Source organism: Canis aureus, chromosome 35 (genome assembly GCF_053574225.1).
Source record: "Canis aureus isolate CA01 chromosome 35, VMU_Caureus_v.1.0, whole genome shotgun sequence".
Taxonomy (NCBI): domain Eukaryota; kingdom Metazoa; phylum Chordata; class Mammalia; order Carnivora; family Canidae; genus Canis; species Canis aureus.
In genome coordinates, this window is record NC_135645.1 from 5650504 (window position 1) to 5936673 (window position 286170).

Consider the following 286170-nt stretch of genomic DNA (forward strand, 5'->3'; position numbering starts at 1 on the left):
CAGGATTTGATCCCAGGACCCTGGGATCACAACCTGAGCCAAAGGCAGATGCTCAACCACTGAGCCACCCCGGTGCCCGGGTGAGTACATTCCTTATCTCAGGTGCTTTGATTGGTGATTTAGAGGATTTAACATGAAAGACCATGCTGCACTATAAACTACAGAGACATGCAGAGAATCATTTGCATTCTTTAATTTTTTTGCAGAAAGTTTATTCTGTAATCGAAAAAGTCCTTTCTAGTGTATTCCTGTCTGACTATGTGAAATGTGAATGAGATATCAAGAGGTAAAGGGGATGCTAGGTTTGGGTGTGGAGAAGCAGGGGCACATCAGGCACACAAGAGGAAGATTTGGATTGAAGAGCTGGGGGTGGATTTTGTGGAAGTCAAAATTACTTATTTGACAGGTCTTTGTTGTAGAATTATAATTGTAGGTAACAAGGGGCTTTGGAGAAATAAATTACTACGTTGAAAATGCCCTTTTTAACAAGAAAAGGAAAAGAAAGTTAGATATTATTTATATCCTGGTGACCACAAAGGTAATATAAACAGATAGGGAGATGGAGCAAAGGTCTTTTAAAATTAAATGAGTCACTCAAAGGTCCAGCATAGGGAACATGGTCAGTGGTATCGTAATAGTGTTGTATGGTGACAGGTGATAGCTATGCTTGCGGTAAGCTTAGCAGAACATATAAAGTTGTCCAATCACTATACTGGACACCTGAAACTAATGTAACACTCCTTGTCAACTGTACTTCAGTTAAAAATCCTGTTATTTACTCTGAGTTTAATTACAAGACTTCTTTCATATGTTTACTAAGAGTGGCAGAAAAGTTCAAAACTTGTGTGAAATAATAAAAAGTATATGTTGGTTTCTGCCCCTGGTTCCTGGCTCAGAGCTTCTAAAAGCCTTGTAATTTCCAAGGTTATGAAAGTACTAGAAGCATCTTTTGTTCTAAAATTTGATCTTAGACCCTATTTCCTGACACAGAGTTCCTAAATTTCTTGGAATTTCTTGGGTGTGGCAGTATTTTTTGTTCTCATGAGGTCACTAAAAAAGTCCAAGCCACAATTAGAAGGTTGGAGCTTTGAGCTCCATCTCCTATTCTCCATCAAGGGGAGAGGATCTGGAAATGGAGCGAATGACCATTCATTACCTACATGTTGAAATCTCCACAAAAATCCCAAAGGTATGAGCTACAGGGAGCTTCCAAGTTGGGATCTGATGCTATTTCTAGGTAGATCGTGTCAGAATGGAGTTAAATTGTGGGACGCCCAGCTAATGTTGCAGAGGATTGCTTAGAGTCGGAGAAAACCCCACACATCTGGTGTCAAGCGTTGTGAGTGTGGACGTAGTATGAATAAAGGAGAAACAGCAAGAGTTTTTCCCACGGCAGCTTGTAAACATAATAATTTTATCAGTTAAGCTCATAAAGCATGTTTACTGTAAGAAACCGTATTTGTTCTAATAAACTATTTAGCAAAATCAAATTGGTTCATATTACCTGTAAATGATCTTACCAGCATTGTGATAATTAACCCACCACCGGTAAATGAATTCATAAACCCTGTGTTCAATGAACACATCAGCATACATACTATGAGCAGAAGTACAGCAAAATAAATTAGGGGGGTCCTTGAGTGACAGCATTGGAGGAGACAATGATAGCAGTTTACATTGCAAATAAAAGCCTACCTAACCTAAGTAAAAAGAGTCCTTCTACGTTCCAACCTGGCTCACTAGGATTCTATACTGGAGATGGGAGCCAAGGCCCATGACCAACTGACACAGCATTATTTAAGCTTGCTTTCCTCTCTAGGACTCTATCTCCCCCAAGAGATTCGGGAAGCAGCATCTCATTGAAGGCAGATTATGGTCTTTGCATCTCATAATCCAACCATTTATTTATCTAGAAATATACGGCACCCAATTTTGACATAACATTTATGTAGAGACATACAATGAAATACTATGCAACCAACAAAAGATACGCTAGATATTTAACAACATGGGGGAAATAATACAGATATATTACAGAAGGAAATTGGATTATTAATCTATAAGGAAAGATGATGACATTTTTTAAAACTTTATGATTATAGACACATAAAAGGAAAATATATAGTGGAAAAACTGGCCCATTACGATTTATGTTTACAGAAGAAATTAATAACATGAGGGTAACACAATGTTAAATGAAAAAAGGCAGATACAACATTGTATAATTTTTGTTGTTGTTCATGAGAGACAGAGAGAGAGGCAGAGACACAGGCAGAGGGAGAAGCAGGCTCCATGCAGGGAGCCCGACGTGGGACTCGATCCTGGGTCTCTAGGATCATGCTCTGGGCCGAAGGTAGGCGCTAAACCGCTGAGCCACCCAGGGATCCCCAACAATATTGTATAATTAAGTAATTGAATAAAGCACGACTTTGACTTCATTGAAGATGGATGTAGGAAGGAGAAGGCAGTGTTTAAGAACTTGGCAGTGGTTTCCTCTGAATGTCGCAATTATGAGTGATACAGTATGGTGACAGTTTTAAACTTTCCTGTACTCTTTTTAGTGTGCATGTGCTTATCTAAGATTATGTAAACACTTCGATATCTTTAACTCTTGATAAGTGATACATCAGGATAAATAAGCTGCTAAGTATTTCAAGAATTTACCTAACTCTAACATCAAAGAGGTAAGAGAGGAATCTGAAGAGTGACCATCTGTAAAAGGAATGAGTTTGCTCTGCGTCCTCCAGGAGGTGGGACAGTGATCAGCAGGCAATAGACGCAGAAGAACAGATTTCCACTCAGCGTAAACAAGAGTTTTCCAACAGTTAGAGCTCATGATGGAATAAGTTATCCTTAAGATGTGGAGTGTTGGAAACGGTCGAGGGGAGGCTCAAGGGCTTTTTGCCTGGGAGAGGGGGAGGGTAGAGGAGAAAGACGAGGGGACAGTGGGCTTAGATGACATCTAGAGTCCTTTCCACTTGCTTGTAACATTTTATCAATGTATCAGTCATTCCCTCATTTTATGGCCTCTAAGATGGTCCCCAATGTTTGCCATCTACTGGTGTCCATGCCCTTCCGCAATTTGCACTTACACTGGAAGAGCTGACCCATGGAACCAACAGGATACTGTAGAAGAGGTGGAGTCTGACTCCAGAGGCTAGGTCATAAAAGACATCAGGCTTCTGCCTCTCGCCCTCCTGAACTGCTGACTGTGGGGTAAGCCAGCTGCCATGTCATGAGCGACACAGGCAGCCTAGAGAGGATCATGTGGAGGGAAAACTGAGGACTCCTGCCAACCAGCAAAAACTTTTTAGCTATTTGAGTGATCCACCTTGGAAGCAGATCTCCCAGCCTCAGTCAAGCCTTCAGAAGACCGCATCCCCTGCCACCACCTTTACTCAACTTCATGAGAGAGACCCTAAATCCGAATGACCAACTAAGCCATGCCTGAATTCCTTACCCACAAAGCCACTCAATTTTGTAGGAATTTGTTATGTAGCATTAGACAGTGACACAACACATTTTTTCCTGATTTATTTCACAACAGATTTGAGGTGATACCTTTTGATTCAGTCATTCAAGCTGAGCTATAGCTAATAAGTATTTCTTCAGGAAGCAAAATTCCCAGCTGTTACAGATGCACAATAGCAGCCTCGTTATTTAACAGTACAGTTGAGCTCAACACAGTTTGATGTCTTAACATGTTCTGTAAGAACAATGACATCTTGGTTTTAAAGTGATTCATCTTATTTCTTCTCTGCTAGAAAAAAGCAATGTGTTTTTTGTTCTCCTACAGATTTGGTGTCTGTAAATAGTTGTAGCTATAATTATGTCATCTACATTTCTTAACTTCTACTCATCAATATGCTGAGAAAAGACGTATGCTACAAATGGCAATAGAGCATCTTCAAAAGGCTGTTTTCAGCATTTTGGGGTCTAACAGATTTTTATCTACTAAACAAGCCAAAGGCAAAGACAAAAACTCTATAAATTGTTCTCATAAATAGACAACTAAATCGTCTCTTTGAGATTGAAAAAAAAACCCTATTTTTTAAGACCTGAAAGTTATGAGATATTCTGGGTAAGCTTGATTATCAGAGAATACCACAAACAGGTTTGGATGTTGTGTATCATTTGTGACAGAGTCAAACAGATCTGTGGGATTGTGAGGGTTCTTTGATGGAGGGGTAACTAATCCTGCATGTCCTAGTGTGTAGACTCCCGTAAGTACTCGTACAACATAAATATGTTTTCTCCCATTGCTGTCTGGTCTGGAATATATATCATCTGCAGAATATCTGGCATTAACAGCAAAATAGGTTCCTTTTCCATAAGCTGCAGCTGTAAAGAGAAAGATAGAAACCTTCCTAAGAACATAAAATCATCACAGTGTGTAGAACCATGACCAAAACCTGACACAAGTTTTTTTTTTTCATGCAGTTCTTGCCCACCAAAGCCACTTGTCATCACTTCCAAAATCCACTCCCTCTAGCCTCAGAAAGTTGCCAACCTCCTTTCTGATGAAGCACAAAGACCCCTACCCTGGCAATGACCAGACAGCTGCCATCTATGGTTCTACACTGCTTGGGTGTGGAGAGCCAACCCCAGAGCTACCTTCTGGTCAACCGGATTGCTTGCTTCCTTACCATTCTTCCCAGCATAACTGCGGTTAAAGCCATGCTGATTGACATACGGCACCGAGTCTGCATCTGTCCCATGGAACAGGACTCTCTCATTATCTCTATAGCCATTCTTGATGTCCATGTGCTTTTTCTTTATCTGGTAGCTCTGCCAGAGGCACACATTCTGTATCCTCTCAATCTGCAAATGACACAAAGCAAAACATTTTGAAAATGACTTTAGAGATCAGTATATTGTGCTTGTTGTGGATTGTAAAATAGCAGTTTGGAGGAGAGGGAGGAAGACTGAAGGAGGAGGAGAAGGAGAAGGAAAAAAATTGCAAATAAACAGCAAATTCCGAGAATAGGTAGTTTTCTGCCTTTAGAAAAAGGCTAGGTTAAGAGTATCTATACTTTGTAATAGTGCTTACTATAGTTTATAAGACAGAAATTATAATTTATATAAAAATATTTACCTATATATGTAAATATTATATGTGTGTGTGTGTGTGTGTGTGTGTGTGTGTTCCCTGGAATCCCTGGAGATTCACTCATATTCAAATTCTTACTCAAGGGACGCCTGGGTGGCTCAGTGGTTGAGCGTCTGCCTTTGGCTCAGGTCGTGATCCCAGGGATCGAGTCCCACATTGGGCTCCCTGCATGGAGCCTGCTTCTCCCTCTGCCTATGTCTCTGCCTCTCTGTGTGTCTCTCATGAATAAATAAATACAATCTTAAAACAAAAAATTGTTACTCAAGGAACACCTAGGTGGTTCCATTGGTTAAGCATGCAACTCTGGATTTTAGCACAATGATCTCATTTTGGCACAGGTTGTAAAATCGAGCCCCATGTCATGCTCCAAACTGGAATGGAGCCTGCTTAAAATTCCCTGTCTCCCTCTCCCTCTGCACCTACCTCCCTTTTTCTGTCTCTCTCTAAAACAAACAAATAAATAAGCAGTGCCTGGATGGCTCAGTCAATTAAGCATCCAACTCTTTTTTATTTTTTTTTAAATATTTATTTATTTATTTTAGAGAGAGAGAGAGCACAAGCAGGAGGGGCAAAGTGAGAGGGAGAGAGCATCTCAAGTGGACTCCATGCTGAGCACAGAGCCAGAGGCAGGCTTAATCTCACAAGCATGAGACCACAACCTGAGCCCAAACCAAGAGTCAAATAGCCACTGACAGATTGTGAGTTCAAGCCCAGTGTTGGGCCCCATGCCGGGCATGAAGCCAACTTTAATAATAATAATAATAATAATAAATTTAAAAAGAAAAAATCTTATTTATTAAAAATAAATACATAAATAAGAAGAACGAAGTGGTTACCTGTAGCAGAAGTTGAGGAGAAGCCGAGACATAAAAGAAGGAGGGAAAGTTGTTTTGAGAGAGATGAAGACCTCAAGCAGAGTGTTGAAATTTTGCAATGGGGAATGCATGAGGGAACTGACTGGAGGAAGCAATAAAGGATTCCAGGCATCTGGAGAGTCCAGCAGAGGCTGGGGGCCATGAATTAATAATGATTTTATCTAGAGGCAGCAGGAAAGAAAGTATATTATGGAATTAATCCAAAAATGAGGTGTTTCAAAATGGTTATACTAGAAGGATAAGAGCCAAGAAAGTTACCGATACTGTAAAACACAACTGAACAAGGAAGGTTCTCGTACTCTCAACAGTGTTGAACATCCATGAAGCATCCCCTCCTTTAAATTCTGTCCTCTCTGCAGGAGTCTCTCTCTTCTGATTCCTTTCTCAGGAAGTAAGCTCACTCAATAGGTATTATGTCCTATGATATGGGAGGAACCGTGCTAGGTACTAGGAATCCAACTGCTACCTTAAGAAGCCCACTGCTCAAGAGTGAGTCAGCCATGTGGAAGCTTATGAAAGCACAGTTTCTTAAGTGCTATAATGTGGTTGATTTTTAAAGGACTAGGATGTCGCACCCTGCTCTGATATACCTGGTATGATAATGACCTTCTACTAAACTCCTATACTTTACTGGCTAAAATTTTTTATGCAGCATGGTGGACATTGTGGGAATCCCTGAACATCTATTCCACTTCATCTCTGTTGTACAGCAACTGCTGGTTTGGGTGGAGTTGGACTCATGTTTAGTTCTCAGTGGGGAGACTCATAGGGTTTAACCAATCAGGGTCGTCTCATGATAGGATCACAAAATGATGGCATTTGACAGTCCAGGTCGAAGTCAATCAGCATATAGTACTCTCCTGACACAGCCCGGCTGGAGTGGTCCGCTCAACACAAAGCCTGAGACTCTCATCCAGTGGATGTGTTTCTTCCATGGGATGTGAATGGAGGAAGCGGAGACCCCCTGATTGCCACCAGGAGCTACCCTACAATTATGAAGCGAGTCCAGCCTTCAGATGAAGCTGACCCTGTGGATGGCAAAGCCAGAGAAACTAGATCCATGATGTCATCAAGCCAGTGGATCCAACTGTTCCAAAAACCATCCTACTTCTGAACTTTCCATTAATTTCTAATACATTTCTTCCTGTTTAATCAGTTTGAATAGGTTTATTTGTAAATTGTAAGGGAAAGCATCCAGACATATATATGCTACTTTTGGGAATCTCCTTCATTATTGCTAATGAATGAGCCATGAGATTCAAAGTCTATGAAGCTTGAGTAAGTCTAATTAAAATAAATACAGTAAGGCATAAAAGAAGGAAGAGTTGTTATAAAACAGATGGCTTTCATGTTAGCTCTTCGATAGTTAAAAGAAGCGATTTTTTAACACAATTTTACCTTCTCTATTTTGTAGAAAAAACAGGTCTCAGAGAACAAGGCCCTTACGGAATCATATTCTGATTGTCCAGGATGTAGCTCAATCACACAAGACAGCTGCTGATTCATGTTGGTCCAGTGTTCAGGAATATTATCTGGGAAGTCAGCATTTGGTGAAAACACAATATCCATTTCCAGGGACCTCTGAAAATCAAGGCACTTCCTATGCTCTTGCTTCACAGTCATCTAATCTCGGTCTTTGAAAAAAACCAAAAAGCTACACATTTCACAACTGCTTCTTTTGTCATCCTCAATTTGGTAAACAATGACGAAATGAATAGCTCTGATGCTAGTATGACCTATAGTAATGGCCTAGCTAAAATATTTAGGTATACTTAGGTTCACTGTAGCTTGAAATGAGAATTTCCCCAGAAAACTTAATGGAATTAATTCCATTAGAAACTGATGTGTGGGAGTGCCTGGGTGGCTCAATTGGTTGAGCAACTGACTCTTGATTTCAGCTCAGGTCTTGATCTCAGGGTCATAAGTTCAAGTCCCATGACGGGCTCCACAGTGGGTGTGAAGCCTACTTAAAAAAAAAAAGCTGATGTATAAATATGAAAACTGATTTATTGATGTTTTCATGTTTATCAGTTTTATTTAGTGTGGTTCTTTTTTTTTTTTAAGACTTTATTTATTTGGGATCCCTGGGTGGCGCAGCAGTTTGGCGCCTGCCTTTGGTCCAGGGCGTGATCCTGGAGACCTGGGATCAAATCCCATGTCGGGCTCCCGGTGCATGGAGCCTGCTTCTCCCTCTGCCTGTGTCTCTGCCTATCTCTCTCTCTCTCTCTCTCTGTCTCTCTCTCTCTGTGACTATCATAAGTAAATAAGAAAATTAAAAAAAAATTTAAAAAAAAAGACTTTATTTATTTGAGAGAGAGAGAGAGCATACGAGCAAGGGCAGAGGGAGAAGCAGACTCTCCTGCTGAGCAGGGAGCCTGAGAGTTGGGCGTCTGGCTCTTGATTTCAGCTGAGGTCACGATCTTGGGGTTGTGTGATCGAGCCCCCTGGCATGCTCTGTGTTCAGTGTAGAGTCTGCTTGAGATTCTCTCTCTGCCCCCCTCGTCACCCATACTCTCTTTCTCTTTCTCTCCCTAAAAGAAAATGAATAAATCTTAAAAATAAATAAAGAGGGAGTAAAGCTTAAAGACAATGGTATTTTCTTGAGAGGAACAACTTAAATCACACCCTTAAGCCACACTGAATTGTGCTACTTACTCCACCTGTGGACAAAAGGTGACCCTTGGCTGGACAATTTAGCAATGAGAAAACCAAGTCCCAGGAAGGCTAAGTATTCACACATCCAACGTTACATGAAAGGCCACTGTCCAAAGAAGGAAAAGAATTGTGCTCTAGTGCCTCACAGCCCAGAGTTTCCTGGGAGGTAACACGAGATGGCAATCTTTCTTCAAGTGTTTACCATGTACCAGGCACATTCCTGAGTGCTTTTCCTAAAAATCTCTTTTAAAAGATAAATGTCACTCTACTTTCCCATTCCTTTTTTTTTTTTAAGGATTTTGTTTATTTATTCATGAGAGACACACAGAGAGAGGCAGAGACACAGGTCGAGGGAGAAGCAGGTTCCCTCTGGGGAGCCCAATGTGGGACTCGATCCCAGGATCCCGGGATCACGCCCTGAGCTGAAGGCAGATGCTCAACCACTGAGACACCCAGGTGTCCTTATTTTCCCATTCCTGATGTTCTGGATGAATGCCCTCCTGCACCTCTACTTGTGCACCCTGCCTCAGTTTCCTTTCTACAAGTAGAGGTGGGATGACGCACCACAAATCCTGTCTCTGCCTTCAGTCTTGACCTTCTCTACCTCCACAGTCTGCATGGATAATCAGATCCACACTCAATGGCTTTAACTCCCACCTCCTTACATGGCTCCCAATCTTGTTGCTGGGGTCTGATATTCAATCCATGCTCAGTAAAAGCACTCTGAATCAATGAATAGTTTGGAAAAGCAACTGTGTATCATCGGCTCAAATGAAACTCAGTTCTCTTTTAAGGAAGTCCACATGATAAATTCTTACTAAAATTCAAGTTTATCTCTGCCAACAAATGTCCTTTTATCTAACATTTCATCTGCATTATTACTTTCATCTACTAACAAAGATTATGTAAGGCAGTTTTATTGTTTATTTTTGCCCCAAGTGCCATTGGGTCACTGGTCTGCTCATTTTAGTTATCTTTTGTTTGTCTCCGATGTTTGTTTGTTTATATATATATATATATATTTTTGTTTGTTTGTTTGTTTGTTTGTTTAGAAAGAGAAATGGGAAGGGGAGGGACAGACAGAGGGGGAAGAAGGCAGAGACTTTTAAGCAGACTCCACGCCCAGTGTGAAGCCCTACAAGGGACTCGATCTCACAACCCTGAAATTATGACCTGACCCGAAATCAAGAGTTGAACGCTTAACTGACTGAGCCACCCAGGCACCCCTTCCTATTTTTAAAATTTCATAAGTCATTTTAAATCCTTGGTGTATACACGGAGTAGATGAACCAGTTTAAGTTAATTTTTCACTTTACTTATAATGACTTATTGCTCTTAAATTCAAATAAAATTTTCCTCTACAAAGACCAAAGGGGGAAAAATGTTAATTTATATACCCTGAGGTACTCTAGTAGATATGTATTATATTTAACTCTCCAGCAGCCTTTTCCCTTTTTCTTTCCTGAATTTCCTTGGATGAACAACTCTTCCCCATTGCTTCAGAGAGTGATCTCCTTCGGTTCAAGGATACAGCACAAAAAAAAAAAAAAAAAATTCCAGTTCCCTAACTGCAATGATGAGCTAAGCTGATTCAATCAGAAGGAATTTCAGCCTTATGTGAACACCTCTGTTCCCAGGCATCATGTTCCTGATGGTAAGTATACGTTGCCCCTGGATATACCCTTTCCTGTTGAACCCACCCTGATACTGCTGGGAGATATGTGCCTGATACTGCTGGCAGCCCTCTTCCACCATGTGAAACCTGAAGATAAAGACAACACAGCTGAGAAGAGAGTGAGAGATGAAGAAAGCCAGGGTCTAGATTATATAATATGAGTACCTGGATCAAATTGGACCTGAAGCCACATATGCCTAGGACTTTATAGTTATGTGAGTCAACTTCAATTTTTTCTATAAGCCAGTTTAAACTGGATTTTCTATTATTTGCTATTGCAAGAGCATTAACAGATCCAACTATTATCTTCAATTTTCTTTACTGTGTGTGTGTATTCGCGTAGCTCTTATATGTGCTGTGTATGAACGCACATTGACAAGAATGGTTGTCAGGAAATAAGTGTAGAGAGAACCAAAATTCCCACTGGCAGGTTCAGACAACAATTTCCAGTTTAGACAGGCTTCTGATGACAGGCACACCTTATCACTAGTAAAACCCATAGTGCTCTATGAGTGAGTGCTCAAAATGGGCAAGAACAGTGATTGCAAAGAGGAGGCTGCTTTTCTAGTTACTTTCACAGCAGTACAGAAGCCACAAAATGGGGGAAAGAGGAGCAGGTCAATATAGACACTTAAAAATAATGCATAAACACACATCGTACAGAGAAGCAACTGGGACTCTGCTTGCTCATGAAGTAGTACAGCAGGATGACTCTGACCACTCCCTTCTTCCATCTGCTTCTATTCCTGGGCTAACTTGTCTAGCGGTGGATAATCAATAAACCAGTATCGGTCAGCCAGTTCACAGCTACGAGGGGCACTGAGGATCGATGCTAATCCATAAGTACATAAAGAGATAACTGGCTAGGATTTTCAAAGCCTATCCCCCTCTTTCTGCATCCTTACTTCTCTTCTCTTCTTGTTCCTTCGCAATTCCTGTTTCCCAGGAGTGATTTTGCCTTTCAGAAGAATAATCGGTGGACGGGAGCCTGGGCTGCATAGTTCCTGTACTTCTCCCACATATTATAGGAGGCTGTCTGTTGAATCCTAAAACTGATAAAACAGTGACCATTAATATCTAAACATCTGCCCAGTAATCTGAGCAATAACCACATGATTTTTTAAAGATCATCTTACGTGCACTCTCGAAGCATGTGGATTGAAAGAAAGGTGATGTAGAATTTTCTCTCTTTTTCATGTTGTCATGGAATACATTTAGCAAATCAGATAGAAAGATGACAACTTTAACTTTTTTTAATGATGGGGTGGAGTGTTTCCATGAGAAGTCTACAACAGCACTGATCATGTCATCAGCGACGATGGTTGGGTTTTTTCCAGCACTGCCTGAAAAAGAAAAACTTAAAGCGCTCAAAAGAAGCTTTTGCAGGTATTAGGCAAGTGATGAGATTTGGCAAATGCAGTTTTTGGTGCTGAGAAAGAGGAAAGCAGCCGGTGGCCAGAAGCGGGTCCGGCACTCAGAGCTGGGTCTCCGTGTACGCTGGTTGAACACAAAGTCATAGGACGTCATCCGATGCAACCACTCTGTGGCTGGGATCAATTAAGTCAAACACAACTACTGAATAGCCATGTCTGACCACAGCCAAAAACATGAACACTATCCACACCACAAAAATGGCCCAACCTTCCCCATCCTGGCTAATAGGAGCAATTGCGGCTTCATTCATAATCACAGCATCAGCCATACTCTTCTCCCCTTCCAGGTAAGATGCCCAACCATAGAACCATGTCTGCTTCCTCAAAGTATCCAAGCCAGAGCAAAGCCCCAACTTGCTTGAGACCACCACAAAGCCACCCAGCGCAAGCTCAAATCCATTAATAAGTCCTTAAAGACCTCTTGGTGAGATGCTGCATAGTTCCTCATACCATGTGTTCCTGCTGGTCTTTAACTGAAGGATGCTGGCAGCACAGAGAAAAGAGCATGTGACCTGGTGCAGAAGATCTGGGTTCGTGTCCTGACTCTCCACTGATTAGCTGTGTGATCTTGGGTAAATCATTTGATTCCTCTTATATTAGTTTGCTAGGGATGCCATGACTGTTGGCTCAAGCAACAGAAATTATTTTCTCACAATTCTGGAGACTAGAAGTCTGAGATCCAGGTGTTGGACAGATTGGTTTCTTTTGAGGACTCTCTCTGAGACTTGTATATGGCTGTCTTCTCCCTGTGTCTTCTCATGGCCTTTTCTCTGTACCTACGGATGTTCTAATCTCCTAACTAACAAGGACCCTGGTCATATTGGATTAGAGCCCACTCACTAGGCCTCATTTTAACTTAATTACCTCTTTTTTAAAAAAAGATTTTATTTTTTTCATGTGAAACACAGAGAGAGGCAGAGACATAGGCAGAGGGAGAAGCAGGGAGCCTGATGCGGGACTCAATCCCAGTTCCCCAAGATCACAACCTGAGTGAAAGTCAGATGCTCAACCACTGAGCCACCCAGGTGCCCCTAACCTAATTACCTTTTAAAAGACCCTCTCATTAGATACAGTCACATTCTGAGGTACTGGGGGTTAGGGTTTCAACACTCGATTTTGGCAGGGGAATACAACTCAGCCCACAGTACCTCCAAACTTCAATTTCCTCAGCTATAAAACGGGGGTGATAATAGAAGGTAATAGCTAATAGAGATAAGAATGTGGCAGCTAAGAACATAGTAATTAAGAGCATAATGGCAACCAAAACCACATAACATTAAAAAAAAAAATGTAATGGTTGAAATGTGCAGACCAGGCTGCCTGGGTTTGAATGTTGCTTACTAGCTATATCACCTTGTACTTAAAACCTCGAATTCCTATCTGCAAAATGGGGAAACTAAGAGTCAGGAGCAGGTCTAGATTTTGTAGGGTTTGAAATGTATGCATCTCAGAAAAAGAATACAAAATAAAAATATAAAGTTACATGTAAAAGCAAACATTGATCAAAAAAAATCACAGTTAAGCATAAAATTTGAGATTTTGAAAATCATATTCCCAAATCAAGTTTCCTTAGCTGTGTTCTAAAAATACTTGCAGTCTCTCCAATGCTCAGTGCCAGGAAAAGTCTGAGAAGTCAAAGTGGGAAGAAACAGTGACTCGAACCCACAGTGGTTAAAATATCTTGCTCTTGAAGCTTTACTACACCATATAATCATGTGACGGCATTATTAAGGCCCTCCCAGGCCCTTTTATTTTAATTTTATTTATTTATTCATGAGAGACACAGAGAGAGAGAGGCAGAAACACAGGCAGAGGGAGAAGCAGGCTCCCTGCAGTGAGCCCTACGTGGGACTCGATCCAGGGTCTCCAGGATCACAGGCAGCGCTAAACCGCTGAGCAACGCCCCCCCCCACCCCACCCCCCCCCACCCCCCCCCCCGCCTCAAGCTGCCCTCCAGGCCCTTTTAAAAAGCCTGTGCAATTGAGTGTGAATGAATCAGGGAGCGGGTCATTAGTATCACCTTCAAGTAAGAGCAAATTATTGTACACTAGGATAGAGATGAGGAGGAAAGTGTTCCTAGAAACTCGGAGTTGGATTCTGACAGTTTCATGTATTTTTAAAGATTTTTATTTATTTCTTTTTGCCAGAGAGAGAGGGAGAGAGAGGGAGAGAGAGCACGAGCTAGCGTGTGCAGGAGCTGTGGGGAGGGGTGAGGAGTGGTGGGAAGGGCAGAGGGAGAAGCAGACACCACGCTGAGCAGGGAGCTGGATGTGGGATTCGATCCCAGGCCCCTGGGATCACGATCTGAGCTGAAGGCAGGCACGTAACGGCCTGAGCCACCCAGGCGCCCCTAGACGTGAGCTTGTTGCTTAAGCACAGCGACTGCATCCTACTAAGGATTTCATGCCCAGGAACTCGCGGTGGGCCTGGGAAACAGCATTTCCATCTAAGGAATGCACAAATGAGGGGCCAGTGGGAGACGCGGCAGTAAACCCCAGGGGGAGGTCGTGAGGGTTTGGAAACCAGAGGGCAGGCTGAAACGGAGCACGCCCCGAGAGAAATGCAAGAAAACCATGGTATTAAGGGCCAAACGTGGAGAGATACCTGGAGACCATACAGTAAAGAACAGAGATGCCTGACAGAGGCCTGGGCCCCACACAGGGCCCCCAGGGGCTGCTGGGTTGCCTGAGACACATCACTGCCCCTGCCTGCACTCAGCACCGAGGGCCCAGCCGTGAGGCTAAGCCTCAAGGAATCTGGATTATCCAGAAGCTGAGTGGTGAGAGGCTGCAAACCTGTTCCGATGGCTGGAAGGGCAACAGACGTGTACTTCCTCTGCTCACATTCTTCTAGGACAGCGGAGACAGTTTTCCTGACATCATTGTCCCCAAGAACATGAATGATTATCTTGCACATTAAGTAGCCACCTTGTGTAATTATAAACTCTCCGTGAGGCTGTGCAGCTAGAACAGAAGGAAGAAAAGGAAAACACAGCACATTACTCACAGGAAGCAACAAGGCGACCACCGAGAAATGAAAAGAGCGACCCCAGGAAAGCCTGTGATGATTCCTGACCAAGTCCAGCGTCCCTCCATCTCGCTGGCTTCACCCACGGGGACTGTGACAAGGCTCAGTTTCTTTATGAGCAGGATTCTTTATTTATTTTTTATTTTTTTAAAGGTTTCATTTATTTATTCATGAGAGACACAGAGAGAGAGAGAGAGAGAGAGAGAGGCAGAGACCCAGGCAGAGGGAGAAGCAGGCTCCCTGCAGGGAGCCCGATGCAGGACTCGATCCCAGGACCCCTGGGTCACACCCTAGCCTGAAGGCAGGTGCCTGAGAAAGGGTTTTGTAAATGACCCAATTTATAGGAGATGGGTCAGTAGTACAGGTGGCCGCTGGGACTTGTGCCTGGCATTTGAAGTGGGGCTGGAGCCCTTTAACCTATGGGATCGAGTGTTATTTCTACAGGTAGATAGTGTTAGAAATGAAGAATTGCTGGGTGTCAGAAAACACCTCAGACCCACCAAGGCTCCACATTTACTCGTGTCAGTAGATGAGGTGCTATAGCAAGTAGAACAAGGTTGGGAAAAGTGAAAGATAATTTATACAGCACTTTACAGAGCTTTTCACATTCATTGTCCTGATCGTCAAAACCACCTGTGAGACAGCCTTCCCATACTCCTCCCTTGTTAGTAGAGTCTAGAACTGTCTAACAGATAAGAGAAACAAAGCTCTTGTAGATTAGACGGCATGCCCAGGATCCCTCCTACTCTACTAGAGTAGGATCGACTCTAAGTGGCAGAGCCTGGGCAATTAGGACCCAGGCCTAGTTTCTTTTTAATAGGTGGGAAGGTGGGGGGGGGGGGGGGGGAAGGACCACCTCCCCATGGCCACAAAGTCACAGCACCTGTATCTGCTCTCCCAGGGAATCAACCTTTTCCCAAAGCGCTCACCACTTTCACCCCCATAGGCCCTGTGAGATAGTATTCTCGGCCCTTCTGATCTGCAATAGGTTGTAGCCGAAAGTAACAGGTGGTCATACCTCGTACAGCGCATTCATTTTCCACAGCCGGTCCAGCACCTTCTAAAACTGCTTTAGATACCCCTAAATAAGACATGTTAAGACATGTTAGTGGTAAAAAACATTAGTTAAAAGTCAATGCATTGGGTAGTCCGGGTGGCTCAGCAGTTTAGCGCCGTCTTCAGCCCAGGGTGTGATCCTGGAGACCCAGGATCGAGTCCCACATCGGGCTCCCTGCATGGAGCCTGCTTCTCCCTCTGCCTGTGTCTCTGCCTCTCTCATGAATAAATAAATAAATAAATAAATCTTAAAAAAAAAAGTCAATGCATGATTATAGCTTTTGTACATTACTTTTGTTCAGCTCATCCCTTTAAGCACAACTCATTGATGCCCCCCACAGAAATGCCCACCTTTTGAAATTAGTTTCAGAAGCAGAATTTAGTGATTCATCGGTCGCATACAACACCCAGTGCTCACTACATCATGTGCCGTCCTTACTGCGCATCACCCAGTTTCCCTCTCCTCCCACCCACCCCCCTCCAGCAAACCCTCAGTTTGCTTCCTGGAGTTCAGTGTCTCTTATGGTTTACCTTCTTCTCAATTTTCTACAGCAACCTTCATTCAGTAGCTGAATAATCAACACTGAGCTGCTGCGTGACGGCACCGCCCAACAGCTGACAGGCCGGTGTCTGCAGCTTTACAGACTCCATTTGTACAGAGATATTTTTGCAGGTATTTGAATTTTTTTCTGCATTCTACCCTGATTACTTTATAAAATGGAAAACCATAAAAATGAAAGTTCTGATATTAATGAGAAGCATGGATCTCAAAACTGAAATAAAATTGAGCGTTCTACTTACGTTCTTTGGTTTTGTTTTTTTTTTTAAGATTTTATTTATTTATTTATTCATGAGAGACACACAGAGGGGCAGAGACACAGGCAGAGGGAGAAGCAGGCTCCATGCAGGGAGCCCGATGCGGGACTCGATCCCGGGACCCCAGGCTCATCTGAGCCAAAGGTAGACGCTCAACCGCTGAGCCACCCGGGCGTCCCAAGTTCTTTGGTTTTAATGTTTTGTTTTTCACAGGTAGACAGACAGTTGGCTGCCTTCCAATCGAGGCTGTAGCTTCACCACTTTGGTCACTGCTGATGCAGCTCAGTGGCGGGGTTGAAGGCACAGACCATGATTCGGGCAGCCTGGCCTAGGGTGGCCCCCGCCGCTCACTGGCTAACACGGGCCTGGTCAGCTCCCCAACTATTACACAGGGGGTAGCACGGTACTTCCCTCACAGGGTTATCTGAACATTAAAAGAGTGGATAAAAGAGGCTTAGCATAGAATCTGGCCCACAGAGGGATTGAATAATTATTATTTTTTCATTATAAGGATCTATCTGTCCTCTATCATCCATCTACCCACCTGTGTCTCCTTGATTATGTGTGTGCTGTGAATCGTCTCTTTTATTTTATTTATTCACTTTTTTTTATAAGGGAGTTAGAAGCCAAATTGTCTCTTTTAAAAAAAAAAAATCCCTTTTTGTTTGTTATGATGTCTGACTTTGCAATAATAGAGGTTTTCCTCAAATATCAGATGATCTTCATCGGTCCATCCACATTTTTAATTAATTAATTAATTATTTTTAGTCCATCCACATTTAGAGGGAGTTTGGGAGCACCACGTAAGGGAGGCTTGCTGACCAGCAGACTCAATTTATTTTTTATTTTTTATTTTTTATTTTTTATAAATATATTTTTTATTGGTGTTCAATTTGATCAGCAGACTTTAGTGTGAGGTAAGCAGGCGGTAAATACTAGACTTCAGGGCAGTTGGGTTCTCTCCAGCAGGCTCCTCCAATCTCCTGTCTTGGAGGGCATAGGGCCCCTTCTGTTCTGGGAGCTCCACAGGGACGGGGGCTGGGCACTCACTGTTGAGTACAGAAACTGTCCCTGGAACACGGTCTAGCTCCTACCCTCATCTCACCGGGCCTGCTGCTCTAAGTCCAGAATCTCTGCGTGGTTTCTGTACAGAATGAGCCTCCCATCTCTGGCCGGGGAAGAGCAAGGGAAGTTATTAGTGCATTGGATGGATGGAGGACGAAGAAATGGGTATAAGAGCTCCTCCTACAGAACTGCATCTGATTCTACGTTCATCCCTTTACCTGTGCCCTCCCTTCCCAGGTGCCTGCTGCCTCCAACTCTTGCGTCTCTAGGGATTACTGTTCTCGCCTGCTATACAAAGTTTTCACCACTGGCTAGCTGCTTCTCATATTCTAAAAATACACTGCTGCCTCTTGCTCATGATTGGTTTCCCTCCAACTCTCTTTTTCCTTGTGGGTTTATTTATTTCCTTTCCTGTTGCTTTAATGGAATTTTAAAGGCAGGCAGGGACAAATACATATGTTCAATGTACCACATTTTACATAATTGGATGTTCTTTATGTCTGCATTTTAAAGAACTGATACATTGGATGGTAATTCTACATATTTACTTCTACATAGTGAGTTCCACAATATCTTGCAGCTTAGAAAATATTTAAACTTCTATTTATGTTTTATCTTATGCTTTTACTTCAAAATTTAATGCTTTGTAATGAAAAATATATTAACGTAAGAGTATATGTGTGCAAGTTATACACAAATAGACATGTGGGGAGGCATGCCCTAAGGTGCTCCATTGATGGAGGTGGTCAGACATTTCAGAAAAAAATAAAATAAAATAACAAGAAAAAGGGTCTGAATTTCATTTCTGGGTCAGGGTAACATAGGGGACAGTTACAAGAAGTGAGATACGAGTGCCCACTGAGTTCCATAAAAAGGGAAATGAAAACAAAACTTAAGCTTTGTAAATTAGAAGTGTGCAATTTTGACAGTTCAGTGCTAACAAGGGGATGAGGTAACATAGACGAAGCCCGATGCATCGTGCCTTGACATTGCTACACCCCACCTAACCTCACGACCTCATGACTCTGAGAAATCAACATTTGACAGGCAGAGAAACTGAGGCTCAGAAAGGATAAGTGATGGTTCCAAGGCCACACAAAGGTTAAGTGGCGTAGCTGGGATTCAGACCCAGGTCTTTCTGATTCCAGGGCCCGCTTCCATTCTGCAACACTCTCCCTCTAGACCCAGGCAACATTAGCCACGATTTCCCTCCCAGAAATGAGTGAGTCACGCTAATAGTGACAATCACGCGTAGTGCTTAAATAAAATACCTGATTTCAGATTAAATGTCCTTGTGGTTGAGTTTACAATCACGTCTGCCTTTTCTTTGGTAATATCTCCAGTAGCAATCTGGAAAGTAACTGCACCAATTTTCATTTCATATGTCGCGAACCCAGGGCTGGAGACCATCGTGAACATACCTGGAGAGAAAGCAAGCGAAGGAAAGAGGAGCTGGAGAAAGAACGAAAAGAGTGTGCCCCCCTCTCTTCCCAGTCCTCTGGCTTTCTGCCTCCATAAACCAAACAGTGCCATGCCTCCCCGCCTGCCAAGTCGCTGGGTTTCCTTTTTTAAGGAAATTAGAAAATAATGCTTTGTGGCAGGAAGAGTATCCATTTCTCAGTAAAACAGGATGAGGCCAAAACATCTCATTGGACCGTCCGCTCGTCTGCACAGGTTGCTGTGGAGTCCTGGGGAAGGCGTGAGGAAGCACAGAGGGCAAGGCACGCCGGCATCGCTGGGAGACTTCTGTTTCAAGCTTTGTTGAAGTAGGACACGGGACAATGGTAAATATTTAAGATGTACAGCGTGATGTCTTGACTTCCACATGCACTGCGAAATGATTCTCCAGTTGAACTACCAGCACAGCCATCGCCCCCCAGAGTCACCATTTTGTGTGTGGGAGTGTGTGGATGCACACGCACACGGGCCTGGTGGGAACACCCGAGATCGCCTCTCTTAGTGAACTTCAAGAATACGAAACACTCTTATGAACCCCAGCCCCATGTTGTATGCTTGGTCTCCAGACTGGACCCATCTTGTGATGGAAAGTTTGTGCCTCCAGGTGACTCTTTAATTACTATCTTACAGAAACAGAGATGGTCGCAGTGACTAGGTCATTTGTCCAATTTGGGGGGGGAAGATCTATTTTATTTATTTATTTGAGAGAGAGCGAGCGCGTTGGAGCAGGGGGAGGGGCAGAGGGAGAGGATCTCAAGCAGACTCCGCGCTGAGCGTGGAGCCCGACGTGGGGCTCGACCTCACGACTCTGAGATCATGACCTGAGCCGAAATCAAGAGTCAGACGCTCACCTGACTGAGCCACCTGTGTGCCCCTGTCCAATGTTAAATAACAGCTCACTAACTCCAAATATGAGCTTTTCCTGTAGCTTCCCATCTCACTGGGGCAGCAGTAGGAAGGCTGCTCTGAGGAAATCACCCTTACCTGGTGCATAACATTGCTGTCCACTCTACGCTCTGGGGCTTTACAACGCAGCTGTGCTATTTCTACTGATCCCTTAAGCTTCTTCGGCCTCCCTTTCCACATGAAGCAGTGGCAACAGAGCCACGTGCCTAGGAGGCCACTGTATAGATTAAATAATATATATATATGAAAGCAATCGGTGAAGTTTAGTGTCAGCCACATTTCATTTATCTATGTGCATGTGTGTGGGTCTTCAAAGACCTTTTCTGGATAATCCCTTCAGAATGGGAGGACACACACCCAGGAAGCTGTGGTTGGGCTCTGCTCCCAGCTACCCACACATCCATAGAATGACTCCTGGTGAGACACTGGCTGCCTGTGGTCAGCATGGTGGATGGGCTCTGGCACAGTCACTTCTCCAGGGGCACAGCTTCTTGATCAGATCCATGTGAGCCAACAGCATGTGGAGGCAACAGCAGTGCTTCGGGCCCAGAATGGCCAGGGCATCCCCCTCCATCTACTCGGCCCACAGCAGCCCCAGGTAGGCCTTCTGCTTGTTACAAGGACCTTGCGGCAGGTGAAGCAGTGCAGGGGGACGATGAAGGGGGCCACAGGGCGGTCACTGGTCCCACCCCTGGCCACTGCCTCACTCCTCCATCCTCAGTTATCTTTAATGGCCATTTCTTAGAAACTCTGGCCTTGTTACCAGATTTTGTTCACATCTGGTATGATGCCTGCTGGATGGCTAGTTTGGCCAAGCAGAGCCTCGGTGCCCCTGTTAATCACTATCTTGAAAACGTAGAGATCCTGTCCTGCCTCTTATTCCCACCTAGTGGAATGTGCAGAAGAGCATGTTGGTCAGTGTTCAAGGTCAGGGGCTGAGCGTGGGGGGCTGACCAACCCTGTATGTCTCTCTTATAATGAAGACTGTCCCCATGGCAGGCCTTGATCTTGGAAACGCTGGCCATGCAAGGAGGGGAGGGGCCAGGGACAGCTGCTGGGGTACGTTGTTATGATATAAAAAATTGCAAAAAAAAAAAAAATTGCTGCATGTGGATCCTGGCAGTGGAGGCTTCATCCACCCGGCCGCTCTGGACTCCCTGTACAAGTTCCCGCAATAAACCTATACCTCGATCAGTGTCTTTGGGTCTTTTCTTTGGCCTCACCAGACCATGGCCCACCCTAGAGTCTGCTGGGGTGCAGCAGCACAACATCCATATAATTTATTCTTTGTGTGCTCAGACAATGGAACATGCCCCACCACCTCCTTCATCACTGATTTGTGCCTCATGTGAATTCGCTTTGTCTCCTTCTATTGGACTTCAGCTACCACTGAAGAGCCACTAAACAGAGGGAAATATTTCTCAGCAGAACAACTTTGCCAGACCTTGGCTACCTCCAGCCATGAGATTCTTGTCCTCGTTGGGATTAACACTTGACCATGTAGTGAACTTATCTAAAAATGCCTGGAAATAGAAAGAAATATGGTTACCGACTATAACAATGTTCTATAAATATATTAATCCAATTCTTTGGACCACTGATCACCAGACATCATATTAGGAACAATAGTTCTCCCTGTATTTCTCTCTTGGCCAGAGACTTTTTAATTATATGATTGCAGTTCAAACTAGGAATTTTCTCAATGAACTCCAGGGCTGATTTAGTTTATTTCGTGGAAAGGCCACAATTCTATCCCAAATGCCTGAGAGTAACTAAGAACTTAGGAAAGAACATTATAGTTGATATCTTGTTAAAGTGCTAATGTTAGTACCTTGTAGCAATAGCCCTTAAAGCCAGGTAACAAAAAGGTAATAATAACTACTCCTGCAATCAGCTTTGAGGTGTGCTATGTGCTAGACACCATGCAAAAACACTTCAAATACATCCTCTTTGAAGTCTCACAGCAACTCTGAGGGGTGTTCTTGTCACATTCACTTGACACGTGATAAAACTGAAATTCAGAGAAATGGCCTCCCTCAACCTTTAAGTGGCAAAACTGAGGGCAGGCCTGGTGGCTCAGCGGTTTAGCGCCGCCTTTGGCCCAGGGCCTGATCCTGGAGACCCGGGATCGAGTCCCACGTCGGGCTCCCTGCATGGAGCCTGCTTCTCCCTCTGCCTGTGTCTCTGCCTCTGTGTGTGTGTGTGTCTCTCATGAATAAATAAATAAAATCTTAAAAAAAAATAAATGGCAAAACTGAAATTCAAACCAAGCTGTACCTTTCTTCTTTGTACTTTTATATTGTTTGTGGTTTTGCTATAACTATGCACAATTTATGTAAAGTCAATATAACTTTTCAAGAATTAGAAACAGATTTTGGCACTCAGACTGGGCCAACCAACTAAGGACTGCGTCTCTAGGAATGGGTGCACTTTACCAGGGCGATGTCAGTGGTTAAGTGCTTAGTACATGTACTTTGGCTGCTTCTCTACTACTGAATATTGTACTGCTATTTCTAGCTTTAGACCCTCATAGTCTTGGATAGACTGGTTTTATTCTATATCAAAAAAACAACACCTAAAGTCTTGAGGTTTCTCTTATCTGGTCTTTTCCCTATAAATAAAGCCATGATTTGGCTTTCATTCAGTGTTAAAATACCTGGGCCACTTTTATGCCACTAACTTTCTGCTTCTTCCTAAGAATTTATTAAGTACACAGTACCTTGTCTCTGGCTAAACTGTCTAGGAAGGACTGTGTCAGTCGTCAGTGTTATCTCATAGAATCATATAAAACCCCTCAACAGCAATCAATACTTATGGACAGAGAAGTGAAAACATTATTATTTACGGATCTATAAAGACATCTGGTTGCACTTAGGTTCACTTGCCAGAATGACTAGAAGAGACATGTCACCATACCTGAAGGGTTTCGTCATCACCTGGATATACCAGAAAGTGAACTTCTTGTAAGCTTTTCTGCCATAGACTGCTACTAAATCTGAAAACTTCCGAAAGGATTAGTTCAGCAAAAATAGCTTTGGGAAACCTCAAACTTCCTGTTCCAATCATGGGAAATGTGATTGATGAAAAAGAGAACTCCTCTACAGTTGTCAAACATTTCTTGATTATATTTGCCATGATCTGAAATGTATAAAATACACTTGTATAAGTTAGGGCTGAGGTCTCCTCTGCTATTGTTGGCTATTATCTGGGTTGAGAGAGTTAGAAAGAGGAAACGGAGGGGAGAGAACATTCCAGAGAGATTCCAACCCATGCAGGAAGGAGGCTCCAATAGTATGGGAATGGCTATATAAACAATGGTGTCTTATGGCAATCAAAAGCCATGTTTATGGACATTGGGGAGATGTTTGTATCAAGTTAAAAAAAAAAGGATTAAAAAGGGGAAGGGAAAAAAATAAAAAGGGGAAGAGAATCTCAACTAAGAAACAAGTACGTATAAAATGGACTTGAAGAGAATATAATACAATGTTAACCAAATTTATCTCTAGGCGGCTGGATTATAATTTTTATTTTAGTCTTTATAGTTTCTGTAGTCTCTGTAATATACCATGTATTACTTCTGTATTCTGAAAAAAAAAAAAAAAAAGTTGGGAGTAGAGGTAAGAAGTCATCACAAGAAGAGCGATGACCGGGCAGTCCGGGTGGCTCAGTGGTTTGAGCGCCTGCCTTCGGCCCAGGGTGTGACCCTGGAGTCCCGGGATCAAGTCGCACGTTGTGCTCCCTGCATGGAGCCTGCTTCTCCCTCTGCCTGTGTCTCTGCCTCTCTCTCTCTCTCTGTGTCTATCATGAATAAATAATTAAAATCTTAAAAAAAAAAAAAAAAAAAGAAGAGCAATGACCCCCATTCTCCACCACAGCTCTGGCTGCCTCTCTTTGTTCTACTGAAAGATTATTACACTAATCTTCAGGTATCATCCCTGGAGAACCCCAAGGATTGTTACTACTTCCGAGGGTCAATTATTCTGAAATAACTGGTAGCTATCATGGACTGTTCGTGGAATGCAACAAATATTTCAATAAACAGACAAAGTTTGATCAATACTAGGCTTTCTCAACTTTGGCCAGAAAAGTCTGTGTTGTGGAGGCTGATGCATGCTTTGAAGGATGCTTAGCAGCATCCCTGGTCTCCACTTCCTAGTTATCAGTAACTGTGGCAACAAGCCAAATGTCCCCTGGGGAATAGATTCCCTTTTTTGAGAACCACAGATCTCTACCGTGCCCGAAGATTACCAAAGCTACCAATGAAGTAGAGAACTAAGGATTTTCTCTACCTGCTGAGAAGACCCTGCTCCATTATCCCAGTGTGGTGCCACGACATGGAGAACGGCTTTGCAGTTCAGATTGCAGCCACTTGTCATGAATATGCTACCTACTTCCTCCTCTGTTCCCTGCCTGGTGGCATATAACTCTTTCTGGAGCTTTGGGCCAGCTTTCTGCAGAAGAGCCTGAGATAATGGTCCGCCTCCAAGTTGAAGATTCATGGGAACGGTGTTGACAATGACATCGGCCTTGAGGAAAACAGCAACAATTTGTTAGAGACTGAATCAATGAATCATGATTAACCAATTATGACTTGCCAAGTATTGTGGGGTAAGGCATAAGATGTGTTTTGTCTATTATACTGACCTGCCAGCCCTACCCTCAAGGAGCTTACGATCTGTTGTTAGTACTTAAATACCAAGTGAGTTGAGCTCCAAAACTTAGAAATTAAGGAAATACATCACCCGTATTGTAATGTAATGACTCAGACTAGGGCTATGAAAATGAGCAAACCAGAGACCACAGGCAAAGAAGGAGAGTCAGAATGAAAGGTAGAAGCAGAAAAAGAAAGTTAGCCAGATGAGACAAAAACACAGACCTTGGAGAGAGACCGAGGAAGAGGGAGAAAGTTGCTTTTAGGCTGGCACTGAGAGTAATTGTTCAGACTTTATGAACATCCCTATAGAAAGAATGAGTCCATCTGCAGGATGGGTGGCATCTGGTCAGCCCTGAAGGCCCTGACAAAGGAAGGTCACTGAGGTGAATGTAGGACTGCCTACATTCAAGCCTGTCCAGTGGTATCAAGAGTTCTCCAATGCCTGCCGAGGCCATCTCTTGGTGAGATGCCGTCATGACTTGAGGCCAGTAGATAGATAGTAAATATTCAATTCATCCAATTCCACTTACTCGGATTTCATATTCAAATTTGGAGAGGAGAATGCTTTGATCATGTGAATTTTGAGTATCCTGGTTCCTTAGGCAGCCCTTCTTCATTGTAAATTAAAAGGTATCTATGTCTTTGGGCCACATAACAGTTCTATTTCTCACTCTCATGGGTCCATCTCCATCTTACAGGAGATTAGTTAACATAAACTAATCTCAGGACCTGAGAAGTTCCCTGCAGGGACAAAAGTCAGTGAGCCTGCCAAAAAACCAAGATCCAGCCCACTTTCATCCCACTCTCTGCTTACTGATTCCGACACAGTTTGGAGAAGTAATATATTAACATGTAAAACAGTGAAATATTCTGAATGTTTAAATCAGTTCAAGATGATAAAAAGAAACTCTGTGTTAAAAATACAATTAGTAATTGCTATAGAATTTTTTAAAAGGCAGGAAGCCTTTAGGCTGGACTGGTGAGTAAAGTCTTTACAAAGAGGATAAGGCATGAAGCTGGGACAAGGAGAAAGAAGGCAGTAAGCATTCTAGGTAGGTGAATATTTAAGAAAACACAAAGACTTGAGAAAGGTCAGAAATCAGCCCACTTTAGCTAACAGAGCGTGTTAGCTAAATGGTGAGAGACGGGGCTGGAAAGAAATTTGGGGTCAAGTGATGGAAGGCTCCAAAAGCTCACACTTTTTTTCAGACTTTATGCTACAGGCTGCAGGGAGCCCCTGAGAATAGGTACCTTGACAGGGTTGACACGAGTTTAATAACAGACTATGCAGTAAAAAGACCTCGTCTTTTTTTCCTCGTCTACAAGATGAGGGTACAGAAAATCTATCTCAACTAGATTGTAACACAACTTGGGTGAAGGGTAAAATTTGAAGTGGTCTGTTTTAAGTGGATAACAATGATAGATACCTTTTTTTTTTTTTTTTTTGAGTTTTCACTATGTGCCAGGGAGGTGCTAAATGTTTTATGTGGATTATTTTATTTAAACCTCACAACAACCCTAATATCATCATCATCCATAGTTGTAGATAAGGATGAGTCACAGGGGGTGTTGACCAAGGTGAACGGCTGGTCAGTGGTAGAGTAGGATTTGAACTCTGTCTGAACGAGCTTTGGAGTTGGTCTGTGTAACCACCACACTGCGTCTACTCCTAAAGTGACAAAGAAACTTACTGTACTTGGATGTTACCCAGTTCTTTTCTGGTCTGAGTTCGCTCACCAAGCAATCTCCTGATAGGCAGCTACAGGGCCCTCCATGGCCCGTAGCCATGGCACTTGGCTTCCTTGTTGCAAATTAAAGAATTACAATTCCAATTTCATAAATAAGTCTTTTGAGTTTGATTAGTGCCAGTTTAAGTCTGGCTAGTACTAGAAGATTCAACTTTTCAACTTGAAGATTTGAGAACTAGGCCCTGAAACCATGTAACAAAGGAGCTTAAGGATTCTAGCCATTCTAAGAACATGAAGAAAGTGGTTGGATGCCTCCCTCCTGCTATCTCACTAGCTGCAGCAACGGCAAAGAATATTTCCAGTGGCTCATAAGCCATGAGTCTCTAAATTTCTCAGAAGAATTCTCTTTCCATTGATCTTGAGTGTATGCCATCTGAAGGTAAACACCAAGTGTCAAAATGGTGGAAACTACAGAATTCCGAAGAAGAATTCACATCAGTAATTCTCAGCCTTAGCTGCATATTAGAATCACTTGGAATTCTTTCAAAAACTACTGACCCCCTAGACCACATACCTGGTCAATTAAAATCAGATTTTCTAGGGGTGGGGTCTGGGCATTTGCTTTTTTTTTTAAGATTTTATTTATTCATGAGAGACACGGGGTGGGGGGGGGCAAGAGAGAAGGAGAGAGAGGCAGAGACATAAGCAGAGGAAAAAGCAGGCTCCCTGCGGGGAGCCCGATGTGGGACTCCATCCCTGGACCCCAGGACCACGCCCTGACCCAAAGGCAGATGCTCAACCGCTGAGCCACCCAGGTGTCCCTGGGCACCTGTATTTTTAAAAGCTTCTCAGATGGTTCCGACGTGCAGCCAGGACTGAATACCATGGATGTTAACTCTAGATGGAATACAGGGCCTGTATCTCCTGCTAACTGGTGATTCCACGAGGGGAAATGCAATAGGAGTGAAGGCAGGCAAAAGCCAAGCTGAGCTTTTAGTACCCACTCTGGTAATATTTCTCCTTTCTCATTCTGCCTGTGTCTCAGAAAGTGCTCAGACAGGAGCAACGGGGTACTTTTGTAAAGGGTGATATTACAAAGTTATGTACAAATCTCCTCCCCATAAATGCTGATTGGAACAGAACTGGGTTGAAAGTAGGTCAAGATGAGTTACAGAGAAATAAAAGAGGTAGATGCCACGCCCGGGTTTGTGGTCAACTTGGATGTCTTCACATGAGAACATGTGGAATACAGGGGAAAGTTAAGTATAGCCTGCTTGAACCTCAGGTAGGTTCAGCTCCTCAAATTTATAGGATCTTAATCTTTGACCTCAAATCACAGAATCAGTGAACTAGACCCCACTGTTTCTTATCGGATTTACTAAATAGCACCACTTACCTGGAAACAAATAACATCTCCACTTATCAACACGAGGTTTAGACCTTCTTTGGTTTGGGTTGAGGTTATCACATTTCTGTTTGAAAGACAATTCATCCAGCTGACTTGGTCTCTTGACTGTGGAGAAAACAGTAAAAGTATTGACCAGTCAATGCTATCTGGAGCCTTACTCACAGGTGCCCAAACAGAAAATAACTAGTAGATTCCACACCTCTCTAACTCAACTCATAATCCCACCCTAAGATTCAAAAGCAAATAATTTATTATCACAATTTTTGAGTACCAGCTGTATTTAATACTCCATATGCCAGTGAGCTCTTTTTACTTATGCCCCCCAAGAATTCTAGATTAGTAGACCCTGCTGAGGGGAATAAGTAAAACTACCCATCACCCTTGCCTCCCAGGTAGGACTCACTCTACGTTTCCCCAGTGGGAGTAAGTGGTAACTGATTTAATAACACACCCTATCAGTATCTTTTACTCCCCTATTTAGATCATTTGCACTTGAATCCTGTCTCAAGTACTCTCCTGGGGAAACTCAAACTAAGACACACCCCTCAGTTCTCCACAATAAAGCATTTGTAGTTTGACTATTAATCAGCCAAAGAATTTTAAAACCAAAACCAAGCCAAAACCAAAACCCAGGTACAAAGAGATGAAACCACTTACTCAAAGTCAAAATATCAGCTGAGAAAGGCACCATCTGTGAATCTGCACAGAATCTAGGAAGACAAGCTGATCTACCTGATGGTCATCTCACACTTAAACCCAATGGTAAAAACATGGCGCACATCACCTCCCCCTGCCCATATACCTCATCATCCACACCCGTGACAGACATTAATTGGTATCAACACTCTTTTTCAGTCAATCCAAGTAGAGGTTCAGAACCTTGCTCAACATAGAGCTCCAGGCAACAACTATTGTTTGATCAGAAGTAACCCATGAAATGAAATGTATTTTTCATGACTGATCTAACTCAAAAGGGTTATGAATTTTCTTTGCTTAAAACAGTCTTAGAGGGATCTGCGGGTGGCTCAGCGGTTTAGTGCCTGCCTTCGGCCCAGGGCGTGATCCTGGAGACCCAGGATCAAGTTCCACATCGGGCTTCCTGCATGGGGCCTGCTTCTCCCTCTGCCTGTGTCTCTGCCTCTCTCACTCTCTGTGTCTCTCATGAATAAATAAAATCTTAAAAAAAAAAAAAAATCTTAGAGAATTTTCCACACTCTACTCTCTATAACAAATAGAAAACTCCAGAAGGACCGGGAATGGGCTCCTTGAGCAGTCCTTTTCCCTATACTCTCCTGCATGTACTCTGGTATGTTTGGTGCAAGCATTATTAATGGCCTCCCATCCTGAGAAATCCTTGGGTATAGACTCTCTCAAAGCACTGATATAAAGACCAGAAAACCTTCTAGAAGAACCAGCCACATTCTCTGTCAAATTTTGTTTTTTCATTTTCAGTGTTATGGTTGGTGTCTTTAATTGGACTCTTTTCACATCCTCCAAACAACCTGTTATTATGATCATCTCCTTGAATATATCAGACTCAATCAAAATAAAAAACAATCTATGTTGTTTTTTATGTCTTCCCATGCTGTTGGCTTCACATTCAATTTGGTGATTTGATATTTAGAAATTATATGGCAGAAGTTTTTAGAAAAGTCCCCATTCCAAGTCTTGATGACATTGATCTTTGTCTTTCCTTGGGTTCAGTCGCCACAGATCTGAATGTTACCTCTAGCTCCCTTTCAGCTGACTTGGGGCCATGTTACCTCACAGTGACACTTTCCCTTTTGTAATTTATCATTCCAATCAGGTGATGCTTCTTCTGCAAGATCTTCCATATGAGAGGATCCAGAGCCACTAGAAATGGTGCAGCCAACTTTCTCAGGGGCTTCTCCTTTCTGTGCAAGGCTAGGCCCAAAGTCACATAATATGGAAACACAGAGATGGGCCTTTCATTGAAGACAAGCTCTTTGGCCAAGTAGGTGTCCACCACTAAAATAAAGTAAAAGGTAAGGATTCAGACAAAATCTTTAGTATAAAAAGAAGTCCTGAAACTAATGAGACTCTGAAATGTAGAATGTCTGCCTAAAATAGTACCACTGTCAGGCAGCTCAATGAAAGATGTGATATTCATGAATGCAATGGAGTTAATCCTCACCTAATGGAATAGATCTATCCCAATAATGTTTACTTTGCAGTGAAGGTTTGTACAAGTAACCTGATTTTCCCATTAACATTCATTATATTATTGGAGAGGTGATATTTTTTCTGGAAAAAAGAGAAAAACAAGACTCTGGTTCTTAAAGATTCAATAAATGCACACAATTATGCATGAGCAATTAAAAGCTAACTGTTAAAAGTAAATACGACATTGGGGTATCTGGGTAGTTCAGTCAGTTGGGCGTCTGACTCTTGATTTTGGCTCAGGTCATGATCTCAGGCTTATGAGATGGAGCCGTGTGTCAGGCTCAACATTCAGCAAGGAGTCTGCTTGAGATTCTTTCCCTCTGCCCCTCCCCCTGCACTCTCTCATACAAAATAAATTAATTAATTAAAAAAAAAGAAGTAAATACAATTTTTTAAAAGGAAGAGTTATAATAGTAAAAGACATTAAAAACAATTGTGTGCTGTAACCAAAAAAAAGTAATAAAATTAGGTCTGATTCCCAGAAGCAGAGCTTGAGATGAGGATTCATGTGCAACTGAATTGCTAAAGTTGTACCCTCAGGAGAAACACGTAGGAAGTAAGAAATAAAGACAGAGAATGGGGTTCAGGTTAAAGCTGGCTTCTGACCGATCCTGCAAGGGACTCTGGAGTATATAAATTGCATCACATTGTTGTCCCAACCTTGAGACGGGGAGCTGGGATTTTATACCTCCCCACCAGCCGGTTATCTGTCTATGGGTCATCCTGGTTGGGTGATGAATGTAAATTCCCAGGCACCTCCAGTCTCCAGACCTCTAGTCTCTTGAAGACAATCCCTCTGGAGAAGGTTGTAAGTGTGAGTCTTTCCCAGCTATACTTTAGCAGTTGGATTATGGGTGAACCTAATAAATAAAAGAGGCCCTGGGACATCTGGAGAAGCATCAAAGGAAAGGAAAGACACTCAAGGAGGTCCAAAGAGTAACTGCACAAGTTTGAGAGAAAGAGTATGTGGCACAGTAGCTAAGTCATAGAGAAATATCTAAGGAATTTTGATGGATGATAAATTCTGTATAAGTCAACAGTGATGTAGCTATTTAAGAAGAAAAAAATAAAGGTCACCAAACGCTGGGAAGAAGAAGGAGCTACAGGAACTCTCATTCACTGCTGGTGGGAATGCAAAACGGTACAGCCACTTTGGAAGAGAGTCCGGCAGGTTTTTTTTTCTTTTATTTTTGGCAGTTTCTTATAAAACTAAACATACTCTTACTATATGATCCAGCGCCTGTGCTTTGTGGTATTTACCTAAATGAGTCGAAAATTTATGTCCACACAAAACCTGCACATGAGTGTTTATAGCAGCCATATAGCTTAATTCATAATTGCCAAAATTTGGAAGCAACCAAGATGTCCTTCAATAAGTGAATGGAAAATAATGGGCGTGATGCCTCCATAAAATAGAATATTATCCAGAGATAAAAGAAATGAGTCATCAAGCTACCAAATGCCTATTACTAAGCAAAGGAGCCCATCTGAAAGGGTACATGTTCTAGGAGTCCAACCACATGGCATTTTGAAAAAGGCAAAACTCTGGAAACAGTAAAAAACATCAGGGATCCCTGGGTGGTGCAGTGGTTTGGCGCCTGCCTTTGGCCCAGGGCGTGATCCTGGAGACCCGGGATCGAATCCCACATTGGGCTCCCTGCAGGGAGCCTGCTTCTCCTCTGCCTGTGTCTCTGCCTCTCTCTCCCTCTCTCTGTGACTATCATGAATAAATAAATAAAAATATTTAAAAAAAATCAGTGGCTGCCTGCAGTTTGGAGGAGGGAGGGGAGGAGGGATAAATCGGTGAAGCACTGGGGATTTTCAGGGCACTGAAATTATTCCAGTCTTTGAGGACACATGACGTCATGCATTGTCAGAACCCAGAGAATCATTCAACCAGAGTGAACTCTAATATAATGGACTTTAGTTAATAATGTAGCAATACTTTTTCATCAGTTGTAACAAAGGTACCACACTAATGCAAGAGGTTAGTATGAGGGAAAACTGTGGGTAGAAGGAATTCTCCTTACTTCCCGCTCAATTGTTCTGTAAACCTGAAACTGCTCTAAAAATAGTCATTCATTTTTAAAAAGGTAGTAATGAGATTTGGGGCTATAAGAAGAAAAACATGATAACGAGAATATGCATAATGAATAATAATCCTATTCTACTTTTCACTGGTGAAAACCAGCAATGCCTGGGGTATTGTATTTTGTTCAAGGTACAAAACTTTGCAAAGGGATTATGAAAATAGCTATGGTGTTCAGGAGAGGAAAAGTGAAGCTGTGAAAGGACTCCAAACCGCATCACATGAGGATATATAAAAGGAACTGAATCTATAATTTGCAGAAGTAGGGGATCCCCGGGTGGCTCAGCAGTTTAGCACCTGCCTTGGGCCCAGGGTGTGATCCTGCGGGCCTGGGATCGAGTCCCACATCGGGCTCCCTGCATGGAGCCTGCTTCTCCCTCTGCCTGTGTCTCTGCCTCTCTCTCTCTCACTGTGTGCCTATCATAAATAAAAAATAAATAAATAAATAAATAAATAAAATAAAATAAAATAAAATAAAAAAAATAATTTGCAGAAGTCCAGATAATAGGTAGGATGGAATGCAGGGAGCTACACATAATAGTTGTCCTTAAACATCCAAAGGACTATCTTATAAAGGATTTATTTCTACAACTCTATAAGGAAGAACAAGATAATAAGTAAAACATGTTTGGGCTTCATACATTGCTAAATTTTTTTTTTTTTTTTTTTTTTTTTTTTTTTTTTTTTTGTGATTAGAACTGCCCTAAGGTGGAATGGATCAACTTGGGGGACATTGAGTTTGCAGCCAAGCAGACTTAGTAGTCTGATTTTACATCTAAGCCAACTATTTTGCTTTGGGGGAGCAGGGGGAGGTTTTTTTTCTAAATTAAATTCACTAGCCTATTTTCAAATTCATGTTATCCAGCAGAAATAGTTTATTATAATCCTTTTATGTCAGAAGTCGTAACAGTATCAAAATGAGGGCACTGAACTATTATTCAAACACCACTTAATAATAACACTTTGCCCTGTAGCCGCTGAGACATATAGCTATGGAAAGCATGATTCACATCGAGTATTTATCACCAAATTAGTAATTTGTGTTTTCCATTCTTTCTTATTTTGATAATTATAGCTTTACTGCTTGAATACCCATTCATTATATGTCAGTTTACAAATATTATCTTACTTAATTTAACCTTCACAGTGACCCTGTGAGATAGATTTTATCTCCACTTTTTAAAGTGAGGAAACAGGAACAAGGAAGTAACATTGCCACACTATCCCGCTAGTAAATTAGAGGATTTAAATCTATATCTTTGGAGGGTGCCTGGCTGGCTCAGTCGGTTAAGGATTTGACTCTTAATTTCTGCTCAGGTCATGATCTCAGGGTCATGAAATTGAGTCCTGTATTGGGCTCCACGCCCATGGAGCCTGCTCAAGGTCATTCTCTCCCTCTATTTCTCTATCCCCCTCCCTGCTCATTCACTTACTCTCTGTCTCAAATAAATAAATAAATAAATAAATAAATAAATAAATAAATAAATAAATAAAATCTTTAAAATACACACACACACACACACACACACACACACACATACCTTCGGGATTCTAAAGGCCAGTGGTCCTCTATTTCTATATAGAAGGCTTAGGTGTGACAATCTGACTAGAAGCAAAGAGTAAATGGAACTTGTCTTGAAGCTGCATTTTCTTGGATTGTGTAAGTAAGAGGGCAGCTAATGATCCCTACCTCCTGGTAATCGCACCTTTGAATATTTTCCTTCCATATTGTACCAGAGTTGGTCTCTGTGACCAACAAAATATGGCACAAGTGATGCCACGGCACTTCTGCGGCTAGACAAAAAAGGCACTGCAGCCCTCTCCTCCCCCTCAGATAACTCAGTCTGGGGGCAGCCAGCTGCCAAGTCGTGAACAGCCATATGGAGAGGCCCTCAAGGCAAGGAACTGAGGCGGCAGTTATGTGAGTTGACTTAGAAGAAACTCTCCAGTTCTCATCAAGCCTTCAGATGACTGCAGCCCCAGTGAACAGGTTGTAACCTCAGGAGAGATCCTCGACCAGAATCACCCAATTAGGCTGCCCCCAAATTACTGGCCTTCAGAAAGTATGAGACAGCAAACGTTTGCTCTGTAAAGCATACTAAATTTGGTATGCTGCAATAGAAAACTAACACAGATTCTATGCTTATTTTGGATGGCTTGAAGGGCAGGCTGGTGGAGATAGTGGCGACAAGGTTAAAACCCCTGTTTCCTAACCCTTGTGTCAAAGTCATTGCTGAAAGCCAACCTCTAATGACTATGCCAGGAATATACATTTTTAAGGCCTTAACAAAAAATTAAAAACAAAAAGCAAAACAAACAAAAAAAAAAAACCCCTCAAAACCTAACCAAACAAAACCAAAATAGAATAGAGTGTATCAGCTCCTTAGCAAGAAGTAAGTGTTGTAGCAAAACTTTTTTTCCAAACTGCAACAAATGTTTTTGTTTTTTATATAAGGTATGGGTTGAGATATAAAATATATTTTTTATGGTACACTGTGGTTTACAAAAAGTTTGTAAACTGTTTCATTGTACTCTATATCACTCTGCCTCCACTGCTGGCTCCTTTAGCTCACAATGGATGGAGTGCAGGCTGAGGCTCTTAGCTATCCCACCCTGCACATGTTATCTCCAGAGACACTGAATATGTATGCTTAGACATTAACTACTTACCAGAGTATAACCATAACAAACTGTTTTTAAAAAATAGCTCTTCAGATGTCAACACTAGCATTAAAGACTGGGTGACAAGTAAGCGAGAGATATTTTGCAGCTTTGGGAGGTTGGTATAAGTCCTAAGAATGATAGTTTTAAATGTAGAAGTCTACTACCAAATGTTTGGCTTCTCACAAAATACCAATTAAAAATGTCCAGTAGTATCTATTCCCTGCTGTATGAAGAATCAGATATTATTTCAGCCTGGTCCTAACACTATTAGCTTCTTAAACCACTACTGAAAGCTGAACTCCTTTTCTCTCCAGAGAGCATCTCAATTTCTAGCTTTCCTGACTGGTTTCCTTCGAAGCTATAAGAGGAAGATCCTAATTTCTGCCTCTCTTCTCTAGACTTCATTCATTCCCCCCCTCCTCCCCCCCAGTCTTCTATCCCCACCAAGAGTTTCAGGGAGACTTTTTGGCTTCATCAACATTTCCTAAGGATCAAAGTTGGGAGAGGAGATGTGCGGGTGAAGTATGGCCATTAAAAACGGTATTTATTTGGTCATATTATCTAAAATATAAACTGTTTTTGTGGTATAGGTTCTTTGGGAGATTGTTACCACCATTAAAATGGTTCATTTAATTTTCTAAATTCTTATTGTGTTCTTTGAGGAGTAATGAGATTCTAAATACATCTTGAAGGTAGAATGAACAGGGTTTCTTAAAGGACTGGGTATGGGATATGAGAGACTCCCGGGTTTTGAACTGAGCAACTGAGAGGATGGAGTTGCCATCTACTGAAATGGGAAAGCCTGTGGATAATGCAGATGGTGGTGTAGGGTGAGGAGGACGGGGAGTTTTGTCTTGAACATGTTATATTTATGTCATATACTTTTAGACAATCAGATGAAGAAGTCTAGGAGGCAGTAAGTATAGACATGGGAGTTCATGAGACAGTCTTGACTGCAGATATGAATTAAGAGGCGTGGATACATAGTATATAAAGCCACTAGATTTCCAAGGAATTGAGTGAAGATAAAAAGGAGAAGAGAACTGAGCTCTGCATTAAGAGTTGAAGAAAAGAAGGTAAATGAAAGAATAGGAATGAGCAGCTACTAAGGTAGAAGCAAAACCAAAATGTGGCATCCTAGCAGCAAGTGAAGAAAGTGCATTTAGAAGGAGACATTGATCACTTTGTCGGATGCTACTAAGAGATCGAGTAAAATGAGGATTGAAAAGTGGTTAGTGAGTTTAGCAACATAGAGGCCATTGGTGATCTTGACAAGAGCAATTTTGGTGGAATGATGGAGGTAAAAGCCTCTTCTAGACAAATCGATTTAAGAGAGTAAGAAGAGAGGAAATGGGGATGAGTAATGACAAATTTTTTGAGAAATTTTCCTGCAAAGGTAAACAAAGACATGAACCAGTAACTACAGAGAAATTAAGATCAAGAGAAGTTTTGTTGTACGTTTTTTTGTTACTGCACAAAAACTATTCTTTTGGCTGGGTCTTCAGAGACCTGTTCAAAGCCTTGAGTTAAATCATGGTATATTCCAGTAAGAATGAGTAGCTTTGATGGATTTCCTAAACACTTGTGTGGTCTCTACTTTAACTTCATTTATGCATGAAATGGTTAATAATAACTGTAAAGGTCAAGAAAGAAGAGAAATTGATTACCTTTGTAGTTAGAAAACTCAACCAGGGATGACCTCTCTTCTGGGAAAAGCTGCACATCGGTTACCCTTTCTCTTCCATTTGTGGGGTTTTCAAAAAATTGTTATGTAACTGTTATCCACATGAGGCAGCAGATTTTCAACCCTAATGGTTCGTTCAGTTCCAGAAGTCTTGGGAAAATCTGAAATTGCTGAACTCTATTGTGTCCAACACAAACGTTAACAGATGTCCTGACATCTACAAATAAAAATCAGTTTATTGGTACTATAATTTCATTTCATGGCAAAAGAAAACAGATTTTAAGAAATAATTTGATTTAGAGGCTATAACTAAGAACTAAAATTTATATACTATATTTCTACATAAATTTACATTTCACGGTGACAACTTCAACCTATCCCACATGGCTTACTGGGAGTGCATGAGTACACAGCTCTCATTAATGGTGGCCTCCAGTTAAGACCATTTTGGGAACATGGATCAACAGCTACCTTTCTAAATGAAATCAGATATGTGCAGCCACTTTAAGCTGATAATAATGATGATGATGATGATTATAAAACAATATTGTTTTCTAAATCTAATTTCTCTCTTCCCCCCTACCTTATTTCACCTTATCTCAGTGTCTTTGGACATGTCATTGTCATACAAATAAACTCCTATAACTATTAAGCTCACAGGAGATTTGGGGGCACATTCACAGTGGTTAAGAAAATACACTCAGAAGTAAGAATATCTAATTTGGAATTCTGATTCAAATACTTACTAGCTGTGTGACCGTGACCAAGTCATTTAATTTTCTCTAAACCTAGATTTCTTCATCTGTAAAACAGGGATAATAATGTACTGTCTCATAGTGCTACTTGAGATGAAGTAAGTAAAAGCTTAGCATAGTGCTTAGCATAGAGCAAGGCACTTGATAAATGTTAGGTATTAGTAGTACTGAAAGTAATAATATGTAATCCCTTGGCAATTGTCTTACTGAGAGAGCGCAACTTTTAATCAAAACCCACTGTGGGATGCCTGGAATCTCAAAGTAGGATACAACCACAATTTGCAAATGAAAGGTTAATAGATAATGTCTGTCTTACCAGTATTTTTCAAGAAAAGTCATGACAGCAACTTGAGTATTGGTCATTCCACCCTGAAGTCACCATTGGCTTCTGGCAGGTCACTGACTCCACAAGCAAGGAAAGTACATTCTCAGTCATGGGGTCTTGGATATTGTGAAATACAACCAAAAGGGATGCTTGTGAATGGTCTTTTGAAAATTCATCTATTTCATCCACTTCCAATTCATCCATTTGATCCACTCTTCTGAAAAGTATTACTTTTGTACTGAGGTCTTCCAACTTAGCAATTTTTAGAGACAGAAATATTTAAGATGTTAGTTTTCATATCTGCTTTAAGATCTGAAAAGATTTGGCCTTTATATTACTTTCTGATGTTTTAAATGCTTTGGAAGGAAAGAGATTTAACTCATTGCCCTATGAAAGAAAGAAAGAAAGAAAGAAAGAAAGAAAGAAAGAAAGAAAGAGAGGAGAAAAAAATCATAATTCTGGCTAAATGATAGTATAAAGTTAAACATTATTCTTTGTAAAATCAAGTTTACCCACCAAATCACAGGGGAAAAAAATAACAAACATGACAATAAATGATAACACTCATCCACTGACATAAATTTCTAGAGCCACAACTTATTACTGAAAAGAAAGAAGTTTCTGTTACTATATAATGAAAGGGCATTCTACAGATAACCAAAATAAAAAACGCTGCATTTTCACAAAGAAGATTGGGTATGGGGTAGCCATTTATGGGGAAAATAGAGATTATTATTTTAATTTTTCATTGTTTTTAACCCTTGGAAGAAAACTAAAGAAACTTTAAGCATGATAAAGAAGCTTACTTTGAACTCAGAAGTTAACAGTATTTACAGTGAAGAAACAGGTCAGTCACTTTCCTTAGAAGTAATGAAAAAAAAAAAACTAAAACTAAAAATGTACTCTGTTATAATTTCTATTTCACATATTTTTCAGAATTCTTCTGGGTCATAAAAATAAGGTGGCCAAAAGAAATGAGGATAAATTTAGAAATGGAAAAGATACCAAAAAAGTCATTCTTTTTTTTTTTTTTAAGATTTTATTTAAAAAAAGAAAAAAAAAAGATTTTATTTATTTATTCATGAGAGACACAGAGAGAGAGAGGAAGAGACACAGGCAGAAGGAGAAGCAGGCTCCATGCAGGGAGCTGGACTCCAGGATCCCGGGTCTCCAGGATCACACCCTGGGCTGAAGGCGGGGCTAAACCACTGAGCCACCCGGGCTGCCCCAAAAAAGTCATTCTTTACAAATACTACACCCACATACTGTGAACATTTTTTGAAATCATCAACACCATCAAGTAAGTGAAAAGACATGGGTGCCTCAGTAGCTCAGGTGGTTGGGTATCTGCTTTGTGGCTCAGGTCATGATCCCAGGGTACTGGGATGGACTCTGCATTGGACTCTGTGCTCAGTGGGGCATCTGCTTCTTCCTCTGCCTCTGTCCTTCAGTCTGCTCATGCTCCCTCTCTCTTTATCTCAAAGAAATAAATAAAATCTTAGGGAAAAAAAAGATGGTAAAAAGACAACTCACAGAATGGGAGAAAAGATTTGCAAATCATAGTTGATAAAGGACTTATATCTAGAATATATAAAGAACTCTTACAACTCAACAACAACAAAGAAGCAAATAATCCAATTTAAAAATAAGCAAAGGATTTGAATAGACATCTCTCCAAGGATGATAAACACATGGCCAGTACATAATAAAGTGTTGAACATCATTAGTCATTTAGAAAATGCAAATCAAAATCACAATGAGATATCACATCACATCTACTAGAGTAAGTAAAATTTTAAGAGCTGGACAATAACAAGTGTTGGCAAGGATATGGAGAAATTGGAATCCTCATATCTTGCTGGTGGGAATATAAAATGGTACAACTACTTAGGAAAACAGTTTTGCAATTTTTCAAAAAGTGAGAGTTACCATATGACCCATATGTTTTACACCCAGATATGAATGGGAGAAGATATTTGCAAATGACATATCAGATAAAGGGCTAGTTTCCAAGATCTATAAAGAACTTATTAAACTCAACACCAAAGAAACAAACAATCCAATCATGAAATGGGCAAAAGACATGAACAGAAATCTCACAGAGGAAGACATAGACATGGCCAACATGCATATGAGAAAATGCTCTGCATCACTTGCCATCAGGGAAATACAAATCAAAACTACAATGAGATACCACCTCACACCAGTGAGAATGGGGAAAATTAACAAGGCAGGAAACAACAAATGTTGGAGAGGATGCGGAGAAAAGGGAACCCTCCTACACTGTTGGTGGGAATGTGAACTGGTGCAGCCACTCTGGAAAACTGTGTGGAGGTTCCTCAAACAGTTAAAAATATACCTGCCCTACGACCCAGCAATTGCACTGTTGGGGATTTACCCCAAAGATACAGATGCAATGAAACGCCGGGACACCTGCACCCCGATGTTTATAGCAGCAATGGCCACGATAGCCAAACTGTGGAAGGAGCCTCGGTGTCCAACGAAAGATGAATGGATAAAGAAGATGTGGTCTATGTATACAATGGAATATTACTCAGCCATTAGAAATGACAAATACCCACCATTTGCTTCAACGTGGATGGAACTGGAGGGTATTATGCTGAGTGAAGTAAGTCAGTCGGAGAAGGACAAACATTATATGTTCTCATTCATTTGGGGAATATAAATAATAGTGAAAGGGAAAAGAAGGGAAGGGGGAAGAAATGTGTGGGAAATATCAGAAAGGGAGACAGAACGTAAAGACTGCTAACTCTGGGAAACGAACTAGGGGTGGTAGAAGGGGAGGAGGGCGGGGGGTGGGAGTGAATGGGTGACGGGCACTGGGTGTTATTCTGTATGTTAGTAAATTGAACACCAATAAAAAAAAATAAAAAAAATAAAAAAAAAATGAATATACCCAAGAGACATGAAACGTATGTCCACAAAAAAATTGTTCACAAATGATATGGACAGAATGTTTGTGTACCCCCAAAATTCAGGTGTTCAAGTCCTAATTCTTAGGTGATTGATGGTATCTGGAGATGGGGTCAGATGGGAACTAATTAGGTTTAGATGAGGTCATGAAAGTGGAACCTATGTGAAAGGATTAGTGTCCTTATAAGAAGATGAAAAGACCAGAGCTCTCTTTTTGCCATGTGAGAAAATAGCAAGAGGGAGTCATCTGCAAATCAGGAAGAGGGTCCTCACCAAGAACACTATCATGCTGACATCCTGACCTCACACTTCCAGCCTCCAGACTATGAGAAATAAGTGTTAAGTCACCCAGTCTATGGTATTTGTTCTAGCAGCCCACTTGACCGAGACAACAAATGTTTACAGCAGCATTATTCATAATAGTCAAAAAGTAGAAATATGGGCAGCCCTGGTGGCTCAGCGGTTTAGCGTCGCCTTTGGCCTGGGCCATGATCCTGGAGTCCTGGAATCAAGTCCCACATTGGGCTCCCTGCATGGAGCCTGCTTCTCCCTCTGCCTGTGTCTCTGCCTCTCTCTCTCTCTCTCTTTGTGTCTCTCATGAATAAATAAATAAATTAAATATTATAAAAAAATAAAAATAAAATAAAAAGTAGAAATAACCAAATGTCTATCAATTGACCAATGGATAAATAAAAAGTAGTATATCCATACAATGGCATATTATCTGACAATGAAAAGTAACAAAATTTTGATATGTTCATCAACATTGATAACCTTGAAAACATGTTAAGTAAAAGAAATCAGTGGCAAAAGGCCACATACTATATGATTCTATCTATATGAAATGTCCAAAATACATAATGTCACAAAGACTGAAGTATATTAGTAGTTACCAGGGTCTGTGGGGAGGAGAGAAAGGGGAATGACTGCAAATGCACATTGGAGTTTCTTTGGGATGATAAAAATTTCTAAAAATAGATAATGGGGGGATCCCTGGATGGCTCAGCGGTTTAGTGCCTGCCTTTGGCCCAGGGCGTGATCCTGGAGTCCCAGGATCGAGTCCCTCATCGGGCTCCCTGCATGGAGCCTGCTTCTCCCTCTGCCTGTGTCTCTGCCTCTCTCTCTGTGTCTCTCATGAATAAATAAATAAAATCTTTAAAAAAAATAATAAAAATAAAAATAGGTAATGGTAAACAATGTGAATATACTAAAAAACCACTGAATTGTACCCTTTTAAAGAGTGAATTTTATGGCATGTAAGATATCTCAATAAAACTCTTATTAAAAAACAAGAATCAATAAATCAATTCTTAGAGAAAATGTAGATAAGAACATATGAGATCACTTTAAGAGAATTACTAAATATCAGTGGCAAAAATAAAGTCTCGATATTCTCTGCCTTTGCATAAATACATTACAAATGACAATACTCTCCAAGTTATAGATATACAAAATCTCTTAATTCAAGTCCAGTTAAGATACCAACATGGTAATTTATAAAATTTGACAAAATGAGGGGTGCCTGGTGGCTCAGTCATGATAGGAAGTCCTGGGAGCAAGAGCCCTGCCTCTTGCTCTCTGCTCAGCGGGGAGTCTGCTTCTTCCTCTCCCTGCTCATGTGCACTGTCTCTCTCTCTCTCCCTCGCTCATTCCCTCTCTCAAATAAATAAACAAAATCCTTTTAAAAAATAAAATTTGACAAAATGAAAGCAAAATGTATTTTTTAAAAAAAGGCAATACCAAATGAAATGATAAGGGACTTGGCATGTTATACTTCATTTTATATATATATATATAATTTTTTATTTTTAAAAGATTTTATTTATTTGAGAGAGAGAGAGTGTATGTGAGAGTGAGAGCATGAGCAGAGTGAAGGGCAGAAGGAGAAGCAGACTTCCCACTGAGCTGGGAGCTTGATCTGGGACCCTGGGATCTGACCCAAGACAAAAGCAGATGCTTAACCGACTGAGCCACCGACGCCCTTCAGCATGCTACACTTTAAAATGCAGTCTTCCACAGACTAGTAGAAAATATTTGAAAAGACATAACTGATAAAAAACAAACAAACAAACAAACACACACACCAAAACTGTTATCTGAAAATATAAAGAATTCTTACAATCCAACAATAAGAAAACAACCTGATTTTATTTATTTTTATTTTTATTTATGTATGATAGTCACACAGAGAGAGGGAGAGGCAGAGACACAGGCAGAGGGAGAAGCAGGCTCCATGCACCGGGAGCCCGACGTGGGATTCAATCCCGGGTCTCCAGGATCGCGCCCTGGGCCTCAGGCAGGCGCCAAACCTCTGCACCACCCAGGGATTCCTCAACAACCTGATTTTAAAGTGGGCAAAATATCTCAACAGACACCTCACCAAGAAAATATACAGATGGTAAATAAGCATATGAAAAGATGCTCAACATCTTAAGCCTTTGGGGAAATGCAAATTAGAATAACAATGAGCTACCACTACACACCTAGTGGAATGATAATACCAAATGCAGGCAAGGGATGTAGAGCAATAGGTACTCTCTTATGTAGCTGGTAGGAATGAAAATGATATTCACTTTGCGGGACAGTTTGATGGTTTCTTCCCAAGCTGCTTGGGAAGTTACCCAAAGCAGGAATCATGCTGCTTGGTAGTTACCCAAAAGAGTTGAAAATTTATGTCTACACAAAAACCTACACATGGTTGATTATAGCAGCTTTATTCATAACTGCCAAAATTTGGAGGCGACTAAGATGTTCTACAACAGATAAATAGATAAGTATATGGTACATTCAGACATGGAATATTATTCGATGCTAAAAATAAATGAACTCTCAAGCCATTAAAAAACATGGAGGAAACTTGTATGTATATCACTAAGAGGAACAAGCCAATCTCAAAAGGCTAACGTATGATTCCAACTATATGACATTCTGGAAAAGGCAAAAAACTATGGAGACAGTAAAAAGATCAGTGGGTACCAAGGAATAGAGGAGAGGGAAGGATGAACAGCAGAGCCCAGGATTTCTAGGGCAGTGAAACTGTTCTGCAGGATGCTGTAATGGTGGATACATGTTATTAAACATTTGTCAAAACACTGAGATTAAACTCTAATGTAAACTATGAACTTTGAGTGATAATAATGCATCGATGTAGATTCACCAATTCTAACAAATGTACCATTCTGGTGTGAGATGTTGACAATAGAGGAGTTGGTGGGGAGGAGGTGGTATATGGGAACTTTCTGTACCTTCCACCCAATTTTTTAAAATGCATCATTAAGTAGTAATTATAAACCTAATAGTTCTAAATTAAGAATAGATGATATGACAAAAGTACAACAAAAATTCCAGATATAAACCTTAATCCATCAAAAAGCCTAACATGAAGTATTAAGGGGAATAAGAAAGTGAAGAGATGAATGATAATTTAATAAATATTGTTGGGAATGTTAGTTTTCATTATGAAGAAAATTAGATATAAATTCACACCTCATAATCAACACCTAACCACAATAATATTAACCCTAGATGGGTTAAAAATGTTAACTTTAAACACTCCAAAGGCAGAGACACCTGGGTGGTCAGGCAGTTAAGCACCCAACTCTTGATTTTGGCTCAGGTCATGCTCTCAGGGTTGTGAGGTCAAGCCCCATGTGGGGCTCTGCTGAACATTGAGCCAGCCTAGGATTTTCTCTTTCCCTCTCTCTCTGCCCCTTCCCCACTGCTCATGCTCTCTCTCTTTCTCTCTGTCTCTCTCAAAAAAAAAAAAAAAAAGACCCTACAAAAATAATAGAAGTTCTGTATTTCTATAAATTTTTATAATACATAATATTATAAATTTCTGTATATCAGTATACATTCTACATTGATATATTTATAAATTCTTATAAATATAACGACTTTTATTCAACTTCTTTTGGAATGGCAACTGAATAGGTTCCTTGAGGGGAATTAACAATCCTAAATATTTATGCGCCCAATAACAGGCTTTCAAAATATATGAAGTCCAAATTTATAGAACTCCAAGGAGATATAAGTCTACAGTTATACTTGGGGATTTCGGCATCCTTTTTCGGTAGTTGATGGTACAACTAGCCATAACATCAGTACGGATACGAGGACTTGAACAACACTTTCAACCAACTTAATCTAACTGATGTTGACAGAACACTTCACTGAACAACAAAAGAACACACTTTGTTTTGAAGTGTCCATGGGAATTTATCAAGATAGACCATATTCTGGGGACGCCTGGGTGACTCAGCTGTTGAGCAGTTTGAGTGTCTGCCTTCAGCTCAGGGTGTGGTCCAGGAATCCTGGGATGGAATCCCAGGTCGGGCTCCCCTTGAGGAGCCTGCTTCTCCCTCTTCCTATGTCTTGGCCTCACTCTCTCTCTCTCATGAATAAATAAATTTTTTAAATCTTTAAGAAAAAAAAAAGACCATATTCTGTCCAGAAAACAAATCTCAGTTTGTAAATTTCAAAGTATTCAAATAACACAAAGCATGTTCTCTAATCATTGTGGAATTAAATTAGAAAGTAATAGCAAATTAGCAATAGGTCCAATTACATAGATGAAATTCAGTTGCATTATGCTAAGTGAGAGAAGCAAGGCACAAAAGACCATGTGCTGTATGGTTCCATTTCTATGACATTCTGGAACTATGGGAACCAAAATATGACCAGTATTTGACAGAGACTCACTTTGAGTGAAGAAGTTGGTTACAAAAGAACTGGCCAGGGCAGCCCCAGTGGTGCAGCGGTTTAGGGCCGCCTGCAGCCCAGGGCGTGATCCTGGAGACCCTGGATCGAGTCCAACGTCAGGCTCTCTATATGATGCCTGCTTCTCCCTCTGCCTGTGTCTCTGCCTCTCTCTCTGTCTCTATGAATAAATAAATAAATAAAAATCTTAAAAAAAAAAAAGAACTGGTGGGAATTTTGGGGGGTGATGAAACTTTTTTATATCTTTGTATTTTTTATATTTTGTGGTTGTTACACGATTGTATTCATGTGTCAAAACTTACAGAACTGTAAACTAAAAAGTATGAATTTGCTGTATATAAATTATACCTTAATTTTTAAAATGAAAGAAAGTCCATAGCATTCATATACACAAATAGTGTACATGATTGGAAGATACAGTGAATGAAAAAACCTCATGTACAATAGCAAAAAAAAATGTTTAGAAACAAACATAACTGGAGCTATTCTATGTAAGGAAACTACAAACACTCTTTAAAGACACAAAACTAAACCTGAACAAAGAAGCGACATTCTTTGTTCTTGGTTACAGTATCTCAACACCATGTCAAGGTGTCAGCTGTCTGCAATTTATAAGTTTAGGGCAAATCCAATACAAATCCCAATGAACTTTTTTTTTGGACACAGATCATAAACTGGAAGTCAACCCTAAAGTTCCTAAGTAAAGATAAGCACACAGGAATAGCTAGGAAAATGGTGGGAAGGCAGAGCTCTTAGGGGAAGTAGCCCTGACATTAAAAAATTTAACAAAGCTTCTCTGTTCCAGAAACAAAGTACATCTAAAAATCTAGTCTGTATATGATAAAGGTGGTATCTCAAGTACTAAGGCAGTGCTAATCTCTTTAATAAATAGTGTTGGGACAACTGGATAATCATTTGGAAAAAAAACATAACATTTTATCCATTCCTCAGATCATAAAGAATAAATTCCACATGTATCAAAGATCTAAAAGTAAAAAAGAAAGCATTACAAATAAAATGGGTGACTGTAACCTCAGTGATGGGGAAAGCTTTTAAAACATGACCAAAATCCCCAATACAGTAAAATAAACAATTGATCGATTTCACTATAAAAATAAAAACCGTTCACACAGGGCGGGGGTGGGGGGTGGGGGTGGGGGTTGGCGGAGGGGGTGGGAAGCCACCATAAGCAAACTGAGAAGACAAACGACAAATTGAGAGGAAACAGCCTAAACATATATCACAGATAAAAGATTAAGATCCCTGATTTACAAGGAACTTTCAAAAATTGAGGGAAAAGAGACCAAAGATTTGCCCGGACAAGGATGCCCCACACTGCACTGTCTTCCGGGCAAGTTGGGGAGTACGAAGCCGCCTTGTAGGGACGGAGGCGCGGGGCTGGGTCTGCCTGCCGCCCGGGGTTAGAGCCCCACTGCCCGGGGGTTAGAGCCCCACTGCCCCGGGGTTAGAGCCCCACTGCCCCGGGGTTAGAGCCCTCTGCCCTCGGTCTTAGAGCCCCACCGCCCCCGGTCTTAGAGCCCCGCTGCGCTCCGCCCCGACCCCTCTACCGGGCTTGGAGACCCGCTGCCCCAGGTTTAGAGCCCCCGGGCTTAGAGCCCTCCACACCGGGCTTAGAGCCCTCGGCCCCCGGGCTTAGAGCCCCGCTGGCCCTGGGCTTAGCGCCCTACTGCGCTCCGCCCCTACCCCCACCCCGGGCTTGGATCTCCACCGCCAGGGTTTAGAGCCCTCTGCCCCTGGGCTTAGAACCCCGCTGCCCCGGGCTTGGAGCCCACCCCCCGCCCCCTGGGCTTAGAGCCCCGCCGCGCTCCACCCCAACCCCCGACCCCCCCCCCCGGGCTTAGAACCCCGCTGCCCCGGGCTTAGAGCCCCCCCGCCCCCCGCGCTTAGAGCCCCGCTGCCCCGGGCTTGGAGCTCCACCGCGCTCTGCCCCGACCCCCGACCCCCCCCACCCCCCGGGCTTAGAAACCCGCTGCCCCGGGCTTGGAGCCCCCCCCCCCGCCCCCTGGGCTTAGAGCCCTGCAGTGCTCCACCCCGACCCCCGACCCACCACCCCCCCCAGCTTAGAGCCCCGCGGGCCCTGGGCTTGGAGCCCCCCGCCCCCCGGGCTTAGAGCCCCGCTGTGCTCTGCCCCGACCCCCCCCCACCCCGGGCTTAGAACCCCGCTGCCCCGGGCTTAGAGCCCCCCCGCCCCCCGCGCTTAGAGCCCCGCTGCCCCGGGCTTGGAGCTCCGCCGCGCTCTGCCCCGACCCCCGACCCCCCCCACCCCCCGGGCTTAGAAACCCGCTGCCCCGGGCTTGGAGCCCCCCCCCCCGCCCCCTGGGCTTAGAGCCCTGCAGTGCTCCACCCCGACCCCCGACCCACCACCCCCCCCAGCTTAGAGCCCCGCGGGCCCTGGGCTTGGAGCCCCCCGCCCCCCGGGCTTAGAGCCCCGCTGTGCTCTGCCCCGACCCCCCCCCACCCCGGGCTTAGAGCCCCGCCGCGCTCCGCCCCGCCCCCCTGCGCCCCCCCCCCCCCGCGTCCCCGCGCTTAGAGCCCCCGCCCCGCCGCCCGCGCGCCCCTCACCATCCTCCCGGCGCGGGCGCGCCTCCAGTCCGGCTCCCCCGCTCCCCGGCGGCCTCGGGCTCGGGTCACGCAGCCTCCCGGCCGCGAGTGGGCGCGCGAAGGTCGGGGCAGCGGGCGTCTGGGCGCGGGGCGCGGGGACGGGGACGGGGACCGGGATGAGGATGGGGACGGGGCGCGGCCCTCCGGTTGCCTCGGCTGCTCCGCTCGCGCCGCCCGACCGCCCCCGGGCCCGGGCCTCCTCTTTCACTTTCTTTTCTCTGAAAACCACAGCTGCCTGGGGCGCAGACAGCCGCCTCTAGGTTGTATCACCCCTCTGGGACGGATGTTCGTGTCAGACCACTTTGGGGTCCAAATTCTGGGCTCTGCGGTTCTCAGGTGTGTGACCCCAGTCGGTGGAATCTGTGCTGAGCGGCTTCAGGTTATCGTGGGGACTAAAGGAGGCAAATAGAAGAGAAATACTCCTCGGATTTCTTTCCGTTACTGAAAACAAGTACTACTGTCGGCCTGGCACGAAAACTTCCTTTTGAAAAGGAGTTTTGGGGCAACCTGTGTACGCACCACGGGTAATTGAAGAGGGTTTAGTAGAAGAATTATCTTTCTGGGTGGAGGCAAAGGGTTAAGGGAAATCAGTGAGAAATGGCAAAGCAGCCTCCCTCTCCCCTCCCCTTCCCTCTCCTCCCCTCACTTCCCCTTCCCTTCCCTCCCCTCGCCCTTACCATCCGGCCTGGAGGGGCCCGGGTAGGTGCGGACTGAACGTGTTACCCCAAGGCAAGTCCAGCTGTCCTTTGCTAGAATGGCCAATGCTCAAGGGAAGGGTTTGGGGTGGAAAGGAGTATGAGCTTTATCCAAGGGGCCGGCCACCTGGGGAAAAAGCAGACTCCTATCTAAAAACCAGCTTAAATATTTCTTTTTAAAGAAAATCAATCAAAAAAGCAGTTAATCAGCAAAAAGGGGGAGCACAGTGGTCTGCAACACTTCTTAATTTCATGGAGACTTAAATGGTGCCAGCTACAGGTGTGATGTTATTACCATATTGGGTGCAGAGAGGTTGTGTATTGGTCCCCCCCTGCACCCCCCTCCCTCCCCATTCTTTCTAGGAAACAATGCATGATATAGATGCGCAAAGAAAGGTTTAATCAATTATGTGGCCTAAAGGTGCTTGCTAAAACTTGAAGACTACTAGATTGGCGGGAGGGGTGGAGGCGGCAGCTCCAAACCTGGTAAGAGCCATACACCTACAGGAGAGAGCCCTGCCTGGGAGCCCTGGCTGCGTTCTGGACTCAGCAAGGGAAGCACGTTTCCCAAATCAGTTCCCACTGAGTCCTCCTACCTTCCTGTCTCTTGCTGGTACTTTGCGTTGCTGAACTCAGCCCGCCATCAGGGCACAGAATGGAGCTGATGCACCCCAGGCAGTGGATTTTGATATCACATCTGCATTTTAAAAAGATATGTACAAAGTATTAGGAGCACAAGTAAATAAAGGATTCATAATTTTAAGACAAGATTGAAGGAAAGTTTCCACAGTAGTGGCATTTGGGTGAGACTTGGAATGAAGAGTAGGACATTTCTAAGTGGAGAATGACGCAGAGGGGCATTCCAGAGAGAACAGAGCAAAGGCCAGAAGAAGCAAAGTATAGATTGTGGCTTGGAAAAGCTGATAGTCTGCTGTGAGTGGGGGCTTGGGAGTGGGGAGTGGGGGCTTGGGAAAGAGGAAGGGGCATGAGGTAAGCAAAACAATGAGAAATCCCTGACGGCCATGCTGTGGCATCTGAACTCTATGTTCTAGGCCAGTGGTCCTCAAAATGTGATGCCCCGATCAGCAGCAACAGAATCAGAACTTATCAGAAATTAACAGAATCAGAACTTATCAGAACTTATCAGAAATGCAAACTCTGGGGCCCAATCTCACATCTATAGGATCAGAAACTCTTGGGGGGGGGGTGTCTTAGCAATCAGTGTTTTATTGACACCTCCAGTGATTCTGATCCAAGATCAAGTTTGCTCTAGGCATCAGGGAGTTACTGAAGGTGTATTTCAGAGGAATAATGAGATCAGAGCTATTGTTTTTTTAAAAATATATTTTTAAGATTTATTGATTTATTTTAGAGAGAGAAAGAGCATGAGTGGGAGGAACAGAGGGAGAAGGAGAGAGAATCTGAAGCACACTCCATGCCCAGCACAGAGACTGACGCAGGGCTCAATCTCACGACCCTGAGATCACAACCTGGGCTGAAACCGAAACCGAGAGTCTGATGCTTACCCTACTGTGCCACCCAGGCACCCCAGAGCTATTGTTTTTTAAAAGGCAGTTTGAAGTGACATGAGGAAAGGGGGGTGGAGACAGAGAATCTTTAGAGGGTATTTTATTCATTCTGGTGAGAGAACTATGGACATGCCAGGTAGACAGTGAGAGTTGAAGTGAAGGAGAGGCAGGGCTGGTGATGATGGATATGCAGGAAACAGGATGGGGAGAAGTCAAAGGTGCCATTAAGGCCACATTTTAATGTGCTATAAATGTAATAGATCTTACATTGTCTGTTGTTTTCCCAGGAAGTAAAACTGAGTTTTCTCCTCTATGAAATAAGACATTTAAACGAAATGGTTTTTATACTCTCTTTCAATCCATATGTCAAGTGAATGAAGCTTCTGAGTGATAGGATAGATCTTTGCAAGGCTCTGTGTGGCCAGGGTGGTAACCTGGCCTGGTAGTGTCAGAATTGAGTTGAAGTATAGGACACCCAACCGATGTTAGAGAATTGCTTGGATGTATGGAGGCCCACACATGGGAATTGGGTGCAGAAGCTTTCTATCTTTAGAAAACATCAAATATCTTAATACTATTTTCTCTCTCTTTTTTTTAAGATTTTATTTATTTATTTGACAGAGAGAGAGAGCACGCACGAGCATGGGAGCAGCAGAGAAGAGGGAGAAGCAGGCTGTCTGCTGAGCAGGGAGCCTGATGCAGGGCTCGATCCTTGGACTCTGGGATCATGATCTGAGCCAAAGGCAGATGCTTAACCGACTGAGCCACCCAGGGCACCCCTCTTAATATCAGCTTCAATTCTTTTTTTTCCTTTGGAGAGAAGGTGACCTGATATGCTGGTACCCAGTGAAGCATCTGGGTAATCCAACACTGATGCTGGAAAGGTGAAAAAGAAACTGTAGGAGCAAAGAGGGGGCAAGTGTGGTTTGATAGGGTATGACATCCGCTTTCCCTAGGAGAGAAGAGATGAAGCTGGTAGCCTACTTTTATCTTTGTAATAACCTCTGTGTTAAGGAGAAACAATACTAAGCAATGTGATTTCCACCACCCAAAGTGGCAACAGTGAAGTCAGTCCTGTTCCATTTTGCTGTGATGTTATTTAGCAAATAGCTACACACAAAATCAGCTGCAGACATCTGTACAGCACATGATATACCTCTACACTGCTGGTGTTGTAAAGAACTCCCAGAATCTCATCCTAAGGGAAGAGAAAAAAGGAGCAGGAGAGGAACACAGAAAATATGTTCCTAATATGGATAAAACTTTATTAATTTTTTTAAAATTTTTATTTATTTATGATAGTCACAGAGAGAGAGAGAGAGAGAGGCAGAGACACAGGCAGAGGGAGAAGCAGGCTCCATGCACTGGGAGCCCGACGTGGGATTTGATCCCTGGTCTCCAGGATCGCGCCCTGGGCCAAAGGCAGGAGCTAAACCACTGCGCCACCCAGGGATCCCAAAACTTTATTAATTTTTAAGATACTATTGATTGATTTATTTGAGAGATCGAGCACACGTGCTTGAGAGCGTGGGGAAAGGGGCAGAGGGAGATGGACAAGCAGACTCCACATTGAGCTTGGAACCCCATGCAGGGCTCCATCCCAGGACCCAGAGATCATGACCTGAGCCGAAATCCAGAGTCAGACACTTAACTGACTCAGCCACCCAGGCGCCCCTGGATATAACTTTATTTAAAGCAGATACAGATGATAATACCTTCCACAGAACAAGAGCAGTAATCCAAAGGCTAGGATCCAGAACTTAGCAGGACCCAGTTTTGCTTTCTTGAAGCAAATTTAGCTGACCCAACAATCATAACAGTAAAGACTTTCATGAATCATCAAAAACTAAATGAATAATCTGATTTTTAAGAAAAGACCTATCACTTAAGCTTTCTTAACTCTTGGATAAAGGAAAAGATCCTGGGTTTTTAAGTTCTTCAAATAGGACATCATCCTTGGAGGAAATCTACTTTGAGCACTGTGCAGGAATCCATTTCTGAGAGAAGCCCAGGATAATGGGAACTCCTCAGCCTGCTCCTTGGAGAAGTCTCCTGCAGGAGGCAAGGTAGCCTGGGGGTGTGGAAGCCCTAAGGCCCGACTACCTTCTTCGGATCCCAGCACTTCTATTTATAAACTATGTGACTTTTGTCAATGTTCTTCTCTCTATGCATCAGTTTCTCACTTATAAAATGGGGATAGCATTAATAGTCTCAATCATAGAAGCAAAGCCCTTTATCAAGAGGATAAAATACATCCATAATAAATATTAGCTATTGCCATCTGATTAACAAATGTATACCATATATATGTGTATTTTTAGGAAAAGAAAAAGACCTCTTGTTCATCTGTTTCGGAGAGAGGCTGGGACATGGATAACCAGATAATTGGCTAGTATAATTTTCTTCAGAAAATTTAAAATTTAAAAGCACATTTTGCCATGCCATATATTTCTTATAGTAGATCCAACTTACCTTGTCTCTGTCCAGAGAGAGCACCACGGAGAAAGATTATGAGGGAGAAAATAGGACTTGGTGGGACTTAATAAAAGAATGGAAAAACTGCTATGGTGGGGGCTATACTACTGAGAAAGTGATGTCTATGGAAACTAAAATAAGGTTATTTATCTGTTACACTGGAAGCAGGGTACACTTAAAAAAGTACAGTAATATCCAGAGGAAAAGAGTGTTCAGAAACATGTAGTATTATAATGACGGGGTAAATGCACCCCATATGGCAGATTTTAAGAATCAGGAGGGAGCAAGGACCAAATTAGAGGCCTGTTCAGAGGCCAGAGTTCAGAGGCTAAGTGCTGTGGAGTAAGAAACTCAGTTTTCCTAATCAGTGGTGAGGTCTCCAGAAATGGCTTCCTTACTTGCCTCTGTCAGAGATGTAGGGAACATAATCCCTATGCTGGGCTATTAGTAACCTGAGTCAGGCAGCAAAAAATTATGAAGCACCAACTGTGTATCAAGCTCTGTGTTGTGAAAAATAGCCTTATTCCATTTATTACCAGAGGTTGCCCAATCTCTGCTTCTGGCCCCTTTTCAGGCCATGGTGAGGGTGGTGGTGGTGGGGAATGTGGGTCTCTAATTTTCCATAATCAAAGCCTTCCTCCCCACCCCCATCCACACTAGGATTTTACTTACAGGGTACTTAAGGAGCAAACAAAGAAACAAAAGGCTACCTCAGAAATGGCAATAAAAAGAGTATCAATTGACAGGGACGCCTGGGTGGCTCAGTGGTTGAGCGTCTGCCTTCGGCTCAGGGCATGATCCCTGGGTCCTGGGATCGAGTCCCACATTGGGCTCCCTGCTTCTCCCTCTGCTTGTGTTTCTCCCTCTGCTTGTGTTTCTGCCTCTCGCTCTGTGACTCTCATGAATAAATAAATAAAATATATTTAAAATTTTTTAAAAAAGAGTATCACTTGTCAGCTACTATTTCAACTGAAGAACACAGAAGATGATTTCAGACTCACGACACTCCACCCCCTGCTCCCCCAAAGATGACCCAAGAATGAGGCACAATACATATAAAATTACACAGATATTTGGAGCTTTTATCTTCCGTAAAAAGTAACACTCCAGAAATGACAGACTAGGAGATTCTTACTTTTACATCTACGACTTCTTGAAATGAAAAATTTTATTTTATTTATTTTTAAAATTTTTATTTATTTTTTAAAAGATTTTATTTATTCATGAGAGAGAGAGAGAGGCAGAGACACAGGCAGAGGGAGAAGCAGGCTCCAGGCAGCAAGCCCAATGCGGGATTTGATTCTGAGACCCCAGGATCACATCATGAGCCAAAGGCAGATGCCCAACCGCTGAGCCACCCAGGCGTCCGGAGAGGAAAAGTTTTTTTTTTTTTTCGGAGATGAAAAGTTTAAAAAGATGTTTCTTCAACTGTGTCTTTTGATAGCTTGGCTCAAGACATCCTTCCTGCAGTCTTCTTACTCAATTCCTTTATCTTTCAGCTCCTGTTTGACACGTTTCAGATAATCGGGATCAGGGTAGCCATACCTGCAGAAGGAAAAAGGTCCTTAACTTCTTCACAAATGGTCTTAAAAAAATCTGTACAGTAGATTAACATGTAGTGTTGCAAACATTCAAAAACAATCCTGAAGACAGATGACTGATAATCACTTGTAAGTGTGCAGATGTAAGTGCTCTGCCTGGTAAGTGAGCCTAGCTGTCTGCCCAGGATTGGCCTTGAACAAGACTTTTTATTTTCAGCTCACGGTAAGCAGTGACTCTCCTAAAGTCTAATAACTACACTATATTTTTATGGAGGGCAACCATATTCTACAGAAGAATTTTCAAATTTGGGACATTTTTGAAAAGCTTAGGATGCATTCCCTTTTGAACACTATAGGGTCTGAGGCATTCTATTTGGGTTTCATAAAGGGCAAGTAAAGAACAACTGGATTGCTGATGATACAACTTCCACCACTACTAACTGAGACTTTTCCTAGAGTACTATTGGCCAACTGATTTTAGGATCTCTGTGGACCATTCGGGAGGGGAGGGTAAAAGAAAGGGTGATTTTTAAAAGAAGGAAAAGTAAATAATACATAAAATATTACTCAGCCACGAAAAAGGATGAAATCTTGCCATTTGCAACAACATAGATAGACCTAGAGGTTATTATGTTGGGTGAAATCAGAGAAAGACAAATACCATAGGACTTCACTTATATGTGGAATCAAAAATACAACACACACACACACACACACACACACAGAAACAGTCTCATAAATACAGAGAAGAAACTGGTGATTGCTGGGGGAAGGGGGCTAGGGATGGGGTGGGGGGTAGGCAAAAGATGGACTAGGAGGTGCAACTACCAGTTGCAAAATAAAGGACAGACGGTAACTACACTTATCATAGTCAGCACTGGGCGATGTGTAGAATTGTCAAATCAACTGTTGTACAACTGAAACTAATATAACATTGTATGTCAACTATATTTCAAAAAAATACTTTACTGTATCCAATCCCACTGCTCTACAGTCTCCTTACAGCCACCTCCTCAAACTGCCATATTTTACAACCTCTAAATCCCGCTTAGCAATCATTATGTTTCAGAAGGTTCTCACTTTTGTGGCCCTCCAACACGGGACGTTTTGTGGTGGATATCATTCCATGTAATGACATCTGAGACTCCTAGTGTTCGAGACTCTCCCACTGTGAAAATCAGCTTTTGCTCAAAGGCTCTATAAAGCAGTCTCAAAACCTTATTTCCTTCTTCATTATTAGGCAAGTATGCTGTTCGTTGTACTCCAGAGTATTTCTTTCCTGGGTTTGGGTGCTCTTTCTGTGTGAAGACAAAAAAAAAAAAATATCACATGAAAACACTCCCCAAGTCTGAATTTTACTATACAGATAGATGTACTCATTTGCAGATGGAGTAAATAAAAAAAAAAAATACCGAAGGTTTGCATATATTTGCAATAATTCCTATTTCTCTTTTTCCCTAAATTCTTGCCAGAAATACTATCCATCTTCTGACTTGCCCCATTCTAACACATAATCACCACCCACTTCTTCTCTGCCTTAGCAGACACAAAAGATACTTAAGTTATCAGCAAACATTGGTACCTTTATTACTGTTGTTGTTGTTGTTATTATTATTATTTAAGGCCCTTGAATATAGAAATATATATGAAAATACATTCCATGTATTTTTCCATTTATGGAAATAATTCCTCAGGAATCCAGAGACAAGAGAGTCTCTTTTCCTCTGATAATTCTAGCATCCTGGAAAGAAACCCATGTACCTCAGAAACACTTACTGTTTGTATGCCTCCTTCCATGTTATAATCAATCACAATGGAACCGCAGGATTCATAACCTGGAAGTGAGTCTTTTAGGAGAGTGAAAGTCATGGTTCCCTCTGGCTGATTGCCTGTCTGGATGCCATAGGAAGTCTGGCACACGGGACAGACCGGCTTATAGGACAAGGCTTTGTCGATACAAGGGGTGCAGAATGCGTGCTTGCACTTCAAGAGCACGTGTTTGTTCCTGATGATGTCCATGCAGATGCTACATTTGTCCTCTTCCTTGTCCTCCCCTGACCCCCCAGAACTGACAGAGTGCTGGAGTGTTGGGGAAGCCATTTCTGAATCATTACTGTCAGTGTCCATGGGTGTTTCGTGGTCCTCATTCCCTTGATCTCCAGCCAACAGGGACAATTCCACTTTTTTACAGATATACTGCTTGGCCTTTGCCAGGTGACTTGGCAACCCAATCAGAGTCATGGACTCTTGATTTAGCACGAAGTGTATGTCTGGATGCATTGTTCTAAAGTCATCAGCGAACTTGGTCCCATGTAAGAGCTTTCTCTCTCTGCCCAGATGTTTCAGCGAAAGAACTTCTCTTACCAGCTGACTTGACACATGTTGATAGGCTTCGATGAAACTTCCGTAAGCATGGACAGACAGATCGAGTTCCTTGTCCTTAGGTTCAAATAGAATGCGCATTTTCTTAATGTTTCCACAAATCTCACATTGAGTGTTGTACTTTTCTTCTATCTCTTTCACCTTCTGGAGTAATTCAGCTTCTACAAGCTTATACTGAGCGGTGTCAACTTCAATCCCATTATTCAGGCATGTGAGAGCCGATATTTTCACAGGTCCCATGACAAGATTTTCAGGGTCTTTTAGGGTAAAAAAATATCTGGCAGAAGAAATGTCATCTTGTGTCCCAAGGAGAGTTAATTCCCTTCCTTTCTCCTTTATAAGGAGCTTTGTAAACCGTTGATTCAATTCCTGTTTGATCTTATTTGCCTGCTTACTGTCTTCAAAAGCAAGGCATTCCTGCTCCAGCAGTCCTGCAGTTTTCTGAAATTCACTGAAAAAAGACTCTTTAGCAGCTTCGAGGTCACCTGATTGATTGGAGGTGAAGTCTAAATTGACAGTATTCAGAGAACTCTCCTGAACTCTTATTTTTACACCAAATCTTTTCTGTATTGAGTTTATTGTATCAGGATAGATATATTGGAAGTATTCAAAGAAAGGCAAGGGAATTTCAAGATGGCTGCTTTTTTCTTCTGCCCTGGTTGTTGGTTGGGAGGGGGAAACACAGCTGTTCTGGTCCTGCTGAGGGCGCAGCTCCCTCTCCCCTGTCCAAAGGGAAGACTCATGTCTGTGCCCGCTTTCTTGGAGTTGCTCTTTCAAGAAGTGATGTATTTTTTCAATATCTCCAAAGGTGCCACACACCTTCTCAATTCCATCGTGCCCTTCCATCTTTTTGACCTCGGGGCAGATAGTGGTTATCTGTTCCCTCTGCTCTTTAGAGAACAGGTTACAATTCAGGTCAGCCATGACACAAAGAAAGATCTGAAAATTTAAAAGGAATAAATAAAATCTCTCAGATGTCAGCCCTACACTCTCCTGTCAGGACAACGCCTAAAGACCAGAGAAACCACCAGAAGGTGACTTCTTTCAAATCCTTTTTGCAGAGGTTGTAGCAGGCTGCGCCCAGAGGTTCTCAGCTCTGTCTGCACATTAGAATCACTTGGGGGAATTAAAACAAAACAAAAGGAAAGGAAACAAACCAACAAGCCAAGGCCCAGGGACATCTCCAGAGAGTCCACTGTAAATGTAGAGCCTGGGTACAAGCATGTTCAAAAAGTGATGTGGACAAAAAGCTGGGCTTCTGGAGCCCTCTGCTATCTCCACTACTGGGGAGTGGGGGGGAGGGAAGGCACTTCCGCTTTCTGGGCAAGTTGCTGTGGTTCTCACAAGAGTCTGTGAGCTTGGAAAGGAGCCATAAATCTGAAGAGGATGTTTTTCCCTATTCACTGTGTTTTCTCTTCTTCAAGTCTCCTCCATTTTTTTTTCTTAAACTGAGTACCTAACCGCATGAGGTGTTGCTGGGCCCTCTAAATTCTGTCCTTGAGAAGCTCAAATATAGGACAAAAACACCAGCTGAAGCTGAGAAAAGGACATGCAAATTGAATGTAATACAAAAACAAGGTTTCTCTGTTTTGTTCCCCTCAAGGATTTTGTACCTGCTACTTCCTCTGCATGTAACATCCTTGGTCCAGATCATCCTTAAGGTGTTGCCCAAATCTCACCATTTCTCACACCTTCATCAGGGCCACCCTGAGTCCAAGCTGTTGTCATCTCACTCCTGGCCTGCTGCAACCCTTCACCTTCTGCTTCCACTCTGGCCCCTTCCTACACTCGGCCCTCCACACAGCAGCCAAAGTGAGCCTTTAGAAACATAAACCAGATCAGCCCACTCCCTGGCTCAAAGCCATCAGGTGAATCCCCTAAGACTGAAGTTAAAACCCAAAGTTTCTACCTTCATCCCCCAGGGATCTGACTTTCGGTTACCTCTTCGAGTTCCTCTCCTTTCACTCTCTCCCTTGCCCACTGCCTGCTAGCCACACTGGGGGTTAGAACCCATCCTGGGGCTCAGGATAGAAGCTCCTGTCTCAGGGCCTTTGTACTTGCCCTTCCCCCGGCCTCGAACATTCTTACCTCATTTAGCTAGTAGCTCCCTTACTTCATTCATGTCTCTACCCAGACATTACCTCATGTGAGAGGTTTTCCCTGATATCTTGTTTAAAATAATGGCCTGTCATTATCTGTCATCTATCCTATCATATTCTTCTTCCTAGCACCTCTGGCAGACATTTTATATATATATATATATATATATTTTTAATTTTATGTATTTATATATATATTTTATATATATTATATATATATTTTATTACATATATATATATTTTTCCTATTATCTGTTTCTCTCACTACAATGTAAGGTCTCTGAGAGCATGGTCTATGCTCCTGGCTGTATTCCCAGCTCCTGTGACAGTGCCTGGCACACAATAAGCAGTTGATATTGTCTCAGGACAAATGTCTCCTCCTCAGAGAAGTTGCTTCTGACTTCTGGTGAGAAGCAGCACCACCTCTTTCTCCTTCCTCACTTTGGCTCTGTCACCCTCTAAGGCAACACCCTATCATATTATCTTCTCAGTACATATCACTCACTGCCTGAAATGGTTTCATTTATTTTGTTTACTTGCTTATTGTCTTTCTATGTACCCCCCCCCCCACCCAGAGGGATCTTGTCTATTATGTTCACTTCTGTGTCCCAATGCCTAAAAGAGTACCTGCCTTCTAGTAAGTCCTCAGCAAGTGGTGGTTGGATCAATAATGAAAGGAATGGCCAACGGAGGGGAAGGTACAGGGACCTATCTGTCCGCCCCCTCTTTTAATCCTTACCTTTTGGAGACAGGAATCCATAGCATTAGGAATACCTTCTCCCTCTGGATGCTTCTCATCAGACCTCACCTCTTTCTGTGACTGTGTCAGCGAAGACACTCCAGAATCTACTGGATTCTCAGTGGGCTCCAGAAAAATAGTCAGAAGTTTGTTGTCAACGATAATTTGATGTTTTTCTTTCTTCAAGACTCTCTCTTTAGCTTCAATGGAGACATTATACACACACATACACACGGGTAAGACTCAAATAAACCTCTTATTCATGCATCTGTACCCTGTCCCAACAGCTTTCCAAGAAGGCCACTCCCTGCATCCTGGAATGGTGGGTTGGTGACAGGGAACTGTCAAACTCCAAAGGGGCAGGTTATGTTTTTGTTTGTTTTTAAAGATTTTATTTATTTATTTGAGGGGGGGAGAGGGAGAAAGAGAGAACGCTCGCATGTGCGCCCCGCATGAGCAGCGGGCAGGGAGGGAGAAGCAGACTCCCTGCTGAGCCGGGAGCAGACTTGGGGCTCTGGGTCCCAGGACCCTGAGATCACGACCTGAGGAAGGCAGACACACTTAACCGACTGAGCCACAGGGCACCTCCAGCTTACGTGTTACTGTAGAAATGAAAAGCTCATGATAAGGGTATTAAGTCCATTCTTTAAAAGTCAGGCTTCCGAAACTGTCTCCAGTTTCCCATTTCAATGATATGGAATAATACTCATTCTACAAAGTCAAACGAAAAGAGCAGGAATCAAAGATACAGCCTCAGAATTTCGCAAATGTAGGTCGATGGCCTGACATTCGTAGGAAAAAAAAGGCTGCAAAGAAATGCACCAGATCGGCTCCAGGGTGGTTTTCTTTATTCTTTTCTCTCTCTCTATTCTACAGTGAGCATATATGACTATTTGTAATTCTTGGAAAACAAATCAATGGAATAATTAAAGTATGAAAGTGGAATACCTAGGGCAGCCCCGGTGGCTCAGTGGTTTAGCACCGCCTTTAGCCCAGGGCGCGATCCTGGATACCCAGGATCGAGTCCCACATCGGGCTTCCTGCGTGGAGCCTGCTTCTCCCTCTGCCTGGGTCTCTGCCTCTCTCTCTCTGTCTCTGTGTGTGTGTGTGTGTGTGTGTGTGTGTGTGTGTGTGTGTGTCTCAGTAAATAAAAAAGAAATAAAGTGGAATACCTAGGGCACCCCGGGGGGGGGGGGTGCTCAGCGGTTTAGCGCCTGCCTTCAGCCCAGGGCCTGATCCTGGAGACCGGGGGTCAAGTCCCACATAGGGCTCCCTGCATGGAGCCTGCTTCTCCCTCTGCCTGGGTCTCTGCCCACCCCCCACCCCCCATTAATAAATTAAAAAGAAATAAAGTGGAATACCTAAATGACAGGAGTTTAGAGGTGTCTGGAGGAGGGAAAGGTGCTCTTCCCAGAGCTGAGAACTCTGAGTGCGGGTGAAGATGCTGCAAAGCATCCCCTCTAAAATGTGGTCAGCGCAGATCCCTGGCTGGGCCTCCTGGGCTCCGGCCTCCCTCTGGAGGCAGCGGGGGCCCCGGTTCGGGTCCCCAGCAGTGGGTGCCATCCTGTGTAGGTCCCCGGAGCTGGGGGGGGTGGGTGGGGGGACCGGGTGGGTGGGGGGACCCCGCGGGCCCGGCCGCTCTGCACCCGCTCTGCACCCGCCGCTCACCTGCCCTTTCCAAGAACTTCACCTGGAAGGTGACCTGGTCCCCGGGGTGGGCGGGCTGCACGCTGCACTCGCCGCCGCCCGAGCTCCGGCTCTGGAAGTAGACCCCCAGCTTCCAGCGCGTCCGCGGGCCGGCCTGGGGCACCCGCACGAGCAGCGGGGACGGCGGGCGGAGGGCCATGGCTCGGGTCCGCGGCGCCCGCCGCAAAGTTTCAGTTTCGCTTCTCGGAAGTCCCTCCCCGAGCCCTGCCCGGGCGCTCCCTCCCCTCCCCCCGCCCCCCTCCTCCCTGGGGCGCCCTTCCCGGCGAGCAGGTAGGTCGGCTCGGGGTCCGCAGGTGGGGGGACGGCCCGCAGGTGAGGCCCCCAGCTCCTCCGCTCGTGCCGCGTTACTGTCACCTGCGGCGGCCGGGACTCGCTCGAATTCCCGGGGAAAACCTACCTGCGTGTCTCCTGACATTTGAATCCGTTCACCTGCGTTAGGACGGGGCGCCAGGTGCCTCCCTCGGGCCCCGCAGCGGTGATGGGGCTCGGGGCTCCCACCCGGGTGCCAGGGGGCGAAGATGAGCGCAGAGGCCCTGCTGGTGAAGGCAGGCGGACTTGAGTGAATAAGGAAGCAAAGTCTCTTAAGGCCTCCAAGAGTAAGTTTGAAGCAGAAACTTTTTTTTTTTAGGATTTATTTACTTACTTATTTATTTACTTATTTATTTATTTATTTATTTATTTATTTATTTATTTATTTATTTGTTTATGAGAGACCCAGAGAGAGAGGCAGAGGCACAGGCAGAGGGGGAAGCAGGCTCCCTGTGGGTGGCCCCATGTGGGACTCGATCCCAGGACCCTGGGGTCACGCCCCGAGCCCAGGGCAGACACTCAATCACTGAGCCATCCAGCCGTCCATGAAGCAGAATCTTAAAAAGAGTGAGAGGTGGGGAGCATCTGAGGCACTAGAACCCCTGAGACCCGAAGCGCATTGGGATCCGCCTTGGAGAAGATGAATTGGGACGGGGGAAGGGTCTAGACCAGTGCTGACCAATATAGATAGAGTGGGAGGTATAGGTGCAATTTCAAGTGTTTTAGAAGCCACGGTTTAGAAAGGATATGCCCATTGATCAGTTAACACCTGCAGGAAGTGGCCTATGCACGAAGTTGTTCTGCACCCCCCCCTTTTTTTTTAATTTTTATTTATTTATGATAGTCACAGAGAGAGAGAGAGAGGCAGAGACATAGGCAGAGGGAGAAGCAGGCTCCATGCACCGGGAGCCCGATGTGGGATTCGATCCCGGGTCTCCAGGATAGCGCCCTGGGCCAAAGGCAGGCGCCAAACCGCTGCGCCACCCAGGGATCCCCTGCACCCCCTTTTTATTACAACCGCAGAACATTGGAAACGCCTTAAATGTCCCTAAGTAGGGAGACCTAGAGGTTTAATAGCTTATCGGGCATCTATATAATGGGATGCAAAGAGCATTAAAACGAATGAAGAAGCTCTTGAGGTGCAAACCCGGAAAGATCTCTAGGATACATGACATGAAAAGGGTGAGATGCAGAAGAGTGTGTAGACGATGCTACTGTGTGGGGGAAATGCCTCTGGAAGGATACAGGAGGAACTATTGACACTGATTAGTTCTGGGAAGGAAACGTGGTGAGGTGGGTAGGAGGGAGCCTTTCACATTCTTTTAAATTTGAACCAGTAAATATTATACCTATTCAAACAGTAAAATGTAAAATTGAATATATTTCAATCCTTTAGAAGAATGTATTGCCTCAAGGCAAGAGGCTCTGAAGCTCTGAAATGAAATGGTGTCAGTAGGAAAGGAGGGTAGGGGCATATTTGAAAGTGATTTAGGGGTGCCTGAGTGGCTCAGTCAGTTAAGTGTTCAACTCTTGGTCTTAGCTCAGGTCTTTTTTTTTAATTTTTAATTTAATTAATGTATTAGAGAGAGTACGTATGTGAGAGAGAGCACAGAGGGAGAAGGAAGAGGGAGTAGCAGATTCCCCACCGAGCAGAGAGCCCGATGCAGGGCTCGATTCCAGGACCTTGAGATCATGACATGAGCTGAAAGCAGATGCTTAACCAACGGAGCCACCCAGGCACCCCTTTTAAAAATTTTTTTAAAAATACTTTATTACTTTATTTATTCACGAGACACACACAGAGAGAGAGAGAGAGAGAGAGAGAGAGAGAGAGGCAGAGACACAGGCAGAGGGAGAAGCAGGCTCCCTACAGGAAGCCCAATGTGGGACTTGATCCTGGGACTCCAGGATCACTCCCTGAGCCAAAGGCAGATGCTCAACTGCTGAGCCACCCAGGTGTCCCTTAAAAAAATTTTTTTAAAAGATTTTATTTATTTATTTGAGAGAGAGAGAATCTCAAGTAGACTCTGCACTGCCCATAGAGCCCAATGCAGGGCTTGATCTCACAACCCTGAGATCATGACCTTAGCCAAAACCAAGGGTCATATGCTTAGCTAACTGAGCCACCCAGGTACCCCTCAGCTCAGGCCTTGATCTCAGGGTCATGAGTTCAAGTCCTGCATTGGGTTCCACACTGGGCATGGAGCTACTAAAAAAAAAAAGAACAGAAAAAAGAAAGTGATTTAGTTGGTCAGGACCCAATGATGTGGGTTGGATATGGCACAAGGGAGAAGATTCTAGATTTTTTTTTTTAATTTTTATTTATTTATGATAGTCACACAGAGAGAGGGAGAGGCAGAGACACAGGCAGAGGGAGAAGCAGGCTCCATGCACTGGGAGCCTGACGTGGGATTCGATCCAGGGTCTCCCGGATCGCGCCCTGGGCCAAAGGCAGGCGCGAAACTGCTGCGCCACCCAGGGATCCCAGATTCTAGATTTCTGACTTCAGTGGGTAACTGGTCTATCGGTTTACTAAACTGTGGTATCCAGAAGATAAAGTGTGGATTTTGGAGGAGTTGGTGAGAGTAGAGAGTTAGGGAGTGGAGATAGATTATGGGTCCAGTTTTGCAGAGTCTATGTGCAAGGGGACTGTGGGACATCCAGATGGAGTTGAAAATTGGGGATCAGGGGATCCCTGGGTGGCTCAGCGGTTTAGCGCCATCTTCAGCCCAGGGTGTGATCCTGGAGACCCGGGATGGAGTCCCACCTTGGGCTCCCTGCATGGAGCCTGCTTCTCCCTCTGCCTATGTCTCTGCCTCTCTCTCTCTCTGTGTCTCTCATAAATATATAAATAAAATATTAAAAAAAAAAAAAAAGAAACTTGGGGATCAGGAGAAGTATAGCCTAAGGATAGTTTGGGAATCATATTTGCAGCTGGTGAGCTGGAGCTTTGAGGATGGATGAGATCACCCTCGGAGGGTGGGCCAAATAAGCAGAGAAGTACTTTTCAGACAGAGTCCTGGGGCAATCGATTAAGGAGTAAACCATGGAGGTGAATCCAGGGAAAAGGTTAAAGGCAAGGTGAGAACCCACGGGAGGGGCATAGTAGAAGCCAAGAAGGTAGGAATCGAAGAAGGAAATGTTGTAGAAAGCAGTCAAGTAAAGGTTAGGACAGAAGATAGACTGCTGGGATTAACCCCATGGAGGAGTGGGGTGAGACAAGGGGCCAGACCACCGTGTGCTGAGCGTGAGGAGAGTCAATCCTTCATGCTACCCACGGACAGAAAGAATCAGAGCCGGTGATGGAAAATTGGGAAGGTGTTTGTTCTTATTTCTGTTGTTTTTAACGCAAAAGAGACTGGGGTGTCTGGGTGGCTCAGTCAGGTTAAGTGTCCAACTCCTGATTTCGGCTCAGGTCATGATCTCAGGGTCATAATCTCAGGAGCTGGAGACCCAGGTGGGGCGCCCAGCTGAGCATGGCCCCTGCTTAAGATTCTCTCTCTCCCTCTTCCTATGCCCCTTTCTCTTCCTATGCCTATGCTTGCTTTCTCTCCCCCTGCACCCAAAAAAGAGAAAAAAATGGAAAGAGACTGAATGGGGCAACATGCTCTTTCTTTCTTATTTCTTTGGGGTTAAATGAATGCCGCCCCCACGGCCAAGTCTATCCTAGTTCTTCAAGGAACATCCCTAGGTCTGAAGGAAAAAACAAATGCCATAACCTCTGAAGCAAAGCCCCGGAAGACCCCAGCGAAGGCGACACAAAAGTCATCCTTCCTTTGTGAAAACTGGAGTGCCCTCTGGTGGCAAAAATGTATCCCGTCCTTGCATTTTAGGATTCTGTCGGATTGCTGCTTTTCCTGACCTGTTAAGAATAATAGTGCTCTGCTGCTGTAGATAGAGCAAAGCTTTTTATTTTTTTCCTTTTTCATTTAAAAGATTTATTTACTTGGGATGCCTGGGTGGCTCAGCGGTTGAGCCTCTGCCTTCGGCTCAGGGTGTGATCCCAGGGTCTGGGATCGAGTCCCACCTCAGGCTCCTTATGGGGAGGCTGCTTCTCCCTCTGCCTGTGTCTCTGCCTTTCTGTCTCTCTCTCTCTCTCATGAATAAATAAATAAAATCTAAAAAAAATTAAAAAAAATAAAAAAGATTTATTTATTTGAGAGAGAGAGAATGAGCAAGGGGGAGGAGCAGAGGGAGAAGGAGAAGCAGACTCCCCGCTGAGCAGGGAGGCTTATGTGGGGCTCCCAGGACCTCGAGGTCATGACCTGAGCCCAAGGCAGCTGCCTAACCGACTGAGCCACCCAGGCGCCCCCCAGAAGTTTTCTACAGCAAAGGCATTAGAAACCATTTCAGAGGGCTCAAGGCAGCTGTGTGGGCAACAAAGGAAGGTAACTGTGTGTTTAAGCATTTTCATCAGCATTCTCCTAAAAATTCAATCTTTAATTCCTCCCTGTTAGATGGATAATCTTAAGATATGTTTTCACAGAGTTTCTGATTTTTCTCCAGATATTCTCCTTTATAATTTGATCAAGGATATTTATCACAAACTCGGTGACACACACCTTCCACTGGCATGAGCACAGTTCCCTCTTTCTTCAAATAATATCCTCCAGGGACTTCACTCACTCTTAAGGCCAGTTTTCCCTCTTTTTTTTTTTTTGAATGCTGTGCTCAGTACCTCTTGGTATCATCCTCCTCTTCTAAATAATGCCAAAGGTCGCTCGGTCTGCCAAGGCCTGGGTCTGCCCTCACCTCCTCCACAAAGCTTTCCCTGCTGTAGTTCAGGGAAGTAGTTCTCTGAACTGTCCTTACGGTTTCCTTCTCTGAACTGTCCTTACAGTTTCAACTAGAACCTCTCTGTAAGGATGGAAGGTGAACGGCAACAATAGCAGCAAAAACAATGTGTGCATCTTCACCAACGAAATTATAAACGACTCAAGAGGGGCACCTGGGTGCCTTTGGCTCAGGGCGTGATCCTGGGGTTTCGGGATCGAGTCCCACATCGGGCTCCCCAGGGAACCTGCTTCTCCCTCTGCTATGTCTCTGCCTCTCTCTGTCTCTCATGGATAAATAAATAAATAAATCTTAAAAAAAAAAAACTCACAAAAACGACTTAAGGTCAGAAATCATGTTTACTCTTCGTTCAGTGTATTCTTACCAAATTCCCTAAGACACTAGTCAGTGCTTTCTCTTCATTCCTAGAAGCGGGCAACCAGATCTGGGCATAACAGCTTATATCTGGAAACGCAGAATAGAGTACAAACCTTTGAAGACTCCAGGAGCCTGGAGGATGGACTTTTCCCAGGTAAAAAACTTAAGTACATATAAATGATGAACCTTGATCAGCACACAAAGAGTTCTTCCTATAACAGCTAGAAACCTGAGGTCTTTAGTTTTACTTGGAATTCTTCTTTGGGTTTAATAGCCCAGTGAAAGCTTTCATCTTGCACCACGTGAGGGATGGGGAATCAAGAATTTGCTAATGTAAGCAACAGAGCCAACATGAGGATGGGTGATTTTTTTTTTTTAATGTCACTTCAGTGTCATTTTGATTCTGTCTACTCATTCCACAATCTGCCTTCGCAGGGTGAGGGGAGGAGGATGGAGGAGGAAGCGGAGAAAAAGGCACCTCATTTGTTTAAACTGAATATTCCATGTTTGGGCTTGTGTCATGAGATAAGCAATTGAAAGTAGGTCCTTACTGGTGGATGGGGAGGCGTAACTGATGAGGTTCGTGTTCCCATGTGTCCTGTTCTGTCTGGAGAAACCCCACAAGCCTTTGGAGATTTGAGGGAGTTGGGGATCATTTTGGTCTGTGACCTTTGGGCCTTGAAAAGCAAGTGTAAATGTTCCACTCTTCACCTCATCCCAAATTAGAAGTGCACTGGCCTCCAGGTCAGGGTTTGCTGGGACGTGTAGTATTTCAAGTATGTCAGGTACAAAGATTAAACAAACGAACACGTATTCCCCTTCCCCTTCAAACCTCATAGTTTTTTGTGGGGTTTTTGTTGCTTTGTGTTTATTAGGCTGTGTTTGTCATCAGTAGTCTCCAGTCTGTTGAGTTGCGGTTTTTTTTAAAGACCACTTTTATTTATTGCAGGGTTCCAGAGCAGCAGCTTCCAATGAGAAATCAGGTAGGATCACCTCATTTTTGTTTCAGAGGATCTCTGATCAGATCTTTCCACTGTGGAGAAAGGGGAATGTAGAAGCAAAATGTCTCCCCCCCTCCCCAGGTGCTCAGGTGTGTGATTGCAGGACACTGTGGCCACCCAGCACATGCGTCGCCAGGGAGACTGCCTCAGGTGCAGTGTGACACCAAGAGACATGTTCTCTTAGCCCTCCCATTGATCCTTGCCTTTGCCCACAAGATGTGAGAATCTTCCAACTTTGGCCCTAGAGCTGATGTTATTGGCCAAGTGACCTACTGATTGTCCCTTTGTTTAACAAGGGTTGTTTGAGCCAAATGGAACCTGCCTAATCAAAGGAGTGGCCAACTTGCGATTTTCAACCAAAGCACAGGCCAACTGGATTTGTCTATTCATGTGCTGCTTCTTTTATTTTTTTAATTTTAAATTTTTATTTTTTTAAGTTTTTATTTATTTATTTGACAGAGGAAGGGACAGAGAGAGAGAACACAAGGTGGGGAGCGTCAGGCAGAGGGAGAGGACGAGACAGGCCCCCATTGAGCAGGGAGTCCTATGTGGGTTCCATCCCAGGACCCTGAGATCATGACCTGAGCCGAAGGCAGATTCATAACAGACTAAGCTACCCAGGCCCCCATGTGCTGCTTCTTTTAGGTCTTTAAGGCCACCAGAGATCTTTCTAAGTGGCTCAGATCAGAAATGGAAGTTGAAGTAAAATGTAATTAATTACCCCATTTTATCTATCTTAGGACCCATATTTCTTCCCATCCCTGAAATAGGGCTACTCCCTATCAGTCACTAAAGTGCCATGTTTAATTGGCATCATTTCCCCTCTCTCAGTGGCATATAATAATGATGCCTTAGGTTCCAGGAAATACAGTGTCACAGGTGGGGTTCTCCAGGAAGCAGAAACTGACATGGAGTTAGAGGTACGCGGGAATTATTGTGAAAGGAAAAGAGAAACCAGATTGGGTGGGTGGAGTCATCAGACGATAATGAACACCTGACAAAGCTCTGCCCGTCGCAGGAACCCCACATTGTGCATAAATGGCCTTGCTCAGCCATTGATGGGTGCCACCCTGAGGATAGTGTGGACCTTGGCTGGAAAGCTGAAATGGACCCTGATTGGCTAGCAGCTAGAAGCTGTTGCCTAGCCAAATTGCCCCTTTATAACTGCATTGAGCGTGGGGTGGAGCGTGTGTGTGTGTGGGGGGGTGTCTGAGCAGCACCTCTTTTTGTCTGCCACCTACAATAAATATAACTTTCAGCTGGTTTTAATTCCACCAGAATTGTGCCATGAAACTAGAATATGATGAAGGATTATTTACTGTGGCACTATCAGTGCTCCACACACGTGCTGGACCCGGCCCCCCACAGGAGCATCCTCAACCAGTGACTCAAGGCAGTGGGATAAATTTCCCCCTCCACTAGTGGTGTAACTGTGAGACACGTGAGCTGCACTGCCCCCTAGTGGAGTTCAGCTTCCTTTGCTCCATAACACACTCCTTTCCTTCCTAGTCCTGTCTTACTTTCCCACTCCACCCTGGTCATTGGCACCCACCCCTGGTGTTTTCTAGAATCACCTCCCAAGTAAACTTGCATTCAAATCATCACCTCAGAGTCTGCTTTTTAAAGAACCCCAAACTGAGACACTGACCAAAGCAAACAAGTTATGAATAAAAGAAAGCCTCCATACATGTTTGACTCATAATTCCGTCATTTCCAATGCATGGGCCTTAAGTATGGATGCTCTCAGAGTCATCATTTTTACACAAATTTTTAAAATCTCAAGAGTCCCCATACACAGAGTTTTCTCACCACCATCTCTGTAACATAGCAGCTACCATTTATTGAGTGCTCACTGTGTGCCAGGCACAGAATTAGGCACTTCACAGGTGACCTACCACGAAAAACTCTTGTTTTTTTTTTTTTTTTTTTTTTTTTTTTGAAAAACTCTTGTATATCCTTAGTCTAATTACGTGTCTGGTTGAAAAAGAGCATCAGAAGGGGATGAGAGGAAGCTCATCTCACTTTTTGCACATGGGAAACTCAGTTTCCTGATGTGAAGTGGAATTACATCCTTTTCAAAGGAACCCTTTGCTCATTTCTTTCTTTCTTTTTTTAAATCTTCTCTCCTGTTACAGAAACTGCCACTCTTGAAGAAGGCCACAGTTGGCAAACTCCCATTAATCACAGTCATTTCACAATTTTAAAAAATAATGAGAGTCAGCTGTGTGAAGTCCTTCAGAATAAATTTGATTGTGTCTGTACCCTGGTCTTGCCATCCCCTTCCGGGACCTTCCGTGGACCTCAGCAAGTCTTCAGAGAAATGCTCATTCCTGGGCTGGAGCTATCTGTTTGGTGGGATGACCTCACCAGGCACGCTGTTGATGTTGTGGTGAATGCAGCCAATGGAGACCTTATTCATGCAGGAGGGCTGGCCCGGGCCCTGGTGAATGCTGGCGGCCCTGAAATCCAAGAGGAGAGCAGAAGATTCATTTCCCAATTTGGGAAAATACCAACTGGTAAGATAGCTATCACAAATGCAGGGAGACTTCCCTGCAGATTCATTATTCATGCAGTTGGGCCTCAGTGGACAGCGACAGATTGTGATGCATGTATCCATAAGCTGCAGGAGGCCATTGTAAATATTCTGGATTATGCCACCTTTACCTCTCCGTACATTAAGACACTAGCAATTCCAGCCCTGAGCTCTGGGATTTTCCAGTTTCCTCTGGACTTGTGCACACAGACCATTGTGAAAACTATCTATTTGTATTACCAAGGGAAGCAACTGGACAATAATTTGAAAGAAATTCACCTGGTAAGCAATGAGCACCCTACTGTTGTTGCCTTTAAAAATGCTTTGGAAGGAATCCTAAGGCTGAACAAACTGGGATCCTGGATGAGTCAAGAAGCCACCTCTCCTTTTGAGACGCTAACTGTGAATGATGTGACTCTCCAGATTGTCCAGGGCTACATTGAATTGCAGGAGGTAAGTCTTTGTTCTCTCATACTGCCAAAGGAGATCCCTGAACTGCTTACCACCTACCAAATATATTTTAAATGTGTACCATTTCAGATGCTATTTAGAAAGCATCTTGTTAGAGCCAAGAGTATGGACTTCGGAGACAGACCATCTGGATTCGAATGCTAGCTTTGTCGTGTGCTAACTGGGTGATCTGAATCGAGTTATCTTTTGGACCTTGGTCTCCTCATCTATAAAATGAGAATAATTGTAGCACTTATATCAAAGAGCTGGAATCAATACACACATAAAATACTTAGAATAGAGCTCGGCACGTGATAACTATTTATGATTATTATTGACATTTATTCTTAGGCATTATGAGGAAGTAAGACACTCTTTGATTCCAAGGAACTTAACATCTATGATACTCTTTATATATAAGAAGAAATTCTCCATTTGAAAAATCTCATTGGGGAAACAACCCATCTGAACGTTTCTAAAGCAACCTATCAATAGTCAACAACAACAAAAAAGTCTTTTTAAAAAATTTTATTTATTTATTCGAGAGAGAGAGAGAGAGAGGCAGAGACACAGGCAGAGGGAGAAGGAGGCTCCATGCAGGGAGCCTGATGTAGGACTCGATCCCAGGTCTCCGGGATCATGCCCTGGGCTGAAGGCGGCGCTAAGCCGCTGAGCCACCCGGGCTGCCCACAAAAAAAGTCTTAATACAAAATGAATTCACAATATCTAAGAGTATGTACATTTGTGACAAGAGGGTGGTGCCGTGGACCTAGAAAGATTAGTTCAGAAGATAAGAGTTTTGAATCTGATCTCAAGTTATGATGGGTATGAACTGGCAGGAGTCACGGCCTGGGTGGGCTTTAGAAGGACTCGATCGGAGACACACAAAAGTGGTGACAGCCTGAAAATCACAGACTGGACCAGTCAGGGGATCTAGATGGAGCTGTAAGTTGTGTGCTTAATATACTGCTCTGTCAGGGGTTGTAGAGAATACAAATGATAATTTGGCATTTATCCACTGCTTCTTGGGCACAAAGACCAGGGCCCTGGCAAGCCTGAGAGGGAATCAGGGTTGATGCAGCTCCCCAGCTCAGCAGAGGCACCTTAAGGATGGAGATCATGTCTTGTTCATCTTTGTAGCCCTAGGGCCCAGTCTAGCCACGCATCTAGGTGTTCCGCAAATTATTGATGAAAAAGTGAAGGGGGCAGTGGGAAGAAGGGCTGCAACAGAGGATGAGAAAACATATAAGGTTATATATTCTTTTTATTCCTAGATCAGTGATATCACACTTAATTTTCTCCTATGGCCACAATCAAATAGACTTAGTTATAAGTGAAAAAATACCACTTATTTTCTACAAGACAATTAGGAAAGAAGACTAGGGGACCCCACACAATGAAACGTTGATTCACTAAGTCATTATTAATATGCCACTTTAAAATTAAAGTAGAAACATCCTAGTTGAATAACTTACTCTTTAATTGAACCTTTATTATATTTATTTATGGCCAGCAACATTAGGAACTTTAAAATGTTTGAAGGGTGCCAATGCTTCCAAATTGCAAATTCTGATTGCGCTTTCAAAGTGAAGTATTCATTAACATCTATTAGCAGTGCCTGGTGCCTGGATTGGGGCACCTGGGTGGCTCAGTGGTTGAGTGTCTGCCTCTGGCTCAGGACATGATCCCGGGCTCCTGGGATCGAGTCCTACACTGGGCTCCCCATAGGGAGCCTGCTTTTCCCTCTGCCTATGTCTCTGCCTCTCTCTGTGTGGCTCTCATGAATAAATAAATAAAATCTTAAAAAAAAAATTAAGAAGTACCTGGGTTGCCTGCAAAGGGAGCCGAAGCCATCAGGATGATTTATAGGGGTTTGAGCAGGGTGAGGGGGGGTGGTGGTGGAAGGATACCATTCCCTGTAGCCCAGCGCTGAGAGCTAATGAGGAGCTAATATTAATGAAAACACAGCCCGTGTGTATGCAGTCTATTTCTGAAAGGACAGATGAAGAACTGTAAAAGTAGTTGCCTGTAGGACAGGTGGGGGCGTGGGGCATCCAAGGGACCCAGCAAGAGGGAGGCCTATTTCCACTGAAGACTTTTTTTTTTTGTCTCATTTGTACTTTCTTTAATCATGTACTGCTTTCTTTAAAAAGAAAAATAATTAGGAGGTAGAAATTTCTCAAGAAATTTTATTTGCACTCTCTTTAAAACAAAACAGAAAATTCACACAGAAATAGCCAAAAGTGATGGCAGTGGGGCAAGGAATGAAACCATGTATTGGTAAAGGTTAAATCCCAGGGAATGCTCAGAATCTTGGAATGGGGGGGGGCGGTATTAAGCAGCAAGGGGCTCACGGACGTTTGCAGTCAGAATTGTATCATCCACATACTTTACCTAATTTCTGAATAGGCCAAATGGACTCATGGCAATTAAATGGTCCCTCCTTGGAATTATGAGTTTCTATCTCCTGTTAAATGATATTTTGTGCAAAACAAACAAATGATGTTTTGTGAATTTAGGATCCTCAAAAGTAGTTTTCAAAGCTCCTCAGCAAAATAAAGACTTAAGAAAAAGTGATTTAACAATGAATCCTATCTGTTTTTTGTTTTTTGCTTTTTTTCCTTTTCAGACGGATGTAATTGTTAATTCTGTAGATCCGCTACATGGTCTCAGATTAGGACCTGTGTCGAAATCAATTCTACAACAAGCAGGAGATGAACTAGAACTGGAATTTAATAAAAAAATTACCGGGATACATCAAGGTTCTCAGTTGGTACTGGTCACAAAAGGATTTAAATTGTCCTGTCAATGTGTATACCATGTGTTGTGGGACTCAAGATGTTTCAAAAAGTCTCAGGTAAGTTCAAAATAAGTGTATCTTTACGTAGTTCCACCGTCTGCGTAGTCTTTGCTGAGTTCCCATCATGTCATTACATTTATTAACTTACCAACCTTTAAAGGTTGGTAAGTGGGTTAGTCCTCATTTTTTACCACTCTGAAAAGCAGAGAAAGTGTTGTTGTCCCAAATTATCTTAAGAAAGTTAGCTTACAATATTACCTAACTTATGTCTAAATTGTAAGCTGGGGGCACCCAGGTGACCCAGTAGTTGAGCATCTGCCTTTGGCTCAGGTCGTGATCCCGGGGTCCTGGGATAGAGCCCATATCAGGCTCCCTGCATGGAGCCTGCTTCTCCCTCCGCCCATGTCTCTGCCTCTCTCTCTCTCTCTCTCTCTCTCTCTCTCTGTGTCTCTCATGAATAAATAAATAGAATCTTTAAAAAATAATAAAAATTCAAAAAAAATTTAAGCCGGCATATTGTAAATAGACCTGGAAAGGTGGGGGCTACCTCAGCTTGCACACCTGTTCACCTCACCCTTCTGTGACCCTGTTGGCCTTTCCCTAAGCAGACCTGGAATTTCACCTCTCCCTATTTCCCTCCATCAGTTAAATGCCAGGAGGTCCTGGGATTCCCTTTCCAGTGTTACTCCAGGTAAATCTATTACCTGGGGTGTCTTCCTACCTATGCTTGTGGTAGAGATTGGCTTTCTGGCTAACTTTGCCGGAAAAAGAGTAGGGGGGACCCACTCAAATGTGGAGAGAGGGAGACAGTCCCCTTCTCTACCTTTGTCTCTCTCTATTTTGCCACCGTTTCTGGCCCTCCTTTGACTGAGAGCCCTCTAATCCCACACTGGCCCTCTAGTCACTCTCTGCCCCTGAGTTTTCCAAGGCCCTTTCACAGGCAACCATCCTGTACTAGAATTCAGTTTGGATGTTGAAACATTGATGCAAAGTGTAAGTCTGCCAAATATGTTAGCACTTCTCGAGAAGCAATCACATAGAACATTCGGACATATCTTAAAGATGCTGGATAGAGCTGCTTACTTACTTTACCCTCTGTCTCCTTTATTAAACTTTTCCAAGAGCTCTTTGTTTCAACCTGGAAGCAGCCGGTAAGTGGCGATAAATTGATGGTTGGCTCTCTGACGCAGGGAGATGGGCAAGGCCTTATGAACTGGGAGAAATCATCGGACCCCAATACCCTGAAGAGCATAAGACAGAGCCCTAAATTACTTCTGTTGCTCATCATCTAACCTAAGTCTGCAGTGGGTTCCCATGGAGGGGAACTTCCCCTGCTCTCTAAGGAGGCATGGACACGACTGTTAGGGAGAATAGAGGTCGGCATTGCAAAGTATGGGCAGGATCCAAGGGGCAAGGGAGGTTTTATTTGGACTCAAAGGCTCATCTGTTTTTCCTCCAGGTGCTGAGAATTGCGGTGAAGGAATGTTTGGAGAAATGCCTTGAACTAAATAAAACTTCTATTTCCTTCCCCGCCCTGGGGACTGGAAACATTGGTATTCCGAACTATGTAGCAGCCAAGATCATGTTTGGTGAAGTTTTAAATTTTGCCAAGCGCCATTTGAAAAAACAATTAACTGTAAATTTTGTGATCTTTCCAGAAGAACTGGAGACCTATAAGGTCAGTTAATATTTGAGAAATGTCCTATGGTTCATTCATTCCGTCGTTTGATAACATCTATGTAGTATCGCCAGCCTAAGACATGAGCTAAGCACTTTACAGCACAGTGATGTTCTAACTTGGTAAATTTAATTTTTTTTTAAATTGCCCACCTCCAACCTAGTGAAGAATGTCTGTAAAGAAGTCATGTTGGGGCACCTGGGTGGCTCAGTGGTTGAGCATCTGCCTTGGTTCAGGTCGTGATCCCGGGGTTCTGGGATCTAGTCCCGATTCAGGCTCCCTGCAGAGAGCCTGCTTCTCAGAATCTCTGCCTATGTCTCTGCCTCTCTCTCTGTGTCTCTCATGAATAAATAAAATCTTAATTGAAAAAAAAAAAAAGGAGAAGAGGGGAGCCCTGGTGGCCCAGCAGTTTGGTGCCACCTTCGGCCTGGGGTGTAATCCTGGAGACCCAGGATCGAGTCCCACGTTGGACTCCCTGCATGGAGCCTGCTTCTCCCTCTACCTGTGTCTCTGCCTCTCTCTGTCTGTCATGAATAAATAAATAAAAAATCTTTAAAAAAGAAGAAGAAGAAGAAGCCATGTTACCCAGCTGCCTAACTTCCCTCTTTTCCCTTGTTTGCCGCCTTCATTCTCAACTCTGCTCCTCAAAGGTAAGCAACCTTCCAGTTTCTTTTTTCTTTTTTTTTTTTAACCTTCCAGTTTCAATGTGGGGTTCTCTGCTCTTCTCTCTTCTCTTCCCCTCTGAGAATATAAGTATTCTTACAGATTCTGCAAAGTTCTGTTTTGTGAGCCACCTTCAGACCCATATACCTAACCCTCCCTCATTTCCACTTGGTTATCTGATTGTCCTCTTAAATCCAACATATTTAAGACAAATTCCTTGTCTTTTCCTCTTCAATCAATCAACTTCTTGGGGCAAGTTAATATACTTTTCTGTGCTTCAGTTTCCTCATCTTTAAAGTGGGATAAGAGGGGCCCCTCGCTGTCTCAGTCCATAGAGCACGCAACTTTTGATCTTGGGGTCGTGAGTTCGAGCCTCGCTTTAGGCACAGAGCTTATTTGCAAAAAAAAAAAGTAAAGTGGTAATAATAACCACCATCCTATGGAGCTGTTGTGAGCATTAAATGAGTTAATACACATAAAACACTTACAACGTTACGTGGCCCACAGGTAAGCCCTCCGTGAAGAGGAGCCACTGTATCAGCTGTAATGAACTGTGATTCACGGAATGCTGACCTGAGTACGAAACCAAGTGACTTGTTATCTTTTCTTCCCAATTAGATTATTTCACAGCAGAGGTACATTTGGCTACTTTCGCTGTGTCCCCAGTACTGTCCCCAAATTCAATCTCTTGTTTAACTTCTCTGTAGGTGACCTCAGAGGGAAGTCCATCGTGGTCTGATACAAATTTGAGGGATTGTGTGTAGGAGAGTGGGTCCCTGTGTCTGAGGGCAGACGTCTGTGTGTCTAGCTTCTTTAGTTTTTGCTTCATCTTAGCTTTTGGTTTTAGAATGGGCAGAGTAAGCAGAGTTTCTTTCTTTCTTTTTTTAAGATTTTATTTATTTATTCATGAGAGACACAGAAAGAGGCAGAGGGAGAAGCAGGCTCCCCACGGGGAGCCCGATGTGGGACTCGATCCCTGGACCCTGGGATCACACCCTGAGCCAAAGGCAGATGCTCAACCACGAAGCCACCCAGGCACCCATAAGCTGAGTTTCTAACGTGTGAAAAGGTCCCTGATATATTCCCCGTAATGAGTATGTGGCGCTGTGCTGTCCTGCCTTTAAAGTACCATCTCTGTGCTTTCTTCTTGCTTAGCTGGCACTTTGAGAAGGGATTGTCATGATGTTAAGGAAGACTAAAAAAAGGAAATGAAATAAGTTACAGCAGCTTAAAATAGGTTTTCAAGACAGATTTCTGGTTCTGCCAGTAGCAACATCCAAGGGCTAGGACAATTTTCCAGGCATATGTCTGGGGTTTGGATATAAGGGGTCTTGCTCAGTGTCTGGCAGAGAGAGTGGCTCTGAACACTAGTCCTCTGACTTCTCACACTTCCACCTCTCAGTCTGTCTCGAGGTCAGTGGATGCCATTTTTATCTCTCCCTACAAGAAAATGAACTTATACTTGTTCTAGCTTTTGCTCTTTGCTGGAACAAGTGTATAGGTTCTTATTCCTTTTGCTGCTTGACTAGACCCAGGGAGGTTTGTAGTGTTTGCTGGAATTCATTGCTGACTTCAAGCTGTGAGTGTGACATCACTGAAGGTGGAGTTGGGAAGAGATGTTCATGGTGAGCTCTCATTAGCCAATGTCAGCCAGCTCCAGGACACCACTGTGTCTCATCCACGCTGACCTACCTGTAAAATCTACCCAGTAAAGTAGCTCACCTTCCAGACAAAACAAAGCACTATTGATGGGCCCAGATAGATGCCCTGAGCACATCCCTGAACGGCTCAGGAAGTGGCATCTTCCTACAAGGGAAAATTAACTGCATCTAGAAAAGAAGTTCTGTTCTCTTCAATACACAAACAAAAATGTATGTGGCGATTCAAAAAATTATAAAGATCACCCACAATCTGAGAGCTCCCCTAGGCATTGATAATAAAAACATCTGCCATGTATTGCATCAGCCAGGCACTGCTAAGGAGAAACTGTAGAAAAATCTAGCCTCCCCCTCGTTATTTACCATCTTTCCAATGAAATAATCACTGCCAACTGAACCAACTTTAAACAAAAGAGTTAGTAGGTATAGTCATTCCAAACCCTAGCAGACATTTCGTTTTTTCAAATGGACTCTATGTTAAAGGGTCTGCATGGCAACACATACCAATCTTTGTCTGTTGATTGCCGTAAAAAAATAATTACAACAATAGCTCACATATGCTTACTATGTGCCAGGTTCACTGTTAGGCACTTAACAAGAATTGATCATTTATTCAATCTACAGACAAAGCTTGGTATGCACATAACTTATTTAAATAAGTCTCTGTTTTATTAATTACGAGAGCATCTGCCCATTTTTGTCTTCAGTGATGTAGCCACACCTTTGGTTCAGTGTCTAATATGTAATAAGCAGAGCATTGATATTTGTGGAATGAGTGAATGATTATATTTTGCCTTGGGATATGCATTCTTTTTTTCTTTTATACCAGATTTTGGTTTTCTTTCCGGTTTTCCTATACTCGTTTCCCCTAGGTGTTCTAATAGTTCGTGGTACTGCGTAATTTGATGCTGTGACTGCTGTTCCCTAGGACTGCTGTAGATTTGTGGCAGTGGGGATGGGGATTGACAGAGTGGATAAGGCCAAGTGTGGTATATGCAGGTGGAAAGAGGGATTTTGTTGACTTTGCCTGAAATCCCCACTTATGACTCTGCTCTCTTTTGCTTCTGATAGACTTTCAGCGCTGAAATGGCAAAGAATAAGTCCAAGCCACATCATTCCAATAATTACAGTGGTGAGTAAGAAATTCATGGGCTTGGAAGTAGAGCCCACCCAACAGAGTCTCATTCTATTTTTCATCATCTGAACTAATGGAAGGGACAAGAATAAGAAATAAGCCAAATATATCTCACTGTGCTTTTATTCAGATACTAACTGGCTCAGTATCTGAACGTGATTCTACTTTTGCCCAGTCCAGTCTCATGTTATGAATAGAGAGGCTAAGCCACAGTGAGTAATCCACAGTGTGGGTAGTTCATTCATAGAGGTCTATAATTTTTCTCTAAGTTCTGCCCTCCGTAAGCTGACTAAGCCTGTTACTCTTTTTGCTCTGAATGAGGTTACATCTAAATAGGATTACTCATTAGCCATGATAGAAAACATATCTCAGTAATACCAGATAATAATAAGTGGATTAACCTGACACTACCCATACCTGAGTAATCCCTGGGATCATAACTGAAACTTTAAACAAACAAACAGAAATATGGATAGGCCCGAACTCTACAGATTTTGATTCGGGAGCTCTCCATCTGGGTCAAGCATGTATATTTTTCAGTGGCTCCCTAATCAGTTTTGCTGCTGAACTAGGTTTGGGGATCACTGGACTAAACTAATCCTGATTGATGTTGGAGAAAGATTAACTTTGTCTTATAACTCCTATCCTTTAGTGAAGTTTGAGTCCATGGAGTTGGAAATACCTCATGACAACTAGGATGTATACTTCTGAAATAATAGTCTTTTACTCTACAATATTCTAAGAACATTCTAAAAACACTAGACATTCAACCGGCAATAGAAACTGCTAGGATATTTCCCACTAGGGTCCCAATGATTTGCTATACCCTTTAATAGAAGACTTCACTTATGGATGTGCAGTGGTCCAGCAGTGCTAGATATGAAGGAGGAGGATACTTGAAGAGCTGTGGTCTGTGACTGTGCCTCTTATGAATCTGTTTATCTGTAGAACAATGATAATAACAGACTTTTGTGAGGAGAATTGGAGATTATGTATGTAAAAATGTTCTGTAAATTGCAAAGCATTAAATGAAGGCCAAAGAATAATGAATGAGAGGACCCACGGGGCCCAGAGGAGGGAGAGATTCAGACCTGAAGGGATCAAGAGTAAATTCCTGGACAAGTGGTTCTAAGTTGGGCTTTGAGGATGGCGGATTTTCAATGGCTAGAGCTGGTGGGTTGGGGCACCCAAGGTGAAGAAAACCCACAGCAGCTAACAAATGCAGTGCATGGGTAGAGAACCACCCTGAATCTAGGGGAAAAGGTAGATAGGAGTTTTAGGTGAGGATAATATGAAAAAGAAACATGCAAATGTCTCTATGTGACTGGTCTGCATAATAGGGCCAGGCGTTACCTTTGACTTCAGTCATTTTTAAGGACACCTGTAAAAGAATTGTAATTATAGCATAGGACAATAATTGACAATAACGGTTAATGATGATGATCTCAGATTATCAAGGAAAAGTTAAACTATTTAGGAAGGCAGGGAAATGTGTTTTCATTAGAAATATTTAGCTAATAAAATAAAAAAGTAATTTAACTAATAAATATTTAACTAATGTGTTTGGTGCTAGAAGTGTATCCTTTAGTGATCTGAAGAATGAGTTACACAGAAGAACAATTCTTTTTTTCCCAGTAATGATGGGTAAATGAAGTATCACCATATTTTGTTTCTAGTTTTTTCCTAAAAAGTAATATAAATTCCCGGGCAGAAGAAGGGTTAAAAAACAAACAAAACCCCTATGCCTTCAATTTAAGAACCCTTTGTCATTTCTATTGTCTAAACCATTGGCTTTTTTTTTTTCCTCTCAGACCCACTCTAGGTCTCTCCTGATACTGTTTCACAGTTCCCGATACCCCCCAACTGTTCTATCAGGGGGAAGGATGCTAATTTCCACTACTAACCTCAGATTGCTTACAGGGAGCAGAATCACATGAGTGCTAGAGGCAGAGTGCCCACCCCTGCTAGCTCCATGGCCACAACTTATTAGTCCTAATAACCATGGGCAAGTAACTTAATAACTCTGAATAAGTTTCCTCATTTGCAAGATGGGGCTGTTAATAGTACTTATATCGTAAGATTGTGAAAAGCGGACAAAATAATTTATGTGAAGCACTTAGAACGATGCCTAGAACATAGTAAGTGCTCAATTTACTTTTCCCCTTCAAAATATGCTTCTGAGATTCATCCAAATAGCTCAAGTTTACTCCTTTTCATTGGTATAACAATATTCCATTATTGAAGGACGTCTGGGTCATTTCCAGTTTTTTGCTGTTAGAAACAAAAATGTGAGCTTTCTTATACATACCTCCCGAAACACATGTACAAAAATCTCTTTACACAATATATAATTGTGGAGGTAGTGGTGCCAGTTTTACATTCATCATAGATATATACAGGAGTTCCAGTTGCTCTATATCAAGTGTTCCCAACACTTGATATTGTCAAATTTGCCACCAGTCTGGTGGATAATTTTTCATATCTCTGATTACCAGTGAAGATAAGCATCTTTTCACACATATATGGGCCATTTGTGTTCTTCCTTTTTCTTGATAATTTGAGGGAATTCTTTTTTCTTTTAAAGATTTATTTGACACAGAGACTGAGAGCACAAGAAGGGGGAGTGGCAGGCAGAGGGAGAAGGGGGAGCAGGCTCCCTGTGGAGCAGGGAGCCAGATGGGGGACTTGATCCCAGGACCCCAGGATCATGACCTGAGCCAAAGGCAGACACTCAACCCACTGAGCCACCTAGGCGCCCGAGAGAATTCTCAATATATAATTCTAGATACTGCCTCACCTATGAATTTCCTCTCATCTAGTCTATTGCCCTCTAACCTTTTTTTTTTTCTATTTGGGTTGAGAATTACTCTAGTCCATCAGAGATTCTACTTCTTTATATATATCTTTGCTCCTTTTGGAGGGGAGTTATAGAGAGGGGTACACATGAGTGGGTTGGAATCAAGTTCCTTGACATTTTCTGCTGGGATATACCATGTCAAGCAGCAGGAGCTGGTAAGCTCCAAATTCTGTGGTGTAAAATGTCCTGTTACATACAGATAAGACATGAAGAGGAACCCCAGAGAGTAGAGTTATGGGTATTTCTTCATTATACTTGGATAATTTTCTAATTTTTCAAAAATAAATGTGTTATTTTTATAATCAGGAATACATATTTTTCTAAAAGAATTTTCACTCTCTAAGCTCTACGGCTTTCAGAGATGTTTGACTTCGAGGTTGGTAGGAGCAGAGGTTAAGGAAAATCTCAGTCAGTGGAACATAAAGGCATACTTCATTTTATGGTACTTTGTTTTATCGTGCTTCAGATACTGTTTTGTGTTTGGAGTTGTTTTGTTTTGTTTTTACAAATTGAAGGTTTGTGGCAACACTGCACCAAGCAAGTCAGTTGGTACCATTTTTCCGGCCGCATTTGCTCACTTCATATCTCTATATAACATTTTGGTGATTCTTGAAATATTTCAAACTTTTTCATTGTTATATTTGTTGTGATTTGTGATCCTGATTATGGCTCACAGAAAGCTCAGATGATAGCATTTTTTAGCAACAAAGTATTTTTTTTTAAAGATTTTATGTATTTATTCATGAGAGACACAGAGAGAGAGAAAGAGGCAGAGACACAGGCAGAGGCAGAAGCAGGCTCCATGCAGGGAGCCCGCTGTGGGACTAAATCCTGGGACTCCAGGACCACACCCTGGGCCAAAGGCAGGCGCTAAACGGCTGAGCCACCCAGGGATCCCCAACAAAGTATTTTAAAACTATGTACAAAAAAAAAAAAAAAACTATGTACAGTGTTATTTTAGACATAATGCTATTGCATACTTGTAGACTACAGTATAGTGTAGACATAACTCTTATATGCATTGGAAAACCAAAAAACATTCATTTGACTTGCTTGATTGCAACATTCACTTTATTGCAGTGGTCTGGAACCCAATCTACGGCTCTGAGGTATGACTATGATGGTTAACATCTAGGCTGATATCACAAGGTGAACTCACCTGTGAATTGACAAAAGCAACATAGCAGGGGCAAGGCAAGATAAAGCCGACCCCTTACAGGCTAAATTCTGTTCTCAAGGAGGCTGTAAACCATACATTTAGATTTCCTTCATATCTGGCCCAGCTCTCAGAGGTAGGCATGTAATTGAAGCTGCTGCTGCTGGCAACAGTCACAATATCCTCGAAACAAATGTTCGCTTTAGTGTTTTGTTCTGCTCTGGTTTAAAACCCACCTGCCTTCTGTGGATGTTTATGATACTCTTTTCAGTCCCCAAGTTGACCAGAGAGGAGAAAAGAGAAAATGGGCTCAAATCTAAATCTCCTGCAATCAATCTGATGGGATCCAACCTGGAAAAGATGAAGGAGGCCCAAGCGTGGATCCAGAGGATACTGAGCCCCCAGAATCCACATATCATTGAGAATAATCATATCCTCTACCTCGGGAAAAAGGAACATGACGTTTTGACTCAGCTTCAGAATACCTTAAGGGTCTCTATCTCAGAGATTATCAGTCTGGAAAAGGCAATTTTAGAGATCAAAGGAACCCAAGCTGATGTTATTGAGGTTGTTCTGAACATTGAACATATGCTGTGTGAAGTCCAAGAGGAAATGGCAAGAAAAAAGGAGCTAGCCCTTTGGAGCTTGTCAGGTGAGTAACTTTAAATCGGAAAGTCAGCTCTTGCAACTATTCCTTATGGTGTGAGTGCATCTGTTCTATGTATGTGGGTCAGAGATAGTATGGGGGTGAGAGCAAACATGCTGGTTCTGTGTTAGGCCATAAACTTTTATAACTCTCTTTCTACCAGCAAGGTTACTTGGTAAATGAACACACACACACACACACACACACACACACACAACGCACACACGCAAGATTGTATTTACTGGACATGGGTTGTCTGAGAGGCAATTAAATGGGAAAGCCTCAGGCAATGCAAGCCCAGGCTGGGGGGGGGGGGGCGAGGAATACATCCCTAATTCTACAAATGGAGCATTCAAATGTGGACACATTCCATTTGATTAATTCATTTCTTTGAGTTTTATTGCAGCTATGTATTTGTTGCTGGCAGCGTTAGGAAAGTTGAAATTACTTTGAGCTCACCAAAGTAAATTATTCATTTGTACTGTGAAGTACACTCAAGGATCTCCCATTCAGTGGGACAAAATTCCTCATGATGACTGGGAATTTGGGTCTGGAGAGATCCTTTTAACATAGCCCAAGAGCTAAATAGGAAAATTATACTGTTGTAAATGCCACCTTGGGAAACAGAGGTTTATTTCATTTATTTACTTGACTTATGTATATTTATCTGTGATATGTGCCAAGCATCCTGGTGGCTGCTGGAGATACAGTGATAAGATGGACATTGTTTCTACCCAAAATCTAATTGAGGATACTGAGATGCAAGCGGGTTCATTATGAAAGAGGGTGAAAGTGCTCTATGAGAGCACCTCAGACAGGCACTGTGATGCTGTCATTTAGAATGTATATTTGGTCATTCAGGTGATCAAAACATATTTGTCATGTATATTTGGTCTTTGTCCACATTCCTGGCTTACAGCTCTCATAACCCTTGGATTTCCTAAGTGTTGAGAGTGATAAAGGTGTCTTTTGTTACATATAGGAGGGGACCTTGGAAAGCACCTAAGGGTGGAGACTGGTCACCAGGAGATCCAATCTATGATTAGAGGATTGGAACTTTTGGTATCCCCCAGCCCAACAATCTAAGGAAGGGGCTGGAGGCTGAATCATTTGCCAATGGTCAATGATTTAATCAGCGTGACTAGGTAACAGACCTCCAAAAAAAACCCAGGAAGACAGGTTCAGAGAGCTTCCAGGTTGGTGAGCCTATGGAGAGCTAGGGAGTGTGGCTTGCTGGGAGAGTGCATGGAAGCTCCGCCCCCTTTTCCCATTCCTTCCTTGCCTTATGCAACTTTTCAGTCTGGCTGTTCCTGAGTAATATACCTGTACAATAAACCAGCAATCCAGTAAGTAACATGTTCCTCAGTTCTGTGAGCTGCTCTAGCAAATTTTTTTAATTAAAGATTTTATTGAAAAAATTAAAGATTTTATTTATTCATGAGAGACACACAGAGAGAGGCAGAGACATAGGCAGAGGGAGAAACAGGCCCAGGACTCCAGGATCATGCCATGAGCCGAAGGCAGATGCTCAATCACTGAGCCACCCAGGTGTTGCTTCTCTAGCAAATTAGTGGAACCCAAGGAGGAGCTCATGGGAACCTCTCTGATTTATAGTCAGCCAGTCAAAAGTACAGGTAGCAATCGGAACTTGCAACTGGTGTCTGGAATCCAAGGAGAAGGTCATTGGAACCTCTAGTTTGTAGCTAGTCAGCCAGAAGCACAGGTAACAACCTGGCTTTTGACTGGTGTCTGAGGTGTGTGTGTATGTGTGTTGGGGGGCAGTCTTATAGGATTGAACCCATAACCTGTGGAATCTGATGCTATCTTTGGGTAGATAGCAGCAGAATTGCTTGCTTGTGTATACGGGAAACCCTCCTACACACAGACATTGGCATTGGGTCTCAGCATACCTATTAAGACACCTAACCCAGACGTGGGAGGTCAAGGGAAGCCTTCTCAGAGGAGGTGTCACAAATGGTGAGTGAAGAATAAATAGCAATTAATAAGATAAAGAAACCTCCAAGCAATCGGACCAGGGTCTAGATTAAGCAAGACTTTGTAAATCACATGAGATTTCAGTTTTTCTTGAAACAAGGGGGAGCCTTGAAGGATTTTAGCAGAGATAAGGTCAGTTTCATACTGTAGAAAGATCACTGAAATGTTGATGAGTTTGGCACAAAAATTCAGATGTAAAATTTCAAAGAACACCTTACTTGCACCTTGTTTGTAAAAATAATTCAGGCAGACATGGTCAAAGTCAGTTGGAGTTTACAATAAATATTGTATCTCCATTCCTTAGAAAAACACAGGGGGCAAAAAACGACAAAAATAAGACATAAGGATGAGGCCAAAGATTATGATTTCTACTTAGCTTTTGAAACTTAAGGACTGTGGATATTTAAACTGACCGCACTATGCTCCCCAGGAGAACGAGAGACAAGACTGGTCTATGAAGCTTGTGGCATTACTTGAAACTAACTGCATTCATACCGTTGACTCCTTCTCCCAGCTATTGGCAGTTAGTCCTGTCAGTCCCTTGTTCTGCTGCAAGGTGGCATTTTTGATAGCTGATGACTAAGCATATCTTTCCACAGCAGTGTTTCACAGTCTCCTACACACCCTCTTCTCAATCAAATTAAGACCTTCATTAACAAAATGGATAGATTTGTAATGAGTTTTTACTACAAGGATCATCAACTATCCACCAGAATAAAATTTTAAATTAATAGAAGTTAGGTATTTCCTCTTTGATGCTGCCACTGTAATGCTTCCTGAGGAGCGCTTCTGACAGCAGCGGTTTGTGGATCTTTTGAGTCTCTGATGCCCAACCCAGCACCAGGCAGGTGATAAGAGCTCAGTAAATGTTTGCTGAACTCAAGCAAACTGAACTCTGTTACTATACTTTATGAATGTCAGCTGTTGCTCTCGAGGTTTAATTTATAATCTCTTCCTTTGCAATGTCCTGGCATTGGAGTTTCTCTGCTATGGAATTTTGTCCCTCCCGCATTCCAGATGTATAACTTGGCCCCTATAGAATTTCTTTGGATTTATTATCTGCTTTTTGTGGTTAAATTGAGCCCATTCAATTAAATAATGTGCTAGGAATCAGTCATGTTCATATACTTGGGCTTAAGTCAAACTGAAAATAAACTGAGGGGCCCCTGGGGTGGCTCAGTTGGTTAAGCGTTTGCCTTTGGCTCAGGTCATGATCTCAGGTTCCTGGGATTCAGCCTGGCATCATGGGGCTTCCTGCACAGCTGGGAGTCTGCTTCTCCATCTGTCCTTCCTCCCTGCTCAGGTTCTCTCTCTCTCTCTCTCTCATAAATGAATAAAATCTTAAAAAAAAAAGAAAAAGAAAAACTGAAAGAAAATAAGTCTTTTGGGGGTTTCTGTTTGTCTACCTATATGTATATTTATTCCAATAAGGAGTTGCTAGGCAATAACAGGTGTCCCTTGAATTTAAAAAAGAAGGTAGGAAAGTAGAGAGAAGGAACAAAAGAAGGAAAAAAAGGAAGGAAAGGACACCATAAACTCTTAATCTCCAAATTCTCCTCTCTCTGGCTGGGTGGCATAGGAGTGATGTATATACCCAACATTCTGCTTTGCCACTTATAGAAAGCCCTGGCGAAAGCCCAGTGTGATTCTGGGCAAGTCACCTAACTTCTCTGAGTTTCAATTTCCTTATTGGTAAAAGTGTGTGAATTATTCCAGCGGCAGTGTTGTGATGTTCAAATGAAGTTGAGATATGAGATCTTTTTTGAAAATCTTGAAGTTTTATGTAAATGTCATGCTATTTTTCATCACTCCTTAATGTTTTGTCATACCTGTATCTTTTTGTTGATGAGCATCCTGGGTAGAAATATAAACATTTTCTATAAGCAACACAATTATATATCATTGTTACAACATTGATGGGGGAATTATACATTAATGATATTTTTTCTCTCACCCCTTCAGCCTCATAATCCAAGCCATGTGAGGGCAAATTTATTAACCCCCTCTTTTAGCCTATGACTTCTCATTAGGTTGTACTCTCCTACCATGTCCTGAACATGTAAGGCACACAATGTAAACTGGTTAATCCACCCCTTTAACTTTCTATAATTTGTTTTATTGAATTTCTTTACAACCCTCTGTCCTCTCACAGAGCATTGAGATAAAGTGCTGTGTTACTTATTTTTAGGACAATGGACTGATGGGCAACCAAAAAATCAGGATGAAATGAAAAGGAATAAGTTTCTGAGATGCCTAAAACTTTCAGCTGAGGAAATTCAGGATCAGAAGAAACTGTTTGAAAACTGTGGTTTGCAGGTTATAAAGGTATACTTAATTTAAGGGAAAGATTTGACTCGTCTTGCTATCACTTGGTTCTGTAGCCAAAAGAATAATTCACCTGCTGATGACTCTAAGCCAGCTACTTGTTGACCCAAAACCCTGGGATTAAGACAGAAAGTGGGGCAGGGGTGTTGGCAGGCACAAAGGGTGTAGTTGGAAAGGAGGTAGAGATGATGCCAGGATGTACAGAAGCACCAATCAAGATTCAGGGCAAACCTATCTGCCTGTCTTGAAGCAAAATGAAAGAAATGGAATAGCATTTATCACACCATATTATAATTGTTTACCTAGTTTTACCTCTCACTAAACTATGAGCTTTTAAGAAGGCAACAACTGTGTCTACACTGTTGACCATTTCATTACCAGTGCCTGGCATGGAGTGACTGCTCACTGAATGTTTTTTTTTTTTTTTGAAAGATTTACTTATTTTTTCATGAGAGACATAGAGAGAGAGAGAGAGGGAGAGACAGGGAGAGGGAGAAGCAGGCTCCCCACAGGGAGCCTGATGTGGACTCGATCCTGGACCCTGGGATCACGCCTTACCCAAAGGCAGACACTCAACCGCTGAGCAGCCCAGGCATTCCTGCTCAGTGAATTTTTATTAAGTGGATTTATCAAAGAAGGGACAGGGAATTTTAAAGAGACAAGTCAAAGCAGGAGAGGGTTGGGCCAGGAGAGACTCTTAAAACACTCTACATGAAATGCAAGTTGCATGCAGCCATATGCACATACGAGCCTTTATCTGTGAAGCAGGGTATCAAGCAATGTAAATAGTGGTTCTTACTTTTTCCCAGTTTTTTTCAGTTTTTCATATCCTTGGGTCATAGGTGGAGAAAATAGACAATTCCGTTCTCATGGCTGTCTTCCAAAAAAAGAAGAAAGTGATGGAAGAGAGAACACATGGGAAACCTGTGAGCTGCAGGTTGTTTCAGCAAGTTCCTTACCAGTTCTGTGAAGCAGTATGCAGAGTTGGCTTTCAAAGAATGTACTCGGTGCCCTGCGGTACGTGTCGGCCCCTCATCTTCAGGGCCTACGTAGGTGGGGATGGGTGAGCAGACCTCAGCAAGTGACTCACCACGCATAGTATTTGTTGCTGTGGTGAGGGGAATCACTTGCAGCTGGCATATAGTGATAAAGTTATTTGGGAAGGGTCATATTTTTTGTCCTTCATATGTTTTGTTGCTGATGGGTTTAATGTTGATGAAAACGTTAGCAGTAAGATCTACAGTTCACTGGTTTTCTCTTTTCTGTGGTTATGTGTTTTATCTGCAGAGAACACTTTGAAGCTTTTTGTTGCTATTGTTATCTCCATAAAATTATTATCACCACTACCAAACCTCATCCCTTAATTAAAAGGGCATTTTCCTGAACTTAGTATTAAGTTGCTCTTTTCTGGGGCGCCTGGGTGGCTCAGTGGTTGAGCACCTGCCTTTGGCCCAGGGCGTGATCCCAGGGTCCTGGGATCCAGTCCTGCTTTGGGCTCCCTGCTCAGTGTCTCTGCCTCTCTCTGTGTCTCTCATGAATAAATAAATAAATAAAATCTTTTTTTTTTTTAAGTTGCACTTTTCTCTTTCATCTTCTTCATTTCCTATAGACAACTAGTGAATGAATTAGATATCTTATGGCAGGTGAAGTGAATGACATATTGAGATCCTTCAGCTATGGGAGTTCTACCAAGTGTAGCTTCTGTGTCTTTTTTCAGTTGTACAACAATAGTGCATACTTAATGGCCATTTTGTCCCCTTTAGATCTCTCCAAAGGAGGCTAAGAAATTTAGTAATAATCATGGAGAATACCTAGCAATGTGGCTTTACCTGATCCATTGACTATGTTCCTGCTAAAGAGCAAGAACCTTTACCTTTCAAACTATATAGCATGATCCTTGCTGTGAAGCCAACTCCAAGTCTTGATTTCTAGAAAGCACAGAGTCTGGTAATCTTCATCTCTTTGCCCCAGACAGAAGAACTTAAGCAATACCTGAAGTAAAAATTGAACATGGAAAATTCCTGGGGACAAAAATAGGTAAATGAATCCCTACCAAGAAGTCTTTGAGTGTAACCTGAAGAGGGTTGTTGACAAAGTCTTAAAAATTCACAACTTCTATTTGCTCCTGAACCCATCATAACTGGCTTTCCTGCATTCCCCACCCCCTGCCCCTACTTAAACTATTCTAAGACCATCACTAGTTTTTCAACTCCTCTAGTGCCTTCTTTCTGGTCCTGTGGCAGATGCTGCTAGTTGCCTGACATCTATACAGAGCTTTCTTCCTAAAGGACACATACACCACTTCCCAAGGAAGACAGCCCCAAAGTCTCACCCTGTCTCATCATCAGCCTCAAGTCCAAAATGTCCTCTCTTAAAGCATAAAAGCAAGGTAATTGCCCCAACCCACTCATTATATAGTGCCAGGAGAAGGAGCAGGAAAAGTGCAATAAAAACTCTCATTTCTAAAGGAGAGAAGGAAAGTCACTGGTCCATACCACTAATCACCTGCTGCTGGACATGGATAGTGAGGACTCTATTCTGGGAGTGGATTAAGACCCTTGTTTCCTTGTTTTGCACTCTGGGAAGAATCTTCCATATGCGTTGGTGCCGTTGGTCATTTCTAGGCCGGCTCCCTACCAGGGGTCCATGGATTGCCTCAGGACCAGAATGCTCCCAGGCTACTGACAGCCAGGCTTGCAGTTTCTTCAGCAATACAGTTCCTTTAAAACCTCTGCAGGCATGAAGCCTGTTTACTTTTGGTCAAGTTTCTGTCTTTAAAACCCAGCCAAAGGTCTTGTCTCCATCTAGTCTTTAAGCCTCAAGATCCTGGTCTTTTACCTACTGGCCTCTGTGCTCTGTCCACATCCCTAGCTCTAGGCTTAAAGCCACTGCCTGAGGCAATTCAGATGATAGACTCATTGGGGAGATAGTGCCCATAATGTGACTTGCATTGACGTGTCTGGTGAGTGGGCTTAACCAAAGGTGCTTGAGAAACCCAGGAGACATTTTATCACCACTGAAATTGTTTTGCAACTCTTTTTTTTTTTTCACTCAGTTTTCATTTGGAGTACAAAGGCTCTTGGCCTTTTTTCTTTTTTCTTTTTTTTGCAGGGGGTTCCCTGCAAGGTTCCGAATTATGGGACTCTTGGTCAATTTAGATGGCCAACTATAGGCAAAGGGGGCTTCTATTAACAAATCTTTATATATATATATTTTTCTATCTTGACTTGCATTCCAGCCAGTTCTGATTTCATCTCTTGCTTGTAGGGCTAGGCTGAATGTAGCAAGAAGGAGCCTCCATGCTTGCAGTTTTTTTTTTATTGGGTTCATTCATTCATTCCACAATGAGCGCATTCTATAAGTCAGGCCCTGTGCTAGGTGGGAGGAATACAACAGTAAACAAAACACACAGAGTTCCTGCCCTTATCCTTTATAATCTGTGAGTCCATCTGTTGGGTATTTTCTGAAGTTCTAAAGAAAGCCTTGTTTGTTTTTTTTTTTTTTAAGATTTATTCATTTATTCATGAGAGACGCAGACTGAGAGAGAGAGAGAGAGGCAGAGACACAGGCAGAGGGAGAAGCAGACCCCCCACAGGGAGCCCAAAGTGGGACTTGATCCCAGATCCTGGGATCACACCCTGCGGTGAAGGCAGACACTCAACTGCTGAGCCACCCAGGTACCCCACCCCCTGTTTTTTTTTTTTAACTCTACAATGTCCCCCTGGGTGATTGAGGCTATACCTATAGCCTCAACTCCTACCTCTAGGATGACTTACAAATTTGTATCTCTAACCTCCTTCTTCTCTCCTGACCTGTAGGTCCATATTTCCCATTGTCTTTTGATTATTTCTGCCTGGAAGTTCTATAGCCACCTCAGACTGAACTCTTACCTTGGCCATGCTTTTCCCTAAAAAATATGCACTTTTATTCCGCCCCACCCACCCACCCAACCGATACTCCCTAACCTGGCTAATACCATCACTACCTATCTCCCGGGTCTCCTAGCTGGAAACTTTACCATCTTCTGTTCCATCCTTCCTCTCAGGTCCAGGCAGTAACACAGTCCTTCTAGGTTCCCTCTCAGTGTCATTCTCAGCCCAGCCTCACCTCTCTGTTCCTCTGCCTTTGCTGTTCTTTCCTTGGGCCTAGACGATGACCAGGTCCTTTCCTTGCCTCACAGCCCTATCCTTTAGTTGACCTATCCTTTACTCTGCTACCAGAATTATCATGCTAAAAACACATGTGCCTGTTTACTATCTGCCTTCCTAGTTGCTTACAGGGTTGAACTCCAGCCTGGTTGGCCCAGCATGTAAGGCCCTACCCCCGCACCCCCCCCCCCCCCCGCCCCATTATCTCCTCAGCGTCATCACTCACTGTGCTCCACCACACTTCAGCCAGGAACTTCTTAGGGTTTCCTAAATGTGCGGGATATTTCATGCCTCTATGCCTTTTCCTGTGGAATACCTTCCTCCTTACCCGTTTTATCCCTGCAAAGTCCTATTCCTTCTTCCAGACGTTGCTCAGATGGCATTTCCTGGCTGACACCCTCCCTCACTCGTGCAGGCCCAGGGGGCTGCTTCCTACATTCCTTTGTTACTGTATCTGTAAGTCAAAGTACAAACTCCACAGGTCCCCAGAAATCCAGTATGGGGCTTGTCTTCTTCACAGCTCTAAAATGGAACTTCACCTGCCTTTGAGGCTCCCAGGTCTACAAACATGAAAGACTCCCATCTTGGTGGTTCAAGAGGAACTCAGTCATTTTCAGAGTTGTCTCAGCCCCTTTGGGATTAAAATTCAGTTCCTGCAAGTTTTTTCCCCTCCTTCTCTTCTGAGAGTGCTGTAGATGATGTGACAGGCATTGTGGGGAGGGAGGTCTCGTTCTGCAGCTGTCTGTTCTCTGGCTTCCAATGTCCTCTGCTAGATAAACCACCCTGGGCTTGGTCATTGGCACCCTCCCATGCTTAAATTTATGGTGCCCCTTGCTCTCAGGGTCTACACAGGGCACTGTTTTTCATGCCGAGGTTATTCCTCTCTTGACCATGGTTGGTACCCCTCCTGCAGCACAGGAAATTTTTGAGTGTGCCCATCCTTCAAGGTGAAGGGCAAGGTCTTGTGTGGCAGTCCTCACCTGTTCCGGACATCATCCCCAGGCACTGCTGCTTTCCACTTAGCTACCAGCTGGATGAAGAGCCTGCATCCACTAGAGTTGGGCAATGAATGGCCCCTTCTACTCTGGAAGTCTCTCCCTCCCATTTTTCTGAGATTCTTGTTCTGCACCATCTTAACTCCGAGGGCTCTCTTGAGGGAGTGGGGCGGCGAAGTGAGTCCCTTCTCAGAATCCCCAAGAGTTCTAGTCGTGTCCTCTCTGATTCTTCTCTTCCCACCAGGCAGAACTTTTATTTAATTGGAAGTGTGAAAACTGTTCTAAGAATATTTTATCCTTCTCTCTTCGGTTACCTATGGCATGAACTCCATGCTCTGAATCCTTCCTTTAGGCTTTTGAACTTAGGGTTCAAAAACCCCTTTTCCTCTCCCAGAAAACCTTTCAAGACCATAATCTATGCTTTGATTAAAAATAATTATATATGGTATATTGGGTGCCTGGGTGGCTCAATTGGTTCAGCCTCTGACTCTTGGTTTTGGCTCAGGTCGTGATCCCAGGATCCTGGGATCCAGCCTGGAGTCATGTGCCACACTCAGCAGGGACTCTCCTCTGCCTCTCTCTCCCCTTCCTTCTGCCCCTCCCCCTGCTTGCACTGTCTCTCTAAAATAAATCTTTTTTATTTAAAAGATTTTATTTATTTATTGATGAGAGACACAGAGAAAGAGGCAGAGACATAGGCAGAGGGAGAAGCAGGCTCTAGGCAGGAAGCCCAATGCGGGACTTGATCCCGGGACTCTGGGATCACATCCTGAGCCAAAGGCAGACGCCCAACCACTGAGCCACCCAGGCATCCCTCTAAAATAAATCTTAAAAAAATTATATATGAGATATATAGAGATAAATAAGTAGCAAGAACTCGGTGGAGGAACCAAGATCAAGAAGAATTTTCTAGGAAAGAAATCTTTGATTTTTATCTCAAGATACTTTTCTCTCCGCATAAAATTGTGCTGTGCTTTAACCATTTACATGTGGGAAGCTCCCTTTGTGAGTTTTTGAGAATAGGGATCATGTCCTAGTCATTCTTTGAAGCCCTAGAGCTGTATTGTCCAGTTGGTAGCCACCAGCCACACACATGGCTATTGAACACTTAAAATGTGGTTCCCCGAATCGAGATGGCCTATAAATGTTATACACTGATTTTAAAGATTACTACCTGAAGGAAAGAATGTAAAATATCTCCTTAATAATTTTTCATATTGACTATATGTTGAAATAATAACATATTGGATATAATAGGTTAAATAAAAACTATTAAATTAATTTTACCTGATTCTTTTTACCTTTTTATGTAGCTACTAGAAAATTTTAAGTTGCAGATATGGCTTACTTCTGTGGTTCAGTGCTGCTCTTGAGCCTACAACAATATTCGATTAAATCTGTAGTAAATGTAAAGAAAAAAAATAGGGAGGGAAGAAGGAGAGTAAAAAGGAAGGTGGGTATATTTAAATGTAAGCTATTATTATGCTGATCATCATCAATGATGATTTGTCTGAAGAGATTGACTTTAGGTGTTTTTGCAATAGACAGAGACTTGAGACCAGGAGGTGGTGATTATTTGGAGGATTAGAGAGAGAATATGTATTAATACCCACATAGGCAATATGGTTCATAATAATCATAATAATCTTTTAACTTGTTTTCTTTTATCAGACCTAAAATATGGAATTGGTATATACTTCACCAAGAACCTGAAAAACCTAGCAGACCAGGTCAAGAAAACATCTGCTACAACTGAACTGATATATGTGTTTGAAGCTGAAGTACTCACAGGCTCCTTCTGTCAGGGTCATCAGTTAAATATTCTTCCCTCACCGTTGAGTCCTGGAGACATAGATATCCATGACAGTGTGGTTGATGATGTCTCCAGCCCTGAAACCTTTGTGATTTTTAGTGATACTCAGGCTATGCCCCAGTATTTGTGGACTTGCACCCAGGATCATGTACGGCCACAGGATCACTCATCAGGACTAAGGATGCTGTCTTCACAGCAGTCTGGAGCAAGATTCTCAAGGGGTAGCTCTGTCAATTAGGCTCCACATCATTTTAACAACTGACATTTGCTTGCTTTGGAGGAACTATCCAAATAATGATCATCAGTGAGTCAAAGTCTGGTTTGAAAATGTCATATGGGTTGTCCATATGGACCTATCAGGTTATTGAAGGAACCCAATACAAACTAGCATCTTAATTCTTTCATCTTTGTCTTCATCTTTGTCTTCATCTCTATTGGGATGGGTAAATCCCAATCCAAACACTCTCAGAACCACTCCCTCTCCTTCAGGATGCTCTTTCATCTCTTTTACTATAGGTAACAGCAAAAATGTTTTACATATAATGAAGAAGTTTTTCTATTATATAATCTAAACCTTTTTATTTTCTAAAATAATAGAGTAGCAGCCTGATGATTTTTGATTTTCCAGAGAATCTTATATGTTGTTGGAGATTTCAAAATAAAGCACCTTTGTATGAGTAACTGGCTTTGAAAAGTTTTATGTAAAATGACATTATTCAAAGTGGAAGGACATCAAAAGGCTGATATTCTACTGATATCCTGTTTGGAATCAGCCATATCAAGCAATGCCACTCAAGCATCATGAGGCCAAATGACTTATTTTTTTTAAGATTTATTTATTTTAGAGATAAAGAGAGAGCACACATGAGGGAGGGCAGAAGGAAAAAATCTCAAGCAGACTCCCCACTGAGTGCAGAGCCTGATGTGGGGGGCTCAGTCCCAGGACCACGAGATCAAGACCTGAGCCGAAATCAAGTTGGACACTCAACTGACTGAACCACCCAGGTGCCCCAAGGCCAAATTATTAATTTGCCAAATATTTCTTGATTCCCAGGTGTGTTTCAGTCATTTTCTGGGTGCTGGAGATACGATGCAGAACAAGACAAATGTCTTCAGAAAGCTTTCAGCCTGAATAATCAGAAAGGCAGCTATGTGATTGAGTATAACAAAAGAGGAATTACAGATTCTTTGGAAAAATTTAAGAAGGAGAGGGATAAATTAATCAGAGGTTGGGAGGAAGGCGTTCTAGAGAAAGTGAAACTCAAGCTGAGGTGTAGAGCATTCATAAGAGTTAGGTGAATGAAGGATGCAGCAAATCAGGAACAGAGTTGGAAGAGTATTTTATGCAGAGAGAATAGGTCTTATAAAGGCTGAATCCACTGTGACTTCGCCCAAATTTTACTTCAGAGTTCTGCAATGTAGAGGCCAGCTAATCTTACCATGTATCTCTTGCCTATTCTGAAATCCATATTTCTCTATACTCCCCCAATTTCCTGGCCCTCATATCCTTGCACAGAACATTTCTTCCACCTCATCTCACTGTAAGCAGCATTCTTTTTTAAAAAATTCCCTTCACCTATTTTACCACCCCCACCACCTCCCCTCTGATAACCATGTTTATTCTCTACAGTTAAGAGTCTGTTTCTTCGTTTCTCTCTTTTTTTTTGGCTTTGTTTCTTAAATTCTACATATGAGTAAACTCATGGTTTTGTCTTTCTCTGACTTCTTTTTGCTTAGCATTATACTCTTTAGCTCTTGTTGCAAATGGCAAGATTTCATTATTTTGGGGGGCTGAATAATATTCCACGATATATATATATCTATATATATAGATCTATTTAGATATATATATATCTCACATCTTCTTTATCCATTCATCTATCAATGGACACTTCTAAAATTTGGTTAATATAAATAATGCTGCAAAGAACACAGGGGTGCATATATCTTTTTGGATTAGTTTTTGTGTTCTTTGGCAATAGCAGAATTACCGGATCTTTTCGTTATTTTTAATTTTTTGAGGAACCTCCATACTATTTTTTTTGTCTTCATACTGTTTTCCACAGTGGCTGTATTAATTTGCAATGGAGGGTACCTTTTCCCCACATCCTTGCCAACACTTGCTGTTTTAGGTGTTTAAAATTTTTTTTTAAGTTTTTATTTAAATTCCAGTTGGTATAGTATAATATTATTTTCAGGCGTATAATTCTTTCTTGTGTTTTTGATTTTAGCCACTCTGACAGGTGTGATCTCATTGTGGTTTTGATTTGCATTTCCCTTATTAGTGATGTTGAGCATCCTTTTCATGTGTCTGTCGGTCATTTGTATGTCTTCTTTAAAGAAATGTCGTTCATGACTTCTGCCCATGTTAAAATTGGATTATTTGGGTGTTGAGTTATATATATGCTGACTAGTTGTATACACACACACACACACACACACACACACATGCATATACATACAACTTTATATATTTTAGATACTGAGTCTTTATCAGATATGTCATTTGCAAATATCTTCTCCCATTCTTAGATTGCCCTTTAATTGTCAATTGTTACCTTTGCTGTGCAGAAGCTTTTTATTTTGTTTTTCTCCCAAACCATTTCTCTGCACTTCCTTCCTTGATGTAGCCTCTTCTCTCCCTCTAGTTGTGCAGTTTGTTCCATCAGTACTCAGGTTGATCAGAATGATTTGATCGTTATCTGGTTGTGCTCTAGGAACAAAAGGAGCATAGGGTCCTTCTTCTATGCCACCATCTTAGCTCCTTAGAAGCTTCTTATTCTGATGTAGCCCCAATATATTATTTTTTGCCTTTGTTTCCCTTGCCTGAGGGAAGATGTCTAGAAAAATGTTGCTATGGCTAGTGTCAGAGAAATTACTGCCTGTGTTCTCTTCTTGATTTTTATGGTTTTTGGGTCTCACATTTAATCCATTTTGAGCTTATTTTTGTGTATGGTATAAGAAAGTGGTCTAGTTTTATTCTTTTGCACATTGATGTCCAGTATTTCCACTACCATTTCTTGAAGAGATTTTTCCCCATTGTATATTCTTGCCTACTTTGTTGAAGATTGACCATATAATTGTGGGTTTATTTCTGGGCTCTCTAATCTGTTCCATTGGTCTATGTGTCTGTTCTCATACCAGCACCATATTGTTTTGATTACTACAGCTTTGTAATGTATCTTGAAATCTGGGATTGTGATATCTCCAGTTTTGTTCTTTTCTTTCAAGATTGCTTTCGGTATTCGGGTCTTGTGTTGTTCCATACAAATTTTAGGATTAAGTGTTCAAGTTCTATGCAAAATACTATTGGTAATTTGATAGGGATTGCATTACATGTGTAGGTTGCTTTGGATAGTATGGACATTTTAACAATATTTGTTCTTTCAGTCCATGAGCATGGAATATCTTTTCATTTGTTTGTGTTGTCCTCAATTCCTTTCATCAGTGTTTTATAGTTTTCAGAGTACAAGTCTTTCACATCCTAGGTTAAGTTTATTCCTAAGTATTTTACTCTTTTTGATGCAAGTATAAATGGGATTATTTTCTTGATTTCTCTTTCTGCTACTTCATTATTATTGTATAGAATATATGCACTGAATTTCTGTATATTGAGTTTATATCCTGCAACCTTATTGAATTCATTTAGCAGTTCTAATAGTTTTTTTTAGTGGAGTCTTTAGGGTTTTCTAGATATAGTATCCTGTCATTCTGTGAATAGTGAGTTCTACCTCTTCCTTACCAATTTGGATGCCTTTTATTTCTTTTTCTTGCCTGATTGCTGTGGCAGCATTCTTCCTCTTGAAAGAAGCATGCTTTCTGTCTCATATGGTACTGTCTTTGGATATGGGCAGGAGAGACCCTGATCTGGCCTTCTAGTTTCAGAAGGCCCCACTCTGGCCTTCCTCTAGGTTTTCTCATCTTTACAAAAGTGAGTAGTCTATAGGGTCAAGACAATGTATCCATTTGAAGCCTGCATACTTCACTTCTAAACACCTAGTCAGTACCTGGAATCCCCCAATTTTCTTGCCTAAACAGCTCCATGTCTATTTCCAGGACTCAAATTGAACCTCTTTCTTGGGTCTGTTCTCCTGAGGGTCGACTATGCCACAGTCTGCATCAAGAATGGCTAAAGGGTGACTATTTGCTGGGATGGGGCCTGGATGTGAGGGCTGAGATGGTCACACACCTGTGAGCTTGTGACATAAAGCTAAAATAGTGCTTTTATAAACTAATGAAATTAAGCCTTAAATCTTATATTAAGAAAAAAAAAGGCAAAAATTATCAGCTAAGCATCCAACCAAAGGTAAGAAAAGAAAAACATAGTAAACCTGAAAGGATAAAAACAGAAAATAATGAAATAGACACCAAAACATACAACAGAGAGAAATAATAAAGTCATTAGCTGTTTCTTTGTAAAGATTTAAAAAATAGACAAATACTTGGTAAGGCTGATAAAAGAAAAAACAAAAGGTACAAATAAAGAATTTGGGGAATAAAAGAGGATGTGACTAAAATACATTAAAGATCTAAAAGTAACAAGGTAATATGAGAAACAATTTTGTGCTAATAAGTTGAATATTTATATAAAATACAGATTTTGTTATAAAAATATAATCTACCATAATTGAAGAACTGAAAATCCTGAATTTTCTAATATTTATTAAATAAGTTGAATCAGCAGCTAAAGTTTTAACTACCAAGTAAACAAATACAACAGGCTAAGGTGATTTTATTAGTGAGTTCTACTAAATCTTCAAAGAACAGATAATTCCAATTTTATTAAAATCTTCTGGAGAACTTCTTAAATAAGAGGGAATATTACCCAACAAATTTTTCAAGGCTAGTTTAATTTTGATACCAAAAATAGACAAGTTTAGATAGGAAAAATACAGATTGAATTTATATAAATAGATGCACAAACCTTAATCAAACTACTAATAAGTATAATCAGCTCTGTATAAATAAATAAATCATGGTCAAGTTGGGTTGATTTCAGAATGCTAGGATAATTTAAGAAAATCTATTAGTGTAACTCACCATATAAATATATTAAAATGTTCATTTCCAAAAAAAAAAGAGAAAAGTTACTTAATAAATTCATAAAAGGATATCAAAAACCTAGAGCAAACATCATATTTCATGTTAAAACATTAGAATGATTCCCCTACAAAATCAAGAATGAGACAATGGATGCTTTCTATCACCATGTACCTTCTGCAGTGAGTTAGAATGCCTGTCCAACACAGTAAAGAAGAAAAAATGAAAAACATGACTAATGGTGGTGAAATAAAAATGTTGTTAATCACAGGAAGCATGATTATCTATAGAAAGTCCAAGAAAGTCTGGACACAAATAATGAGAATGAGTAAAAGCATTCTGCAAAGTTCCCAATAGAAGTTATACATAAGTCAATTTCCTTCTTATGCATGAGAATAAATATAATGACGGTTTTTTTTTACCATTGCAATAACAACACCAGAAAAATAATTAGTAAATAGTTACTAAAGTAAATAAGCTTAACAAAAGATGTATAAAAACTTCATGAAAAAAATCACAAAATGTTATTCAAAGGCATTAGGGAAGACCTACATAAATGGAGAGATACACTATATCGTCATCAAAAAGAAGGCTCAATATATCTCTATTCTCCAAAAACAAATCTTATCAATACAATGTCAATCAAAATCATAACAGATTTTCTTCACAGGAATTGATGGAGTAATTATCAAATTTATATTAAATAAAAAGGCCCAAGTAAAGCCAAGGTAATTTTATTTTATTTTAAAAAATATTTTATTTATTTATTCATGAGAGATACAGAGAGAGAGGCAGAGACACAGGCAGAAGGAAGAGCAGGCTCCATGTAGAGAGCCCGATGCAGGACCCGATCCTGGGTCTCCAGGACCATGCCGTGGGCCGAAGGCAGACGCTCAACCGCTGAGCCACCCAGGGATCCCTAGCCAAGGTAATTTTAAAGACGAAAAACAAAGTAACGGTGACTTGGCTATAACATATGACTTACTATATAACTATAGTAATTATAGTGTGTTATTGGTTTAGGAATAGGCAAACAAACCAACTGAATAGAATACAAAGCCCCAAAACAGACCTATACCAATGTAGAAACTTGATAATGTATGTATCTTGAGTATATACATACTCACACATGTATCTTGAATATATACATACACATATATATATCTCAAATATATATGTATCTCTACATGAATCTAATACATATAAAAATACATATAAATTTATAAACATGTGTATTTGAAAAATATATCCCTCAAGTTTATGTATTATAAAGATTATATACTATATATACTATTATATACTATAAAAATTATATATTCTATAATATTTATGACATACCTTTTCACATTGCAGATTATATGGTGTCAATATTTTTTGGTACATTTGTAAAATTTTCCAGCAGATATTTGCAATTAGAAGCTAAGTACCATTTAAAAGCCAGAATTCACGTGATAAAGAATATAGTTGATTTGTATTCAAATTTCCATGTCAAGTCAAAACTGGCTATTTGATGCTTGCATTTTTGCTCACTAGTTCTTATTCACTGAGTATCATGTGACTATATACATACTTTTCTCTGTATACAGCACTAAGTGTGTGTGTGTGTGTGTGTGTGTGTATATATATATATGAATGACAGAGGTGAAACTGTGGATCACTGGGAAAACAATGGACCAATCTCAATAAATGGTCTTAAGCAACTGGCTAAGGAAATGGAAAATAATCAATTTGGATCTTGTTCTAGGTCTAGACAGGGCCTAAGATGGGGATTCTTGTTCAACTGACTTATTGGGTGAGTCCTTTTAGGAATATGGAAATAAAGACAGCATAGGGCAGGGGGAAAGCTAGCAGGAGTATGGGCTCAGCTGAAGACTAGTTTCAGTATAATTCCAAAGGAAAGCTTTGGGGCACAAACTATACCATTAGAATAAGTTGAATGTTGTAACAACAGTTGGCCTTTTGAGGAGATGTCAGTTTTTCACCGTCTAGCAAGCTGGCTCCTGTTAGGCCTGTACTTCTTCAGAGAAGGGGGCAGTAGAAAGTTATCTGCCAGCACTCACATCGGGTTGGGGAATTGGTATACTGGATAGATGAAGTAGATTCATTTCATTTCCCCGCCAGTACAGGTAGGGAAGACTGACAATTGTCCTGATTTGCCTGACCTTCCAGGTTTTGGTGCCAAAATTCCCACATCCTGGGAAACCCTTCTAGGACACACAAAAAAATCCTGGTCTACAATGGGTATGGAAGATTGGGGGAAAAGACAAAACCCATCCATATGACAGCCCCCAAAATAGGGGATGAAAGCAACCATGCTGCTTTTCGTGTCAAAGAGATATAGCATAGATTTTTTTGATGTCTGTAGTTACTATCTGTGTTTCTCCCCTCTGGCCATTGATATTGGTAACCATGATTTGCAGTTCACAATAATCATCATCCACTGTCGCATCATTTTAAGGGATATGAGTTAAGTGTGCAGGTTAAGTGCATTGTAATCGGAAGCATTAGCAGTCCATCTTTGCCTTTGCCTGTGGGTTAACTGCTGTGCCTCATACAAGTTGAATTTTTTTTAACATTGTGAATATGGTGGCCAAATTTTATAAGAGAAGAGATAATAAAGATGAGAATGGTTATAACACTACCAACAGCATGACCCAGACATCACTGCAAAAGAAAGCTAAATGACTATGTAATGTTGATGACCAATGGAAGATAATATAACTGGATTAGGAAGGCAAATAACAAAAACAGAGCATACTGCATAATTTGCAGAGAAGAATTTGGGATGGAGAAGAGTATATCTCCAGCACATATGGAGACTGAATCTTAACAAGTCTGGGATAAGAGAGACAAGTACTTCAGAATCTATCAAAAGTTTTTTAGTTTTTCAAAGACACCAATGCTCAACCCAAAATAGCAGCTGCTGAATTAGCTTTAGCTTGGGCTATCACGTGAAGCAGTGCTCATTACTGTATGGTACCTTTGCTCCATGGAACTGAATGATGTTACATTTCTTGATTAAAAAAAAAAAAAAAAAAAACACCCAAAAAACAAAAAACCTCCCCTTTAGCTCCTAAGGCAATTTGACCTGAAAAATGGGAGTTTCAAATTGGCTTCTTAATATTTATTAAGATTTTAAATGAAACCATAAACACACAAAACAAAGGGTGTTCTATCTTGTCCAAACATCGTTTTTAAAATAAACAAATCTTAAAAAAAGGCAACCAAATTAAGCAGAACTTTTGGAATTTCTTTACTAAAACTGTAAACTTACTTGGAAGCTAACTCCAATTTCACAGGTTTAAATTACTTTTGTGTTTTAAAACCATTTTTAAAGGGGAAGAGAGGTTTAACTTATGATGACATACAATGTGCTTTAGAGTGTTTTTTAAATGACGAGCAGTTTAGATAGGAAGAGTTTACATGGTTAATTTATAGATGCAAAGAGCTTAATCGACAAATATCTGGCTTACCAAAGCAAGTCTGTAGATACAAAGTAGATAGACACTTTGGAGAGCTGGAAATGAATCCCTACAAATTCAGAAATGTGCTGTGGTAGTAAATAAAATTCTAAATATTCTGTGCTCAAACACTTTTGTTGAGAGAATACATATTCACTTTAATCATTATGTAAAAAAAAGAAAGATGTCCTAAAGGCTCCAGGTAGTTCAGAGAAGTATTAATGGAAAAGGAAATAAAGAATAAAAAGTTCCTACTGTATTATAGAACATAAAAGAAACATATCAGTGTTATTTTCTATTTAATATAGATAACATCTGTTTAATTAGTTCTACTGTATTTACATTCTCCTTTAAAAAATTCTTACATTTATGTATCTTAAGAATATAGAGTAATATAACCCACAAAATTTAAATATGCAAAAAAAGAGTTAAAATAGTTTTAAAAAATTGCTGTACCAAAGGACAGAATAAAAATACTGGGGCGCCTGGGTGGCTCAGTTGGTTTAGTATCTGCCTTTGGCTCAGCTCATGATCTCAGGGTCCTGGGATGGAGCCCTGCATCTGGCTCCTTGCTCAGCAGGGAATCTGCTTCTCCCTCTCCCTCTACCACTCACCACAACTCGTGTTTGTGTATGCTTTCTCTCTCTCTCAAGTAAATAAATAAAATCTTTTTTAAAAATGAAAAAAATTAAATGCCCAACTCTTAATTTCAGCTCAGGTCATGATCTCAGTGTGTGAGATCAAGTCCCATGTCAGGGTCTGCACTGGGTGTGGAGCCTGCTTAAGATTCTCTCTCTCTCTCTCTCCCTCTGCCCCTCTCTCCTTTAAAAAAATGTTATATTTTTCTCACATATATTTGCTTAATTATAATTAGTCTACGTATTATTACTAGTTGCCATTTTCAGATAGTCCTATTGCTATTTTAAGTAATAGCATTAATGCAACAGAAAATAATATAACAGAATATGTAATTTCCAGTAAATACATGTTTTTAAATTTAAGTAATAACATATGTGTATAATTATTATTTATTTTCACAACTATCAGATTGGCAGTTTTTTTTAAAGTCAGACATTCCCAAATGTTAGCAAGGATGTTTACAAAAAAGAATCTTATATATTGCATGTGGAGTATAAATTGGTACAACCAATTTGTGAAATCATTTAGCAATATCTAGTTCACTAATGTTGTGTAACAAATTACTAGAAACCTAGGAGCTTAAAACATATTATCTCACGGTTTCTGTAGTCCAGGAGTCTAGGTACAGCTTGACTGGTTCATTGGCTCAGGGTCTCACAGAGCTGCAATCAAGGTATAAGTCAGCTTCTCTTCTCATCTGGTGGCTTGACTGGGGAAGAGTCACCTCCCAAGCTGTCCCTGGTTGTTGGTAGAATTTATTTTCTCATGGTTGTAGGACTGAGGGCCCTGGTTTCTTACTGGCTGTCAGCTGGAGGCATTCAGGTTCTAGAAGCCATCAGTGGTTCCCTGCCAGGTGCCCCTCTCCTTAGGCAGTTCACTGTATGATGGCTCACTTCTTCAAGCCCAGCAGGAGCATGCCTAGCTCCAGTCGACTAAGACAAATATAATCATGGGACTGACATCCCATTACCTTTGCCACAGTTTATTGGCTAGAATTAAGTCAAAGGTCCCACTCACATTTGAGGTGTAGGGATCAATATGGCAAGTCCAGGGGGCAAAGATCATGGGGACCATCTTAAAATTCTGCATACCACAGCTAGTGAAATTAAAGATGCAATATCCTAGGATCTAGCAGTTTCCCTGTATACACGAAAACGTGTGCAAAAAAGTTCATAGCAGCATTCTTTGTAACAGCAAAACTATTGCACAATTTTAAAATTTCTCAAACTACAGAAAGACAAGGTCAGAGAGATATTCACTAATAAAACACATTGTGTTGTATGATAACATTTTTGTAAAAATAACACATATATAAGGATTATGCTTCAGCAATGGCCTACTGTTGTCGAACAAATCCTCCCACCACTGAGAATAACTGGACAAAATATAAAAACATGAAGGCATGGAGGAGCCACCAAGGCAGTGAGAATTTGTGGGTCTAAGATCTGGAAGAAAAGAAAGCCATAAGAGGTGAGACTGACATTTGCCATCACTTTTCCACCCGAGGCGATTGCTAATTCTGAAAGCAGTGGCCGAAAAACTGAGTAGAGTTTTTAGCTGTCTCATGGGGGTGAGGAAGCTGGGCCCAGGGAGAGAGGCTGGGCTAAGGAAGAAAGGCCCTAGCTAGGAGTAAGGGTGAACTGCAAAGAAACTAGTTTTCACAAAGACTGAAGTCCAGCTCTGAACAATCTTAACTCCCGATTGGAATAAAGTGATCTCTTCTCAGTTTAGTTGTGGTCAGGTATACTTGCCCCTAGTCTCCCCCTTAGAATACCTTCCTTCTCCCCATTCCCCTTGCTCAAACCCAACTCATCCTAAAACGAAACAAAACAAAACAAAACAGAAAAAACGAAAACACACCATTCACCAATGGAGCAATGGAGAGTACTGATGCCGTAGGAAGAGATCCAGGACAAATGAACATTGCATAGACTAGGATTCAGGGAGTGTGGTCCTCCCTCCCATGCTTATAAATGAATTAAGCTACCAGATGTCTTTCACGTTGCTTCTCTGCCAGTATTTTAAATCAATTTGATAAGCCGTGTCACATGTGAGACTTTCTCTACTGTGACCTCTGCTTGACTTGTCCTTCATCTTTTGAAGGCACTGTTCAAAAAGAATTCCATCCAATTTAACAGTAACAATTATTTGCCCTAACTTTCCTTTGCCAGCATGTGGGAGCAAAGCAACTATTTATGTTTCATTTAATTTCTTAATTATTTTTGATACTTCTCATACATTATCAGGCAAAAGGGAAGTGAGAGAAACAAAAAAACAAACAACAGGAACAAAAAGAAAGAAGAAAGAAAAAAAAAAAAGAAAAAGAAAAAGGAATACCCAGAGTCTTCTTCACACGTGCTGCCTGGGAACGCCTTAGACACGAGGCCCCCACTTTTAACACTTTTGCAATACTCCCTTGGCCTTCACTCATTCCATCATTTAAAAAAAATTTTTTTTATTGGAGTTCAATTTGCCAACACGTAGCATAACATCCAGTGCTCATCCCGCCAAGTGCCCCCCTCAGTGCCCATCACCCAGTCACCCCAACCCCCCACCCACCTCCCCTTCCACCACCCCTCGTTCACTTCCCAGAGTTAGGGGTCTCTCATGTTTTGTCACCCTCACTGATATTTTCATATACCACATCTTCTTTATCCATTCATCTTTTGTTCCATCATTCATTTAATAAACGTGTATTAGGTCCAAGCCACCACGTTAGAGGCTAGTTATAAACAGGTGAGGGAGGCATGGTTCGATCCACCTAGGAAGAGCCGCGAAGACAGATTTGCAGACATGACTTTGCAATTCAACCCAAGCACGGTCCCACGGTCACTCCCCCGCGATCCTCCGACCTCTCTGCCCGTTTACCGCGAATCTCCTCCTCCCCAGCGGGACCTCGCCCATCCCGGACTGCTTACTATTTAGGTCCCTGCTAACCGCGAGGGCGGTGCAGGGAAGGCGCTGCAAAACTACATCTCCCGGCAGCCTCTGCAGCAGGGCCGCCCGCAGGAAGCGCGCAGGCGTGCGGGCCGGCCCCCGCGCGCAGGCGCACTGCGAACGCCCGCTGAGCTGGGTCTCGCTGCTGGGTGCGCGGCGGCGGAGAGCGAGGCCTGGTGAGCCCCGGCGCTGGCCGGCTGCGGGAGCGTGCGCGCGGGAGCGGTACGGCGGGCGGCGAGCGAGCCAGCGGCTCACGCCAGCGTCGGTTGCCTCGAGCCTGGTGAGTGCGGGGCCCGCGGCTCCGGCCCCTCCCCCTCTCGCCGGCGGCTCCGGCAGCCCGCGGCGGGACCCGGACAGGCCCCGGGGCGAGGGCGAGGGCGAGGGCGAGGGCGGGGGCGGGGGCGAGGGCGGGCGCCGGCCGGGCGCAGCTCGGGTTCCTGGGCCCGGGGGCTCGCGGCGCGTCCGTGCGTCACGTCACGGCCCGGCTGGTGTGACGGCGGCGCGGCCGGCGGAGCGGGGGTGGGGGTGGGGAGCGCTGGTGTGATCGCCATCGGGAACGCCGGTCGGGGCGGGGCGGCGGCGGCGGCGGGGACTGCGGGGCGCCGGGGAGGCAGCGGGCGGAGAGGAGGCGAGCGCCGCGGGTGGAGATCCTGTGAGCGGCGTCGGGAGGGAGCGTGTCGGCGACTCGCGGGTCGCAGCCCGAGGCGCGCGGGGCGTCGGGAGGCCGCGGGGCGGCGGCGGGGGCGGACGGCTGCGGCCCACGGATGTGGGGGCGCCGGGGCCTGAGGCGGCCGCCGGGCGTGTGGTGAGGAGAGGCCTGACAACTTGGCCGGCGGCGAGCGCGTGGCGGGGGGGCGGGGGGCCGCGAGGTGTCCGCTGAGGGGGCCGAGGGTGGCCGGAGTCGGGGGGAGGTCGCCTCGGGGCGACGTTGTAGCTCGAAGGCAAAGCGTTTCAGGTGCCACTTTCCGGGGGGGGGGTGCGGGGGGGCAAATCAGAGCATTTTTTTTTTTAAGGTTTAGATTCACAGCGTGAGCCGTTTTGAAGTCCCATTTTCTAAACCATGCTAATCAATAATAGTTGTAACTTTCTCAATCTTTTTCTTTTTTTACCCCTCCCCCCCCCTTCAAAAAGCCGTTCCTTCTAAATCCCCGGGTCTCAGCGCTAGATGAGTAAGTGATTCCCGTCCCCCTCCCCCTCCCTCCTCTCTCGTCGCTTCAAGGCTCATTCTTGACCATTAACTCGTGCTGGGTGTTATGTCATATTTTTGATATGGATCAGAAGGCCTCCCCCCCCCCCCCCCCCCCCCGTGAGGAGATGGGATTTTGCACCTTGTCAAAGGAAAGGGATCATGAAGTCTATTGTATTTGTACCGAAATCCTGCATTCTTTGGGGGGGGGTTGGCACCATGTCTACCTGATTGTGAGACGGAGGACTTGGGAGAAAGCGATGAACATTTGATCTCTTTTCCAGGTATTGCGCCGAATACCTCTGGTGTAGTAAAGCGTGCAGTCCCCACAGTAACTCTGAAGTAGGTGTTGATTTTTTTTTTTTTTTTCGATTCTACACATGAAACTTTGAAGGCCAGAGAAGTTAAGAACTTAACCTAAAGTCATCCAGCTCTTACTGGATGGAACCTAAGAATTCAAGAGCACTGCCATTTTAAGAATTATTTCTCCAAGAAAAAAAAAATATTTCTCCTCTCCTTCATACTTCTTCGTTGTGTTTTTTGTTAAAATTTTAAAAAAAGATTTTATTTATTTATTTATTTATTTATTTATTTATTTATTTATTTACTTACTTATTTATTTATTTATTTATGAGAGGGAGGGAGGGGCAGAAACACAGGCAGATGAAGAAGCAGGCTCCATGCAGGAAGCCCGATGCGGGACTCGATCCTGGCACCCCAGGATCACGCCCCAGTCCGAAGGCAGGCACCAAACCGCCGAGCCACCCGGGGATCCGCTGTTTTTTGTTAAATTTAATGTTCATTGAGTGAACACTTACTGAGTGTGCGCTCTGAGACCAGGGATGCAGATGTAGACTGAACACGCCTGACTGTGTCATGGAATCGACAGTGAGGAGGGGAAGACTAAAATAAGGAATACAAACACGAGTTGCATGGCATTTTATCAGTCGTTGTAATTGAGCAGAAACTGTAATGTACTCTAGTAAATAGCAAAGGGAATTCAAATGGAATCCAGACCTGAGCCTTGAGAAGTTTACAGTCCAGTAGAGAAACAGAACATACATCCTGTAAAAACCTAGAATAAACTATATGACAAGTAAACCCCTCACCTGAAGTCAGTATACTCGCATTTTGTTACTTTAGGCCCTCTTCACAGACCTGTGGTTTAATGTTATAGGCTTTGATTTTTGTCTAGGATTGGAACACGGAGAGAATTTTTTTTTTTTTGAGAATTTTCATGGCCATCCTAGACTCTAATTTACTGGTCCTTATGAATACTTTAGAGGCAAATTCTTTTTAAGACAAATTGATAGACCTTTAAAAAAAACAAAACAAAACAAAAAAACAAATGAGGGCTTTCATTAGGTCGTTTGTGTTTTGTAAGCCATCCTGTTGCTCTTTACACTTTGGCTGTCCGGAGGTTCAGAGCTGTGTCCAATATTTGTGATTTTCCTTAGCCTCAGCTATGTTATATACTATACCAGATAGCTTGGAATTTCTCTCATTTGTTTCCGGGACTATTTTCTTTGTTTTCTGTTGCTCTCAATTTCGTTTCTACTTTTTTCCCTTATATTTGAGATTAGGGATTCTATCTTTTTAGCGCCATTGTTTTAGCCTATGTTTGCTAAATTAGTGGTTATCTTGGTTTATGATGTTTGTGTTTTTAAGTCTGTCAGATTGTTTTTAGAAGTACATATGAATACTTTGTATAAAATCAATTAAGACTTTGGACCATACAAGTAAAAGTGACTGACCTAGTGATAAAGGCAATTCCCTTTTACCCAAAGTCTTTGTTTTAAGATCACCATACTCTGCAGGTATTGTGAATTCAGCCATAATAATGGAAGAAAATGTTGGAAATGGTAAACAATTCAATTAGCTGATTGGGGCTGATTTCGTTCTGTTCTTGCTGCAGTAAGCAGGAGGTGGCCCCAGGCCAACGGGGGGCCAGATAGGGCCTGCATTAGAAAATTTTGAGGCCCTGAATTGAAAGAGCAGGAATGAAGACTGATAGAACATGCAGTTCTGGCGTGTGTGTGTGTGTGTGTGTGTGTGTGTGAGAGAGTGTGTGTGTGTGTGTGTGTTTAAGATGTTAACAAGCCCACAAAACACAGATTGAAGTGATAAAATGTTTCTGACCTAGTGTAGTAGATTAATTAGGACAGTTCTTGAAAGCAGGCAATAATCCAGAACGTGGATAATGGGGATAATCTTCTTCACATAACAAGAATAATGCTGCCCTTCATATACAAAGATAAGTCTGCTTACTCATCGTGATTGATTTTCCAGCATGAGGAGGGATATGTGCTGAGTTGTCCATGAGTCTCTGTATTCTGACCAGCAAGGCAGCTTGGGGCCAGAGTGGGGGCTTGTAGCTAGGGAACAGAAAGGCAGGAGGGACTAACGTCTATTGATGGATCAGGCACTACATTAAGTGTTTTTACTTAAGTATCCTTGCAAAACCACTTTGAAGAGGTGGTTACATGTACAGAGTGGTTAGGTAACTCGCCCTACTTCACATGATAGGTGATAGAGCTGGAATTCGTACAGGGCTGTTTGTACTATGTTCACATCAACCATTGAAGCTTGATTTTGTCTTGGTTTGCAGTTCAGTCTCCTAAGCAGAACAAACTAGATGTTCTTTTAGCATCATGAAATAACTGTGAAGATCTAATTTACTAAAAGCTGAAGAAAGACTAAGTTCCTTGCTTTATAAGCCATTAAAAAATACAATTTTTAAATTAGAATGCTATATATAAAAAACAGTTGTCTCTGTCCTAGCCTTGCATTTTTAGAGGCTACCTTTTTTTTTTTTTTTTTTTTTTTTTTAGTAGGCTTAACGCCCAGTGTGGAGTCGTATGCAGGGCTTGAACTTGTGACTCTGAGATCAAGACCTGAGCTGAGATCAAGAGTTGGATGCTTAACTGATTGAGCCACCCAAGTGCCCTTACACTCTATTTTTTAAAGCTGTTTACTCTTACATTAATAATTTGCTTCCATTGCTTTTTCCTGATATAGCAATTTCAGGCATTATCTATTGACTTTCCTCCATGAATACACACTGCCTCTCGCATCCTCCCAGTATAACTGACATAGTTCTTTATTAAGTCAGTATTCAGAGTGTAAAGTATTATAACTGTGTTAATATTCAGAGCTGAACCATGTAGTATATTATGATGTCATTTCTTATGTTAACCACTTTGTTTTTTTCCCCAGGATTTAATAATACCTCTCTCCCCGCCTCCCTTCATTTCCTGAGATAGCTGTTCTGGAACTCCCTGTCCTTTTAATGCAATCTGGACTGGTTACTTTCTAGACCTACTTGGTACCTTTATTCTGGAACTTCTATGTCACTCTTTAAATTCTCTTTGCCTCTCTCCTTTGTTGGGTCTCCTGTTTCCCATATTTTCTTAGCCTCCTGAGCAAGGATACCTGGGAAGTAAAAACTTTTTGAGATTGTGCATGATTGAAATAAATCTCTATTCTGTTTTAACATTTTATCAATAATTTGGCTGGGTATAAAATCGTAGGCTTAAAAAGTGTGGAAGTCGTAGCTTGTTTTCTTACATTCCATTGTTGCTGTTGATGTCCAAAACCATTCTGATTCTTCTTTGTGACCCTCCCATCTTTCCCCCTGTCTCTAGAAACTTTTCAGTTATTATTTTTAACCCCCGAAATTTCATGATAATATACCTATCTAGGGTTTGGTGTGTGTTTTATTTTGTTTTGCTTTTAATGGCATTCCATGGATGCTTACAAGCTGGAAACGTACATTCTTTAGTTCTTGGAAAAATTTTCTAAAATTATATTTTGGACCTTAGGTTAAAAGAGTTTTGAATTTAACTATGCTTCTCAGTTCTTGATGCACTATCATCAGACTATACAGGGTTCTTTAAATTTTCCTTTCATTTCTGAGCCCTATTTCCCCATTTTTAGCAGGTATCCATTGCATTGTAATTGATGTATTTCTTGATTATATATGAAACATTGAATCATTGTGAATAGTGGTGTGTATGTATTTAGTTTATTATAGATGTTTATCTGTTTCTTGCTTTTTTTTTTTTTTTAGATTGTTTTGGAGACATTTCTGTTTTGTTGTGTGCACATATAGTTGTGTATAATCCCATAATACACATCTGTCTACCACATTTTTTTTTCTTTCCCAGCTGAGTTGCCTTTATGGCATCACAAATACACTGTGGTAAATATACTCTTACTTGTACCTTATTATGGACTTGTGTGAGAAATTCTCTGGGATATATACCTAGGAGTGGGACTCCTGGGCATAGAATCAGAGAACTAGTTTGTGTGCCTACTAGAACTACAGAAGGATTCTTGTTTGCCCATATCTTTGTCAGTACTTGGTTTTATTCAGCTTTCTAATATTTTGCCAATCTGATGGGTATAAAGTGGTATCTCATTGTTTCAGTTTACACTCTCTGATTACAATGAGTTTGAGCATCTCTTGGATCCATTCAGGTTTTCCCTTTTGAAGATTGTTTTGCCCTTAGTTTTTCTTTTCTTTGGGTTGCTGTCTTTTTGGTTTGCAGAAGTTCCTTGTGGAGGTTAAATTTGAATGTTGATTTTAGGTTTGGAAAATATCTTTTCTAAGCCTGTTGTCTTTCTCTTAATTTTGTCCGTAGTGTCTTTCATTGAATGGGTACTTTATGTTTGATGCCTTGCTTGATAATCTCTTCCTCATCAACTTTTTTGTTCTCTGTTGCAATTTGTATTATTTGGGTATTGGAATTCATAGGTTGTTCTTTTAATTTTCTTTCCTTTTCCCACTCATTTTCCATCACTTAGGCTTTTTTGTTCTGCTTCCTAAGAAATTTCCTCAGTGGTATTCTTCTAACCTTTTGAGTTTTTAATTTCTTTCACATTTTAAGTTTCTTAGAGCTCATTTTATGGTATAGTATCTTTATTTATGTTTTTCAGACACTATAATCCTTCTGAAGATGTTAATGATAGTTTTTTTGTTTCCTAACCACCCCTCCCCCCCCCGCTCTGTTTCTTCTAAGTTCCTTTTTTTTTTTGTTTCTTTTTGCTGTCTTTTCTCTATAGTGGCTTTCCCCAGCTATAACCTTATATGGCTGTCCATTCATATTTAAGAGTGAAGTGCCAAAAACTGAATTGAAAAGTCTATAGGTGTGGCTTGTTAAAGGTGTGACCATTTATGGGAAGAGGGGACACTCATAGGTCTTAGGTCTTTTCTCTTGGGCTGGTCAGTTTCCTTGAGAAAGAGCCTCCAGTCTCTTGTGGGGAGGGTATGTACACTTGGCTGCTATATTTTGAGAACCTATCTTAGAAAAGGAGCTGGGGTTCTCACTGTTCATTGTGTTCATGTAATCCTGTTTTCTGTGTGGCATACATTCCTATCCTCACTTGTATTGGAGACCTCCATTTTGGAGTCTCTGGTTTGGTTTTTTCAGAATAAGCCTCTCTACAACTATAGGGTTGGAGGAGGGATGGTTGCTTGGCTCTGAACAGTGGGGGGGGGGGGGAAGTCTGGCTGTGATGACTGTTTTGTAGACTTTCAGCTAACCTTGTAGTTTTTTCCCCTCAACCTTCAGAGATGCCTGTGAAGCCTCCTGCTTGTGGGCAGTGTGAATCACCTTCTTTGCAGGTTTTAGAGTTATCCACTTTGCTAGTTTAATGTCGTTTGACCATCTGTTTTACAGCTTCTAACAAGGTTTTGACATATCATATGTGATTCTCTTCTTTTTCCTGTGGTTCATTCCTTTAAAAGAAAAAAGGTTATAATTTTAGTGTTGATTTATCTATCAAAATTACCATTTTATTTCTTTATATACTCTTTTAAATTTGAGTATAGTTGACACACTATATTACATTAGTTCATAAACTACTTTCTGGTCTGTTCATTTGAGGGACTACTGTATGCTCAGTGCTATGCTTAGTATTGAAGATAAAAATTAAAATTTCTGAGGGGTCCTGACCAGCTTGGTTGGTGGAATGTTTGACTTTTGATTTTGGGGTTGTGGGTTCAAGCCCCATTTTGGTATAGGGATTACTTAAAAATAAAATCCTAAAAAAATTAAAAGTTCTGAGCTTTGAGTTGTTAATCTGTTTTGGGAAGAAAGGTACATCTTGTATGTGCAGTTTCTTAATTTGAAATGTGAAAACCTTCATAAGTGTACATGTGATAGATACATTACAGAACTTATTAATTTCAGTAATGAATATGAATTGGATTAAGGCAAGTTTCCAGTTTTTCTTTTTTAATATGAAGGAACTCTTTACACCATTTTTGGGAAAGATTTAACAACAACAACAAAAAAATTCAAGGGGCCCCTGGGTGGCTCAGGTGGTGGAGGATGGGACTCTTGATTTTGGCTCAGGTTCTCATCTTTCAGGGTCATATGTTTGAGCCCTGCTTTGGGCTCTGCGCTCAACAGGGAGTTTTTACCTCTCTCTCTTCCAACCCACCCCCCGCCCCCTCGTGCATGCGCCTGTGCTGTTGCACCCGCACAGTGCTCTCTCTCTTGTAAAAGATTTTTATTTGAGAGAGAGAGAGAACATGAATGGAGGGAGAAGGAAAAGCAGACTCACCGCTGAGCAGGGAGCCCAACACAGACAGATTCCAGGTCCTGTGATCATGACTGAACAGAAGGCAGACTCTTAATGGACTGAACCATTCAGGTTCTCTCTCATAAATAAATAAATAAATAAATACATACATACATACATACATACATACATACATACATCTTTAAAGAAAAATTAGAGTTAAAAATAAATTTTAAAAATCCAGCTACATAGAAGGAAGGAGAGGCAGTTTTTCATAAAAATCTAAAGTTTTTAATCAGATCCTTGATGAAATAGAACATTGAGTTGATAAAATTCTAGCTGAAAGTAAAGAAATGTACTGTTTTCAGTATTTTAGATAGGCTGGGAAGCTTTCTGTGTCTATATATGCTTTCAGCTCTACTTTTGAAAGACTTATTATATAAATAGTATATTCTTATTATAGAAAATTTGGAAGATACAGAAGAATAATACTTTGTTCTTAAAATTTTTGTATACCACTTTAAGTTATGAAATATTTCTAAAGGTATAGAGAATAATATAAGTTGAGTTTTTGTTCCCAACATCCAGATTTTTCATATGTTAGTATTGTTTCTCATTTCTCAGTATATTATAATTTCCATAACTTAAGCCCTCATTTTGGAGTTTTTAGGTTTACAAATTTTCACTGTAACAATCACACTGCAGTGAACAGTCTTATACATACTAATTTTATTTCCTTTGGGTATATTCCGGAAGTGGAATTACTGAATCTTGAGGTACGGGTTTCTAAATCTTTAGTAAATATTTTCCTTTAAATGTTTAGCTATTGTGAAGGTCTTTGGGGAACATTACAAGCTGTGACCCTGTAGATACTAGAAGCTGAGGTCAGAATTCAGGGTCAAAGGTTATAGTCAACTTCTCAATGGAAGAAAGTTTGAAGCTGGGACATGAAAGAAAGTAAGGATTTCTATTAGATTTATGGGGTTAGAGCTGTAATATATAACTAGAGATGAGCACAACAAATCACGTTTGCAGTATTGACTTCTCGTAGGAGAGATTTAGGGCAGTATTTTTCAGACTTTGACCCCACTAGAATGTTGTCACTAAAATAAAGGAACTATTTGAATTATTTTATAGGAAAAAAATGAGTAGGATATCTTCATTTTTTAAAAAAATGAAAAGAGAGCACACAAGCAGGGGGAGGGGCAGAGAGAGAGAGAGAGACAGCAGACTCTGCTCAGCAGGGAGCCTGACCAGGGGGCACCATCCATCCAGGACCACAAAATCATGACCTGAGCTGAAATCAAGAGTTGGACACTTAACCGACTGTGCCACCAGGTACCCTGAATAGGTATTTTCTTTTTCTTTTTCCTTTTTTTTTCTTCTTTTTCTTTTTCTTTTTTCTTCTCTTCTCTCCTCTTCTCTTCTCTTCTCTTCTCTTCTCTTCTCTTCTCTTCTCTTCTCTTCTCTTCTCTTCTCTTCTCTTCCTTCTTTTTAGATTTAACTACTTATTCATGAGAGGCAGAGACGTAGGTAGAAGGAGAAGCAGGCTCCATATGGGGAGCCTGATGCAGGACTCCATCCAATACCTTGCGATCCCAACCTGAGCCAAAGGCAGATGCTCAACCACTGAGCCACCCAGGTGTCCCCTGAGTTAGGGTATTTTCAATTTTACTTCTCTAATTTTTATTAAAAACTTTTAAAAGGGCCTATCACTTGGTTAGAAGTTGGTAACATGAATAATTAATATTTATAATGAACTGTCTTTCATATTTAAATTTATTTATGCTTAAATTTATAAATCCATAACTTATTTTGTAGTCATACTTTCTCATGGTTTTGGTTTTTTGATATTAAGTACATACCATACATATTTTCTAATAAAGTTATACTTACTTTATATGGTTAAGTGAACTATATGAATGTTTTATAGTGTTTCACAAAGAATATTTTGAATGTTAAATACTCAGAACTTTTAGTGTGTGTTTGGGATTTACTGACTAAGTGGATTGATTCCACACACTAAATACTTACCATCTTGAATATAATAAAATATAAAAAGATCTACATTCAGTGTGTTGGGTATAGATTGGTATAGAATGAAGAGTATTGAATCAATCAAGACCAAGGGATCTTGTAGAACAAAGAAGTTCAAATCTGATTTAAGATGTGCTAATGATTCATTCTAGGTCCTTAAGCACTGAAGTAATACAGTGAAAAAGGTGTGGAGATAAATCTGAGAGCTATGTGAAGGATGAATTGAAAAGCAGAAAGCTTGATGTTAAGGAAGGGTGGTGGGTTAGAGTTCTTGTATTTATGTGGGTATAGGATTATAAGGACGTGGACTAGACTGGTAGGAGTGAGGATAGACAGGAGCAGATAAAATCAAACACTTTGGAGAGAATAACAAGGAAAATTTGATAATTAAATGGACATGAAGGAGAAAGTGGAAGATTTCATTTTGGAAGAGTGGAATGCTTTTCTGTTGTACCACCGATTTTCCATCTGGTTTCAAATTTTATTGCTTTCCTGGCTTTTTTTCCTTAGAAAACATGGAAAATTAGGCATAATGGCTTTAACTTTAAAGGCTTCTGGTTCCTGAGAGGGTACTTTGAAAAGTTGACAGTAACCTAGGTTTTTTAATTAATTGTCTATGCGATAATATCCTAAAAATATTTTATTGAGATAAGCAGAATTTTTCATGCTATTACTTTGCTATTCCTCTTATAATCCCTCTGTAGATTTTGTTTCACTTCTTTGTTATCAAGGTTCTTTCAGTCCAACTTAAGCCTACATTTCAGCTGTATTTTGCATTATTTTCCAGTAAAGCTTTTGTTCTACTATAGTGTTTTTCAATTGCAGATGCATATCAGAATTTATTTGGGAATCTTTGAAAGAAGAAAAAAAAACAATACCAGAGACCTAGTATATGCTTCAGACTTATTAATCAAATTCTTTGGAAGGATAGTTGAGGTGTCTGTTTTTCAAAAAGCTCTCCCTTGTGGCAGATATTTAACTCACAGAGAGGGGGAACCAACCAATCTCAGTTATCAATATGAATGAATGAATATTTAAGATCTTTAAATATAGACTTTATTTTTTAGAACAATTTTAGATACATAACAGAATTGAATGGAAAGTAGAGTTCCCACTACCTTCCCCACCATTAACATTTGCATCAGATTGGTACATTTGTTATAATGTTATAATGCCATACTGATATATCATTAGCATTCCAGAGTCCATAGTTTTCATTAAGTTTACATTCATTCTTCATGTTATACATATATGTGTTTTGATACATGTGTGGTGACAGGTATGCACCATTACAGTATCCTACAGAGTAGTTTCTAAATGCCCTAAAAATCTTTTCTGCTGTTGTCTTTATCCCTCCCATCCTACAAACCCCTGGCAACAACCACTGATCTTTTAACTGTTTACATGGTTTTGATTCCAATTATGATTCCTATAATTGGAATCATACCCACCTGTTTTTTCAAAAAGTTCTCAATGTAACAGATATAAAATCCTTGTCCCCCACAAAAGGTGGGGAGGGAGGGTATTATATTAACTAATCAATCTCATTTATGGATACTGGAAAAAAATTTTTATGTTTTTTTTTTATTTGAAGTATAGCTGACGCAATATTGCATTAGTTTCAGGTATACAGCTTAGTGATTCTATAACTATACCTGTACAATGCTTATCACAAGTGTAGCTACTATATTGTCACCTTACAACATTGTTAAAATACTGTTGATTGTATTCCTGAGAAGTTGCTGTACCTTTCATCCCTGTGACTTAGTCATTTCATAATTGGAAGGTCGTATCTCCCACTCCCCTTCACCTCTTTTGCCCATTTCTCCACTCCCCTTCCCCTCTGGCTAACCACCAGTTTGTTCTTTATGGGTTGGTTTTGCTTTATGTTTTGTTTGTTTTTTAGATTCCACATATAAGTGAAATCATACTGTCTTTCTGTGAGTTTTTTCACTTAGTATAATATCCTCTAGGTCCATTCATGTTGTTGTAAGTGGCAAGGTCTCCCTCTCTTTTTTGTTGGCAGAGTAATATTCCATTGTATGTATATACACCACGTCTTCTTTATCTATTCATCTATCAATGGACACTTAGGTTCCTTCCATATCTTGGCTATTATAAACAGTGCTGCAATAAAAATAGGGGTGCATGTATTTTTTAGAATGAGTGTTTCCATTTCCTTTGGGTAAATACCCAGTAGTGGAATTACTGGATTATTTGGTGATTCTTTTAATTTTTTGAGGAACCTCTAAACTGTTTTCTACAGTGGCTGCACCAGTTTGCATTTTCACCAACAGCGCATAAGGGTTCCTTTTTCCTCACATCTTCTCAAGACAACACTTGTTTCTTGTCTTCCTGGTACTAGCTATTATGGCAGGTGTTAGGTAATCTATCATTGTGATTTTGATTTAGTGGTGTAGAAATTTTTAAGAAAATATTAACGTGTGTAGAAATTTTAAAGAAAATGTTAATATAAAGTTTAAAAGGATGAAGCACAATGACTGTTTATTCCAAGAATCATTCAATATTAAGAAATCTATTAATATCTCGCCATATTAAAGTAGATAAAGTGGACCATTTTAATAACTGCCAAAAAGTCATTTGATAAAATCCACATATTTCGGGTTTTAAAAACTAGTAAAATAGATATGAATAGCTGGTACTTAGATGTTATTTTTTTTAAAGTATCTCAAAACAGTACTGCAACACAACTGGAGCTCGTAGATTGCTGGTAGGACTGCATGATGGTACAGCCACTTTGAAAAACTGTTTGACGATCTTATATAGTTAAACATATTCTTACCATATGACCCAACAGTGTCATCCTAGGTTTTTGCCCAAGAAGAATGAAAATACTTGTTCATACAAAACCCATATATGGGGCAGCTCGGTGGCTCAGTGGTTTAGCGCCACCTTCAGCCCAGGGCCTAATACTGGAGACCCGGGATGGAGTCCCACGTCGGGCTCCCTGCATGGAGCCTGCTTCTCCCTCTGCCTGTGTCTCTGCCTCTCTCTGTGTGTCTCTCATGAATAAATAAATAAAATCTTAAAAATCCATATGTGAATGTTTATATAGTGGCCTATTCGTCCTCACCAAAAACTGCAAACAACTCCAATGTCTGTCATCTGGTGAACAGAAAAAATGTGGGATACAGTTCAGCATTAGAAGGAATATGAATTACTGATGGATGAAACAACATTGATGAATCTCAGATTAGTTAATACTGACTGAAAGAAGCAGGTTACATACTGGATAGTTCCATTTATTTTACATTCTGGAAAATGCAAAACTGTAGGGACAGAAAATAAATCATTGAGTGCCTGAAGTTTGGGGACAGAGTGGATTTACTAGAAAAGACCTCAAAGAACTTTTCTTGGTTAAAAAAAAATGTTCTCTATTTGTAATGGTGTTTACTTAAATGCTAAGTTTACTGTGTGTGTAAATTATAAATAATACCTCAGTAAACCTGGCTTAAAAAAAATACCCCAGTATCATGTTTAGTAACAAAACACTAGACCTGGATCAAGACCAGAAATGAGATAAAAATGCCTGCTATAACCTTAGTTGCTTAACATTGCAACTTTGTCCTGGAAGTACTAGTCCAATATTTTAAAACAAGAAGTGAAATTTAATACAAGCATTAGAATGGAGGAGGCAAAAGTTAGAATTTTTTAGAGATGTTAAATATCTGGAGTGTCAGCTGAAAGACTTAATTCTTTGGCTGGCTTAAAAAATTAATATATGTATAGTAATGAGTAATTTTTTCACATATAGACAGTAGCCAGTTAGAATATGATGGAAGAAAATTTCACATCTGTGATTGCAACAAAAAAGATAAATGGAAATATATATTTAATTCTTGACCAGGAAGACAGTATTGTAAAAATGTTGAGTTTCCTTAATCTATGATTAGAATGTTATCTGAATATCCAATGACTATTTTTTTCTTAAGACAAAAAAGATTGGTTTAAGTGTTCTTAAATTTTTTGGCCTGGGAACTTCTTTACACTCTTAACTTATTGAGGACCCCAAGGAACTTTTTATGTTGTTGTTTTATATCTGTTATTTACTGTATTAGAAATTAAAAAACTAACACTCAGAAATAAATAGCACACATTCTCTTAGGCATCATAGTAATGATGTCATCACATCATGAAACTTCTGAAAAACTTTGAAAGTGAAAAAGCACATGTAACATCTTAGTGTTACGAAAATAGTTTTCATGAAAAACATTTTTTTCACATAGAATATTGTAAGTATGGAAAAGTTTGAATCAATCTTGTGTTAACAGTAATAGTGGTGGGGAACTGATGCATGCATATTCACTGGTGTACTTTGGTGCAGTATTTTAGAGGGTGTTTTGACTATCAAAATTTTAAGTGCACATACTTTAGACCTTTAGGTTCCACTGTTTATTCATGATTGGATATAATTGCAGAATATGTGCAAATACGTGAAGGAGAATATTGGTTACAGCATTGTTTGTGATAGAAAATTGGAGACAAGCTTAATTGTCAGTGATGTTTAGAGTCTGGTCTTTATGGTATAAAAATTACTATATTAAAAATAACTTAACTCTATAGGCATTATATGGAAGATTGTCCAGAATTGAAGCAAACATGCAGAATTGTGTGTATAATTTCCCATCAGTATACTATAAAAACCAAAAGGGTATATGTATACTTGTATAAACAATTTTTGAAAGGATATGCAGAGAACTTGATGGTGGTTACCTTTAGGAGAAGGTACATTTTCATTGATCTGTTTATACCCATCCATATTGTTTGGGTTTTTTAATTTTATTTTATTTGTTATTTTTTTTATTTTTTTATTTTTTATTTTTTTTGTTTTTGTTTTTTGTTTTTTGTTTTTTTAATGTGAGCCTTTTTATTATTTAAAAGGGAAGACTATTTCAAAGGCACAAGTGTACTATATGGATGATAGAAATTACTAGTTTGAGAGATGGAGTCATTTGAGTTCTCAGATACCACAATTTAACAAAAAAGAAAGAAAACAGGCACTGGCATTTCTCATGTCTATCTTTTGAAGAGCAGTTGCTCTAATCAGATAGGATTTAACTGCTATTCTTCATCAGTTGTATTTTCTAATGTTTGTCCTTTAATTTGTACTCTTGTGGGTATTTCTCTCTTAACTGCTGAAATTCTATTCTTCACAACATAGCTGAAACACCATCTTCTCTATAAAGTTATACCTCATCACTTTAGTCAGAAGAGATCTTTTTTTGAACCTTTAGAGCTATTTATAGCCATTTCTTCATTACACAAATATCAGGTGTGAGCTATATATGGGTTAGACAGAGGGAGTATGCTTTCATCTTACTTCTCTTCACCTTATAAGGTAATATGCCCATTGTGCAATTGAGGAAACCAAGACTCCCAGAACTTTCGTATTTCTATATCATGGTGCTAGGAAGTAAATTTGAAAACAGAGCTTTAAGGCCAGCCTCTTCTCCGGACTTGCTGCTTATGTTACTTTAATAAAAAGAAGCAAGTGGATAACAGTTTTGTATGAACATTTTTTCCTTTTAGATTCTTTTTCATATTTAAATTTTTTTGCTTTAATTTCAAACTTACAGGCCTTTCAAGAAGTGTACAAAGGTCTCCTTTTTACTCTTCAACCCCATTCCTCAGTCATTCATTTTACCTTTTACTCCATTTTTATCATTTATTTTTTCTCCCTGTAAATGTGTATTCCTAACATTGCCTTTCCTTAATTGTGTGCCCTTCCAGCTCCATGTTGAGTACAGGCTTCCAATTACTGAAGTCTAATTGGTTTTTGGTATTGTTAATCTTTATCCAGGTCTTGTCCTGTATCCTACAGGCTTTCTCCTTTCTTTGACCTAAAGCTTCTGATTCTTGAACTTGGGTCATCATTTTAGCACTGCCTATTATTATGCTATATTGTGATATTTCAGAACCAAAATGCTACTTGCTTCAGGAATGCAGCTTTTTTCTCTAGATCATTTCTCAGCAGTGTTAAATGGTTCCTTTAGAATTATTTGCAGATTCTTATCTGTATTGCCTCTGCCTTTCAGTCTGATAAAGCTCAATCTGACAAAATACCACTGGGTGTATATATTAGTCTGCTTGGGCCACCATAAAAAATACAGATTGGGCGTCTTAAACAACAGAAATTCATTTTATCCCAGTTCTGGAGGCTAGAAATCCGTGATCAAGGTGCCAACAGGGTTGGTTTCTGGTAGGGCTTCTCTTCCTGACATGGGGATGACCATCTTCTCGCTGTAATCTTTTTTTGTGTGTACATAGGGGGTGGGTTGGAGAAAGAGCTCTCTTGTGTCTCTTCCTCTTCTTGTAAGGACACTAGTCCATACTGGATTAGGACCCCACTCTTATGACCTCATTTAACCTTAATTACCTCCTTAAAGGCCCCGTATCCAAATATAGTCATTATGGAAGTTAGGGCTTCAGTATATAGTTGGTAGAGGGGGAGCACAGTTCAGTCAATAACAGTAGAACATCAGGTTTAAAATCAGGAACCTAGGTTCCTATCCTTGCTGTATGTTGTATTAAGTGTCACTTAACCTCTTTTAGCATCCTGAATCCTTAACTGTAAAGAATGAGAATAGTAATTTCTTGCCTTGAATGTTTGTTAAGACATTTAGGTAATGTAGATGTTACAGCATGGCACATTATAAATCAAATGATTCTCATTTGCTTGCGGTAAAATCATCTTAAAAATCACTGTTTTGTGAATTCCAGCCTGACAGCACAAAGAGTGCTATAGACCCATTCCCTAGTAAAATTGGGGAAAACTTGAAAAACAACTGTTTAAAGTGTCTGGAAATGCTTCTAGGTCATATTAAATGAAGAGCTTCCAATTGGAGGGAAGGTGTTTTTGGGAGGAGCAGGACATCAGTTTTCTCATCTTACCCCCAGCTGCTTGCTGCTGAGGCTAGGTTCTGGGTTCAGAGAACTGCATTGTGTCCAGTCCCCAGTTGTGGAACAGAGACCCTACCTGAGTGCAGAGCTGCTGGGAACACGGGAATAGATTATTTTTTTCTGTTTTATAAGGTGGTGATTCCATGTCAGAATAGACCAGCTGAGAAAACCTCAGGCTGCTGGAAAACCTCACCCGTAACAAAATACTCTGCTCCTATAGGGTGTATCTTTCAGAGAAGTGTGCTGTCTGTACTCCGGTTTAAGGGAGAAGATTTAAGATTTAAGGTCAGAGATTTGGTTGGATGGTTAGGGGGAGAAGCAGGTTATAATCTCTTCTTCAGGAAATTGACTTACAAGAGAATCCTGATAAGAATAATAGCTGATTTCTCAGGAGAAACAGTGGAGGCCAGAGGCAGTGTAATAATATAGTCTAAGTACTCAAAGACAAATACAGTCATCCAAAAATCCTATATATCCAGCAAAGCTATTTTTAAAAATGATAATGAAATGGGATGCCTGGATGGCCCAGTTGGTTAAGCATTTGCCTTTGGCTCAGGTCATGATCTCCGGGTTCTGGGATCAAGCCCTGCCTTGGGCTTCCTGCTCTTCAGGGAGTCTGCTTCTCTCTCTCTCTGTCTGCCTTGTGCCCTCCCTCCCTTCCTCTGCCCCTCATCCACTGCTCATACTCTCTCTCTCAAATCAATAAAATCTTTAAAAAAAAAAAGTTAATGAAATGAAGATTTTCCCAGATAAAGAGGAACTGAGAGAGTTTATTACTAGCAGACCCACCTTGCAAGAATGCCAAAGGAAGTTCTTTAGGCTAAAAGCAAGTGATCCCACTTGAATCTATATGAACAGAGAGTACCAGTAAAGATAATTATGTAATTTTAAAAGAATATAACCACATATTTCTTTTTCCTTTTTAGTCAAAACTGATTTAAAAAGCAGTTTGTGGGGTGTGTGGGTGGTGCGGTTGGTTAGGCGTCTGATTCTCGGTTATGCTTAGGTCACAGTCACAGGGTCATGAGATGGAGCCCTGTATTGGACTTGAGCTCAGTGCGGAGTCCACTTCACATTCTCTCTCTTCCTCTGCTCTTCCCACTTGTGCTCACATGCTCTCTCTAAAATCAGTCAATCTATTTTTTTTTAAAGGCAGTTGTGTAAAATAATATGTATACAATGTGTTCTTGGGCCTGTATAGAAATTCATATTTGTAATATATCTGTCAGCACATAGGAGGTGATGGAGGCAAAGCTATAGTGACTATAGGTGGTAAAGTCATAATTACAATATGGTGCGTTGGTGGATTTGTAATATTAAATAGAATATGTATCACAATCAATATCATCAAATGGAGGAAAAGGCAATAAAGCGTAACATTTCTATATCTTCCTGGAAGTTGTTAAGCTAGTAGAAGTCTGAAGCTGTTCTTAAGTCTGTAGTTAAAATATGTATGGTAAGTCCTTGAGCAGCCACTAGGGGGAAATGCTAAAAAAAAAAAAAAAATACAGAGAAAAGGTCATTAAATTTAAGTGCTTCATTAGAAAATACTCACTTAATGCAAAAAAGTAAATAGCAGTCAAAGAATAATAAATGAATAAAAAAAAAGACATGAGACATAGAAAATGAAAAAAGTACAAATCAAATATATCAATAATAACATTAAACATGAATTGATTAAAGTATATATATAATAAGGCAGAGATTGTCAGGGTATCCCAACTATATGCTCTCTATAAGAGGTTTACTTTAAGTTTAAAGACACAAATACATTGAAAGTATAAGGATGGAAAAAGATCTATTATGCAAACAACAACCAAAAGAAAGGAGTGGCTACATGAATATCAGAAAAAATAGATATTAAAACAAAAAATGTTACTAGAAATATAGAGGGATGAAAGAGTCCATCTACTAGAAAGATAAAAATTATAAATATATATGTATCTAATAACAGCACCAAAATACAAGAAACAAAACCTGACAGAAATGAAGAGAAAAATAGACAATTTAGCAATAATGGTTCGGTGACTGCAATATCCCACTTTTAGTAATGCATATAAAACAACCAGGCATAAGATCAACAAAGAAACCACACTATAAACCAACTAGTGCTAATAGGTATCTGTAGAGCAAACCACCACCCAGCAGCAATAGAATATATATTTTTCTCAAGTGAATGTGAGACATTTTCAAGGATAAGCCATATGCTAGGCCACAAAACAAATCTTAAAAGGATTGAAATAGTACAAAGGTTGTCCTCTGACCACAGTGGAAAGAAATTAGAAATCACTGACAGAAAGTTGGGGAACTCACAAATATATGGAAATTAACATACTTCTGAATAACCAGTAGGTCAAAAAACAAATGAAAAGAGACATCAGAAAATACTTTGAGCTAAATGAAAATGAAGTTACCACCTAAGAAAACTTATGGGATATAGTTAAAGAGTGCTTATAGGGAAACTTTTAGTAATAAATGCTGTTAAAAAGAAGAAAGATCTCAAATCAAGAACTATCTTTCCACCTTAAGTCACTAGAAAAAGAGCAAAGTAAAGTTAAAACAGAAGGAGGGAAATAATGAAGATGAGAGTAGAAATTAATGAACTAGAAAATAGAAAAACAATAGAAAAGAGTAAAGCAATGAAAAACTGGTTCTTTGAAAAGATCAATAAAATTAGCAGACCTTTAGCCAGATTGACATAGAAAAAAAAGAGGACTTAAATTACTAGAATCAGAAATAAAAGAGAGAACATTACTACTGGGATTACAAAATGGAAAGGATGATAAAGGAATACTATGAACTGTATGCCAGTAAGTTAAATAGCTTAGATAAAATGGACATTTAAAAAGATTTATTTTAGCGCACGCATGCGATGGAAGGAGGGGCAGTGGGAGAAGGGGAGAGAGAATCTCTAGCAGACTCCCCAGTAAGTGTGGAGCCTGATAACAGGATTCAATCTCATGAGATTCTAAGATCACGAGATCTTGATCTGAGCCAAAATCAAGTGTCAGATGCCCAACCAACTGAGCCACCAGGTATCCCTAAATTGGACAGATTTTTAGAAAGATACTGAAATTAACTTACATAGACAAATTGAATAGACTTATAGCAAGTGAATAGATTGAATTAATCGTAAAGCTACCCACAAAGAAAAGCCCAGGCCTGTATGGCTTCACTGCTGAATTCTGTCAAACACTTAAAGAAAAATTAATGCTAACTCTTCCTAGAAATTGAGAGGGGGAACACTTTGCAATTTATTTTATGAAGCTAGTATTAGTATTATCCTGATAGCAAAGACATCACAAGAAAACTACAGACCATTATGTCTTATGAAGATGGAGACAAAAATCCTCAAATTGTTAGCAAAGCTAATTCACCAGCATATAAAAAGAATTTTGCACCATGACCAAGTGGCATTTATCCCAGAAATGCAAGATTAGTGTAAAATTCACAAACCAATTAATATATCAGGAAATAAAAAGCAAAAGCCACATTTGTTCTCACAATAAATACAGAAAAATTTTTTGATAAAATCCATCACACTTTAAATGATAAAAACACTAAAAAAACAAGGAATAGAAGGGAACTTCCTTAACATGAATAAAGGCACCTATGAAAAAATTGAAAGATAACATCATACCTAATGGGGAAAACTGAACACTTTTATAGACTAACAATTCAAAAATGAAATGAAAAATTTCAAAAGAATCAAAAAATTAAAATAGGAATAAATTTAACAAAAGAAATATAAAACATTGGAAACTACAAAATTTGTCTTTCAGCAAGGGTGTCAAGACCATTCAGTGGAAAAAGAATAGTCTTTTCAACAAACGGTGCCTGGAACAAATGGGTAGCCATATGTGAAATAATATAGTTGGACCCTTACCTTATACCACAAATAATAATTAACTCAAAGAGGATGACCTAAATGTAAGAGCTAAAACTTTAATTTAGGATAAAGGAAGGAAATTTAGGATTAAGAATACAAACTTTTGTGCTTCAAAAAACACCATTAAGAAAGTGAAAAGAAGGGACACCTGGGTGGCTCAGCGGTTAAGTGCCTGCCTTTGGCCCAGGGTGTGATCTTGGAGTCCTGGGATCAAGTCCCACATTAGGCTCCCTGTATGGAGCCTGCCTCTCTGTGTCTCTCTCTGTGTCTGTGTCTTTGCCTCTCTGTGTGTGTGTCTCCCAAGAATAAATAAATAAAAATCTTAAAGTGGAAAAAAAAAAAAACCTATAGAGTGAAGGAAAATATTTAAAAACCGTATATCTGATAAGGGACTTTTTTTTTTTTTTTTTAAGCATGTGAGAGCGGTAAAGAATTTAAAAATGGGCAAAGAATCATTCAGATGTTTTTTTTTTTTTTTAATGGAGGATATACATTTGGAAAAGAAGTATGTGAAAGAACAGCAGACACCAAAAATTGTGATAGTGGAGAAATTGTCAACCCTCATACACTGCTGGTGGGAATGTAAAATAGTGTAGCACTTTGGAAAAATAATTTGGCATTTCCTCAATTAAAGAGTGTTACCCTGTGACCTAGCAATTTGATTTCTAGGTATATTCCAAAGAAAAATGAAAACACATGTCTGAATAAAAACTTGCCTACAGATGTTTATGGAAACATTACTCAAAATAACCAAAAAGTAGAAAGAACTCAAATCTCTATCACTTGATGAGTTGATATATAATGGGGTATATCCATATGATGGGATATTACTCAGCCATAAAAAGGAATAAAGTACTGATATATGTTGCAACATAGATGAACTTTGAAAATATGCTAAGTATGAAGACATTTTTTGATACTGAAGAGTTCACAAAGTTTGTTTCTTGCACACCCTCTTTGAAAGAATTACTGGAGGATATACTTTAGCCATCTAGGATGAGTATAATAAACCTGTACACACAGTACATATATATATATATATTACCTTCCTCTCACAGCAAAAGTCAAAAAGGAAAACAAAAATAAAATGCCACAATCCTACCAGGAGGATGGGTCCTGAACAGCCGTATACTTTGGGGAGAAGGGGAAAGGAACTTTACAGATGCTACTTAGATGTTGGTGAAGTTAAAGGGTATATTAAAATTAGTGTTAATCATGTTAGCGTCTGTAGGAGTAGGCTTTCCAAACTACTGGGGAGAGGGAGAGAATCCCTGTAAACAGACAGGAAGAGGTGGGGTGAAAGCAATAGAAAAGCACAGGAAAAAAAGATAACAGTATAAGTAGGAAAAGATGCAAAAGTTGAACTTTTATTACAAGAAGTTATTCAACTTTATATCCTTTATCATGATGTGAATCTTCAATCTGTATATTAAACCTTTTTCCTTTGGAAAAAAAAAAAAAGAAAATATGCTAAGTAAAGAAGCCAATCATCACACATATGATTCTCTTCATATGAATTGTTTTGATTAGAAGTGATAGCCAAACAGAATCTTTTTGAGGTGATGAAAATATTAAAAAATTGACTGGTGGTGATTTGTGTGTAGCTGTGAAAATACATAAAGCTGTTGACTTGTACACTTTAGTAAAGGTGTTTTAAAAAGTAGCTATTTCTGGTGTCTCTATGTAGTAAGGCTAGGCTATTAGCGTAACAGAGCTCTTTACCATAAGCGAAGCTCATTTGTTCTCTTCCTCTCTCTCATTTTTGTAGAAATCATGACTACTCCAGGAAAAGAGAACTTTCGCCTGAAAAGTTACAAAAATAAGTCCCTGAATCCTGATGAGATGCGCAGAAGAAGGGAGGAAGAGGGACTGCAGTTACGCAAGCAGAAAAGAGAAGAGCAGGTAAATCCTTTACTCTTATTTATTTTAAAGAACTTCTGTTTTAAGTCTGAAACCACTCTATTTTAGTTTTAACAATGCTACATATTTATGTGTGTAAATACATAGCCCTTCCTTCATAAAATCAACGTGTTTTGGGAGTAGGGGAGAGGAAGTAATGAAAAGTGGAATATAAGAATCAAATCTAGTTCTCATATTCCCAGTATAACTACTGTTTACTATTTTGGCCAATTTTTTTTAGTGTATTTTATGTTTTTCTCAAGTTGCAACTTAAGATTTTATGTGCATGTTTGTTAATGAATTCTCAAGTGACCAGTAAAATACTGCTTTTCGTTATAATCTTTAATTTGAAAACCTGTAAACATACAAAATTAAAAAATAGGTGAGCCTCATACTCTTTTGCGTTCAGTAATTGTTAGTAATTTGCCATACTTCATGTCTATCTTTATGTTTATTTATTATGTACTATTTTAATCTATCTAGCAAAATATCTTGCTATTTTAATCTAGCAAAAATCTCAAGGAATATGTCTTCTAACCCCTAAATTAATTTGGTATGATTCATTAGGACATTGGTTTGGATCTTTTTTTTTTTTTTTAATTGGTCCTTTTTAACAGAATGAATATTTACAGGAGAATTTGGGACTCACTCTCACTTTACCTTCTAAAAATGCTTAGAATAAATGGTACATCTCAAAGGCAAAGAAATTTAAAGACAGGTAACTTTTTTTTTGCTAATTAGAGACTTTTGAGCTTGGAAGTACCTTTTGACCCCCATGCTGCAAAAGCTCCATAAAAGGCAAATAAATGAGTCACAATCTTTCATACCTTAGAAATAAGGTAATCTGTCATAAATATTTTGCAGTTATAGTGAGCTAGTCTCAAAATAACACTGTTCTTTTGAGTAATATTGCACTGGAACATCCAGTTAAAGTCCAAGAGTATATTACAACCTCAGTGTTTTTTTTTTTTTTTTTTTTTAATTTTTTTTTTATTTATTTATGATAGTCACAGAGAGAGAGAGAGAGGCGCAGAGACACAGGCAGAGGGAGAAGCAGGCTCAATGCACCGGGAGCCCGATGTGGGATTCGATCCCGGGTCTCCAGGATCACGCCCTGGGCCAAAGGCAGGCGCCAAACCTCTGCGCCACCCAGGGATCCCCTCAGTGTTTTTTTTGTTAGGGCTGTAGATGTTTGAATCAAACAGTCATTATTACTATTATTTTTTGGGCAAAGAGAGTTTTTTGGGCAAAGACTAGACTCTACTGTCTAGTCTTACAGTAGAGTTTATATATATATATTTTTTTTCTTAAAGATTTTATTTATTTATTTGAGGGAGACTGTGAGAGAGCAGCAGAGAGAGAGGGAGAAGCAGACTCCCCGCTGAGCAGGGAACCTGACATGGGCTCGATTCCAGGACCCTGGGATCATGACCTGAACCAAAGGCAGACGCTTTACCAACTGAGCCACCTAGGCACCCCTATAATAGACTTTATAAAGTGTGGTAAATTAAGTATGAGTTACAATTTATTCATAAAAGAATGAGTTTCTTTGGGTTTCTTGTATCTCTTTATTCATCTCTGCATCTTATTTGAAGTGGAATCTTTCCTTTGGATTAGCTTCTATTTTGGGGATAAATTTTAGAAATCATAATAGCATTGTTACATATTTATATTCCCATATGAATACATAAAAATATACACATGAGCCCAAGTATAGGTCTCAGTATAACCACCAGCTTATGCATCATATTTGGCATAAAGCCATTTGAAGATGTAGTAATGATGCTCTGCCATTGACAGCATTCATTTTATTCTCTCTTGGTGATGGGTGATTTCATGTAATTAGACTTCATTGTAAAGTTTATATAAATAAAATTAATTTTTCATATTAACTGCCTGAAGACAAGTGCTCTGAATGCTTAACATACCAAATGGCAAGTATGGCCCCATATATTGGACTAAAAATATTTGTAGTTGTAATCCTATGAGGTTCATTGTAGGAGATCTCAAATTATGCCCCTGGCTTTAATAAGTTTCTGTGATAAGTTTTTGGAATATTGCTCTATTTACAGTCTTTTTTTAAAAAATACTTTATTTATTCATGAGAAACACAGAGAGAGAGAGAGAGAGGCAGAGACACAGGCAGAGGGAGAAGCAGGCTCCATGCAGGGAGCCCGATGTGGGACTCGATCCTGGGTCTCCAGGATCAGGCCCTGGGCCAAAGGCGGCGCTAAACTGCTGAGCCCCACCGGGCTGCCCTCTATTTACAGTCTTAATTTTTAAATTTCATATGTGCTCTATTATAAAGAGAAAACTAGTAAAGCCAATCAGGCTTCTTAATATCAAAACAGTACTTCATGCCTAATTTGTAAAATAATAAATATCAGTAAAATACAGATTCATTTAGGTACTGTTTATCTTTCCACAGTTGCTTTGTCATCAGGAAAAGGCACAGGTTGAAGCTAGTTTGAAGAGCTAGATGTAAGGGTAGCACAGGAGTTGATGTTGGCAAGTGTGCAGAAGATACTAACTGCATCTTTAAAGAGCTATCTTTTTAGAAGACAAACACTTAATTTTTGTTATATCTAGGCAGCACTTTATAAATGACATCTGTCCACTTGACACAGACCAAACTAAAACTCATTTTTGGCAAAAAGTTTTACTAGTTGGTGTCATTCTGATTGAGCCAGTCCTTGTAAATTTGAATTAAGTAGACTTTTGTTAATTCAATGTGAATAGGTTAGCTTGTACTGCTTAAAAGTTCATAAGCCCCATCATGATGCAGAATGGAGGTTTGCTTGATGTTTTTAGTTGTAAGAAATATCTTGAGAAGTGAGCAAGTTGATAAACTTGTGGACAGGCAACTTTTCCCGTTGATTAACTTGGTTGACAAGTTCAGTCAACATGTAATCTGTAGATAAGGTATATAAATCTTGATTGTTTGACAGTTTTTTCTTTTTTAAAACCTTTCTCTGAGTAAGACATGCACAGTTGAAATAATTAAATAGCACTACAGTACTTGAAATTAAACTACCAGTGTTCCTGGTCTCATTCCCAAGTAAACCATTTTCAGTCCTCTTAACTAATAATTTAAAATGTCACCTTTTGATGTTCTGTTACGGTAAGTAAATATTTAAGCTCTTATACTGCTTTTCCCTTGTGCCTATTCTCCTAATACAGTCATACTACAGTATGTATTATTTATTGCTGAGCTGAATAGTATATGGTGATTTCCTTTCTTTATACTTTGTTTTTCCTGGAGTTGTCTGATTTTTTTTTTTTTTTTTTTTTGCTTGGTTTCAGATTTCTGGCTGTCTTTTCATTCTCTTCTACAGCTGCTTTAAAATTATTTTTATCTGATTCTCTATGTGGTTAAACTTCACAAATAATTTATCAGAAAAAAAAACCAAATAATTTATCAGTTCCATGTTTTTTTCCACTGGAGATCTCCACCCTATATTTTCTGTCTTCCTGCACCAGTCAGAATTGTTTATCCTGTGTTCTTGATGTTTAGCTGTAGGCTTAGGGGACTTCCCTTTGCTGAGAATTTCTCATATCTTACCTTGTCATCATCCTTGTGATGTAAATGGTATGATGTTTTTAATTTCAAATTCTACTTATCAATCAGTTGTATTAAAGATCATAACAGTACCCTGCCATTCCATTTTAATAATGACTACATGTGGATGTAAATTTTGCAGTACCAAGAAATGTTATTTTAGTGATTAGGTGTGATTTTGGAGTCATGTAGATGCTTTAAGTAATTGTGAAACAAAATGAAATCCTAATGAAGGAAGAAATCCTTAAAAATAAGAGGAATTAAATGGTCCTGTGTGTCATGTTTGTGGCTAAACCACACAGGAAATACAGCTGGGCACCCACAGTGGCTCAGTGGTTTAGAGCTGCCTTTAGCCCAGGGCCTGATCCTGGAGACCCGAGACCAAGTCCCACATCAGGCTCCCTGCATGGAGCCTGCTTCTCCTTCTACCTGTGTCTCCCCCCCCCCCCCCCCCCGTGTCTCATGAATAAATAAATAAAATCTTAAAAAATAATACAGCTTAATATATGGCACAGTGATTAATTTTCTCTGTTGGGCTGTGTCTTAAGGACAAAAAGAAGTATAAACAAATCTTGAACTGCTTCAGTGATCATATAGGATAGATCCTGAAACTATATATATTTATATGTGGATATTCCAGATAACTATGTTAATATTAGGAACCTGGATTTTTAAGGTTGAGATAGAAGTATAAAATCAAAGAAGTTATATAAATTTGAATAGGTAATATTAGTAGGATTTCATGATGTATAACACAGATATACACACAAACCCAGTTTTGTCCTAGTAAGGCTTCGAGATAGTGAAATACCTTATATCAGTGAGCACCTCTAGCACCCTGAGATTGCGGTCATTAGAGAATTTTTCTCTTAAACAAATAGGCTTCTTAGAAGAAACACCTGATTCTTGTTTTAGAGATAGGGAATATTCAAAGTGAATGTGTAGTATTTTTTCATAACATAGAGCGAGGAGGTTTAAGACTGTCGAAACTTGTGTTGAAAAGACTCAGGAGATAGCTTGAACAGGCTCCCTTTAGCCATAAGTGGGACATTTTGAATTAGATAGGGCACTTTGAGGACTCCTGCTTCCAGCCAAAGTGAAATAGCAGGGCCCAGATGTACCCTTCTACCTGAAACAAACCAAGAATAAACAGATAAAATACATGAAACAGTAGTTCAAGATACCAGACATTAACCAGTGAAGGACAGTGATCTCTAGAGATAGGAAACCAAAGAGGTGACCTCTATGATTGCTTCAACAAGAGAGTTTTCAAGTTGCAATAGGGAGAGGGAACTAAAGGCCACCGCCTTCCTGAATTGAGGAGACAGAGCTGAGAGTCTGGGGAGATTAAGCCATCTAGAAACAAATAATAAAAGGAAGAGACTATGTATGGAGAAAGAAGCCTAGAGGTCTTCACTGTGTTTCTTTGAGTATTCAGCAGAGTACTGATCAGCATATGTGCTTGAGGAGACTACTCAAGGCTAGAGAAACTATCATCCAAAAAGATTAGAGGGAAGAGTGTGTGGCCCTTACACAGTGCTGAGAATAGCACCTGTTCCTCTAGCCAGACTGGAAAAACTCATCATTTGCAGGGCATTAGGTAGAGTATTCAGGAGAGTCTTGCCTCAGTAGTGGAGATTAATTAGCCATAGACTTAGTACTGCTCCAGACCTCCCTAACAAATCATAAAAGCAAGATCCAAGAGGATCAAACTGCACACTTTGGTGTTTCTGAGTTAGTAATTACACTTATTCTTCTTTTTCAGAATAATGAGTTGGTTTCTTAGCATCCTCTGGAGGGAACAGGAATGTGTTTTAATATTATTAAGAACTCATACTGTTGAGATAGACGTATTTCGGTTTTTTCAGCTATGTTTTCTATGTCTTTTAAAAAACTTTGACTATATAGTTGACATAGAGTATACAATTTAAGTTTTGACATATGTATATATCTGTGAAACCATCACCATACTTAAAATAGTGAACATATTGTTACCTGGTATACCTTTGTATTACTTTTCCCCACCCCTCACCTATCTCCAAGCAACTTCTAATCTTTTTTTTTCAGTCACCACTGATTACTTTGCATAAATGACTTGATACAATATGTGTTCTCTTCTGTCTGGCTTCTTTCAGTCAGCTTAATCATTTTGAGATTCATTTCTGTTGTGTGTATCAGTTCATTCATTTTATTGATGAGTAGCATTCTTTTGTAAAGATAAAACCACAATTGGTTTATCCATTCATCTGTTGGTGGCAGTTTGGATTGTTTCCAGTTTTAGATGATTACAAAAAAAGCTGCTACTCATAAAGCTCCACGTTCGTGGACAGCTCTTTGTATGGACATATATTTCCATTTCTCGGGGATAGGTATCTAAGAATGGCTGGGTTGTATAGTAGATGTGTTCTTAAGAAGCTGTCAGCTGTTTGCTAAAATGGGTTGTACTACTTTACTTTCACGTCAGTAGTTTTATGAGAGTTTCATTTGCTCTACCACGTCTTTGTGAACATTTGTTATGGTAGGTCTTTTTCATTTTATCTATTCTAAGGTGTGCATAGTAGTATGCCATTATGGTTTTATTTTACGGTTCCCTAATGACTGAAGGCGAGAGCATCTTTTCATGTGCTTATTTGCCATCTGTATATCTACTTTAGGTGAAGTCTGTTTAGTTTTTAAAATTGTTTTCTGGATCCAAGATATATTGCTAGATATATGATTTTTAAACATTTTCTTCCAGTCAGTGGCTTGCCTTTTCATTTTAAGAAGCGCTGTTTAAAGAGCAGAAGGTTTTGATTTTGGAATTCCATATATCAGTTTTTTTTCTTTTACGGATTGTGCTTTTGTGTGTCAAATCTAAGAATCTTTGTCAAAGCCAAAGGTCGCTGAAGATTTTCTTCTGTTTTCAGTAAGTTTTATTGTTACTAGTTTAAATTCAGGTCTGTGACTGTTTACATTTAGTTTTTGTACATAATGTAAGGTAAGGGGAAAGGGGACATTTTTTTACATATGCTTCTCCAGTTATTCAAGTGTCATTTATTGAAATGATTGTTTCCCCTCATGAACTGCCTTAGAACCATTACATTCAGTTGGCCATCTCTGTGTGGGTCTGGCTTCTGAAGTTTACTCTGTTCCATTGGTTTATTCATCTGTCTTATATATCACACTGTCTTGATTACTGTAGCTTTTATAATAAGTCTTGAAATCATATTACTAGCCCTCTAACCTTGTTCTTTACAAAAATTGTTCTATTATAGGTCCTATGCATTTTTTTTTGTTTTGGTCCTTTGCATTTTTTTTTTTTAATAAAATCTTTTTTTTTTAAGATTTATTTATTTATGATAGACATAGAGAGAGAGAGAGGCAGAGACACAGGAGGAGGGAGAGGCAGGCTCCATGCCGGGAGCCCGACGTGGGACTCGATCCCGGGACTCCAGGATCGCGCCCTGGGCCAAAGGCAGGCGCTAAACCGCTGCGCCACCCAGGGATCCCCGGTCCTTTGCATTTTTATATGAACTTTAGAATCAGCTTGTCAATTTGTGCACAAAAGTCTGCTCTGAGGATTTGATTGTGATTATATTAGATCTGTAGATCAGCTTGGGGAGAATGGATATCATAACAATGAGACTTCTGACTCATAAACCCCGTATCTCCATTTATTTAGGTATATAATAGCTCTCAGTGATTTGTAGGTTTTTGTTTTTTTTTTTTAATTTTTTATTTACTTTTGATAGTCACAGAGAGAGAGAGAGAGAGAGAGAGAGGCAGAGACATAGGCAGAGGGAGAAGCAGGCTCCATGCACCGGGAACCCAACGTGGGATTCGATCCCGGATCTCCAGGATCGCGCCCTGGGCCAAAGGCAGGTGCCAAACTGCTGTGCCACCAAGGGATCCCGGTTTTTTTTTTTTTAATTTATTTATTTGAGAGAGGAAAGAGAGCCTGAGTGGGAGGCACAGAGGGTGAGACAGATGCTCAGACAGACTCTTTGCTGAGCATGGAGCCTGACGTGGGGCTCAATATCATGATACAGATCAGGACCTGAGCCAAAAGCAAGAGTTGGATCACTTAACCGACTGCGCCACCCAGGTGCCCTGATTTGTAGTTGTTATTGTTTTGTTTTGGTTACATTTTTCCCTATGTGTTGTGTAGTTTTGATGCTGTTTGTCAGTGGTATGTTTTGAATTTCAGTTTTTGATTGTTCATTGCTAATATTTAGAGACCCCTGGGACTCACTGGGAGAGGTGATTCCTCCATTTTGAAGCATATCTGGGAAGGGTGGCACTGACTCTCAGGGACAAAAAGCCAGTGAACATTTCCTTCCCCTGCTCCTCAGCATAGTTGCAGAGATACCTGCTGAGGGTGGCTAACTTGGATACTGGCTCTTTGCTGTACTTCACTTCAAACTCCATACCCCTGCACTTTGGTGACTGCCCTTCTGGGACAAACCTGCATCAGTCCTAGTGCAGTGAGATCCACCGTCAGAGGGCCAGCACATGTCCACAGCATATCAGGTCCTTAAAGTTGGGAGTTTTAAAATTCAGTGTGCCTGCTTGGGATAGACCCCAAGGTGCTACCAGGCAGGCAGATGGCCAGGACACAGACGGGTGAAGGCAGCGAGCTGAGGGATTCCTAGGACCCATGAGGGGAGATTGTTGGCTCTTCTGGGAGGGCTTCCTGCACCATGGCATGTACAAACTCCCCCCTCTGGGGACTAGGGAGCTGACTCACATTTTTCTCCCCCCCACTCTTTACCATAAACTAACTTCAGTAAGCAGCACAGTGCCAACAATAGTGGCTTAAACTGTTTACACCAAGCCCTGCCCCCTGTGCTATTTCACTAGCGTAGTTGTATTTGAGAACCAGAGCAGTGGACCCCTCCCCCCAGAAGACCAGCACAGACCCTGCATGCACCATATCTGCTGACCATAGAGTTCTGCAAAGCTTCAGCTCTAGTGGAAATAGCATCAAGTCTCTATAAAGGCAGACCAGAGACACCTAATTAAAACTCACCATACTCTGGCCAGGGTCCAAACACTTCCCACTGCAGGCAAGAATAAACTGCAGAGGACTGACCTGAGAGAAAGAGCAGCCAAAGCATAGCAGCAGAGTGCACAAAGCATCACCAGAGACACTTCTGAAGTGCCCACCTCTGGACAATAGATGACGTCTTCTTCTTAAAGCCATTATTCTCAGGAGCAGGAAACATAACAGGCTTTCTTAGCACACAGAAGAAGACAGAGAGACTTACACAATATGTCAAGACAGAGGAATTCATCCTTAAAGAAAGAACAAGAAGAGTCATGGCCAGAGATCTAATCAAAGCAGATATAAGTAATATGCCTGATCTAGAATTTAAAGTAGCAATCATTAAGGATACTAGTTGGGCTTGAGAAAGGCATAGAGGACACCAGTGAGTCCCTTACTGTAGAGATAAAAGACCAAAAAACTAGTCAGTCTGAAATGAAAAATACCGTAACTGAGATTTGAAACCAACTGGATGTAATAACCACAAGGATGGAAGGGTCAGTGGAATGAATAAGTGATATAAAAGATAAGAATAATGAAGCTGGGGATCCCTGGGTGGCGCAGCGGTTTGGCGCCTGCCTTTGGCCCAGGGCGCGATCCTGGAGACCCGGGATCAAATCCCACGTCGGGCTCCCGGTGCATGGAGCCTGCTTCTCCCTCTGCCTATGTCTCTGCCTCTGTCTCTCTCTCTCTGTGACTATCATAAAAAAAAAAAAAAAAAAAAAAAAAAAAAAGAATAATGAAGCTGAAAGGAAAGAGGGAGAGAAAAATATTAGATCACAAATGTAGACTTAGGGAATTCGGTGATTCCATAAAGTGTAATAACATATCATAGAATCCCAGAAGAAGAAGAGAGAAAAGGGGGCAAAAAGTTTATTTGAAGAAATTATAGCTGAAAACTTCTCTAATGTGGAAATAGACATCCAAATCCAGCAGGCACAAACTATTGAAATCAACAAAAGCAGGCCAATACCAAGGTATATCATAGCTAAATTTGCAAAATAACAGAGATAAAGAAAAAAATCCTAAAAGCAGTAAGACAAAAGAAGCTCCTAACTTCCAAGAGAAGACAAATAAGGTTAGTAGCATATCTCTCCTCAGAAACTTGGCAGGCAAGAAGAGAGGCATAATATATTCAGCATGCTGAATGGGAAAAATGTGGAGTCAAGAATACTCTATCCAGCAAGGTTATCATAGTTTTCCAGGCAAACAAAAACTAAAGGAGTTTGTGGCTACTAAACAAGCTCTGCAAGAATTATTAAAGGAGACTCTTTGAGTGGGAAAGAAAGACCAAAAGCAACAAAGACTAGAAAGGAACAGAAAATCTCCAGAAACAATGACAAAACAAGTAATAAAATGGCACTAAATTCACATGTATCAATAATTACTCTGAATGTAAATGGGCTAAATGGTCCAATCAAAAGACAGAATGGATTAAAAAGCAAGACCTATCGGGGATCCCTGGGTGGCTCAGCGGTTTAGCACCTGCCTTTGGCCCAGGGCGCGATCCTGGAGTCCCGGGATCGAGTCCCACGTCGGGCTCCCAGCATGGAGCCTGCTTCTCCCTCCTCCTGTGTCTCTGCCTCTCTCTCTATGTCTATCATAAATAAATAAATATTAAAAAAATAAAAATAAAAAAAAAAAGCAAGACCTATCTATATGCTGCCTACAAGAGACTCATTTTAGACCTAAAGATGCCTGCAGATTGAAAGGGGATGGAGAACCATTTATCATGCCAATGAATGTCAAAAGAAAGCCAGAATAGCAGCATCTGTAGCAGACAAACCAGTTTTTAAAAAAGACAATAACAAGAAATGAAGAGAGCATTATATCATAATAAAGGGATCTATCCAATAAGAAGGCCTAGAAGTTGTAAGTATTTATGCCCCCAACTCGGGAGCACCCAAATATATAAAACATTAACATAAAAGAACTCATTGATAATTATACAGAAATAGTTTGGGACTTTAACACTCCACTTACATCAAAGGACAGATCATTAAGCAGAAAATCAAAATGGAAATAAAGAATGGCTTTGAATGAACACACTGGACCAGATGGACTTAACAGATATTCAGGACATTTCATCCTAAAGCAGCATAGTACACATTCTTTTCTAGTGCACATGAGACATTATCTGGAAGAGATCACATGCTAGTAGGTCACAAATCAGGCCTCAACAAGTACAAAAAGATAGAGATCATAACATGCATATTTTCTGATCATAGCAATGCTATGAAACTTGAAGTCAAACAGAAAAATTTGGAAAGACCACAAATACATGGAGGTTAAAGAACATCCTACTAAAGAATGAATGGGTCAACCATGAAATTAAAGAAGAAATTAACTACAGGGAAACAAAAGTGAAACCATGACAGTCCAAAAACTTTGGGATGCAGTAAAAGCGACCATAAGAGGGAAATATATAGCAATACAGGACTACCTCAAGAAGCAAGAAAAATCTCAAATACATAATCTAATCTTTTACCTAAAGGAGCAAGGAAAAGAATGATGCCTAAAGCCAGCAGAAGAAGGGAAATAATAAATATTAGAGCAGAAATAAATGATACAGAAACAAAATAGTAGAATAGATCAATGAAATTAGGGGCTGATTCTTTGAAAATATTAATAAAATTGATAAACCCCTAGCCCAGACTTACCAAAAGGAAAAGAGAAGGGACCCAGATAAAATCACGAATGCAAGAGATCACAGCCAACACCACAGAAATAGAAACAATTATGACAATATTTTGAAAAATTATATGTCAACAAATTAGGCAATCTGGAAGAAATGGTTAGAAACAGAAATTGCCAAAATTGAAACAGGAAGAAATAGAAAACTCAACAGACCAGTAACCAGCAAAAAAATTGAACTAGTAATCCAAAATCTCCCAACAAACAAAAGTCCAGGATCAGATGGCTTCCCAGGGGAATTCTACCAAACATTTAAAGAAGAGTTAATACCTATTCTTCTCAAACTTCCAAAAAAAGAAATGGAAGGAAATTTCCAAATTCATTCTACGAGGCCGACATTACCTTGATTCCAAAACCCGACCAAGACCCCACTAAAAAAAGATATACAGGCCAAAATTATGAAGGCCAAATATTCTCAACAAAATACTAGCAAATCAAACCCAATAGTACATTAAAAGAATCATTCTCCAGGATCAAGTGGGATCTGTTCCTGGGCTTACAAGGGTGGTTCAGTATTCACAAATCAACGTGATACACTACATTAATAAAGCATAAGAACTATATGATTCTCTCAATAGATGCAGAAAAGTATTTTGACAGAGTACAACATCCATTCTTGATAAAAACCCTCAACAAAGTAAGGGGTAGAAGGAACATAACCTCAATATCATAAAGACCATAGACAGAAGACCTAGCTAATAACATCCTCAGTGGGGTAAAACGGAGAGCTTTTTCCTCTATAGTTGGGAACAAGCCTTGGGACTTTCACTCTCACCACAATTACTTAATATAGGACTGGAAGTCCTCGCCTCAGTAATCAGACAACAAAAAGAAATAAAAGGCATCCACATTGGCAAGGAATAAGTCAAACTTCCATTATTTACAGATGACACTATACTCTATGTAGAAGACCCAAAAGCTCCACTAAAAAATTGCTAGAACTGATACACAAATTCAGTAAAGTTGCAGGATACAAAATCCAGCCTACAGAAATGTGTTGCATTTCTATGCACCAGCAATGAAGCAGGAGAAAGAAATCAAGGAATTGATCCCATTTACAATTACACCAAAAACCAAAAGATACGTAGGAATAAATCCAACCAAAGAGGTAAAAGTAAAAGATCTGTACTCTGAAAACTCTAGGACATTTAGAAAAGAAGTTGAAGAGGACACAGAGAAAGGGAAAGACATTCCATACTACTGGATTAGGAGAACAAATACTGTTAAAATGTCTATACTACCCAAAGCAGTCTACACATTTAATGCAATCACTATCAACATACCACCAGCATTTCTCACAGAAATAGAACAAACAATCCTAATATTTATATGGAACCACAAAAGACTCTGAATAGCCAAAGCAAACCTGAAAAAGAAAAGCAAAACTGGAGGCATCACAATTCCAGACTTTAAGTTATATTACAGAGCTGTAATGAACAAGACAGTATGGTACTGGCACAAAAACAGACACATAAAAAAAAAAAAAAAAAAAAAAAAAAAAAACAGACACATAGATCAATGAAACAGAATAGAAAACCCAGAAATGGACCCACAGCTATACGGCCAACTAATCTTCAAACAAAGCAAGAAAGAATATCAATGGAAAAAAAGTCTCTTCAATAAAAGGTGTTAGGAAAACTGGACAGCAGCATGCAAAAAGAAAGGCCATTTTCTTACCCCATACACAAAAATAAATTCGAAATAAATAAATTAATTCAAGACCTAAATGTGAGACAGGAAACCATCAAAATCCTAGAGGAGAACACAGGCAGCAACCTTTTGACCTTGGTTGTTAAGCAAGTTCTTATTAGACACATTTCCCACAAAAGCAAAAAATGAACTATTGGGACTTCATCAAGGTGAAAAGCTTCTGCACAGCAAAGGAAACAATCAGCAAAACTAAAAGGCACTCTGCCGAATGGGAGAATATATTTGCAAATGACATATCCAATAAAGGGAATTTAAGAAATGAAACAGGTGAACATAGGAGGAAAACGAGAGACAAACCATAAAATAGACTCTTAACTATAGAGAGAACAAGCAGGGTTGATGGAGGGACATCAGTGGCGGATGGGTTAAATGCTTGATGGGCATTAATGAAGGCACTTGTGATGAACACTAGGTGTTATATGTAAGTGATGAATCCCCAAATTTTCCTGAAACTCATATTATACTCTGTGTTACTTAACTGGAATTTAAATAAAAACATGACACTAAAAAATTTTTTTTGGCCATTTTCCAAATATATTCCCCCACCCCAACCTTAGGGACCCCCGTGCATGTATTTTAGGTCACTTGATGTCCCACAGCTGACTTATATTTTATACCTGTTTTCTCAGCCTTTTTTCCATGTGTTGTATTTCAAAGTGTTATACTGCTATGTGCTTAAATTCAGTAATCTTTTCTTCTGCAGTATATAATGTGCTGTTAATTCCATCCAGTGTACTTTTCATCTGAAAATTGTATTTTTCATATGTAGGTATTTGCTTAGCCTTTGTTTATCTCTTATCTTTCCTAATATTTATACTTCTACTTTTTGAATATGTGGAATATATTTATAACAGTTTTAATGTTCTTTCCCATTTCTCCCATTTCTGTCATTTCTAGGTGGTTTTGCTAGATTGATTTTTTTTTCCTTCCTGATGTCTTTTCTTCTTTTTAGTGCTTGGTAGTTTCCAATTGAATTCCAAGGATTATGAAGTTTACCTTATTGTTGGAGCTTTTATACTTTTTAAATATATATAATTCTGAATTTGTCTTTGGATTTAGTAAATTACTTGGAACCAGTTTGTTTTTACATTTCATTGGGCTGGACCCTTAATACCCTTTAATCTAGAGCTAATTAAGCCTCATTTCTGAACCAGTATCCTTCTTAGTATTCTGCTAAATGCCCTATGTATATTAGGAAGTCTTTTCACTTGAATATTCCTTGACTTGTATAACTTCCAAAATTATTTGCATGTTTGTTGGAAGTGGAAGTGGTTCCTTTCCCAGCTGTTTTCTCGTTATATACCTGTTCTTATAGTATGAAGCTAAAGACTAATGGGAACTTTCTACAAAGTTTGAGTTCTCTGTTGATCTTTTGTCTTCATTACTTTGCCTATGGATTCTAGTTGCCTTGGCCTCCTCATTTCTAAACTCTGTCTCCTTACCTGAGGGAGCCTTTAGGCTCTGTTTGGGTTTCACCCTCCCAAGGCTACAGCCTGGAAACTGTCCAGACAATAATCTGAGGCAATCATTGGGCCAGGTTTTTTTTTTCCCCCCTTTTCTGAAGGATCACTGCCTGGCTACATGTTATCCATTTGCTGAAATGCATTATTTCATGGATTTTGTCTGCTTTTAGAGTTGCATAGGGAGAGAGGATGAGTTATTGTTACTCTATCGTGGCTTGAACAAATGAACTGCTTCGGACAATTAAAGATATAATGAAGGCACCTTAGTAGGCTACCTTTGTAAGGAAGTATTCTTTACCTTCACAAATTAATGGATACTTTAAAGGCAGTGTTCAAGCAGGAACTGGTTGCTGAACAGGTTGGAAAGGTTGAGAAGTCTCAGTTTATTATCTTTGAAGGTTAAGGGGGAAATATTAACTTATTCTGACATCATTTTTATCATTTCCTCTAGTGCATTGGTAAGACTATAAGATCACCAATTTAACATAGAGGAAAGAGGGGAGTGGCCAAGTATGCCCTAGCTTCTTTTTCAACCTTCCTTTTTTTATGTGTCATGTCCTGTCAGGCTTCTCTTAGTAAGTTTTACCACATCAAGTGTTAACAGCATGTTGTGATAGTTAATTGCATCAGATTATAACACTGGAGAATTCTGAAATAGTTCCTCATCAGGAAAGGTTGAAGGTGGCACAACCTTTAGAATGTTTTAAATCATTTTCGGAAAGCTCCATCCTTCCTTACTGCCTTTTAAGTGGGGTTCCTAGTGTTCGCATGTTGAACTCCCTTGTATTAGAATACGTGAGTCACAGTTTTTTATTTTTCAGTTATTCAAGCGAAGAAATGTTGCTACAGCAGAGGAAGAAACAGAAGAAGAAGTTATGTCAGATGGAGGCTTCCATGAGGCTCAGATTAATAACATGGAGATGGCACCAGTAAGTAAGATAATGAAAGAAACTTTTTTTTTTAGTGTTTTTCTGAGGAAGATAGGAGATGTAGCTTACTATTTGGGTCTTAAAAAAGGTATTAGTAGATACTATAAAAAGTACTTGCCATTTCATTTTTAAAAAGGAGCCATATAATTTATTTCATGGTTCATTAGATATTTATTATAGTTTGAACATGCAGTTAAACAGAATTAACTAAATTGTAAGGATTAAATCAGTGATTAAAACTTCAAAAAAGATAATTATAAAATTATTCCTTAAAAGTTAAATAACAAGGATACATTAAAGGAAATTCCAGTTTGCTATTCATTCCAGTTATCAAAGTGGGCATGTTTATATGATTTTCAAAATCGGTTCCACATCGCAGTTGTTGAAATTTTCTATTATAACCCATTTCACAACTTTTTTGAGGTTACATAAGCAGATAAAAATATGCTTTATGTGGATTATACCTTTCTGGATTTCTAGTTTATTGTAGTCAATTAATTATATATTTACACACACATATATGTACATATATATACGCACACATACACACACACATACACGTATATGTGTTTTTCAAGGAGAAATCTCTTCTATTGAAGAGAATGGAAAAGTTATCATAAAACAAGAAAATAGTGGAAAACTAAAAAGTTATTATAAAGAAATGGAAATTTTAGATAAATTTAGGAGTCCGTTGAATTTGATAATGGCTAAAATCTATGATTCTGTGAGTATACTCATACTATCTATACTCATTCAATAAATATTTGTTGAATGTTTGCTGTATGCCAACCATCAATGATGGAATGGTAAGATGGACAGGGTTTTTGGCTTTCAGGAAGCTTATACTATACTGCAGGAACCTGGCCAGTAAATACTTAACTGAGAAAAATATCTAATAGTGGAAAGGGCTGGCATAGATCAAAATAGAGCGATAGAGATGGAGCAGCTGCTTTAGATTTGGAGGTCATAAAGAGCCTTCCTCTAGAACTTAACACGTAGTCTGAATGACAAGGAACAACCAACCAAGTGATGAGGAAGGGAGGAAGAATAATGAACTCCTTGTGTTAGTATTTACTACTAAGATTACTTTCTTGTTGTCATGAGCTTCTTAACGATAGACAGTATTTGTCTTTGTCACATTGTTTATCATCTCAGATGCTTCTGTGTGTAAAGATTATCTTTCGTGTAACTTTTCTAGATATAAATACGATTAATTTAATAATGTGGCCACAACTTGTACTGTCTTTGTTTTCCTTTGAATTAAAGTTAAAATTTTATCATACTTGCTTTTTGTTTGTGTTGCCAGGGTGGTGTTATTACTTCCGACATGATCGAAATGATATTTTCCAATAGCCCAGAGCAACAGCTTTCAGCAACACAGAAATTCAGAAAACTGCTTTCAAAAGGTGAGTTCTGGGGATCCCTGGGTGGCGCAGCGGTTTGGCGCCTGCCTTTGGCCCAGGGCGCGATCCTGGAGACCCGGGATCGAATTCCTACATCGGTCTCCCGGTGCATGGAGCCTGCTTCTCCCTCTGCCTATGTCTCTGCCTCTCTCTCTTTCTCTCTCTGTGACTATCATAAATAAATAAAAAAAAAAAATTAAAAAAAAAAAAACAAAAGGTAAGTTCTAAATATGTTAAAGTACAGTTGACCCTTAAATGACAAAGCGCTTGAACTGTGCGGGTCTACTTACAATGCAGATCTTTTTCAATAAATACAGTACAGTACTATAAATGTATTTTCTCTTCCTAATAATTTTCTTAGTATTTTCTTTTCTCTAGCTTTATTGTAAGAATACAGTTTATAATACATGTAACATAACAAAATATGTGCTAATTGCCTGTTTGTTATTGGTGAAGTTTCCTGTCAACAGTAGGCTATTAGTAATTAGGTTTTGGGGAAGTCAAAAGTTACCCAAGGATTTTCAGCTGTGTGGGGATTGGCACCCCCAAACCTTTGTATTGCTTAAGGGCCAAATGTATATTTTTTCATTTAGTTTAAAAAATAGTACTTTCCCATAATCTATTTTTCAGATCACGGATAAAAGACCTTAAAATGATAAGAACAGTAGTCAGTAATTCGTGTTAATTCAAATTGAGAAACTCCACTCTTTTTTAAGAAAAATGTTTTTTTGTTGTTTTTAAATTTAATTTTATATATTTTAAAGGTTTTATTTATTTATTTGAGAGAGAATGAGCGTGAGAAAGAGAGAGCATGAGCAGGGAGGAGGGGTAGAGGGCTCGTTCCCAGGATCTTGGGATCATGACCAGAGCTGAAGGTAGATGTCTAAAAAATGGAGCCATCCAGGTGCCTTTTTGTTGTTTTTTAAAAGATTTTATTATTTTTAAGTAATCTCTACAACCAGTGTGGGGCTTCAACTCACAACCCTGAGATCAAGGGTCACATGCTATGGACTGAACCAGCCAGGTACAGGTGCCCTAAGAAAATCTTTTAAAATATTAGTTGAGGGATCCCTGGGTGGCGCAGCGGTTTGGCGCCTGCCTTTGGCCCAGGGCGCGATTCTGGAGACCCGGGATCGATTCCCACGTCGGCTCCCGGTGCATGGAGCCTGCTTCTCTCTGTGTCTCTGCCTCTCTTTCTCTCTCTGTGACTATCATAAATAAATAAAAATTAAAAAAAAAAAAATTAGTTGAAAGATCAGTGATTATTGGTTTTAATATTATCATTTTATGACTGAAATTTAAGTATGAGTTTATTGGTGGCATGGTAATTATCTATAATTAGAGTAGACTAGGCCTTTGCCAATTCTGTACAAGCGAAAAGAACTGGACCTCTGAACCTCATTAAAATGTCGATAATAAACACTGACATTAAATAAACAGCAGACTCCCTCTCCCCCAGGAGATGTGTAAGGTGTAGTTTTTTGGAGTCATGAGTGATAATATATCCCTTTTGAGGTACCTGGCATAGAAAGCTCTGTTAACATATAGACATAACAAAATGTGTGACATAGCAAAAGTTACAGTTTTTGTATGACAGTTTATTAATATTTGAAGGCCATTATCATGTATAGCTTCCCTTTTCCCGTCTCTTTTCAGCTTGCTCACACTATGGGGCATTTTAGGACCTTTCATTGCTCTCTACTATTTTCCTGCCTGGATTCTAGTTTGCTGTCCATCCCTCTTAAAAATGTGATAACTGGAATACAATACTTTAGATGTGTTCTTATTACCCTAAGGTGTGGGAAGAGATTGCCTTCCTTGTCCTGAGACTACACATTCCAATAATGTACTCCAAGATAGCATCAGTTATTTTGGTAGTCACAATACAGTAATGCTTCACTGTATTTGTAGCCATCTAAACTCCATAGAACTTTTCTCCATGCACTGTTTTTAGGTTTTGTCTCTAAAATCATGTAGCTTTTTTTTTGTTTTTAAGGTTTATTTATTCATGAGTAACAGAGAAAGAGAGAGGGAGAGACCTAGGCAGAGGGAGAAGCAGGCTCTTCACAGGAGTCCAATGTAGGACAAGATCTGGGATCCCAGGATCATGATCTGAGCCGAAGGCAGATGCTCAGCGGCAGAGCCACCCAGTCGTCCCTCATGTAGAATTTTTTTAAGTTGCTTTTTAAAAAACTCAGTTGCTAAATCCTGCTTTAAACCCTGTTGTTTTCTTGTTAACTTCAGCTTACTGTTTTTCCTACATGCTCTGTAATCTGTCATTTTAACTAATCTTTATTATGATCATCATTGTTATCTGAATGGTTGATAAAAATGTTGAACCAGGCAAAGATCATGTCATCAGAGCTTGCTCCAAATAATACTGAACTATTAGTCACCTTTTTTGTTTTTGTTTTTCAGTAAAGCCATGGACTTGGCTAAGAATCCCTGGTAATAAGTACTGTAATCCATCTGCCATTTTTCTTACATCACTCTATGAATGTCATCAAGAACTTCGTCAGATCTCTCACTGAAATTACCATACGATTTTTCAGGACATTTTCTATCTATTTACCCAACAGATTCTTAGAATGATTTCATTTATAAGATACTCTGTTGTCATAAATGAAAAACGAGATTAATTTGGCAAATAATCTTTAATGAATTCTTGCTGGCTCCTACTTACCACTACTGCTGTAAAATTAAATCCTGCAAGCACATGCAGTCACCTAATGCAGTTTCTTAAAGCAACTTATTGTTAAACAGAAAGACTAAAAACCCATATACAGAGATGGGGCTAAATGAAGTGTACCGAAATAATAATATGGTTGTGTTTGGTTTTCCCCCACTTCCTAAGTTTTCTAAAGTTGTAGAGGCGATAACGTTAATTTTTGAGAAGTCTGCTCATCATTTCCACATTAAAGCTTACCTTATTGTAAGGTAAGGTACAATAGTCTCAAAGTGAGCTACCCTACTCTCAAAGTGATTGAACTCAATTTTACATTTTAAATTTTACATTTTTTTTTTTTTTAGATTTTCAACATGAAAGAGATGCTAAAATGGAGGGAGGGATATTATGAAGTAAATTTGAGATAATAAAGTCCTTGCATTGAAATGAAAGGATTATTTTTCTTCTTTCCTTTTATCTTACGGGGAGACAGAACCTAATCCTCCTATTGATGAAGTCATCAGCACACCGGGAGTGGTGGCCAGGTTTGTGGAGTTCCTCAAACGAAAAGAGAACTGTACACTGCAGGTGCGAATCATTTTCATTTCTTGCCTCATATTTTAATTCCCTTTGCAAACTTAAATTTTATATACAGATTTGTTACTTCTGTTAATTTACACAAGGGGTTCGTTTTTGGTACATTGTTCCTGACAACCACATTACAAGCTGCTGTGATAGCTCTGTTAACATCTAAGGCCCTTGGCTTTACTCTTTAGAATTCTTGTTATTTTTAGTCATGAAAAGGACTATTTTATGGTGATTGTGGATAATACTTATTTGATAGGGAATTGTCTGTGGTAGAGGAGTCATTATAAATAGAATTTAAGGGTGAGCTATGTAAAATTTGGTTTTGAAGGATTTTTAGATTATATTTGTTGGCTTTGCAGGACTGTATAACAGAGGCTAGATTAGAGACTCACTAATCCCCAAACCTGATCCTAGTTAAATCCTTCCCTTTATCCTCAAGAGCTGACAAGGAGATAGCCTTGTCATGAATGTTGGTGCTTGGTACTAGGTTAATTTAGTTTATCTCAGGTACTGTATTATGTAGAGGTTCCAAGAGGAAATTCTTCACCTTCTAGATTGACAGTTTTCTTTCTTTCTTTTTTTTTTTCTTTTTTACGATTTATTTACTTATTCATTCAGAGAGAGCGAAGAGAGAGGCAGACACAGGCAGAGGGAGAAGCAGGCTCCATGCAGGAAGCCCGATGTGGGACTCGATCCTGGGTCTCCAGGATCACACCCCGGGCTGCAGGCGGCGCTAAACCGCTGCGCCACCGGGGCTGCCCCGATTGGACAGTTTTCACAGTGGAAAGAAATAGCTGTCAACTACTCATCCTGGTAGTTACCTGGAAGTTTTAAAATACTGTTTTGGGTTTCTTTTTCTTTCTGAATAAAGTTGGATTTTTAGTAAACTGGTAATTTTTTAGTAGCTGTATTTCCTTGGTAGTAACCCACTGAATCAGTTTCTGCATTACTCTTTTAACTAGTACCTTTAGTATCTAAATTGTTTTTTGTAGTATCTAATCTGAAGGGCTCTGGCCCTTTCGAGAGATTCCATAACTATAAAAATGGGTTAGGTGCAAAGTAGATCACACATGAGGTTAGTTTTCCAAGTACATTTGCCAATAACAAGTTAAGTGTAAAGTAATTTTCACCCTCCTGTTTGTTTTTGCCTTACTTTCTAAGGCTATGGAGAGTGGGGCAATTTTTATAAGTGATGATAACCCCTGCCCCCAGGCTCTTTACTGTCCAGAGGATTGTAGACAATTCATAAGACTTGATGCTTTGTCTTGATATTTTCTCTCCTTTCCTCCCACCCCATCTTTCTCCTCCTTTTACTCTCTTTGTTGCGGTGATGAGTTCTTTCCAGAAGAAAAACAAGAAATCCAGAAAAGGTAGAGTACTTCAATGTCCCATCAGTTTTTCTTCTCCAGTTTGAAATTTACTAATCCCCAAGTTCATTTGAATTAAGATTCTGTTTTGCTAGCTGCCTCTTGGATTGTAATTCTGGTCCCCGTCTAAGGCCAGGATCATCGGACACCTGAAAAATAATCAGGTTCACCTAGAGAGCAAGGAAAGAGACTTTTATCAGAAAAAAAAAAAAAAAAAAAGGAAATCCAGACAACCAACACTGCAGAGTACCAAGCCTGAGCCCTAAGCAACCTGCCAAGAGAACCAGAGGGACCAAATGAAGAGCCTTACTGCAGTTTATCATTTGAAAAGCTTTGTAGGAAGAGGGAGGTAGGGAAAATTATCATTGTTTATGTGAACATATGTTTTTGTCCTATTTCTGACAATGAGAGTGGTTGAGAGATACTGAATTTTCTCCTGGATCTAGCCATTTTAAATAGGTGGTCACAGAGGTCCGGTTCCTTAATGTATTAAAGAATAATGGTATAACCTCCTAGGCCTAAAATGAAAAAAGAGAAACGGATCTTTCCCCATCTCCACATTTTCCAATACTCCCTAAAGAGTGCAGTGTGTTCTCTCAGACAGTGCCCTCTCCTGGCTCCCATGTGTAAATTCTACATCATTTTTGATTCTGTAATCCTAGAGCTTGATCTTCTGAAGATGAAAGCCTTTGGAAATCTCTAATATGCTTCTATCTAAATTCTGAGGTTTCCACCCTTGTGCAAACAATCAGGCTGGAAGATTGAGAAATGATTCCTCTAGAAGCGACCATCTCATGATTTTCAACTTAGCTATCCAAAGACTGAGAAATAACCACCCTGTTTATTATTTAAAGGTCATCATCCCCAGCTTTTCTTCTGTGTACATTTTAAGCATGGTGTTGTTCTCTCTCTAATGTGGCTAGTGGGTAACATCAACCAGTCCAGAAGCAGGAGAAGCAACTATATTGAGGGAGACACTAGAGCCGGGAGACTTCGTGCTCTTATAATTAGACATGCTCTGGGAAGCTTGGAGGGTACTCCTTCCTCTATCTTCTTAGAGAGCATTAGGATGTAAGTTGTCCCTGATACTCCTGCCTGCTTCCTAGAAATTTGAATAGTGTGTTTTTGGAATGGGGCTTTTGCCATTTCTCTTCTGGAAAGAGAGTAATAATATATAGTCATAATAATAGCTCAACTCACTGATAAATTCTGTGGACAAACTTAATCCCTTCATTTCATAAAGAACTATGAATCCTAGTGAAGGGTCTCTTGACTTACTTTCTGACTCTCCTTGTGCCCAAATCAGTGAGGTACCTCATGCCAAGGAGATAACAATGTCTGCTTTGGGCAGTGCTACCCAGATACTCATCTCCCTTCAAATAAGATGAACAGGGATGGAATCTAGGATTTTGGCAACAGTGTCCTCTAACTAAGAGCATTCTCCAGCTCAGTGACATGAAGGCCTCAGTCATATCTGAACCTTTGATACAAGATTGGTCTGCCTTATGGTATATTCCGTGGGCCTACTTTGTTTGGTTTTTTGAGTCTAGGCCCAGCATGTACAATTGTACTGTCCTTTGCAGTGCTGAGATGCATTCTCAAACTTCTTATAGAAGCTTTTTATGAAAATAGCTAGAAATAAGTAAATTGCACCCTAGTTCCATTCATTAAGTACTCTTAAAACTGTAAATTTAAATTAAATTGGTTTAGTTTCCCCATTCTTGCCCTTCTTGTCCCATAGAAAAGCTTAATGGGATAAACTGCAGTAAGCCTTCATCCTCTTGTGTCTTTTCCCATCCTCATTGATCCCTCTACCTTTCTTGAAAGGTTGCTCAGATGACTCAGGCACTGTTCTCTGCAGAGTTTGATATCTGGGTTTATTTTTCTGATGTGAGCCTCTCTTTTCACTTGCTCTCCAGGTGAGCCTGGCATTTGCTAGGAACCAGAGTGGACCCGGCAAAGTGGCCAGCAACAGAGTCCTGATCCAAATGGAGAAAGGGAACCAGGCGTACCTCAACCTGGAGTGGGAAACTTGATAGGAGGTCAGAAGTACTTCAGCTTTGGATTCTCATTTTCCTTACTTAAGGAACTGAGCACCAGAAGGTAGAGACTGAGAAAGGGAAGAGAGAAAATACCAAATCTTCAGTGTGACCTTCAGATTTCAACTCCAGCCTTATTTAGCAAGTCTGGACAGTGAAAAGTAATAGTGGAATTACAATTTATAAGCAATCACAGCATGACAGGTTGTTTTCCTCGCATGGTACCATTCTTAGAACATTCAGAATATGGTAGTTTAAAACAAAATAGAGGGAGAAAGGATTATAATTATTCTGGCTACCATTTATTTTCAAGTGATAGCATTTCTTAGATTTTACCCATCGTATTACTGATTTTTTTGAATCTCGTGGTTACTTAAATTACTTTTTCTGGCCATTTGTTTTTGCTGTCAACTCTGGACTTTCACATTTCATAGCTCTCTTGCATGTTAAATTCTAATCTGGGACCCAAGGCTGAAACATTACAACACTGAAAGCAAAACTCAGTGAAAGAGAGGTTACATAGTTTGAAGTACCATCAGTTTCTTAAAAACATACATATTAAACACATTTGAAAGTTGTTTCTTTTAGCACTTTAACAGGGGCCTGTATGAGGGGAAGTTTCCTCCCTCCCTCCCTCCCTCTCTCCCTCCCTCCCTTCCTTCCTCCCTCCCTCCTACCTACATATGTACATTTCACACAATACACAGATGGGCATCTGATGAGTTTTTATAAGGTAAACATCAAAGTAATCAGTATGTGTGTGTGTGTGTGTGTGAGAGAGAGAGAGAATGCCTTGTTCATGCAGATTATGAATTTCAGCAGCTCTCTGGTTATAAGTTACTTATCTGTCTCTGTCTCTGATGCTTTCTGATTTCTGTTCTTACCAAGTGAGGCCCTGAATCTTGTTTTCAGAGGTTGTCATCACTGTGTACTTCTTAGTAATAAACATAACTCTGGTACATTCTTCTTTTTTCAGATATCCTAATTTCCAATTTTTTTCCATCCATGTTTAGCTTATTATATTTTCCTATTCATTGTCACTTTGTTTTGCCATTTCATTCTCTTCAGTAGCATCTGGAATTCCTTCTCGTTTCCTGTGAGACCCCTGTATTAAACCTCATCAGATAAAGAGCAGTTTGAACTCTGGCAGCAATGAGTATTATAATTTTTTCTCATTGATAATTCTTTAACAAGCCTTCACCTACACAGGTCATTGTTACCATTTTATTTACATCAAAATCTCACCACAGTCTATTTTCTCTTAGATGTAGACTGGTATGTATACCCATCTCACTCATTCTTCATAGTTCTCATTCCTTTGGCTTGGTGTCTTTGGTATCTGATGACTCTTTGTTCAGCTTGGAGCCTGTCCTCTGGCAGAAAGGTTTGCTTTTGTATTTATATTATCTATCTCTGTTAATCAATTTTAACTCTGCTAGTTAGTTTTCCTAGAAAGCAAAGGAAGCTACATTATAGGTGAACTGTTTTTAGCATCTTCTAAATAATCTGGCATATCTTTGGCATATCATTATTTGAAATTTTTTGCCCTAAATAGCAAAACTCCAAGCAATTGAAAGATTCTTGTCAGTGTTACAGGTGTGTGTCTGAGAGGAGACTGGCTGGACTTCTAAGTATACTCGATTGGGACGCTGTAATCTAGGTCTCTTTGAATGGCTGCATAACATAAATTATTAGATTGTTGGATATTTTTCTCATGGTTTCCTCAGTCATAAACTGCAAAAGCCACACTTCTCTGGGATGTTGTGAGGAACATATGTGAGTAATACTTTGAAGATATAAAGTACTGAATAAATGTAAAGTTTCAGTTCAGACAGATTGAAAAGGATTAGAGCGCTGGTTTCAGGAGTGATTTAATTATGGAGATATGAGATGGAGTTTTTATTTTGTGATCCTCAGATTTAGAAGTCTCTTGAACTCTTAACAAAGTTACCTAAAAGAAAATATTTTCCCTTTAACAGTGGTGCTCCTGGTCTGGTCCTCCTGGTTGCCATAATATCATTGTCCATTTAGGCTGTACTGTATCTCATTTGTGTATGTCACATTTATAGGTTTCTTGGAACATCCCTTTCTTTAAGTGTCTTCTGTGAATTTGCTGTCATTCACATGGCTTTAGACTATGCTAATCATATGGTCATCCCATGTCCTCTGCCTTCCTCCCTGCAACTCCAGTGATTAATGATTTAGTTTGTCACATGACTCAGAAAGCTTTTGGGTTAACTGAAAGGCAGCTGTCATGTGACAAATTATAGTTTAATAAGAACTCCTAAGTAAATAGAACTTTAAGAGTTCATTCTTGGATTTCTTCATTTTAGGCTACAGAGTCAAATTATTGTAGAGATGGGCAGATTACTAAAATAGTATACTTTTTGTTGGCCATGATTTCCTTCATACCTTCTGTTTACCAGTTTATCAACCTTTAAGAATGTTCTTAAAAAAAAAGTCTTAACCTCTGCACCTTAATTTGGAGCCCTCTCATTTTGTCAGAAGCTCTTATGCTCTGAAGTTGCCATTTCTATTAATTGAATGCGAGTTAACTCCTTTTGGCTCAGTTATTTAAAATATCTGTTACCTTTTTCAGTGTGCTTGTGTCTTAAACATTTTACATTAACATCCTCTCTGCTTTTTACTTCACCCTATAGAAGTATTTTGTATTAGATAATATGGTTTAAGGCCAAAGGATAGTACATAAGGTTTTATGATGAGAGGTTTCCCATTCACCCCTACCTCTCTATATAGGTAACGACTATTTATGATTTTTTGTGACGCCTTCCAGAGATATTCTATACCATAAGTAAATTAATGCATATATTCCTTCTTAGCCTTTTTAGAAAATATATGAAGTTATCTTAATGTAGAGTTAGGCTTTTTTTTAATTTGTTTTTTTGGGAGATCACTATATCAGCATATGAAGCAGTCCCTCATTCTTTTTTGGTCTTAATGTCAGTTCTACTTCGGTCTGAAATTTGAGACATCCAGAATATTCTTCTAGATTGAGGTATTTCTACTGGGAATTCTCCATTTAAAATTGATACCAGAATCCATCTGATAATTATGTGCAAATAATGATTTCATATTCTTTTCTTCATATACAGAAAACCTTATTGTTATAGCTAAAAACAAGCTATTAAATGCTAATAAGATAATAAAATTATTTTTATTTTTATAGTTTGAATCAGCTTGGGTATTGACAAATATTGCTTCAGGGAATTCTCTTCAGACCCGGATTGTGATTCAGGCAGGAGCTGTGCCTATCTTCATAGAGTTGCTCAGCTCAGAATTTGAAGATGTCCAGGAGCAGGTAAAAAAAAAAAATGAAGCAAAGAGAAACAGGTGAAAGAATACCATTTTTTCCTTTGGTCCTACATTTAGGGCCTCAGTTTCACCACCTGGCCGTGGTGATCCGTGGTTCATCACAGAGAGTGTTATAGAAATCTAACCAGAAGGGAATATTTCATAGTGAATGTAGGCAGCATCTCTTCTGGAAACATAAAACCATTTTCCCCTTGTAACCCTGAAATTTTTTTAAGTGCTATATATACATTTTATTTTTATTTTATTATTATTTTTTAAAGATTTTATTTTTTAGGTAATCTGTATACCCAGTGTGGGTCTTGAACTTAGAACCCTGAGATCAAGACTTGCATGCTCCACCAACTGAGCCAGCTAGGTGCCCCAAGCCCTATATACTTTTTAAATTTTAATATTTATTTATTTATTTTGGAGAGTGCATATGAGCAGGGGGAGGGGATAATAGGAAGGGGGAGAGAGAAGAGAGAGAAAGAATATCAGGCCGACTCCCCGCTGAGTGTGGAGCCTGACAAGGGGCATGACCCTGAGATCATGACCTAAGCCAAAATCAGAGCTGGACGCTTAACCAAATAAGCCAGCCAGGTGCCCCAGCCTTAGTAGTAGACCACGTAAGTAGTTACGGAGCTTTTACTTGTGGGATCTCTAGCATTGACTGAAGTAATAGGTCTTTGCTACTTTTATGCAGAAAAAGAGCTAGAAAACGTGAATTTTTTATTACTGCAGACTTTATAAAATTCGTAAATAGAAGTCAATGCTAAATGAGCAGGATTTTCTTCTGCTTAAATGAGGTATAATTTACATACAGAAAACTGCATATATTTAAAATGTACCATTTGATAAGTTTTGACATATGTATTTACCTGTGAAACCATCACAGTCAAGATAATATATCCGTTACCCCCAGAAGTTTAACAGCTTTCTGCATTTTGATTGCTCTTAAATTCTTTGTTCACTGTTTTCTTTTGTAAGCAAGCTTAGAATACATTTTTATCAGAGACTGATAAGCCATTTGAATCTCTGCTCTGTACCAAGGGGTGTATGGAATGTTACTTAGGGGTGGAGTCCCCTGAGGTAAAGAATATGTATAAGAACTGGTTCCTACCTTTAATAAGCTTATACCATGAGTGTTCATATGTCCACGTTATAATATTTTAAGTCTTTCCCCAGTCCTACAACTACTGCATTTGATTCCCTGATAATGAACTTAGAAGTGTTAATAGTTCATGCCTGTATATGTTGATTAATTGCTATATAATTTTGTTAAGAGTTATTGTGGTATTTTGGCATCTTTCCTGAAAGAATTATGAGAGAATTACACTACACAGCCTATCATTAATGAATAATTCTTTCACAGGCAGTCTGGGCTCTTGGCAACATTGCTGGAGATAGTACCATGTGCAGGGACTATGTCTTAGACTGCAATATTCTTCCCCCACTTCTGCAGTAAGTTTGTTTCTATTATTACTACTATTTTTTGAGTAGTAGAAATATAGAAAGTTCCTCAGAAAGCAGTACATCTTTAGAAATTGTTTTGGATTTTCTGTTATTTTTCATTACAGATATTTTCCTACTAACTTGTTCAGATCATTTCTTCAGGGACTCTATCTTACTCTAGGGCCAAAATTCTGAATTGGTGCTGTTAGAATTAATTCAACTTTATTATTCTGGAGAAAAGCTATTTAAAGACATGTTTATCAGTAACATTAGGTTTAGTATTTATCATATGCTATGAGATAATTAATATCCATTACAGAGTTTACCATTGTATCATCATGCTTACAGGTTATTTTCAAAGCAAAACCGCCTGACCATGACCCGGAATGCAGTATGGGCTTTGTCTAATCTCTGTAGAGGGAAAAGTCCACCTCCAGAATTTGCAAAGGTAAGGATAATGCTGTGGGAAATGGGCAGACAAGGTAGAACTCGATAAATATTAATGTGAACAGAAGGATTATAATTTTTCATAAAATTTAAAATGTTAGGATTTTAACTGTTTAATGTTTAATTTTATCTAGAGAAATAGGGTTTTTCGTTGTTTGTTTTTGTGTAATTTGGGATAAATATTCACCGACTGTGTACAAAGCTCTGAATGAATCTTAAAACCTAGCATTTTTTGTTCATAGCAAAGTATCTAAAACACAGAATTTCTTAGCTTTACCACCTGTGAAAGTTTGTTTCAACAAGGAATCTCACTCTGAGAACTGGTATATTCTTCAGTCTCTGAAATTATTTTCCTTGGTCTATGACCACCTCATTAAAGTAAACTGCAAGGCACTGACCGCATTCCCAAAGATGGAGATGCCACTTGGCCACTTGCTACTCCGTTTCTAGAAGTATTAATCACTCCCAAAGTTAACCACATGTGTATGAGTTTCTCACCTCACTTTGGCTTTTATTCTGTTGAATTTCATTATTGTATCATCTTCCCTTTACAGGTTTCCCCCTGTCTGAATGTGCTTTCCTGGTTGTTATTTGTCAGTGACACTGATGTCCTGGCTGATGCCTGCTGGGCCCTCTCATATCTGTCAGATGGCCCTAATGACAAAATTCAAGCCGTCATTGATGCAGGAGTATGTAGGAGACTTGTGGAGCTGTTGATGTAAGATATCTTAAAGTGTGTCTGTTCTTTTGTCCCTATATTAGTTTGTTTTCTAGATGCTGATAAATATTTTAATACGTGATACTGACTTAATGTGCTTTGGGCGGCTCTCTTTTGTTACTTATATTGATGTCAGATCTGTTTATTGTGAGGCTTCTATAAAGAACTGCTTATTCTTTTGCTGTGAGCAGTCCTTCAGCAGGAACATTTGGAAAGCTCTGTGTAATTCAGCTAATGATTAATGACCTTAGACCAACCACTGGATAGAGAGGAGAAGGCATATTGCCACTAAAAATAGTCATTCCTAAGGTGCCTGGGTGGCTCAATCATTTGAGCATCCAACTCTTGATTTTTGGCTCAGGTCATGAACCTCAGGGTCATGAGATGGAGCCCTGCATCAGGCTTTCTGCTGGGCATGGAGCCTGCTTAAGATTCTCTCTCCCTCTACCCCATGCGCCCCCCCCCCCCACCTCTCTTTAAAAATAAGTCATAAAGAGGAAGTGAAAACTATATTAAAGAACGAGAGGGGGATCCCTGGGTGGCGCAGCGGTTTGGCGCCTGCCTTTGGCCCAGGGCGCGATCCTGGAGACCCGGGATCGAATCCCACGTCGGGCTCCTGGTGTATGGAGTCTGCTTCTCCCTCTGCCTATCTCTCTGCCCCCCCCCCCCCGCCCACGTGTGACTATCATAAAAAAAGAAAAAAAAAAAAAAAAAGAACGAGAGGGAGATCTTGGAATCCAGGTGATGGAATACCTGGGAAAGATTAATAAGAACGATTTGTAGTCTTTATCCAGAGATACTAAATAAAGAGTAAGATAGGTCTTCCAGGGGATACCAAACACGACCTCATAGCATTTCCTTAAAAACCACCATAGATACCTTTGTGCTCTAAAGTCCCATCACATTATTTGGTTTGGATTTCAGTCCTAAGGAAGAGAGACTAGGGATAAAACTGTTGGATTAACATTTCTTTTCATGGTTGCAGGCATAATGATTATAAAGTGGTTTCTCCTGCTTTGCGGGCTGTGGGAAACATTGTCACAGGAGATGATATTCAGACGCAGGTATGAGTAAATGTAACTATTTTTTTCAGTAAGACACAGTACATTGAACCCTGTGATTGTTTCTATTACAGTATTTAACTCTGTGTTACTAGGGAGAATTGTCACTTTGTTTCATTAATGTTTGTTAAAAATGTTGCCTTAGCAGCTACTATTCAGTACCTTCACTGGCTCTCTCTTGACCTGTTGTTTATAGCAATTTTGGCTTCCCCTGGATAGAACTTACCCTTTGTTAGTCAAGTTTATTTCCCACTACTCCTTTTACTTGAAGTGGTTCTTGTGAGCACCGGAAGCCTCCGGTAGCATCCTTCTCTGTCATCTTTGTCTCATTTCTAGTAACTTCCCCTTTTTTGTACATGGTTAGTCTCCTATGTGAAGAGGATTCTCTCTTATTCTTAATGTCACCCCCCCCCCCATTCAGCTTCTATATCAAGATATATCATTCACAGTGGACTGTTCTAGCTATTTTTCTTTATCTCTCAGATATACTGGCATTGTCTTTAAAATTCATTTCCGGGATCCCTGGGTTGCTCAGTGGTTTGCCACCTGCCTTTGGCCCAGGACGTGATCCTGGAATCCCAGGATCAAGTCCCGCATTGGGCTCCCTGCATGGAGCCTGCTTCTCCCTCTGCCTGTGTCTCTGCCTATCTCTCTGTGTCTCTCATGAATAAATAAATAAAATCTTAAAAAAAAATAAATAAATAAAATAAAATTCGTTTCCTAGGCTTCCATGGTATTGAAGTATTTTTGGTCTTCTGCTTCACTGATCATTTCTCCTTAGCAAGTTCCTCTTCCTGTTCTTTCTTGTTTGTGGGATTATGCCCTGGAGGGGATAATTATTCACTGATATTATGTGTAACTTCAACCATCACCCTGGGGCAGCCTGATTGAAATTGAGAATTAGGTTTTCCCCTTAGTTCTTGCTTAACCAGCCCTGACCTGCAGGAAGGCATTTAATGTCTTCACTTTTCTAATTTCTAAAATTTGGATTTGTACTTGAAGGTGTCTTCCAGCTCTAATACTTACTTTAAATATATGCTGTCCAGAATGGTATTCATTATTTTCCTTGATATGCTTGCACCTCTGCTTATTTATTTTACCTCAGTGAACAACACCAACAGTTGACCACAGCAAAAACTTGGACATTAGCTGGATTATTCCTCTTCCACCTTTCTCATCAGTCACTAGGTGCTGTCTCTAATCATCCCTTGTAGTGCTTAGTTTAGACATTTCTTGTTGCATTCCTGTGTCACCAGAAGGATGCTTGTAAAATGCAAATTTCATCATGTCATTCTCTTACCTATAATTTTTTATGGTCTCCTATTGTCCATAGAGGGTGTTTAAGATCCTTTAAAATCTGGCACCTGTTTAATGGAATGCTATGCACCAGAATGAAGAACTGTTGAGCACTGCTACAGAAATATCTCCAGGTTCTATCATTTAAAAAGGAAAACAAGGGGCGGAATAGTGTGTAGGATCTTTACTATTTATATAAAAGGAGGCAGGGAGGAGAGGAGAAGAAAACAACATATATGCTTAATTATATTTGCATAAAATTTATCTGGAAGGAGACACAGGAAACTAGTAACATTGGTTGTCTCTGTAGAGACCTGGGTTGCTGGGATACAGGAATGGAAAGGAGGTGTTTTTGTTTGTTTGTTTGTTTTAATATAGTCCTTTATACTTTCTAAATTTTTAAATTAAAAAAAAAAAAAGTTTCTGTCTTTCCCTATGCTATGCTCTGTGGTTTTTCTATGTTTATTCCTTGGATTCTCTGTGACCACACTCATCCCTAAGTTTTAACACACTCTTGCTTCCCTCTGTACCGAACGTAACTCCCACGTCCCCATCCCTGCTCTAACCACTCCTTATACGGATCCATACTCTGCTTTGAATGTCGCCTCATTCTTCAGGTGTTAATTAATCATATAATATCCTGTTAATATTATTTTTTCTGAGAAGCCTTGTTGCTACCACACTCTTCCGTTAAGTGCTGCCTTTTGTTTCATCTGTCATAGCACGGATCACACTGTACCGTAACTGTCTAATTATGAGATTGCCAGCTTCTAGTGGGAGACCGGAGTCAATGTTTTTCATTTTTGTCCTTCTGTAGTCTTAGGAGTTCTGGCACAATGTGTAAGGACTCAAAAACTACTGAATGAATGAAGTTCTGTCTACATCTAGTTCTGATGTCCCTTAAGTTCTATTCCTGGATCTCCAATAGTCTGCTTGCATGTCTCACATTTGTGTCTCTCACAGTTTATCTTCTTTCCCCCAGAAAGCTGCTTCCAAGTCTTTTTTTCCCCCATTTCAATTAATGAGGTAACTATTCACTCCCTATTGAAACTTTGCAGTCATATTTGGTGTTTCCATCTCTCACACCTTGTATAGCACAGTCACCAGCTCTTGACTTTCAGTGTTTTGGTATCCTTATCTGCTTACCCTTAGTTGGCACATGTTTTCTCTCGCAGAAGGGCTGTTGCTGTATCCACCTAATTTGTCTTCCTCTTCTCCCCAGCATTTTACTCCCTCAGTTGACTCCTCCTAATTACAGCTTAATATTTCCTAAAACAACCTTGTTCATGCTACTGTTCTCAGAAACATTGTTCTCAGAAACAATGAAGTTCTTTAATGACTGAGATAAAGAACTTTGAAAAACTAAAGAATTTGTACTTCAAGAAGATTTTAGTTGCATTCTTTCTTGTAGCCTACTGTTAATTTTGGGGGTACAGAACTCTTCCATATTTTGGTATTTTGTGGTAGCTTGTCTCAGCACTTTTTCATTTCTAGCCTTTATCTGCTATGTCCTCCCTCTTTGCTTGTAAAATCCTATCCGTGTTTTAAGGCATTCCCCTCACCGCCGCAGTCTTTTTTCCTGACTACTCCATACCAAGTCACAAGTTAAAGACAGTGGTTTTTTTAAATTATTTTTTGACATGTTTATTTTCTAGATCACACCTTTGGCTTTTAAAAATTGCTTTGTAGTATCTTTGAATACTGTTAAGATTGTGTTTCTTTAACCACGTTTAATTTTTGAGCTGTATGAATTAAATAGGCAAAAAATGGCTTCATTTTAATGTGTATTTCTTTTATTTGTGAGGTAGGTAATGTATTAAAATTTTAGTTTCTTTTAACAGTTTACATATTAAAGACAGCAACCATCTTACCTGTTGCAATTTTTTTAATACTATGTAGTGTGCATTTTAATTTTTTATTTTTTTGATGTGCAAATATTTCTATTATTGTCTCCCTGTAATTTCTTCCATTGTTTTTATGCTTGGAAAGTCCTTCACTATCCCAAAACCAGCTATTTATTGATACTGTCTTCTGTTTTTATTGTGTGGTTTTTAGGTTTACTCTTTAAATTGGTTGTGGGTTTATTCAGAATTGACTCTGAAAAAAATACTTTTCAAAAATAAAAAGTTGGGTGCCTGGGTGGCTCAGTCGTTTAAGCGTCTGCCTTGGACTTAGGTCATGATCCCAGGGTCCTGGGATCAAGTCACTTACGGGGCTCCTTGCTCAGCTTGTGGGGAGTCTCACAAGCTCAGTTTCTCCCTCTGCCCCCCACTTCATGCGCGCTCACTTGCTCTCTCACAAAACTAAAAAAACTAAAAAAAATAAAAGTTTTTCAACTAGTTAATCTCTGATAGAACTTTATTATATATTTAATTACTTATAATTACCTGCATTTATTTCTGGATGAGATATCTGTTCTGTTATTCAGTGATTGATTCTTGAGCCACCACATATTATTTCAATCATTATAACTTTATGATCTTAGTTTTGGTAGAGTAGATCTCCTTCGTGTGTATTTGTCACGTTCTCCCTCATCTTCGTAAGCTGTTTGATACTGAGGGCATATCCTTTTTATCCTTGTGTCCTCTAAAGCACCTGGTATACTTCTTTAAGTATGTATTTGTTGATTGACTACTGGGTAGAATGTTATCAGAGACTTAAAAAATCTGAGACCACTTTTGAATTTCTGGCCACTTGATATATTTACCCATTCAAAAGACCTTTAATATTCTGTAGGGAAAGGAAGATGAAGGGACACATTATTATGCCTTATGAAGGAGCAGTTATACAGTTGTAATATGTATCACAAAACTTTAATAATCTTAGAAATTAATTCTTATGGGCACTGAGTACTTTTCTACATATATAAAGTTATTTATTTCTAAAATTTCAAGGACAGACCTTATTTCTTTGCTTATATTTAACTCATGTTAAAAACATTTACTTCTTTTTGGATCAAAAGAGATTAAGTTTGAAACTTTTCCTTTTAGGTAATTTTGAATTGCTCAGCTTTGCAGAGTTTATTGCATTTGCTGAGTAGCCCAAAGGAATCTATCAAAAAGGAAGCATGTTGGACAATATCTAATATCACAGCTGGAAATAGAGCACAGATCCAGGTAATCCCATAGCATGTCCTTTTTTCTTCTATTTTTTTTATTGGCAAGTTTTAGTTTTTTTTTCAGTTAGCCTTAAATTTGTTTTTCATTATTGCCTTGGAGATCATTAACTTCCAACATTCTTATCTTGTTTAGTTTACTATTTTTTGTTGTTTTTTTTTTAATCCTACCTTACAGAAGTTCAGATTTTTGAAACTTACACTTTGGTCTTGGTTTTTCCCTCTGCCTTTAATATTTGATGATTTGCTAAGACAAGACAGAGGGTCTTAAATTTTCAAAATGTTTTGATGATCTTTATACTAAACAGATTGGCTTTATTCTTGCCAAGTAAAATATTTTTTTTCTAGTGGACCCATGTATTAGATAACTTTAGTTTTTCATAAAACCTTTGGGGACCCATATTTCTCTAAATGGTTATCCGCCCTTTAATTTTGTTCTTACATTACATGGGAGGGTAACCCAAATGGAAGATAAAAGCAAGCAGTGGGCCAAAGCGTTCAGCATAGGCCATGAGAAAGGCTAAACAACTGGTTATAAAAAAATAAAACACAGACCTATGGGACTTTGAGCGGAGTGGAACATAGAGGTTATCTCATCTAATATTCTCATTTGATGAAACTAAGGATGAGAGAAATAAAGTGATTTGCTCAAGGGCAGCCCTAGTAAATGACAGGATCAAGAGGACATGTCTTTCTACTAGACTTTGTTGGCTTCCTTCACCAGTATGATAGAGTTCTTGATCAGGAAAGCATGGTTGATGAATCACTAACTTCTGCTCATGAAACCAATATTACACTGCATGTTAACTAATTAGAATTTAAATAAAAACTTGAAACAAATAAAACAAAAAGCCAGAATGCTGCCAGGGACTAAGATTGATAGCTATAACGGTTCATATGAGGTGATTTCAGCTATAGTTGATTGCCTGCTGTCAGGCTCCTATGTAGAATTTGTCGGTTTCTGGATTTAGGAAATGATATGAATTCATTTTAGGTTTTTGAGCTAAGGAGAAAAATGAGGGACATAATTTGAGGCAGACTGTTTTAGTGTTCATATATGAGGAGTGAGTAAAAGTACTCTGTCCAACTACAGGCTATGCTGGTAATCTGGTGGGAGGTGGTGGGTTGGAATTGGATCAAGGCAATGCTAAAAGGGGAAGGGAAAAGGTGGCTCGGGATGTTTTAAATTGAGAATGTAAAGGAGACTTAGTGACTGATGAAATTTAGAATAAATAAGTAAATATACATAAAGAGAGGTTTGAGAAGGAGAACTTATATAGAGAGGGTGGATGATGTTTGAAGTGGATAGCAGATCTAAAGCAAGCTTTAGATCTTGGGGTGGAGCACCCAGAAGTGAGGACTGGATGGTTACAATACACAAGTCAGAGTTAGGTGCTGTGAAAGAAAGGAGACTAACAGAGAATACAAAATAGAACTTTTGTAATTTGTTACTGTGAATGAAACAAGAGACAACAAAGAAAAGAACTCAGGGAAAAAATTAGGAGATTATAAAATCCCAGACTCCAGGGGGGGTGTTACCAGTGATAATCAAGTATGGTTGAAAGGTTAGCGGTAAGAGGACTTAAACTCCTTCCAGTTAATTTTTAACACAGGGGAGAGGTATCATTAGGAAAGCTACCTGAAAAGTTATAATTAGTATCATGAACACTTTTACAAATTTTGTAATTTCCTTTTTCATTTAATTTTTTACTTAATTTCAGACTGTGATAGATGCCAACATTTTCCCAGCCCTCATTAGTATATTACAAACTGCCGAGTTTCGGACAAGGAAAGAAGCAGCTTGGGCCATCACAAATGCAACTTCTGGAGGGTCAGCTGAACAGATCAAGTAAGTACTAGCCAGGTAGCATCTAGTAAATTAAAAAAAAATTATGTCTACTAGTTATGAGTGCTCAATTCTAACCTCTTAGAAGATTGTTCTGAGTTTCATAACTAGACTCAAATGTGTATTTAATTCTCCCATTCCTTCTTGCTGAAATAATTCCAGGATAATAGAAAGCACAGTTAAAGTTTGAAAGAAGTTATTTATAACCAGTTGTTTGGCCTACTCTGGAGTTTTTGGTCAGAAAAATCTTAGTGTAGAAGGTTACTTGTAGAATCCTTGGAGTCCAACTTTAGCATCTAACTCTTGCTATTTTTAGTTTAGGTATTTTAATAGAATTTGATCAGACTTAAAAGAGGTTTATCTTAGAATAAAATGCCAAATTCACTAGAGACAGTGTCTCCCGAAAGTCCTATTAATACTCTGCAAAGGAAGCTGTATTAGCTTGAGACTTAAATGGCCTCTTGGGTGGCTTATAATTTTAATAGCTATAGAAGGCAAAAAGATGGACAGGAATCAGTTCCTTAAAGGAACATCATAAAATTAAATGCTAAATTATGGACATTCAGTATTTCAGATTTAAAAAATAAAAGATCAATGATGAAAAGATAAATGGAACTTAGACTCTTCCTAGCCTGCCTTAACTTTCTTTATGGGGAATTCAGATGAGGGGTTACACGAGTGTTGCAATAGTAACGCCTTCCTTATATATAATATCAGAAAAATAAAGCAATTTCTCATATTGTTGCTTTGTGGGTTAAATGTCAGCACTTAACCAATATTAGTTTTTAGTGCTCTGTTTGGAGTTTAAAAATGTAAAAGGTAGTCCTAACATTTCAGAAGTTGATTAGGTACAGAAGATAACTCTGTACAGAAGATAACTCTGTACCTAAAATAATATAATTTTAAAAATAGATTAACACTGCAAATAGCTATTTTGGTAAACATCATGGACAGCTTTTCAAGGAAGATTTCTAGTGGTCTTCAGAAGCAGTTTGTATGAGATTAAAGTCTTTTTCAACCTCCCAAGATTCTAGTTCTGGTTCTGGGGTATTATAATTATAAATATGCCACCACTGATAATGGCATTTATCCCAGTAATGGCAGTAATGTAGAAGTTATAATACGGTTTCTTAATTGTAATATTTAAACTTGTATACATATTTTTAAAACATTCCTAAAATACTGTGGTAGATTTCATCAGAAAGTATTCAAGGGTATTTTGCTCTGTTTAGAGAAGAGTGGAAAGGCTACTTACTATTCCTTTTTAAAATTCAGTATAGCTACTTATATAAATGAAGTTCATGATCAATCTCCTAGCAGTTTCTTCTTAACCAGATGAAGAGTTGAAAAATTATTACAGTCCAAATCACAGAAAATAAACTGACTTTATCACTGACAAAAGGCATCTGTGTGATTTTGCTTATTCTTATTCAGTAGAGAAGATTTAGATGCAAGAATCAATTAGAGTAACTTAGGAAATACCCATAATTTTTAGGTTAAATATAATCAAATGCTAATACATAGGTTTTTAGGAAGAATATTGCCTTGAATTAGAGAAAGTTTCATGGAAGAGATGAAACTTGCCATTGGGTAGAAGTTTGGTTATTGTGGAGGAGAGCAAATAGTATGAGGGTGTGAGGGAATGTGCACAGGTAATGTTATTGGAAAAGGCAACCAATATTGCTATAGGTTATGCTTTTGCAAGATGAGGAATTAAGAATTGGTGGGTTTTGGAAACTGGGATGAAGGCCTCAGTCGTGAGTATTGATTAGACTCATTGTCTTTAACTTTGAGAGTAGTATAAGAACATAATATTTTGAGGAGGAAAGAGCAATTAAGATGCCATTGCAGTAGTTAGTATACAGCCCGGATTAAGATGGTAGCATGAGATATGGATCTCAGGAGGGGAAGGAAGGTTCTGTAGGACTTGCTGGCAGGCTTTAAGTAGCAAGGAAAGGGAAGAGTCAGAGGTAACTGGGGAAGATGGTAGGTGGGTACCCTTCATAAAAATGAGGACACAGGGAATCCCTGGGTGGCTTAGTGGTTTGGCGCTTGCCTGGGGCGTAATCCTGGAGTCACGGGATCGAGTCCCACATCATGTTCCCTGCATGAAGCCTGCTTCTCCCTCTGCCTGTGTCTATGCCTCTCTCTGTCTCTCATGAATGAATGAATGAATGAATGAATGAATAAATAAATAAATAAATAAATAAAAATAAAAAATTTTTAAAAATGAGAAACACAGGAAGGAATAGTGGGATATAATAGTGGTGGTTAATCTCTGTGTATTTTTTCTTTATACTTTTCTGTGTTTTCCAAATTTGCAACTAATGTTTATAATCATAAATAAAGCTTGGGGGGATCCCTGGGTGGCGCAGCGGTTTGGCGCCTGCCTTTGGCCCAGGGCGCGATCCTGGAGACCCAGGATTGAATCCCACGTCGGGCTCCCGGTGCATGGAGCCTGCTTCTCCCTCTGCCTGTGCCTCTGCCCCCCCCCCCCCCGACTATCATAAAAAATAAATACATAATAAATAAATAAACAAATAAACAAACAAATAAATAAAGCTTGGTTTTTGTTTTTAAAGATTAATTTATTTGAGAGAGAGAGAGAAAGTGCAAGTGGAGGAGGAGCAGAGGGATAGAGGCAGAAAAGCAGATTCCCCACTGAGTGAGGAGTCCAGTGCAGGGCTTGATCCCAGCGTCCTGAGATCATGAGCTGAGCTGAAAGCTTTTTATTTTTATTTTTTTAAAGATTTTATTTATTCATGACAGACACACACACGGGTGGGGGGAGGGGGATGTTGGGGCAGAAACATATGCAGAGAGAGAAGCAGGCTCCATGCAAGGAACTTGATGTGGGACTCAATCCCGGGACTCCAGGATCACGACCTGGGCCAAAGGCAGGCGCTCAACCGCTGAGCCACCCAGGTGTTCCTGAGCTGAAAGCTTTTTGTATTGTATAATCCTGTAGGTTTTCGTGAATGCATGTCCTATTTCTACCACTGTTGTGATATACAGGATAGTTCTACTGCCCTAAAAAATCCTCATTACTACTCTTTTACCCCCACCCCTCAAATCCCTGGCAGCCACTATATTTTTTTATTGTCTTTCTTTTTTTTTTTTAGGGGGGAGGGGAGAAGAGCAGACGGGAAGAATCTTAAGCAGGCTCCACACCCACCACAGAACCACAGAACCTGATCTGTACAGGGCTCAATCTCATGACCCTGAGATCATGACATGAGCCAAAATCAAGTGTTAGACATTTAACCAACTGAGCCACCTAGGCACCCACTTTTTATTGTCTTTATAAAAGTTTTGTCTTTTCTAGAATGTCATGTTTGGAATCACATAGCATGGAGTCTTTTCAGACTGGCTTCTTTGACTTAGTATGTTTAAATTGCCTTCATGTCTTTTCACAGCTTATTTCTTTTTATCACTGAATATAGCCCATTGTCTGGATACACTACAGTTTATCCATTTACCTATTTAAGAACATCTTGGTTACTTACGGGGTTTTTTGGAATTATGGATAAAGCTGCTATAAATGTGTACAGGTTTTGGCATGGACCTAAGTTTTCATCTCAGTTGGGTAAATGTCCACAGCGTGATTGTTGGATTGTATGGAAAGCTATGCAAAAAACTGCCAACCACCTTCCAAAGTGATTATCTTGTGTTGTAGTCCCATTAGCAAAAAAAAAGAGAGTCCTGTTGGCCCTCATTCTTTTTTTTTTTTTTTGGCCCTCATTCTTGTCAGCATTTGGTATTGTTGTGTTTTGCATCTTAATAGATGTGGCATTTTTTTTTAAGATTTTTATTTATTTGAGAGTGAGAGAGATGGAGCATGCGCATGAGCGGGGATGTTGGCGGAGGACGGTGCAGGAGGAGAAGCAGACTCCACACTGAGGAGGGAGCCTGACTCAGGGCTCAGTCCTAGGACCCCAGGATCATGACCTGGGATGAAGGCAGCTTCTTAAACAACCGAGCCACCCAGGTCGGTTAAGAAGCTGTTTTAATTTGCAATCCCCTGATGATATATATTAACGTTGTGTATCTCTTCATATTTTATTTGCCATGAGATCTTTTGACCATTTTTAAATTATTTGTTTTTTGGGGATTTTAAGAGTTCTTTGTACAAAATAGAATTGGCCTTTTGGGTCTATGGTGGCTTTAGCACCTGTTTCAGAGGTGTGGCTACCTACAGAAACAAAAATGAAATTAGCCAAAAGTATACTGTTTTGATGAGTTGCTCGTATTCAGAGTAAGAGTATTCAGTTTCTTGGAGTCCAGTTAACGTTGGAGGGGGATAAATGGAGATGGTATTAGAGAATTGGTTTTGTTTCATGTATTTGTAGCTTTGTAAGAAGGTGTAGCCAGTTAGGTTGAATGGGTGCTTATTTTTATCTCTACAGTTGGAGGATGACCCACTTATCTCATAAAAGTTTTATGAAATTGAAAGCTTTAACTAAATTATTCCTTGTATTAATTTAGGTACCTCGTAGAACTCGGTTGTATCAAGCCACTTTGTGATCTCCTCACAGTCATGGACTCTAAGATTGTACAGGTTGCCCTAAATGGCTTGGAAAATATCCTGAGGCTTGGAGAACAAGAAGCCAAAAGGAATGGCACTGGCATTAACCCTTACTGCGCTTTGATTGAAGAAGCATATGGTAAGATAGTGTATTTAATAGATATCCTGAAATTATTTTCCTCTTGCTTTTCTGACTTGTCTACATCTGTCAGTGAGTGCAAACTCATTTGAAAAATTTGTTCTCTTATGAATAATACTGTTTAATAGGCAGAAGTGGAAAAGAATATGCATTAATTGTGAAGGGAAGTGAGTACCCTTCAATTTAGCCATTGGACCCTAAGGATCTTCCCAGTTCCTGGACTCTGCTTGCTTGCCCACGTGGGTACTCTTGAATTTTTACTACTCCATCTGAGCCTTAAGAATATCTGTATCTACTGTAGACGATGCCAGATTCTATTCCTTTTCTCTTGTAAGATTTAGAGTTTGCATTTTGGATTGTGTCTCCCAATTCTTGTGTTCTTAAAGTGTTCCTGACTCTAAAAGTTTCATCTTGAAGGTTCAATATGTGCCTTTTGTTTTCTTCATTCTTCCAATCTCAGTGTTAACTGTACTCTTCATCATTAGATTACTAATGTATATTAACCTTTTAGTTTCCTAAGTGATTTTAATGCATAGCCAAAACCATAGTGGTTTTCAACCACTACTCTAGGGTTTGCTTATTCCTAGGATTGGAATTAGGGATCACAGGGTATGTTCTTCGTTTACCAGATAATGCAGAACTGTTTTCCAAAATGATTTTAACAATTTACCATTTAAAAAAAATCTGATTATAAAAGCTACACCTGGGGCACCTGAGTGGCTCAGTGGTTGAACGTCTGCCTTCAGCTCAGGTTGTGATCCCGGGATCCTGGGATCGAGTCCTGCAGCAGGCTTCCATGGGGAACCTGCTTCTTCCTCTGCCTCTCTCTCTGTGTTTCTCATGAATAAATAAATAAAATCTTAAAAAAAAAAAAAAAAGCTATACCTACTTAGTATATTTTGAAATGTATAAAAAAGGAAAATGTTCCTGTACCTGGAGATCTTTCTCCACAGAAGTAACTTGTTAATTTTTTTATGTATATGTATTTTAATGTGGTGATATATAAGAATATGTATTTTTTTTTCCTTTGAGCAATAGTAACATTTATTTCCAGTATTGCTATAGCAGTCAGCTTGCTTATGCCTGCAAGTAAAAGCAAAACCTAGCTCTGATGGGCTCAAACTTAGTAAAGGGAATATGTTGGCTAATTGTTTCAGTTGGATTTCTTAGATTATGCAGTAGAAATTGATTCTGGCTGTTATTTTAAGGATGTCATATTCGTTTGTTGACATATTCAAAAGCTCTGAACTTGGATCAGAGCCAAGAATTAATTAGGTCATAGATACAGTTCAAAAGGAATACTTCTGCTACTGGCCTCGGACACTGAATGATGTGAAGACTGTTATGGAAGTTGCATCTGGGGACTGGTTGTTGCTTGCATATGTATTTAAGATGTCAGTTTGTAATACTAGCATTCAGATGTAATCCCAGTGATATTTTCTGTGCTGTTACAAAATACTAAAGATAGAAGTAGAGAAAATCTTCCTTTACAGTAGGAAAGGAGAGATGGCACAATACAATTTCGTTGGCATTTCCAACAGATACATACAAAAAAACATACATGTATTCACACACAGATTTTTTTTTATTCCATTCTAGGTCTGGATAAAATTGAGTTCTTACAGAGTCATGAAAACCAGGAGATCTACCAGAAGGCCTTTGATCTTATCGAGCATTACTTCGGGACCGAGGATGAGGACAGCAGCATTGCACCCCAGGTTGACCTTAGCCAGCAGCAGTACATCTTCCAGCAGTGTGAGGCTCCTATGGAAGGTTTCCAGCTTTGAAGCAATACTCTGCTTTCATGTTCCTGTGTCAGACCAGGCTACCCAGTCAAGTCCTCTTGTGGAGCCCACAGTCCTCATGGAGCTAACTTCTCAAATGTTTTCCATAATACTGTTTGCGCTCATTTGCTTGCCTTGCGCACCTGCTCTCTTACACACATCTGGAAAACCTCTGGCTCTCTGTGGTGGAATACCCTTCTAATAAAAAGGGTAACCAGAACGGCCCACTCTTATGGAAAATCCCTAGGCTTTGGAGATCCGCACTTATATATTATAAGAGTCATGGGATTATACACATATTAATGTGGCTCCCTTTCTTTGTGGGGGAAAAAGAGGACTCCTCCTCATTCCCTTTAAAGTGGGGAAAAACACTGATATTAAAAGATGAGACTAAACCTTTATCTTGAATTTCACACAACTACTTGCAACAAGGGAGATGTTTAGACCTGTTGTGTACACTTCAGAGTACTTCTCATGAGTTCTTCCACAGTGAACCCTTGGATTACCTGGTGGCTTTTCTAGCCAAATTTGCATTAATCCTTACTGAGACTGGATGGTTTTCTTTCCTCTATTGGCGCCATTCTTCACAGATATTAAAGTTAAACCATCCGCTCCCTCACCTTCAGCCTTCAGTGAATGTGCTTTCTAGTTGTCAGGAATGCTGAAGAATTAACACTTTGACTCTTAAATGTGATACTGGTTTGAAGATTCCCTTAGAGCAGAAAGGAGAGGGGCACATATTAATTTGTATGGCTATTGCTTCTCTTTGGTCTTATGTGTCTTAGGATTTGGAAGTGGTTCGATTCTAATGCTGGTATGAAGATTTAGAATCCTTAGTAATCGAAACAATATCCTGTAATTCAATAAAAAAGTAAAAAAAGAAAACACAAAAAATCCCTCCAATTTTCCCAGACTCAACCAGTGTGACTAGAGGCTGTGTTTCTGCATTAAAACAAATGTTTCAGGCTTTGTGGTCCTGACCAAGGTCCTCATTAAATTGGAGTTTACCCTAGGTGCTTTTCCCCTCTGTGACTGGCAGACAACACATACTTTTACTAAATAAAGGTTACTTAGGGAAACTTTTTTTTCTTAGCCAGGTGCAGCTTGATTCTAATGTATTCATGCTGCATATATGATCCCTTTAATGTAGCATCCTTATCTTAAATAATCATCTTCTCAACATAACCTGTTCAACCCAAATAAGGGCAGTGATTTTTTTTTTTTAATAACCTCATTGTTCCCTAATCATTTCATCTCCTACTAGTACTGCCCAGTCAACTCCCCATAAAATAAAAAGTTTCTACCTTCTGGCTCATTTAATGATAACTGCAATGTACCTGCAACTGGCGCTTCCAGTACTGTCTTCAGTGATCCACATTTGTGCTTGGACCGGAATGAAAAAATAAGCTTAATTGCCAAGAGAACTGCAACTGAGTTCAATACAACTTCTTGGTGCTAGTTGGCCATCTTGACTCAATGTTGGGACACACTATCAGAGAAGATTTTTTTGTTGATATACTGTTCAAAATGAATTCTGAAAGAAAAGTTGCTCACTTCTGTTTTAAAGAATACCCTTTTAAACCTCTTTAATCTTGTCCTCTTCTAGAATTCATTATAATCCCAAAATGTAACTATTTGGAAGTTCCCCTGACAGGTTATCATACATCTCTGGTAAATCCTGCTGAATGTTAGGGATATTCAGAGCTTTCATACCTCATCATGTTGTTATTTAAGCAGTCAACTTATGTAACCTGGTTTAAACTTTTAAAAAGTCCACTTCAAAATAGAAAGATACAAAGGACATATATCAGCCAAGTGTGTGACACATTCTTCGCATCCACTCTGTAGTTGTGTCTGTGCTCTGGATGGATACCGTCTGATGTCTGTCTGTTACTTGATGGAGCAGCCACTGCAAAACTAGTCAACTCCCATCTATAACTTTCTCTAGTGCTGCTTTGTGCTGAAAGGACATTTTAGTTTACTGCACTTGACCTGTAAAAGACTTTGATTCTTTGTAATTTTAGGGACAAATTAGGTGTTTAATTTAAAGAAAAAACTTCAATTTTGCCTTTACATCACATTAAAATATTAACTTCTTTCAGAAGGGTAATAGAAGCACTGATTCATAGTAAAAATCTTGTTTTTAGCTTTGACTTTTTTTGTGGCTGAGTTTTTTAAAACTGTACATCACTGGTAACACGTCATTTCTCTAGGATGTTTTCAATTATGTACCTTCTATGAGATCATTTTACAAATTTCATTTTTGATGAGCCAATTTGAGTGGAAAAAAGATAAAGCACACAAAGTTGTTTCCCCAGGTTAGTAGGAAAATCGGCATACACTGGGAGATTTGCAATTGCAGGTGTCTCAGTGAATGAATTAAACAAAGTCCATTTAACTATTGTGGTCTATTCTGTCTAAAACAGGAATTTATCTTGCTCCTGTTCTACAAGTTCATGAGCCATGAGATGAGCTAAATTTTTTTTTTGAATAAAATGTTTTTAACATAAAAATTGGAATTAACTGAAGGATAAATCCCAGCATAACTGTTAGAACTGATAAAGCAGCCTTTTTGGTTATAGAAATGAGACTTTAGGAGGTAACTAAGTCCTAATTTCAGTTCTCTGCCTGCCAGATTGTATTAATGTACGTTGAATTTATTGAAACCCTATCACTAAGATGTTACTCATTACAAAAGCATGTTAATTTCAACACAGGAAAACTCTTCTGCAATATATACTAATTGGGGGGGGGGGAGAAGTGGCATGATTATCCCTCTCCCCCCCCTTTTACCTCCAGACTTTCAAAGTATGTTCTTTGAAATGAAAACTTAGGTGGGGGAAAAACACTGACAGCATTTGGGATATAAAGGCACCCTGCATTTGAAGGACCAAGAAGTAGATATGGTTGGATTGAGAAAAACCAGGAAAGGAAAACAGATGAGAGTTTTCTATGGAACACTTTAATTCATGTAATTGTTACTAAGTAGGGCCCTTTTAAACCTTTGTCAGCTACACTGTTTTTGAAAACTATTGCCCTAGGATGGTTTCTTCCATCTGCCAGATAAAGCCAAATGGGCTCTGGGCCATTTTTTCATATAGCCACAAATTTAAACAATGACAGTTATCCCATAATAAATCTGAATTATTCCAGATTGTTGCTAATTTTGCCTGAGGAAAAAAATGTAATATATTTTATAAACCAAACTTTGTCAATTAAATCCTGTTGTACATGGCCACTCACAGGCAACTTTGAATTTACTTCTCTAGTGCTAAACATTTCAGTTATTTATAATCCCCTAATTTGGGGTTGCGTTATGAAAGGGTTTTCCTCAATTTGAAAGATTTTTCTTTCTTGCTGATTGGTTTTGTGAACATATTTTATATCAGTAGGCAAGTCTTTGCATATTAGTATTTTAGAGCTTGGGGCTTTTCATATATATTGCAATGAAATCTTGATGTGTAAGGATGTTTTTCAGTAAAGAAAAGGGATCCACTTTTAGAAGGGCATTGTTTGCTTTTCATATTTATATATTATGTTCTACCTCCTACATTCCAAAATTTGCTCATTTGAGAAATAGGTGTACCTATCTATATATGAAGTCTCAAATCTGGACTTTTTGCCATCTGAAATTAACAGAGCCACTTTCTTCTGTCTTCATTGTTGGGTGAGCAGAATAAATAGGTATCTGCCAAGTTGGAAAATATTTTTAGCTACCTTTATCAAAAGTTCATTATTGGGATTGGGCACCTGGCTGGCTCAGTAGGTAGAGCATGTGACTCCTGATCTCAGGGTGGTCAATTTAAGCCCCACGTTGCACATGGAGCCTACTTTTAAAAAAAAAGTTTATCTTAAAGAAATTTTACAAATAAAAAAAAATCTGCTTCCTCATGGGGCATCTGGCTGGCTCTTGATCTCAGGGTCATGAGTTTGAGCCCCATGTTGGGAGTAGAGATTCCTTTAAAAAAAAAACTAAATTTTTTTTTTTTTTTAAGTTAAAGTAACTGAAGGCCAGATGGGGCACTAGTACAGTAAGTCTGCTCTAATATGGAGAGTATCCTATAACATACTTTATTGTCAGAAAAGGATAGGTACTAACAGTGGGTACCAGGACATCACAAAAATGTGGGATGAAGCAAGTTATCCACTTATTTTAAAAATATCAAATTGTCACTGGGTATAAATTTGGAAATTTAGGGCAAAAAGAAAAGATTAAGGATAGATGAAGTTTTGCTTTCAGCTGAGGGTAGAAAAAAGCCCCATTTTCTTTTCCCATGGGTCACAAAGGCAACTAGGTCTTTGAGCCTCTGTTTTGTGCCAGGTGCCTGCCCGGGATAAGGGTTCCCATTTTTTCTCTTGTAATCCTCCAACTTGCTCTTCGAGGGAACTGTCACTGTGATGTAGGCGACAGAATCAAGACTTAGGAGAATCTACTTTGCCCCAAGGTCACAACCCTTAGACGCTGAATGTCCAGTGGTGGGAAAGAGCCTGTAGGTTGTGTCTGGAAGAAAGCAGTCATGTGGAGGTGTTCTGGGTCAGGAACTCCCAGACCAGACTTAAACAATAGCCACAGCTGGACCAGTCTTTTCTGGCTCTTTCTCATCAGCACCCTTAAAATAACTAAGGTATAAAGTTGCTTTTAGGTTACATATTTTGGGAACATAAGAGCCTCTCAGCCCAAACTTCTTTTCCTTTCTGTGGTGCTATAATTCTGTATATGACCTGACAAAACAACAGAAGTCAAAAGATATATATGCAAATGATTGATTTTGAGTTTAGTAGCATAATGGGTAAACTTAGAAACATGTTTCCATTCAACAAACTCCAATGTAGAAGTACACAGAGAGGGAAAGGCTTTGGAATGAAGAATTCGGTCTTAGAAAGCAGTGGTATCCATGGACGTGAACTTAACACAGCTGACTTCCTAAAGGAATCTCGTCCCAAGGAGTATCGAAAGATAGATCACCTCTTTATGTTGTTGAGTATGTTCTGCTTACTTCATCATTATGACCACTCTATGTTGTTTTTCAAAGTGTTCTTACGCTTTGATTTGGAATGGATCTGATGATTCTTTGTACTTGAATGTGGTCTGTCAGGCCATGGGTGAGTGCCTTGCACATAGTAGACTATTCAATAAATACTAAATGACTGAAGGAATATGCATCGATGTGATATTAGTAAAGGGTACTTGGTTATAAAAGAAAATTCAAAGAATTCTTTTATGCTGCTGTTTGAAACCAGGAATTAACAACTCTTAAGACTTAATGTCTCAATATTTAAGTGTTTAAATGTGGTTACCTTTCAGGAGGACATTAATTTGACCTGAAGTTTACAAAAGCAGACACAGTCATAGCAGTTCATTATATAAAAACAAAAAAACCTATACCTTCTGTGAAAAGTTACAGGTATATTTTACAGGGTAACTTATAATAACCCCATGTATCTGTATTATCAAAAATAGCACATTAATCTCTTCTGTCCTATTTTAAAGTTAAGAAAAAAACTTTTTGCCAATTATATCCAACTTATCTGGAAGCTTGTGGTTGCCTTAGGATATGAAACAGGGTTTTTGTTTTTCCATTTTTACTGCTGTATGTATTGCTGAGTGATTCTACTGGCCAGGTATTTTTTTCTGAAAACAGAATCTTAAAGCAAAATAGAACTAGTTCCTGCAGACTACACTGTCATCTATAGTACAAAACAGCTGAGTTTACAAATTTCATTGCTTCATCTAAACCACTTGGGCATTAGTGATGGTGAGGAGAAAACACAAACCCAGACCACAGTGGTGGGGAAAGAGCACAGGTTTGAGAGAGAGATGGAGAGGCTGAGGTGTAACCTACCATATAAAGAGTACAGGATTTTCCAAGATCAAGTTGTGATTTATGTCCTCTAGAAGTCAGTGACTATATTGGTTTGCTAGGTATAGTCCCAAGGTTTTAGCTCAGTTAGCATCAGTTGATTTTTAGTGTTCCCTTTCATTTTAAAATGGCTCTCAGTTTAGATAAATTATAGGCCACTCCATATTTAGTCCAAGTAAATTTTTATTTAAATTGCTACCCCTACTAAGAAACTGCATAATTCTATTATGCTTGATTTTTGAGAACAGGATTTGGTAACTGGAATTGCTGTGAAGGGAGTCCGTCAAGACATTCCTTAATACAGGACTTAATCCCAGTCCTGACACACATACCCAAAACATTTATTTAAAAAACAAAAAATGACCTATTCGTGGCATTTCTATTTAGAATATCTGCAAACTTGACTGCGGAAAAGGGAAATAAATCAATCATTAGGAACTCAGTTCTAAAACATTTATGGGAAATCTAAAGTAAATAAGTTGACTTCTAAAGAGAGGGAAACTTCTAAATCACCTAACTGGTGAAGATTAAGAGCTGCAAAAATAGAAATTGTTAAAAACAGGACCACCTGAGGAACTCTGCTTGAGAGCAGCAAATGCAAAGCTCTAATTAGGATTTCTGCCACTTTGGATTTACCTTTATCAGTATTCCTTACTCCTACACACTCCACATTGATGCTACCCTCTCCCAAGGACCTAACTACAAAATTCTTAGGCCTAATTCATAAGGACTACAGTATCAGGACTACATATTAATATTAGCACATGACTGGTAAAGACTTAACTACTTACATTTGTAGCTTTAATTATCTTTACACAAATTTCTATTTATTTATTTATTTATTTATTTATTTATTTATTTATGAATGATAGTCACACAGAGAGACGGGGGAGGGGGGCAGAGACATAGGCAGAGGGAGAAGCAGGCTCCATGCACCGGGAGCCCGATGTGGGATTCGATCCCGGGTCTCCAGGATCGCGCCCTGGGCCAAAGGCAGGCGCTAAACCGCTGCGCCACCCAGGGATCCCTCTTTACACAAATTTCTGATGCACTTTGTAAACAAAAAATTCCAAAGACCTAGGAATTGGTTTTAATAGTGGAAATTTCCTTAAATTCTGGGAAAATCTGAAGAAAAATTATTTCTGGACATTACTTTTTTTTAAAGTAAACTCTACCCCTAATATGGGGCTTGAACTCAATGACCCAGGGATCGAGTGGCCTTGCTCTATTCACTGAGCCAGACAGGCGCCCCTATCACTAGGCGCCTTGACTGCCCCTTGTCCCCCTCATTCTTGTATTTCTAGTGGGTTATTAAAATATACTCCAGCACCAACACCCCCTCCTAGTCTTCATCTCACAAGTTTACCTTCTATAATTTCCCTTCTTTACTCTCCTGGCGCATAGAACAGGTATTTGAAAAATACAAATTTACTTAAAATCTTTGGAACAAAGCCTATACTTTGTTCTCTATAGCGCTCCTAAATTTATTTTTTAAGGAGTTAATAAAAATGAAAATAGTCTCAACTGATGCAAAATTTTGGAGGGTTTCTAAGCTTCCCAGTAAAAATCATACAAAAGCTAATAATGGGAAAGAAGCAGAGTTTAATCATAACTTTAAGATACATAAAAGACAAAAAAAAGAAAAAAAAAAAACAAGTGCTCTCTTTTTAAAATGTTACAAGGGGAATGGTCCGTGGTGGCTTGGCTTTAATAAATAGCTAAGAAGAATCCTACTTATTTATTTTTTATCTATTTATGATAGTCACAGAGAGAGAGAGAGAGAGAGAGAGGCAGAGACACAGGCAGAGGGAGAAGCAGGCTCCATGCACCGGGAGCGCAACGTGGGATTCGATCCCGGGTCTCCAGGATCGCGCCCTGGGCCAAAGGCAGGCGCTAAACCGCTGCGCCACCCAGGGATCCCTTATTATTATTATTATAATTAATTAATTAATTAATTATTTCTAAGAAGAATCCTAATTTAACGGATATAAATGGATGTTACAATCTACTTAAAAAGATGCTCTTCCTATTTCCAGCACCTCGTTATCGTTATTCGGTTAATCTGCACCAGCTAAGACTTAAGCTTTTGTCCAATTCCTGCCCAAATTCCAAACCAGAGTAGTGGGGTCTTAAGGTAAGGAGGTTTTTAACTATATAGTCGATCATTACAGGTGATGGAATTATGTCGTGCCTCATTTAAAAAAAATTTTTTTAAAAGATTTTATTTATTCATGAGAAACACAGAGAGAGAGGCAGAGACACAGGCAGAGGGAGAAGCAGGCTCCATGCAGGGAGCCCGACGTGGGCCTCGATCTTGGGATTCCAGGATCACGCCCTAGCTGTAGGCGGGCGCTAAACCGCTGAGCCCCCGGGCTGCCCCGTCGTGCTTCCTTTAAAGGCCAGACTTTCAATGATCCCTAATAAAGAACAGGCCAGAATTTGCTTCCAAATGCTCTTAACTGTTGTTGGCTGTCCGGAAACATCCAGAGATACCCGCCGCAGGGGCGCCTGGCTAGAGACGTGGTAGGTACACACTACTCTTGGGTTGACGTCCAAAAAAAAAAAAAAAAGAAGAAGAAGAAGAAGCTATTTGCCAATTACAAGTAGGTACAAACTCATCAGGTTTGCATTTTTTTTTAACTTTTTTTTTTAATTTTTATTTATTTATGATAGTCACAGAGAGAGAGAGAGAGAGAGGCAGAGGCACAGGCAGAGGGAGAAGCAGGCTCCATGCACCGGGAGCCCGACGTGGGATTCGATCCCGGGTCTCCAGGATCACGCCCCGAGCCAAAGGCAGGCGCCAAACCGCTGCGCCACCCAGGGATCCCCCCCCCCCCTTTTTTTTTTTAAGTAAGCTCTAACGCCCAAGGTGGGGGCGTGAACTGGAGACCCGGGGATCAGGAGTCGCACGCTCTGCGGGGCTGAGCCAGGCGGGCACCGAGACAGCAGCACCTGAAAACCATGTATCTTTGCGTCTCACTCACTCGGCCGCGGGACGTTCCCGGGGACTTGAGGTTCTCTAAAGCCGATGGCCGGTTAACCTCACAGCCGCCTTTATCGCTGCACCGACCTCTCGGTCGTCTTCGGGCTCAAGCACCCAGGCGGGGCTCACCTGTTGTCCTAGAAAGTTCGAGAAGCCCGGAGGACGTGCCGGAACGCACGGCTTCTGGAGGCCCGCGACACCCTGTCCTCCCCAGGACGTTCAGGCAACGCTGTTAAGCCAGCAGCTTTACGGTCGGGGCATTACCCGGCTCAGCGCCGCTCGCCTCCCTCAGCCTCAGGCCCAGGCCGCCGCGACCACCGACCTGCGGAACCAAAGGCGTCCCCGGAGCCCAGGCTCAGGCCGGCGCCGGCGGGGGGAGCGGGGTCCACGCTACCTACTCGCCGCAACGTAAAGGGAATCGGGAAATCCAGTCCTTTCTTGTGACACGGTTTCCAAAAAAGAAATGAACGTTCCTTGAAATAGTCGCCGCTAGCCAGGGAGGCCGGGGACGAGCCCCGGACACCCGCATCCTCTCGCCGAAGGACGCCCTGCGCTTGCGCTCGGCAGCAGCCGGCGGAGGCCACCGGAAGGAAACGCCGGCGCCTTCCTTTGCGCAGGCGCAGGCGGGCCTCTCCCGTGGGGCCCCTCGGCGCGAAGTTGGGGTGCGCATGCGCTCTGCGGTGGGGCCCGCCGGGTTGGCCGTGAGGCGGCGACGCCGCGCGGCGCCGTGTTATCCGCGGCTTGGAAGCGCCTGGGCCGCAATTCGTGATGCTTACGCAGGTTTGGTTTTGTTCTTTTTTTTTTTTTTTTTTTTACTTTCTGAAATCTTTTGTGTAAGGCGGAGATTGATTCGTGCTCGTCTGTCTGACTGGCGGGCTTGCTCAGCGTCCGCCTACGTGCGGGGGCGGGGTGGGGGCGGGGCGGCGAACACCCTTCCTGCGGCTCCCACGCGCCCCTCAGCGCCGCGCGCGGCCGTGGACGCCCGGAAACCACCCCCAGCGCCACGCTTGCCGACCGCGCGTTGGACCCGTTTAATACTGTTTCTCCAGTAGGAAGCGAGGAGGCAGGAAAGGGGTCCGGGCCGTGCCGCTGAGTCGTTGTACGTGGTCAACACAGACCGGAAATTGTAATCCTCAAAAGACCGATTATTTTTGAGTCTGATGCTTTTAATCCTCATTTTTTGCCGGGCAGAGAGTCCGAGTATGGGGCTGCCCGGTTCCGGGCCGGACGCTGACCCAACCCACTGACCCGGAGCTTCAGAACCATGGCGACGGAGGCAGGAGAGGCCAAGGCGGAGTCGAGCCTCCTCTCCTCAGCCAGTCGGAGCAAGCAAATGCCTGAGAAACCAGACTATGCTCTTAAATTCACTCTGGTGGGACATACGGAGGCTGTGTCGTCAGTTAAGTTTAGTCCTAACGGAGAGTGGCTAGCAAGTTCTTCCGCTGACAAAGTAATTAGGATTTGGGGAGCCTATGACGGGAAGTATGAGAAGACACTCTCTGGTCACAGCCTGGAGATATCAGATGTTGCCTGGTCATCAGATTCCAGCCGTCTTGTTTCTGCCTCAGATGATAAAACGCTGAAGGTTTGGGATGTGAGATCTGGAAAATGTTTGAAAACCCTGAAGGGGCATAGTAATTATGTTTTTTGCTGTAATTTCAATCCACCATCCAATCTCATCGTTTCAGGATCTTTTGACGAGAGTGTGAAAATATGGGAGGTGAAAACAGGAAAGTGCCTCAAGACTTTGTCTGCTCACTCTGACCCGGTGTCTGCTGTTCATTTTAATTGTAGCGGGTCCCTGATTGTGTCAGGTAGCTATGATGGTGTCTGTAGAATTTGGGATGCTGCATCAGGCCAGTGTTTAAAAACACTTGTTGATGATGATAACCCGCCCATCTCTTTTGTAACATTTTCTCCAAATGGAAAGTATCTTCTAATTGCAACTCTGGACAATACTCTTAAACTGTGGGATTATAGCAGAGGAAGATGCCTGAAAACATACACTGGTCATAAGAATGAGAAATACTGCATTTTTGCAAATTTCTCAGTAACTGGTGGAAAATGGATTGTGTCTGGTTCAGAAGATAATCTGGTTTACATTTGGAACCTTCAGACTAAAGAGATCGTACAGAAACTACAAGGTCATACAGACGTCGTAATCTCAGCAGCTTGTCATCCTACAGAAAACATCATTGCATCCGCAGCATTAGGAAATGACAAAACAATTAAACTGTGGACGAGTAATTGCTTATCCCTTTAGAAATCAAGTAGTAGAGCCAAGTTGGAAAAAAAGTGTTTAAGAAGATGGGTTTCTCTTAAATTTGGCATGGTTTTGCATTTCTTTTTAATAGTCTTAAGACTTCAGACCTATTACCTAAATTTACAAAGCAAGACAATTGGAAAAGCAAGTCTAAAACTTAGGGCTTCTCACCCTTAATCTTCAGGTCTGGTAATAACTTATGTCTGTCCCTGAACAGATGGCCATTCTGTGTCTTTCAATATTTTTGAAAAATATTTGGAAGTAAGGTTCACAAAATAGGATGACTGATTAAATAAGGGGAGCCAGAGTTTGGAATCACTCCAGTTATTGGTTTGGAGGATGAATAAGAGCATAAGCCTGGGATAGTGGTGGATTGGAGATGTATGGCAGCTGCCACTTACATGAAATGGTTCCATGGAACCAAGTCCATATAAACTGGGGAAACTAAGTCATGGTTAGGTTTGTTGTGAGAGTCTGAACATTTTAAGTTGTATGGTTTTTTAAAAAATGATTTTGAGAGAGAGTTCCAGTGAGAGAGTACAAGCAGGAGGAGGACCGGAGGGAGCAGCAGGCTTCCCACTGAGCAGGGAGCCCAATGTGGGGCTTGATCCCAGGTGGGATCATGACCTGAGCCAAAGGCAGCCAATTAACCAAATAAGCCACCTGAGTGCTCCACATTTTAGGTTTTTTATCAAGATAAAAACTAAAAATAAACTGGAACATCATAAATGACATTTTCCTGAGGGACCTCTCCACTACCCTGTCATATTGTGCCCTCATGATTATCAGGCAAGCTACATGTCTAAATGGTGAGGCTATTCTCTTTCACTGTGTCTGACGAGTAACTCCTACCCCTACTTTAAACTCGGTTCAGAAATCACCACTTTGTGGACCATCGCTGCCTACCTGACTCCAATCACACCACACAGCTAAGTTAGATTTTTTTCTTTCTATAGCTTCTGTTATAAAGTTCAGAATATATCTTTTACCAATTTGTTTTATAATGATTTCACCGGCCATGTTTCCAGCATATTACAAGCTCTAGAAAAAAATAGGTTTTTATTCATTTTTGTTTTCTCAGTATTTATATATATAAGGGACTACGGTAATGTTTGAATGACAATGAATTATACTATCACCACTTCATTTCTTGCCTATTTTTCAATAAATGTTTGGAATCATATCCCCATACTATAAAGTGTAAAACGGTTTCTGCCAACTTTACCTACAGCAACATAAACGTGGAAAAAAATCTAGAAATTAGCACAATAATTGAAAGTAACAGGGCAAAACTTAATTTTTTGGTATTCTTTAGTAAAATAGTGCTTATTAAATCTGATTTGCCTGACAAGTTCTGAGGAATATAAGGTATTAGAGTTATTAGTAAGGTATGACTGCCAAGAAGGTATTATGTGAGGGTACGGGAAGAATTGGGATTTTTTTGTTTGCTTGGGGCAAAAAGAAAAGATTAAGGATAGGTGAAGTTTTGCTTTTAGCTGAGGGTAGAAAAAGCCCCAGTCTCTTTTCCCATGGGTCACAAAGGCAATTAGGTCTTTGAGCCTCTGTGTTGTGCCAGATGCCCGCCCAGGAGAAGGGCTCCCGTTTTTTCTCTTGTAATCCTCTAACTTGCTCTTCGAGGGAACTGTCACTGTGATGTAGGTGACAGATCAAGACTTAGGAGAATCTACTTTGCCCCAAGGTCACAACCCTTAGACGCTGAATGTCCAGTGGTGGGAAAGAGCCCTGCAGGTTGTGCCTGGAAGAAAGCAGTCATGTGGAGGTGTTCTGGGTCAGGAACTCCCAGACCAGACTTAAATAGCCACAGCTGGACCAGTCTTTCTGGCTCTTTCTCACCGGCATCTTTAAAATAAGGTATGAAGTTGCTTTTAGGTTACATATTTTGGGAACATAAGAGCCTCTCACCCCAAACTTCTTTTCTCTTCCATGGTGCTAGAATTCTGTGTATGACCTGACAAAACAACAGAAGTCAAAAGGTATATACGCAAATGATTGATTTTGAGTTTAGTAGCATATAATGGGTAAACTTAGGTAGTTACTCTAAGTTACTGAATAGGAGAATGACACAAAATGAGAAATGATCATGTAAATTCTTGCTGTTCATTTTAACATGTGGGAGTTTTGGTTTAATGAAACTTTTTTACAATAAATGTCCAAGATAACACTTTAAAATACTTCTTTAGTAGTTAAAAATGGTAGTATTCTATGAAGGAAAACTACTTATTTTTTAAAGAAGTAGATTAAAATCAAAGAACTTGATATCTAAAAAGCCAAGGTCAGATTACTCTAAAGTATATCAACAAACATCATTAACATCATCAGATTATGAAATTCCATGTGGTGCGATACAGCTGCATATATTACTTCCTATCTGTAATAATCCTCTGAAGACAATTAGCAGGTTGGGATGAGGACTTCTCAGCCATTAATACTCCTGAGACATGTGAGAATATAAGAAATTCTTAAAATAGAAACCAGCATCCATACTTAAGTATGAGACAGGCTGGCATCCCAAAGTGTAAATGAAATACATACCATGTGCCAATGCTTATCTCTCAACATTTGTAAGAAAAATGCATTTGATAGATTTTTGTAATGGAGAAATTCAGTGTAAAAGTAAAAGCAAAAGGACTAATTGGGAGTTCAAAGCCATAGAGTAGAAGGTGTGTGCTGGCCCCAAGTGCTGGGATTTCAGAATTCTCAGAAACTCATGGCCAGACTCTCATCACCCTACTGGGACCTTTTCCAAGACTGCTGTCTGATAAGCCTCAGTCTGCCAGCATGCCCCAAGACGGCAGAGTATGATCCAGCTGCTTTGCGGGGTTCTGGCATTTGGGGTGGTTAGCTCCCCAGGATGTACCTAGGCGGCATACTCAGCTGGCCTTCCTTATCTCTCTAGAAATGAGTACACAAGAGAGAGAAATACAGAACTAGAAGCCATTTTGGCTTCTACAGAGGAAGTCACTTTGGTAATGGGAAGTAAAGTAAGATACGGTATCTGACTCTCTAAAGGAGAGTTAATACTAAAGTTTAAATCAGTTGCCCCATTCTTCATTTTCTCCAAGAGCTGAAAGGCTGCATTTAACCCGGATCAAAGCCACAAAAACATAAGACAAGTCATTTCTTTTTTTTTCTTTGACATTTCTTAAAGGAAATTTATTTGTACCATTATAGCAGAAATAGGGAAATTATAAGTCTGTGCAAACCACACTTTGGATTCATGAAATGAATCCTCATACCATATTCTTTTAATACAGGCTAATGCTGCAACATTATTCCTGCATTTTCAAAGTCCAGCCAGCATGGATACCACTGCTACTCTGTCTTGGCCTTCACAGCTGCTTCCTCTCTCAGGCGAGCTTTTTTTTCTAAGTTCAGGCTTGTTAAGGACTCGTTTCTTTTGGCAGCCTAAAGTAAAACAAATTTGAGTAAGTGATTATTTATGCAGGTTTGGGGAGGCTGTCATTACGCCGCACCAATGTCAACAGATTAACTAGGGCACTGCAGGCCCAGAATGATCTACCGTGGACACCCTGAGCACAGAAGCCCCTGCTGTGCCTTCTGCTTCCTCTGATGCTTCACAGTCCTGTAGCATGAGAGAAATGCCATCCAGTCAAGCATGAGAGAAATGCCACACCCTCTACCTTCCCTTTCTTTCTGGCCCGTTCCTTTAAATCTGCTTTCTTCCCTTATCATTTATTCCTTTATCTTTTCTCTTTTTTCCTCTCTTTAGTATTGAATGCCCTTTTATTTCCATTTCTATCCTTTTTTTCCTTCCACTTTTCTTTGTTGCTACCATTTCTCCTTCCCCAACTTATTTTATACTTTCATACCCTTCTAACTCCTTACTCCTCTTTTACCAAAAATACTGAGCTTTGGCGATCCCAGACTTCACCAAATACTGAGACTAATGACTCTGAGCAGTATCTATCCCGCTATCCATCCCTTGACCACAAGTAGCAGTGGGGGAGAGGCAACCATCCTCCTCCCATGTTTCCCTCCATGTGACCGGTTACACGCCTGTGAAGCTTACATAAGCAGACCAGTTTCAAAAGTCTTATGCCAGATAAATGAAACTAGCACCCTATATATAAGGTGGGATTTTCTTATACCTATGTAATTTCACGTGTAAAGAATTAAGTATGGGAAGGGAGAGAATGGGAATGCTAAGTTGATAGGATAAAGCATACAAGGTAATTTCTCTCGTCTAAATAGCATTCCAGTAGCATTTACCAACTTGTAAGAAACGGACAGTTCCATGTAAAACAAATAAGATAGTTTTCTGGCATATAAGGGAGAGAAACTTTTAGAGTATATGGTGTATACCCTTAGATGAGGCTAGAAGAAATCCCAGGAGGTGACTTACTTCTCGAGTACTTAGACTCAGTATAATCAAGTATACATAAGTAATGCAGACTTCTTGGAATTCTAGAAACCCCTATGTCCTGTCCACATGCTTCTGTAGGTTTCAGTCTGAGAGCTATGCATGAGAAGTCAAAGAGGAAGCCAGAAGAAAATCTGAAGTGGGGTAGACAGAAATGTCAAAAGAACTTCACCCAGTCCTGCACACTTGTCCTTCAGGCTCCTGTAAGGTTAGTCTAAATGGTCAGTATTTTCCATTCCAAAAGTCTACAGAGAGCCAGAAGTTCATTTCCTTTTATTCTGTACTCACTGGGAATAAGGGAAGTCAGTTACTGCTGGGTTGATAGAAAAACCCTTTTAATAACTCATAATAGATATAAGACATCTCTTTGCATGTGGAAGCTGTAATATATAGAATTAGACATGGTATTAAAATAGGGGTATGATCAGTGCTGCTGCATATTTTTTTTAAAAAAACCCTATATTTTAATCACAAGATAGTATTATAGGAGTCTGAAAACTTGCAAACTTGGCTCTAAATTTTTATCCTGCCACTTATGTGCCTTTGGGAAAATGATTCAGTATCCCTAAGCTGCAGGTTCCTCTTATAAAGTATAGATAATAAGAGAACCTACTGCTTAGGTTCTAGGATATTGTGGTGATTGAATGAGTTTAATAAATGCCTGCTATATAATGAGCACTTGATAAGTGGGAGCAATTTTACTATCACCTCAATTAGGTCTAGGTTCAAACTGTGGCTCTGCCATTTAGGAGCTGTGTCATCTTGGGCAAGTGAGCAGAGCTTTCGAAGTTATGTTTCCTCATCTATCAGTGAGGTTCTAATAATCGTACCTATTTTGCCATACTATTGTGAGGTTCAAATGAAAAAAGAGCCAAGTGCTTAGAAGACAGTGAGTATTCAATGAATGATAGCTATTAATAATGATCTGGGTTAAAACAGATTTTTGGAGTTAAATTCCTATGTACTTATTTAGGATCTATTATCCTTAAACACATGGCCCAGTGTGGCCGACCTTCAAGGAAAGAACAGTGACTAGAATGCTCACTAGGGTCAGTGTGGATAAATATGCCCATGTCCTAGAAGTGCTATACAGACATACAGGTGTCATCATTAAATACAGTGATATTTTTCTGGTTTCATATTATGACATCTGTGATAACTACCCCCCCCCCTTTTTTTAACTTTATACAAAACTAATTTAGTCCTTTACCTTGCCAAAATTAAGAACTTGCAATTTATCCCCAGGCATAATATCCCAGGTTGTCTCTACTGTTTCTCATTTTGTTTCTTACCATTTCTCATGTAGAAAGTAGCCTCCTAAAGAATAAATTCAAGGGTCAACCCCTGATTTCTTTTATATCCTTTGTAGAAAACAGACAGAGGAAGTCCACTCTTACCTTCTTGCCCTCAATAACCATCCAGATGCATCCTGCCACTGTCAGGACAATCATTGCATAGCTAACCTTCACCCGGATCTTGTTCTTTGCAGCATCAAGCATCTCAAACCTAATAGCACAAGGAAAGCATGAGAGAAAGTTAACTCCTTTATGAAGTTGCCAGTAGGAAATAAAACTGTGTCCCACAAATCAGAAGTGAAATGGTACCTATAAATAGAAAAAAGGATGCAGGGCCTGGAGATCTTGGAGGATTTTGGAGAAGATGAAACATTTTCACAATTCACTATAAACTTTTACATAAAATCCAATAAGATAACACAAACTTAAAAGTAAGAAAAAAGAGAAGAAAGCATGAAGACAGAAAGTGAATCCAAGGGATGCCTAGGTGGCTCAGCAGTTGAGCATCTGCCTTCAGGTCCTGGGATTGAGTCCCACATCGGACTCCCTGCATGGAGTGTGCTTCTCCCTCTGCCTGTGTCTCTGCCTCTCTCTCATGAAAAAATAAATAGAATCTTAAAAAATAAAAATAAAAATAAGAAAGTTAATCCAAGAAAAAAAGCGGGGGAAAAGGCACGGTATATTAATCTATGCTTGTGATGGTGGCCCCCAATTTTGGCTTTCAAGTTTCACATTAGCGGCCAAGGCTAAAAGTAAAACCAAGAGCTGTTTCTCCCTGGGGTTCTTAAGAAGATCTTATACAATACAGTGATTGTCTAACAATATCCTGGCAACAGGTGCTACAATGAGCTTCGCTGAGTTTTATACATTTCAACACAAATCACAATTCAGAAAATGTAAGAGGAAGTTAAACAATGTGCTATTTACACCCAAGTTTTTCCTCTCTGCCTTGAACCAGGAATAGACTTAATAATCTAAATCTAATACTTAGATTCCAGAGAATATCTGGAACAGCACAAAAATCTTTTAAGCAATGCTCCCCTAATGTTTACCTTTTAACTAATGTTTTGCTAAAATTGCGTGACAGTTAACCTGAGACTGTGCTCTTTGGCATGTACCTCTCTGAACCTGTCTACTGAATACAGATCCATGTACCTTAACAGAAAATTGAGGGTTGAATCCAAACATTGTGTGAAAGCTAAGAGGCCTACCAAGGAAGAGTCTAAAGAGAAGGCCACTCCTCCTTGATTCTGTTATATAGGCAGTGAGGTGTGGTTCTGAGTTTAGTAGATCCTCAGGGCAGGGCAGGAAGAGTCCAAATGGACCCTGGAAAGAGCACTGGCCTACTCAGTAGGGGTGTAAATAGGAATTGATTATCTCTAGGTGATGGGATGAAAGTGCTAACTTCTTTCCTTTCTTTTTTCCCCAAATTTTTAACACATTACTTTTGAAATCAGAAGGGAAAAAGTACATTTTTTGCCATCTAGGAGGCACAGGGTCCAGGCTTTGCAGGTGGTAGGAGAACCCTGAAAGCATATACATTGTGATGGGAGAGCTGGAACCCAGTGAGGCAGCAATGTGAACAGAGTTCTCCAGGCACTGAAGCTGGGCCTGCAGGGGGGTGGGAAGACCCAGGGACAACTGCTAAGGACCATGAGTTGCTCTACTGAGAGCATCTGAGAGGCCGCCAACCACAAACTACCCATGTTGACAACATGTTATATGAATTGGCATGTCCAACATAAGTGCTGTGATACTCATGAAAATAATATATTTTACTTTTCATTAGAAGTATTTTACATTTTGGGATGCCTGGGTGGCTCAGTTAAGCGTCCAACTCTTGATTTTGGCTCGGGTCATGATCTCAGGGTCATGAGATCCATCTCCACATTGAGCTCCATGCTGAACATGGAGCCTGCTTAGGATTCTCTCTCTCCTTCTGCACCTTCCCACCCTCGCTCTTGTGTCATTGTGCTCCCTAAAAAATTTAAAACTTTTTAAAAAGAAGTAGTATACATTGAGTATTTTACATTAAAAAAGTAAAATGCATTTAAATAAGATCATGAGGCTGCCCTCCATTCTACAGAAAGCAATCAGAATGGGCAAGTTCAGCAGTACCTGTTCAGAACTACCAGCATAAGGATGAACACTTGCCTAGGCCCAGAGCAGAACATTCTAGGGTGACTCAGTAAGTACTACTTTGGGCTTGAGGAGGATCTTGGAATGACCTGCAAGGCAGACTGAGGAAGGTGTTTCATGGCAAAGTCTATCTGGCACCTATTAGGTAGGCCATGAGTATACAGCAGCTTGTTTTCTGCTAGAATATTCAGGAAGAAATTAAGACATAGCCAAGAAATTAATATCATTGATATTTCCACCTTGCTCTTATTTCCCAGGAAAGTACACTGTCACTTTAGTTAAGAAGGACCAGGGCTTTCCTGCTCAAATAATTTTAGTGAAAATAATGTGCTATTTGACAGAAGTAGAATGGCCCTGTTAAAGCCGTTGTAAACAAAAAGCAGATAACTCTTTTTTCTGGGAAAAGATACCCTGAATGAACTTTTAAAATCATGCCTCAAAACCAGAAGCCAGAAGGTCCAAGAATAGTTTCTTACCAGAAAGGAATGTCTAGAAGCTTTATCCCAAGTCCTTATCTCTGAAGAGGATGATGCCCCACAGGAGAGATGGCGCCTACTTCTCAGAATCTCTCTTGGCCAAGATGCAAAGCAATCGGGGTCTTTAACACTGGGCTAGAGCACTGGTTCTCAATCAGGGGTGTTTTATTTATTTTTAATTTTTTGTCATCCTAGGGGACATTTGGCAATGTCTGGAGACCTTTTTCACTGTTAAAACTCAATGTTACTGGCATCTGGTGGATGAAAAGGCCAAGCAAGGGTGCTGCTCAATATCCTATCATGTACACAATGGCTCCCAACAACAAAGAATTATCTGGCCCAAAATGTTGATAGCCTGGGGTTGGGAAATCTATACTTATCCATAGACTCTAAAATAAAGTCCCAAGATCCCAACCAGGGCTGGATTTAAGGAAGTTGGTGATAGGGATAGGAAGCATGCGTTCTGGAATCCCGAAAAGAGGATATGTTGCTCATAAATACTTTTATGCCTATTGTTAAATATTTAAGTGGATTTTATAGAATATAACTATTAACTGTAAATGGTATGTGATAGACCCAGATTAGAAATAAGCTAAGAACAGTGACCATCACTGCTTAGTCACATTTCTGTAGCTAGGAGAGGAATCAATCAGTTAACTTCAGAGTACCTGAGAGGCACAACATAAGGTATCTATGATAAGACACAAGATTGTCCAACTGTTTTTACTGCAAGTACCCACCAAAGAGGAAACATTTAGTGAAGTGAAAACTACTCTAAAATTTGGTTGAAAGGTTTTAAATAGACTCAGAGGAACTGCTTTGCTTTTGAAATATATCAGCGAGAAAGAAAAGCTGCTTGTAACCCCTACATTCAGCACTCACGAGACAGTCTCTGGGATTTCATCTTCCTTTTTGAAGCGACCTGACCACAGCAGGATCTTCTTCTCCCAATGTGTAGGTTTGTGTAATGGCACTCTGTGGCTGTAAGTGTCTATGAGAAAAACAAGACAAGTTATCTTATTTGAGGTTATGACTAAAATTTAGCAATTAAAAATACTATTTTTAACTATTCACGAAACAGAAACGTTGAGAAACCTCAAGCTAACTAGAGCTTTATTTGAATGATTTCTTAGGATGCCTCATTTCTCAAATGAGGTTCCAAAAGTCTTTGAGGACTGAGGTAAAATAAAAGCCTAATTTCCTAGGCATTGAAAGTTCAAAGAACTCCCTAAACAAAAATATAAAGGTAAAGATGAATTAAAAGGGAACAAAGAGAAGCTTACTTGACTTCACTAGAAGAAAAGGGTTATAAGGTAAAATAAGGTTACAAAAGACCCTGAATGCCAGGTTAAGCTTTTGAAACCGGATTTGGGAACCACTGTATATTTTGAAGAAGGTAATGTTTTAGAAGATTAATCTGCATAATAGATGGGAGAGAGAAGGGAAAGATAGGCTAGAGTGGGCAGCAAGTCCAAATGGGGGGTTGTAATCTAAGAATGAGGTGACATGGTCTGAACTGGAGCTGTAATGGTGAGAACGGAGACAAAGTCCATCTCAAGATGACTGAAAGAATCTGGAGGGTGATTAAGGACGGCAAAGAGGCAGATGAACAAAAAGGTACACGATCACAGACTGGGAGAGAGTGTCTTCCAAAAAAGTCACTGAAGGAGCAGAAAAAGTTAGGGAATCACAGACTGTCAGGGTTGGAAGGGACCCTGGAGATAACCTCATCCAACTTCTATGTACTGCCTGCATCTCTTGCAGAAGGACCACCTCCTTGGCTCTGCCTACAGGACACGCTCATTCCTACCCCCACACCTTTGCTTGTGCTGCTTTTTCCACTTAATCAGAAGGCAGCAGCAAAAGGAACTACAAAGTCCCTCAGGAAAAAAAAAATCCATGAAGAACTGAAGGCAAGAAGAGGATCAGAAATATAGAAATACATTGCTGTAGTTTTATCTTTTAACCCTTCTAGCATAGCTTTATAGTTGTTTTTCCATTTTTGTTTTTAAGTACATTAAAGATAATTTGGAAAGCATAGATGGAAAAAAGGTAAAAAGATATCTCCAATTCTCCTGTCATAGCAGAATCACTGTATTCTTATTTTGGTAGTGTTTCTGAAGTCTTATCCCTGTAAGTATGGGGATTTATATGTGTATATATCTATATGTGTATCATGCTGTGCTTATAAAGGATATAAAATTTTATATCCTGCTTTGTTCACTGACATTAGGACAAACATTTCCCATGCCAGTACATGGTATTTATAAGCACCATTTCAAACAGCTGCACAATCTCATCAAGGAGATCTAACATATATACTTAATCATTCCCAGATTATCTGACATTTAGATTAGTTCTCATTTTCCTATTATATATAAAAAATGAGAATATCTTTACACTCAAAGCTTTTTCCACATATAGGGATTATTTCCAAGGATCAATCACCAGAAATGCAATATCAGGTTGAAGGGTACAAACATTTTTAAGCTCTTGATAAATATTCTTTGAGAATAGTTTTTTTCTACTTACCAAGATCTGCCTGACCCTAGTATATTCCTATTAAGAATTAACAAGCAAATAGCTCAGGGGACCCTACAGTTTATATATTATGCTCCTTTTTTCCACATGGACAGTGACTAGGATTTAAGTTAGTAAAAAGACTAATAATGATGGCTGAAATTAATGCCCAAGCCAAGGCTAGCACTATTTATACTGTACCCAAAATATCATTTCCTGATTTGGTTCCTCTTTGGGGTTCCTTAAAAGACCATTTCTAGATCACTATTACTTTGGTGCACCTATTCTCCAACAAAAAACTCAACATAATCCTGGAAGCAAGGGTTAAAAGTGACAGATGAGGAAAATGAAGAAAGCATTGCTTTATGGGACTCAATATAAGTATAATTTAGGAGGGATGGACTACAAAATAGGAGAGGATGTCAGAGCCCCTGGGACAACCTTTTAGGTTCTTTTGATTCCATGTAGTTTCACTCTTTGGAGCTGCTTAGTCTATAACAAGAAAAATGAATAAAAACTTACAGGATGGAGCTTTTGGACTTTCTTGTGGTTTGGCACAATATCCATTTATTCTCTTCAAAGCAGAGTTTCTGGTAAGTCTTAGGGATGAAGAAGCACCTCTTTCATATAACCTAAAATAACTTCCTATAAAAGACAGAAAAACGTTTCAGAGAAAGAAAATCTAATGTTGTCTCAAAATGAAAAATGCCTACAGAGTATTATTTCATCTATAAAAATTAACTCATTTTAAAAGTGAAAATGCTACTCTCTATGTAGGATACACATATTTAAAATATGATACTTGATGCTGTTAATTTCAGCTATTTTATAAAAGTACTTCTTACATGTATCTTGTTATAACAATGGTTCTGGTGGAAATATTACATATTATAGCACCCAGCAGTTTAGGTAAAGATTAGAATCTCCCACAAGTAATAAACCAAGATGTCAAATTGCCAATACTACTCTGGTAAACTCTGGGTAGGGTGCAGTGGCCAGCAAGGGGCTCTAGAAAGCCTTTTTCCACCCAAGGCAAAATTTTCCAACTGGAAATCAACTTTAGGTATAGTCATGAATTTTGTGAAATTTTTAAACTATATATTTTAAAAATATATAAAACTGTATTATATATATAATATATAATTTTAAAAATTTAAATTCTAAGGACACAAAGGCGTCAGAATTATAAATCTCCATGTACTCACCACCCAGTGTCAACAATTAACAATACATGGCCAATAAATACGGTTTCATCTGAACACCCACACTCTCTACTTCCTACTGAATTATGTAGGAAGTAGAGGAATTACGTCTCTCCTGAGAGAGACAGAGTGAGCAAGTTGGGGGAGGGGTTAGAGGGAGAGGAAGAGAGAGAATCCTCAAGCAGACTGCACTGGACACACAGCCCAACATAGGACTTGATCTCATGACCCTAAAGATCATGACCTAAGCCACCGTCAAGAGCTGGACACTCAACTGACTGAACCACCCAGGTGACCCCCAACTGAATTATTTTAAAGCAAATCCCAAACATCCTATTAATTAGTTCATCTATAAATACTTCAGTATGCATCTCAAAACAGCAACTTTTCAAAATCATTATCTGGAATACCATTAGCTTAACTAAAAAATATTATATCCTTGATATAGCATATGATGATCAAATAATGTATTTCCCCAGTGGGCTCCCTAATTTTTTTAAATAGTTGGTTTATTCTAAATAGGTACACACTGAATATGGTTGATACATCCTGTATAGGTTTCCCCTTCCTTTCTTTCTTGTCATTTTTTGAAAAAAACAGGTCATTAGTTCTATAGAATTTCCCTCATTTAGGATTTTGCTGATTGTATCCCCACGTTAACATACTCTTCTAAATTCTTTTTCTTGTAAGCGGATTGTTGAGGCTTCAGCAGATTTAAATTAGATTTTTTAGCAAGAATAGGCCATAGGTGATACTGTGTATTCTCTACTGTATCACACCAAGAGGCATACATCAATTTTGTCTTTTTGTGATATTAAGATTAATCAGTAGATGCTATTATTCTGACTCAACCCTTATAAAATTGTCCACCAACCTTTCCTTTGATGTTTTAAGCATTGTTGTTACCTAGATCTGCTGTTTCAATATGAATTGTAAAATCGAAGTATTCTACAGTAACTATTTGATTATCCTAAGGTAAAATCCACAAGAAATGTGGAATAAATGCTTGATTCTTTCCATTTACCAGTTTTCAAATTCACAAATTGTTTTCCTTGCAGCCTCCACAAGTGATATTTTGTTTAAAAATAACATAAGGGAAAAAAAATAACATAAGGGGGGGTTCCTGGGTGGCTCAGTTGGTTCAGGGTTGACTCTTGGTTTTGGTTCAGGCCATGATCTCATGGGTTGTGGGACTGAGCCCTATGTCCGGCTCTGTGCTCAACAGTGTCTGCTTGAAGGGTCTCTCCCTCTGCCCCTAGCCCCACTTGTGTGCGTGTGCTCGCGTACTCTGTCTCTCTAGGATAAGTGGAGAACTCTTTTTAAAAAATAATTAAAAATAACATAAGGGACTCTTGCAATTTATTTTATTTTTATTTTTATTTAAAAAAAATTTTTTTTTTCATTTATTTATGATAGTCACACAGAGAGAGAGAGAGAGAGGCAGAGACATAGGCAGAGGGAGAAGCAGGCTCCATGCACCGGGAGCCCGATGTGGGATTCGATCCCGGGTCTCCAGGATCGCGCCCTGGGCCAAAGGCAGGCGCTAAACCGCTGCGCCACCCAGGGATCCCTGCAATTTATTTAACACATGTACTCCAGCCCATTTCAGTCACTTTGTTTTAATGCTCAGATATTCCCATTTTTAGTCACTAGGGACCTTTTTATGTTGGCTCCTGAGTACTTTCAGCGTGTGCTCAGTGATCATTGGCAGCTTCCTTACTTTCTGACATGATGGTCCAGATTCATTTTGAATGCTTCCTGCCCCTGCTTTGGAATCAGACATTCCTTTAGGGTGCTCTGGTTCCTTTAAAGAGGAAGTATTTTTAGAGATGCCTTAGGGAAGGCTCATTGTTACTGAGATTGTCATTGTTTCCATGCCTTCTCAGTGAACAAAACTAGGGAATGCATTCATTCCTAAAACAAATGTATGCTAAAGAACTTAGTTTCAGGGGGTGCCTAGTTGGTTAAGTGCCCAGACTCTTGGTTTCACCTCAGGTAGGTGACCTCAAGGTCCTGAGATCCAGCCCCTCATCAGGCTCTGAACTCAGCACAATCTGCTTGAGATTCTCTTGTCTTCTCCCTCTGCCCCTCTCGCTCATGCTCTAAAATGACAATAAATGTTTTTTAAAAAAACTTAATTTCAGTTAGCCATTTTCACCTTCAGCCTTATTAGCATGAAAATTTTAAGTCAGTCATAATCAGAATTCAAAGCAGAGACAGCCAGAAATAGTTTTGATGAGGGTGAGAGAAAAGGAGGGTGATTCTGAGTATGGGAGTCATGGTACAAGAGGGACCAAGGCTGGTATCGGATTCAGAATTAGAAAATCCCTAGCTACCTAGAACACAGAAAAAGATGAGTGCTATTAAGCACAATGGAACAGAAAAGAAAACTGGAAAGGCACCACCAGTGATAAATCTGATTAATGACCAGGCACTGAGTGATGCTGGGGTGACCAAAAAAGGAATGCCTAAGACTTGTCTTTAATGCAGCAAGAATGTGCTCTCACAGCTATGTGGATAAAAGCTCACAGAAAAGCTCAAGTCGTTTTAAAAATCTGTTTGTTAGTAGACAAATAGTCTGTACCGTTGCAGTCCCTAACTCCCAACTTGGATATCTTTATAACTTCAGAGTTGGAGCAATAAGGGGAGGCGAAAGAGGGGATAGGAGTAAAATATGGTTAGAGGTGGACTTCACAATGCTGGTGAGCAGCAGGGTTTATTCACTTTTTCTCTCTTGCTGTTAAAAAAATTTTTAATGTAACAATTAAAAGATATTACTATAGATTTTATACGGGCCTATGTTTATATTTGTGTAAAGATTTTTAAGATAACACTTATTGACACATAACCCTATATCACAAAATTCACCCTTTAAAAAAAGATTTATTTATTTACTTGAGGGGAGGGAAGGGACAAAGGGAGAGGTGGAGAGAGAATCTCTGGCAGACTCCCCATGACCCTTAATACCATGACCCAAGCCAAACTAAAGAGTAGGACACTTAACCAACTGAGCCCCCAGGTGCCCCAAATTCAACCTTTTAAAAATCCAACAGTGATTTTTAGCTTATTCACAGAGTTGTGTACTGATCACTACCATCTAATTCCAGAAGGTTTTCATCATCCCAGAAAGAAACCCCATATACATTTAAATCACTTCCTGTTTCTTTCTCCCTCCAACCCTAGTAAATCACTAATCTACTCTCTGTCCCTATGGATTTGCATATTCTGAAAATATAGACATTTCTGGATGTTTTGTATGAACAGAATCATGTAATATGTGGTCTTTTAAGACTGGCTTCTTTCACTCAGCATGTTTTCAAGGTTCATCCATGTTGTAGTACTTATTAGTACTTTTTTTTTTTACTGACAAATCTCATTCCATTGCATGGATATCCTAGATTTTGTTCATAGCTAATAGACATGTAAGTGGTTTCTACTTTTTGGATATTAAGAATAATGCTGATATGGAAAATTATGTACAAGTTTTTGAGTAAACATTTATTTTCACTTCTTTGGGGCATATACTTAGGTGAGACTCCTGGGTCGTACGGTAACTCTGTGTTTAATCGTTTGAGGAACTGCAAGCCTGTTTTCCAAGTGGCCACAACATTTTACATTTCAACCAGCAACATACAAGGATTCCAATTTCTCCACATCCTGGTCCACATTTACGTTTTTTGATAGAAGCCATCCTAGCATGTGTGAAGCAGTCTATCCCACTATGGTTTTGATTTGGATTTTTCTACAGAGGAGTAATGACGATGAGAATCTTTTCACCTGCTTATTGGCTAATTGTGTATCTTCTTGGAGAAATATTTATTCAGCTCCCCTCCTTATTTCTGAACTGGGCTGTCTTTTTATTATTGAGTTGTGAGAATTCTTTATCCACTCCCCCCCCTTTTTGGTAACTAACAAAGATTTTTTATTCAATAGCCTTCTGTTCTTTATAATTTTCAGATACAAGTTCCACATCTATGATTTGCAAATATTTTCCTCCATTTCATGGGTTGTTCACTATCTTTTTTAAAAAAGATTTTATTTATTTATTTATGAGAGACACACAGAGAGAGGCTGAGAGAGAGGCAGAGACATAGAGGGAGAAGCAGGCTCCATCCAAGGAGCCTGATGTGGGACTCAATCCCACGGGGATCACATCCTGAGCCGAAGGCAGATGCTCAACCACCAAGCCACCCAGGTGTCCCGTCTTTTCACTACCTTGATTAAGTCCTTTAAATACAGAAGTTTCAAATTTTGATGAAGTCCAACAATCTATTTTTTTCTTTTGTTTCCTGAACTTTTGGTGTCATATACAAGGTCATAAAACTTATTTCTATGTTATCTTCTAAGAATGTTCTTGTTTAGCTTTAACATTTAGGTCTGATCCATTTTGAGTTAATATTCGTATATGGTGTGTGGAAAGGCTCCAACTCCATTCTTTTGCAGGTGGATATCCAGTTTTCCCAGCATCATTGGTTGAAAAAACTCTTCTTCCCCCTGTTGAATTGTTTTGGCACAATATAGAAAAGCAATTGACCATAAATGTGAGGGTTTATTTCTGGACTCTCAATTCTATTCCATTAATCTATAGTCCCTTGTCTTCCATGTACGTTGTGTTAGCTTAGTGATTAGCTAATCACTGGGCAGAGACCTCCTTCAGTGCCTTCCACCAAGAAGTTTGCCAGCTTTTGCCAAAGGGCTTTGCAAGCCTGTTGCAGTATGCTCGGGGTGGGTGGGGAGAAGCTGTTCTCACTGAATTCGCTGAGTCAGGTGGAAAAAAAGGCAAGCCCAGTGAGTGGGAGTTTCCAGAGAAGTGCCAGACAAGCAAATTGTAGCAGGTCTTGGGGGCTGGGGATTTTAGGGAGCTCCAAATCCATTCTGCCTTCCTCAGTGCCTGCTAGAAACTGCGGGTTTTCATAGTTACTGTGATTGAGAGACTATTCATTTTCAAGGCTACTGTGAAGCTGACAGGAGACAGAAAACTGTTAAAGCTATTATAAAGTTTGCTGTTCTCACTATGTTTAAGTCATTTTTCTTGGATAAATGCTACTCAGATTGTCACAAGCCTCTGGTTATTTTCTAGTTCTGAAAAACTTGATTTTAAGAATTTTTGGCAGTGTTTTCATCGCTTTTATATAGGAGTGGGTTTTCAGAGGTCCTCTTACATACCAGAAATTGGGACCTCTGTTTATGTAAAGATTGTGGTTATTTGCTGTCTGATTTCTTTCATAAGGGGCCACATTTATTTCATTTTCTAAATCTGTAATGCCATAAGGCCTTGCCCAGGTCTGGGAAACCACCCCACTAGTGCCACCTATTGGCAGTAAGTGTGCACCAGGAGGAAAGTAGATCAACTACAGTATAAATGATCTCTGCTTCTTCTTTCCTCCTTTTAAATGTGGATAACATAGTATTTACTGCACCAGGACTGCTTTGAGGGTTAAATGGAAAAACAAATGTGAAAGCATCTGGCAAGATTCTTGAAACACAGTAGGCACTCTAAATTTTAAGTTTGTTTTTTGAAGCACTACTTAATTAAACCAGTACTTTTCAAAACATTTCCATACCACTTTTCAATTTTACCCCTAAAGTAGTCAAAATGTCTCGCCAAGGTAATTTTATGCAGTTACCAGGGCATGAAGAATTCTATAAAACTTTACAATAACTTTTTATAGCTCTCGGGATTAAAACAAAATTCTGTAATGCTGTGATTCTCAAACTCAGTGTGCGCCAGAACCACGTGAGTGGCTTATTAAAACATAAAGCACTGGGGACACTCACCTCTAGTTTAGAATCAATAGTTCTGGGGTGAGGGTTGGGAATCTGCATTTTTAACAAGTTCCTATGAAGCTGCTACTAATGATTTGAAACTACATTTTCAGAACCACTCTGTGTTTTTTAATTGTGGTAAAATATACATAAAATTTACCATTTTTACGTGTACAGTTCTGTGGCATTAAGTATATTCACACTGTTGTATCACCGTCACCACCATCCATCTCCAGGACTTTTCTGTCTTCCCCAGAGAACCCCTTATTTACTGTAATCTATAAGCCCCATGTGCACCATCCTGCCCCATTCCTTTCTGCAGGCACTAAGACAGAAAGGAACAAAGTTAACTGGTAGTGAGCTACAAGGTCCACAGGAAGCAAAAAGGTCAGTAATTATTTCTTTAGGTATTGCCCTTCCCCCTCCGTCTTAATTAGAACAGAGGCAATTTTGGAGAATAGAAGACAAGGTGCCTCTCAGCTCAGTTTGGGTAATAATAAGGCAAAAATGTTATCATGTACCCCTAATTACTATCAGTGATATAAATCATGTTTAGAGATACTCTTTTCACAGATAATAACTGAGTACCTACTATGTGTTAGGCAATGTTCTAGACAATATACAAAACATAAAAATCTATGCTAGTAAAACTTATATTCTACTGAAGACAAAGTATATATATACACACACACACACACACGCATATATACACATATTCATATATATACAGACACACGTATAGTTAGTAAATGCCTGAGGAAAAATGAACACTGGGGACATGACATGAAGTGCAATGTTTGTGTGCTTGGAATGGGGTATGTGTGTGAGATTTTAGGTACACTATTAGGGTAAGTTCTCTTTGAGAATGCCATTTTCAAAGGAAGTGAGGGAGCTAGCTATGCAGATATCTAGTGGCAGGATATTCCACACAGAAACAATTTTAAGTGCAAAGGCCCTACGGTGGTTCTAGGAACCACAAAGAGGAGGCCAGTGTGGTTGGAACATAATAAGGGAAGATTTGAAATCATAGAAGTATCTAGGGTACAGGTGGAAAACAGGGATGTGAAGGCATGAGAGGTTTACCTAGATCAGAAAATATGTCCCAACGTTTTTTTTTAAGACTTTATTTATTTATTCATGAGACACAGAGAGAGAGAGAGAGAGAGAGAGGGGCAGAGAAACAGGCAGAGGGAGAAGCAGGCTCCATGCAGGGAGCCTGATGCAGGACTTGATCCTGGGACTCCAGGATCATGCCCTAGGCCAAAGGCAGATGCTTAACTGCTGAGCCACCCAGGTGTCCCCCTCCCAATTTTTTCTTACTACAACTTCATACTGGATGCCAATAATTTTTACCTCCCTAAAGTATAACTGTTGATTAAAACATAGCAAATGTGATCATATTATACATATTAGAAATAACAAATGTAAAAAATAATTTTAAAAAGCTGCATCACTAAAGAAAATTGTGAAGCACTTAATATGATTTCAATTATTTTGCAATTACAAAAAAATAAAAGCAAATAAAAGTTTTAGTATCATTAAGACTTCCTTTTCTGTCTCAAAGAGATAATATATATTCCCCTATAGACATCCAAGCCAGAAGTTTTCCATCCTCTGGTGAATCACAATTAAAAACAAACATACAAACCAAATGAAAAACAGCCCTTTGAACCTTTGGCTGCACTTGCAGCCTGCCCCTGGCTGACCAGTTCTGTATCCCCAGGGCCCTAGCAGGAAGTCAAGATGAACCCTCACTGCTGCCTCTAAGGATGTGACTGACAAACAGCTGGTTAACCTAGAGTTGAGGTTCTTAAACTTAAGTGTGCATCAGAATTACCCAAAAGATTTATAATAGATTACTGGAACCCAGTTCCATAGTTTTTGATCCAGTGAATACAGGTGGAACCTGAGAATTTCCATTTCTAACAATTTTCCAGGTGATGCTGCTACAGTTATTGTGTTATTGAAAAACAGTACCTTAGTAGCTGGAGGCTGTAGTGGGTCAGCTGGAATGAAGCTGGCTCAAGTACTAGCTTTTGTCTTGTTGTTCCCTCCTTTCCCTAAAAAGCCTTTCCAGCCCCATGATGGACAGTGCAGAGAGGTGAAGATGCCTTTTTTTTTCCCTCAGAATCTTTCAAGACATTCCTTGAGAGAATCATCAGTGATGTGACCTTAGACATGATAAATGAAGGTTGAAAGAATGCTGGGGGAGAAAGAGGTTTTTAGATTACCGAATTTAACCTTTATGAAGATCAGTAGCCAAGTGTGATGCAAGTATGTTGGTAACTATGAAGGCTGCTAATGATCTGCTTAAAAATAAAATCATGGGGAACCTGGGTGGCTTAGTTATTTAAGTATCTGCCTTCAGCTCAGGTCATGATCCCAGGGTGCTGGGATTGAGTCCCACATCAGGCTCCTGCGTCTGCCTATGTCTCTCCCTCTCTGTCTCTCATGAATGGAATGAATGAATGAATGAATGAATGAATAAATAAATAAATAAAGGCATTTGTCAAAACCCATAAAACTACATCACAAAGAGCTTTAATAAATTCAAATTTTAAAATTATCAACCAGGATGCTGGAGAATCCCAGGATGGAATGCAGACTGTGACAAATGTATCAAAATGTATCAGAAATGTATGACATGACCTAGCCTCACAACCTTCAAGGTAAGGAAAAAGCAGCTGACCTAAGTAACTTTGAAAAACATCATTTTGACTGGAAACTGTAAGACTCAAGACAAAAAGAACTATACATTAAACACTGTACTCTAGTTGGCAAACTTGTTTCTTAGAGGAGCATGGGTTAGTAATCCCGAAACTACTTTACAACTGTACTGGGATTGAACAAATAAGTAAATAAATGGTAGATAATGAGACCCCAGAGAAAGGAGTTCCAAAAGCAAGGGTGGAAGGCTAGAACGAATGGATCAGTCAAAGAATTCAGTATTAACTCCTTTCTTTACATAGCTATTTATTAACATATTTATTTATATGTAATTTGTATATATTTATGTGTATGAAATGACAGACATGAGATATGGACATATTCCTAAGTACATGTGTGCACATGGGTCACTATACATGCATATATTTCCTAGCTCTACCCAGTGGGAGGGCCTACAATCTTCAGTAGGAACAAACACACTCAGTGCCCAGATAATGATTTCTAAATACCATTATCTAATAAAAGGAACTAGGGCTCCTTTAAGAAAAATGTAAGCTCTTTAAGGAAAGTCTGATTTTATACTGGAGAAGAGAAAATACAAGATGAGTCTGGAATACCCTGTAGTGCCAGAAAGTGAGGAAGTATTCAAAAAAACACAAGGATGTTTTTGGATAGGGGCCATACAAAGGGACACAGGAGCTGATCTCATAGAGCCTAACCTAGAATAATTTGAACAACAAAATAATGTAGTAATAAGATTACAATTTAGGGTATAAAATATATGAATCCATATTAATATAAATAACAAATGAATAAATGAGGGATAAGGGACAAATCTTCCTTATACAAAAAAATTTTTGTATAAAAAATCCCAAATATATGTAGATAATCTTCCTTCCTGGATTGCCCCTCCCCTTGTGGGAAAGTGTGAGTTGGACTCAGTGACTTGTTTCCAAAGAACAGAGTATGGGAAGGGAAAAACAGTAACTTTTTAAGGAAGAAACAAAGTGACCAAGGTTAAAATCATCAGTCACAGGTCATATGGATATCATGTACCGTCAGAAGGATACTTGACCTCTGTGCTAGTTATTCTGTCCTCAAACCCATAACCCAGTCTAGTCTCATCATGAGAAAGCATCAAATAAACCCAAATTGAAAGACATTCTACAAAATATCTGACTAGTATTCTTCAAAATTATCAAGATCACCAAAATCAAAGAATGTGAAATTGTCAGAGACATGACAACGAAACATGATGTGACCTCCTGTAACAGAAAATGGGACATCAGTAGAATAATTGCTGAGATCCAAATAAAGTTTGTCCTTTAGTTGATAGTAATAGACCAATGTTAATTTTTTAGTTCTGACAAATATACTATAGTTATATAAGATGTTAACATTAGGGGCAATTGGGTGAGAGGTAAACAGAACTCTCATACTATCTTTGCAAGTTTTCTATAAATTAAAGTTATTCCAAAATAATATTTCTAAAACATAGTACCTGGGTATTAATTATGTCTTTTTTTTTTAAAGATTTTTATTTATTTATTCATGATAGTCACAGAGAGAGAAAGAGAGGCAGAGACACAGGCAGAGGGAGAAGCAGGCTCCATGCAGGGAGCCCAACGTGGGATTCGATCCCGAGTCTCCAGGATCGCGCCCTGGGCCAAAGGCAGGCGCCAAACCGCTGCGCCACCCAGGGATCCCGGGTATTAATTATGTCTTGTTTTTACTTTATACATGTTTTGTGGATATTTTATATTTACTTGATATTTAGTTTATTTATTTATAAAGATTTTATTTATTTATTTTATTTATTTATTTATAAAGAGAGAGGCAGAGACACAGGCAGAGAGAGAAGTAGGCTCCCTGTAGGGAGCCCGATGAGGGACTTGATCCCAGGATCTGGGGATCATGACCTGAGCCAAAGGCAGACACTCAACCACTAAGCTACCCAGGCATCCGGTATTTTAAAAATATGATATTATCCCTATAAAACTGTCACTCTCACTCACTTGCACTCCAATATGCTTTTGGCATGAGACAGAAAAAGAAAGGGCACAGTAGGAAATGCTCCCAATTCAGGGTGGACTAAAAATAAAGGCATCTGACTATGTTGGTGGAAATGAGATGAGAAAATTATACATGTTGGTATGTATCTTGTCACACCTTGCTATTCTCAAATGTGGTCGACATCACCTGGGAGCCTGTTAGAAATGCAGATTCTTGGCTCCCACCCCAGACCTACAGAATCTGAGTCTGCATTTTTATTTTTGTGTTGAGAATCAGATCAATTTTAAGTCTCAGGAGGACAAAGCTAAATGTATGCTTATCCTGACCACTGCAAAGCTCATACACATTCACCTTTTAATCAATACTGTATTTAAAAATTATGATGAAATTATATGTCGAATGTTTATAACTGCTCAGTAGACCTAGAAGGAAGAATGACTAAATTATGGTAATTATCCCACTTAGATATTTTATTCCCACTCAGAGCTCATTTAAATTAGAGAACCACTGATTTAGTTTCCACATTAGAAGCAAAGCTGGGCTACTCTAAAGGCTGGCCACAACAAAACAAATGAATGAACCTGAGATAACTAACTTACCCTGAGCTTTCCCAATAATTAGGCTTGATATTTCCTGCAATTATTCTAAAAAGGATGGAATTTTTTGGTTTCAAACAAACTCTGATTTGCCCAGCTCTTATATGCAACAAAGACTTCCAAATCTGCCTGCCAGGCTCCCATTGCTCACAAACCTAACTGCCTTCTTAATAAGGTCCATGCTGATGTTCTAGAGCTTGGAACTTAAGACACTGTCCTAACTCACTCTGTCTCTGGTTACTGTACCTACCCATGCTTTCCCACAGTGAGAATCCTTTTGTCTGAAAAACTCCCACAAGGATTTGGGGACAGGTAGAGAAGATTCAAGCAGGAAAACAACAATAACAATGGTGATTTCGTAAGTAAATAGGAGTCCAGAATGCAGGATGGGCCAGGGCTGAGGGATAAGTAGGGGTAAAGGGAGTAGGAAGACATATATATGGAATCCTCCTTTTGGACAGTGTCGTAACACTGTAGTTCAAGGGGATTGTGAAAAGAAAATAAGACAGGACCCAATGAAGAGCACGACCTGACAAACGGAAGGAAAAATGGCAAGAGAGATTGACATTATGGACTTTTGTGGGCTGGCTAGAACTCTAATCACTATTTGTAACATTGCTTCTATGGGAAAAAATTTTTTTGAGTTCAAAAAATAGATTTATAAATAAACCTTTGAAACCTGGCCAGTTTTTAAGTGGGGAGGAAATTCAATGGAAAAAGTCTTGCGATTCTATGAATCTGGTGCCCAAATTTTAGTGAGATGGGGCCATTTCTTGGTGATTTTCCCCCCCTCTATCAACATTCCAGCCCATTCCCAGCAGTGGTTATCTGAAACTCTGTTGGCTTTAGCTGTTGACCTAAATCTTTGTGACACAAACAAATTCCCTATTTTTCCATCTGTTTTCTCATCCTTCCCCGCAGGCTTGCAAGAACACTGGGCTTTCCTGCACTTTAAACTAGTGAAGGAAGGGATGTTGTACTAAACTTACCTCACCATCTCTAGATCCTTCCCTTTGCCCCTTTCTCACCTAATGTCTGATTGATTTTTAAGATGTGATTTATTTACTGGAGAGGGAGAGAATCTGAAGCATCTCTGCACTGAGCACAGAGCCAGAAGTGGAACTCGATCCCACAACCGTGAGATCATGACCTGAGCTGAAACCAAGAATTGGAAGCTCAATCTACTAAGCCACTCAGACATTGCTCTTTCCCTGCTCTTAGAAAAATAAGCTTTAAATTATAAAAGTAACACTTGCTCATTACAAAAAAATTTGGAAGCTTAAAAAAAGTATGAAGAAAAATAAAAACACCTATAACCATATCATCCAGAGATAACATCCCGGTATGTCCTCCCCAGATTTTTCCTATGCTCGTACATAACATATACATTTTTCATAATCAAAAAATACTGCATCTTATGTCAAAACACTTTTCCAACATACAAATTAAAAAATACTTTTGATGGCTATATAACATCTAACACCTGAATATAACCTGAATTCAACCATTCCCTTGGCTGGATTTGTTTCCCAATTTCACTAAATGAACAGTTTTCTACATAAACCTTTGAGGGCATTTCTGATTATTTTCTTTTGTAGAATCCTGATAGTGCAGAGTTAGAGAAGATGAGCCCTTTTAAGAACAGAACAGTTGCTTTCTAGATAGTGCAGAGTTAGAGAAGATGAGCCATTTTAAACAGAACAATTGCTTTCTAGAGGCAGAACTGATTTGCACTTCTACCAGTTGATGCAAGTCCTTGTCTCCTCATACCACATTCGTTCTGAGGGTACACTATTTTGTACAAAACAATCACTTGTTCTCAACAGTTCTATAAATAAAATACTAATCTTCGTTTCATTGTTCGAATGACTGAATAAGTGCCATATATTCAATTTACTACCTTAGCCTCACCACCCACACATTTTACTATAATGTTTCTTCCCCCACTCGTTTTACTAAAATTGCTCTAACATTAGTGATCTCTTTATAGTCCCATGACTGTGTTTTTTAGAATCTCATCATTAGCTCAGTTGATTCTACTCTTTCCGTCTTTGAAGCCGTTTGACTCTACTGATCTCAGCCCCCTACAAGGCCTCTTTCCCTCCTTACATTATACTGCCACATTCTCTGCCTTCATCTCTGACCGCCATGATGTACATCTTTAATGTCCTTTGCCACTTCCTATTCCTTACACTGTGTCAGGCCTCCAAGATTCAGTCTTTAGTCTTTGCCTCTATCCCACATTTGTCTGTCTCAGGGAGGACTCCCTCTTTGTCCCCTGGTCTTTGACTAAGAGGCCCCACACTCACCTGTAAATCCATGCCACCTACCACTCAGTAGTGCATGACCCTCTCTGCCACAGCAGTATCCCTTAACTTTCTTATTTCAGACAACAGGGCAACACTCCTTCAGTCCTCTACACTCAAAAACTGCATCTTCTTTAAATCAACCTGTCCAGAGGTTGATTTACACAGAGCCACTAATTTCTTTAAGACACTTCCTAGATATATTCCTTTGTTGTCATTTCCATCAACATCTCACACATGGATATCTTCACAGGTAGTAACTATTCATGTTGTATGCAGCAACCATGTACATTTTCCAAAAATGTTTCCTTAATGACTTCTGCTGGAAGGCTTCCTTTTTGCCCAAATTCAAGTTGTTCAAAACCCTCAAAAGGCCACACCTTATCTATTACCTCCTGATGAAATCCAAGGTAATCCTTTCTCCCTACTACCCTTTCTCCCCTCATATCCCCTGCAGACTCATTACTGCCCCTACCTCTGCTCTTGTCTATCTCCCATGCCTTCTGTTTCAACGGAGCTTTCAGTAATTTTAACCTATACTTCTATTTCTTCCCTAAAGCCAGTGGTATGTTGGTTCTTGGGAGGAAGTCAACGGGGAAAAGCCCTGATTTTGTAGTGTTTGCCAATAACCCTCACCATAGCAGATTTTAAGCTACCAATGTTAACATAACTAATTGGGAAAATATTTGTACAAAGCCAAGAGGACCTGGCTCCATGGCACCATAGCAGCACTTAAAATCTGTTCTGTAATCTAGAACTTAATATATACTGTCTTACATAAGTTCTCCCGATGTATTATATACTTGTTCACTGCAACAAACTCCAGCCCTAGAAGAGTGGGAGTCCATTAACTTTAGAGCTTTCATAGTATACAGGGCACACAGTGTGTGCTCAATAAAAACCTTCTGAGAAGACCTGGAGGGACTGGTAAGCAAAGCCAAAGAACAGTAAAAATGGGCATGTACTTATTTAGGGTTGGTTAGCAAGAACAAACAGGAAAATGAAGGAACAGAATGTAAGAGAAATAAAATCAGAATAGGAGCCAGGAGATATTGGTGACTCTTCTGGAGCCAAGTCAATTCCCTTCTGAGGCCTTAAGTTTCCTCACCAATAAAATTAGAGGACTAGACTACATGAGTCCCACATTATCTCTGGATTCTAATGCTGTAGAATGTCAGTTAAACTGACAAAGAGGCTGCTATCCATGATCCATTGTATTGGAATAATAATGATGATAATAAAATCATTTTAAAATCTGCCGAGTCGAAGTTTAGGACAACAAAAATTTTTCTGAAGGTGTGAAGAAACATTCTTGTAAAGCCATTCCATTCCTTTGACCTGATAACTATTCTGTAGAATGTAATAAGTGTTATTAAAAATAATTTTAAGTTTTTAATTTAAAAAAATTATAATTATTTAAAATAATTAAAAATAATTATTCCAAAGAATATCTACTATCTGCCTACTCTGAGCTGGACACTGATAAGTGCTAAGGTTTAGTAAAAACAATTTAGTCTTTACCCTCATGAAACCCACAGGAGTATGGGTCAGTAGCCATTTAGTTCCAAATCACTGTATCAGTGTCCTTTTTTTAAAAAAAAAAAAAAATTATTTATTTATTCGACAGAGAGAGAGAGAACACAAGCAGAGAGAGCAGCAGGCAGTGGGAGAGGGAGAAATTGACTCCCAGCTGAGCAGGGAGCCTGATGTGAGGCTTATCCCAAGACCCTGGGATCATGACCTGAGCTGAAGGCAGACACCCAACCGACTGAGCCACCCAGGCACCCTGTATCAGTGCCTTTTAACTTAAAGAGCACAGACTGCTCTAAGGAATGTATGCAAGCTATGGATCCTCTCTTCCCAAAACAAGGATATAGTCATAAAAATATGAACATAATTGCAGAGGTTCACAGGACCGCTCATCTGTGAAGGGATCCAAGAACCTTTACAAGTTAATAACTCTGACCTATATCTATACCTACATTTGCAAAATGATAAATTCAAGCTCATCAAAATCTATATTCTGTTTACTAAGAAAGTACAGCAAAGATTTCCAACAAACAATTTTAAAAAGGCCCACTGTTTAAAGGACACTATTTAAAGCCCACTTTAGCTATTTGATATTTCCCTCACCTGGAGTGAGTACCTTATTCCAAATAATATCCTGGATAAGTGATGCATGCATAGATGGTTTCTATTTGATCTGCCATTCCTTTGGTTAAGATCGCCTGATAAATCATTCTTCTTACTTGAAAACCTATTTGCACATAAATGTGTGCTTCCACTTCACAAGTAAATCTGCATTTCATGACTCTCCCATTTCACATCAAAGAGACTCAATTAGCCATGACAAACACATATACGGCACACACATATCCTGAATAAACCGCTTGACTGAAACAAAGAGCACAAGTTCCTGAATTAGATGGTACTTACTCATCTCCTGGCTCTAACATTTTATGGCTATATGATCTTGAACAAGTCATTTAACCATCTGACCTATGTTTATTCACTTGTACATTGGAGGATGGATGATAAGATTTACCTAAGAAGGGTACTATAAGAAATCAATCCAGTAAAATAATGTATGTCAAAGTATGTAACTATAAAACGGCCACAAGTGGGTGAAAGGGCAGATTGCTTAGTTGCTCACAAAACATCAGACATTCAAAGAAGATCTTTTGTTAAGAGTTCTTCATATAACATTCAAGTGGATCTATCTGGAATACAATACATTGTTCTTTAATTGCTCAAGGAATTTTGTTTTGAGTGCCCAATAGTGAAGTTCTTAAATATCAGAAGTCTGCAGAGAGGCTTTGGAATCTTTATAATGCATAAATATATTTTCAATGCAGGAAGATAAAACTGCTTAAAACTCTAAGGTCTTAGTTCTGATGTAGTCAAAGTCTCTGTCACTCCGTCTATTTTAGCTTTTTTACGGAGCAATGATTCTTTCACTTACCTTGTAACAGCTAACAGGTCAGTAGGATGTACACAAAAGATTTTAGGTAAATTACTTCCACAAAGCTAAATAAATCAATTAAATCAATCTCTTTTAGTGGAGGGAACGTTTACTTTAAAGGAAGTAAATAATATTCTTCAGTTTGAGACATGTTTTCCAGTCCATTCTCCATTGGAACACAAAATAAGCACACAAAAGATAATTTTTTTTTTTTTACGTTACTTCATGTACACTTGCAATGTGTATTTACACTATTTCAATAGGCAAATTTGGGGGCGATTCTTCCTTTAAAATTGGAAATAAATACCTTTTTCGTAATTTGTCACCACGGAATAAAAGATCAGTCATTATACCTTATCAAAGGTGACTTAAAAGTGATTTGCCCTGGTGCCTAGAAAAAAGTCAAGCAGCAAATACTCTGATTTCTCAGTCCCTACTAAGCAAAGGCTCCGCTGGTTCCCCAAGACGACAACTTAAATTCTGACTTCAAATACCCATTTCGCAGATGCCTACTAGAAAAATAAACTGCAGATTCCATAGAACACTTTCCTCAACAAAATTCAAAGCACTTAACTGCAGATCTGCTTGTAAGAAATGTACCCCCTATCTTAGGCAACACCCCCCCCCCATTATCCTGTAAGACCTTAAATTCCTTTGCTAATCAGACACTAAGTGCGTGGGAAACCCTAGACTCAGATTGAGATTTTCTCTGAGAGCAGGGATAAACTCTTGAAACTGTGGGGAGGCTGGGGAGACTCAGAGCTGTGGACAGGAGAGGCTGGAGCAGAAGGCTGAACCCACCAGGCAATGGGGGAGTCCCGGGGATGGCAGGCGCATTAGGAACCGGGGATATGGGGGCGATAAGGGTCTGGGAGCAAGGGCCCGTTAAGTTGGCGGGAGGGCCAGGCGCGGCGGTCACTGTGGGCCAACCCCGACTACCTGCTCGGCCGCTGCGCGCTCAGCCTTCGCTCTGTGGTCACTGGGGTGGGATTCCGAGCCACCTGGGGCTGCGTGATGCAACCGAGCAACCGCCAGACCCGGCGGGCAGGAGGACTCCCCGACCTCCAACCGCCCCCAGCCCGGCCCGCGTCTCACCCGCCACCTGGCGCAGGCCGCGCAGGCTCCCCATGGCCGCCTACTCCGCCGACCCGACAGCGCCTCCCGGCCGGTGACCGCGCCACCGCATTCAATGTCACCAAGCGCCCGGGACGGGAAAGAGCCTGACTGCGCGGGCGGGGCGGGAAGGCCTGGGCGACCCGAGGCCGGGGGCGGGGCCTGCGTGATGCGCGGGGCGGGGCGAGGGGGCGGGGCCTGCGTGATGCGCGGGGCGGGGCCTGCGTGCGGAGCGTGTGGGACGTGCCTGACGCGCAGACTCTGCGGGCGGTGCCCCCCTCCCCCCCCACCCCGTGCAGCGTGCAAGGCGCGGTTGTGTTTTTTGTTTTGTTTTGTTTTTAGTTTTTAGTTCCTGAGAGAGAAAGAGAGACACCCAGGCAGAGGGAGAAGCAGGCTCCACGCAGGGAGCCCGACGTGGGACCCGATCCCGGGTCTCCAGGGTCACACCCTGGGCCCAAGGCAGGCGCCAAACCGCTGAGCCACCCGGGCCGTCCCAGGACGCGTTTTAAAGGATGCTTTTGTGGCATCTGGGTGTCGCAGGCCTTTGCAGCCTCTTCCCTGCGTCTGTGCAAGGACTCGCTAAAATACAGGTGTGCTCGCTGCAGAACTTCTGTGAACTGCACACCCTGAAATCACACTGCCTAGATAGACAAGTGTTTCAAAACTGTTTTTCCAGCATTTTTAACGAATACGTATATTTTTCTTTCCTTCAAAAACACGTAATTGGGCTCCTGGTGACTGATGGGCCCCCACATCTTACTATTTGGGAGTATTCCCAGCCTACTTAGGAAATCACATGTGTGCTTCCTATTCCTTTGGTTTGTCTATTTTAATAACACCTAACATTGTATTCCCACGCCCGAACCACCTTTGTCAACCCTTACCCCACAGGGTCAGTAAAGTCTTTTTTTTTAAGATTTTATTTATTCATGAGAAACAGAGAAGCAGGCTCCATGCAGGGAGCCCGATGCGGGACTCGATCTCGGGTCTCGACCCCGGGTCTCCAGGGTCACGCCCTGGGTCGAAGGCAGGCGCTAAACCACTGAGCCACCCAGGCATCCCCAGGAAAGTCTTTTTAAAGACTGTTCCTTAGCAGCCCCAAGGGCCAGGAGGTCAATGATGAAATGGGAGGTTAAGAAAAACACGACTTCTAGGCTAGATTTCCTATTCGAACGACCAGGTTGGTGCGACCAAGAAACTGTTTCCCGTTCTGTAATATATATAAATATATAATATATACATAATATATAAAAATATATAATATATGGAATATATATATAAATATATATAATAAATACATATTATATATATATATATATATATATATATATATATTTTTTTTTTTTTTTTTTTTTTTTTTTTTAAGAGATTGGAGTAAAAAAGACCCCTTCCAGTTTCGGTAGTCTCCGACCCATCGAGGCCTGTTCCAGGAGGCTCTGCGAGAGCGAGACGGGGGTACGCGAAAAGGATACAGGGTTCCGGGTTTGGATGGAAACCAGCGCCAGGTCCCGCTTGGGCTCCCCGCGGATTCCCTGCGGTCTCAGTTCCGTTCAGGCGGCGACGCGGACACCCTTGCTCCGCGGTGATTGGCTCGCGGCGGGGGCCTCGCGTGTGTCCAATATGGCGGCGCCCAGTGGCGGTGTGAACTGTGAGGAGTTCGCCGAGTTCCAGGTGATGGGGTTTTCCTCGCGTGGCAGGCGTGTGCCTCCTTTGGTCCCCGCGCCCTGTTCTCTGCTGTGGCCTGGGAGGGGGTACGGGCCGGTTGTGGAAGAAACGGGCGGGTCAAGGCTCCTTTCCCCCGCTCCACCCCCCCCCCCCAGCCATTGGAGGTCACGGGGGCGCGGGCTCGGCCGCGGAGAGCGAGGCAGCGCCGGCGGGGGGTCATCCCCGTGTCGGCGGCGCCCAGACCTCGGGTCACCTCCCGGGGAACCTCTGGTTAACACCGAGCTGGGGCCGGGTGGTGGGGATTGCAACCACCTTTTAAGTATCCTCCCCCCCGCCCCGGACGCAGCTCCTATAACCTCTGCAGTTCCCCTTCCTATACTTAGGTCGAGCATTAGTAGGAGAGAAGAAAGTGGAGGAGAGCTTACTTCCTTGATAAAGTAAAAAACAAACAAACCCGGTACAGGTTTTGCTCTTACGATGGGGGCGATTGGTTTTAGGACCTGTTGTGGTGCTTCTGCCTTCCTATTAGAGGGAATGTGACATTTAAGGAACAGCCCGTACCTTTTATACGTGGAGAGAGACCAGAGGTCCAGGGCTGCTATCAGCCTGTCAATTAACAGGGGTCCGGATTCTATGACTTAAGTTGCTATGAAAGGGATCTGTTTCAACCCTAGACATAGACATGGTCCTGTCTAGGTAAAGAGTGGAGTCTTGAAAACAAAACAAAACAAAAAAACAGGACCTTACAAATGTACGTTTTAATCAAAGACAGGGAAAAGTAATTTCAGGCGTCACCAATCTTATCTGTAGGAAGCTTTGTGCTATGAGTCGTTTTGTAGGGAGTGGCATTCTTGAGGACCTCAACAGGCTGAACTATTTATTTTAATTTTATTTTTATTTTAGAGATTTTATTTATTCATGATAGACGTAGAGAGAGAGAGAGAGGCAGAGACACAGGCAGAGGGAGAAGCAGGCTCCATGCAGGGAGCCCCACGTGGGACTTGACCCCAGGTCTCCAGGATCGCACTCTGGGCCAAAGGTGGTGCTAAACCGCTGAGCCACCCAGGGATCCCCTGAACTTTTTTTTTTTTTTTAAGATTTTTTTTTTCTTATTTATTCATGAGAGACACACAGAGAGAGGCAGAGACCCAGGCAGAGGGAGAAGTAGGCTCCATGCAGGGAGCCCGATGCAGGACTCAATCCCAGGACCCCAGGATCAGGCCCTGGGCTGAAGGTGATGCTAAACCACTGAGCCATCCAGGTGTCCCCTGAACTATTTGACAATAGGATTTGGGCCAAAGAAATTTGCGTGGGAATCTTTCCACCTCTTACTTGTACCCACGTCACCCTTCAGCTCCCCGTCCTCAGGTTAGATCAGTGCAACAGCAGCCAACTTCAAACGTGATCAAAGTGTGGGACAAATACCGATGACTTGTAAACATCTTCAATAAGATGGGAAAAGACCGTTGGATCATAAAGCATAAGGAATATTTAAGTTTAGCAGGCCCGGTTGTGGCCTTGGCCTTTTCATATTAGTACTACTATGGCTTGGCTTGAGTTAGTGAGCTCAGATAACTGGGACATGATAGCCTTAAGATTTATCAGAATGAGCACTACTTAAGGAGTTAGATGACCTGGGTTCTTTTTTTTTTTTTTTTCCTAAAGATTTTATTTATTTATTCATGAGAGACACAGAGAGAGAGAGAGGCAGAGACACAGGCAGAAGGAGAAGCAGGCTCCATGCAGGGAGCCCAACGCGAGACTCGATCCCAGGTCTCCAGGATCACACCCCGGGCTGAAGGTGGTGCTCAACGGTTGAGCCACCCGGGCTGCCCGATGACCTGGGTTCTAATACTGCTTTGGAACCTTGACCCTAATGGCTTAGCCACTTAACGAAATTAACTTTTGAATCTGTAAAATAAGATCTTGCTAAGTGACATTTAAAACCGCTTCCATCTCTATAATTATTTGAATCTCTAAAACAGGGTTTTTTTTTTTTTTTTTTTTTGGTTTTGTTTTTAAGATTTTCTTTATTTGAAAAAGAGAGGTTGTGCACAAGTGGGGAGAAGGACCAACAGACCGTGAGCTGAGCAGCAGCTGTGGCAAGTGGGGGTGCTCTATCCCAGCACCCTGGGATCATGACTGGAGCCGAAATCTACCAACTAAGCCACCCAGGCGCCCGTCTAAAAACTAAATTTCAAAGGATCTCTGTTAAAATACCCAACAGTGCTTAAGAAACACTTGTATTTTTCTTTTGGAAGTCAGATAAGATGTAAGGGGGACAGAAGCTAAACTTTCTTGTAGAAACATTCCATTCACAGAAATAATGTAAATGAAAAGATTGTAAAATGGGTTTCATTAGTGAAACCTGGGGCAAGATGTTTGGTTTTTTTTTAAGATTTTTTTATTTATTTATTCATGAGAGACACAGGAGAGAGAGGCAGAGACACAGGCAGAGGAAGAAGCAGGCTCCATGCAGGGAGCCCGACGTGGGACTCGATCCCGGGTCTCCAGGATCATGCCCTGGGCTGAAGGCAGGCGCTAAACCACTGAGCCACTGGGGCTGCTCTGGGGCAAGTTTTTAGATAGTTTTCCTAGGCTTTTCCAAGTGTGTGTTTTACAATGGAGAATACCATGGGTTAAAAGTCAGAAGATCTGGTTTTCCAGAGCTACCATGGCATATCATTTAACCTCATTGTAAATAAGTAGAACGTTTGCCCCAACTATGTCAGGCACACATGAACATAAGTTAATGTGCTGTAAATGTAAAAAATTAGTATAATATTTAGGTTTAGGTGGATTGGGTAAAATTATAAGCTGTGGTTAACCGACATACAAATTATTAAAGTTAATATTTTTTAAAGCTATGAAACCATTACTTTTTGTATGTTAAGTACCATAAATGTGAAAAGCTCTGCACTGATTCTATAATCAGTGATTTTGTGTGTTTATCATATCTATCTCTCAACATAATCATCACTTCACCTTTTTTAAAAAAGACTATCTATTGGAGAGAGAGAATGCATGAGCTTGGGGGAGGGGCAGATGGAAAGGGAGAAGCAGACATCTGCTGAGCAGGGAGCCCAATGTGAGCTTGATCCCAGGACCCCCAGGATCACAACCTGAGCCAAACGTGGATGCTTAACAGACTGAGCCACCGAGGTGTCCCCACCTTTTTTTTTTTTTGATGCATTTCAAAGTAGGTTGCAAAAGTCCTTATTCTTTATTTGTAAACATGTCTATTCATATCATTTTTTTTCTATTCATATCATTAACTAGAATTCAATATTTGTTCACTTTCATTTAGTAAAATTTACATGCAGTAAAATACGCTAATCTTAAGCATACCATTCTTTTGACATTTACATATACCTATAGTACAAACCTCGATCAATATCGAGAATAATACCATCACCTCCAAAAGTTTCTCATGCCCCTTCCCAGTCAGTCAGTCCCTGTCCATATATCCTTCCACCCCTGTTAAAACTGCTGTCCTGATTTTTTTCCATGTAGGTGCAGTTTTAAAGCTTGAGTTTTTAAAGTATTTTAAGTTTTTGCAATTCTTATTTTTCTGTTATAAAAGTTGGACTTAATACTCCTGGAAAATATACTATTTCTAAAATGGAATAAAATCCAGACTAGAATGTTTAAAATTGAGTGTTTAGGATTCCATTTGAACACTCAGTTAGCAAGGATTTATTGGATGTCGCATTAGTCTGCTGGGGCTGCCATAACAAATTCCACAGAATGGGTGGCTTAGACAACAGAAATTCATTTCTTCACAGTTCGAGAGGCTCAGAGTCCAAGATCAAAGTCCTGTCAGAGTTGGTTTCTGGTTCATCGCCTCTTCCTGGCTTGCATATTACAGCCTCATTGCTGTGTTCTCACATGGCCTCTTTGTGCACAGAAAGAGAGATTTTTGTTGTGTCTTCCCCTTATAAAGACATCAGTTCTGTAGGATTAGGACTCTACCCTTATGACCTCATTTAATCTTACTTACCTCCCTATAGGCTCTGTCTCCAAATACAGTCATGTTTGGGGTTAGGGCTTCAGTATATGAATTTGGTGGGGGGAAGGGACACAGATAACTTCATAACAGATACCTGTTAGGTACCAGGCACTTGGAGAGATTCAACTGACAATATAAGGAACGTAATGCAAGCAAGGAGACAAAACATGTAGAAGATACTGAGAATGTGAATAAAATGCTGTAACAGGTTAGAGAGAAATAAGAGATAGTAATTAAGTTAGCCTTAGGTGGGCAGGACCATGGGACTTCAAGGTAGACAGAACAGTATATAGGCAAAAAATTGTATGTATTTGGGGGAAATAGCCAATCAGTATTGCTGGAATTCAGGATTTGCACAGGGACACACTGAGATTACACAAAAGATTGGAACAAGATTATGAAAGGCCTTGAATGCCAAGTGTGAGATTAGGGAGTCATTTTTGTCAAAGAGATGCTTTAGGGACATTCATCAGTACTGCCACAGTCTGTTGAGACCTTATGTTTGCAATTAGCTTTGCAGTATCCCTCCCTATCTTCAGTCATTCCTTTCTCCAATATCTCCCCCAATCTGATCTTCATAATACTTTGGTTTCATATTGTTGTCTTCTAAATTTTAGAATCTGAACCATGCATCTAATTTCAGGCTTCTGTGACTAGGTCTAAACTACTTAACATGCCATACAAGACCTTTTAAAACTCAATCCCAAAGTCTTCACCCTACTTCTATCTCTTATCCTCCCTTACTGATGTTTCTCTCTCCTTAACCACTGTCACCTCCAAAACACATTTAAACTCTTCTGTCCAGCTGCATAGACTTGCTTTTCCCTGAACACATCAAGCTCTATATTTTCTGTGTTTTTCCCCCACTGTTGCCACCCTGAAATCGAGGGTCTTCCTGACCCCATCTCCAACCCAGTTCATATATCACCTGAACAAAATCAACTAAGTATTCTTTCCCAGAATGTTTAAGTCTTGGTGTTTCTGTCGGAAATACTTACTCATTTATAGACGATTGTGGTAATTAAGTACAGATGAAATAGACTTTTCTGACATCAATGATGGTTCCTTTCGCAACATGCCCAGCTGCTGTCTGAGCCTGGGGTGCTAGGTGTCAACTCTGGCAATTACAGGCAAGTCTCTGTTTCTGATATAGGTGGACACAGTGTGAGTATTACCATAAAAATGTGGTTTGAAGAACAAGATCTGTTTGAAAAGAGGACCATGTGAATAGAATCTACCTCTGGGTGCCTTTAGGCCTGGATCTAAGCTAAATTACACAGAATTCTTTGGCGTTCATTTTTAGTTTACTGTCATGTAATAGGCCTTTTACCACTCCCCATATACCCTAGAAGCTACCCAAAATAATAAAAGGAATTTACCTGAGGATTAATCTTAGGAGTAGAGTGTAGTATAATTATAGGGGCAATAGAAAGTTTTCTCTACCCCTCTCTACAAAATGTGGGCACTCATTCAGTACCAAAATTGGCTTCTGTGAGGATGAGATTTTCACCCCACAATTACAAACGACATAAAATGCATTTCCAAGATGAGTGTCTGAATAATTTTAAAGGGCCAGCCTAAAATTAGAAATTCATGATATCAGAATCTCCTTGTTTTGGGGAGGATGGAAAATTGGAAAAGCTGGAGACATTACCAAATTTGGAGAGTTCGTTTTTGCTAGTCCTTTGACATTTAGAAGTTGATTAGGGTTCCAGGTCCTATACAAAGATGTGGTTTGAGAGAGCCACTGAACTGTATGTATTTCCATATTATCTCTGTGGACTTGTGGCTTATTGTGTATAATATCTGCTCGGGGTGTCTTCTGTATATTTTCTTAGTGAATTTGTGAGAGAGAAAGGAAGGGAGGATGCCATTGGAGCCAGGCATCAGATAGGTAGTAATTTCTTATGAATGATACACATGATTTAATGGCAGCACTTTGGTGTCTCCATTAACCTTCATTTGCCCTGAGTCTGTGAGGGCCACTCAAGCTTTTCTCTAGACCCTTTTGGAGCTGCCTTAAGAGCTTTGGCACTTTTTGCTTTGCCCTGTAAAGAAATGTGTGCCTAGTGAGATGGTTTGTAGTTGCTTTCCTTCTCCCTTTGTGATTTTGAAAGAAATTCCTTTCTGAATCTTACCCCCTCCTTTTCCCCTTTATCTTTAGGTTTTTGTTTTTTTGTTTTGTTTTGTTTTGTTTTTGGTATCTTTTCTGTAACATTTAAGAATAGCTTATAGTTCTCAGCAATCCCTGAACAAGTGCATTATCAATTTAGGAATTGTCATTATGTTTTCTTGAATTCAGCACTGTCCAGTAGAACTGTGATGGTAGAAATTTGTGCCATCCACCAGCAACATATGGCTTTTGAGCACTTGAAATGTGGTCAGTGCAACTGAGGAACTAAATTTTAACTTATTTAATTAAAATAACTTCATATAGCTAGTGTCTACCATATTAAAAGCCAAGCTCTAGATCATATATTGATGATCTCTAGCATACTGAAAATTGATATATTTGAAAATACACAGTTGTAGGTTCCACTGGTAAGACTGTGAAATTGACTTCTCATTACCAAGTTAATGTAGATAAATTTCCATTGCTATATAAAGGAACTTAACAGTTATGTCCACATTTTTTAATGGAGAGGAATTTGGCTATACAGCTAGTGATCAAACTCAAAGCTGGTTAAAGTTAAGAGTAAATAAAAATTCCAGGGAATGTCAAGCTTTGTAATGTCTTACCTGGATTACTGTGTTCATCTCCGAACTGATCCTTTTGCATCTACTCTTTTCCTGTCTAATTAATTTTCCACATTTTAATACTTTAACCTAAGCAGTCATTTCAGAGTACAAATTTGATCATGTAACCTCACATGTAACACTTCATTGGTTCTCCATTCTCTCAGGAAAAAGATTAAAATCCTATAATGTGACCTATAATGGTGGGCCTAATTTATACTATGTTTTTTCTTACTCTCTGTACGTAAGCCACATTAACTTTCAGTCCATTAAACATCCTATTCAAATGAAGATATTATCACCCAGGATTTCCAGCTTGCTGAATCTGAAAGTTAATTTCTGTTCACATCTTCCTTTGACTTCCTAGTAACACTCAGCACAGGTAGCCATTCCCTCCTTGAAATCTTTCTTCTGACTTTTGTGATATCAGTTTTTCTCCTGTACTTTTTTTTTTTAAGATTTTATTTATTTGTTTATGAGAAATGGAGAGAGGCAGAGACATCAGCAGAGGGAGAAGCAGGCTCCTGGTAGGGAGCCCAATGTGGGACTCGTTCCCAGAACCCTGGGATCACGACCTGAGCCAAAGGCAGACGCTCAACCACTGAGCCACCTATGCCCCTCTCCTGTACTTTGATTGCTAGAGTTCTTTCTGGACTCTTCTTCACTTTCTACAGTCTCCCTAAGTGATCTCTTCTCATCTCATGGCTTTTAATAATGTCAGTGTGTTAATATGACTCTAGGCTGATTCAGTGTCAGACTGAGATTTTCAACTTTCTGTTCAACTTGTCTATTCAGATATTTATTTTAAAAAAATATTTTATTTATTTATTTATTTATTTATTTATTTATTTATTTATTTGAGACAGAGAGGGAGAGAGAGGCAGAGACACAGGCAGAGGGAGAAGCAGGCTCCATGCAAGCAGCCTGATGTGGGACCTGATGTGGGACCCAATCCTGGGACTCCAGGATCACACTCTGGAACAAAGGCAGATGCTCAACCACTGAGCCACTCAGGCGTCCCTCTACTCAAATATTTAATGAGCATCTCAAATTTAACATGTCCAGAAAAGAAAAGAAAAAAGAAAAAAACTTTTTTGCTTACAAAATTTCAGTCCTATTCAAAAGGAGAGTTGCTACCATGAAACCATATGTATCCAACCCTTAGTTTCAACAGTCAATTCATGGCCACTCTTGTTTCATTTATATTCCACCACTCACCTCATTTTTTTTTTAATTTTTATTTATTTATGATAGTCACAGAGAGAGAGAGAGAGAGAGAGAGGCAGAGACACAGGCAGAGGGAGAAGCAGGCTCCATGCACTGGGAGCCCGACATGGGATTCGATCCTGGGTCTCCAGGATCGCGCCCTGGGCCAAAGGCAGGCGCTAAACCGCTGCGCCACCCAGGGATCCCCAACTCACCTCATTCTATCTAGCTTATTTTGCAGCACACCCTAGATACCCTTTTTCTGTAAATATTTCAGTCTGTATCTCTAAAAGATTGTAATTTTAAACATAATACCAATATCACATACAATCGACAGTCATCCTAAGTATCATCAAGTATCCTGTGAGTCTTAATAGCACCTTGATCTTCTCATTCCTTCCAAATCTTTTCTTCCCCTACTCTCTCCCCAACATCTGTTAATGGCACTACCATCCATTTAGATGCTCAGACCTCAAAGCTAATGGCCATCTTGTTTTCTCTTCTCATTCCTCACCACCAATTCATCAGTAAGTCCTACCCACTGTATTTTCAAAACATATCCAGAAGCCAGCTTCCTCTCGCTACTCCACTGCTACCTCTCAAATTATCTTTATCTCTTGCCTAGACTACCATAGTAGCCTGCTATATAGTCACCCTGTTTCCATTCTCCTCTCTATAATCCATTCTCTACATAGAGGTGAAGTTATCTTTAAAAATTGATCACGTTATAGCATTCCCTTGCCTAAGGGAGAGAATCCTTCATTGTCTGCATGGCCTGTGTTGTCCCTCACTTTCTGGTCTTTCTGACCTCACACAATATCACTTTGCCCCAAATTCACTCCCAGCCCACGTGCCTTATTTTAGTTTAGCTTATATATCCTGAAGTTTGTTCTTGCCTCATCATTTTCACTTACTCCCCCAGGTGTTCATTTAGTTGGCTCATTCATAGCCTTCAGTTCTCAGCCCAGATCCTGCCTCCTCGGAGAGGCCTTTCTTATTCTCCCTGTCTGAAGGGCTAGCCTCTCAGCCCCACTGTCATTCTTTATCCCATTGCCTCAGTTTGTTTTCTTTTTCACAGTATTATCCAGTACTAAAGTTACCTTGTTTATTGAGGTACTTGCTCATTGTCTGTCTCCCCCTATGAGAAAGTTTCTCCAAGAGAGAGCCAGGACCTTTTCCATTCATTCACCACTGTAGCTCTGGTGTGTAGAATGGTGCCTGGCACACACTAGACATTTCCAAGTGTGTTTTGAATGAAGAGTGAGTTAGTAAATGAACTGTGCTGTGTTCTAACTGCTACATATATTTAACGAAGAAAGATTGCTGAGGACTGTCAGCCAAGGAAAGCTTTATCTAAAAGTTATAACTTAAACCTCAGCTTCAGAAGATCATTCAGCAGCTGGTTTGTTTGTTTTGTATAGAATAGTCGAGTTGTAGGTGCTAAAGTTGGCAAAGAAAGTCCCTGTTACTACTGCTACTTACCTGGTTTTTGACACTAAATGGTGCTGCCACCATTTGTGTAGAATTTGGCCACTCTTACACATATATCCTCCATTGTACAAAAAACGTTCAAAGTGCTGGTTGCTTAGTGAATATATTGAGATTATCCCTTAAGAATTCCAGTTTATAGAGAATAATACTACCATTGACAAAAGTAGATAAAGGAAGAGGGGATAAGATAGTGACATTGATTTTAGACCTGACATTCGCCTATATTTTAATTATTAGTCTAAATTATGAGCCTTCAATAAGCTGCTTAAATTCTAGATTGAGATCAAAAAAAGGCCATTAATTTACTAATTAAAAGGTTAGTGGACTGATAGGAACAGAATCTAAATTGCAGACTTAGATGGAATGGCTTAATAACCAGATGGTTATTATAATTGGAAACACCTAAATGTTCATTATTGGAGAAGTGGCCTTACAGGTTGTGATAGCTCCACAGGATACTTAGTAACTATTAAAAATGTCTTCTTGGCACTTTCTAGTAACCGGGGCAAAATGCTCATGGTACAATGTCATAAAGTAGGCAGGGCTTTAGAGTGTTACAAAGGACCTCAAGTTTATAAAAATATTCATAGATCATGTACAGAAAAAACAAAAGGAATATCTTATAATAGTAATAGTGGTTAACTGTGGATGATTTTTATTTGTAAGTTTTTCTAATTTTCCAAAAATGATAATACTTTAATCATAATAAAAGTTTTTACTTTAACAAATAGATGAAGAAAGAAATGAAGAAATTGGTTTCAGTCATGGATTTCATTGTAGCAAAGGGAAGAAATAATTGGCATGTAGAAGGAGGCGAGGCAGAGGATCAAGCAAAGTTGCTTTTAATACACTTTAATATTGACTGTTAACTTGTTGGGGTTTTTTAATACTTATATTTCTGGCACTATATACTTCAGTTTTCCTGGTGATTTTTCAATCATGTTTTGCTAGGCTAGGGGCAGAGAGGAGAATTTAAGAAACAAAAAGAAAAGAAAAGAGTATACTCCTAGAAACTGGTTCTAGCGTTTGTGTTTTCTGGGGACAGAGCATAGCTGTTGTCCAGACTTTCTCTAGTGACAAGTGAAAAGAAGTACTCTAATCAAAATGTAGAGAGGAGACTACTACCCTGGGTAGTATACTCACCAGAGTCTTTCTTAGTCATCTGACCGGTTGGTATTATTATTATTATTTTTTTTTTTTTTGGTTGGTTTTTTGAGAGTTGGAGCCTTTTGAGGAGGAAGAGATCTTGGAAAATGAGAGTAGGGTCACTAAAAAAAGATAAAACTAATTTCTATTCTGTGAACAAGAAAGCCATGAAGAGATTTGAATCCTTCTCTAGCAGCATGCTTTGTTTTACCTATTTTTGTTACAAAAATAATACACAATCATAGTAAAAAGCCTAAAAAAACAAAGACTAAAAGGTTATAGGTTAATTTCTGCAAGTGAACCACTACTGTTTCTTGAATATCTTCACGGAATTTTTCTCTCAAGCACCGCATTTTAGAATGATAGACAAGGGCATAGAGCAAGCAATCATGCTGGATTGTTTGGGACAATTTGAGGTAATTAAGTTTAGTAGAACCCTTTATTGGCTGTATGCTGGGCATGGAGAGAGCACACACTGTTTGCCAAGCACTGTCAGCAGATGGGGTATAAAAGGGAATAAAACAATCTTGACCCTTGAGATGGTCACATCTGAGCCAAGGAAACCGAGTTGGTGCCCATTCTTAGAATTCCTGTTACATAACCTACCCATTATTCTTGTAATAAAGATTTTCCTGTGGTTGCACTAAACATAGCATGGTTTCTCTCCTCCTAACTTACAAAGCTGTAAAATATCCAAGAGCTTGATGGGGGTTTTTTTGTTTGTTTGCTTAAATGTTTCTTTTTTATCACTTTCCATTTAGGTTATTATTCTTTTATTTTAAACATATATAGGAATTACTCAAGGTGATGAGGACGATTGATGACAGAATAGTACATGAATTAAACACTACGGTTCCAACAGCTTCCTTTGCAGGGAAAATTGATGCAAGCCAAACCTGTAAACAACTTTATGAGTCTGTAAGTGTATCTTTTGAGTCTTTTGTGCTTCTGTTATGCCTTTCTTTGCAGGCAAAATAAGAAACCAATTGACATATAATTAAACTGGATAAAAGTATGCCATCTTCATATTTTCTTGCCTACATCTGAGGGTGTGTGTAAGTTTTGATCTGGTTGCTACAAACTCAAGAAAATGTGTGATCTTATGCACAGGCCTGTGAAGAGAGGGTTCTAAGGGATGAGCGCAGTAGTTTTTTTGGCCCCTTCATGGGCAGCCTTTAACTTAGGGAAACCTTATGCACCAGGGAATGAAGGAGAGAGTGGAACAGTCAAGTCAAACAGTGAAACAAGAGCAAGGGCTTTGAGTGAATCAGTCCAAAGAGCCAAACACCTGATACAATGAAGAATTAAAACCCTTCACACTTTCTATCCTCAATCATCAAGAACAGGAATAGAAGCATTTGGTAGGAGAAAAGCCACAGATAAATTTTCTTTTGCTGAGGCTTTGGTTTCTCAAGTATATATTTTTTCATTGCCTCTTAAAGATTCCCGTTTTGTCTCTTTATAATTTCCAAAAGCAAAAAGAAATTGTAATATAGCTAAGTATTTTTTTATATATGTAATTTACTTCTATCTTTTCATTAATTTGGAAGCTAATGTTCAAATGACATTTGCTTTTTTGGGATCTCCCACAAGATTACTATTTAAATTCTTGTAAAGAAGGTATTACTTAAAACCTATATTTTGTTTCTCAGTTACGAAAAAAAGTCAGTTTTAGATAAGCTTATTCATATCAGTTAAATTCAGAGTGTTAATGTTGATATTTTTATTCTGCTTTTATATGAAAGTATGTTATTTCACGGAGTGGTCAGGTAATTCTGTGGCTTGAAAATTTCCAAGGTCGTGGGCTTTAATGAGTAGGATCCAGTATTGGAAGTAGGGAGCATGAGTCCAAGCCTAATTTATTTTGAGATTATTTGATAGTTTACTTAGTTTCTTTGGGTAGCTCTCTCTGAAGAGCTAGAAATTTATGATCTCACTACCCATATAATTTCTATAATCTGTTCAATTGTTTCCATTTACAATCTTTTTATTAACTTGAAGATTTATAGTGTAGGGTTTCACAACATGGATTCCATATCTAAATTAAATCCTACCTCTGCTACTTCTTAGCTGGTAACCTAGAACATGTTACATGACTTTTTGCCCCAGCTTCCTTATGTGTAAACTAATACCATAATAGTACCTTGTTCATAGGGTTGTTAGGGGCCTACCTGAGGTAATAAGTGCTTAGTACACTAAGCGTCTTACCTATAAATGTTTGCTGCTTTCATTACTGTTGTTTTTATCTCTTATCCCTTTGTTGAACCAGGATAATCTTGCATACTGGAACCTTTTGTTTGGGATATTTGGGATCTTTTCTGTTGTGGATATTCTTACGTATGTGTTTGGGTTTTTCTCTGTATCCTAAGGGCTCCAACAACATGAACAGCAGAGAAAGGATGGTTTACCTAGTACTTTTGTGCCAGTGATGGAACCTGCAGCAGAGTGCCCATGCTAAGAACTCCCACTAAGTTCCTTTAAGTATTGTCTCAGTTGAGAATGGAACAATGTCAAACCTCCAGAGTGTTTAAGGTTACCTTGACTTCTTTAGTCCCAACCCTTCCTTTACAGACAGCTAAGGAAGGAATGTTTGCACTCTCTAATGATAACACTTCTTCACATCAGATGGTCAGCAAAGTTATGAAGAAGCCCTAATTGTAGAAATTCCAAAACTTAAAACTATACTCTTAATAAAAATAATTTCAGTGAAGATGCCCTTATTAGAGCATATTCCATTCAGTCTATGAAATTTTTCTAGCTGTACGTTGTTTATTGTTTAATCTCAAGATAAACATAAAAATCAGGACTGAGCCTTAAAAAGTCTATGAACTTGGAATAGTGCTTAACAAATGCAAAACTAGTATTGGTGTCACAGTAATTAATTTAGGGTAATTTTTAAAGGTATCTCTTTAATATAATGAATTTTTGGAATATATGTTTAAATGATATGTTTCCTAAAACTTGAATCTTTTTGTCAGAAATTCTAGAGGAAGATTTAAAACAAAGTGCCATGACAGAAACTTATTAATTTTTATTCTGTTTTTAAGGATAGTTAAACCAAGGGTCATTGTCAGGGTTCTAAAAGGGTTCTTAAGAGATGTTTGGGGAATTAGAATTTAATTTTGTAGAGTTAATTTAGAATCAGCCTTTGTTCTGGAAAGAAAAACAGCAAAAAACTATAATCAGGAAAACTGTTGGCATTGTTTCCCTTAAAGGCAAAAAGCATTGTTTTAAAATAACGATTAAAAGATAGTAGGTAAAAATTTGACTAAAAAAAGTTTTTACAGTTTTGGTAAAGTAAAATAAAACTGAAGTCCTAAGTAGATGCTACTTTTGAATCATTCTCCTGCCCCATCCCAAATGACTTTAATTCCAGAATTACTCCAAATCAAAGGAAGTATGGTTATGATAGGGGTATCATTTAGGAATTTTCTCCCCTAACCGACGGCCTTGCCTTTTACCCTACCAAGTTTCTTGATAAATTTTATCTTAGTTCCTTTAACAAGCACTTTGTATATCAGAAACAATTCTCATGTGACCCAGCTTCCAAAACATCTGAATCACTAATGAGTTAATAAGTCTGATTTAGTGCTATATTTTTCTCTGGTAGGCTTATGTCACACAGTCTTATTACTAGTTATCAAACGTCCTCATTTCTTTGACATACCATGTGTACAGAAGTCAATGCATATTCCTCTTGCCTGTGGCTCTTAATTCTGAGTTTTGTTGAAGGATAGTCATAAAAGCTAGACTAAAATAATTGATGATACAGATTAAAAGATAATTGGCTCAGTAATTTCAGTCCACATGGGAGTGGGTGCACATTGGGGCTAATCTGAAGGAAGAGTACACAGGTGAGGGTAGGAGGGTGGTCTTTAGCTAGAAGTGTGTCCACAGGAAAGGAGCCATGCGAGGGCCAACCATGGAAGGAAACTGGTGAGAGAGACTGAAAGGAAAATATTGAATATTTTGATAAAATATCCACAATTTGAACTTGATTTTAAAGTGCAGATAGAAAAATTAAAATACTGTGACAGACTTGTAGTTGGTGCTAATACGATTCTGCCAATTGTTGGAGGTTTAGACAAAATATCAAAGCGATTAAGTAGCTTCTGACATCTGAGCAGTGTACTGAATTGCTAATGCAATTTTACCCTTAAATTTTAGAGGTAGAAGGATGTTAGTAGTGATTATTTACTCATAATCCATAATTTTGTAAAAGCAGAAACTGAAGCCTGGAAATACTAATTATTTAGCTAGTCTCACAGGGAGAACTTCTTAACTCTAAAGATGGTTCTTCTTACTCTATTTTGGTAAGTTTCCTACCCTCAGGGGCTCCTTTCATTTTCTGGAATTATACCTGGAAGGAGGAAACAAATAACAAACAGCATATTAGCCAGTGAAATACATGCCTTGGGCTGTCCTTGTGAATCCTGTTACCATGAAAAAAAATTAGCATATTAGAGAAATTGACTGTAGGTGGGGCTAATGTCTGTTAGTTTGAATTTCCTTCTTTTCACATAGGTATGATTTATAATCAGTGCACTTTTAGTATTACTGTACTCTAGAAATGCAAAGGTTTATTTTTTCTTGGTGCATATTAGACCAGTAATTCTTAACCTTGGGGTCCTGAGATGATCATTTAAAAGATGTGTTCCAAATTACTTACGAAGAATGCTTATAGGATGGTTTAGTCCTATATTTTGAATAAATATATGTATAATGGTTAGGTATCCTTGGTATAATTGTTAGTAGCATAGTATTAAGATATTCTCTCTTCAGAGGGAAAAAGGAATGATATAATATGATTACTTAACACCTAAGGTTTAGTTGGAAGTGAATCGCCTTTTTTATTACTCCATTAATGCTCCATTAATTACATGGCAGTTACATATTATTTTAGTACTTTGGTTTTTCTTCTCCCCCAGATTATTGGGGTGTCCTCTGAATTTGACTGTGATCATGGGAGTGTGTTTGAATTGTGACCATAATACTTTGTGAATCAGGGAACAAAATAGATTCAAAGTGGTATATTGGATTTGTTATATAAAGATAAAAGTTTAGTAAAGAATTGATCTACCACATGTCCTTTCAGTCAGTATACACAGTTGATGGAAGTAATAGTCTGTACTTTATACACAATTTTTCCATATTGATACTTGAACTTTAAAATCTTGGAAAGGGCTGTCTTACATTCCTTGTTTTTCTTTATTGTAACAAATTGGTTCCCTACCTCACTTACTTTAAAATTTCTTGTACTTAGTGACAGGAGGCTGAAAAAAACCATGAAAGGATAAAAAAAAAGAGGAAGAATAGCAATAGTGGCCCTGGAGGTTGGTGAGAGTGAACGGAGGGTAGAAGAACAGAACACAGGGTTGGAATACTGGGGAGAGAAATGTAGGGAGAAGGGACTGAAATGAAAACCCCCCTGTGAGAAATGCAGGAAGAGGAGTGGTAAGTTCCAGAAGCAAAGTGAGGAAGAAGGCAACCGGATCGCATACTTTGCACCAAGAGAGGTGCTTCTTTTGATCTTTTTAGGTGATTTAGCTGGTTTAGCAAAATCTTTGCTTCCATAGATTGTTTTTAAAAATTGTTTTAGAAAGTATTATGCTTCTATAATCTAAAAAAAGGATTTTTTTACTAAAAGGTAAAAAATCGGTGTGATTTTTCTCTTTTGTTCTTTTAGTTGAGGGAGGCTCATGCCAGCAGGGACAGAGTCATAAAAAATTGTATAGCTCAGACCTCATCAGTAGTAAAACACCTCCGAGAAGAGAGAGAAAAGAATTTGGATGATTTAACGTTATTAAAGCAACTTAGAAAGGAACAGACAAAGGTAAGTTTAACAAGATTTACATTTCTGAGCCATGGATTTTCCAAATTTAATAAAGGTAGTTTTTAATATGAAAATTTTAGGGTAAGAAATGGTCATTACTTTAAAAAAAAAAATGACCAGCAGAGTTATAATTCATTTTTAGTGGGCTTTATTTTATTACACTTAGATATTAATTGGTAAGTTAATGTGCATTTCATGCATATATGCCTGGTAGCAGCTTAAGCTTAAAGAAGCATATAGTTGTATTTTCTTCTATTTTTTTATGTATTATACTGTTAAAGATTAAAGGATTAGTATAGACCCAACACAACATCAGAAAATCTAGGGAATTCATATCTGTATCAATGTTTAAAGGCTTGACTGGAAAATAAACTTTTAAAAAGTGTATTTACATTTTGAGAATATTTACCTCTGGTTTCATCTGTAGAAATTTGCTGAAATGCAATACAGGTATTTCAGGATATTTCCTGTTCAGCCACAAAAATATAGTACTATTTGGATATAACCAGATATACTAGAACCTCATTATAATATATTTCCCTACTGCAGAGAAGTTGCTATGGGTCTTTGGCTCATTTTGGACACTTTTTTGTTTCTACTTCATCTCCCATCCCTGCAGTTTTCACTTTTAAGAAAACTGCAAGTGTCCACTGAGTGATATGTCAGAGGAAGCCTTATTTTCCCAAAGTCAGCTATAATGTAGATAGGATGTGGACCTTAGAATATAATAAATGGAACAGAACTGTTTCTTTATAGCCCTTAATGGTGACATGTCAAGAAAACAATTGAAATGTGTATCCTGTTTTATTATGTGGAATGCATTGCTGTCTTCCTTTTGGGAGTGGTGCTTAAAGAGTAATGTTTTATTTTGGTATAATTTCAAACTTACAGAAAAGTTGCAAGATGAGTACAGGGAACTCACATGTACCCTTTACCTATATTCACTCATTGTTTACATTTGCCCCACCTGCTTCACAATACTTCTCTCCACCCCTCCTTTACCTATATCCCTTCCCTTCCTACTACACATAGGTATTTTTTTTTCCCCTGAACCATCTGACAAAAATGTTGGGTCTGTGGTTCCTTTGCCCCTTATATATGTTGATTATTTCCTAAGAAGAGGGGCTTTTTCCCACGTGAACACTGAGCAATTATCAAAATCATGTCTGTATTTTAAGATGGCACAATAGGTATCTTATTGATCTTTGGATGTCGAGTGACTGAAAACCCAGTATGGGATGGAATTGTGTTTTTCTTTACTAAATAGTCATGAAGTTTGCCCTTTGTTTAGTAGATGTAGCCAGACTTTGAAAAGGGGACCTTATCATCTCTCTCAAGCCTTTATTCTTTAACTGCCTACAGGTGAGTATGTGCACTTGCCCAGTCATCCCACTAATGCAGCATGTCTTGCTGGGTATAGATTCATCCACTGTCTTCACTGCTCTCTTTGTTCATGATGACCACTTCAGTCCTGTGTTCCATACCTGCCCATTTATCAGGCAGTGGTGGGTTCCTCAGACAGTGAACCTATGCTGTGATGGCCATCTCACTCAGTGTTTATGAAGTCTTAGAGATAATTTATATAAAACAGATTAAAATCTAGGCATTTTTGTATTTTGTATTTTAACAGACTCTTGAAGGTATTGACAAAGGAAACTGCTGGGCAGGGCTTTTGTATCAGAAACTGAAAACTCACTATTTACACGTTAAATCAAACAAAGACTAGAATGACTCTTGTCAGTGGAGAGCAAAGTTCAGAAACCACTGAGTACTTGGGAGTGACAAGTCACATAATTTGGTCCACCCTCATTTCTGCCCTTTAGCCTCTAAGGCCCAGAAAGAATCAGCTGGATGACCTTTCCAAGGAGCAGTTTTAGAAACCAGTCAGCGAGTTACAAAAGGTAGCTTTCTAGACTGATACTGTATAGGACTACAGGGTGACCATGAGTACCTAACCAAGTAAGGAAGCTTGAATTTTTGTTTTAAATTTTCGAGTTTGTCATGAAGATTATGGAATCAGAGAACTCTTAGAAATGCTCCAGCTCTCCCTCTCCCTTTTCTGAACAAGGAAACTGAGACTTAGAAATACTGACATCACCAAAGTCACAAGCCCAAAGTCACAAGCTAAGTAAATGGTAGAGCTGGGACTTTAACCCATCTCTTCTGACTCTGGATTTAGTGTTTGTATGTTAAATTATGATTGATAGTCAAATTCTGATTACTTAAGTGAACATATTTTATTTATATACAGAAACACCAGTCTAAAAGTCCCCAGTTCTTTCCCTCAGTCTTAACTCAGAGAAAGCACATTCCTTATTGGCACTATTATCTGTTGTCACCTGTTAGTGGCCTTTGAAAGGAAATTGACCAGTTCAAGACCTAGAGCCTCAAAAACAACCATCTGAGCGGCAGCATTTTGTTAGTGGCACTGAAATTAATTGTATTAGAAGTGGTATTATCTGCAGCATTCAAGAAAAGAAAAAACATGGATTATAAAGGCAGATAGCTCTAAGGAATAAATCCCATCCAACCACGTGGTGGCTTTGTAAACTTCTAAATTAATTGCCCTGAAATAATCTGATATTTAGTTTGTAAAATGGAATCAAGACTTCTTAAGCTTTCATTTTTAGGGATTAGGATTAAATTATATAATGTGTCTAAGAGCTAGCATATCCCTGACACATTTAGTACTTACTTTCCTTTCTATATTTGTTACATTGATCCTCCTTACAGTATCTCCCAACCAGTAATTTCTACCTTACGTTTAACCACTTTTAACCACTACTTAAGGGGTCGGGGAGGAAGAGTACTTGAATCTTTTGTAGCAATGCATTCTCTTTTTGAACAGTTGTTAATTATTCAGAGACTTTCTTATATCTTGTGAAAATCTGCCTCCCTGTAATATGTGATTATTGCTCCTTAATCTTCCCTCTGCAGGTATGTAGGGTAAGTCTAAACCAATTTCTGCATGACTTCCCTTTAAATATTTGAGAGCAATTATGAAGACTGTCCTAGTGGCAGTTGTTTTTGTTTTGTTTTGTTTTAAAGATTTATTATTTATTTGAGAGAAAGAACAAGGGCAGGAGGAGCAGAGGAGGAGAAAGAGAGAATCCCAAGCAAACTCTGTGCTGAGTGCAGAGCCCAGTGCAGGGCTTGATCTCCTGCCTCTCACATCACAACCTGAGCTGAAACCAAGAGTCAGAGGCTTAACCAACTATGCCATCCAGGCGTCCCATGACCCTGTTTTTTGACTGAACTTGTTAATTTTTTGGCAGTCAGTCCATGCTTTGACAGAGCAGTGAAGTTTTAATGATTTCTGGTCTATCTATTCGATTATTATCTGGAACTGAAGTTGCTTTGATGTAAGCAGATAGGCTTCTTCAGGCTTCGTTACTACTTTACAGCATGATACTGGTTGTCAGAGATGCAGTCCTTCCTCTCGTTCTAGTTTGAGTCCTTTGTACCTGCCTATATATTCTCTGATACTACAGAGTCTAGCAAAGGAAATTACAAGGAGCCAGTGGATCAGTACTAAGTTCCTGTCTTATTAGTGTTACATGCGCATAGCTTAAGCATCCTGCCTGAGCTCTGCTCCTAACTGGTCAGGTTCTTTGGCCTGGGTCCCTGACTCATGGTTGCCTAGATCTTGTGTAGCTCACTGGCATTTTATTCCCAGATCTCCTGGCCTGAGTCGACTTTGGCCTGAGGAAATCATCCTACTTTTAACCTCTTGGCTGCTTCAACCTGTAGCTCCTGCTTTTTTTCTCCTAATATTCCTGAGTATTTTCAAGCTTCCTTCCTGGAACTAGCTAACTTCTTTTCTTTTAAGTTTCTGTGACCAGAAGTGACTAGGAGTATAATAGGCTCCACCATCTGGGCCTGGCAGTGGAATTGGCTACTTTTCTGATGGAGTAATTAGATTGGCAGTTATCAAGAAAGTTAGAAAGACTTTAACATCTTTAGCCTCAGACCTCTGGCTTGTATGCTCAAGGTGTGGAAAACTCATGCCATTCTAGATTACTTGGGCCTTATGCATTCCCCTTCTTCACTGTTTTTCTGCCCAATTCTCTTTTCTTTATCCAAATTAGGTGGCCACCTCTTTCTCCTTTTTATTCCTCTGTACTGTCTTTGCAGATCAGTATTATAGAATCAGTAACTAGAACTGGAATTCTTGAGTTAAAGAACATGTGAATTTGTTTTTATAAATCTTAACCAAATTCCCCTCCACACTTAAAAATGTGTATGAATGTATCTTTTTCCATACCCTCACTACTAGTAGGTTTTATCAGATGTACTCATTTAAAAAAATTTTTTGTCATCTATGGCTTAATTTGCATTTCTTTATTTGATCTTACTCATGTAAGTAAATTTTTTAAAACACTTTTTAAAAATGTTTATTGGCCATTTGTATCCCTTTTGTGAACTACCTGGACTTTTGTATTTTAGAGATCTCAAGGTAATTATAATATGCTTGAGAACCATGGCTTTATAAAATTTAACAGCTGATTAGATATGTGGAGAATGGACTGTGTTCAAGATCTAGCCCAGGTGATACCATTAACAAAGAATGTAGGAGCAGGAGCTCCATTTTATTAGGAAACTATAAATAGAATTTGGTTTTAATTCTTTAGCTTGAATTTTCATAACTCCAATTTTTTTTTTTTCTTTTTGCAGTTGAAATGGATGCAGTCAGAACTGAATGTTGAAGAAGTTGTAAATGACAGGAGCTGGAAGGTATAAAATAATGCTAGTTCATGGAGGAAACTATGAGGGAAACTGACCAGCAAAGGGAAACCAAGGGAGGGGAATAAGGAATGCTTTGTGGCTCTTGAGAATAGATATCCTTCTAAAGCAACTGAAGGTTTTAACTCTGAGAAGGGATGCAGTTGGCATTCAAGTGGAGCCATCTTATAAAAATCAGCTTTACAGTCGTATGGCACATTGTATGACCTGTCATGGTAACAGAACTGGAGAAGAGGATTTGGAGAAGCTTAGCCAAGTCATAGATATCATCCCACCCAGGGTGCCAAGGCCCCTAATCTGAAGCCTCCCCTGATTTGAGCATTGGGAACTTCAGGCAGATGTCAGGGCTGGGAACTGATGAGACGAGCTATAAGACAAAAGGGCCAGAGTCTGTACAATTTCTGCATTTTTTTCTTTTAATTGTGAGATAACACATACCAAAAAGTATATAACATGTAGAATTAAAGAGTGTTAATAAAATGAACATTCATGTATCTACCACCCAGTTTAAGAGATTGAATAATACCAGTACCATAAAAGCTCCCTATGTAGAGTTTTCTTTTATTTTTTAATGATAGTTCACAGTGCCCAAAATACATTGTTTTTTGTGTTTCGTTTTGTTTTTTAACCTTAAAAACAATTTGTTCCTTATGTCAATGAAGTATGAGGGTAAATTCTAAAAAAGAAATTATTTTAGGGATCCCTGGGTGGCGCAGCGGTTTGGCGCCTGCCTTTGGCCCAGGGCGCGATCCTGGAGACCCAGGATTGAATCCCACGTCGGGCTCCCGGTGCATGGAGCCTGCTTCTCCCTCTGCCTGTGTCTCTGCCTCTCTCTCTCTCTCTCTCTCTCTCTCTGTGTGACTATCATAAATTTAAAAAAAAAAAAAAATTAAAAAAAGATTTACTCAAAAAAATTATTTTAGTTTTTTATAATTTTTTATTTGGACACTTAAAATTTAGGCATGATTAAAATTTTTAAAAAATATTAAATGCTATATGGTAAAAATTCTACCTCTCACTCCTCCCTTTTGGCCATTTCCTTTCTTTTCCCTCTGAAAGGATGGTATGTGTTTTTAGATATTTGCCTCTTTTCTAATTTTATGTATGTGTGTATTATGTATGTATTAAAGAAACAATTTCTGTTTCTTTAATGTATCTTGGAGGTCTTTACAAATCAGAACATACAGAGCTTCCTTATTCTTTTATGTCTGTATTATATTCCATTGAATAGCTATACCGAAATTTTTATTTAATACAGTCCCATATTGACAGACATTGAATAATAGAATGTTCTTTTAAGATTTTTGGTATTTGTTTAGATTTTAGGAAGCAAGGCAAATAGAACGAAACATTCTATAAATTTACACAATTTAGCAAAGATTGATCTCTCTTCAGGTGTACCTACTTATAAAAAGGGTACAGTACTCATTTAGAAAATCACAACAGATATCTAAATAAAATCTATATTATAAAAAGAGGGACAAAGCTTTATCTCAAACTATTTGAGATATTTTTGTCTAATTGTCCAAAGTATGCCCAGAATATGTTATCAAAATGTTTATTAGTTACTATTACTAAATAAGCTAGCTTGTGATGTTTTTTTCTTGAATAATATAAATTTTATTTAAAAATTAAAATTGTCTTATAAATGGATATCAAAGCCTTCTATATTCCTTGTGCCTATGTCATTTTGAACTCCTGAGGAAAATTCTCTGTTCCCTAAATCTGTTGATCTGGGACAAAAATGGTTATATCCTCCTGAACCATGCCAAATTTAATTCAGTTCCAGGCTTGATTTATACAAGATGTCTCAATGGCTTTCATTTCTGTTTAAATATCTTAGGTGTTTAATGAACGCTGCCGAATTCACTTCAAGCCTCCAAAGAATGAATAAAAAGATACTTTTTTTAAAAAAAGGACCGACTGGGACATCTCATGAGCTAAGCATGACAGACATCAACAAGGTGGGCTTCCTAGGATGATTTCTGAGCCAACAGTCCAAGACCTTTTGTTGATTTCAGCCCCACTTAGCCAAGACCTTACATACAAATAATTCTGATAATTATGGAGAAATCAACTGCTATTTTATACTGATTCTGTAAAAAAAAAAAAAAAAAAAAAAAAAAGTTTTGTAACTATTAAAATAATTTTCTGACTCAGTGTACATATTTATTTGATTGTTTTCCAAGTTGAGAGAATAAGTTCTTATAAGAGAATTTGAATACAGTTTCAGTATCTGATTTGATTTTTATTATATCTTTTTGATTTTTACAAATTTGGCAAGAATGTGGACCTTTTTTGGTCATGAATGATTTTATCCTTTTATTTATCTTTGTGGCATTTATTGCTCTTAATAAGTAAGAGGGCAATATTATAAGCTGAATACTGTCCAAAGAAACTTTGTCTTGGTACCTTATCTTGTTTTCATATGCAAAAACTAATTTGGGGTGGAATTTCAATGGACAATGAAAGGAAAACAGTAAAATGAATTTGAGGAAGGCTTGCATACTAGTAGTATTCAAATGAGTCAGTAAAAAAACCCTATCATTGCAGAATTTGGTCATTGCAGAGAAAACACTTTCTAGTACAGAATGACCATATTAGTTTCTATTGCTGCTTGACATATTGCCACAGTTTAGCAGCTTAAAATCGCACCTGTTTATTGTTTTACTGTTTTGTAGATCAGAAGTCCAAGACTAGGTTCTCTGCTTAGGGTCTCAGGCTGAAATCAAGTCAGCCAGACTGGCTCTTGTCTAGCACCTCTATACAAATAGTGTGTTTCTTGGCTCATTCCGTTTGTTGGCAGGATTCAGATCCTTTTGGTTGTAGGACTGATGTTCCCATTTCCTTTCTTGCTATCATAGGCCTCTCTAAACTAGAAGCTACCCACACTTTTTGGCATATGGGCCCCTCCTTCTAGCTAGCAACAGCGTATTGAATTCTTCTCATTCTTGGAATCTGATTTCCTTTTCTGCCATAAACCAGACAAATACTGCTTTCAAAGGGTCTGTGTGATTAGTTTAAGCCTGCCATGACAGTCTTCCTTTTGTTTAACTCAAAGTCAAATGATTATAGCTTTAATTATATCTGCAAATCCCTTTTGCCAGGTAAGGTAACATCACAGATGTAATGTCTCATATTCACAGTCTAAGGGATTAGAGTGGGCCATCTTAGAGAGCCATATTAGGATTCTGCCTACCATTGAGGATTTAAACAACCCACCTGGTTCTGGCACAGTTAGATTGACCAACTGGGTCATAGGTAGGCCTATGTGTTCGGTATGTAGACCCTTATCAGGTTATGCATTTAGAAGTGAGCAATAAAAGTATAAAATACCATTCTTTCAACAAATCTTTTGAGCACTTATTGTGGTCAGATGCTTAGTTATTGGGGATATTGATAGATAAAACCTACTTTTGTGGAAATTATAATCTAATCTTAAAAAGGAAAAATTTCTTTAGGCCAGCAGTAAAAAAGGTTTTCTATAGGGCTTAAAGCGAGTGGTGCCTGACAGAAAGTTTTATTTATTTATTTTTCTTTCATGTGTCTTTTCAATTGAAAGTACTCAATAAAAAAATAAGACTCAATGCATAAAGATTTTCCTGATGCTTAGGAGGGAATTGAGAATTCTTTGAAAGGATTCATAACAGCTTTTCCAGAATTTCAGGTCTGCTAAAATAATATCTAATCCAATTATGTTGGTTAGGATATCTGAATCATCCCAATGTAACATGAAAAATGTGCAATCAATAGCAATCAGTGACTTTTAGTATAATGAATATTAATATGTTTGTGATGAATGGCATTTAAAGCCTCAAATATGAAGAAAAAGGGATGGCATAATGTTATTGAAAGTTAATTTGCCTCCTGAAACCATATCTTGCATATTCTTGCTGCCTCAATAATTGTTGATTTTGTTGGCTTGAAAGATAGGTAGGCTTCAGTCAGGGAGAGAGGGAGAAGAAGCAGAATGCAAAAGTTCAAAGGTAAGTTTGGCTTTTCCTTGGCAGGACAGAAGATAGCCATAGAAGAAACACCAATCCTTAATGAGTACTTGAGTGTCTCATGTATTCTAGGCACTATTAGCCAATACTAATACATCACTGAACAAAAGCAGATAAAAAGTCCCTGCTCTTAAAGAACTTCTATGTAGTGAAAAGAAACAATAGTAAAGTAAATTATGTAGTATGCTAAAAGATGATAAAGCTATATGCCAAAAAGGGAATCTGGAATGAGAAGTGGAAAGTGAGTGGCAAATGACTGATTTCAGCTGGTTAAGAGAACATGATAATGCCCTTGTCTTTGAAAAGCCAGTTTAAATAGAGACTGAAATATAATATACCAAATAAGTGCAGTAATAAAAAGCAAGTTTTCTATTAATTCATTCTCTGTGTGTGTCTTTTAAAGTAATCTCTATACCCAACATGGGCTCAAACTTAAAACCCCAAGATCGAGAGCCATACTGCTCTATCAACTGAGCTAACCAGGCCCTCCAGTCATTCTCTTCCTTCAGTTGTCCTTCAAAGATAACCAGTCTAGGAAATGGCGTGGTAATGTACCCAGTGCGACTGCAGTAGTCCTTGCTTCTGTGCCATGCTACCTATTTAAGACCGTCCAGGGATAACTTGTAAACTGGGAGATTAGTCCAACATGTAGTCTCACTGCAAATCAAAAAAAATGAATATTCTGCCCAAAGTTATGTAAGCTAATCAAAGGTTAGAGATTATTTCGTTGCTCATGATTTCTGTGTATACTTAACCTGATAGTTAAGCCTTGATTGTCCCTAAACAAACAAAAAAAAAGCCACGTACATAGTTGAGCATGAACATTGTAGAATATAGTCAAAAAGTGATCACTCCTGATAGGGGCAACATTTTTAGGAGAAGCCTAATTTACCCCACAGCATTATTTTGGGGAGGAAACAAAATGTTAGTAAGGTTTAAGCAAAGATAGCTCCCAGCTTCTGAATGCAGTGGCCTGCTGAGGGTAATCCCTATAAAAGGGAAGAAGACTTAAGTTAGGTGAATTTGTGGATCTCTTGATGCATGAAGAAAGGACAGCAAATCCACTGAACTATAGTTGCAGTTGATGGAGTGGGTTTTCCACTCTAATTTTATTTTATTTTTTTATTTTATTTTATTTTATTTTATTTTATTTTATTTTTATTTTTCTAATTTTAAAAATGTAGGCAAAATTTGACTCCTGCTTAAAATTCCTCAGTGGCTTCTGAAGGATAAGTACCAGGTTCTTAAAACTGTTTTTGAAATCCTTTATGCTCTGGCTCCTGCTTACCTCCAACCTCACTCTCTGCAATGTACTCTATTCCCCACTAGTAGGAAACCATTTAGGTTTCCAGAAAAGACCCAGTGTTACCTCTGAACTTCAGCACATGTACTCTTCCCTGGCCAACTCCTACCCTTGCTTCATGTCTCAGCTATCGTTTCCTTTAGCGAGCTTTTCCTGACTTCTCAAATACAAATTAGATGTCCTTATGTGTCCACATGATAAACACCTCTCATGATCTTTATCATCCTGTTCAATTGGTGGTTTACCTCTAACCCACTAGGTTTTGAGGGCTGGCACTGTGGAGTCCTCAGTGCTTAGGATAGTTAAGCCTGAGATACTGCTAGCTTTCTACCCTATATCTGTTTTCCTCTTCCTGAACAATAGAATCCTGATTTTGTCTACAGGAGCATTGTGCCCAGCTTCCCTTGCAGCCCCAGATAGCAGTGAGGTAGTTTTTGACAATGAGATATAAACAGGAGACTTGGTGCATTTTGGGGAAACTTTCCTGATACGGGTATTGTCCTTCTTTCTCCCTGGAGTGTGGTTAGGATTGCTAGCACAAGGGTGAGAACTATTTGCTCACATGGTGGTGAACACGAAGATAAAAGCCACATGTTGATGGCTGAACAGAAAGAAGGAGACTGGATCCTTGGTGGCATTGTGATTTGCCATACCAGCCCTGGGCTGTGTCCCCAAACTTGTTATTAAGTGAGGGCAGGGATTTTTAATTTATTCATTCAAGGATGTAATAGGAGTGGTTCATTTATTTGGGTAAACCTCTATGTTTAGGATTCTGTTACATGGAGCTAAATGCAGCCTTTAAGTGGTATGTTCAATGAGCGAACAGTATGCTAATAGCTCATTTGTTCATTGCTTAGTTACCATTCTAAGTATTTTACATGATTGCTATATTTGGGAGATGAAGTTTGGGAGATTCTAATAGGCAAACGCTAGAAAAGACTTGGCCCTAAACCAGGTCAGAGTGTATGAAAGAATCTGGGGGAAATTCATCCTCTTTCTCTAAAAGGAATGGCTTGGCATTAAGAGCTAGTTCAACTAGGATCAGTTCATTACTTGGCTCCTAGGGACTTGGGTCAGATCTCATTCCAATATTGCAACAAACAGGGTCCTGGGATTGAGCCCCACTACAGGCTCCCTGCTTAATGGGGGAGTCTGCTTGTCCCTTTCCTCCGCCTGCCCCCAGTCCTGCTCTTTTACTATCTCTCAAATACAATCATTAAAAAAATATATTGCAACAAATACAGAGGATTTTTTTTGTGTGTGTGTGTTTTCTCAGTTGTTAAACCTGCATTAAATCCTCCCCCCCCCCCGCCCCCATCAACTTTGCCCCACTTCTCTAAGGACATAATATTCCTGTCTATCCGTCCAACCATCCACTCACACATCCATCCATCCCTCCATCCATATGTTCGTCATGTGGATCAGATACCAGCCACACCACAGCCCTTCCTAGGAAAGACTCTGGCCCAGAGCTCCTACTGAAAGAGCACCCCTTAGTAGCCCATATTACACTATGCTGGTTCAACCAGGGCTGGGCAACTGACCAGGAACTGCTAGATGTTGGTCCGTGTTTTAGGACATGTCCTGGGCCAAGAAGATAATCTAGATAATCTAATTCTTCAAGGCTTTGAACTGAGCAATACTGAGGAAATGATGTAGTTAGCAGTGGAAGGGGAAGCTTGAAGGGAAGTAAGTGGTGTTGAGGTGCAGTAGGGGCCACGGTGGTCCATTGTTCTGAGAAAGCAGGAGCCGTGAGGACACACAGAAGCAGAGAAAATACACAGAAGAAAGGTCAGTTGGAGCTGGCACAAAAGTGGACAGAGACAGAGATGCAGACCACACAGCTCCTTGGGGCATAGCTGAGCCCATTAATACAGCTCTAGAGTAAACCCACATCCATAGTTCCTCAGGTTCTTAGAGCTGCCTTGGATTCTGGTTCTTGGGTCTCCAGCTGCGAGACCCAGTTCTGTATGGGTCAGTCCCCCTTCACAAGGCTGGTTGTTTGACATTTCCTAGATTTCTAAGCAGGCGCATCTTTATGATAAATCTGCATTACATAAAATAAACTCTCTTGAACCAAAGGAGTCCATCAAGCATGTTCCCACTGAGTCAGGTGGCCAAGTGATATCTCCCTGTTTAAACTATCCATTGACATTAGGACATTTTTTTCCTCATTCGGTACTTCCTCATATTGTCATTTAAAGTACTATGTATGTGCTTGGATATTTCCTCGGGAGAAACTCCCCTCTGTGTCTGAACCAAATTCTAGCAAGGGAAGACTCAGAAGCCTCCAGGGTCCAGGATGAGTCTTTAGTTCTTTCCTAAAATAAGAAACCAGACAGAAAATGATAGATTCGCTCCCTCCGGTAAGTGAAGAAACCGGTTTCCCAAGCCAGAACAGAGAAGGCATTGCCTACAACCCTGACCAGAATCACTACCTCTGAGTTGTCACTTGGCCCAATACCAGTCGTTTAAAAACAGTCTGTGGCAGAGAATTTGGGAGGACCTGACAGCTGGCATTGAGTCTTTCACCCTTGTAAGACAAGTACATTCTCTCAGTTTCTCTCTTGGGGATTAGACAAAACAATTTTTGCAGTAGAGTACAAATTCTTGCCCCCGGGTTCCATTTCAAATTTGATGGGGGGGGGGGGGGGCGGGAAATGCAGTTAAGTCACTCCCTTTAAAAAATATCTTTCACGTTAAAATTGTTTTTAAAAAGAATAGTTTAATGTTTCAACATAGTGCAAATCTTCAGTAACAGTGTAATTTTTCAACAACTTTTAGTAAATGAAAAATTACCTTCACACTTTTTATTTTACCCAGACTAAACAGATTTGGGTCACATTTTCTGACATCTATTTTTTTGTTTTCATCATCTTGTTTTGGCTGGTCTCAGCCTGTCAATAACCAATGTGGCTGGACCAGCATTTGGGGTTCTTACAATGATTTCAAGACACCCTGCAGCCCTTGAGCAATTACTATCAGGAAACTTTGGCGGGGTGGGAGGGACATTATTACTGTCAGGGTTTACCCTACATCTCTATTCTGTTTTTAATGTACTATCAAAATTTTTGTGATAAATTATAAGCTTTGAAATATATTTCCAATTCTATTCGGGCAAATATTAAACCTTTTTCTTTTTTCCTTTATGTCACTCTATTGCTCGACCCTGGCTGACATTAGAATCATCTGGACTTTATTCCAGATTCTTAGTCAATTAGTCTGCATGGGGCCCGACTTGAGACTTTTATTTTAAAGATTTTATTCATTTATTTGAGAGAGAGTGAGAGAGGGGCTGACAGAGAGAGAACATAAGCAGGGGGAGGGGCAGAGAGAGGGAGAAGCAGACTCCCCACTAAGCAGGGAGCCAGACTCTGGGCTCCATTCCAAGAGTTCCATTCTGGGACTTTGGGATCATAGCCTGAACCAAAGGCAGACACTTAACCAACCAAACCACCCAGATGCCCCCCCGACTTGGTACTTTTAAAAAATTTATAAATTAAATGATTCTAATATGCAGGAACGATTGAGAATCACTGCACACATTACTTGGTCTTCTTTACTATTTATTCCTGTTTGTTACCATGTTCTTGCTAACATGAAGTCTATTTAACCAGTGACAGGTTATGTTGATCCATTTATTCAAGTCTTTTATTTCTGACAGTGAAGTGCTGTAATTGTCTTTGCGTATGTTCTATATGCCCCTTATTAGATTAGTTTTTTAAATCTGTGGTATATTCAGACTTCTATACCAAAATCAGGATAATGTATAAATAAATCTAATCAATATGATTAAAGTTGTGTATATACTTGACCAGCTGCTTTGAGTTTATAGCTATAGATGTTCATGTGTCCATGTTTGCATTGTTCAGAAAAGGATTCTTATTATTAGGCCAATGGGATCATTTCTGGTATTCTCTGTTACCTAAGAGCCCTATGGCATTAATACTAGTTCATTGATTGAACTTAATATCTATGTGCTAGGAGCTGAAGGCAGATGAACAGGACAGTTTCTTTATTATGAAGGATCTAGCAGTGGTTTCTCTCAGTTTCTCTCTTGGGGGTTAGACAAAACAATTTTTGCAATAGAGTACAAAATCTTGCTCCCAGATTCCATTTCAAACTTGATTGGGGGAAATGCAATAAGTCACTCCCTTTAAAAAATTTATCTTTCACGTTAAAATTGTTTTTAAGAAGAATAGTTTAATTATATATATGTATATATATGTGCATATATATATATATATATGCACATATATATAACTATTTCAAGCTCTCCCTTACGTCCTACGGGGGACAGAATACATAAGCAAATGAATTCTGAGTGTAGGGATTAAGAGCATTGGTCCTGGAGGCAAATAGCCTGGGATTATATCTTCACTTTATTAACTAGGCTCTGGGCAGTAACTTAACCTCTCTACACTCAGTCTTCCATAGAGAGAGGATAATAACAATATTTATCTCATGAGGTTGTTATGGGAATTAATGAGTTATATGTGTAAAGTCTTTAGAACACTATGTGGTATATAATAAACACTTAATATATACTATTATTATTTGGGAACAGAGGGACTGATAAGTGGCACTAGTAGCATGATGAACAGAGTGCAGAACAGAGGGAGACATTATTTTGGGCATCTTTAAAACAAATTTCCTCTTTTCCCTTCTCTCCTTTCTCCTTTCTCTTTCTTGTACTTCTTCCTTACTTCTCCTTCCTAACAATTCAGTCCAAAATCCATTAGGTAGGTCCAAGGAAGGAATACTATGAACAATTATATGCCAATAAATTAGATAATATAGATGAAATGAATAAATTTTTAGAAAGACAATACCAAAACCAACTCAAGAGGAAAGAGTCAGTCTAAATACACCTATAACAAGTGAAGAGATTAAATCAGTAATCAAAAACTTCCTATAAAGAAAAGCCCAGGCCCAGATAGCTCCACTACTGAATTCTACCAAACATTAAAAAAAAAAATTAATACCAATTCTACAAAAAACTCTTCCAAAAAGTAGAGGAGAGAAAACTTTTCAACTCATCCTATGAGACCAGTATCACATAAATACCAAAACCAAGACATCACAAGAAAACTATAGATCAATATCTCTCATGAGTATAGATACAAAAGTCTTCAACAAAATGCTAGCAAATCTAGCACATGAAAAAAAATTATACACCATGACCACATGAGATTAATTCTAGGAATGTGAAATTGGCTTAACATTCAAAAATCAATTAATGTTAAACTCTATAGTGAAAGAATAAAAGGCAAAACCACATGAACATCTTAAAAGATGCAGAAAAAAAGCATTTGACAAAATATAATAGCTTTTCATAACTAAAAAAGAAAAACTAAAAGAAAATGTCATCAACTTGATAAAGGGCATCTACAAAAATCACACAGCTAACATCATACTAGTGAATGACTGGATGCTTTCCCTCTAAGATCAGGAACAAGACAACAATATACACTCTCACCACTTCTATTTAACTTTATATCAGAGGTTCTAGACAGTAATTAAGGACAAAATAAAAGATATTCAGACTGGAAAGGAAGAAGTAAAACCATCTTTCTTTGCAGATGATATGATCTTGTTGTAAAGGAAAATCCTAAGAAATCTACCAATAAACAATTTCAGCAAGATTGAAGAATACAAGACCAATATACTAAAATTGATTGCATTTCTATACACATGCAATTAATAAGCCAAAATAAAATTAAGGAAACAATTTCATTTACAATAGCATCCATAAGAATAAAATACTTAGAAATAAGTTTAACAAATAAGTGCAAAACTCATGCCCTGAAAACTATAAAACATTATCAAAAGAAATTACAGAAAATGTAAATATTTGAGGAAACATCCCCATATTCATGGATTGGAAGGTTTAATACTGTTAAAATGGCATTACTCCACAAATTGACCTACAGATTCAACATAATCCCTATTAGAATCCTAGCTGACTTCTTTGTAGAAATGTATTAGCTGATTCTACAATTCATACAGACTTTCAAAGGGTCCAGAAGAACCAAAACATTTTTAAAAAAGAAGAAAATTGGAGGATTCACACTTGCTGATTTCAAAACTTACTACAAAGCAACAGTATCAAGAAAAGTGTGGTATTGGCATAAAGAAAGACATGTAGACTAATAGAATAGAATTGAGGATCCAGAAAATGAATTTATGTGCCTGTGATGTTTCTACAAGGATGCCAAGACCATTCAATATGGAAATGAATAGACTTTTCAACAAATGGTGGTGGAACAACTAGATAGCCATTTACAAAAGAATCAAGTTGGATCCTTACCTCATACTACTTATAAAAATTAACTAAGAAAAATTAACTCATTAATAAAAAATTAACTCAAAAGGAATCAAACACCTAAGGGTAAATATTAAAACTATACAATTCTTAGAAGAAAACAGAGGAGTAGATCATGTGCTTGGATTTGATAAAGGATCCTTAGATCTGACACCAAAAGCACAATAACTTAAACGGAAAAAACATAATTTGCATTTCATTAAAATTAAAAACTTTGACACTTAAAGGACAGTATCAAAAAGTAAAAAAGAGCCACAGAATGGGAGAAAATATTTACAAAGCATATCTCTGATAAGACTATATCCAAAATATGCAAAGAAATCTTACAACTCAAAAAAAAAAAAAGAAAGAAAGAAATCTTACAACTCAATAATAAAGACAAATAGCCTGATTAAAAAATGGGCAAAGGATCTGAATAGACATTTCTCCAAGGAAGATATGCAAATAGATAATAAGATCATGAAGAGATACTTGACATCATTTGTCATCAGGGAAACGCACATCAGAACCATAATACGATACCACTTCATACCATTATGATGCCTAGACTCAAAAGGGCAGATAATAGCAAGTGTTGTAGGATGTGAAGAAATCCAAACTCTCCTACACTGCTGGTGGGAATGTAAAATGATGCAGCTACTTTGGAAAACAGGCCATAAGTTCCTTGAACAATTAAACATATAGAGTTGCCATATGAAATAGCAAGTTAGCCTTAGGTATACACCCAAGAGACATGAAAACATATGTATGGACAAAACAAAGTGTGCAAATGTTTGTACATTGTCCATAATAGCCAAAAGGTAAAAGCAACTCAAATATCCATCAACTGATAAGTGGATGAACAAAATGTAGTATATCCATAAAAGTGAATATTATTTGACCACAAAATAAATAAAACATTGGCACATGCTACAACATAGATGAATCTCCAAAACACTTTATTAAGTGGAATAAGCCAGTTGCAGAAACCCACTTGTGATTTAAAACTTATGAAATGTCTAGAATAGGCAGGTCTATAGAAACAGTAAATAAACTAGGGGTGAAGTTGTGGAGGAGGATGGGGGGATGATAGCTAAAAGGTATGGAGTTTCTTTTTGAAGTGATGAAAATGTTCTAAAATTGTCTCTGTGATGGTTGCACACATTTTTAAATCTACTAAAAACTTTTGAATCGTATACTTTAATTGGATGAATTATATGATATATAAATTATATCTTAATAGAGGTTTTAGAAAAAAGAAAAACAGCAATTAAATGGAACACTTGGTTTTGGACTGGAACTTTTAGCAATAAAGGACATTTTGGGGATGACTGGGGAAACTGAATGTTTTCTGGGGATTAGATGTTAGCATATGTATCAGTGTTACTTTCTTGATTTTGATAGTTGCATTTCAGTTATTCAGGAGAAAATGCTTGTTAGTAGGAAATGTAAACTAAAGTGTTGATGGATGATGGGGCATCACTGTAGGTAACTCATTCTCAAATGTCTGGAAAAAAGTATTTTTGCAACTTATTTGTGAAATTATTTCAAAATATAAATATATAATATAATATATATAAATAAATTTCATAAAATAACTGATTTAATTTTAAAATCTGAGGCTAGGGATGGAATATTGTGCCCTGTGATTGCTAAGATTCTTAGCCTGCCTATGGTGAGAATGGTGGTGGTGGTGGTGGTAGTGGTCTTATTCTTCAGCAAGTTGCATTGGGCCTAAGTTCTATAAGATTTCCAGCTGACATTGATTTGTATGGAATTTCTACTCTAAAGCAATAACATTGACTTTGAGAAAGAAAAGGTAAATACTATTTAACACAAAAGATAAATAGTTGAAGAAATCAATTTATTTGAAAAGGAATGCTTTCTTGTTGTTACATTTATTAGCAGGGAACATTAATCAATAGCCAGTAGAAAATATCAGACCACTTTTGGAACGTGCTGCTAAAAGCCTGTGAGCTCATCATCCTTGCTTTTGTCAGTCTGGTAACCAGTAAGTGTCAAAGTTGGATTTTGTCCAGGAAGGCCTTTGAATATTTTTAGGTGAATATAACTATTATCACCTACCCGCACCTAAAAGAGAAGAAAAAGAAAAAAATTAAAAAGAGATTCATTCAAATGCAACTTTGCCATGTAAAACATTCTCAGACTTAAAGACTCAATGAAATAAGGTTTTCTAGAACAGTATTTCTTAGACTCTTGATTTTCATAAATCTATCACCTTATTTTATGATAAAGGGCAGGCTAAAGGCATGGCAAGAGGCATAAGCCCTTTTTTTTTCTTTTCTTTTCTTTTCTTTTCTTCTTTTCTTTCTTTTCTTCTCTTCTCTTTTCTTTTCTTTTTTCTTACTATTTCCCACTTTGGGTACAAATGAAGGTGCATTTCATTTTCAAAGATGCACAATACAAGAGAACAAAGGACAGTTTCTTTGTTGATTCTGTTTTCTGACTTCCAAATTGGGACACTTTATTTGCTACATGGTTTGAGAAGGGAGGAGGAAAATCAGAATTGTCCTAGAAAATTTGGGATGTTTGTTCCCATATCTCTATTAGAACCTACATTATAAATGCCCACTGATAGGACTGAGCAGGGACCAGAGGATGGACAGTCTAGTGTCCCTATAAAGTGAAGGGTTCTTGCTGGGAAGTCGTTGGTATGAAAATTGAAATGGTAGTGTGGGCATGAATCTAGGACCTAGATAATCATGATAAGAATTTAAACTTTCATTTTTGGTTGGTACAATAAAAGTTTTGTCATAGAATAATATTTGTTTACATTCTGATGTCCCTTCCTAATTAACAAATACCATTTATCAAATGTTTACTACGATTTGTAGGCTATGATGAACATTTTATATACTTCTTACTATGGGCCTGAACAAAGGTAGAACCATGACAGTTTTACAGATGCAGAAAGCATCTGTGTAATTAGTAGAGATTAAGTAAATTTCCATAAGTCTCTCAGCTAATAGGTGACAGAATCAAAACCCACATCTAGACTCCAATATCAATGTTATTTTCACTCTATGGTGTAACCATTTTTTTTCATGTAGGCTCCACACCCAGCATGGAGCCCAACGTGAGGCCTGAACTTATAACCTAAGATCAAGACCCAGGCTGAGATCAAGAGTTAGATGCTCCACCAACTGAGCCACTCAGGTTCCCCTACTATGTAAACTTTTTTTTTTTCTATGTAAACTTTTAAAAGCATTTATTCTGTACTTAGAACAGGACATCAGCCTTTGCATACATTATTAGAAGCAGCACAGCCAGTAGTTCAGCATCAGACCACCTGGCTTCATATCCTGCCTCTGCTCTTACAACTGTATGATATTTGTTAGTTGCTCCATCTCCCTGGGGCTCCATTTTCTCATCAGTAACACAAGGGAAATCATCACACTTAGCTCATAGATTTGTTGAGTGGATTCAAAGAGATAATACATGTCCAGCCCTAAGAACAGAGCCTGCCTGGCACGTTGTAAGTGCTCAGTAAATTTCTTGCTCATTTATTCCACACAACATCTGGCAAAGTAGGTTTTTATCTGCATTGCACAGATAAGGGCCTTGAGGCTCAGAGAAGATGAAGGGCTGTGATCACACAGGCACTGACTAGTGGCACAAATTGAACAGGGGATCAAACCCAGAACTACCTGACACCACAGGTGCAGCCCTTCCATTCCACCACCTGCCTCTTGATAGATACTTGAGAAAGAACATAGAAGGTCTCATCACCAGAAAGACCTTACATGTAGAGAACAGTTCAGAGCAGAGATCAACAGCTAGATGGCAGGAAGTAATGGGGGGACTGGAGTCAGCAGTTGTAATCCAGTATGAGAAAGTTAACCAGGCAAGTGGTCTTAAGGAATGAAATTTTCAAGTTTCTTGATGAGCTTTTTAGGAAATACATGAGCTGGTTAATTTGTGAAATTTATGAACTAGGACTAATTGTAAACTATTAAAACAATGATTTCAATTTTGATGCAATGTTTCTTGTCTTTGAACAAAATCATTTTTAAGTGGAAAACATTCTTTTTTAGCTGTGAAGAAAGCAGATTGAGAAAGGAGGAAATGATTGTGCCATTGCTTTCTGAGGATAAGGCGGGATCTCATTCATGTGCTCCACCACAGGACCCTGGCATATGCTAGGAGCCCAAATTCAGTAGGACTGCGCTGATCCATTTACATGACCCAGTGTTGTAATTTTCCTATGCTGAGCTGGTTAGGATCTGTTATTTTAAATTTTTTGCTGAAAACATTTTTTAAGCATTTTATGTCGTAAGTAGTTAATTGTTAAAGAAAAATAAGCCAGACTGTGCCTTGGTCAAATGGTTTTGTAAAGATCAAGCACATACGTTTGAATATCTGTTATTATTTATTAAATCAGAATTATCATCTCAATACAAAAAGATGAAGATAGTTCTCAAGTATCTACGGTTGACTTGTTGAATTGGTTTTCTCTCAACTTTGCAACCATTTTCTTCAGTTACAACTGGGATAGTGCATCACTTAATTTGTTGATGTAGCTATGAATTAAATTCTAAATTATCTTAAATGTTCCACTGTTTTAAACTATACCTTCAGTGTCACAAATTGAATCCACTTACTTGAATTGCAAAAATTGTTTACATTGTGTTAATCAAAATGCTTATGTAAAAGACAAAAGAGGTTTCAACTATTTTCCCACCTTAAATGTATTTAAGTCATTCCTAAAATCCATATAGTGTAGACACATAGAATCATAAAGCTTTGAGTGGAGCATCTGGCTCAGCTCCAAGCCCGTGGGCAACTGAGATATTCTCTCACTTTACACAGAAAGCGCTATAGCCACAAACTAAGCATGCTTGGAACTGTTATGAAATCTCTTTCTATACGATTTTTGACAAACGTAATTTGTAAATTGTAATTGTAATTTGGAAGGAGTCAACATAAGAGAGCTTTCTAAATTCATAGGAAACAGATAGTATAAATATACCATCATCTACCAAATTTGAGAGTCTATTACCACTCTCAATTTCATGCTAGGTAAGCACCTTCATTTAGGACAACCGGAAGGGACAAAAATGGTAGGGGTGACAGGAAGCATCACACCAAGTGAAAAATCCCATATCTTTTAGTGCCAAGGTGAACTCATCAAGGATGTTGAACTCTAACCTTAATGTAGTAATTTATTCCAGCCACCACTTGAGTTTTATACTCTACGGCTTCAAATTCTTGGTAAGTCTCATTTGTTTTTTCTTCAAGCTGAGGTTTAACCTTAAGAAGAGAAAAAGAGGAAACACATTACCAAAGCTATATGGGACTCCATTTGTGTGATTTACAAGTCCGGGAACCTTGTGTTTCTAAAGGTCCTTGAACATAGTAACGAGAGGTATTTTTGGTATTTCAAGGAAAAGAAACCATCTATCTTCAAAAAAATTACATGGGCTAACTAAAATGTTAAATTTTTCTGCTTTAGGCTGCATTTACATCAACTCAGCATGGCAATTTGGCAATATGGTAATGTTTTCACTAGTAAAGCTCTGATAAGAAGTTTTAATAAAAATGGGAGGGAGAGCAATAATTACTACTTCACTTCCACATTTTTTATTTGGAAATAATTTCAGACTCAAAGTTGCAAAAATAATATAGGGTACCTCAAGACCTTTGATTCAATCACATCTGCAATTTCCTTTGCCATGGGGGATAACACGTTTACAGGATTCAGGGATTGGGTTGTTGGCCACCAGTCTGTCTACCACAGAGGGATTATAAGCTTTGGTGCCAGTTTACCCGAACCAAGCATGACAAAGGACTGGAGAGTCTCAAATGCAATCTATGAACTTTTACTAACTCTACTGGTTTTCAGTATCAGTCCTTCATCCCTCCCTCGGCTGAGCCTGATATGCTAGTGTCCACTATGTTCTCTCTGACTCACTTTGTTAAGATAAGAGTACAGCTTGGAAGATAGTGAAAGGGAAGGATCTGGGGGCGGCCTCATTGCTCCTCATACAGATCTGCCATCGGTTTTCCTGGTGTTAGCCCTATGCCTCACTCTCATCTTCATATGTTTCTGGCATTGCTAGTGCTTGAGCCACTTCGAAATTCTGCACCATGAATCCACTTGCTGCTGGCTCATCTTTCCCTTCTGTGGCTGGGCTCCGTCTAGGTGGCCCAGTCATTTTCCATCGTTCACTGGTTTTCTGTCTTCCAAGGTTTGGTCAGTATCTCTGAGGTGGTGTTTGCCTATCTCCTGTTCTCTTCCTATTTGAGGTTTTGTGGCCTTTCTCTTCTAATCTTTTTCTGTCATCTAAAAGAAAGTAGATGTGTATGTTCGATATATCTTGTTTATTGGGAAATTGCCTCCCTTCCCTTAACTAAAGCATTTTTACGTGTTTCAGGCGGGCCTCTCGTGCATCTGGGTTCTCCCAAGACCGTTCAGTCCTTCCCATCAGTGGACAGATATACTGAATCCTTTTCTATTGGTGCTTTGGTTGGTGTACCAGAACTGGTTTTCAAAGATGTAAACATTTTTCAACTCTTTGAGTTCTCAGACCATTTTAGAGGATGTAGCACCTCATGGACCACTATCCATTTCTCCTGTGACCTTCAGAATGGATGAGAAGAGTGTGATATTGCTTTCTTGAGGTGGAAAATGAAGATGGAAAATGAGATGGAAAATGAAGCTTCAAAGTGGAGAAAGGAAGGAGACAAATCATGAGGGGCAAAAAACCCAAATGGAAAGAGGTAGGGTGCAGGAGAGAGGAGGAAAAGGTAGGCAGAAATGCAGAGAGAAATCGAGTAGGGAGAGTAGCCGTACTGTCCTATTGCTTCCCCTGTCTAATCCCTCTGAGCCAACACTGGGTACCAGTTAAGTTAGGAGCTGAGTTGGAAAGGGTTAATCTCCAAACCCAAAATTGTCTATTCAAATCTCATTTCACAAATGAGGGACCTGAAGCTGTGAGGAGAACATGACTGCTGAAGGCTGAAAAATTATTAATTACAGTAACCTAAGATTTTCAATCCCTTGTCTGATAGTGTATCTGATTTATCTGTTGCAATGACCTGTATTCCTTCTGGTTTCCAGTCTTTTGGTGATGGTGGTTTGGTTTTATTTTTTACCGAATATCAGAAAATTTTATTTCTAACTGTCCTAAAAAATAGATCAAAATTTGTAACCTTTCTCCTGCATCTGTGCAGGCCACAAGTCCAGAATTTTCCATAAGAGAGCTGATTTCCAATGTTCTGGTTTGTTTTGGTAAGTGCACTGGCACTTGTTAGACTGTGTGCCATGATTTCAGGTTTACTGTACTTATTACCCCTCGCCTTGTTCTCTTTTCCCGGTGAAACAGTTTGGTGTTCTTCTAGTGTTGGGTGCTATGAATCTGGGGTGATGAGGTCTAAGCTGAGGGCAAGTAAGGAGGCATAATAGGAAGGAAATGGTCAGTGGATTTTCAGAAGGTAGCTTGGTGTTGAACACCCCTACCCCTGCCCAGGGATGGGTGCTGGGAGGATGGAGGCCAGCTGGGAGTGGTGGTCTGGGACCTGGTGGTACACAGACAGACCTTGAGCTGAACACAGTTGGCATTCACCTTCCTCAGCCTGTCATGCATGGTAGTGGCTGAGACGCTGGAAGAAACAGTGTGGGTTTGTCACTTGGGCCCCAGCCGGAGAAAGGATGCTACCAGAGAGGAACAACTGGCACAATTACCCTAAAGCTGTTCAAGATATTTTTATTGTTGCAGAGCATGAATCTTGGTGAGTTGTTAGTTCTCTGGGATCTGAAGATTTGAGCCATGCTGCACCCAACACCTAGGCACTTTCCCCGTCTATAATCATTCTGCAGAAACACTGGGCTATGCGTAATTTAGAGAAGAATGGGTAGAAAGGTGATAGTGGCAACATGAGTTCACCATACTTTGGGATGTTTTACAAAGTAAGAAAGGAGAGTTTGCATATAGCATAAAAGTAGAGTAGAGCTGATAAGTGACTTATAGACATTTGTCATCTATGTTTTGAAGGAAGGGGCATGTATGGGGCAAGGTACCTGGTATGCAAGAAATGATGGCACCCCACATAAGAGAGGAAGGGAAAGAGTCTTGGACTGGAGGGAAGAATGAGATCCAGCAGGGCGTAAGGAAATTGGGAGTGTTCTTGTACCAGATGACTGCAGTCTTTTAAGAGAAGGAACTGAGATACTGGCTGGAGGGGCCATGGGGATGGGAGGGACTGAGAAACCAAGGAGAGAGGAGGTCCAGGTCCACTTCTCTGGGGTTTCTAGAAAAGGGCCCATAGGATGTGACTGAAAGGATGTTCTGGTAGCCTGAGGCTCCTGCTGGGGTTGTTTGCTGGCATGAATTCATAGATTTCTATTGAGTGAGTTTCTGTGGTTCTACAACTTCCTTAAGCAAAGTTCTCTGAACCTGGAGCAGAAGCTGAAGAGGAAGTGGTGACAGTGGGAGTGATCTCTAATTGAGGATTGCAATGCGAGAATTGCACGGGGTCAACAGCAATCAGGGGTGGAAGAGTTCATGAAACCACCCATCATGGGTCCCGGCTAGATGAGTGCTCAAGTGGACCTAGGCATATTCTGATGATGAAGACAGGAGCATAAGTGCCTGAAAGATTGTGATGCAGCTGGATGGCAGGTTCTCTGGGTGTGGCGCAGTGGAGATGTGACTGATGAAGAGGCTGTGGTTGGAGAGGAGAACACAAATGGGTGGGTGAGTGACAGCTGTGACATGCTAAGCTCCAAGGTGTGGTGTCCTGGATGGTATGCAGAGGAGGTGTTTGTATAGTGTTATGGTCTGTGTGTTTGCCAGGAATGGCATTCAGCAATTAGGTTTGACTTAGGTGTGTGTGTGTGTGTGTGTGTGTGTGTGTGTGTGGTGTGTTGTGTATATACCTGCACATGCATAATAATAGACCTTATTCTAAAAATAATTATTGAAATAACAGTTCTTTCCTGCACATAAACATAGTCAGAATTCTCATTCCAATTCTCAGGCCAAGTATAGCTCTTTATTTCCTTGAGCGTATCTCTTATCTTCTATTTTGTAAATGTCTCTGAAGGCAAGAATCATCTTGGTGTCCCTTCTGTCCCTACAGCAATTCACACAGTACTCTGTACATAATGTTTTCTGAATGAAGAAAGCAGGACTGTTTTTCTTCATGACACTTTGCTTTCCCACAAAGGAAAGAGGATAGAAGAGGATAGCAGAGACCCTCAACTAATACAGAGAATCCTGGGAAAGGAGAGTTTTTTCCATGTGTACATGGGACCTAAGTACCATTTACATCCTTTAGTGATACATGATACACAATTATCCTTCAGTGTCTATTATCTTCAGAATGGGGATACTCCCTTTTTTCTTCCTTCAGAAATATTCAAGTCTTCTCAACCCCAAGCTCTTTGATTGATTTTCTTCTTTTTCTGACCTCATCCAACATCCCTTTCTTTTTGACATCAAATTCCTTAAACCTGCAGTTCTTATTTTATCTTTGTTACTTTCCCCTCTCTATGAGATGGCCTCCCTTTTCCTTTCCTTCTCTCCCAAATGGAGTTTTTCCTTCAGTTGGCATTCCACTAAGAAGCTCTCTATTAAGGACAGGGAAAGCTGATAAACTTCATGTCCTCTAAGAATACCTGCATTTTATTTATTTATTTGTTTATTTGCTTGTTTATTTATTTTTAATACCTGCATTTTAACAGGTGATTTTAAAAAGTTTGAATACATAAAAAAACACCAAAGAGATAAAATTACAAGGTAAATGACAGGTAGTGGTGGTATTCCTTAGGACCACCTCAGATCATACTAAATGTATAACCACCAACACCTACTTATTTGCCTGGCTCTGACTGGGCACCTAACTAATTCTATAATCTTGGAGGTATTGATTAAATTTCTTCACCTAAAGGTGGTTTTGGTAATACCTGCTTCTTGGGGTTGTTTGTGGGGAGATAAACTTTATCATTGATAGGTAAGTGCTTCCTAAACTGATCATTCCTCTGCCTTCTAATACATAATTGGGAATTGTTCCCTAAGGTTTTCCTGTGAGAGCAGTGCCAAATGATAACTGGGAACTTAATACCCCAGGAGCTGAATTACTACACAGTAATTATTCACCTGGAAGTTAGGAGCTTTGATGGGCAATCTCTAATGTCCTTCCTGGTTACAGACCTACAATTTAAAAAATGTTCCTAACTGGAGATTATTTTATTATTATGTTCCAGTTATCTTGACTTCTCTAAATGGACTGTAAATCCCTTGAGGGCAGGGGCCAAGTCTTAAAGTCCTTATGCATCTTCTACAACATTTAACACAATGCTGGACACCTTAGAGATATTCAAGAAATGATTTGCTGATATTCATTTCTCAAATTGATTTAAATCTGAGGCTTAAAAAAATAAATAAATAAATAAATCTGAGGCTTACTGCTTGCACAGATAAGGCAACTTTCCATACCATGTATTTCCCTCAACTCTCATGCTTCTCTATGTTCCTGCCACTGTACAGTGGAAAAGGCAGAAGGTCAAAAATCTGAAGATAGTCTAGCTTCTTAACTAGGCAGATATTAATCTCTCTGAATCTCAGTTTGAAATCTTATGTGAGAAATGGACATGATGATTTCCTTCCCTGCTCCAGGGGTTATGAAGATCAAAGGAGAGGTCGCATGGAAGATAGGGCTTTTGAAACTTCAAAGCACCTTTCCGAGGTGATGTAGCTATTGCTTTTTTTTTTTTTTTAAAGATTTTATTTATTTATTCATGAGAGAGAGAGAGAGAGGCAGAAACACAGGCAGAGGGAGAAGCAGGCTCCATGCAGGGAGCTTGACATAGGACTCGATCCTGGGTCTCCAGGATCACACCCCAGGCCGAAGGCAGTGCTCAACCGCAGGGCCACCGGGTCTGCCCTGTAGCTATTGTTAATACCAAGCTCTCATTCTACCTCCTTGGCAGGGCTGGGGCCTGAGGTAAGCAGGAAGAAACACATTTTCAAATTAGTTTCATAATTTAAGATGTGGCTCACAGATGGATGTTTTTTTAACAATGCAAGGCCTTCTTATAGCTTCTTATTAAAAGAAAAATTATTCTTCTAAAGAAGATAGGCTTTTTAAAAGTCATTAAAATTTTCTGCACACTCTCTATAAATGAAATCTCAGTTATTTCCCCATTTCCCTTACAGCTCTGGTCCCTAGAGAGTCTCAGGGGGAGTTTCCAGGGTCACAGGTGAAGCAAAGATTTGAAGCAAATACCTGTGATGCCTCACCTATGCATATTTCTTTCTTGTTTTCAAGTCATTGTTATGCACATCACCTTATGTAGTTCTTACAGCACGGAGATCAGCAGAGCAAGAAGGTGATCTTCATCTCATAAGTAGAATTGAGAATTTTTTTGCAGTGCTCAGTATTTATTTATTTATTTATTTATTTATTTATTTATTTATTTATAAAAGATTTATCTATTTATTTTAGAGAGAGAGAGCAAGGGGAAGGGCTTTAAAAGGAGAGGGAGAGACTCTTAAGCAGACTGTGTGCTGAGCTCAGAGCCTGACGTGACCTGAGCTGAAACCAAGAGTCAGAGGCTCAACCAACTGCACCACCAAGCACCCTCTGTGCTCTGCTTTTAGAAAGCCCATCTCCCATAGGCCTCTAGAATATCATGTATCTCCAGTCCTGTAGGCCACGAGGTCATGGACAGCAGCATAAACATCTCTTGGGAGCTGGTTAGAAATGCAGGCTCTCAGCCCACCATACCATATCTGCATTTGAACAAGGCCCTCAGGTAATTTATGTGTACATTGACTTTTGAGAAAACTGAACTGATACAGGAACTCAAATAAAGGTATTAATGACTCAATATTACCCATTAAAGAAAGAAAAGCTACAAAGTATATGTTTTTTCAAAGAACTCTTGAAAGGGAAAGATTTATCCCCAAAGAATGTAGAATTCCAGGCATCCAATCTCTGGGGAGCACTCCAGAGCCCTAACATAGAGATCCTATCTCTTTCACTTACACAAGAAGTTGATCTTGTTGGCCAGAGTCATAGAATGAAGTTTCACAGAGAAAAAACAAGGAACGATACAAGAAAATAGGGGAGCAATTTAAAAACCTAAAATAGTAACTTATATAAATTTTCTTTTCATAAAATATGCAGTATAATAAAATTTTATCATATAGATGATAGCCAGTGAAACAACACTTAGAAAAATATATCAACTTACTAAAAACATTGAGTTCTGTTTTCACCGTAATCAATTTTGGAATCACCATAGACTATGCCACGCCTCTTTCCTACTAGTTTAATCATCTTCTAAATATGAAGAGACTGAAATATTTTCTATTAGGCAAATTGGCAGAAAGTGTGTAAGTGGATTGTCTTCGCAATATTGTTCTTCCTTTAACCCATTTAAAAAAAATCTCCCTGCAGAACGTGTGAAGTCTAGTTCGTCAAATTGTTAACAACTTCAGACTTTAATTACATGTTGGCTCCATTTGGTAAGATTAGAAGCTTCAACAGACTGAATTAGTAATCCTAGAATCATACATTGTAAGCCTATAAAGATGAGCCAATATAAATTCTTTTATTAATGGGGAAACTGAGGCTCAGAGAAGGGATGTTACTTGCTCAAGATCACTCTCATAGGATTATTAGAGGTTTCATCTGAAAAAGTTTTTAGTTGTAGGGAAGGCTGAACAAAACCCCACATTTCTCAGTGTTCTGGTTTTCAAGTTCACCCACACGCTTAAGACGGCCCACCTAGGAACCAAGATATTAGATCAATCCTTTTCATGAGAGACATCAACTCACCTCATTAGCAATCTCCTGGACTTCTGGAGTGGCAGGTTTGGCTTCAGTTAAGCCTCCAGGCATCATTTTGGCTAATTGCTTCTTTGCTAGGCAGGATGCTGGAACTGAAGTGATCCAGTAAGCGTGGAGACTCTGGTTTTTAAAGAGGGTGTTGTTGCTCAAACAAGCTCCGCCTCCAGAAAGTTTTCTTTTTCACAAAGAGCAAAAAGGCACAAGGAAAATGAATATGTCTTGAAGCAAGCCATGGTGCTTCCTCAACAGAATATGCCATTAGGGGTTTGGGAGAATGAGGGTTGGATACAAATGGGTGTATCCAGGGAGCAACGTCGTCGCGGGGAGTCAGACTTCTCTGCATTCTCTTAGACAATAGTTTCATCCTGTTGCATCTGAGGAATGAAATCTGGAGCCACAACCAGTTTCCCAATGCTTTAAAACCTCCAATACAAAATTTTATACTTTAAAGGTATATTTATTAATAACATCAAGGCCGATTGTTTAGAGTTTACTTGACTTTATAAAGAAAGTAAAAGGGTCTTTCTGGAGAACTTTGGTTGGATATTTGTATTTTCCTTTTTCTTTTTCCTTCCTTCCTTCCTTCCTTCCTTCCTTCCTTCCTTCCTTCCTTCCTTCCTTCTTTCTTCTTTTACATTTCTAGAACTGCAGAAAAATGCAAAGAATAAAACAAGAAGCACCTATATTTCTATCACCCAGATGTAAAACTTTTAACGCTTTATCTTACCTACTTCCCTTTTTTCTTTTTCTTTTCGTAGTTGTTTTTTAAGAAATATAATATTACTAGCCTCTCATTCCCACTTCCCCCTAACTTTGCCCTCCACAGAGGTAAAATTCACTGTGGGTTTGGAATCCTTTTAGCCCACTTTATATATTTACTTAATGTGTTTTAAAAAATTTACTTAAGTTGTATGCTAAACACATACTCTCTATATACTTTTTTCTGCTCAACATATTTTTGAGTTGAAACACAGATAGATCAATCTAATTGATTTCCTTTAAAGTTATCCTATGATAGATTCATCTATCATCTATTCTAACCACTATATGCTATTCCACATTTTATATACTCATTCCCCTACTGATAAAGATTTGAATTATTTCTAGTTTTTTTACCCTTATCAATAATATTGCATTTTTTTCCTTTTGTACATGTGTGATGGCTTCTGCAGGGAAATCATCTAAAAGCAAAGTTGCTGTTTTATGTGAATATTTATCTGCCTTAATTTATTCAATTTTTGGAGTATATGACACACGATAAAAATGTTCAAAAGGAACAAAAGTTTATTTATTTATTTTTAAGAGTATATAATATAAGGAATTCTTCACCCACTCAATTCCATAGCCACCCTTTTATTCTCTAGAGACTACTGTCATAAACTTCTGTATCTTTTAGAGATATTCTTTACATGTACAAATATATAAATACTTAACTACACACATACATATGTGTGTATATACTTTTCTTCTGTAAATGGTACAAATGGTATCCTACCACATAACCTATTATATACTTTGCTTTATCCCCAACAATATATTTTGGAGACTGTTTTATATTATTATATTTTACATTAATACTTTCATATTATAATTAATTAATATGTAATATATTTTATAAATTATATATTAGAAAGGTACTTTATTCTTGATAAAGTTTGGCAGGTGCTTGACAAATATTTGGAGGTAGGTAGGTGTCTTACTGGATAATCTAAGGAGTGCTATGCAGATGGATGTCCATGGAATGCCCTCATGCATGTACTGAGAAAAATAGCAACTGTGAATGACATAGTGCTCACTTAAGAGGCCACAATCATCTTAGCACTTAGCTCTGGCACAGATAATCCTTGACATCTTCCTGTGACCTTTCTAAGTCAGGTCCTCTCATATCCAGGCCTTCAACTTTTTTTCAAGGCCACAGTCCATTTCTGCCTCTCTGTTTACCAACTAGTTCAGGTGATACTTATCTCCCCGGTGGTTAGGCATGGGGTAAGCAGCATATCTTCTGTTCTCTTTTTAGAGTCTGTGACTGTTACTCTTGGATATTCCCTGTTGATTCTCAAAAATTTATTTTGGAAGCAAAAACTGACCTAAAGCAAATACTACTTTTGTCTTTGAATTTCTACTGTAATATTCTAGCTTTTCTCAAGGTAGTATGGAAGAGTCACATACAAGGATGTGCAGAAAAGAAAAGCAGAACAATGAATATAAAAAAAAGAACAATGAATGTTAACTAATTAACTAGTTAACTAATGTTAACTAATTAATTAAATGCACATTTTAAAATACCTTTAAGATTGCTCTATTGGATATTGTTTTTGGTATCAATTTTCTGGCTATCTTAATGGAACTGGACATTCTTGTATGTTTTATATGATGAGCTCATCTTCCACAGGAATGATCTTTATGGGAGGTTTAGGAATGATCTTTATGGGAGGTTTCCCTTGTGGGAAGCTGGGTTGTGGGCTTTCCTATGGGGTGGTACTCTACTGGGTTACACAGGTTACACAGGCTCCAAAGTAGGTCTTATTTTGTTGTTGGCTTAGGACTCTTGAATCATGAAAATACTGAGAATTGTAGCTTATCTACAGCTTTTGACACAGGCTCTGGGCTCTGGACTTCCCTAGCTATGTTTCCACCCATGACTGGGTAAATATTCACTCACTTACTATATATACACCCCATCATTTCCACTCCTAGGTATTTACCCAAAAGAAGTGAAAACATGTGTCCACAAAAAGACTTGTGTACAAATGTTCATAGCTGCATTATTCATAACAGCCCCAAACTGAAAGTGATCCAGATGTCAATCAACTGGTAAATAGATTAAACAATTGTATATCCATACTATAGAGTACTACTCAACAATAAAAAAGGACAAAATAGTAATATATTTAATAATATAGGTAATATAGGTTAAAAATAGCTCAAAGTGAAAAGAAGTCAAGTAGAAGAAGTCAAACACAAAAGACTATGTACTATATCATTCCATTTATATGAAACCCTAGAAAAAGCAAAATTATAGCGACAAAAACAGATCAGAGGTTGCTCTGGCTGGGGTAGGAGAAAGGAACTACTGCAAAGGGGCACAGGAAATGTTTCAGGAGACGGAACTATTCTGTATCTAGATTGTGGTCGTGATTATGCAATGATATACAATTACCAAAATTCATGAAATTGTACACTTAAAGTGGGTAGACTTTGTTGTATGTAAGTACATCCAAAAAAAGCTGAGGTAAAGAAGCACTACCTTTTAAACACCTTGTTTATGTATCTCTTGGTCTTGCTTTTCTTTTTTTTTAAGATTTTATTTATTTATTTATGAGACACACAGAGAGAGAGGCATAGGCAGAGGGAGAAGCAGGACTGGATCCCCAGACCCTGGGATCGCGCCCTGAGCTGAAGGCAGATGCTCAACCACTGAGCCACACAGGTGTCCCTTTTGGTCTTGCTTTTATACTGCTTCCTCTAATATTTTCCATTAGAGTCTCAGCTACCACTGCATCAGCATGTTTCCTTAAAAATGGTTGTAAAGACCCCATTTGAATTGCGTGCCCAAAAGGAGGGCAAAGTTACTACTCCTCATTATCTTCATGGTGAGGGGGAAAGTAAGAGGTAAGGTTGATTGAAGATAGGTCATGGAAAACAGGTGAAAAATTTTATTCTTTTAGCAGACCCCAAAGCATCCAGTACCATCAACACTCATGTAACTAGAATCTCTCACTGCTCTACTCCAACTCCAAATGCAGGGCAAATGGCTACTTTCTCAAACTCAGTTTTGTTAATCTTTCCTCCCCAGAGCTACTGCAGTGGTTTTCAAATTGCCCTCAAGGGACTCTCAAGGTTTCTCAGAGCTCCCCTGGGGCCTAGAGGCCAGGGTGAGAGGAAATGGGGAGGGGCAAAGAGCAGTTAGCTACCCATAAAGGCTTTGCCTCTGCTATTTGCTTCAACCAGAGTAGTGTGGCTAAGCATAGAGAAGAGGGAGTTGTGTATCTCCCACAATTCCTTTCAGAAGGAGTGCTCTATTCTCAAGAAAGATTTTCCTTGTCCAGGCCTTTTGGGGAGAAAGCTGTGACTCTGTGGTCTGGGTTTTGGCTGGCATCTTGGCTTGAGAAAAGCAGTTTTTATTCTGCATTTAGAAAGAAGTGGAGACAGTTATGATGAGACCACTCTGTATGACTTTGAACCTCAAATCTGCAAAAAGTTGACTAAACTTGCAAAATGCTTGGCAGAAGTGGATGTGTGTGTGTTTGTGGGGTGTGTGTGTGTGCGTGTGTGTGTGTGAGGGAGCTCATTGTCAGAATTTCATCCCTGGATTGCTGTGTAGCAAAATTGAGTGGACAGCAAGGAATCAAGAGGATGAACCCTTAGGGCTCAGCCAAACTCCTGGGGAGGCATAGAGTTTCCTCCTCTCCAAACTGGATCTTTTTGACTGGGGAGTTCCCAGAAACCATCTGGGTTGCGTATATTTGGGGTTCCATGTGGGATTCTTTTTTTCCCTTTTTAAAATTGAAGCATAATTTATGTGTAGCAAAATGTAAACATTTCCAGGGGATAGCTCAATAATATGTGCTTATATTTTTACAGTTGTATACAATCCTACTATGTTATAAAATATTTTCGTCATCCCAGAAACTTCCTTCATATCCCTTCCCAGTCACCACAGTCTGCTCAACCAGTAGCTTTCCAGTTTTTAAATTTTGTATAAATGGACTCATACAGTAGATTTTTTAAATTTAAATTTAATTTAGTTAACATGTATTATTAATTTTGGGGTAGAATTTAGTGATTCATCAGTTGCATATAACACCCAGTGCTCATTCCATCAAGTGCTCTCCTTAATGCCCATCACTCAGTCACCCCATCCTCCCCTCCACTTCCCCTCCAGGAACCCCAGTTTGTTTCCTATGATTCAGAGTCTCTTGTGGTTTACCTCCCTGTTTTTATCTTATTTCATTTTTCCTTCCCTTCCCCTATGTTTATTTTTTTTCTTCTTCAATTCCACATGTGAGTGAAATCTCAAATTGTAGGTATTCTTTTGTGTTTGGCTTCTTTTGCTCACCAAAATGTCTTTGACTTTCACTCATGTTGTTGCTTTTATCAAATAGCTTGCTCGTTTATTTCTGTATGGTATTCCACTGTATGAATATGCCATTTTTGTTCATTCTTCTGATGGGCTTTTGGGTTGTTTCTATTTTTGGCTATTTTGAATAAATCTTCCATAAACAAGTCATTTTTCTTGGATATATATCTGGGAGTGGAAATCCTGGGATATAAAAAAGGTGTATGTTTAACTTTATTAGAAACTGCCAAATAATTTCCAGTGTGGTTGTACCATTTTAAACTCTATCAACAATTCATGAGAGTCCTGGTTTCTCCATTCACTTCAAAATTTGGTATTGTTATGTTGTCTTTTTAATTTTAGCCATTCCTGTGAATATATAGCGTATCTCGCTGTGATTTTAATTTGCATCTCCCTGATGAGTAATAATTTTTAGCATCTTTTCATGTGCTTATCAATCATTTGGATATTTTCTTATGTTTAAAGTTTTTATTTTAATTCCAATCAGTTACATACAGTTTATATTAATTTCATGTGTACAATGTAGTGACTCAAGAGTTCCATACAGCACCCAGTGCTCATCACAACAAGTGCACTCTTAATACCTATCACCTATTTAAATCACCCACCTCCCTTCTTGTTAACCATTAGTTTGTTCTCCATAATTAAGAGTCTGTTTCTTGATGTATCTCTCCCTTTTTTCACTTTGCCCATTTGTTTTATTTCTTAATTCCACATATGAGTGAAATCATATGGTATTTGTCTTTCTCTGACTGACTTATTTTGCTTAGCATAATAGTCTCTAGCTCCATCCATGTTGTTGCAAATGGAAAAGTTTCATTCCTTTTTATGGCTGAATAATATTTCATTTTTATCCACATTTTCATTATCCACTCATCAGTCAGTGGACACTGGGCTGCATCCATATCTTTGCTATTGTAAATAATGCTGCAATAAACATAGGGGTGCATGTATCCCTTTAAATTAGTGTTTTTGTATTCTTTGGATAAATACCCAGTAGTATATTACTAGATTATAGGATAGTTTTTTGTTTTGTTTTGTTTTTTTTAGCTATTTGAGAAACTTCCATACTGTTTTCCAGAGTAACTACAGCACTGTGCATTCCCACCAACAGTGCGTGAGGGTTCCTTTTTCTCCACATCCTTACCAACACCTATTGTTAACTTTGTTGTTAATTTTAGCCATTCTGACAAGTGTGATAGTCCCAATAGTTTATTTTTGTATCTAGATGTATCTCAGATACATGACTGAGGAGATGAGGAGATGTATCTAGAGAAAAGTTGGGATGCTGATGTCAAAGAGGTTTATGTCTGTCCTTGTTGCAAATAAGTTAACTATGTAAATTTGGGCCTGTGCACTTATTGTTAAATGTCTTTTCCCCATCAGGGCTTGGTAAGCCAAAAGAAAGGGGAAAGACAGCAAACATCAGGTATCTGGCCAAGGAAATCTAGATCCAAAGAATAAGATGTGTGAAAGGAAATAGTATATGGTTGTTAGCTTTGTCCTTCTCTTGTCCTTAAGAATAATGCTCCTACTATGTAGGTCTGCTGTTGGTAAAGGGATTAAATGCCATGCTTGTAACCAGTTACATGGACTTAGGAAGTGCTATAGCCAAAATGGTGAGGCTCTCAGATTTCCACCCCTCCCCCAATCCCCTTAGGTATTATTGTACTCACCTATTTTCCCTATCTTATCTATTAAAACTTACTCTTACAAAAGAATCTGCAAATCTTTTACCAAAAAGTATGGATGATTAACAAAAATCATCCACGAATACTGATATTTTGGCTGATGTAAGTGCTTTGAGATGAAGAAATATGATAGTGAAGCTTCATGCATGAGATGAACAAACACATTTTGGGAAGTAGAGTGTTCATAGTGTCTATCGATTACTTCAGTTTGGTGATCACATACCTTGTTTAGACGTTAAAGCTAATGCTTCCTTGCTTCAAAAAGTTGTTCTGACTTTTTTAGACACCAATGGTCTCTTCTACCTCCATCCTTTCCAGGGACCCATCTCTATCCATTCCAATAGTCTAAAGTTGGCAAAAGCTGCTCACAAGGAAGGAGGTGGCTTTTTATTATGGAAAAAACAATGCTGGATTAAATAATTTTTGAGAATAGTTGAAAACTTTAAAAAAGTGTATCTAATTGTCCCCAGGTGTTTATATTTACTTAAATTTTCTCTGGATTATAAACTCTATTTAAATATACAATTTAGGGATTGGCTAGTGTCTGAATTAAATCTTCTTTAATGGTTCTTTCAGCTTTGTTGAGGTATGACTGAAAAAAATTGTAATATATTTAAAGCGTATATTGCAATTATTTGATATACATATACATAGTGAGAGAATTCTCACAGTTAATCAATACATCCACCTATCCGTCACCTCACATAGTTACCTTTGTGTGTGTGTGTCAACACTGAAGCTATACTCCCTTAGCAAATCTCAATCATACACTACAGAATTATCAACTATAATCACCATGTTTTTCATTAGATCATCAGAGCTTACTCATACTGTAACTGAAAATTTATACCCTTTTACCACCTTTCTCTATTTTCTCCAGCCCCAACCTTTAGCAACCATCATTAAAAAAAAATTAAAAAATAAAAAAAAGATTTATTTATTTATTTTAGAAAGAAGAGAACGGGACAGAGGGAGAGGAGGGTAGAGGGCAGAGGGAGAGAGAAAGAGAGACTCTCAAGGAGACTCTCCACTGAGCGTGGAGCCAAACTCAAGATCTGATCCCACAAGCGATAAGATCATGACCTAAGCCAAAATCAAGAGCTGGATACTTAGCCACCTGAGCCACCCAGGTGCCCCATTAGGCAACCATCATTTTTACTCTGTTTTTATGTTAGATTTTTTTTTTTTTTTTTTTTTTTTTTTTAGATTCCACATACAAGTGATACAGTATTTGTCTTTCTCTGTCTGGATTATTTCATTTAACACCATACCCTCCAGATTCATCCATCCACGTGCTGGGTTTCCTCCTTTTTAAAGGCAGAATAAGATTCCTGTGTGTGTGTTTGTGCATTCACATTTTTTTTTGTCCATTCATTTGTCAACAGACACTTAGATTATGTCCATACTTTGGCTATTGTGAATATTACTGCAATCAACATGAGAATATAGATGTATTTGAGATAGTGATTTGTTTTCTCTGGGTATATATCTAGAAGCTGGATTGCAGAATGATACGGTAGTTCTATTTTTAATTTCTTGAGGAACCTCCTACTGTTTTCCATAGTGGCTGCATCAGTTTACCTTCCTACCAACAGGAAGTTGGTAGAGGGTTCCTTTTCTTCACATCCTAGCCAGCATTTGTTATCTCTTATCTTTTTTCCCTCAGCTTTATTGAGATGTCATTGACAAATAATACTGTGTAAGTTTAAGGTCTGTTGATTTGACATATGTACATAGTTCAAAATGAGTATCTCAATAAGGTTAATACAACCATCACTTCACATAGTAACTTCTTTTTTGCGGTGAAACTTTAAACATTTACTCTCTTAGCAACTGTCAAGTATACAATACAATATTATTAACTATAGTCACCGTGCTGTAATTACATTCCCAGACCTTATTACTCTTATAACTGGAAGTTTTTATTTATTAACTACTTTGACCCATTTCTCTCATGATTTGTGATCTTGAATACCTTTTCAAGTACCTGTTGGCTATTTGTATGCCTTCTTTGGAAAAATGTTTATTCAGGTTATTTGCTGTTTTTAAAATGGGTTATTTGTTTTTTTGCTATTGAGTTGTTATGAGTTTCTTGTATATTTTGGACATTAGCTCCTTATTGGATGTGTGGTGTGCAAATATGTGTGTGTGTTTGTGGGGTGTGTGTGTGTGCGTGTGTGTGTGTGAGGGAGCTCATTGTCAGAATGTCATCCCTTTCTGCACAGAAGCTTTTTAGTCTGATGCAGTCTTACTTGTTTATTTTTGCTTTTTTAACCTTTGATTTTGGTGTGAAATCCAAAAAATTAATCACTAAGACTAATGTCAAGGAATTTACCCCCTAAGTTTTCTTCTAGAAGTTTTACAGTTTCAGGTCTTATGTTCAAGTCTTTAACCCATTTTGGGTTGACTTTTATACATGATGTGAGATAGGGGTCCAATTTCATTCTTTTGCATGCGGTTCTCCAGTTTTTCCATCACCATTTATTGAAGAGACTATTCTTTTCCCATTGTGCATTTGTACTCCTTTGTCATAAATTGACCATGTACATCTGAAACTAATATTATACTGTATGTTAAATAACTAGAATTTAAATAAAAACTTAAAAAATTATTAACCATATATGTTTGAGTTTATTTCTGAGCTCTCTATTCTGTTCCATTGATCTGTGTGTCTGTTTTTATTCCAGTACATTACTGTTTTGATTATTAGCCTTGCAATATAGTCTTTAATTAGGAAGTAGGATGCCTCCAGCTTCGTTCTTCTTGTTTAAGATTGCTTTGGCAGTTAGGGGTCTTTTGTGGTTCCATATGAATTTTAGGATTAAAAAAGATCTGTGAGAAATGCTATTGGAATACTGATAGGGATTGCATTGAATCTGTAGATTACTTTGGGTAGTATGGGCATTTTAACAATATTAATTCTTCCAGTCTATGAAAACAGAGTATCTTTCCATTTGTGTCTTTCTCAATTTCTCTCATCAATGTTTTATAGTTTTTAGTGTGTAGATCTTTCACTTCCATGGTTAAATCAATACCTAAGTATTTTATTCTGTATTGTTAATGGAACTGTTTTCTTAATTTCTCTTTCTGAGAGTTCATTGGTAGTATATAGAAATGCAATTGATTTTTGTATATGATATTAAGTCCTGCGACTTTTCTGTATTTATTTATTTTTTGTAATACGTTTTTGTTGGGATCTTTATTCTTTTTTTAAAGATTTTATTTATTTATCTGAAAGAGAGAGAGAGAGAGCACAGTGACGAGTAGAGGGAGAGGGAGAAGCAGGCTCCCCACTGACGAGGGAGCCCAATGCAGGGCCCAGTCCAAGGACCCTGGGATCTTGACCTGAACCCAAGGAAGATGCTTAGCCAACTGAGTCATCCAGGTGCCCTAGAGTTTTCCCTATATATCATATTATCTACAAACAGATAATTTTACTTCTTCCATTCCAATTTGGATGCTTTTTTTTTTCTCCCCTAACTGCTTGGGCTAGGATTTCCAGGACTATATTGAATAAAAGTGGTAAGAGGGGGCACCCTTGTCTTATTCCTGATCTTAGTGGAAAAGCTTTCAGCTTTTCACTATTAAGTATGATGTTAAATGATTATCATTAATAGAGCTGAATCTTATTCTTTTAAAAGCAGAAGGTACATATGAAAGCATTTTTTAAAAGATTTTATTTATTTATTTAAGAGGGAGAGTGAGAGAGATCATGAGCAGGAGGGAAGGGCAGAGGGAGAAGCAGACTGCCTGCTGAGCAGGAAGCCCGATGTAGGACTTGATCCCAGGACCTGAGCTGAAGGCAGACATTTAACCACTGAGCTACCCAGGGGCCCTATGAAAGCAGTTCTTAACCAATCACATCATAGTTAGTTATTGGGTTCATGGCATTCTAGCTTCTTGGAGTTTCCTGCATGTCCCTGACTTCTCTGCTCATGGAAAATTTTTGAAACTGCAAGAAAAATCTTTCTGCTGCAAAACGTAACAAAAATTCTAGCCAGACAAGGCAAGAAAAAAAAAAATTCTGGCCCTTGCTCTCCATTGGTGGTGGTTGCCAGTAATGAGCAGAGAATGAGGCCCCCCAAGAGTTCCCCTGTAGAGAGTGAGATGGAGTCATTAAGGTCATGCAGGGACCTGTGTCAAGCAATGACTCAAGCAGCTAAGGACACTGCAGCTACACCATATAGCACAGAGTCCAGCATCAGCTAATGACACTCAGAACTGATAACCAGCAGAAATGGAGGAGATCTGCAAAGGCCCAAGATTGATTAAATCCTTTTTTTTTTTTTAAGATTTTTATCTGTTTATTCATGAGACACAGACAGAGAGAGAGAGAGAGGCAGAGACCCAGGCAGAGAGAGAAGCAGGCTCCATGCAGGGAGCCGGAGTTGGGACTTGATCCTGGGTCCCCAGGATCACGCCCTGGGCTGAAGGCAGGCGCTAAATCGCGAAGCCACCCAGGGATCCCCTGATTAAATCCTTTTAAAAAGAGAGGATTTTTGCAAGTCAGACTCCTTTGACACTGACCCTTCCGTGTCAGACCTCTTTAGAAAGGGAGCTGCCACTGAACGCTCTGCCTGCTTAATCTCGAAAAAGAACCGAGCTCTTCCATTACTTGAACATAATAAGCAGCAAGTGCCCAGAGCTGACCCATATCGGACTGAGGCTTTCCGTCACCTGCATGTTCACAGACTGACTTTGCCATTGGGTTGTTAACCTCCTACCTGCTGTTCTATCTTGTTGGTTGTGTGACTGGTCTTATGCTTTGCTTTGTGGGACACATAAGAAGCCAAGTTAAACGTGGTGAAATCTCATTGAGTTTAGAATCCTGAACCTGCTTTATCACTATGTTAACTTTGCTTTGTGACTAAATAAAGCTGACTGCGTGGAAAGGCATCATGTGTGTGCCTTCATAGTATGTTCATGACGTTCCCAAAAGGTGTTCTGAACTTAGTGAATTAAAGGTGAGTACGTTGCAGTGGATCAAGAATGAAGAAGCACTAGGGGTAGGGTAGGGATGGGGATATTAGGTGATTTTTAACCCATATTTGCTTTATGGTCCTTGACTTGGCTAACTTCAGAGAGGCTTATACAGGTGTGCTGAGACTGAAGGTGGGACTAACATACTTAAAGCCAACAAGTCTGGTGCCATACCGGCCCCAGGGCACCCCTCTTGGTGCCAGGACACTAGGTGAGGTAGGTAACATAGTTTGGAGGGTTGTAGAAACAACAATTCATTCTTGTCATCCTTCAAGAATAAATCTTTCAGGAACCCACAGTTTTTCTCAATTCAAAAATGAGTGTAACATCAATCATTCTCCTTCTCCTTCTCCACAGGATAAAGGAACTGGTGATCTCAACAATCCCAGTGGCTTTTGGGTACTCTCAAAACAATGCTGAAAAGCTTGTATGACCTCAGGGATCATTCAAACTTTTGCTCAGTAGCCTGGTCTATGAGTTGGGTTGCACATTTGCCCTTTGAGTGGAGAGGGAAGTAAATTGTAGGGGTCTACCCACCTTGGATACTCATCAAATGAACTGGCAATACTGGAGTTGGCTCAGTCAATTTTTATGACTAATAATAAATGCCAGGGTGGAGTAACATTAAGCAATCAATGTTTCTGCACCTCTCCCTAGGGAGAAAATCTGCCCCTGCCCAAACACACTGGGATCACAGGCATCTGACTTTGCATCAGTTTACACCATGGAAAAAATTGACACATGCATAACATGGGGTCATGTTCTCAAAGGATTCTTGGGAAATGTTAATCTATGAGTTTGGCTTTGTGCGTTGTGTTGCTGGATTCAACTTAGGAGTACTTCCCAACTAGGTCTGAATCCCCTGGCATACTTCCTGAGTGAGCCCCTTCCCACATTTATTAAATTAACATTCTATGGTGGTGAGCCCTAGAATCTGCATTTTATTAAAGAAGCTCCCTAGATGATTCTTGTGTGTACTGAATTTAGAGGCCTAGCAACTTATAATGTTGGTGTCCTAAGTTTATAGATGCATAAGGGAGGTGAAACGTTAGATATCTGGAAAAACAGTTCATTGCTAGATGGCAGCCAGTTTTGCAAAGAGAAAACAAATGAAAACAGCCCAAGGGAAAAATTAAAGCAAATGTTGGTAACGTGTAATATTCATATGAAATTACCTGCATAGGTTTTGAGTTCATGTTGTAGAATATCCAGTGGGGGACATGCCATGTGTTTGTCTTAGCCCAGTGACCATGCCCCCAGTTGTAGCCGAGGATTCTGTGACTGGGTAGGTGGAGCTCTTTAATCAGAAGGGGAGAGATGATAGTTACCACACAACCACATCATTGATTAAAAAAGAAACTAATCAATAGTTCTCCACCACCTGTGGAGTCCCTTTGCCTTCTGTGTCATTTCCATTTGTCTTTTGTGCCCTATAGGTAACCAATGTGTGGCTGGACCAGCCCTGTGGTTCTTTTTCTTTTTCTTTTTTACAGCCAGTGGTTGTCATTATGGTGCAAGACATCCTCAGCAACGACTATCAGGAAACTTGAGGGGGGAGGGATATACTGTTTACATGTTCTGGAAATTATGTGACACATGTCGGGCCACACAACAGTCACAGGTAGAGAAGTAGAGACGAGCATGAGAGAGTGCAAGCACGCACCTGGGGTTCTGCTGTTATTAAGGTCGAGGGTGAGGTTTTGCAGGGTCATCCTTTATTGGTGAATTCAAGACATAAGAGCAGGAATTTAAAGTGTGGTGAGAGAAGAAATAAACAGCTCAAATGCTCAGTTGTTGAAACCAACCAAGATCTCTATAACAGAGGAGCCCTGCTGGCAGAGAAGGGTGGGAGGAGTGGCCTGAGTCTTTATCTAGTCCTGCGCTAGCAAGGAGTTTATTCAAGATAGCCATCTTTGAAATGGATGCTTTGAAGTGGATGCCACAGCAATCAAAGCTTCTGTTAGGTAATTGCATTACAAAAAAGAAAAACCTCCTTTCGAGACTTACACTACACCATTTTAACCTTTCTGGTGCTCCTGTTCCCTTGCACAGAGCCAGCCACCCTGGGTAAAAAGGGAAGGCAGTGGTAAACTTTAAAACTTTTATGTTACATTCACTGATATTTGGAAATACTATATTCTTATAGAGGGACCTTATAAAGACTGTACTAGAATATAAGCAATATCAACCTTATAAGTAAGTAAATGAGGTCTTGGCGTAATACTTCTGAGATCCTATAAAATTCTAACTTTAAGGCCCATTGCACAGAAACCCTGGGGTGATATGGCTAGGAACCACTCAAATATATTGGCAGTTATGATTTCACAATGTCTCTCAAATTCTCCCTTCCTTGCTGTTCCGCAGGTGCCACTCCATCAAAGCTTTCATCACATCTTTACCAGATTATTGCTACAGTTCCTGGCTGGATCCCACCCTTCTAGCTCCTCTGGGAAACCAAACTCTTTCTCATATATTTAAAAAAAAAATGTTGCTCCATCAGTTGGGAACTTCCCATGGTTTATCCAGTCAATCACTTTGCCAATAGGTTGTAACTCCTTCGGGTGTCCATCTGGGGCTTATTGTGTCTCTCTAATGATAAAACAAAATTCCACAGATGCCAGAATGGTAAGGGAAACTTTTTTTTTCTTTCCTCTCTTTCCTTTTCTTTCTACAGATAAGCTGGGTTTATATTTTCCAGATAAGTTGAACAATGTTTTCTGTATTTTCATACAGAAAATAGCTGTGCTCCAGAGAGACAAGCAGCTTATTGGCAAGAAAAGCAGGGCACCCCTGCCAAAGAAGGCCAGGGCCTTGGCAATCTCGGTTATGGGCAGCGACTTCAAACAAACCAGGGGCCTGACCAGAATTGAGAAACCTGTGTAACAACCAAAGTGGGATATCCAGAACACTAGATTCATTGGATCTCCTTTAAACATTCTTCCATAAACATTTCTCAGGGATGGGCAGCCTTGACGATCAGCTGGGCTTCCGGTTCTCTGCACTGCTGGCCAAGAGCTGGTCTAGATATTTTGACAATTTGCTCAGTCACTCATCTAATCTGTTCTTATAAATGAGTTGTTCGGCAATCTGTATGCCTGGTCTGAATTTAGGCTTAAGGCCTAGTAGTTTGATCTAAGCTGGTACGGAGAGGATGGTAGGTTACACAATTCCAGGGTTTTATTCATACTATATTCTAAAATGGAGCTCAAGTCTGTGGAATGTTTTTATTAAGGCTATTTTCTTATTTTTCAGTAAAAATGTACATGAAGGGCAAGAAGGCTTTTAGGAGACGGATTTAAATTCATCCAAGTTTTCAAAGGAAGGCTCACTGGAGATAGAAAACTTAGTGGTTAATACAGTGGGCTTTGAAGTCGGAGATAGCTGGGTTCAAGAATCTGATTCTGTAACCTTGGACATGTGACTTTGCCTTTTTGAGCACCAGTTGCATTGTCTCTGAAATATAAATACTGATAACTATCTTACGGGGCTGTGAGGGCTAAATAGAAAATGCATGTAGAGAATTTCACTGGCGTCTGGGATATGTATAGTGTCCCATAAATGGAAGCAGTCGTATTTTCATTTCTAGATATCCTAGCAACCATGCTTACATTTTGCATCCTCAGCTGCATCTTGAAGGATCTAGAAACATAAAGAGAGATGAAGAAAATAAAACAAATTGGAAGGATGCATTTGGGGTTTTGGATTAATTTTCAATATTTGAGTTTGGTGAGGTTAAAAAGTCTCATAATTACACACACACACACTCAAAAGTCTCATAATTATAATCAAACCAGTATGTTTCTCCTTAATTTCTTCTCCTCCTCCTCCTCCTCCTCCTCCTCCTCCTCCTCCTTCTTCTTCTTCTTCTTCTTCTTCTTCTTCTTCTTCTTCTTCTTCTCACCCTCCACTCTTTGCTCATTCTCAGCCTTCTCTCCAAGTAATCACCATATCCTATCAGTACAATGGACTCCATCTACTTCTTTCCATTTGGATTATATCACCCCCATTCGAGCCATGATTATGTCTCTCCTGAATAACTGCAATAGCTTCCCTGGCCTCCTCCCTTTGACCCTGCTTCATCCTGACTCTACAGCCAAATATATCTTCTAAAAAGCAAATCTGATAATATTGTTTCCTTAGTTAAAATTTTCAATAGCATTCTATTGTTCTTAGGATACAGTTGTCACTCTTTAACATGGCTTATAAGACTTTTCTGATTTAGTTCTTACTAAATTCCCCTAGGCACCCTTCTCTTTGCCTCTTTGCTTATGCTGGAAATCCTTCTCTGTGCTTCCATTTGCCTGTCTGACTCTTTTATATCTATCTGGCCTGTTATGTCTGTCCCCCCTTCCCATTCATATGTTGAAACCCCCAATATCTCAGAATGTGACTGTATTTGAAGATTGGGCCTTTCAAGATGTGATTAAGTTAAAATGAGGTCACTAGGGTGGGCCCTAATCCAATATGACTACTATCCTTATAAGAAGGGGAAATTAGGACACAAACATACAGATAAGACTATGAAAAGACAAAGGGAGAAGATGACCATAGAAGAGCCAAGGAGGAAGGCATCAGCCCTGCTGACAGCTTGATCTCAAATTTTAGCCTCCGAAATTGTGAGAAAACAAATTTCTGTTGGTTAAGTCATACAGTCTGTGGTACTTTGTTTTGATAGCCCTAGCAAACTAATACAAGGCCTCAGCTGAAGTGTTAATTCCCATCCCATTCCCCCCCACCCACCTAGTACATCTGGGTTTCTCTGTTGCCTACTCCTGTGGCACTTTGTAATTTCTCTATTAGAGTTTTTACTACAGGGTTTTAGAATGGCCTGTTTTGCCTTTTTTTATTATTTATTTTGCTTTTATGTTTTTGATCTGTACTGTCTAAACCATAAGCTTCATAGGTAAGGACTATGTCTATTTTGCTCAAGATTTTATCCCCAGTGCCTCACATAATGTCTTACACATTCTGGGCATTCAATAAATTGTTGAATGAAGGGATGAATGAATTAGGATGATTAAAATCCTGGAGGTTAAAAAATTTTAATCAAAGGTCACCTAGATATCCAGGATGTAATTTTGAGTGCTGGAGTTGGTTAAAAGAATGTTAACTAGATTATAGTTCTCAGTGCAAAGATAGAAACCACCCCCTTTCCACCATTCTAGTTACAAAGCAATGCAAAAACCAGAGGACAGCAGAAGATGACATTGCTGAATGAAGCAAACCACTTTATTTTAACTCCAAATGGAACTAAAGATAATTGATTCAGATATAAGAAGAAAAATAAAGTGGCTGTAGGTTGAAATCAGACCCAGATTCAGTGCTGGCAAGTGGGTTCTTACCCTTCACATTCATAATTCTTCACTGGGCATCCTTGAGTCATGTTCTAATCCTCCTTTAACTACCATTGCTCTTCCTCATTTAACCTGCAAGCCTACTGAGTAGGTGGGGCTGTCAGACAGCCAGGGCAGAGCCTGGAGACAAAGGGTGGAGTCAGGTATTATGAAGTCCAGGACAAGTAGTCAGACCAGAATTTTACCCAACCTGTTCTTAATGACTCACTTAACCTGTGAACCAGGATATTGGAAACCTGTATGACATATTCAACTACTTCCTGGTTTTGCAGTCAACTGTGGGGAGACAGTACACTTGCAGTACAATCTCCTCTTTGAATCAGCAATTAGTGTACATGATTTACATGATTTGCAAAATGCTTTTACGAAGCATATTAATATCTGAGAATTAAAAAAAATCAAATAGTATATTTTCTATGAGATAGCCAAGAAATTTTATTATTGTAAAACATTTCTTTGGTGAGCAAGAAAACCTAACCAGGGCTGAGAATATCTCAGCAAATATTTTTCTTTCTTATTCTTGTTGTTGAAGATCTTTGCTTTTGTTTATTTATTTATTTTTTAAAAGATTTTATTTATTTATTCATGAGAGACACAGAGAGAAAGAGAGAGAGGGGCAGAGACACAGGCAGAGAGAGAAACAGGCTCCCTGGTGGGGAGCCCGATGTGGGACTTGATCCTGGGGATCACCCCTGAGCCGAAGGAGGCAGATGCTCAACCACTGAGCCACTTAGGCTTCCCATTTATTTATTTTTTTTAAAAAAAGATTTTATTTATTTGAGAGAGAGAGAGAGAGCTCACGAAGTGGGGGAGGAGCAGAGAGAGAGGGACAAGCAGACTCTGTGCTGAGTGCAGAGCCCTATGTGGGGCTCGATCCCACAACCCTGAGACTATGACCTGAGCTGAAATCAAGAGCTGCATGGTTTACCAGATGAGAAACCCAGGTGCCCTTACTCTTATTTTTTATTTATTTATTTATTTCGCTCTTATTTATTTTAAAAAATTCTTTTGTTGAAGTATAACATATAGGTGGTCCACAAATCATAAGCTCAATAAATGTTTTTGGTTTTTCAAATAACATTATCTCTCTGATCATGAAAACAATGTATGCACATTGTAGAGATATTTTATAATATTGAATATATTGTTAATATATTGTTATTATTAATTGTTAATACACTTAACAGTCCCACTTACAATACCACCACACAGGGATCCTTTTTAACATTCTGTCTGGTAAGGAACTTTCCAGCCTTTTTCTATAGACTCTATTCAAATCTGTACTTTAAAACATTGTAATTGCATAGTTTATACTGGGTTTATTATTTTATTGTGAATATTTCCCAATATCATCACATATTCCTCTGCAATTTGACACTTAATGGCTGCATAGAATTTTATCCTGTGATCCTACTCTATTTAAATGATTCTGTATTATTGAACATTTAGGTTGTTTCCATTTTTTTGCTAATATAAATAATGCTGCATAAACATTGTTTTATATAAACTCCTGCCCACATATATGATAAGTCAATAAATGATTAGAGGATGTTACTACTCCCAATTTCCTTAGTGAAGATGATCAGATGCCCTGATTTTGTGGGTCGGGTTTACTTTATGTTTTCAGGTTCTAGGATCATTGGTGTTATAGAAACAGGGCCACAGCAGAGAAATATTCAATTGACGAAAGTGGAGTTAGAAGTAAAAGTGAATTTTGCAACTTATTTTAATAGGGAGGCTAATCACAGATACAAAATTGTTTAAGAAAGATATCTGAGAACCCATATAAATACTGAAAAATCAGTGTGTCCAGATAATATTTCAGGTCCTTACCTATATTTTTTACTTTTCTTATACTTTCTGCTGCCCATTCAAGCTAGTGGTCACCCTGTGCTCAACCATCTCTCAAAGGAGGGATGATACATGTTAGACAGCAGAAGGTTAAAAGGCTGTCTCCTGTTTCTAAGGGGTCAAATTCCAGAATACAGGGTAGGTAGACAAGATGTCTGTCTGAAATGATAATGAGACTTGAAAATGTTGTCCTGGCTAAGAGAAAGGGAAATGATGAATGAACAGAGATCTCTGGGGACTTGGAAAAAAGGTGGATAGTAGCAAAACTTTAACGAGGCAGCCCTGCATGGATTCCTGTGCCTGGGTGTGAGGCAGGAGCAGAGGGGTACTGACTGGCATGGTAGGCATCTCCATTATAAACTGGATACACTTGAGATTTGGAACCAGTTTGTGACTCCTATTCCCCATCTTTGGCATATAAGGTTCTGAAACAGTGGCATACCCCAAAGTGAGTGAGAGAAAAGAATTAAGTCAAAGAATTAGGGCTGTTTCTCTGTTAAATGAGAGCTCAAAACAGGAGCAGAAATTTGGAAAATCAAGTCATATTTCTTCAATAAGCTAGCTTGTCATTTGAGATTTATACCCACTATAATTTCTCTATTTTCTGTAGAAATTAGTACAATTTTCAAAAATCCTAACAAGAGCATTAATGGGAAACAGCGTCATTCTCAGTTGCATTGCTTCAAACGCAGGTATATATTTATGGCGCAGAGTTGTAGAATATATATAATTCATGCAAATTTTGATAGTATCATGGAGTTATTTTTAAAATATCTGAAATTCCTTCACACTGTTTCAAAGGAATGAAATAGTGATTTGGGCTTTTTAAGAATTGATTTATAGTATTTAGAAACTTTAGATTTTGCTTGAGAACTTTAAAAGTATACTTCAGTTCTTTATATTACCTTTCAGTCCTGATTAATGACATCACATGTTTTACAATTCAGTAAAGTCAAAGAGAGGCATATCACAATCTCTAATGCTCTGGCTTAATCTAAGAGTTAAGGTTGTAGTATTTAGAGCCTGGGCTCCATTCTCTCCAGTTATTCTTCAAAAATCACATTTCTCGTAATTGGATTTGTGATAAGGATTGGACAGAGAACACTGCAGGTTGTATTATCTGGTAAATTCTCAGTGGGCAGCTTCACTTTCAAGCCTTTTCACCCAATTCGATTGGCCAACTAACTCTCAGAGGACTTTATTCAAACATAAGAGAATTAATGCTTCCTAAGGAGGAGATTTGGAAGTGAGACAGAAATAGAGATAGATATGAAAGGCGGAGAGACAGACAAATAATGAATGGATAACTGCTTTTCTAAGGAGGTCTGAGAGTCCTAGCTCTTCCTTGGTATCTATGTGACTTGGGGTAAGTGGGTTAAGGTTCTAGGCCCCGATTCTTCATGTGCCCCAAGGGTGCTAATCTCTAGTGACTTCGCCGAGTGGACAGGCTCACATGAGAGGGCCTGCCTCAAGGGCCCTGGCTCTCGGGGGGCACTCAGTGCTCTGCTCCAGGGGAACTTCCTCTTTTCTGCTGAGGCTCCTTAACAGCAGCACGTATATATGGAGATGGGCCATTTTACGGTCCCTGTCTCTTCCCAGAAGAAATGTATTGTTTTTTTGTTGTTATTTTTCATTTTTTTAAGTTGCAGAAAGATCAACTTTATTGAGGCTCCCCAGTCCTAGTTCTCTTTCTCCTGCATAGTCTCGGTTTCTCTGAGATGCCCAGTCCTCTGGGCAGTGATGAGACCCACTTTGCAGCCAGTGCGGGCATCTTTGAGGATGATGTCAAGTTTGCCGATGTGCTGAAGGGATGCCCCACGGGGCTCATGGCCACACCCTGCATGCGTGGCCAGCAATCCCTCTTATCCACATACTTGTGGTAGGCACAGTGGCCTTCAGGATGGGCTTGTAAGTGCAGCCACTTCTGGCCACTACACCGACCACAGCTCTGTTGGCTGAGGTGATGACCTTCTTGGAGCCCAAGGGCAGCTTCACTTGGGTCTCCTTGGTCTCGGGTTGTGAGAGGTGACAATGACATCATTTGTGGAGGCTCTGGCCAGCTTGCCTCTGTCGCAGCCTTCTCCTCCAGGCAACACACCCGATGGTGCCTCATAATCTCAGGAATGGTGCCCGTTGGGAGTACATGGCTGATGCTGAGCTGGGCCTTCTTGCCGCAGGACAAGAACCAGCTAACATGGATGCTTCAGCCATGAAGGATAGCTCTGTTTCTCACAGGGTAGGGATCCCAGAGGACCTCCCAAGCCCGAAGGGTGCTCCATTCTATGGCATGGATGACGTCTTCCTGATACCCTTGAGGTAACTGCAGCTCAGAGAAGTAGGTGCGCAGGCGCCCAGTGCCTTTGGTGCTCCACGTCTGTGCCACATGGGCCAGCGCCTGTCTGGTTCTCCCCAGCCACAGGGTGCTTGGCAGGGCCCTCAGGGTTACTGGCAGCTGCCCAGGGACCACTGCCATCCCTGAGGGGAAGTTTTAAGGGTGCTTCTAGCCATGTATAGACTTTTTTTTAAAAAAAGATTTTATTTATTTATTTGGCAGAGGCAGAGAGCACAGGCAAGGGGAGCAGAAGGGAGAGGGAGAAGCAGACTCCCTATGGAGCTGGATGTGGGGCTCCATCCCTGGACCTTGGGATCATGACCTGATTGGAAATAGATGCTTAACCTACTGAGCCACCCAGGCACCCCACCATGTATGGATTTATTTAAAATCTCTCTCTCTCATGAATAAATAAATAAATAAATAAATAATTAAAAAAAAAAAAAGAAAGAAAGAAAGGACTGAGGAAGTCAAGTGGAGATCTTACCTGGACCTTGGCAGTTCACTGAGGTGGTGAGTTTATCCCCCATTATTTAGAGTTCATGGAAAACTGATGTTCTTTACCAGCAGCAAGGAAAAGTGAGGTTTTCGGAGGGCTTTCCAACTTGGAATTTCCAAGTCTAAGCATCTGTAAGGCAGGGATCTTCAGATGTGTGAAGACAGGTCTGGGAATCTCTTTGTGGTAAGAGGAGGAGGAGGACAAGTAAAGTTTGAAAACTCATGTTTGTTTGTATGTTTGGAACATAAAACATTGCTATTTTAAATAATTCAGACTTCATAAGAGAGGTAGTCTTTTTAAAATTCTTATTTAATTGGTATGTGAGTGAATAAAGCTTGAGAAACTGCTTTCAGCTGTAAAAGAAGGTGCCAGAAAGCATAAATAAAGTTTAACCCCAGAGTCAGCTAAATAGGGAATTGATAGCAGTTTAATTAACAGAGACATAGCCAGACCTGAGGGACAGACCATCCAGCCCAGGGACTGCCTAACTATAGCCCCAGGGGCCAAGTCCAGGCTGGCGGCTGATTTTTTTTAATGACCTATTAGCTAATAATGGTTTTTACATTCTTAGATGGTTGAAAATAAAAGAATAATATTTCATGACATGTGGAAATTATGGGAAATTAAAATTTCAGCGTCCATAGCGTTTTATTGGAACAGAGCAATGCTCATCTGTTTGTGTATCCTCCTTTGCTGTCTTTACGCTGCAGAGACAGTGTTGAGTAGTTGTGACCGTGTGTATCCCCAAGAAGCTTAAGGCGTTTAATATCTGACACTTCACAGAAAATAGTTGCTGACCCTCTTGGTCTAGCTCAGGGTTCGGGGAAAGAAATTCAGGCTCTGTGGGGGTAACGGGCTTGCTCAAGCTCAGATGATTAAACAGTAGTAGGTTCTTAATATTACTAATATTTCTCTTCAGCACGTCTTTTTAGTTATCATTACTATGTCAGCACTTCTCTCAATCTTTTCTACCTCCAGAGATCTTTCCTCAGATTTCTTTTCTTTTCTTCTTTTCTTTCTTTTCTTTTCTTTCTATTCTTTTCTTTTCTTTTCTTTTTTTTTCCTTTTCTTTTCTTTTTCTTTTCTTCTTTCCTTTCCTTTCCTTTCTTTTCCTTTCCTTTCCTTTCCTTTCCTTTCCTTTCCTTTCCTTTCCTTTCCTTTCCTTTCCTTTCCTTTCCTTTCCTTTCCTTTCCTTTCCTTTCCTTTCTTTCCTCTTTCCTTTCCTCTTTCCTTTCCTCTTTCCTTTCCTTTCCTTTCTCTTTTCTTTTCTCTTTCTTTCTTTCTTTCTTTCTTTCTTTCTTTCTTTCTTTCAAGAGAGAAAGAGAGAGAGAGCGAGAACAAGCAGGGGGAGCGGCAGGCAGACAGAGAGGGAGAAACAGGCTCCCTGCTTAGCAGGGAACCCCAACATGGGGCTGGATCCCAGGACCCCAGGATCATGGCCTGAGCTGAAGGCAGACACGTAACTGGCTGAGTCACCCGGGTGCCTCCTAACAGAATTTTCTAGAGCATATCCACAACTATATTTTTGACAAAGACAGGATATGTTATGCTTTGCTTCTAATATCCTTTTAAAGGATAGTCAGCATTTGTGACCTGCCTGAAACGTCTTTATAAATTAGTTTCCAAATCAATTAGAAGGCTGTTTATACCTTTTAAGGACTTTGCAGGCAATTAGAAGTCTATTGCCACCAAGTGGCCAATGGTATGTTGATTATGCTCGTCAAACTGCGCGATCATAGAATTGTCCTAGTGTCACAGGGTCTCATGGTTTGACCTGAAATTCCAGCCATTTAACAATGGATTGTTAAGGAGATCATGATGCGGTCTAGTTGATTGTTAGAAATAAAAACATATATTTTTTTAAAGTAAGGATACATACCTACTTAGTCACTTTTAAAGCCAGATGTAAAGACATGCAAAACTACAAATGCACTTTGGTGCTCTCCTCAGTCCTCAGTTGTTATCAATCCTAGATAAAACTGGCCTTGTTGGACTAATGACACCTCTCTAACTCATTCTGTTATTTTCAATTAAGTGGCCCTCAGAGATGTCTTAAAACAGTCTGATATTTAAAGTAACCCTTGTGGCTTGCAAGGATTTATTCCTCTTTTAAAAGAGAAGTTGGTGGCCTCTGTGACTCTGCGGACAGCCCAACAGACGGGAACCTGCTCACCTTCACAGCCTTTTCCTTTAGCACATGATGGTGAACTGTGTATTCATATTTTCTGCTCATTTTTATATTAAGTTTCTGGTCTTTGTTTCCTTTGATTTCTAAAAATAATTTATATATAAAGTATATTGCCCATTATCTGTGATGTATGTTGCAAATATCTTTCTTGCAGTGAGTGATTTGTCATTTGACTTAACTTTTGGGGTTCTCTTACATGATGTGACAGTTTTTAATTGTTCTGTAGTCAACTTCGTCAGTGTTTTCTTTTACTGAATTTGGATTTTGAGTCATAAAAAGCCTTTTCCCACATTCAAGTTATAAAGGAATTTACCACTGATTTCATCTAGTATTTATTTGATCTTCTTATTTGTTACATTTAGAACATGTAATCCATTTGGAGTTATTTTTGTGTATGGTTTGGGTATGGATCCAATTTTATTTTTTTCAAAATGGTTATCAAGTTGTCCTCACACCCTATAGATGCCCCAGTGATTCTTTTTTTAAAAGATTTTATTTATTCACAAGAGACACACAGAGAGAGAGAGAGAGGCAGAGACATAGGCAGAGGGAGGGGAAGCAGGAGCCTGATGTGGGACTCGATCCTGGGACTCTGGGATCATACCATGAGCTAAAGGCAGATGCTCAACCACTGAGCCACCCAGGCACCCCCACCCCCAGTGATTTTTGATACTATGTTGATCACATTAGAAATTTCCATATGTATGAAGGTTTAATTTGGGACTTTGTGTTCTATTCATAAATCTGCCTATTTATGTGCTAGTACCAGACTAATTATAAGAAAAGAAAAGAAAGAAAAGAAAAGAAAAGAAAAGAAAAGCAAAGAAAAGAAAAAAGAAAAGAAAAGAAAAGAAAGAAAAGAAAAGAAAGAAACAGTCTGGTACATTTTTGTGAGTAGTTCTTTCACAACTTTATTTTTTTAGTTATGGACATTGGTCTAAGCTTTTTATCTCTACTGGAGTCAATTTTTTTTTGGAGTCAGTTTTGATAGACTGTATTTTAGAAAATTATCCATTTCATCCAGCTTTTCAAATGTATTTGCATAGTGAGGCTCAAAATATTAGCTTATGATTTAAAAAATATTTTATGTTTTAATGGTTATTATCCTTTTGGTACTTATTATTTTTATGATTTTTTAAAATTTTTATTTTATTTTTTTATTTTTTTTTTTATGATAGTCACACAGAAAGAGAGAGAGAGAGGCAGAGACATAGGCAGAGGGAGAAGCAGGCTCCATGCACTGGGAGCCCAATGTGGGATTCGATCCCGGGTCTCCAGGACCGCGCCTGGGGCCAAAGGCAGGCGCTAAGCCGCTGCACCACCCAGGGATCCCTATTTTTATGATTTTAAAATTTTTTTCAGAGAACCAGAACTTTGATTTATTAATTTTGCAATGTTTTTGTTCTTAACTCATTAATTTTGGCTTTTAGATTTATTAGTTCCTTCCTTATCCTTTCTTTTGGTTACTGTTTTTATTTTTCTAGCTTTTTGAGCTGTGAATTTAACTCATTTATTTTCATTCTTAATTTTAATTGCTGTAAATGTTTATGAATTTTATGAACTATGAATTTTCCTCAGATCACAAAAGTGGATCCCATAGATTCTAATATGTAGTGTTTCTGTCTCATTATTTTTTTGCAAACTAAGTAATTTTAGGGAAAACTATTAATATTTTTCTTTTCCTCCAAAAGGTATTTAATGGAAAGTTTCTTTTCTTTTTCCAAACATATGGTATTATATTAGTTTCAGGTACGCAATATAATTGTGTGCATAACTTAGTGCTCATCAAGATAAATGTACTCTTTTTTTTTTTTTTGATAAATGTACTCTTAATGTCCTCCTTTATCTACTTCATTCTTCTCGCCACCCACCTTCCCTCTAGCCACCACCAGTTTGTCTTCTGTATTTAAGAGTTTTTTGTTTGTATCCTTTTTCTTTGACCATTTGTTTCTTAAATTCCACAATGAGTGAAATCATATGGTATTTGTCTTTCAGGAGTTATTTCACTTGGCATTATACTCTCTAGCTCCATCCATGGTGTTGCAAATGGCAACACCACCATTCTTATGGCTGAGGATATATATAACACATCATCTTCATCCATTCATCTATGAATGGACACTTGGGTTGCTTACATATCTTGGCTATTGTACATAATTCTTCAGTAAACATAGGGGTGCATATCTTTTCAAATTAGTGTTTTCATTTTCTTTGGGTAAATATCCAGTAGTGAAATTATTGGATTATATGGTAATTCTATTTTTAATTTTTTGAGGAAACTCCGTACTGTTTTCACAGTGGCAGTACCAGTTTGTATTCCTACCAACAGTGCACAAAAGTTTCTTTTTCTCCACCTCTTCACCAATATTTCTTATTTCTTGTGTTTCTGATTTTAGCTACTCTCACAGATGTAAGATA

The 286170-nt window shown here is 39.7% G+C and overlaps 8 protein-coding genes, 3 long non-coding RNA genes and 1 pseudogene across 31 annotated transcripts; 5 read left to right on the top strand and 7 right to left on the bottom strand.

The window, feature by feature from the left end:
- Window positions 1-3519: 3519 nt before the first annotated feature.
- On the bottom strand, window positions 3520-48498 carry LOC144305559 (protein mono-ADP-ribosyltransferase PARP15-like). Of its 7 annotated transcripts, XM_077884485.1 has the most exons (17): window positions 47764-47902; window positions 37519-37643; window positions 36431-36664; window positions 29982-30091; window positions 29590-29815; window positions 27815-27931; window positions 24366-24602; window positions 22993-23214; window positions 21521-21599; window positions 18984-19133; window positions 15794-15856; window positions 14544-14711; window positions 11452-11658; window positions 11221-11367; window positions 7384-7517; window positions 4647-4821; window positions 3520-4341 (listed from the first exon to the last, which is right to left on the bottom strand). In XM_077884485.1, the coding sequence occupies exons 5-17, from the start codon at window positions 29659-29661 to the stop codon at window positions 4052-4054; spliced, it is 2061 nt and encodes a 686-aa protein (XP_077740611.1). In that variant the 5' UTR covers window positions 29662-29815; window positions 29982-30091; window positions 36431-36664; window positions 37519-37643; window positions 47764-47902; the 3' UTR covers window positions 3520-4051. The 7 variants fall into 7 exon arrangements, with proteins under 7 accessions (XP_077740611.1, XP_077740612.1, XP_077740613.1 ...); XM_077884486.1 differs by lacking the exon at window positions 29982-30091; XM_077884487.1 differs by lacking the exon at window positions 47764-47902 and having other exon boundaries at window positions 37519-37727.
- A 5153-nt stretch (window positions 48499-53651) lies between these two features.
- DTX3L (deltex E3 ubiquitin ligase 3L) lies at window positions 53652-61509 on the bottom strand. Of its 3 annotated transcripts, XM_077884424.1 has the most exons (6): window positions 61367-61509; window positions 59263-59462; window positions 58038-58242; window positions 55819-57363; window positions 55123-55340; window positions 53652-54046 (listed from the first exon to the last, which is right to left on the bottom strand). In XM_077884424.1, exons 4-6 carry the CDS (start codon window positions 57346-57348, stop codon window positions 53977-53979), a joined length of 1818 nt encoding a protein of 605 aa, XP_077740550.1. In that variant the 5' UTR covers window positions 57349-57363; window positions 58038-58242; window positions 59263-59462; window positions 61367-61509; the 3' UTR covers window positions 53652-53976. The 3 variants fall into 3 exon arrangements, with proteins under 3 accessions (XP_077740550.1, XP_077740549.1, XP_077740548.1); XM_077884423.1 differs by lacking the exon at window positions 58038-58242 and having other exon boundaries at window positions 61367-61508; XM_077884422.1 differs by lacking the exons at window positions 58038-58242; window positions 61367-61509 and adding an exon at window positions 60931-61145.
- PARP9 (poly(ADP-ribose) polymerase family member 9) lies at window positions 61090-94963 on the top strand. 5 transcript variants are annotated; one of them, XM_077884417.1, is made up of 12 exons: window positions 61173-61239; window positions 61408-61565; window positions 66481-66592; window positions 67379-67412; window positions 69566-70416; window positions 73043-73270; window positions 74673-74891; window positions 78284-78344; window positions 82632-83012; window positions 87190-87326; window positions 88169-88343; window positions 94141-94963. In XM_077884417.1, exons 3-12 carry the CDS (start codon window positions 66569-66571, stop codon window positions 94518-94520), a joined length of 2490 nt encoding a protein of 829 aa, XP_077740543.1. In that variant the 5' UTR covers window positions 61173-61239; window positions 61408-61565; window positions 66481-66568; the 3' UTR covers window positions 94521-94963. The 5 variants fall into 5 exon arrangements, with proteins under 5 accessions (XP_077740544.1, XP_077740546.1, XP_077740543.1 ...); XM_077884419.1 differs by having other exon boundaries at window positions 66481-66583; XM_077884418.1 differs by lacking the exon at window positions 61408-61565 and having other exon boundaries at window positions 61090-61239.
- An 11518-nt stretch (window positions 94964-106481) lies between these two features.
- On the top strand, window positions 106482-177111 carry KPNA1 (karyopherin subunit alpha 1). Of its 5 annotated transcripts, none has more exons than XM_077884427.1 (15): window positions 106496-106639; window positions 107830-107887; window positions 128689-128822; window positions 144090-144197; window positions 145504-145603; window positions 148759-148853; window positions 155447-155578; window positions 156944-157032; window positions 157372-157471; window positions 158025-158188; window positions 159174-159252; window positions 163536-163661; window positions 165382-165509; window positions 169992-170170; window positions 171770-177111. In XM_077884427.1, exons 3-15 carry the CDS (start codon window positions 128694-128696, stop codon window positions 171955-171957), a joined length of 1617 nt encoding a protein of 538 aa, XP_077740553.1. In that variant the 5' UTR covers window positions 106496-106639; window positions 107830-107887; window positions 128689-128693; the 3' UTR covers window positions 171958-177111. The 5 variants fall into 5 exon arrangements, with proteins under 5 accessions (XP_077740551.1, XP_077740553.1, XP_077740554.1 ...); XM_077884428.1 differs by lacking the exon at window positions 106496-106639 and adding an exon at window positions 106958-107011; XM_077884426.1 differs by lacking the exon at window positions 106496-106639 and adding an exon at window positions 107506-107528.
- A 4308-nt stretch (window positions 177112-181419) lies between these two features.
- Window positions 181420-184244, top strand: WDR5B (WD repeat domain 5B). Of its 3 annotated transcripts, none has more exons than XM_077883734.1 (2): window positions 181420-181578; window positions 181990-184244. In XM_077883734.1, exon 2 carries the CDS (start codon window positions 182063-182065, stop codon window positions 183059-183061), a length of 999 nt encoding a protein of 332 aa, XP_077739860.1. In that variant the 5' UTR covers window positions 181420-181578; window positions 181990-182062; the 3' UTR covers window positions 183062-184244. The 3 variants fall into 3 exon arrangements, with proteins under 3 accessions (XP_077739860.1, XP_077739861.1, XP_077739862.1); XM_077883735.1 differs by having other exon boundaries at window positions 181451-181578; window positions 181848-184244; XM_077883736.1 differs by having other exon boundaries at window positions 181457-181578; window positions 181851-184244.
- Window positions 184245-185178: 934 nt separating this feature from the next.
- On the bottom strand, window positions 185179-212658 carry FAM162A (family with sequence similarity 162 member A). Its single transcript, XM_077883739.1, has 5 exons — window positions 212501-212658; window positions 194416-194538; window positions 192256-192364; window positions 188861-188969; window positions 185179-186487 (listed from the first exon to the last, which is right to left on the bottom strand). The coding sequence occupies exons 1-5, from the start codon at window positions 212532-212534 to the stop codon at window positions 186395-186397; spliced, it is 468 nt and encodes a 155-aa protein (XP_077739865.1). The 5' UTR covers window positions 212535-212658; the 3' UTR covers window positions 185179-186394.
- On the bottom strand, window positions 199115-212494 carry LOC144305054 (uncharacterized). Of its 2 annotated transcripts, none has more exons than XR_013372087.1 (2): window positions 212345-212494; window positions 199115-199589 (listed from the first exon to the last, which is right to left on the bottom strand). It is a non-coding gene; the product is annotated as an uncharacterized LOC144305054 (long non-coding RNA). The 2 variants fall into 2 exon arrangements; XR_013372089.1 differs by lacking the exon at window positions 212345-212494 and adding an exon at window positions 210577-212337.
- A 1371-nt stretch (window positions 212659-214029) lies between the features above and the next one.
- On the top strand, window positions 214030-239727 carry MIX23 (mitochondrial matrix import factor 23). 2 transcript variants are annotated; one of them, XM_077883737.1, is made up of 5 exons: window positions 214030-214189; window positions 225564-225689; window positions 230458-230604; window positions 235279-235338; window positions 237191-239727. In XM_077883737.1, the coding sequence occupies exons 1-5, from the start codon at window positions 214139-214141 to the stop codon at window positions 237239-237241; spliced, it is 435 nt and encodes a 144-aa protein (XP_077739863.1). In that variant the 5' UTR covers window positions 214030-214138; the 3' UTR covers window positions 237242-239727. The 2 variants fall into 2 exon arrangements, with proteins under 2 accessions (XP_077739863.1, XP_077739864.1); XM_077883738.1 differs by having other exon boundaries at window positions 214066-214189; window positions 225533-225689.
- On the bottom strand, window positions 217823-227234 carry LOC144305053 (uncharacterized). Its single transcript, XR_013372086.1, has 2 exons — window positions 226980-227234; window positions 217823-218078 (listed from the first exon to the last, which is right to left on the bottom strand). It is a non-coding gene; the product is annotated as an uncharacterized LOC144305053 (long non-coding RNA).
- A 9076-nt stretch (window positions 239728-248803) lies between the features above and the next one.
- CSTA (cystatin A) lies at window positions 248804-260039 on the bottom strand. Its single transcript, XM_077883901.1, has 3 exons — window positions 259766-260039; window positions 252128-252229; window positions 248804-249049 (listed from the first exon to the last, which is right to left on the bottom strand). The coding sequence occupies exons 1-3, from the start codon at window positions 259829-259831 to the stop codon at window positions 248921-248923; spliced, it is 297 nt and encodes a 98-aa protein (XP_077740027.1). The 5' UTR covers window positions 259832-260039; the 3' UTR covers window positions 248804-248920.
- Window positions 260040-271436: 11397 nt separating this feature from the next.
- LOC144305320 (uncharacterized) lies at window positions 271437-275161 on the top strand. Its single transcript, XR_013372371.1, has 3 exons — window positions 271437-271512; window positions 273893-274153; window positions 274262-275161. It is a non-coding gene; the product is annotated as an uncharacterized LOC144305320 (long non-coding RNA).
- A 5251-nt stretch (window positions 275162-280412) lies between these two features.
- LOC144305098 (large ribosomal subunit protein uL2 pseudogene) lies at window positions 280413-281595 on the bottom strand (annotated as a pseudogene).
- Window positions 281596-286170: the final 4575 nt, after the last annotated feature.

Bases quoted from the DNA above. Each gene is read 5' to 3' on its own strand.
- FAM162A (XM_077883739.1), bottom strand. From the start codon at position 212,534: ATGGGGAGCCTGCGCGGCCTGCGCCAGGTGGCGG. The intron at 194,539-212,500 runs GTGAGACGCGGG...TGTCTTTTATAG, and splicing joins CGGCCTGCGCCAGGTGGCGG to GAAGTTATTTTAGGTTATAT. The intron at 188,970-192,255 runs GTGAGTGCTGAA...TTGTGCTATTAG, and splicing joins GAAATCCCAGAGACTGTCTC to GTTTGAGATGCTTGATGCTG.
- DTX3L (XM_077884422.1), bottom strand. From the start codon at position 61,108: ATGGCCCTCCGCCCGCCGTCCCCGCTGCTCGTGCGGGTGCCCCAGGCC. The intron at 59,463-60,930 runs GTGAGCGGCGGG...TCTCCATTGAAG, and splicing joins GAAGTTCTTGGAAAGGGCAG to CTAAAGAGAGAGTCTTGAAG. The intron at 57,364-59,262 runs GTAAGGATTAAA...TTAAATTTTCAG, and splicing joins TGGATTCCTGTCTCCAAAAG to ATCTTTCTTTGTGTCATGGC.
- LOC144305559 (XM_077884486.1), bottom strand. From the start codon at position 29,661: ATGGAAGATCTTGCAGAAGAAGCATCACCTGATTGGAATGATAAATTA. The intron at 27,932-29,589 runs GTAACATGGCCC...TTTTCTCCACAG, and splicing joins AGGGAAAGTGTCACTGTGAG to TCAAGAGACCAAGTCAGCTG. The intron at 15,857-18,983 runs GTATTTTATTTA...TGTCTTATTTAG, and splicing joins GACATTTAATCTGAAATCAG to GGGTATCTAAAGCAGTTTTA.
- PARP9 (XM_077884418.1), top strand. From the start codon at position 66,569: ATGGACTTTTCCCAGGTAAAAAAC. The intron at 67,413-69,565 runs GTAGGATCACCT...CTCCTGTTACAG, and splicing joins AGCTTCCAATGAGAAATCAG to AAACTGCCACTCTTGAAGAA. The intron at 73,271-74,672 runs GTAAGTTCAAAA...TTTTTCCTCCAG, and splicing joins GATGTTTCAAAAAGTCTCAG to GTGCTGAGAATTGCGGTGAA.
- WDR5B (XM_077883734.1), top strand. From the start codon at position 182,063: ATGGCGACGGAGGCAGGAGAGGCCAAGGCGGAGTCGAGCCTCCTCTCC.
- MIX23 (XM_077883737.1), top strand. From the start codon at position 214,139: ATGGCGGCGCCCAGTGGCGGTGTGAACTGTGAGGAGTTCGCCGAGTTC. The intron at 214,190-225,563 runs GTGATGGGGTTT...AAACATATATAG, and splicing joins AGGAGTTCGCCGAGTTCCAG to GAATTACTCAAGGTGATGAG. The intron at 230,605-235,278 runs GTAAGTTTAACA...TTCTTTTTGCAG, and splicing joins TTAGAAAGGAACAGACAAAG to TTGAAATGGATGCAGTCAGA.
- CSTA (XM_077883901.1), bottom strand. From the start codon at position 259,831: ATGATGCCTGGAGGCTTAACTGAAGCCAAACCTGCCACTCCAGAAGTC. The intron at 252,230-259,765 runs GTGAGTTGATGT...TCTCTTCTTAAG, and splicing joins TCCAGGAGATTGCTAATGAG to GTTAAACCTCAGCTTGAAGA. The intron at 249,050-252,127 runs GTTAGAGTTCAA...CTTCTCTTTTAG, and splicing joins GAATAAATTACTACATTAAG to GTGCGGGTAGGTGATAATAG.
- KPNA1 (XM_077884425.1), top strand. From the start codon at position 128,694: ATGACTACTCCAGGAAAAGAGAACTTTCGCCTGAAAAGTTACAAAAAT. The intron at 128,823-144,089 runs GTAAATCCTTTA...TTTATTTTTCAG, and splicing joins AGCAGAAAAGAGAAGAGCAG to TTATTCAAGCGAAGAAATGT. The intron at 157,472-158,024 runs GTAAGGATAATG...TTCCCTTTACAG, and splicing joins CACCTCCAGAATTTGCAAAG to GTTTCCCCCTGTCTGAATGT.